The sequence below is a fragment of the Dryas octopetala genome, chromosome 7 (assembly GCF_963921425.1).
Source record: "Dryas octopetala chromosome 7, drDryOcto1.1, whole genome shotgun sequence".
NCBI lineage: Eukaryota > Viridiplantae > Streptophyta > Magnoliopsida > Rosales > Rosaceae > Dryas > Dryas octopetala.
Window position 1 is genome coordinate 6,687,586 of NC_141372.1, and position 214,868 is coordinate 6,902,453.

Sequence of the window (214,868 nt, forward strand, 5' to 3'; positions counted from 1 at the left end):
ACTGCTTTGGCGCTTGTTTTAAACCATATAATGATTTAACCAATTTACATACCTTGTGTTCTTGTCCAGTCATGACAAAACCTTCGGGTTGGTTCATGTAAATTTCTTCATCCAATTCACCATTTAGGAATGCAGTTTTAACATCCATTTGGTGAATCTCAAATTTGTATATAGATGCTAATGCAATTAGCATTCTTATAGTTGCGGTTCTTGCAACTGGAGCATAGGTATCGAAGTAGTCTATGCCTTCTTTTTGTGTAAAGCCTTTGGCAACTAACCTTGCCTTGAACTTGTCAATAGTTCCATCTACTTTCATTGTCTTTTTGAAAATCCATTTACACCCTATAGGTTTTGAACCAGGGGGTAAATCAACCAACTTCCATGTTTGGTTTCCCATGATCGAGTCCATCTCATCATTTATTGCTTCCTTCCAGAAAGCAGAGTCTTGAGATTTCATGGCTTCCTCAAATGTTAGAGGATCTGACTCTACACTTGGTGTAATCATAGTTTGTTTACTATGAGAGTCTCTTGTACCTTCGACAAGGTACACGATAAAATCTGGACCAAAGGATTTTTCAGTCCTTCTTCTTTTGCTCCTTCTAGGTTCAAAAGATTCTTTATTATCAATTGGTGGTGTTTCAGTTGATGGTGTTTCAGAAAGATTTGGTAAAATATTTCCATTCCTTTGTGGATCCTCCACCACTTCATTCGTATCCTTTAAAATAGACATGAATCTATTTTCACAAAATTCAGCATCTCTAGATTCAATCACGGTATTGACCCCTATGGAGTCATTAGGTTCTATGACAAGAAACCTATAGCCTTTGCTATGTGTTGCATATCCCAAAAATATGCATTCAATAGCTTTAGGTCCTAACTTCTTTATTTTTGGTTCGGGTAACCTTACGATTGCTCTACACCCCTAAACTCTAAGATAACTTAGATTTGGTTTTCTTTTGAACCATAGTTCATATGGTGTGACCTTTAGTTTCTTGGTAGGAACTCTATTCAAGAGATGGCATGCCGTTAGCATTGCCTCTCCCCAATAACCTTTACTAAGGTTTGAATTCAACATCATGGCGTTAACCATTTCCACAAGAGTCCTATTTTTCCTTTCTGCCACACCGTTTTGTTGTGGTGTATACGCAATAGAAGTTTCATGCACAATTCCAACGGATTCACAATAAGATGGAAAATGAAATTCTCCACCTCTATCAGATCTAAGATACTTGATTTTTGTTTCACAAAGGTTTTCTACTTCATTCTTAAAAATCTTAAATTTTTCTAACACTTCATCCTTAGTATGCATAAGATAAACATAGCAAAACCTACTAAAATCATCTATAAAAGTAACGAAATATTTCTTATTTCCTCTTGTGGGTGTACTATGCAGATCACAAACATCACTATAAAAAAGTTGCAATAAAGTAGAAGTTCTTTCTATCTTAGGAAAAGATTTTATAGTAATCTTGGTATGCAAACATGTAACACACTTATCATTCAAATCATTCACATGCTTTGGAATCAAATCAAGATTAGACATATCATTTATCTTTTTAATATTAACATGACCTAATCTATTATGCCATAAAGATAACGAATCAAGCATATAAACAGAACCAATAGAAATTTTATTGAGATTGAGTTTGAACATTCCATTATACATATAACCTTTTCCAACAAAGGTCCCACCCTTGGTCAAGATAAATTTATCTGACTCAAATACTAACTTAAACCCAAATTTGTTGAGGAGACTTCCAGAAACCAGATTCTTTCTAACATCTGGAACATGATAAACATCATTGAGAGTAAGCACCTTTCTGGATGTAAACTCTAGTTCTATGTGCCTTTTCCCTTAATAACAGCAGTAGAAGCATTTCCCATGTAGAGAACATCGGCTTCCTCATTAGGCACATAAGTCTTGAACATTTTCTTGTCCATGCACACATGCTTGGTTGCCCCAGAATCGACCCACCAAGCATCATTGTCTTCCATCATATTGATTTCAGAAATCATAGCAACAAATTTGTCTTTAGAGTTTGACTCTTGTTGTTTCTTGAGATGGCGACAGTCTCTCTTGAAATGGCCTGGTTTACCACAATGGAAACAACTCCCTTTCGTCTTCTTTGTGTTGTGGTGGTCTTTGTTGAAATTTCCCTTCCTCTTTTTGTTCCCTTGGTGGTTGTTGGATTGTTTAGATCCATTCTCTATCATATGAACCTTTGAGGATGAACCATCATCAACTTTCTCTCGGACCCTACACTCTTCCTCAATCCGAAGGTGTTGTCCCAATTGTTCTATGGTGAAATCCTCCTTCTTGTGTTTGAGGTTCTTCTTGTATTCCTTCTATGAAGATGGTAATTTCTCCATAATAGCAGAAACAAGGATAGACTCATCCATAGACATTTTGTATTGAGAAAGTTGGTTATGCATGTGTATAATCTCATGAAATTGCTCAATAACATTTCTATCATCAGTCATTTTATAATTGAAGAACTTTGAAACAAGGAATTTCTTACTTGTTGCGTCTTCAGTCATGTATTTAACCTCAAGTGCATCCCAAATTTCCTTAGAGCTCTCCATCTCATGGTAGATGTCAAACAAGGCATCGGTCATAGCATTGCAGATGTGTCCCTTGCAGATGTAGTCGTCTTGATCCCACTTGATACGTTCACGTTGGGCAGCAATGGACTCATCATCATTTTCCTCAGGCCTTGGAGTAGTCAGCACATATACCACTTTCAAACTTGTAAGAAGAAAGTGTAGCTTCTTCTGCCAACGTCTGAAATTCCCTCCTTCAAACCTCTCAAGCTTCACGAAATTAGAAGTAAAATCCTTCATGGATGACATAGCCACAGCAGATATATTGTCTGCAAATTGATGGAAAAATTGTTGGAGTTCTTGTGAGTTGTGGCTGCTGAAAGGATGATAGAAACTTGCTTCAAGGCACGTTGAACAACGCTTTCTTTCAGACAATATTTGCCCCCACTTCTTGTGTGTAGAGGGATTTGCAAATATGCCTTGTGGATACAATGAAGCCTAGTAACACTATTGTTTGTTAATGTCCTACACAACCAAAAACAAACCAAACACACAAATGGATATAACAAGAATACTCAAGTTTCACAAAGAACTAAAACTGCAGAAATTAGTTCTTTGTATTTGAGTTGGTATGAAGAATGAGATAATAGTTGTTTTTTCTATAAAAAATTATGTAGAGAACTTCTCTTTTTATAATGAATCCAATATGCCCTTTCTGAAATGGTATAGCAACCATTCATTTGAAATATTTATTCAAGAGGTATGATACCATTTGAATCATACATTTTCATGAAAGGTTATGACTCTATGAATATAAAACATCTCTACAGAAAGTTTAGTAACCTTTCCCAAAGGACACATTGATTCAATTCAAATTACAAATATTTGAAAATTATCTAACAGTATGACATTCTCAATTTTCTCATCATCTCTTTTGGAATTTAAATACCTTGATTGATAAGGCAAACATGAACCCAAAGAGCACTGAAAACCCAACAATTCTAATTGCAACAACTCCCACAAAGTTCTTTCTGTACTTAAAAATTTAAAATAACTCCTTAATTACAGAGTCTGCCACAGTTTCACCTGTATCAAATGTGTCTTTTATGTCTTCAAACTGTGAAGCAACCAGTCCATACAAATCACTTTCCCTTATCATACATACTCCAATAAATTGTTGGCTCTAAAATTCATATGGTAATAATGCTGTACGTTTTCCAGCCACCCTTTTGTAGGACATGTAATATGTATTGTTGATGCAAATTCTCGTAAGGTAGATGTAACAACTTAGAATAGCTGATCTGGCTAATCAGATGCTTTGCTGGATGATGAAGTGGATGTTGGCTGAGATCTTCCTGCAAAAGAAACAAGATCAAAGGAGATGGACCGGTGTGGTACCAGCCAAACACGCTCCGATGATGAAATCAGTGATGGTGTTTGATGGTGGATGAGGAAGAACAGAGGATGAACTTGGGAGAATAGGAAGAACAAGGCAAATGTTCTGGGTTATTCTCAGCAAGTTGGGTAAGCTCTTTGGTGAGTGGGAATTTTTGTGTGAGTGTTTGTGAGTAGATTCGTAGATCCTCATTTTGTGCATATATGGTGCCTTATATAGGCAAAGGAAGACTTAATGAATAAGTTACCTGCATGTGAATGAATGGTTGCCAGAGACCCATGCACCTGGTCAGACCTAGTTGCATGCTCAGCTGCTTACTTCCTCAGCATTCAATGCTGCATTGAATGCCCTATTAAATGCAAGGTTGGAAGGTTCAGGCAAACTGCCCCAGTAGTCATGAATGCAGACTGGATATTCTATCTGTCAGAAGATTTGTGTCAGGTGCATTTAAGTGTGGCGGTTCGTCCCAGCATGATCTTCCCGGGAATGGCGGCGGAGTGCCGAGCCGAGCCGATACGAACACATGTTTCTTATGCGTAGACATGAAGTCCATGTGTGGTCGGATCAGAAATGGGATTCCAGACCGAGCCGGTCCAGTAGACGGGGGTCTTTCCGAGCCCTAACTGGTTGACGCCAGAACTCGGATGGAGACCGTCCCCTGTGCCGAGCCGAGCCGAACTGGGATGACCGTGGAAAGATGGACACTCGATCCCTTGGAAGATCATCGGTTCGGCTCGGACCGAACATGGTGGGCCCGGCGTAGAAACTCGGTCTGAGCTGGCAGAGGAAATGCTGATCAGTGATGATGTGGAGGTCAAAGTTTGAACACAGAGAGTCAACTCCGAGGTGGGTGTTGACCAGTCACGTGTCGAGCCGTGATTGGCTGTTCGGATAGATGTGGATTTTCCCACAAACAGGAGTCCCCCAGCTTCCGATCCGAGCGAGCAGTGGTGGATTGGAAGTTGGAGTGTAAGGACAATCCCAAAGATGGCATGTCGCTTGATCCGAGCCGAACCCTACAAACCCATGTTCCCGAAGATCCGAACACATGACGACTTGTGATTGGTCAAAATATCTCAGGGACAGATGAAGGGACGCTTGATTTCTGCATGGGGGAACGTAAGGGTCACCTCAATTATGGGTGTTTTTGAATGCTTGACAGGTGTCAAGATCTGGCATTTGAAGCGCCAGAAATGAAGGGCTGAGATCGGTTTGCATGGGGGTATAAGTTGGTAGTTTCTCTCTCTTCCTCTTCACTTTCCCACTTCCAGTTTTTTTCTGAAACTCTCTCTCTCCCCGCAAATCTCTCTCTCTTCCCCGCGACTTGAGTGGTGGTCCGACCGTGATTCTGACTAGGCACGGTTGTTGGCAAGGTGGTTCCGAGTGGATAGGGGGCGGAGAGTTTGGCCGGACAAAAACCAGTAAGTGATTCTGTCCATTTTCTGAGTTTTGCATTTTTCGGGTTTTGGGTGTGTGTTCTTGGTGTTCTTGAAAAAGGGCACGTTTCGATCCAAAAAGTAAGAGAGAAAAACAGAAAAAGGTGTTTTTTAGAAATGTCTGAATCCGACTCGAGTGATCGGCTCGGCTCAGGGAATGCCTTCGAAGGGGAGAGCGAGGCCGAGGGGAGTCGGAGCCCACCAGGGGGTGAAGCAGGCTGGGATAGTCTGTCCGAGGAGCTGAATGTGGTCATCTCGACCTTAGATCGGAACCCAGGTAGAGTACGCCAACCCCGAGGCGATGAAGAGGAGGCTCAAGCCGAGCCGAGCCCAAGAATTCCGAGAAGACTTATCTCGGGTTCGGAGGAAAGGGACAGGGGTCACGAGGCGTCGACCTCGGATCGGCTCGGATCCGTGATGGGGAGTCTGATCGATCCGGATTTTTACGAAGAGTTGGCGTGGAAGGCCAATCAGATCCCAAACGAGATGACCGAGTTTCATCTCGAGGATCTGAGAGCTCGGTACTCCGTTCCCGAGGCCGTGCGGATGAGGTTGCCGACGGAAGGGGAGAAGCCGAGCCGACCCCCCAAGGGATGGGTGACTATGTACCCTGAAATGTTTGAAAATGGGGTTCGGCTTCCCCTGCATCCGTTCCTGCAGGATTGGTTGGCTATGATCGGCGCGGCGCCGCATCAGCTAAATCCCAACGTATACAGGATCATCTTGTCCATGCATATTTTGTGGCACAAGGTGCACAAATGCGAGCCGGACAAGGATATCTTGTTCTGCTCCTACGCACTGAGGTCGAAGAACACCGAGCTCGGCTTCTACAACCTGCAGGCCTATTCGGGGCCACTGTTCTCGGGCAATCCCTCTTCTCAGAAGACTTGGAAGAGGAGATACTTCTTCGTCTCTGGGGATTGGGAATTCGCCGATCCGAGTAGACCCACCCCGGCTCGGGTTCCCAGAGCCTTTAGGATCCCAGGTGGGCATTGGAAGACTGGGGCCGATCCGAGGGCAATTTGCACATGTTTTGTAATAATTGTATATATATTTTGTGGCTAACTCCTTTTGGTTTCGTCTTTGCAGTCAGCTGGGGCAAATATAAACTCCGAGGCGAGCTGAGGGATCAGATTGCCGTGATCAGAGACTCGCCGACCGAATACCTATCCACCAGGTTCTTGCTCGGGCAGACCCAGATCAGGTCGAGCGGAATCTCCTGGTTTGTGCCCAGGTGGAATCCAAGAGCGGAGAGAGGTATGAGTTCGGCCGAGATGGAAGCTCGGCTGAGGAAGAAAGCTGAGAAAAGCGCCCAAAGGAAGGCTGCAGGTCGGGTGCCCGTCGAGCCGATCCCGGTACCAGCGCCTACCGCCGCCGCAGCCCGACCCGGGCCCTCCGTGACGAGACCGGCTCGGCAGGGAGAGAAAAGGAAGGGCCCGGCGACCGAGGCTCGTCCTGAGAAGAGAACCCGGGCCGAACCCGGTGGTGGGGATGCCGAAGCCTCTGGCTCGGTGCCCCTGAAGACGGTGGAGGTCGACCCCTGCATCGAGCCGTTCGTCTCGGGCCTCAAGCGCGTGATGACGGCGAAGGCGCGGGAGGGGCTCTGGGCCGGTCAGGACGAGCCGAGCTTCAGCCACCAAGCTCTGACCACATCCCGCCAGGCCATGTTGGTAAGTCTTTTTTACTTCGGATTACGTTTACCCGCTCGGTTCGGATTAGTAATAACCCTTCTCTTTTGTTCTTGCAGCTCGCCATGAGGCAGTTTGAAGCCGCCCATGCCGCCGTCGAGGCCGAGGCGACAATGGGGAGGCTTCGGGAGCGGATCCAGGAGCTTAAGGAGAAGCTGGCTGAGGCCGAGCGGGTGGTGAAGGCCGAGCGCGATCGGTCGGCGGGTCTGCGGTCCAAGCTGGCCGAGAAAGAGGTGGAAGTCGCTCGGCTCGGTAAGGAGCTCCTTGCATCCGAGCAGAAGGTGGCCGAGCTGGGCCAGTTCGCTGACGACCTTCAGCGGGATGTCGAGGCAGCCGAGCGGAGGGCTGTCGAGATTCGGCGTCAAGCCGGAGTGCCGAGCGTCCGGGCACTTGCCGATGCCCAGTTCGAGGGGTACAAGGAGCTGCTAGAGGAGATCCGGTCGAAAAGGCCGGACTGGGATTTGTCCTTCGTCGGCGAATCCGACGGCGAGGGGGACACCCAGGAGAGCCAACAAGAAGACCTCCCTCCTGCTGATCGCCGAGCTACCGCCGAGGTGGTCACTTCAGAAACCGAGCCGACGCCGGAGGATCCTCCGCCGCCCGAGTGCGAGCCGACCCTGATTCCCCCAGTCCCCGAATCCGATCCCAATGCTGAGATGCAGATCGGTGGGGTTGAGGTGGTGCAGCTCGGCGAGGAGACGCCCGAAGAGTCCACCGAGCCGATCCAGGAAGGACCTGCCGAGCGATCTGCATGACTTGATTTTGTTTTTATGTTTATATTTTTATTTTTCTCCCCGAGCCGAGGTGTGGCTCGGGTTTGATTAATTTTGGAACAGATTGTATTTGGATTTTATGTTTGTTAAATTATCAGTATTTTCTTTTTATGATACAAGTTGCTGTCAGTTCAGCTCGGAAAATAGGCTAAAGACATAACAAGTAACATGGATAAGAAAATGTTAAAAATAACAGATAATAAAAACCAAGATATCCTGAGATCGGCTCGGCATGCCGATCGTAATGAAAATGAATGGTAATGATAATTTAGAACTTGTCTTCGGATCAGCTTGATAAGCATAACCAAGATAAGTAAAAATTTAAAAACCCTAGTGATCCCAGATGGGCTCGGCATACCCATTGAGATATTTAGGAATTTTGTTTTTTGAGAAAAATATTCAAACCTACTTTCAGATCGGCTCGGCATGCACGATGAAAGTTTTGGTTGGAGTGTATATTTTTCTTTTAGAAATATCCTGTTGAACGTTAGGACTGTAGGAAGTCACTTCGGCTCGGACAGGGATTTTTATAGACCTGATAAGTCTGTACCATGCCGAGCATTGGGCCGAAAGTGGCGCGCCAGCTCGGCACGGGAGTTTATAGACCTGATAAGTCTGTAATATGCCGAGCATCGGGCCGAAAATGGCGCGCCAGCTCGACACATGAGTTTATAGACCTGATGAGTCTGTAATATGCCGAGCATCGGGCCGGAAATGGCGCGCCAGCTCGACACATGAGTTTATAGACCTGATGAGTCTGTAATATGCCGAGCATCAGGCCGGAAATGGCGCGCCAGCTCGACACATGAGTTTATAGACCTGATGAGTCTGTAATGTACCGAGCGTCGGGCCGAAAGTGGCACTTCGGCTCGGCACATGGATTTAGTATTTTTTCAAAGGAAACACTTAGATTCTTCCCTCTTTGTTGAAAGTGTATAGGAGTAGAGTCCCCAGTGTTTGTTTTGAAAAAATAAGAAGAAGATGAGTCAAAAATGTGTTCATCCTTTCATTGATTGGAACGAATGTTAGGTCGGACAGTCCCCGATCCTAACTACATTCTTACTGATAATAAGTCTTTAAGTGCTCAGCGTTCCAGCTATGCTTGAGAGGCTTCCCAGCCAGAGTGGCCAAGTTGTAGGTGCCAGGCTTGACTATGCCCGTAATTCTGTATGGTCCGGTCCAATTCGGATCGAATGAGCTCTCCTTGACGGCGAGAGGATTCTTTTTCATGACGAGGCTGCCCAATCCGAAGCTCCTGGGTCTGACCCTTTGATTGTAGTATTTGGCTACCCTCTGTTGGTAAGCGGCTCGGCAGAGATTTGCGTCGGTTCGCCTCTCCTCGATTATGTCCAGGCCGAGCCGAAGTCCGGTGTCATTGGTCTCGGGATTGTATGTGCCGGTCCGGAATGAAGGAGTCCCCATTTCGACCGGGACGACAGCGTCAGTTCCGAACGCCAATGCATAGGGCGTTTCCTTCGTGGAGTTGCGATAGGAAGTTCGGTAGGACCAAAGCACCTCTGGCAAGAGTTCAGGCCAATTTCCCTTGGCATTATCCAGTTTAGTCTTGAGGGTCTTCTTGATGATCTTGTTGATGGCCTCGACCTGTCCGTTCGACTGCGGATGGTAAGGCGCGGTGAAGCGCAAGTTGATGTTCAGACGTGAACAAAAACTCCTGAATTTCTTGCAGTCGAACTGTTTGCCATTGTCTGCAATGATGGTGTGCGGCATGCCGAACCGGAAAATGATGTTCTTCCAGACGAAGGTCTCCATCCGTTCGGCTGTGGTTGTGGCTAGGGGCTCGGCCTCGGCCCACTTGGTGAAGTAGTCGACTGCTACCACCGCCATGGTGACTTGCCCTTTCGCCTTCGGCATAGGGCCGATCAGATCGAGTCCCCACTGCGCGAACGGTCAGGGACTGGATACGGAGGTCAGCAACTGGGGAGGTTGATGGGGAACCGCGGAAAATTGCTGGCATTTGATACAAGCGCGAGACAGATGATCTGCGTCCTTGTTCAGCGTTGGCCAGAAGTAACCCTGTCGAATCGTCTTGTAGGCAAGGGCTCTTCCTCCAGAATGGTTTCCGCATATCCCCTCGTGGATTTCTCTTAGCACATCCTGACCTTCTTGGGGAGTGACACATCGCAAGTAGGGCAGGGAGAAACTCCTCTTGTAGAGCTGACCGTCGATGATACTGAACCGAGCTGATCTGGTTTTGATGAGACGCGCTTTGTCCTTCTCTGGGGGAAGTGTCCCGGAGGCTAGATAGTTAGTGATCGGCGTCATCCAGCTCGGCTCGGCCTCGGTCTGCATAACGACGGCTTCGTTTTCTGCAGTGCTGGGTCTGTCCAGGATTTCAACTGGAACGTGCCTAGCGGATCCGGTGTCCGTGGCCGAAGCCAGACGTGCCAAGGCATCGGCTCTGCAGTTCTCTGCCCTCGGGATTTGGGATATTTTGTATTCGCAGAAGTTCCCGAGCAGCAAACGGGTCTTCTCGAGATAGGCAGTCATGCTGGGCTCCCGAGTCTCGTACTCTCCCAATATCTGATTGACGATTAGTTGGGAGTCGCTGAAGATGTTCAATTTGGTCGCGCAGAGCTCCTTTGCCAATCTGAGCCCGGCGATGAGTGCCTCATACTCTGCTTCATTGTTTGATGCTTGAAATCTGAAGCGAAGAGCATACTCTATCACAACTTGTTCTGGGGAGATCAGAACAAGCCCAGCTCCGCTTCCCATAGTGTTGGAAGATCCGTTCACGTAGAGGGTCCAGGTGAGAAGATCAGCCTGGCAGTAATCGCCATTTGTATTCGGATCAGACGCGGTTGGTGTAGCGTCGGCGCGCGGTGGGTTTTCCGCCGAGGTGGTCGACTCACAGATAAAGTCCGACATGGCTTGACCTTTGATGGCCGTCCTGGGACGGTAGATGATGTCAAACTCGCCGAGCTCGATTGACCACTTGATGAGCCGACCCGAGGTCTCGGGTTTTGCCAGGATTTGTCTGAGCGGCTGATCCGTCAAGACGACGATTGAATGAGCCTGGAAGTAGGGTCTCAATTTTCGAGCCGAGCTGACCAGAGCGAGAGCCATCTTCTCGAATTTTGGATATCTGGTCTCGGCATCGGCGAGGGCTCGGCTCGTGTAGAAGACGGGGTGTTGCACACCGCCGACCTCTCTCACTAGAACTGAGCTGAGAGCCGAGTCTGAAACAGAGAGGTAGAGAAAAAGTTCTTCGCCTTCTTCTGGTTTGGATAAGATGGGAGGTTCCCCCATGTGCCTTTTCAGATCTTGAAAGGCCTGCTCGCATTGGGGGGTCCATTCTATGCCCTTCCCTGCTCCCCTTAAGGCCTTGAAGAAAGGGAGGCACCGGTCAGTGGACTTCGAGATGAACCGGTTCAGGGCGGCGACTCTTCCAGTCAGACTCTGGATTTCCTTGCGTGTCCTTGGGGACTTCATGTTGATCAAGGCCTGGATCTTCTCTGGATTGGCCTCGATCCCCCGTTGGCTGACCAGGTAGCCAAGGAACTTTCCTGACCGAACCCCAAAGACACATTTGGCTGGGTTCAGCCGCATCTGATACTCCTTCAGGACTCCGAACATGTCTGAGAGGTCCTTGACGTGATCGTCCGCTTTGATGCTTTTGACCAGCATGTCATCCACGTAAACCTCTACGGATTTGCCGATGGAAGATCTGAACATGTGGTTGACCAGCCTTTGGTAGGTGGCTCCGGCGTTTTTGAGGCCGAAGGGCATGACCTTGTAGCAGTACATGCCGCGATCGGTTATGAAAGATGTGCCCTCCTGGTCGGATTTGTGCATGAGGATCTGGTTATACCCAGAATAGGCGTCCATGAAGCTGAGGAGCTGATGTCCAGCTGTTGCATCGACAAGCTGATCTATTCTGGGCAAGGGAAAGCTGTCCTTGGGACAAGCCCTGTTCAGGTCGGTGAAGTCCACGCACATCCTCCACTTCCCGTTGTTCTTTTTCACCATGACCACGTTGGCAAGCCAGTCGGGATAGTTGACTTCCCGGATGAACCCGTTATTTTGCAACTTGGTTACCTCTTCAGCCATGGCGGCGTATCGGACCGGATCGTACGACCTCCTCTTCTGACGGACCGGTTTGCATCCTGGGTCGGTGTTCAGCCTGTGGGTGATCACGTCAGACGATATGCCTGGCATGTCATCGTAAGACCAGGCGAACACTTCCGCATTGGCACGGAGGAAGTCAATTACGGCAGAACGTTGTTCGGGGCTGATCTGAGTCCCCACTCGGACGAGCCGATCCGGTGTCTCGGCCGAGATCGGTACTTCCTCCCAAGCCTCGGCGGGAAGGGCCCGAGAATCTGGGCTCGGCTCGGAAGTGAAGTCGAATGTCTCCGCCCTTGGCCACCTACCCGAATCGGCGATGGAGTCAAGCTCCTGCGAGTTCGGCAGCTGACCCTTCTGCTTGATCGAAGCGGCGTAGCAAGACCGAGCCGAGCACTGATCTCCCTGGATGACAATACAGTCGTCGCCCACCGGACATTTCATGAGGAGGTTGGCGTAATGGACGATGCAGTCAAGGTCGACCAGAGCCGGTCTGCCCAGAATGATGTTGTAGGCTGACGGCCGCTTGACGACAATGAAGTACGTCATGCAGGTCTTCTTGATCGGTCCCTTCCCGAGCGAAAGGGGAAGGTAAATGTGTCCGAGGGGCTGAACCACTTCTCCCCCGAATCCGACCAAGGCAGGTGTATCGGTCTCCAGCTTATCCTCGCCGATGCCCATCTGCGCGAACGCAGAGTGGTAGAGGATGTTGACTGAGCTCCCTCCATCGACGAAGGAGCGTGCAATGGTAGTTCCGGCCACCTCAGCCACTATGACGACCGGATCATAGTGGGGGAAGATGATCTCATTCGCTTCGTTAGGCTCGAAGGTGACCGGTGCCCAGTCTTTCCGTTGTCTTTTGGAAGTGCTGGGCTGACCCGCTTGGATCGACAGGGACTCGTGAGCTTGAGCCGCCTGTCTGACATACTCCTTCTGGGATTGGTTAGAGCTTCCCACGAAGGTTGGCCCCCCGCCGATCGACCCGATGGCAGCATCCTGGACCTCGATCGTGTTGGTGGGCTTCTTCAGCGCAGCCTTGGGTACCCTAGGCCCGCCGGCCAGGAATTGATTGATCTTACCCGCTCGGGCAAGAGTCTCAATCCCGTCGCGGAGGGCGTAGCAATCACCCGTGACGTGGCCGTGATTGGAATGGTACTTGCAGAAGACGCCCTCCCTGATTTTGTCTGGGGGAGGTCCCTTGATCTCTCTGGCAGCTGGGAGTTGGTCGAAGATCGCCTCCAGACCGGCGTTGAGGGGAGTGTACTCCGTGTACTGGACAAACTTGGGCCCCTTGCCCAGAAGTTGGCGTGGCTCCTCGGTCCTGGTCTTCTTGGATTGGACCTGGGGTTTGGGACTTGTAACCTCTCCTTCCTTCCTCTTGGCCGAGGTCGGCGGAAAGCTCATCGTAAGTGGAGGGAGGATTCCTCATTAGGTGGGAGCGGAGTCCCCCGGCGTGCAGACCTTGCATGAGGGCATTCTTTGCTGACCTGTCGTCGCAATCGTCGCACTTCGTATATTCGATGTTGAAGCGGATCAGATAGGCCTTGAGGCTCTCCCCTTCCTGCTGTTTAATGAGCGACATATCGTTCAAGTTGTAGAGTCGTTCGGATACAACCCGATATCTCGCCAGGAAGGCCCTCCGGAGGTCGGAGAAGGAGTCGATGGAGTTGGGCTGGAGGGTTCGGAACCAACCCCGAGCCGATCCCTTCAAGGTCGAAGGGAAGATTCTGCACTTCGTGGCTTCAGATGCCTGGCGGGCCTCCATGGCGTATCTGAAGCTGTCAAGATGGTCGTACGGATCCTTGGCCCCATCGTACTGATCCATCTTGGGGGGCTTGGTGTCGCGGGAGACCTCAGCATCCATGATTCTGCTGGTGTACGGGAGGGGGAGTTCCTCTCCGTGGTCGGCTCTACCGGTGTACCCCCTGGAGACCTCGACGTGGCCGAGCCGTTCGTGGACGCTCCGGATTTGGTCCTGGACCAAAGTCCGGACAAGATTTTCCACGTCGGGCGGGGTCGGCTCGGCCGCATTTTCCCCTGAGCATTCGGCCCGGTTACCGAGTCTCTCACTCACCGGCTGGCGAGTGATCCTGTCGCTCACCGGTCGTCGATCCGACATGATCATAGTCGATCCTAGTCGGTCGCTCACCGATCGTCTCCCTGAGTGAGCTCCTGATGGGGAAGGATCCTGGCCGGTGATGGGGCCGAGCCTATCCCCAATCGGGACCCTGGTTTCGGCCGAATCGGCTGGACTGTTGGCCCCCAACCTGGATTGGGCCGGGGGTCGCCGGTTTGTATTCGGGTCGGCACGGTCTCCGCTCGAATTCCTGGGGACACGCTTTCCGAAAGCCGCCTGTTTTTGCTGAAGGAGACGGTGGGCATTTAGGAATTCGGCCTGTTCGGCCGGGGGCATGTCCTCGAAGCCCGGGAAGGCGCAATCAGAGTCCTGCCGATCGGTCTGGTCGTTCGGCTCGGCAAAAGTGCTTTGCCGAGAAGGAGACGGTGAAAGGACCTCCTGCTCGGTTCGGGTCCGGCGCGATCGGAAACCCGATCCCCCACTGTTCTCGAGCTGAGCACGATGGCGTGCAAGTTCCCCGGCCAGCTCGGCCTGTTTTGCGAGCAGCTCATTATTCTGCTTCAGGAGTGCATTTTCAGCGGCTAGATGTCGTTGACTCTCCTTAAGGAGTTTATGAGCAGCTCGGATTTTTGAGGGACCTTTGGACTTGGATGTCCTGGGGAGTTGTGCTCCCCTCCTCTTCTCAGGTGTCTCAGGCTGATGTTGTTCATCATTCTGAGATGCCCCTGAAGAAGAACTGCTGTCCCGAAAGATGGTAGTCATGATGACTTGTGTGAAGGAAGAGCTTAGCACTTGCGGTGATGAACGCAACGGCTGAAGTCGATCTTCCCACAGACGGCGCCAATCTGTTGATGCAAATTCTCGTAAGGTAGATGCAACAACTTAGAATAGCTGATCTGGCTGATCAGATGCTTTGCTGGATGATGAAGTGGATGTTGGCTGAGATCTTCCTGCAAAAGAAACAAGATCAAAGGAGATGGACCGGTGTGGTACCAGCCAAACACGCTCCGATGATGAAATCAGTGATGGTGTTTGATGGTGGATGAGGAAGAACAGAGGATGAACTTGGGAGAATAGGAAGAACAAGGCAAATGTTCTGGGTTATTCTCAGCAAGTTGGGTAAGCTCTTTGGTGAGTGGGAATTTTTGTGTGAGTGTTTGTGAGTAGATTCGTAGATCCTCATTTTGTGCATATATGGTGCCTTATATAGGCAAAGGAAGACTTAATGAATAAGTTACCTGCATGTGAATGAATGGTTGCCAGAGACCCATGCACCTGGTCAGACCTAGTTGCATGCTCAGCTGCTTACTTCCTCAGCATTCAATGCTGCATTGAATGCCCTATTAAATGCAAGGTTGGAAGGTTCAGGCAAACTGCCCCAGTAGTCATGAATGCAGACTGGATATTCTATCTGTCAGAAGATTTGTGTCAGGTGTATTTAAGTGTGGCGGTTCGTCCCAGCATGATCTTCCCGGGAATGGCGGCGGAGTGCCGAGCCGAGCCGATACGAACACATGTTTCTTATGCGTAGACATGAAGTCCATGTGTGGTCGGATCGGAAATGGGATTCCAGACCGAGCCGGTCCAGTAGACGGGGGTCTTTCCGAGCCCTAACTGGTTAACGCCAGAACTCGGATGGAGACCGTCCCCTGTGCCGAGCCGAGCCGAACTGGGATGACCGTGGAAAGATGGACACTCGATCCCTTGGAAGATCATCGGTTCGGCTCGGACCGAACATGGTGGGCCCGGCGTAGAAACTCGGTCTGAGCTGGCAGAGGAAATGCTGATCAGTGTTGATGTGGAGGTCAAAGTTTGAACACAGAGAGTCAACTCCGAGGTGGGTGTTGACCAGTCACGTGTCGAGCCGTGATTGGCTGTTCGGATAGATGTGGATTTTCCCACAAACATGTATAATCTTGGACATTCAAAAAAACTAGAAATCATGGAATTTGCATTTATATTCATATATGCATGTATAAGGGTTTTCATCTCTTTTGGAAGTTAATTGCTTTGATTGCAAAAGCAAAGTTGAACCCAAAGAACACTGAAATCCCAACAAGCACAGTTGCAACAACACCTAAAAACTCTGTTCTATACCCAAAATAAGCCTTTATAAAATCCTCCACAGTTTCACCCGAATCAAGTGTGTCCTTCATGTCTCCAAACTGTGAAGCAATCAATCCATACAAAGTCCAAGAGATCGGGCACGCCCAAGAGTACCATCTCCACCATATTGGAATTCTCTGTCACCACCAAATAAAAATGTGAGTACCACCTCTGCTCATAGTATATAATCTTATAACTAAGTTACATCAAATAATCAAGCATGCGTGGTGATCATGATCGACATGCACTTACTGTTTTTGGAATGATAAATCCTGAAAATACGTTCCATAACGGGTAGAAGGCTGAGGATACCACAGCAGCAATGGTGGTGTTGGGAGTAATGGCCACAATCATCATGCCATAGAAGGTGTAGTATAAGAAGGTGAAGTACATGCAGAAGAGGAGCCAAAAGAACTTGGCGACGGTCCAATCATATCCAATCATAGTGTATACTATAACCCCATATAAGATAGTTTGGATCAAAGTGTATGGGAGCTCAATGACAAGCTGCAATACAAATTTACATGTGAATATAATTAACATAAAAAGTTATTGCTTCTACTGAACAAATTACGTTGTTAAGAATTCAAATCCAAATACCTCATTTTAAATCTACATGTCCAAATAGAACCTTAAATTAAGATTTCATAATACTAACAAATTTCACAAATTTATGAGTGCATCATTTAGATGAAGGAGGATTACAGACAGGTCAGCATCATTTACCCTTTAGAAAAGAAAACCTTGTGGAAACTTAATAGCATACCTGTCCAAAGGCATATGGAAAAGCTGAGTACATTCCAGCAGCCCTTTCTCTGTAAAAGACTATCCTCTCAATAGCTATAACTGGCTGTACGGATGAGGCATTGTGTATGCCAATAAAGAGAACAGAAGAATACATAGAACCCATTGCATTAAAAATATCTTGTCGCTTTTGCCTGCATTTCAGAAGTTTTAGCCAAAATTAGGGACCAGGAGATGAGTGGTGCAAAGTTTACACATTTGATTTTATATTTCATCACAAAATTTTATATTTATTGTACCTTTTGGAGCCAAGACCCCAGAATATTGTCCCAAATAGTATAGCCATCATAGTTGTGTACAAAAGTCTCACTGCACTGTATGGTGGGTTTCGCCAGTAAGACAAATGCTGTTTCCATAGGCAAGCTATACACTGGGTAATGAAAGACTGACAGTATTGTGTTGGGAAGTACAAGTCTTTTGAATTTGGTGGAGGAGTACTTAGTTCCTTGATCAAGTCCTTGTTTTTCCTAAGCATTCAACATATAGTATTAGTAGCAGAAACAGAATCCTTTGAAATTCAATTTCTAATATGATTTAATATTCCTGTTCTTCACCTTCAATAGTTAAAAGAATACTGGAACTTCAAATCTCAAGAGTTATATAAAATTTCAAGTACATTTCAAAGGCTTCACAAGGAAACTTGGGGAAAAAGAAATTAAAAAACAAATCATCCAAACTGTGTAGAGCAACTACATTGGATTGGTTTCTAGGGATACATTCGTTTGGACTAGTTTGGTTTCTAATGGTCCCAAAGCAACTGCATTGGATTGGATGACAAAACCCCAAAAACCAATCAATCCAAACTGTGTAAAACCCTATAACTATAACTATTATCACAATCTTTATGGATATCCTACCTGTATATTTCTGAGTTCTTGTATATGTCAGTGAAATTAACCCCAAGAGCTGCTTCTTGTGCTGCAGAAGTAACCTCCAACATCCAAGTTGCAGGATTGTAACCATCCTTTATTTTAGAAACTCCACTAATTCCCTTGATGAAATATAACTCATTTATGTTAGCAGTTGATCGAGCTAATACATTGGCTAATAGTATAGTTTCATGAATTTATAATCCTAACCTCAAAGTATTCGATCAAGTGGGAAGAGTGGTGGCCTAAAGGGCCAACATATATTTCTTCGCCTCCCCGTTTCAAAAAAAACAGCTGCAATTGGATAATGAATTTTTCAGTTCTCATAACATTAAGTACCATATTCAAACTGTCTAATCCTAAAGCATAAAAAGGTCTCTCACCTCATCGAAAGCATCAAATATATCAATGCTTGGCTGGTGGATGGTGCAGACTACAGTTCGCCCAGTGTCCACTGTGTTCCTCACTGTTCTCATTACAATAGCTGCTGCCCTGGCATCAAGGCCAGAGGTTGGCTCGTCCATAAATATTATGGATGGGTTGGCAACAAGCTCTACTGCAATTGTTAGCCTTTTGCGCTGCTCAGTTGAGAGACCATTCACTCCAGGCAATCCTACAAGTGCCTCCTTTATTGAGGTAAGTTCAACAAGCTCCATGACTTCCTCAACGAACATCTGCAAACAATTAACCAGATTTATGGTCAATGACTTGTCTAAACAGAATACACGAATAATGAAACTATGTGCAACCTAGCTTTTGGTTACCATAATTCTTTCTTCAGCCTAAATTCTCCTAACAAAAAGAAAAGAGTGTATACCTTTCTGGTTGGGGAATCAACCTCAGGGGGCAGCCGGAGCCTGGCAGAATAAACCAAAGACTCATAAACTGTAACATGAGGAGAGTGTATATCTGTTTGCTCACAATATCCTGATATGCGAGCAAACGTTTCTTGATTTTTAGGATAACCAGATAAGGTGATGCTTCCCTCAATATATCCACCAGTTTTTCTGCCTGCCAAGACATCCATTAAAGTTGTCTTTCCAGCACCACTAACACCCATTAGAGCTGTTAGGACTCCAGGCCTAAAAGCACCACTCACACCCTTCAGAAGTTCTAGCCGGTCCTCAGTTATGCCTTGAGCTTTCATTTCCTGCAAGGATGTTAATGCATTCAGCACTGGAACTTGGTCCATAATTATAAGAGAGTAAATCTGATAATGCAGTTACATAATAGATTTATAGTACACTGTTTCTTAGTTATATTGTGCCATATATAGAATAAAAAAGTTCTCTCTATAGTTCAAGTTGCTTTTCAGAAGCAATATATGACCAAACATTTTAATAAAGATGGCCTCAGCATTGTTGCCCCTTACAAAAAAGTTGGAGATACCTGTGGCATGTCAACTGCATATCTGATTTCATTAAATGTAACCGAGAGGGGTTCAAAAGGAAGAATCATTCCTCTCCGCCCAGTATGATTGGCGGAGACATTCTCTAGACCTCCATTCCCACCTCCTGCATTGTTACACCATAGCAATTACTTATACCTTGAACTCCAATATGTAGAACAAAAACACAAAGTTTGGAGCTTTATGACCCACCGATAGAGCTCTTTCCTGTTGACGACAGTTCAATGGTCTCTCCAGTTTTCTTGGCATGTTTCCTATCCAAGGCCTCTTTGGAAAGTACTGCCTGAGGCTTTTCAAATGCTGCAGAAAATTATTCCGATTGTCAGAACATTGTGTCCATTTGAAGACAAAAGAATGTCTAGGTTGGTACTTACGGTCAAGGTAATGAAGTGTCAAAGTGAAGAGAAAATTGAACAGAAGAGTGAATCCAATTAAAGCTACTACTCCGATCCAGTACAAACGTGCTTCTGGGAATATCCCTCGAGACTTCAACACCATAACTCCTAATGTTTCTGTTGAGTTGGAAAGAACCTATAATACAATTTTTCCACATACACATTAGCTAACATTTTTCATATTTTGCTCACCTGTTCTTTTGTTATCTTTTGTATCAATCATAAAAATGATGCTCACATGTCTCCAACTTTCTCCAAGGAATTCATTGACAGCTATAGCATTCAGTCCATATGTCAATGGTGAGAACCAATATCCCCACAACAACCATTTCTTCATATTCTCTGATTCACAAAAGCACATTTATTTACCATCAAAATCTAAACCAGTTAACCATAATGGAATAATAATATAATTACTCTGATAAAATTGTATGAATAATTCACCTCGTGATAAGATAAAGCCACCCAGAACAAAAAGGACAAGTAAAGCAGCAGACCCAAATGTGCTTGAAACAATCATGTTCCTTCCCAATGCCCCTATCAATCGGAACAGTGCACTTGCCATCTGACTAATACACAGCAGTATAAGGAACTGTTTGAAGAACCTGCCATTACAAATTTTCATCAAACTTCATAACCAATGACTCTGAGCCTAAATTTGGAAATGCAATATTTGTATTTCTTTTACTTTTCACCTTTCAATGCTCGGATCATAACCTATAGCATAGTAAGTAATGGTCACCCAAATGGAAACATCCACAAAGGTCATAGGGATCTTTATTATCCATGGTGGTAAAGAGTATGCCCAGGCAGGATAGAAGAGAAGGTCCCTTTGCTTGAAAAAGACAGGAAGTTTCATGACAGTCATAGCAAGCTCTGAGAACCCATTGAACATAATAATCATCATTGTAAAAAACAACGCTCCCATATAAATCCCACCATCTGCTACTGAATTCCGGCCCATCTCAGTCCGTAGGAATAGCGTCATTGTTGTGAAAGCCATTAGAATAAGCTAAAACCAGAACAAGTAGAAGTGATCGAATTAACTAAATGTTTGCATTTATGGAATCGCCTGTGTTTTAAAGAGAATACAGGAATTCACAGTATGATTTCAATGCTTATCTGCTGCTCACCTGGGCCAATTTGAATATGTAGACAAATGAATTTCTCTTCATAAGTAGCATTTGTCTTGACATGCAAGCTTTGAACAGTTCCTTCTTACTTACACCATACTTCAAAGTTGCTAAAGCTGCAGGGTTGCCTTTAGACTTGTCAAACGGAATAGCTAGCTCATCTCCAAGTTCTTGACCAATGTGAAATGACTGCAATGCTTCAGAAAATTGCTTGGAAGTTACAAAGCTATAAGGCGTATCTTTATGAGCCCAGTATTGCTCTTGATCTTTCCATGATGTCACCTATCATAGCAAGAAGAAAAACAAACAAAAGCAAAGTTGTAATCAAGTCCATTCTCTCTGGAGAAGGAAAATGATTAATGGAACCATTTGTCATTATATGAGTAAGTTACTTCTTGTAGGAAATCCGCAACTCCTTTCCTCTCTGGACATTTGAAGCCCATGTACTCAAAGAACTCAAGCACATTATCACGGGGACCTTGATACACTATGTGCCCATCTGAGAGGAGAATTATATCATCAAAGAGATCATAAGTTTCTGGCGCTGGCTGCAGCAGGGAAATTAAGGCAGTTCCATTGAGAATGTGGATGGATTGTCTGAGAGAATTCACTATGTGAAATGTTGTTGAACTGTCCAAGCCGGTTGATATCTCATCCATAAAAAGGGCTCTTGCAGGTCCAACCAGCATCTCTCCTGTCATTATTGACCAGTTTTTTCAGAAGAATCAGCCCAAGTACACTCGACACTTTCAGGGTTTGGAAATTGGTAGCGAAGAGTTTGTATCTGGTTCTAGAACTACAATTTCTATGTTCCACCTACCTGTGGTGAGTCTCTTTTTTTGTCCACCCGAGATACCTCGTATCATTTGATCCCCTACTATGGTGTCAGCACAAACTTCTAGTCCTAAAACCTGCAAAATGTTAGCAAAAACAGATATTAGCCCAAAATTTTCATATTCATAATAGCAGAAACAGAAATTGTATGGATCTACTTCGTATCTTTAGGATAAGGCATTAACATAGACGAATGGTGGGTACCTTAAGTATATAGTCTGTAACTACATTTGTTTCCTGTCCTTCTAGTGCTGCTGCCTGCAAAAATTTAAGAAGGAATTCTGGAAATTGAAAATGCTCTATTAACATATGCATAGTTTCTTATATATATGAATTATAAACAGAAACCAATACACAAAAGAAGTTTTTCTTAACATTTTCTTTTCCACAGCCATTCAGCTGTCCTCATACCTTCATGTAGACATCAAGGTCAGGATCTGGCTTAATATTTGCAGCCTTCTCTCTCCTTGATAATTCTACCAACATTTCTGAAAATTTCCCAAATGCAAATTAACAACTCAGATTTCCAAGATTCTTCAAAATAGATTGGATATGTTAACTTTTTATAGTGTTTTAACCAACCATAACGTGGTCCAACCCCTTGACATCTTGCTGAAAATGCCAGAGTTTCTCTCACTGTCAATTCTGGTATGTGGAGATCATGTTGACTTATATAAGCTGATGTCCTCTCCGGTATAAACTCTTCCATCCCTTGTCCGTTGTATGTAACTCTCCCCGAAAGCTAATTTATTGTGAACAAGTTTATAAGGTGAAAACACTAGTAAAATAGTCTTAATTATATGGTAGTACAATATTCTTACTTTCAGATCTTTACTGAGTTTTCCAGCCAACGCCAATAGTAGCGTAGTCTTTCCAGAGCCTGGGGGGCCTAAAAGCAGTTTCATTCTGCAGGAATCACACCAGCAATATGAGAAACATTTAGAAGATTACTCTATGACTATTTTGATGAATATTAGCATCAGTACTGCCTAATTACCTTCTTGGCTTGATAATTCCACTTATATCATGAAGGAGTGGCAATGGTTTCTTTCTACTTGGAAGAATATGAAGGTAATTCAAGAACCCCTTCAGAGAGAAAAAGTGTAATTTACAACAAGGGTGATCAGTTTAAGCTACACATAAAGAGCAAGAATCCATATTATGCATAAAACTGGTCATATAAGTTTGATTTAATTAAAAGATGAATTACCTCTAACATATTAATGGAGAAGTTGAACACTGTAGGTAATGCCCTGCTTCCTACATAAGCTTCTGCTTCAACATTCAAATGCTCAAACCGCACTTCAGTTGTTGGAAATTCTAGTCCAACTCTGAGTTACAACATTTGAAAAAACAGATAAAAGGGTTATACATGCATTTCTTCATACACATATTAAACACAACATTCTTATGAACCCCATTAAACAAGCTAAAGAGATCGATTTGAATTATTTAAGTACCTATCCATGCGGTCCTTGAGCTTCAACAAGAACTTCTCATTATCTTCATCTGCAATCTTTACCAACCTCTCCAACAAATTCTTCCGTTCTAGCAATCCAAGATTCTTGACATCAATCTCTCTGGCCTGGCCATGCTCTTCAGCGAGTATACCCCGCCTTATGCGTAAATAAGTGGGCAGTCTCTCAATAGCAGCCCATGTCAGAGACTCTTCATCGTCTTCTTCTCTACGAGAAGACCTCGAAAAAACTTCCATGGAAGTGGCGTCGTTTCTCCACATGTCAAAACTGCTTATGCGTGCACTGATGCTGCTCATTGTCCCCTACCTCCTCCTCCACTAGTCCTGCACTTTCATTAGTATCAAAATTCAAACAAAACCCACCAAACTTTCCTAACTTTCATGCAAGAAATCAAGTTGCTGAAGAATATATCAGCTCTGTACAGACTGTACGTATTTATTGAAATGGGTGTCTGTGTTCATAAACAGACAGAGAAAGAGAGAGATGACCTAACGTGTGTGTGTGTGTGTCACACCAGCTATGTCATTCCTTAATTTCCTTATATACATACCAGAAGGATATTATATTTTGATGTATTCTTATAGGAGTTTGATATATATGTACACACACAAACATAGCTTTTGAGGTACGTATTTACTATATATAGTGTAACTATTTAATCTATATACCATATAGATCAATTTAGGGGTTCACATGAATTGGTTTTGTTGTTTTCACCTTCTGGGTTCCATGAAAAAGAGTCATGCATCTACCAAATTGCCTACAACTCAAAAGAAAAAGAAACAGAGGAGTGTTTCTATACGCAACAACAGAAAAAGAAAAAAATGCTAGTTCCAAATTCCAAGACTGAGCACCTTACCTGACATGCAATTAATGAAAATATTTGAAGAAATTAAATCTTCCTAAAGTCTTTAATTAATAGCATTGTTTGTTTGTATGAATCTTTTGCATGACAAACAAGCAACTTGTTTAAAAAATTATGAGTGAGATTTCAATATTTCATTATATACTTCAAGTAAGATAGCAGATGCAATATATATATTTTTTATTTCTTACTCTTCATCACGAGGAACACGATCAGGTCAACCCCTTAATTTTTATAATAGAAGTAGCACTCGTTCATTCATTCATTATGATCAAAGTATGGTACATTCTGCAGCAGTTTACAAGTTTTTCTGCCAATCAAGCAAAAGCAATTAAGTATCCATGTCCTCTTACTCTCTTAGTTCAAGGAAACCAATGTTCAAGGAGAAATGACTATAGGCAGGTTCAAGTCTTCTTGTGGGTGGAAAGACTAAGGCAGTTTGAATTCATAGTCTTCTTGTGATAAAAAACTCAACTCGATAGTATCCACTTTTCAGTTTAGCAGCCTAGTATGTGATTGAGAGTATTTTCAACATCGCTAACAAATGTTTTTCAAATAACTAATGAAAAAACTACTTATTAGTCTAGTGATAATAATAGGCTTAATTGTGCTTTTACAACTCATAATTTTAGTTGATTCTCATTTTACCATTCATATATTTATTAATTTGTCTCACTTTACCACATATAACTATTTTCTGTCCTACTTTACCCTTTTCCGTCCATTCCATCTATTCCGTCAGCTAATTATTTAATATTGGTGACAAAAATGCCCATGTCACATCAATATTTTTGACAACTTGGATGACGGAATGGACGAAAAAAATAAAGTGGGACATGAAAATAGTTGTAGGTGGTAAAATGAGAATAAACTGAATAGGTAGTAAAAACATAATAATACAACCGGTTGTCTTTCTAGGTAAGTAAATTTATAATTTTATCCTAAAAATTAAAAAATCGCTAAAAAAATATGAGAAGTGGGAAGTGTGGTGAGCATTAAGGGTACCAAGGGGAGGAGAATCTAGTCAACTACGGAGACGCACTAGATACTAGTTAGGATCTAGTAGCAGTATCAGAAACTCAAAGCTTAAGCGTACGTATTATATAACACCAACCTGTATTCTTATCCCAAGAAAAAATGAAAAATAAGTTAAATAAACTCTAGACGTCATTGCTTATTTTCTTTAGTAGAGACATTATTGCTTAGTTCACAAGTAAAATACATTTTTCAGCATGGACAATGCTACTTTTCATTACGTGGCCAGTGGTCAGACACATAATAAGAGATATACATTTTTCTCAAAAAAAAAAAAAAAAAGATATACATAAGATGTTTCGAGAAAAATATAACGAGTATATACACCTACATTTTCACAACATTTCTTCATATTTTAATCATGGGACCATTTATTATAAGAGAAATGAGGTATACACATGTTATATGTAAGTTTTTTTCAAGAGATATATGTTAATTTTACCGAATCTTTTTTGTTATTTACATTACATTCTTACATTAGACTGTATTTTTTCTTGTCTTTCTAATGCTGCGGCGGATCTACATCATGCCCACTCATCATCAATTTTGAAGAAAAGATTTCATATTTGTAACTTTAATATATAGGCAAGATTTCATACTTTCATATTTGTAATAATGTAGTATTTTCCTTCCACCATTTTGCTTCCCTTTTCTTAAGAGAAAATTGTGTTAATTGGAGTTTTCATTTTGGAGTTCATATTTTATATTTTTTACTTGGATAATTATAAATATTTTTTTTATATTATAAAAGTTACAATTGACCAACTTTTTATATGAAAATACCATATACCACCAATGTCACCTAAAAATTATATATGATAAAATCTTCTCTTACAGTATAATTTGACACATTTATGTTGTCAAATATATTACTAATCAAAATTAATAGGTAGAGTCATGTCGAGTACGTATGTGATCCAAAGTTAGGAAACAAGAATTGGGAGAAAAAGTTAAGACAAAAAGCATCTTCCAATTCCTAATTATCCATGCTAATTTTTCTTGAATTCAACTTATCATCCATTTTTAAAAGTCCTTGGGATCAAAAAGCCCAAGTGATGAGAGTAAATGGGATAATAACTTAAAAATTAGGATTAGGTTCATAATTTGATTTCCTGCCATATAACACAAAAACTTATCATCCATTTTTTGTTCATTTTCTCAAATTATATTTAAGTTGGGCCAAACTTATCATCTGTAGGCATGCAATAGTTTTAGAATGATATTAAACCGCACGTCATGTGCTAGATCTGATTCATCCGGAATAAAACAAATCTGCACAAAAGAGTTGTCGTTTTTAGAATAATGGGAAACTTCACTGAATCTTATGTTAAAAATACTATTACAGATTTTATTCAAAAAAACTATTATAGATATCTGAAAAAACTACTGCAGAGGCTGAGATACAGGATTCTAGTGTTGTACAGAAAGATATATATAGTAAAGAAAAAGGAAATTTACATGTTAAATTAAAATACGTACAATTACAAAACTCAGACCAAACCCCATACATAAGGAGTTGGCTTGCCCCTTGCCCAAGAAAGCTGAGTAAAAAGATTTTGGTCCGTTGTATGGCAAATGGCAGAGATCCTAAGTCCTAACATGTGGTATATATATGCATGCATGCACACTTACTAATTAAAAACTTGGGATTTCGGCAAACCAAGGATCAGGAATTTGCTTTATATTCACATGATGCATGGCATTCTCAATTTCCTCATCATATATCTCTTTTGGATTTTGAATACCTTGAATTGATTGAATTAAAAGGCAAAGATGAACCCAAAGAGCACTGAAAACCCAATAAGCACAATTGTAACAACCACTAAAAAGTTTTATCTATACGCAAAATGCGCCCTTATAAAATGATTAAAATCATCCACAGTTTGTATCACCTGAATCAAGTGGGTCCTTCATGCCTCCAAACTGTGAAGCAATCAATCCATACAAGGTACAAGAGATCGGGCTCAACCAATAAGCTAGTACCATCTCCACCATATGGAATTCTCTGTCACGTACCACCAAAGCAAAATGTGAGTGTCATCTTCACCCATAAGATACAGTCTTATAATTAGATTAAGTATTAATCAAGCATGCGTGGTGATCATGAATGACATGCACTTACTGTTCATGGAATGATAAATCCTGAAAATACGTTCCATAACGGGGGTAGAAGGCAGAGGATACCACAACATACCTGTATCCAAAAGCATATGGAAAAGCTGAGTACATTCCACTATTCCAGCAGCCCTTTCTCTGTAGAAGACAATCCTCTCAATACCTATATATAACTGGCTGCACGGATGAGGCATTTTGTATCCCAGTCTTTCTGGAGCAGGAAAATAATTAATGGAGGATGTGTCATTATATGAAGCCCATGTACTCAAAGAACTCAAGCACATTCTCACGGGGACCTTACACTACTAGGAAATACCCCAATAGATATCACTAAAAATATATCGGTTTTAAAAAAATCGATATTGTCAAATTTTTTTATATCAGTTGGATTTTTAGTTTTCTAAAAATGATGTCTAAACACATTTATATATCACCAAGTTTACAAATTCGATATCTAAATTTTTGGGTAGAAATTAAAATTCTATGATAACCGATATCTAATCCATGAACTAATATTAATTAATTCAGCTAAAAATCAAATATACAAATTTTTTTGACAACTTGAATGTTTGGACTTAAGTTAGACCCGATACCCCCCCCCTCTCAAACACTCCCTCTCACCCCGAGCTCTCTCTCTCTCTCTCTCTCTCTCTCTCTCTCTCTCTCACCCGCAGCCCTCGCCGTTGCTGTGATTTTGCTTCAAATTCCCCCAGACCAGAATCCATGAGGTCTCTACCTCATCGATCCTGCTTCTCAAAAATTCCTAAAGGCTTGACAACTCTTCACTCGCAGACACATTCACTCAGACTCCATCAGACCAAACTCAGCTCCTTCTCTCTCACCCTCGCTCACTGAGACCAAACTCAGATCGACCAAACTCTCCTTCGATCTCTCTATCTCTATGTCTCTCTCTTTTCTCTTCCTCCTAAACACGATTCACTCATCCAAAATTGTAAAACCCCCAAATTCTAGGGTTTCACTTTCTCTCTCCGATGGAAGGCAACGACGAGACCTCGGGACCAATGATTGACGACGAGATCTATCACCCATCGTCCAACACCCACCGCCTAGTATCCATCGTCTAGCTTTTTGTGTAACACCCATCCAACTCCGACTCTGTTCTCCGAGAGCTCTCTCAGGTACTCTCTCTCGCTCTTGCTTTTTGTGTTTTTTATTCACCTTGTTTGCTTGCTATACTCTTCCTTCGGAAGCCTGGTTTTCTCTATTATTTTTGGGAATTTTGGTTGAATTTAGACAAATTTTCTCTACTATTAGTTTCTGAAAAATTTTATTTATTTTTTGGTTGCAGGTGGTTTCGGCTCTCTCTTTCTCAGCTATCTTTCCCTTTCTGAGCTCTCACATGCTTTCTGTATTTCTCTCTCTCTCTGTCTGTGAATTTGAGTTTTCATAATTTACCATGATGAATTTCGATTTGGCTTAAAGACTCTGTTTGGTCGGGGTTTTGATTAGTTTGATTTGGTGTGAGTTTTATTGTGAAATGTTTGAGTAATTTGTATGTTTCAATTTGGAGTTTTATATTTGCTTGCAAGGTAACATCTGTCTCTTTCTGCTAGGATTTTATTAATTTTGTTTTCTGTTTTGGTTAATTTAATTTAATTTTCTGTTTTGAGGAAGTTCACATGTGGTTTACTGGAAAATGATTCAGACTTATCCAGGGCATAGGTTGGATGGAAGTTCCTTCATGCTATAATGATAGTTTGTGGCATCTATTTTGGCATACAAGAGTACAGCTGCCTCTATATTTATATCTATTTGTATCTATTTAGGTTTTTTTTTTTTTTTTTGTATTGAATATTTTATTTCTTTCTCTCGCACTTCCCTCTAATTTTATTCTTTGGTTCCTTAGGTGAGCAGATGTCTGGTGTCTTATGTGGTCCTAGGCTAAGAGATCAATTTCAAGGATTCATTCTAAAGGATGGCTTAACAAGGTACCGGCCTATATATATATATATATATATCACTGTATGTGTGTGTGTGTGTGTGTACTTCAAGGTCGGCAATGATCCAATTTCCTTGTGCATTCACACCATGTATATTTGAATATTCTAATAAAAGTTATTTATTTCTTTGGTTGGATTAATATTGTTCTGTATTTGGGATTTTTTTTCTTAAAAAGGAATAGATTTGGCATCCAATATATCAATTATTATTCTAAATTCACATATTTTAAAATCAACTTCATAGCTTAACATTGTTTTGGGAGCATTTAGGATAATATTTATTTAACAAAAGTTCTAGACATTTAGCCAATGTTGAAAAAGGAGAAAAAAAAAAAAAAAACAGGTGGCAGGGTGGGATGTGGTGAGGATGAGGGCATAACCATATTCTTTGCAGGGCAGGGACAGGAAATGCGATTCACGATCCTGATTAACTCTTTGCTGATCCCTAAGAATTGTTTCCATTAGATCTATTTTACTTCCTTGAACCATGATTTGCTTAATGCTTTCGTGTTAGAGGTATGCTTATCTTTTTTAATGGCTTTGTGCAGGCAACAATAATGATAAGTGGCTTATTCCACTGTCTTGGAAGACTGTGTATGGACCACTCCCAGATATGTCTCTCTTTTAGGCAGGATTCCTCTGATCTGAGGTATGATCTGCAAGGATGGAGTACCTCCTATTTCAGCTTCTTACCCTGACCTTTTTGTTTTCTTCAAGCTCCTTCTAATGATCTTTTTTTTTTTTTGGCCTTAAGTTCCTTCAAAAGTTTAGTTTGGAAAGGGAATATGTATCAGCAGAATTGATTGGGATGAGAAATTGAATATGTACATTCTTCAGATACATATGAAAACAGAAAATATTCTATCCGGCTGTGGCTTTCCCATCCTTTTCAGCATTGTCAATATCCTTTACTTCTTGTGTTGAATACTTTCTCTATCTCTTTTATTGGTAGATTCTTTATAGGCAGGCTAAACAGGAGATGATGGCTTTGCTTCTCTGTAACACTGATTTGCTGATCTGCAATTAAGAAAATGCTTGAATAAGATTGGTTTTCTGTGGTGTTTAGCGTAATTTTGTCATTTTAAAACACTAGGGTAGCTGACTGTCAGCTATTAGCTTTTACAGTTTGGTTGAGAGTAGGATTTCTTACGAGGACAAAGCTATTTCTGCTATTATTTTCAATATAATCTTTTAACCCATGAATTAATACTAATTATAAGGAAAGTTACTTTCTTTAAAGTACTTAACTTATTTCTATATAATCTTTTAACCCATGAATTAATACTAATTATAAGGAAATTTACTTTCTTTAAAGTACGTTGCTCATTGTTTTCCCTGCTTGTTTGTGCTATTTTTGTGAATGGATTTTAGCTATTTTGTATATAAATAACAAATGCTCTTCAAGAACATACTATTTAATTTCAAGACTATGTCTAGGCTTCAATTTAGAGTATCCAATACTTGAAACCGAGACACCCATATAGAAGAGAAATAGTTTGTTGCTTCTTTGAGCTTTATTAGCTATTTCTTTTTTTGGATTTATTTAAGTTTTTAGACGTTTACTACTTTTCTGCAACTTTTATAAAAACTAGTAATAGACAACTGATTCACTTGGTCTTATTGGTTTAGTGGTTGAGTTTGCTAAGACGGGGTTTTGTCTAGGCTAGCTTTTGAATATGATATTGCAGTAAACTATTGCTATAACAAGTTTGATAATCGTCTCTATTTCTTTTGGGGGAAGGGGGGGAACTTTATGAGTACTAGGTTTTTGTTGGTTCTTTTTAGTATTTACGTTGGAGAACTATTCTGCTATAACATGTACCTATGGATGGGGATTGACTGAAATTAGCCATTGTGCTTAATTTGTTTTTATTGGTAAAGAGTTTCTTATACTTGAACCAAGTAGTTACTATTGTTTATTTGGATGGGATAAACAACAGTAGTTACTATAAACTAAAGTTGTTTACTGTAGTTACTGAAATTTACACTTGTTCAAATTCGTTATAATGTTAGTACTTTGTGTGATTGGAGATGTTTCTTTCCTTCATTAAGTAGTTAAATATAGCTGATTTTTCTTCATAAGGTATTTAATTCGGATGCTTGCAGTAATTGTTAGTTAAGAACTTCATTTTTTTATCATTGTATGGATGCTTGCAGTCATTGTCAGTTGATGCTTCTTTCTTTTTTCCTATTCTCCTTTCTTAATAATCTATACAAATTTACAATGGTTCAAATTTGTTATAATGTTAGTACTTTGTGTGATTGGAGATGTTTCTTTCCTTCATTAGTAGTTAAATATAGCTAATTTTCCTTCATAAGGTATTTAATTCGGATTCTTGCAGTAATTGTTAGTTAAATATACATTTTAATTTAATATTGATTTTAGGTTTTGTAAGATGTTAAAGGGAAATAGGTGGATAATTTAATATTGATTTTAGGTTGATTTTAGGTTAGTTAAATATACATTTTAATTTAATATTGATATATATCAGACCCGCTGCTGCAAGGTATTGAATGACTCCCCCCAATCCCATTCATCAGTGTCACCATTTTCAATTTAAAATAACAATCTTGATTCTTGTAGGCATTACTTGGTTATTCCTGTGGATCACATCCCAACTGTGAAGGATCTTCAAAGAACACCTCAAGACTACTCTTTGGGTAATCTAAATGTTGCTCAAGCTTAAATGATTCATGGTTCAACCAATGTGGGACTTTTTTCTTTGTTTTTTCATCATTATATGTATTAATCTTACACCCCATTGTTTTTCATTGTTGTTCAGTATGTCACATGTTAGAAGTGGAGAAAACTCTATTACAACGAGATGCACCTCAATGCCATCAGTACAGGTATTGCCCTGTTCTTGAAAGCTTTTATCTTTGTATTATTTTCTGATATGCAATTATTCACAATTAGATTGATTTTTGGGTGTGCAATTGTGCACAGTTAGATTGATTGTCAGAAGCTGTTCTCTTAGGTTGTTTCCTCTAGCGTTGCCTCTGCTGGAAATTATGTAAATTTGTATTACAACTTGATTCAGTTATTATGCTACTATTCTTGAATTCTTGTGGCACCGATTGCACCAACATTTGCTTCATAGCCCGTCCTTCTTGTTTCTTTAAGCCATTTGAATGCTTATTATGTACCATGGAAACGATGGATGTGAAATTGTGCCTTGGTGGTGAACACTGGATTGTTGACTGTCAAAGAATAAAAAACACTAGATTAGTTTCAATATTTATATTCTGTCTGTCCTACTAACATGTCACCCATATTGCTTAATGCAAAGATGGGCTGGTTAAGAATGTGAATGTTCATAATTTCTGTAATTTGGGCTATACATTGACCAATTTGTCCTTTACATCTTCTATGGAAGATGTCTTTCTGTAATGATTTGAAGAGACCTAGGAAGTAGAAGATCAATACATGAGGTATTCAGCAGATTTTGATTCCTATATATCCACTTATACTTGTGAACCTAAAATGATTACACACAAAAAATTGAATAAATGAACTTGAATTAGAGTAGGCATGCATGCAGTATTCATCTGAAAAACAATTAGGTCAAAATAATCATTACTTGGTTTTTACTTACTTTGAACTAAGGTTCTGCAGATGAATTTGGTTATGAAAGAGTTTTGAGTGTGATGTTATTATGTCCTTTTGACAGATTTGGCTTTCATCAGCCTCCATTTAATTCTGTTAACCATTTGCACCTTCATTGTTTGGCACTACCCTACATACTCAGGTAAGCTATTTTGGGGTTTACGATATGCCTAAGATTTCTCTTACCTCAACTTGTTCATTGAAGTGACATACCTAATTACACTTGAACAGATGGAAATATATAAAATATATGTCTGTGGGATCATTTGGATTTCTTGAAGCTGAAAAGTTGCTGGAGAAGATAAAGCCTTTCTCACCAATTACTTCAAAAGTGTGATTTGCGTTATAAATTAGTAGTGAAACATGATACATTGGCTTTCCCTAGTTAGTGGGTAAACTATGTAAAACAGAAAAAAGCATATGTCATGTTAATCGTTATGGTGAATCATATATCTTGGTTTGCTTACCCTTAGAATATGTATTGCTTCAAATTCTAATACAAGTATAAATATTTTTATTCTCTATTGATGCTTCTGTTTCAGTTTTGTGGTGCTTTATATTAAATTACTGTAAGTGTAAGTGATGCACATGAGAAATGCTAAGATTCCCTCTCTACAATTTCTCTGGAAATTGGATGTTGGAAATGTATGAGAATGTTGGATGAAATTTATGGAAGCATTTAAATTGCACAAATTGGATGTTGCATGTTGGAACTTTTATATCAAATATTTGGCAGGAAAAATTGATATCTAACAACTCATTTTATTTTATTTTTTTAATTAAAACACATTTACAATATCAGTTAAACACTGATATCTAATGTCTATTAAATCTGATATTTATACAGGTATATACATTGAAATAACAAATAATACCGATATCTAATGTTATTTTTATATCACATTGTAACTCAAACCTGATGTTTAAGAGACTTATAATATTTAAAACAACGAACAAACAGATATCTAATGTGTACATATATATCGATTTTAGTTACAAATTCGATGTGTTAAAAATATTATATATCGCTTTGATAAAAAAAGTGATGTAACAACCTACCAAATATAGCTTTTGATGAGTTTATAATATCGAAAAATAGAACCAAACAGATATTTAATATACCTTTTAATGTCAGTTCTTGAAAAAATAATGATATTAAAAGTATATTACATATCGGAATCCGTTCATTTAGATAGCGGAAACTTGAAAAATCGATATATATTATTTATTAACAATATCGGATATTTAACAAATAGGATGTCTAATTTGATATAGACATCGGCCCAAAACTGATATTAAAAATAGGGTACATTAGATATCACGTCTGCCCTTATCGGTCGCAAACTTAATAGACATCAGTGTTCCACTGATATCTAATAGGGTATTTCCTAGTAGTGTTAATTGGTACAAAATTATGTACCCAATCATTGAGAATGTGGATGGATTGTCTGAGAGAATTTAATTGACTATGTGAAATGTCGTTCAACTGTCCAAGCCGGATGATATCTCATCCATAAAAAAGTGCTCTTGCAGGTCCAACCAGCATCACCCCTGTAATTATTGACCAATGTTTTCAGAAGAATCAGCCTAAGTACAATGTGACACTTTCAGGGTTTGGAAATTGGTAGTAAAGAATTTTTATCTGGTTCTAGAACTACAATTTCTATGCTCTAATTAACTACCTTTGGTGAGTCCCTTTTTCTGTCCACCAGAGATACCTCGTCTCTTTGGATCTCCTACCATGGTGTCAGCACAAACTTCTAGTCCTAAAACCTGCAAATTGTTGTTAGAAAAAACAGAATTAGCCCAAAATATGCAAATTCATTTTACCAGAAACAGAAATTATGTGGACCTAGTTAGTATTTTTATATATAAGGCATTTAACTTAGACGAATTGTGGGTACCTTAAGTATATAATCTGTAACTACATTGGTTTTCTGTCCTAGTTCTGCTGCCTGCAAAAATTTAAGCAATTTTGGAAAATGAAAATTCTCTTTTAAGTAACACGTACATACATAATTGATTTTGTTGTAAAAGTATGTGAAAAATAGAGTTTGTGGAAAAGAGAGGCAGAGAGAATATGATCTATGTATTTCATTCATCTCATAAATATCTTTATATAGAGGTAGGGTTTACTAGGTTTTAAATATTTACTAGTATGCCCCTACAACTAATTATAGGAATAGTCACACATAATAATATATTTACAACACTCTCCCTTGGATATTTCATGTCATTAGTGTTGTCTCTACTATGCGCTTCTAAGTTGCCTCGTTAAAATCTTGCCAGGTAATAAAAACCATGTGGGAACAAAAAACAACCCTGGTCGAAGGAAAAAGAGTGCAACGCACGTGAGTGTGGAGTAGTCGCATCAGAACCTCGAAAGTAGGTGAAGTCATATCTTCTGGATCATAAGCAGATAGTATGTCTATGGGAGCAGGGTGCATTAGAGTTGCTACACCAAAACCTTGCCCAGTAAACCCAATGGGAAAAACCCGTGGTCGAAGGCAAAAGATGAGCAAATGTATATATATCATATCAACACATCTTCAGGATGTAGTATGAGTAGGGTGACCATGCCAAAATGTGCCTCATTAAAACCTTGCCAGGTAACAAAACTCAGTGGGACAAAATAACCCTGGACGAAGGACAAAAGAGTACACGATGGTCAAGTGAGTATGCTTCGGGATACTCCCCCTGATGTTGACTCCCCCTGAATACTACATACTAGGTAAATCAGCCAATCTACGTGAACCAATACCTCGAACATCCATCAAGAACGTGGACTTTGGTAGTGACTTGGTGAAGAGGTATGCATGGTTGTCTTGAGATCGGATCTGCTTGACTCCAATTATCTGATGCTCTTGTTGCTGTTGATTGAAGAAGAACTTCGGTACAATATGCTTGGTGTTGTCCCCTTTAATGAAATCTGTCTTCATGCTAGATGCAAGCAGTATTATCCTCATAGATACTCGTTGGTTCATCAGTGGTGGAATGCAGCCCACACGTAGTTCGAACATGCTTGGAAACTGCTCTTAGCCATATACATTCACGAACTGCTTCGTGAAGGGCTAGAATCTCAGCATGATTCGAAGAGGTAGCAACAAGAGTTTGTTTCGTAGACCTCCAAGATATTGCTGTATTACCAATGGTAAAGACATAACCAGTTTGAGAACGCGTCTTATGCTGGTTTGATAGATACCCTGCGTCAGCATATCCAAAAAAGCGGGCATCATTCCGAGGATCGAGGGGGTTCGATCCATTCCTTGATGCGTAGCTAGGGATAGAATAAACTCATATCTGTCGTACCTCTAAGGTAGCGGAAAATGTCTTTTATGTCATTCCAGTGGCAGCGTGTTGGCGCAAAGCTATATCTAGCTAACAAGTTCATAACGAATGAGATGTTCGGTCTAGTACATTGAGCCAAGTATAATAATGCGCCTATTGCACTTAGATATGGGACTTCTGGTGCCAATATCTCTTCGTTATCATCTGCGGGACGAAACAAATATTTCTTAGGATCTAGATTACGGACGATCATGGGCGTGCTAGAAGGCTTCGCTTTATCCTCATTAAAGCGCTTTAACATCTTCTGGATGTAATTCGGTTGATGGACTAGAATTCCATCTGCACGGTGCTCGAGCTCCAGGTCGAGACAGAAATTCGTTCTCCCAAGATCTTTTTTCTTGAATTCCAACTTCAGGTGTTTGGTTGTTTCCTTGATCTCTTCAGGAGTACCAATTAGATTCATGTCATCGACATAAACAACTACAATAGCAAAGCCGGAACTTGTTCTTAATAAACACGCAAGGGCATAGAACATAATTCACATATCTCATCCCGATCAAATACTCATTTAGACGGTTATACCACCTCCGTCCGGATTGTTCAATCCATAAAGTGAACGCCTCAAACTAATGGAGAGCGTGTTCCGTGGTTTGGAACTATTTGCATCGGGTGTCTTAAGTCCTTCGGGAACTTTCATATATATATATCTCTGTATCAAGATCCCCATAGAGATAAGCAGTGACCACATCCATTAGTTGCATACTCAGTTTTTCGGAAACTACCAAACTGATAAGGTAGCGGAACGTTATGACGTCCATTACGGGGGAATACACTTCCTCGTAATCAATCCCAAGGCGTTGAGAAAATCCTTGCGCCACTAGACGAGCCTTGTATTTCACAATCTCGTTTTTTTCATGACGCTTCCTTACAAATACCCATTTAAATTCTACAGGTATAACATGGGGAAGTGTAGGTTGACAGGCCCAAACACCTTTCTCTTTGTCAAGGAATCTAATTCGACTTGGATTGCTTCTTTTCATTTTTGCTAGTCGTCTCGACGTTGACATTCATCAACGGAGTGAGGTTCGATGTCATCGCAAGTTATGATTTCGGTAGCTACCACGAATACAAATATATCATTGATGATAATCTCGTTTCAATTCCAGAGCTCACTTAAGCATGCATAATTTATAGAGATCTCTATGTTCTCGGGAGTGGGTTCAAACGTTGGAGCGTTCCCCAACGTCGTCTCTTCTGAGACGGACCTATAATCCGGAACTATTTCATGAGATGGATCGATTAAGATCGCGATGTCAAGGGGACTCGTTTGTGCCAAATTTATCCTCTTCTGGGAATAAGAGTCCATCGAACCTAGTGGTCAACCTTATTTCTGGGCAGGGACATATGACTGGTTAGCCGTTATGGCTGTACCTCGTCCATCTGGGATGACACGTCCTCCTGGGACGACATGTCCTTCGGGGACGGATATTCTTATAGGCACGCTTGCAGCATATATATGAGATCTCGTCACTTTAGCTAGATCAGAGAATGCGTCTGACATATTATGAGTTATACTCTGTAAATCTAGAATTCTCCACACTTTGTTATCACATTGTGCGGTTTGGGGATCAAAATGAGACATAGTGGGGACATTCCACGTTAATTCACATCGTTCTTCAGGAACGGTGACATTCTTATCTCCCCCTAACGGCGAGAAGACTGTCTCATCAAAATGACAATCCGCAAATCTGGAGGTAAAGAGATCGACTGTCAAGGGCTCTAAAAAGCGTATAATAGATGGGGATTCATAATCAACATATATGCCCATCGTTCGTTGAGGACCCATTTTGGTACGTTGTAGCGGCGTAATTGGCACGTAAACTGTATACCCAAATACGCGTAAGTACGAAACGTCAGGTTCGTACCCAGTCACCAGCTGTAACGCGGAGTAAGGTTGGGTAGCAGTGGGCCTCAACCGGACCAACATGACTGCATGCAAGCTTGCATAGCCCCACGCAGAAATTAGAAGCTTGGTGCGCATAACCAAGGTTCGTGCGATCATTTGTAATCTTTTAATGAACGCTTCTGCGAGACCATTCTGGGTGTGAACATGGGGAACTCGATGTTCAATATTAATCCCAAGGGACATGCAATAATCATCGAAAATTTTCGATGTAAACTCTCCGGAAGTATCAAGTCTTCTGGACTTTATAGGATAATCCGTGTGGTGAGCCTTCTGGACGAGAAATTTAGCAAAAACAGTGTTTCTTGTGGACAATAGTGTAACATGTGATCACTTTGTCGATGCATCAACCAAAACCATAAAATATTTAAATGGTCCGTATGGTGGTTGGATAAGTTCACAAATATCTCATTGTATCATTTGTAGGAAAATGATGGAGTCTTTACTAGTCTTTGCATATGATGGTCTAGTATTCAACTTTCTGAGCGAGCAAGTTTGGCATAGTGTGTCACTAAACACAAAATCCTTATTAGTAAGGGGATGCCCATGTGATGAATTGAGGATACGGCGCATCATACTTTGACCTGGGTAACCTAACAGGTCATGCCATAGCAAGAAACTACTCGAATTGGTTAACTTCTGGTTAACTATGTAATTGGCCTCAATCGATCTAATGGTGGTCATGTAAAAACCGTTCGAGAGACATTTCAATTTCTCCAATGTACTCTTCTGGCCATACAAATTGGAGGTTATGCAAAGATATTTCACTCCATTTTCCTTAGTGGTTTCAACGTGATAACCGTTGGCTCGAATATCCTTAAAACTCAACAACATTCTTCTGGAACTTGGAGAATATAAGGCATTATTAATGGTAATTCAGTACCATTGGACAACATAAAAATGGGTTTTGTCATGGCCTTCTATCAGGTTGGATTGACCTGATATAGTTGTCACAGAGGTATGAGTAAGCAATAAGTTTGAAAAATACTTATCATCTTGGAGTATGGTGTGCGTAGTAGCACTATCTGCCAGACAACAAACTTCCCCACTAAACATGCTTATTCATAAATTTAATTCAATGGATCACATGTATGAATAATATTATTGAATTAAATCATACTCGCATAACCAAATTTTCAGAACAAATAATCCAAGTCATAAATCACCAAAATAATCCGAATAAGAAACATTATTCAGAAAATAAATACGGCACAAGTGCTGATCATATCCATTTCATCGAGTTTCTAATCCTCGAAGTGTCCAGATTCAGCCTGAAAATCAGTGACCTTTAAGGTGGTATCCATAGGAAATGATCCCTCAATGAGGTTGGTCTCTCGAGTTCCGTGACTGGCATAATACTCATCTACAGCTTGCGCTGATGCACGGTAGGTGCGAGACCAGTGATCAGTTCCTCCACATCGGTAACAGAAATCATTCTGATTCTGATTCTAGTGGCGACGGGCCGGACCAGTGTTCCTTTCATTTCGAGTTCTTGGGGCCTAGGGACCGTGGTTCCTACCACATGGGCCATGGCCACGTTGGCCTCGGTCATACGGGCCATTCCTCTGAGAAGCTTTCCTTCCATATCTCGGGCGGTCGGACTTTGTGCCCTTTCCATGACCTCGGTATCCATTTTCGCAGTTTGAATCGCGATGAACAACAACGTTTGCTTCAGGCAACAGAGTGGTGATCAATGCCGAGAACTTGGTAAAATTCCTCTCCCTTTATTGTTGCTGCAGGACCAAACATTAGGCAGGGAAGGTGGAGAAAGTCTTCTCCAATAGGTCAACTTCGGTGAGCTCCTCCCCACAAAATTTGAGGAGTGACCGGATCCGGTAGATCTCCGAATTATACTCATTCACGAATTTGAAATCCTAGAAACGGATGTTTTGCCAATCATGTCTTGCTTCAGGCAAGAAAATGGTCTTCTGATGGTTAAACCGCTCTTCCAGAACGACCCAAAGAGCTCGTGGATCCTCTTCAGCGAGGTACTCAACTTGAAGTGCTTCCTTCCTCCATGTGTTTTCTAATGAAGATCATGACACTTTCCTTAAGGGACTCTGCAACAACATTGTCAGCATTAATTGTCGACCTCATCTTCTTGGCAGTCAAATGAAGCTTAACATCTTGAGTCCACTTTAGATAGTTTCTTCTGGAAACTTCCAAAGTGACAAAATCAAGCTTGTTGAGATTTGACATTCTTTTGTTGAGATTTGACATTCTTTTGTTGAAATGAACAAATAATCTTAATTAGTGCTTTGGGCAATAACATCATAAGCAACAAATAAGAACTTCAAGTTCTATAACATGGTATAAACATGTAAACTATTGGTTCATGAAGGAAACTTCAGGTTCCTTATATGGCATCATTGAAGCTACAGGTTCAATATTTATGTATAAACTACTGGTTCATTAATTACCTGCAATTTTTACACATATACTCTAGTGCAAAAATTTAAACAAGTAAAATATTCATATACCCAAGTAGAACAGAAAAATATCACAAAATTGTTTGAATAAAAGTTTCTGACATTTAGAGTATATATATTAAATGGTTTGCATACTAACAATAAACCATCAGCAGCACAGTGGTTAAGGTGCAAGGTGGTGCACAAGAGGTCCTGGGTTAAAACCCTAGGCATGACAAGAATTAAAATCTCTTTTTTATAAAGTTTCAGGAGGCTCGTCATGTGTCAGCGTGAGAGTGGCGCTGACGTGGCGCATGCATGGCATCCACGTGGCAGTGGCGTGGTGGGCCTGCTGGGCTGCCAGTGTGGCGCCTGCATGGCGGGCCTACTGGGCTGGCAGCGTGGGAGTGGGCCTGCGAGGCGCTGCTGGGCCGCTGCTGGGCTGGCGCCTTGGGCCTGGGCTACACGGGCCTAATGGGCTGGCGCCTTGGGCTGGGCTGCGGGGCTTGCCCTGCCCCTGTCACGGGGATGCCATGCAGGCGCCACGTCAGCTGATAACGTGTTGTAAAAGTATGTGGAAAATAGAGTTTGTAGAAAAGAGAGGCAGAGAGAATATGATCTGTGTATTTCATTCATCTTATAAATATCCTTATATAGAGGTAGGGTTTACTAGATTTTAAATATTTACTAGTATGCTCCTACTAATTACAAGAATAGCTATACATAATAATATATTTACAACAGATTTCATATTTTAATATATATATATAGCTAGCCCACAGTACCATCAAATAAATAAGCTCAAATCTTGTGTTTTTTTTCCCACTTCTCAGCTCCTCACCTTCTCACCCCTGCCCTATATTCCCTTCTGCTCCTCCTTTTTAACAGTTAAGCCTTAATTTTATGTAGCAATTTCAATTGTTGTTTTAATTTGAAATAAGAGATTCGAACTTGGAACGTATATATTCAATATTGTGAAAAGAGATATCATAATTAGTAATAGCAACTTCATATTTTAAAATGATTATCTACTGTTTTTAACCCTTAACTATGTGTTTACTATCTTATTGAATTTTTTCGTCTTAATTATTGTTTGAAGTTGTCCCTATTAAAAGAATTTTGTGGCTGCGTCCCTAGATGTGGTGTTCATACAATGTGCCAAATAAGTTAGGGAAGAAAATAAGTAGCATTTTCCTTCCACCATTTTTCTTCCATTTTCTTAAAAGAAAATTGTGCGGGAGCTTTCACTGTCTAGCTAGTTCATATTTTACATTTCTAACTTGGACAATTATAAATATTTCTTATATTATAAAAGTTATAATTTGACCAAATTTTTATATGAAAATATCATAATACCACCAAGGTCACTTAAAATTTTATATAATAAAAACTTCTCTTGCCGCACAATTTGACATGTTTATATTGTCATATTGTAAACCAAAACCGTTGCTTAGTTAGAGTCGTATTGAGTATGTGATCCTATTTGACACAATATATCAAATATCTAATTGGAGATAATTAATAATTTTTTATGCTAAATTTTCTTGAATTCAATTTGTCATACATTTTTTGTTCATTTTCTCTTTTTATATTCTCAAATTATATCAAACATCTCTAGCATGCAATATAAACTGCACGTTATGTGCTACTAACGACCTGTTTTAAGATCTGATTCATCCGGAAAAAACAAAGGTACATAAAAAATAAAAATAAAGGAGTTGTCGTTTTTAGAATAGTGGGAAACTTCACTGATTTATATGTTGAAAATACTATTACAGATTTTATCAAAAAGGAAAATACTATTACAGATAGGCTAAGATACAGGATTCTAGTAGTAGTGGTGATATATATATATATATAGATATATATTAAACAAAAACCAAATTTACATGTGAAATTAAAATACATGCAATTACAAAACTCAGATCATACTCCATACTTATGGAGTTGGCTTGCCCCTTGCCCAAGAAAGCTGAGAAGAAAGATTTTGGTTTCCTTGTATGGAAAATGGGACAGATCGATCCTAACATGTAGTATATATGTATGCACATTAAGAACTTGGGATTTCAGCAAACCAAGGATCAAAACTTGAAGCCATGGCATTTGCTTTATATTCACATATGGCATTCTCAATTTCCTCATCATCTCTTTTGGAAGTTGAATACCTTGATTGAGAAGGCAAAGGTGAACCCAAAGAGAACTGAAATCCCAACAAGAATAATTGCAATAACACCCACAAAGTCCTTGTCATACCCAAAATAATCTTTCACAAAGTCTTCCACAGATTCACCTGAATCAAATGTTTCTTTTATGTCTCCAAACTGTGAAGCAACCAGTCCATACAGTGTGTATGAGAGAGGGCAAATCCAATAGTACCATCTCCACCAAATCGGCATTCTCTGTCATCAAAAAAATTTAGTCATTGTTAGTAATGCTTCAGTATGATACACCAGAAAATTTATGTAAAACACACACGCATGCACACAAGCATTGGAATTATAGGAACTTACTGTTCTGGGAACAATGAATCCGGAGAAAAGGTTCCATATCGCATAGAAGGCAGAGGAGATTATGGCAGCAATGTTGTGGTTGGGAGTAACAGCCACAGTCATCATGCCATAGAGTGTGAAGTATAGGAAAGTGAAGTACATGAAGATGAGATACCAAAGGAACTTGCTCACTGTCCAATGAAATCCGATCATGCCATAAACTATAACTCCATAGATGATAGTCTGGACCAAAATGTATGGGAGCTCAATCACAACCTGAATATCATTTATACAAATTTGGTGAGAAACTATGGTGATCAAATTCACCAAAAACTAATGAAATCCTTGTTTATACAGCTTCACCAGTAAACTTAACCAAATAAACTGAGATGTACTTGACTCAATTTCTCAAATTTTCATTTTAATATATATTTTTCTAGGAAGTATTTAAATCACTTTATCATGCATAGAGACTCCGATAAATTGTTGGTTCGAAAATTCTGAACAAGTCAGTAAAGGAAGATCACAAATATGATTGTATCATCTACCCTTTGAAAAGCAACCTTGTTGAACTTCATAGATTGAGTAATATACCTGTCCAAAGGCATATGGCAATGCTGAGTACATTCCAGCCGCCCTTTCTCTGTAAAAGACTGTTCTCTCAATAGCCACAACTGGCTGCACTGATGCGGCATTTTGTATCCCAATGAAGAGAACAGCAGCATACATGGAACCCATTGCATTTAAAAGATCTTGTTGGCTTGTCCTGCAATTTCAAGAAATTCTTGTCAAATTAAGGACTAAGAAATGAGGGGTTCCATTTTCACACTATGTTTTCTATTTTGTTTTAACCTTTGAGTACCATTTACCTTTTGGAGCCAAGATCCCAGAATATTGTCCCAAACATTAAAGCTATGAAAGTTGTGAACAAGAGTCTCACTGCACTGTATGGTGGGTTTCGCCAGTATGATAGATGTTGTTTCCATAGACAAGCCATACACTGGTTAAAGAAAGACTGAGAGTATTGAGTAGGGAAGTACAAGTCTTTTGAACCTGCTGGAGGAGTACTTAATTCCTTGATCAGGGCTTTGTTTCTCCTGAACCATTCAACACGTTATTAGTAATTACAAAACTAATTGTGCCTCAATTGAATTCAACATATACTGGTTTTGACATATCAAATTCTTCAACTTCCAGTTGTTCGACATATAAATTGGAACTTATTCTAAGAGTTCAAAAGATTCCAGTATCAGAGTCTCTAAAAGGTGCATTTAAAAATACTATTTGAAAATTCAAAACCATACCTATATACTTTTGAGTTCTTATATATTTGGGTGAAGTTAACACCAAGAACTACTTCTTGTGCTGCTGAAGTAATCTCTAACATCCAAGTCGCGGGATTGTAACCATCCTTAATCTTGGGAATTCCATCAATTTCCTACAAAAACATAACCATGTCAGATAGTCATATGACAACGTTTGAAGGAGAGGGAATTTGGGACCTCCTCTTTGGAGGGGAGATATGACTAAGAAGTAAAAACTAGGCTATGTCCTGACCACAGTAAACGTGTTAAACATATATTGGCAACATATAGAAACCTTACCTCAAAGTACTCGATCAAATCGGAAGAATGACGGCCTAAAGGACCCACATATATTTCTTCTCCTCCCCTTTTCAAAAGAAACAGCTGCAATGGGAGGTTGAATATTTCAGTTCTTGTAACATTAAGTAGCATATTCAAACTGTCTGATCCTAAAGCATAAAAAGAATCTCACCTCATCGAAAGCATCAAATATATCAATGCTCGGCTGGTGGATGGTGCAGACAACAGTTCGCCCAGTGTCCACTGTATTCCTCACTGTCCTCATTACAATTGCTGCTGCCCTGGCATCGAGACCAGAGGTTGGCTCGTCCATAAATATTATGGATGGGTTGGCAACAAGCTCTACAGCAATTGTTAGCCTTTTGCGCTGCTCAGTTGAGAGACCATTCACTCCGGGCAATCCAACAAGTGCTTCCCTTATCGAGGTCAGTTCCACAAGCTCCATCACTTCCTCAACGAACATCTGCAAACCATCAATCAGATTTATGTTTAGCAACTTGACTGAACACAGCACAAGTATAGAACCTTGGTTTTGGTTCCAACTGCTTTCATCTACCTCATACCACCCCCCCAGTAGAAAGAAAATAGGTTGAAAGAATACCTTTCTGGTTGAGGAATCAACCTCAGTGGGCAACCGGAGGGATGCAGAATAAACCAAAGACTCATAAACTGTAACATGAGGGGAGTGTATATCGGTTTGCTCACAATATCCTGATATCCGAGCAAATGTTTCTTGCTTTTTTGGATACCCAGATATGGTGACGTCTCCCTCAATATATCCACCAGTTTTCCTTCCTGCCAAGACATCCATTAGAGTAGTCTTTCCAGCGCCGCTAATACCCATTAGAGCTGTTAAGACTCCAGGCCTAAAAGCACCAGTCACACCCTTCAGAAGTTGTAGCCGATCCTTAGTTACACCTTGAGTTTTCATTTCCTGCAATCATGTTATACAGATGCATTCAGCACTTGGAATTAGTTCAAGCGTTATTATGAAAATAAATTGCAAGAACCAGTAAAATAAAGCCATTAGTAACTTGGGAGAGTTTCAGGAAAAATTCACAGAATTACTTGCACTAATAGCTAATGTATAATACTGGAGCCTGAACTCTTAAAACATTCTTGCCTCTTACATAAAACTTAAAAGTACCTGGGGCATGTCAACAGCATATTTGATTTCATCAAAAGTAATCCAAAGGGGTTCAAAAGGAAGAACCATCCCCCGCTTCCTGTTTTCGTTGCCTTCATTAATGTCGCCCACTCTTGCAGGCAGTGTTCTGGATGATACACTTGTTCGACTTTCATTCCTTGGGTCTGCATTGTTTACCAAGAAATCATGTTATAGATTGAAATACTCAAGCTAGGGAGACATAAATTTGGGAGCTTTTGACCCACCAGAAGAGTTCTTTCCCCGCGATGAAAGCTCAATGGATTTTTCACTTCTATCACTAATTTTCTCAGCCAAGGCCTCCTTGGATAGTACTGCCTGAGGCTTCCCAAATGCTGCAGGAATATTGTTCGGGTTATTAGAAAATTATGTCAATTTGGAGACACTTAAAAACATATATGCATAGGTACTTACGGTCAAGATACTGCAAGGCCAAAGTGTATAAGAAGTTAAATAGAAAAATATATCCAATTGTAGCTCCTACTCCAATCCAGTACCAATATGGTTCTACGAAAATCCCGCGAGACTTCAAGACCATGACTCCTAACGATTCTGTTGAATTAGGAGGAACCTATAAAACAGATATATCCATACACATATCAGCTAATGTTTTCAAAATAATTCCCCAAAATCTTCTAATTTTTATGCTTACATGACTCCAACTCTTTCCAAGAAATTCATTGACAGCTATAGCGTTCTGGCCATACATCATTGGTGAGACCCAATAACCCCATAACCACCACTTCTGCACATCCTCTGATACAAAAGAACATTTTAAACCATCAGTGTTTATGTTACATCATCAAGAAAAAATGAAACTTTAGTTACTTAGATTAAATTGTATCATTGATTCACCTCGTGACAAGATAAAGCCACCCATAACCATAACTGTAAGTAAAGCGAAGGCCCCGAATGTGTTTGCAACAATTATATTCCTCCCTACTGCCCCCATAAAGCGGAATAGTCCCGATGCCATCTGGTTAATTAATAGGAGTAAAAGATATTGTTTGAAAAACCTGCCATTAAGGGTTGTCATCAAATTCTGAAACCAAAAGTCTGAATTATAAATTTGAAATGTAATGTCTATGATGTTTTCTTTCTCACCTTCCAATGTTTGGATCAAAACCAATTACATAATAAGTCATGATCACCCAAATTGCAACTTCTACAAAGGTGATGGGGATCTTAAGGATCCATGCTGGTAAAGAGTATGCCCAAGAAGGATAGAAGAGAAGGTCCCTTTGCTTGAAAAATACAGGAAGTTTCATGATAGTCAAGGCAAGCTCCGAGAACCCATTAAACATAATCATGACGACTGAAAAGAACATAGCACCCATGTAAATCCCACCATCTGTAACTGTATCACGGTGCATCTCAGTCCGGTAAAATAGCGTCATTGATATAAAAGCCATTAGAATGAGCTGAAACCAAACACCACAAGAAATTAATATGTATACTTCACTAAGTTTCATTGAATAGATCTGCTTTTCAAGAGAGTTTTGCACCTATTTCAAATGTGGAATGCCCAGCAATATATATTATTTTCCAACAGATTATAGAAATCCACACTATGATTCCTGATTTCATCTAAAATGTTAATGAATAAATACCACTTACCTGGGTCATTTTGAAAATGTAGACAAACGAATTCCTCTTCATAAGCAAATATTCTCTAGAAATGCAAGCTTTGAGCAGTTCCTTCTTGCTAACACCATACTTCTGAGATGTTAAAGCTGCTGGGTGACCTTTGGACTTGTCAAATGGAGTAGCAAGCTCATCACCAAGTTTTCGACCAATATGAAATGACTGAAATGATTCAGCAAATTCTTTGGCAGATATAAAATTATAAGGCTCTTCTTTATGTTCCCAGTACTGCTCCTGATCTTTTCTTGATGTCACCTATGGTGCAGCAGGCAAGGAAAAGATAAATAAAAGGTTAGAATGAAGTCCAACCTCACTGAAGAACAGAAAGTGGTAAGACAAGAATAGGTGTCTAAATTAGAATTACTTCTTGTAGGAAGTCAGCAACTCCTTTCCTCTCTGGACATTTGAAACCCATGTACTCGAAGAACTCAAGCACATTTTCTCGGGGACCTTGGTATACAATTTGACCATCTGACAGAAGAATTATATCATCAAATAGGTCATAGGTTTCTGGTGCTGGCTGGAGAAGAGAGATAAGAGCAGTTCCATTGAGAATGTGGATGGATTGTCTGAGTGAATTCACTATTTGAAATGTTGTTGAACTGTCTAAACCAGTTGATATCTCATCCATAAAAAGTGCCCTTGCTGGTCCAACTAGCATCTCCCCTGAAATTATGGGCAAGAATTTTCAATGATCAGTCCAATGTAGTGACACTTTTTAGTCAGGGTTACGAAATCAGTGGGCAAAGAAAGTGTTTCCAAAATTAGTTATTACAATAAGTTGCTCAATGTTTTACCTGTTGTGACTCGCTTCTTTTGTCCACCAGAAATACCTCTTACCATTTCATCCCCCACCATGGTGTCAGCACATACCTCAAGCCCCAAAATCTGCAGAGTTTTTATTAGCATCTGATTTAAATTATCCCAAAATCTGAAATATTTCATGAGACAAAAATCAACATATATTTTTAGTATCTTTTATTTGTTGAGCTTAAACTCTGAAGGATAATGAATCCACCTTGAGTATGTAATCTGTAACTACGTTGGTCTCCTGCCCTTCTAGTGCTGCTGCCTGCACAAGTTGACAAGTGAAATATGTCATGAAAAGAAAGTCCTATACATAGTAATTTTTCTTCTCTAGCTGTACTCTTACCTTCATGTAGATATCTAGATCAGCATCTGGCATAATATTTGCTTCCTTTTCTCTCCTTGATAACTCTGCCAACATTTCTGAAAATTTTCCAACAAAAAATTAGATACAGATTCTTGAAATTCTTCAAACTAAAATGCATATGTCAAATTTCAAGGTGTTTCAACTAACCATAACGTGGTCCGACCCCTTGACATCTTGCCGAAAAAGCCAGTGTTTCCCTCACTGTCATTTCTCCCATGTGGAGATCATGCTGACTGATATAAGCCGATGTCCGTTCCGGTACAAACTCTTCCATCCCATGTCCGTTATATGCAACTCTCCCAGAAAACTGGAAATTCAAAGCAATTTCATCAAATCATGTGGACAAACAACTCTGTTAAGGGATTGTAAATAATAATGGACTTTATAACTCCCTTACTTTTAGATCTTTAGCAAGCTTTCCAGCCAAAGCCAGTAGTAATGTGGTTTTTCCAGAGCTTGGGGGACCTAAAAGCAGTGTCATTCTGCAGAAGTCAAATCAAAAAAATGAGAAGTGGACAATTTGAAGGGGTGTGCATGATGATGGTATCTGTTAGTTCTGTCCATACTACCTTTTTGGTTTGATAATTCCACTAACATCTTCAAGGATTGGTAATGGTTGCTTTCTACTTGGAAGAATGTGGAAAACATTTAAGAAACCCTTCAAAGAAAAAATGTCTTACAAAATAAGTATTAAGTTATATACAAAAGGAAGAGCTTACAATAGTTGCAATTACATAATTTAAAAGAGGAAGTACCTCCAGAATATTAACCAAAAAGTTGGATATTGTAGGTAAAGCCCTGCCTCCTACATAAGCTTCTGCTTCAACATTTAAGTGCTCAAACTGGACTTCAATTGTTGGCATTTCAAGCCCAACCCTGAGTTCAAAACAAATTGAAAGACACAGATAAAGCAACACATATAAGCATTTTCTCAAACATAAAGTAAACACAAATTCCTCAAGAAAACCATTCAAAGTGCAGAGGATTAAGATGTGAAACTCACCGATCAATGCGGTTCTTGAGCTTCAACAAGAACTTCTCATTATCTTCATCTGCAACTTTCACCAGCCTCTCCAACACATTCTTTCTTTCCAGCAGTCCAAGATTCTTGATGTCAATCTCTCTGCTTGCTTGGCCTTCTGCTTCAGTGAGTATGCCTCTCCTGATACGTAAATAAGTTGGCAGTTTCTCAATGGCTGCCCATTTCAGAGCTTCTTCATCATCATCATCATGTGAAGATTTGGAGAAAACATCCATGGCACTGTTCCTCCAAATATTAGAACTGCTCAAACGTGCACTACTCACTCTGAATATATCATCACCACTCTCCATCTTTACTACTTATATGTTGCACTTCCCAATACAATCAAACACAACCCACAAAGCTTTCTCTAACTTTCATGCAAAGAAACGTATTCATGGACCTTAGAGCTGGATAGCAGCTCAGTCTCTAAAACGGGTCTGAAAATTTATGAGGGGACAGAGTTATGTTAACAATACATGTGACAGGCTCACAGCTGTGTCTTTCTCTGCTCCTGGATTGAAAGGATTGAGGGGTATATATATAGCTTTAGGAGTACACAAGCCTAATAAATGGTCAACTTGTATACTTAATATTGTTGTGGATTGATCATGCACTGGCATATATGGAATCATTTTTGCTCACCATGGTGTATGGGTGACCCGTGTTACTTAACCATCTTTTTGTGACACGTGTCACCCATCTACCATAGTGGTAATGTTTACCACCACTTTTTTTGTGGTGAGCAAAAATGGACTTGGCATATATCACATATACATGGCTCAATTTGGAAAAGAAAAAGGAAATGGGAAAAAGAAAGTCAATAAAAATAAATATTCCAAATTTTCTAAAGCTATCGAATTCATCATGAAATAACCAATCACCATTGGTTTAGTGGTAGTACTCAGTTTCCTCTACAAAAAAAATTTATCCCAAAAAATAGGAGAAAAATTGAAATAAATTTAAAAGTTATTAAATTGAAATAGCATCTAATTTTTGTTAAATGTTAGGTTGTCTTACATATATGTTTTTAAGTTTCTTATTGAATAAAGCCAAGATGTTAAAGGCCAAATGCAAGATTTAGCTTTTGTTTTTAGCCAAATGCATAAATTTATACATTACTAGAGGCAAAAGGCAAAAACCCACATATTTAATTTTTTAAGTGTATTCATATATATTTTTATAAATTAAAATTTATAAATTAATATAATTTAATAATTATATCATTGTAATTATTTTAAGAGATAATTAGACTTAGGTCCTTTAGAAAAACAGTTTTTAGATGGAAACCGGAGATGTTTTAAAATTTATAAGAAAATTATTTTAATTCATAATAAAGTCCTTTTAATTTAGAAAAAAATCATTTTAATTCATAATAAAGTCTTTCTCTAATTTGAAGGGTATTTCCCCTCCTAAGGTGTAGAGTGAGATTTATAAAGGCTGCATGTTAGGTTTTAACTTTGAGATTCCAAAATCTTGGAGTTAAAACCTAAAATAAAGCCGTCAAAGAAGAAAAATAAAAGGACTTAATTAAAAACCCTAAATCATTACCGGTTTTAGTTTAAGAAAAATTTATAAAATGTAATGTACTCTAAGTCTCTTTTATTTTAATGAGATCTTTAATATGAATATAATATTGAATATATTTTAATACCCATTTAATTATTTTTTTCATTTATTTATTGGCTGGTGGCAATTTAAAAAAAAAACAAAAGGCAGCATTCGTGAGCAGTGACAATTGTCACAAATTTGAACATTGGTGCCATGCGTCGGAAATTGATAGGTGGGCTTTAAAAAATAAAAATAACAATTGGAAAGGCTTTTTTTGGGCCAGCATACATGAAGACAAAAGGGGCCTGCCTATCCAATCCGCACGTGACACCTAGACTCCATTTGAGGTGCTGCCACCGGCTTTTTCTCCATGCGGGCTCCACAATTCCTTCACTTCCACGAGAGCAATAACAAAATTTTGGATTAAATTTATCCTAAAATTTTGCCAAAGCATGAATTGCATTGTATTTGACCTAGTAATGTAGGAATTTTTTCACATTTTGAGCTGAATCATGCCTTTAACTTTGTATTTAGCTCAGCAATGTACATACTCTAATTGCCTTCTATTTGACCTAGTAATGTAGGAATTTTTTTACATTTTGAGCTAAATCATGCCTTTAATTTTGTATTTAGCTCAGCAATATACATGCTCTAATGAATCTACGAATGAACTAAAAACAAAATCAAGATCCAAAATGACAATATAATTTTCTAAATGTGTTTTTATTAGTACAATTTCTGAAAAGTTTTAATGGATAGACTGAGCTGTCCAAGAACCCAAAACGCAAATAATATTCTAGGACTTAGCTTGCCGACAGTATCTTTTAATAATGAATAAGTATTAAGTTATTAACAAATAATGAAAATAATGAATGAGTAAGAATATGGGTCGGCAATGGGCCGGGCCTGGCCAGCCCGACCCAAATTTTTCGGGTTCGGGTCGGGCTCGGGCTTGAATTATAGAAGCCCAATAAGGCTTTCGGGCTGGGCCGGGCCGGGCTTGGACTTTAATACACAAGCCCAAGGCCCGTCCATTGGGCTTTGGCTTGCGGGCTTAGAGGGCCGGGCCGGGCTAGGCCCAAATGGGAGGCCCAAAATGGGCCCAAAGCCTGTTTAGACACATATATATATCTTCAAAAAAAAATATAGGATTTTGGCTATGTTGTGATTTAAACATGAGACCTCACATAACAAGCTTTAATTCTCAACCAACTGAGCTGACTAGTTTATTTGTCAAGTTTGTGAATCATAACATATTTAATAGCTCTTTCATTTGTTTACTTCAATAAATTATTAATATGCTTATTAAGTTATTATATAATACTATTATGTTAGTAATAGTGTAATACCATAAATAATAAACTTTTAAAATTATATACAACATTACAACTATAATAAAACATAAATGTACATATGTTTTATTATATATTTTATTACATATTTTTATAAACAAACAATGCAATTGTGTTGTCAACGATCCGAACCGTTCAAATTTTAGTTCCTCACTCAAAGATAATTCGTGCAAAAATTTAGCTCAATCGGAGATGTAAAATTGACATAATGGTGGTCGAATTAATGAACGATCGTGGTTTTTCTAATGATGATCGAATGGGTAGATGAATTTCGATTTAGCCGATTTTTTGTACAGATGATCTTTGATTATGAACATAGAAAATGAACGGGTCAGATTGTTGAAATCACGTTGTAATCTTCATAATTATGGAAACAACAAGGTTTCAACGGGAAAGTTATTAGAATTATACTCTTTAAGTGTATTTATATGTAGAAGCTCACAAATCGATCGTGTTTTCAACAATCCGAACCGTTCAATTTTTAGTTCCTCACTCAAAGAGAATTTTTGCTAAAAATTAGCTTAATTGGAGATGTAAAAGTGACATAACGGTGGTCAAATTAATGAACGATCGTGGTTTTTCTAATGATAATCGAATGGATATATGAATTCCGATTTAACCGATTTTTTGGAAGGATGATCTTTGACTATGAAAATAGAAAATGAACGGTTCAGATCGTTGAATTAATGAATTAATGAATTGACGATCGTTTAATTATAGTTGTATTATAAAAGTTGTATATACACATATACATTTATGTTTTATTATAGTTGTAATGTTGTATATAATTTTAAAAGTTTATTACTTTATTATTTATGGTATTACATAGTTTACACTATTACTATTTACTAACATTATACTATTATATAATAACTTAATAAGCATATTAATAATTTATTAGAGTAAACAAACAAAAAACCTATTAAATATGTTATGATTCCTAAATTGGGCTTTGGGCGGGCCTAAATGGGCTGGGCTTCGGGCGGCCCATGGGCTTCAAAGGGATGGCCCAAGCCCAACCCAAGAGACTTTTGGGCCGGGCTGGGCCGGCCCAAATTTCGAGCCAAATCGGGCTTCGAGCCTAATGGGCCGGGCAGGCTTCGGGTGGGCTTCGGGCATTGGGCTTTTTGGTGAGCCCTAAGTAAGGAAGAGGAAAGATTTTGTCAAGAAAAAAATAAAAATAATAGAAATAATTATGTTCTCAATCAGTTTATCACACCAATTCCAAGTCAGCACTACTAAAATAAGTTATAATGTCAACTAAGGCCCTGGTTAGCTACTGTAATGGCACTGTACAAATCTTGCATGATATCCAATGTCAACTTTTTTTGGGGGTATCATTCAATATCAACTTTAAATCAAAATTATATATTATATTGGATTTGTTAATTCCATTGATAAGATTGAATTAGTAACATGGCACATGCAATCTAGTCAGTGTCATTCTTGGTGAAATAAGCATGTTTAGGGGGAAAAATAAAAAAAAGGAAGATGAAGAAGAATGTTGCACTTTTGATGAAAGGTCCTTTTGTTTAATTGTCCTTTAAATTAGGACCTTTTTTGACCCCAAAAAAATTAGGACTTCTTTTTTAGCAGTATTTACTATTTAAGTCTTCAGTTTCTTGGCAGACAATCAAAGTCCTTTTTCTTGGTAGTCTTTGTATTTATCTTTTGGAAAGAGGAAATTTCTTGGCAGTCTTTAATTTCTTGCGAAACAATTAAATCTCACAAGGATTCTTCCAAAATAGTAAAAGGATAAAATAGTCCAAAAAGTCAAACAAAAAAACATAACAAATGAACTAAAATATTTCCATTAATTGTCAACCGTGGTAGATCAAAATTTAGCTGGAAGTGGGATCGGAGTATGCAGATCAACCGTCGGGATCTGCCCATCAAAACAATCCAAATCTTTGAAAAGATCTTACCTTTACATGCATTGAATGTTTCCATGTGACTTTCCTCTAGAGCCAAACAAAACAAAAAATAAAAAACTTTTATGGGTTTGACTCCAAATACTCTATGGGGGTCTTTGACTCTTTGGTATCGTTTGCAAAAAGACCTCCCTAAAAAGATTTTCTTTTTTAAATTACACTAATTATTCATGAATCATGAATCATGTATAGGAATAGCAACAAGAGTATTTTAAAATTACAGACAGCCAACCACCTAAAATATAGCAAAAACATATTTTTGTCTGCAAAACATATTTTGAGGTAAATTAAATTGAACTAATTTAGTCTAAGTGAAGTCTAATTCCTTATTGAAACCAAATTCTTCATGAATTGCATTCTGGGCAGGTATGTCATTCTCGTTGTTTTTGTCTGAGCAGATTTAACATCAAGCATGTTTTCTAAAAAGTTACAGACTTCGATAAAAAATCAGTTGACAACAAGATTCTCTTTCAGTCTCAACACTCCTCACTCTCTTACGTGTGACATTACTTAAGCCAAACACATATAAAACTTTTGGATGGCATAAGAGCACACATGATACCATGATGAATTTAAGCATATAACCCAAAACTAATTGGTAATGGCCGGTCAAATGAAGATAGCCAAAACTTATGATACAACCCTTTCTACCTTAACCTGATACAATAGAGATTTGGAAGAAGGAGCAGAGCTCCAATTTTTCTTTGTATATTCTATATTAACCAATCATCCAAAATCATCCATTACAAATGAGAGCTACTGCTCTTATACCAGCAAATGAACTGGTCATAACAAACTTGATCCGGTCAAGACTCATAGCAATGAACTGTCAGCTGTCATTTTACTAACAAAACTACTAATTAAAGACTAACAAACTATTAATTAAAGACTTAACCAATTACAAATCTTAACCCCTTTATATTCTAATATGCAAAGCTTTATATTTTTTATGTGAGATTCTCTCTCTCAGTAGGGTTAATGTCTTAGTCTCTAAGTAGGGTTAATGTCTTAGTCTCTAGGTCTCAATATGGATCGATGAGGTGAAAAGTATTAGGACCTAATGACAAATTATTTTATATAACCATAACACCGTCACATGGTGTAATCAACTCACATAAATATAGTATTAATAACATTCATCCAAATGAATTGATTATATCACATAAGAGTACTACGGTTAATTATATAGAAAATTTTCTCGAGACCCTCTCTCGCTTTCTTGATATTTGTTTTTACTTGTTTTAAAATGATTATAGTTGTGATTTTGTATTGTTAATTTCTTCTATGTAGAAACATGAAAACAAATAATACCTAATTTGGCTTGGCTAGGTGTCAACCTCTTAAGGGTGCCAAAGACCTTTTGGACTATTTAACTCCTCCACGTTGTTTGCATTAAATTGACAAACGACCGTGGCTTGAATTAAAGCTTTTGTTTAGCGGTTGCTTGAGCAACAAGCGAACCAAAATTTGTAGACGTTATTGCTTACTTCATCGTTTGTAGTCTTTAATGTTCCCCATACCTTTTGAAACGTCATCTCTTACTTCATTATTGTTGTGGGTATATATATATTTGTCTTCTTTTATTAAGGCAATAAAATAGACAATTGAACCCTAATTTCAAGTGCTTATACATTATTAATATGTAGACAATTGATAATAATTATGGATGAGAATCCTCTCCTAATCACTTTCCTAATTTTTTAATTATAACCATTTATTAATATTTTATTACTAAAATTTAAGCCCCTCATCTTTTTTATTTATGTTGCACTAAAACTAGCTAAGTGGTTTTGGTGTAAACATTCACATTTCTATTTTTCTTAAAATTGGGTAAATCAGAAGATATGAAGTTTCCAATTGACTGGTAAATCGGGTTAGGCTATTGTTTGAATCAACTAGGTTGTTGACATGTTGTTGATTGATAATTAATTGCAAACACTACTACAATACCTATCAAAGCCAACTAATATCATAAACTAATGTTTAAGTTAGTTTGTGTTATTCTCCAAACAGTGCACTATTTACTGTGGCTAACATGAGCCACCTAATTCCACTAAAACATAGTTACAACAATTATAACTAAAATGAAAAATGGTTTCTATGAGGGTTAAAGTTGTAAATATGTCATTATTTTGGCTATTGATATGTGGACCCAGCTAATATCTATCCATTGGTGAATTGGTAGCCTTATGTTTTCTGACAACTCTCTCCTTCCTCACCATTGTTTTCAGACCAATCCCCCTTTTTGTTTCCCTGTTAAACAACCAAATTTCATTCCAATACATGGTTAGTGAGAAGATAAATCCATAGCAACTTATGCTATCACCAATATGAGCCGCCGCCCACCTTGTAACTGATGAAAGAATTAACTAATTGCAGGCATCTGGCAACGTGGGTTTGATTGTCAACTATTTCATGGGTAAGGTTTGTTAATAGCATCAACAGATGATTATTGGTTCCTAAACTAGTTGCTTACTGTGTGTGTAGCTCTATCATACCAGAAACTTTATCTTTTCACAACTGATGAAATTTATGGATTGTAAATTGGTTGTTTTCAGCAATTCATCATACTATCTGGGAGGGTAACTGTGTTCGGTGCAATATAACCAAGGAACACTGTTTTCTCTGACTTGTCTAGTTTTTCCCCAAACTTTATTGTCATTATGCTTTTATTTAATTATTGACTTGTGAAATTTGTTTTTGGCTGAAATTTGTTTGTGGCTGAAATTTGTTTTTATGTGAAAACAAATATTGTAGGAGGTTAGATTGAATTAAATTTTATAAAAATTCAAAAATATTGATGTTTCAGAAAACTAAGATTGAGGACCGGTCCTCACTCTTGAGGACCGGACCTACAGTAAACTCGTGTTTGTGTTTAAGGTTTGAGGACCGGACCTCACTAGTTGAGGACCGGACCTCCAGTAACTCGCTTTGAAATTTCTGGGCTTAAGAACCGGTTCTCTCCTTTGAGGACCGGACCTCTAGTAAGTTGTATTGAAATTTCTAGATAAATCACTTATAATTATTTTTGTCCTAACACTCAATTACACCTGATATGTTTTTTTTTCCTACTTAAATTTTTTCTCTCTCCTAACTCTCACATTTCTCTCTTCTCGATCTAGCTTTATCTGCGGTCTCTCTCTTCCCTCTCCCAGCACCGATCATCTTCTCCGGCGAGAACTCTCTCGTCCGGTGGCCGATGGCGACAGGACCACTCCCAAAATCTTCCTCTCTCCCTTCTCTCTCTCATCATCACAGCATATATGAGTCAAGTAAAAGACTCTCACTCTCAGCTCTCACTTAGTCACTCGCGAGTCGCGATCTCCCATTTCCAGAAACACCCAGCCAGTACCCAGTCACGATCTCACTCTCGATCTCGCCTCTATCCCAGTCTCGAGACAACCCACACCCGCACCCACGAGGCTCGATCTCATCTCTCACTCTCATCTCTCCCAAAATCAAAAGGTATGTCTCATCTCTGAAATTTCAAAATAGGGATTTAGGGTTAGGGTTTTGATTTGGGGATTCAATGACTCACGGGTTAGGGGTTTGATTTAGGGTCTTCAATTACTGATTTTAGCTTATTCATTTATCTATATTTCTAATTGGTGGCTTAGCTTACTGTCTCTGAAATTTTGGGAGTTAGGATTTTTTTTATATTTGGGAATTGGGGTTTTGTGACTTTGTCAATGATGGGTTATGGTTTGGGTAGGGGTTTTGTTCTTAATTAATATCTTTTTACAAAATTGGATTATTCTACCCCTCTAAATCTTGATCTTATAGCAAACAGAATTTCGATCAAAAGCATGTTCATGAATGTGTGTGAACACAATGAGATGTTGATATATGCCCTAATCATGAATGTAAACAAATACTTATGTGGTGTGTATGCATATGGTTTCCACCAGGGTCTTATATTTGTAGTGGATAGCACTGATGGAAACAGAGCTTTGCTCCCCGAATGCTCAGACAAGTAAGTTTTCTTGCATATTAATGCAGACCTGGCTTAGTTATTCTCTAATTAATTGCTTGCCTTAGATATTGGCAGCCACTGGCTTTAGATGTACAGGTAATTTTCTTACATTTTTTTTAGTTAATCTATTTGACAAATTTGGTTATTTGATCCACTAAATATATTATGCTTACACTTCAATGCATTTATTTGCAGTACTTTGCTGTTAGGCAAGGCTAGTTACAAAGTTGTGAAAGACAACACTAATTGGCTTTCTAAAGCATACTATGGGAATTAGATGTTTATGGTTTACTGTTGTGTGGCATGTGAGGTAATTGTAACATGGTTTGTCTATCTACCTATTGCTTATATTTTCAATAGGTGTAGTTCCTGCTCTTAACTTGATTTGATTGTTTCCTACATAGATGCTTTATATAATCTATTTCTTATTGCAAAGAACGAAACTAATAATTTGATTAAGTACGTGCTGCAGTTTTTCTCAGATGTAAAAAGGATAATTTGGTTTCTGAATTTTTCCTTCTTTTAGGTTTTCATGGATCTTGCAAATCCTATTACACCTCCTTCTGTTCTTGTTAATTGGTTTGAGTTTATTTGGATGGGCAGTCAATTAAGAAAGCGGTTAATTTGATACAGGTAATATATATTACTTTGCCTTTTGGACAAACTCAGGGCTATTCAATTTGTCTGTAAATGAAGAATTTTTCTTATGGATGTTTGCAAATAGTTGAGGTTCCCTTAAAATAAATTGATCAACATATTAACATTATCAGCATTATGATTTCTTGAAGTTCACCAATCTGCACATACATCCTCCATTTACATCACAAAGAAGTTTTCTAATTAATTAAACAAGTGAACCAAGTATTTGTTAGGGTCTTTAGATGAGAACATATGCCATAGTAGATAGTAGATTAATTTGATATGTCTAAATGTCTTGGTCGTAACTGTTCTCTTGCACTATTAACATCCTCAATATCAAATATTGTGATGGTTATCCCTAGCATTTTTGTTCTAGAAGATTGGTCCTTCACTTTTTTTGAAGGACTCAATAGACATCCAGAATCTATTTTTACGGACAGGACACTTGCTGAGCTTGGTTGTGGATTGATTTACTTGGCACAACTTAGCTGCTTTGTTTTACATTTTTTAAGTGTTTCTCATGTATATATTGTCTTCATAGGTATGTATACTAGATATATTGTCTAAGTAGGGCTGTCCACACATACATGACCAAGTATACTACAGAGTCTGTACTCCCAAGGTATGTTAAAGTTTTACAGCCTTTTTCTTCTAGCTTTTTGTATTTCTTTAATTTTGTTGGTTATATGGTTTTTTTAGTGTCAGTTGAGTAGACTGCCCTTAATTATGACATGAGTCCTTATGGTAAATTGCAGGAATATTGTATTAGCATTTCAATATTAATTTCCTAACCATTCTTACAAGTTCAACCATGTTATGCTTATCCCTCATATATGGAGCGAGTTCGAAACATGCATGAAGAGGAGATTATGCATCTGCAGAGGTAGCAGCAGTACATGGAGATGCACTTTGAGACTCGTGTAACAAGTGCTCTTGAAAATTATTTCAGGAATGCTGTTTCGCCTACTGGAAGCACGCAAGGAAGCTTGGGTGCATCACTACAAGTCCTAGCAGAGTGTTCCCAACCACAGCTTCAATGACCACTTCCAGTTTGTGATGCTCATAACCCCTCTGGTGGTTTTCTGAATGCTTCCTCCTCTCCAAATGAAGGCACAAGTCAGCACGGAAGGCTGTCAGCTGCTAGTAGGGGGAACTTTGCCTCTCGGAAGTGAAATAGTTGGTGATACTGCCAGAGAGGTGTGTGATAGCTAGACTTCAATATATCTGCTGCAACACTTTTGTTTTTGAAACTTATTTTGGATAGTAACACTTGCTAATATATATTAGCTTGTTGGCCAAATATATAATACCAAGTGTACTTCTTTTGGGCATCCTAGCGTTTGGTTGGTCGAGTCTGCTGTGTTGCTTTCATCAGGGATGAAACTTGCATTTTCAGGTTGTAATTAATGGTTGGTATATGCAGACTTTTTAAAGAGTTGTTCATATTAGAGAAATGCTTTAGAGATAGTATTTGCAGCAGCAATGTTTGTAATTCCTCTGACACTCATCAATATGAATATATGTTTATCCTTATGTTTGGAAAACAAGTTTCATTTGATTAGCTTCCCATTTGGTCTTTTTGGAATGTATGTTCTATGATGATTTTATTAGCCACAAAATCAATTCAGCAAATACAATAGTTTCAATGCAGCTTATTCAAGTAATGAATTCACTGTTTGTCATTAGTGTAACAATTTAATCAACCAATAATTTCCAGATTGCCATGTTTAACCAACTACTGTAGCAATGGTGATAATCACTGTCAAACCAATCATCTTTGGTTTAATAAGGCATGGCTAATCAGTTTTTTATTATATATTTAGTTTCACTAAACCACCAACAAAAATTCATGTTAGTTGCTTAAGCCCTTGTCTACATCAATGTCAGATTTGATCTTTGCAGCCACCAAAACCTTGAGATTGGCATGTATTGAGTATTAGCCACCTCAATCTGTACAACTAACAGCTTATTAGAGGCTAGTTGGTGGCTAATAGCTTAAACAACTAAACATTAGTTGTTTAATGGAGTGAGGATACCCTTGAAATTGGTTGGCTTTGATAGGTATTGTAGTAGTGAAACACATGAAGTTATTGATATTGAACAATAAAAGTTTTCTAAGATCCTCTTGTACCAAAAAAAAAAAAGTTTTCTAAGATGCAGAAGTCAACGTACATATGTATACCCTTACTTATATCCTTTCATGATAACTTAATTATATATAGCATTGTACCGCATGCGAATATGAGTCATTGACCGAACGAATCACAATTTCTTTTTTGTAACAAGAATCACAATTTCTTTTTCTTTTTTCTTTATTTTTTTCAAGACACAATTAGTGAATATTGATCATTTGGATGTAGATAACAATGTTTGGAATTGAGCTTGACCTTTTTGCTGGTGACTAGTGACGGACAATTAGACATCATGATTCGTGCATGACTTCATGTTTTAAGCTTACTAGGGTTGAGCTTGCCAAACCTATTTTTAAGGAATATATGTTAATCGTCCCCAAAGAAAGGAATATATGTTGATTTAGTCAAGGCCTTTATCATAAACATTTTTTTTTTCTTAGGTACACTTATTTTCTAACATCTACCATAAAAATACAAATCTCAATAAGGGGAAATTAACCATTAAAACATTGTTTTTAATAGAGATTGCACATCCCATAGTCTCTCACTACACACCCCTTTTAATTAATTTGTGAAATAAAAAATTTACTCCAATACAAAAAGACCATAGAGGATAATTTTTTTAAAAAAATTTTTTTTTAAAAGGAATAGCCACTATACCCAATCCCAACCCTCCTTGCATGCCGCTGCCACGGAGCTCATCGCCAGTGCCAGCGATTAGACCCCACCGCAAGCATCTATCATTCCTCTCTCTCTCTCTCTCTCTCTCTTCCCCCTCTGTCTTTGCACCCTCCCTGTCAAACGGAATGAGAGGCTGGTGACCATGTCGACCTCCCCTTCTATCTAGTAGGGAAGGTACGAAGAAAGAGGGAAGGAAGAGAGAAAAAGAGAGGAGGTGGTGCGCCAACGACGAGGACGGTGGCTAGCTACAGAGGGGGTTGGTTGGGTCTTAGGCTCTTTTTATTTTTTGTAGTATAGGTTTTCTTGGAAATGTTAAGGTGTGAAATGAGAAATTATAAAAATAAAAAAGATGAAAGGGTGAGAGGGTGAGAGGATATGGGTGTGCATATAGCAGCCCTCTTTTAATATGGCCCGCGATTTATTCATGCATGAAAGAAAATATGTAAAGACCAAGACATCAAAAATTAATGAAAATTTGCTCCAATTTGAATTACAAAATATTGCCTTACGAATATCTGGGGTTTGGGTATATTGCTAGGGTTTTTTTTTTTTTTTTTTCTATAATAATGTAGGTCAAGGGTACTTGATGGACCACTCAAATCATTAGTGTATCTTCTCTTCTGGCTTTTTATTTGTGCCCACATTTTTCACAATAATTGATATCATAGCAAAATCTTTTTTTTTTTTTGGCCAAAATCATAGCAAAATCTTAATGTACATATAACTCGATTAACTCCATTACTAAAAAAGAATAGTCTCTTTTAAAGTGACCCTCATTTTGATATTACACTTTGTTTTAGTTGAAATTTGTGTATAGTTTCAAAACTATCCAACGTTTTTTTGTTGGAGAAAGAGTAGTGCTACATGCAAGTAAAAAATTGATATGTATCATTTGTCACAGAAGTTAAGATCAATAAATTAAGATACAAAATAGTACCTCTAACACTACTCAATCTTTCTATAAATGCAATTCAAATCCTTAACAAAAAAAAAATTAAAAAATTAAAAAATTGCCTTTGCCGCTCTTATCAGTTATCAAGGTCCGACCAAGACCAACATCAAAATTAATTGGATCTATATTATCATACATGTCCCATGTGTACAAAATCCCCACACATCCGGAGAAGATATGTTGGTCCAAGGTCAACCACTCTTATATTTTTTATTTTTTATTATACATATCGTATAGTATATGATCCAAATATATATGTGCCTGTTTCAAATATCTAATTGGAGATAATTAATAATTTTTTATGCTAAATTTTCTTGAATTCAATTTATCATCCATTTTTTGTTCATTTTCTCTTGTTATATTCTCAAATTATATCAAACATCTCTAGCATGCAATATAAACTGCACGTTATGTGCTACTAATGACCTGTTTTAAGATCTGATTCATCCGGAATAAACAAAGCTACATAAAAAATAAAAATAAAAGAGTTGTCGTTTTTAGAATAGTGGGAAACTTCACTGATTTATATGTTAAAAATACTATTACAGATTTTATCAAAAAGGAAAATACTATTACAGATGGGCTAAGATACAGGATTCTAGTAGTAGTGGTGATATATATATATATATATATTAAACAAAAACCAAATTTACATTGAAATTAAAATACAATTACAAAACTCAGATCATACTCCATACATATGGAGTTGGCTTGCCCCTTGCCCAAGAAAGCTGAGAAGAAAGATTTTGGTTTCCTTGTATGGAAAATGGCACAGATCCTAACATGTAGTATATATGTATGCACACTAAGAACTTGGGATTTCAGCAAACCAAGGATCAAAACTTGAAGCCATGGAATTTGCTTTATATTCACATGATGTATGGCATTCTCAATTTCCTCATCATCTCTTTTGGAAGTTGAATACCTTGATTGCGAAGGCAAAGGTGAACCCAAAGAGAACTGAAATCCCAACAAGAATAATTGCAATAACACCCACAAAGTCCTTGTCATACCCAAAATAATCTTTCACAAAGTCTTCCACAGATTCACCTGAATCAAATGTGTCTTTTATGTCTCCAAACTGTGAAGCAACCAGTCCATACAGTGTGTATGAGACAGGGCAAATCCAAAAGTACCATCTCCACCAAATCGGCATTCTCTGTCATCAAAAAAATTTAGTCATTGTTAGTAATGCTTCAGTATGATACACCAGAAAATTTATGTAAAACACACACGCACGCACACAAGCATTGGAATTATAGGAGCTTACTGTTCTGGGAACAATGAATCCCGAGAAAAGGTTCCATATCGCATAGAAGGCAGTGGAGACTATGGCAGCAATGTTGTGGTTGGGAGTAACAGCCACAGTCATCATGCCATAGAATGTGAAGTATAGGAAAGTGAAGTACATGAAGAAGAGATACCAAAGGAACTTGCTCACTGTCCAATCAAATCCGATCATGGCATAAACTATAACTCCATATATGATAGTCTGGACCAAAATGTATGGGAGCTCAATCACAACCTGAATATCATTTATAGGAATTTGGTGAGAAACTATGGTGATCAAATTCACCAAAAACTAATGAAATCCTTGTTTATACAGCTTCACCAGTAAACTTAACCAAATAAACTGAGATGTACTTGACTCAATATCTCAAATTTTCATTTTAATATATATTTTGCTAGGAAGTATTTAAATCATCACTTTATCATGCATAGAGACTCCGATAAATTGTTGGTTCGAAAATTCGGAACAAGTCAGTAAAGGAAGATCACAAATATGATTGTATCATCTACCCTTTGAAAAGCAACCTTGTTGAACTTCATAGATTGAGTAATATACCTGTCCAAAGGCATATGGCAATGCTGAGTACATTCCAGCCGCCCTTTCTCTGTAAAAGACTGTTCTCTCAATAGCCACAACTGGCTGCACTGATGAGGCATTTTGTACCCCAATGAAGAGAACAGCAGCATACATGGAACCCATTGCATTTAAAAGATCTTGTTGGCTTGTCCTGCAATTTCAAGAAATTCTTGTCAAATTAAGGACTAAGAAATGAGGGGTTCCATTTTCACACTATGTTTTCTATTTTGTTTTAACCTTTGAGTACCATTTACCTTTTGGAGCCAAGATCCCAGAATATTGTCCCAAACATTAAAGCTATGAAAGTTGTGAACAAGAGTCTCACTGCACTGTATGGTGGGTTTCGCCAGTATGATAGATGTTGTTTCCATAGACAAGCCATACACTGGTTAAAGAAAGACTGAGAGTATTGAGTAGGAAAGTACAAGTCTTTTGAACCTGCTGGAGGAGTACTTAATTCCTTGATCAGGGCTTTGTTTCTCCTGAACCATTCAACACGTTATTAGTAATTACAAAACTAATTGTGCCTCAATTGAATTCAACATATACTGGTTTTGACATATCAAATTCTTCAACCTCCAGTTGTTCGACATATAAATTGGAACTTATTCTAAGAGTTCAAAAGATTCCAGTATCAGAGTCTCCAAAAGGTGCATTTAAAAATACTATTTGAAAATTCAAAACCATACCTATATACTTCTGAGTTCTTATATATTTCGGCGAAGTTAACACCAAGAACTACTTCTTGTGCTGCTGAAGTAATCTCTAACATCCAAGTCGCGGGATTGTAACCATCCTTAATCTTGGGAATTCCATCAATTTCCTACAAAAACATAACCATGTCAGATAGTCATATGACAACGTTTGAAGGAGAGGGAATTTGGGACCTCCTCTTTGGAGGGGAGATATGACTAAGAAGTAAAAACTAGGCTATGTCCTGGCCACAGTAAACTTGTTAAACATATATTGGCAACATATAGAAACCTTACCTCAAAGTACTCGATCAAATGGGAAGAGTGACGGCCTAAAGGACCCACATATATTTCTTCCCCTCCCCTTTTCAAAAGAAACAGCTGCAATGGGAGGTTGAATATTTCAGTTCTTGTAACATTAAGTAGCATATTCAAACTGTCTGATCCTAAACATAAAAAGAATCTCACCTCATCGAAAGCATCAAATATATCAATGCTCGGCTGGTGGATGGTGCAGACAACAGTTCGCCCAGTGTCCACTGTACTCCTCACTGTCCTCATTACAATTGCTGCTGCCCTGGCATCGAGACCAGAGGTTGGCTCGTCCATAAATATTATGGACGGGTTGGCAACAAGCTCTACAGCAATTGTTAGCCTTCTGCGCTGCTCAGTTGAGAGACCATTCACTCCAGGCAATCCAACAAGTGCTTCCCTTATCGAGGTCAGTTCCACAAGCTCCATCACTTCCTCAACGAACATCTGCAAACCATCAATCAGATTTATGTTTAGCAACTTGACTGAACACAGCACAAGAATAGAACCTTGGTTTTGGTTCCCACTGCTTTCATCTACCTCATACCACCCCCCCAGTAGAAAGAAAATAGGTTGAAAGTATACCTTTCTGGTTGAGGAATCAACCTCAGCGGGCAACCGGAGGGATGCAGAATAAACCAAAGACTCATAAACTGTAACATGAGGGGAGTGTATATCGGTTTGCTCACAATATCCTGATATCCGAGCAAATGTTTCTTGCTTTTTTGGATACCCAGATATGGTGACGTCTCCCTCAATATATCCACCAGTTTTTCTTCCTGCCAAGACATCCATTAGAGTAGTCTTTCCAGCGCCGCTAATACCCATTAGAGCTGTTAAGACTCCAGGCCTAAAGGCACCAGTCACACCCTTCAGAAGTTGTAGCCGATCCTCAGTTACACCTTGAGTTTTCATTTCCTGCAATCATGTTATACAGATGCATTCAGCACTTGGAATTAGTTCAAGCGTTATTATGAAAATAAATTGCAAGAACAAGTAAAATAAAGCCATTAGTAACTTGGGAGAGTTTCAGGAAAAATTCACAGAATTACTTGCACTAATAGCTAATGTATAATACTGGAGCCTGAATTCTTAAAACATTCTTGCCTCTTACATAAAACTTAAAAGTACCTGGGGCATGTCAACAGCATATTTGATTTCATCAAAAGTAATCCAAAGGGGTTCAAAAGGAAGAACCATCCCCCGCTTCCTGTTTTCGTTGCCTTCACTAATGTCGCCCACTCTTGCAGACAGTGTTCTGGATGATACACTAGTTCGACTTTCATTCCTTGGGTCTGCATTGTTTACCAAGAAATCATGTTATAGATTGAAATACTCAAGCTAGGGAGACATAAATTTGGGAGCTTTTGACCCACCAGAAGAGTTCTTTCCCCGCGATGAAAGCTCAATGGATTTTTCACTTCTATCACTAATTTTCTCAGCCAAGGCCTCCTTGGATATTACTGCCTGAGGCTTCCCAAATGCTGCAGGAATATTGTTCGGGTTATTAGAAAATTATGTCAATTTGGAGACACTTAAAAACATATATGCATAGGTACTTACGGTCAAGATACTGCAAGGCCAAAGTGTATAAGAAGTTAAATAGAAAAATATATCCAATTGTAGCTCCTACTCCAATCCAGTACCAATATGGTTCTACGAAAACCCCGCGAGACTTCAAGACCATGACTCCTAACGATTCTGTTGAATTAGGAGGAACCTATAAAACAGATATATCCATACACATATCAGCTAATGTTTTCAAAATAATTCCCCAAAGTCTTCTAATTTTTATGCTTACATGACTCCAACTCTTTCCAAGAAATTCATTGACAGCTATAGCGTTCTGGCCATACATCATTGGTGAGACCCAATAACCCCATAACCACCACTTCTGCACATCCTCTGATACAAAAGAACATTTTAAACCATCAGTGTTTATGTTACATCATCAAGAAAAAATGAAATTAGTTACTTAGACTAAATTGTATCATTGAGTCACCTCGTGACAAGATAAAGCCACCCATAACCAGAACTGTAAGTAAAGCGAAGGACCCGAATGTGTTTGCAACAATTATATTCCTCCCTAATGCCCCCATAAAGCGGAATAGTCCCGATGCCATCTGGTTAATTAATAGGAGTAAAAGATATTGTTTGAAAAACCTGCCATTAAGGGTTGTCATCAAATTCTGAAACCAAAAGTCTGAATTATAAATTTGAAATGTAATGTCTATGATGTTTTCTTTCTCACCTTCCAATGTTTGGATCAAAACCAATTACATAATAAGTCATGATCACCCAAATTGCAACTTCTACAAAGGTGATGGGGATCTTAAGGATCCATGTTGGTAAAGAGTATGCCCAAGAAGGATAGAAGAGAAGGTCCCTTTGCTTGAAAAATACAGGAAGTTTCATGATAGTCAAGGCAAGCTCCGAGAACCCATTAAACATAATGATGATGACTGAATAGAACATAGCACCCATGTAAATCCCACCATCTGCAACTGTATCACGGTGCATCTCAGTCCGGAAAAATAGCGTCATTGATATAAAAGCCATGAGAATGAGCTGAAACCAAACATCACAAGAAATTAATATGCATACTTCACTAAGTTTCATTGAATAGATCTGCTTTTCAAGAGAGTTTTGCACCTATTTCAAATGTGGAATGCCCAGCAATATATATTATTTTCCAACAGATTATAGAAATCCACACTATGATTCCTGATTTCATCTAAAATGTTAATGAATAAATACCATTTACCTGGGTCATTTTGAAAATGTAGACAAACGAATTCCTCTTCATAAGCAAATATTCTCTAGAAATGCAAGCTTTGAGCAGTTCCTTCTTGCTAACACCATACTTCTGAGTTGTTAAAGCTGCTGGGTGACCTTTGGACTTGTCAAAGGGAGTAGCAAGCTCATCACCAAGTTTTCGACCAATATGAAATGACTGAAATGATTCAGCAAATTCTTTGGCAGATATAAAATTATAAGGCTCTTCTTTATGTTCCCAGTACTGCTCCTGATCTTTTCTTGATGTCACCTATGGTGCAGCAGGCAAGGAAAAGATAAATAAAAGGTTAGAATGAAGTCCAACCTCACTGAAGAACAGAAAGTGGTAAGACAAGAATAGGTGTCTAAATTAGAATTACTTCTTGTAGGAAGTCAGCAACTCCTTTCCTCTCTGGACATTTGAAACCCATGTACTCGAAGAACTCAAGCACATTTTCTCGGGGACCTTGGTATACAATTTGACCATCTGACAGGAGAATTATATCATCAAATAGGTCATAGGTTTCTGGTGCTGGCTGGAGAAGAGAGATAAGAGCAGTTCCATTGAGAATGTGGATGGATTGTCTGAGTGAATTCACTATTTGAAATGTTGTTGAACTGTCTAAACCAGTTGATATCTCATCCATAAAAAGTGCCCTTGCTGGTCCAACTAGCATCTCCCCTGAAATTGTGGGCAAGAATTTTCAATGATCAGTCCAATGTAGTGACACTTTTTAGTCAGGGTTACGAAATCAGTGGGCAAAGAAAGTGTTTCCAAAATTAGTTATTACAATAAGTTGCTCAATGTTTTACCTGTTGTGACTCGCTTCTTTTGTCCACCAGAAATACCTCTTACCATTTCATCCCCCACCATGGTGTCAGCACATACCTCAAGCCCCAAAATCTGCAGAGTTTTTATTAGCATCTGATTTAAATTATCCCAAAATCTGAAATATTTCATGAGACAAAAATCAACATATATTTTTAGTATCTTTTATTTGTTGAGCTTAAACTCTGAAGGATAATGAATCCACCTTGAGTATGTAATCTGTAACTACGTTGGTCTCCTGCCCTTCTAGTGCTGCTGCCTGCACAAGTTGACAAGTGAAATATGTCATGAAAAAAAAGTCCTATACATAGTAATTTTTCTTCTCTAGCTGTACTCTTACCTTCATGTAGATATCTAGATCAGCATCTGGCATAATATTTGCTTCCTTTTCTCTCCTTGATAACTCTGCCAACATTTCTGAAAATTTTCCAACAAAAAATTAGATACAGATTCTTGAAATTCTTCAAACTAAAATGCATATGTGAAATTTCAAGTTGTTTCAACTAACCATAACGTGGTCCGACCCCTTGACATCTTGCCGAAAAAGCCAGTGTTTCCCTCACTGTCATTTCTCCCATATGGAGATCATGCTGACTGATATAAGCCGATGTCCGTTCCGGTACAAACTCTTCCATCCCATGTCCGTTATATGCAACTCTCCCAGAAAACTGGAAATTCAAAGCAATTTCATCAAATCATGTGAACAAACAACTCTGTTAAGGGATTGTAAATAATAATGGACTTTATAACTCCCTTACTTTTAGATCTTTAGCAAGCTTTCCAGCCAAAGCCAGTAGTAATGTGGTTTTTCCAGAGCTTGGGGGACCTAAAAGCAGTGTCATTCTGCAGAAGTCAAATCACAAAAATGAGAAGTGGACAATTTGAAGGGGTGTGCATGATGATGGTATCAGTTAGTTCTGTCCATGCTACCTTTTTGGTTTGATAATTCCACTAACATCTTCAAGGATTGGTAATGGTTGCTTTCTACTTGGAAGAATGTGGAAAACATTTAAGAAACCCTTCAAAGAAAAAATGTCTTACAAAATAAGTATTAAGTTATATACAAAAGGAAGAGCTTACAATAGTTGCAATTACATAATTTAAAAGAGGAAGTACCTCCAAAATATTAACCAAAAAGTTGGATATTGTAGGTAAAGCCCTGCCTCCTACATAAGCTTCTGCTTCAACATTTAAGTGCTCAAACTGGACTTCAATTGTTGGCATTTCAAGCCCAACCCTGAGTTCAAAACAAATTGAAAGACACAGATAAAGCAACACATATAAGCATTTTCTCAAACATAAAGTAAACACAAATTCCTCAAGAAAACCATTCAAAGTGCAGAGGATTAAGATGTGAAACTCACCGATCAATGCGGTCCTTGAGCTTCAACAAGAACTTCTCATTATCTTCATCTGCAACTTTCACCAGCCTCTCCAACACATTCTTTCTTTCCAGCAGTCCAAGATTCTTGATGTCAATCTCTCTGCTTGCTTGGCCTTCTGCTTCAGTGAGTATGCCTCTCCTGATACGTAAATAAGTTGGCAGTTTCTCAATGGCTGCCCATTTCAGAGCTTCTTCATCATCATCATCATGTGAAGACTTGGAGAAAACATCCATGGCGCTGTTCCTCCAAATGTTAGAACTGCTCAAACGTGCACTACTCACTCTGAATATATCATCACCACTCTCCATCTTTACTACTTATATGTTGCACTTCCCAATACAATCAAACACAACCCACAAAGCTTTCTCTAACTTTCATGCAAAGAAACGTATTCATGGATCTTAGAGCTGGATAGCGCGCAGCTCAGTCTCCAAAACGGGTCTGAAAATTTATGAGGGGACAGAGTTATGTTAACAATACATGTGACAGGCTCACAGCTGTGTCTTTCTCTGCTCCTGGATTGAAAGGATTGAGGGGTATATATATAGCTTTTGGAGTACACAAGCCTAATAAATGGTCAACTTGTATACTCTAATATTGTTGTGGGTTTTTTTTTTTTTTTGGCCATGTAATATTGCTGTGGGTTGATCATGCACTGGCTTATATGAAATCATTTTTGCTCACTATGGTGATCATTACCACCATGGTGGATGGGTGACACGTGTCACTTAACCACCTTTTTGTGACACGTGTCACCTATCCAGCATGGTGGTAATGCTTACCACCACTTTTTTGTGGTGAGCAAAAATGGACTAGACATATATCACATATACATACCTCAATTTGGAAAAGAAAAAGGAAATGGAAAAAAGAAAGTCAATAAAAATAAATATTCCAAATAAGTATTCATATATATTCTTATAAATTAATATAGTTTAATAATTATATCATTGTAATTATTTTAAGGGAAACTTATAATCCAATTTATTTTATGAGTCTTTCTTAGACTAAAATCGGTAGTGATTTAGGGATTTTAATTAAGTCCTTTTATTTTTTTTCTTTGACTGCTTTATGTTAGGTTTTAACTCTGACAGCCTCTACAAAGCCCACTTTACACTCTAAGAAGGGAAATACCCTTCAAATAGGAGAATATACCGTTCAAATCAGGGAAGGACTTTAATGGATGGACTGAGCTGTCCAAGAACCCAAAACCCAAATAATTTTCTAGGACTTAGCTTGCCGACAGTATATTTTAATAATGAATGAGTATTAAGTTATTAACAAATAATGAAAATAATGAATGAGTAAGGAAGAGGAAAGATTCTGTCAAGAAAAAAATAAAAATAATAGAAAAATTTATGTTCTCAATCAGTTTATCACACCAATTCCAAGTCAGCACTACTAAAATAAGTTATAATGTCAACTAAGGCCCTGGTTAGCTACTGTAATGGCACCGTACAAATCTTGCATGATATCCGATATCAACTTCTTTTTGGGGTATCATTCAATATCAACTTTAAATCAAAATTATATATTATATTGGATTTGTTAATTCCATTGATAAGATTGAATTAGTAACATGGCACATGCAATCTAGTTAATGTCATTGTTGGTGAAATAAGCACGTTTAGGGGGAAAAAAAAAGGAAGATGAAGAAGAATGTTGCACTTTTGATGAAAGGTCCTTTTGTTTAATTGTCCTTTAAATTAGGACCTTTTTTGACCCTAAAAAAATTAGGACGTCTTTTTTAGCAGTATTTACTATTTAAGTCTTCAGTTTCTTGGCAGACAATCAAAGTCCTTTTTCTTGGCAGTCTTTGTATTTGTCTTTTGGAAAGAGGAAATTTCTTGGCAGTCTTTAATTTCTTGCGAAACAATTAAATCTCACAAAGATTCTCCCAAAATAAAAGGATAAAACAATGCAAAAAGTCAAACGAAAAAACATAACAAATGAACTAAAATATTTCCATTAATTGTCAACCGTGTTAGATTAAAATTTAGCTGGAAGTGGGATCGGAGTACGCAGATTAACGGTCAGGATCTGCCCATCAAAACAATCCAAATCTTTGAAAAGATCTTGCCTTTACATGCATTGCATGTTTCCATCCATGTTACTTTCCTTTAGAGCCAAACAAAACAAAAAATAAAAAACTTTTATGGGTTTGACTCCAAATAGTCTATGGGGGTCTTTGACTCTTTGGTATCTTTTGCAAAAAGACCTTTAGAATGGAGAACCTCCCTAAAAAGATTTTCTTTTTTAAATTACACTAATTATTCATGAATCATGTATAGGAATAGCAACAAGAGTATTTTAAAATTACAGACAACCAACCACCTAAAATATAGCAAAAACATGTTTTTGTCTGCAAAACATATTTTGAAGTAAATTAAATTGAACTAATTTAGTCTAAGTGAAGTCTAATTCCTTATTGAAACCGAGTTCTTCATGAATTGCATTCTGGGCAGGTATGTCATTCTCGTTGTTTTTGTCTAAGCAGATTTAACAGCAAACATGTTTTCTAAGAAGTTACAAACTTCGATAAAAAATTAGTTGACAATAAGATTCTTTTTCAGTCTCAACACCCTTCACTCTCTTACGTGTGACATTACTTAAGCCAAACTCATATACAACTTTTGGATGGCATAAGAGTACACATGATACCATGATGAATTTAAGCATATAACCCAAAACTAATTGGTAAGGGCCGATCATATAAAGATAGCCAAAACTTTATATTCTCATATGCAAAGCTTTATATTTTTTATGTGAGATTCTCTCTCTCAATAGGGTTAATGTCTTAGTCTCTAGGTCTCAATACGGACCAATGAAGTGAAAAGTATTAGGACCTAATGACAAATTATTTTATATAACTATAACACCATCATATGGTGTAATCATCTCACATAAGTATAATATTAATAATATTCATCTAAATAAATTGGTTATATCACATAAGAATATTACGGTTAATTATATAGAAAATTTTCTGCAGACCCTCTCTTGCTTTCTTGATATTTGTTTTTACTTGTTTTAAAATGATTATAGTTGTGATTTTGTATTGTTAAGTTCTTTTACGCAGAAACATCCAAAACAAATAATACCTAATTTGGCTTGGCTAGGTGTCAACCTTTTAAGAGTGCCAAAGACCTTTTGGACTATTTAGCTCCTCCACGTTGTTTGCATTAAATTGACAAACGACCGTGGCTTGAATTAAAGCTTTTGTTTAGCGGTTGCTTGAGCAACAAGCGAACCAAAATTTGTAGACGTTATTGCTTACTTCATCGTTTGTGAGTGAAACATAGTCTTTAATGTTCCCCATACCTTTTGAAACGTCATCTCATACCTCACTATTGTTGTGGGTATATATATATATACTTCTCTTCTTTTATTAAGGCATTAAAATAGACAATTGAACCCTAATTTCAAGTGCTTATACATTATTAATATGTAGACAATTGATAATAATTATGGATGAGAATCCTCTCCTAATCACTTTCCTAATTTTTTAATTATAACCATTCAAACTAAGTGGTTTTGGTGTAAACATTCACACTTCTATTTTTCTTAAAATTGGGTAAATCAGAAGATATGAAGTTGGTAATTGACTGGTAAATCGGGTTAGGCTATTGTTTGAATCAACTAGGTTGTTGACATGTTGTTTATTGATAATTAATTGCAAACGCATGAAGTTATCAATATTGAACAATAAAAGCTTTCTAAGATGGAGAAGTCAACGTACATATGTATACCCTTGCGTATTTCCTTTCATGATAACTTAATTATATATAGCATTGTACCGCATGCGAATATGAGTCATTGACCGAACGAATCATAATTTCTTTTTGTTGTAACAAGAATCACAATTTCTTTTTCTTTTTTCTTTATTTTTTTCAAGACACAATTAGTGAATATTGAACATGTGGATGTAGATAACAATGTTTGGAATTGAGCTTGACTTTTTTGCTAGTGACTAGTGACGGACAATTAGACATCATGATTCATTGATTCATCCATGACTTCATGTTTTAAGCTTACTAGGGTTGAGCTTGCCAAACCTATTTTTAAGGAATGTATGTTAATCGTCCCCAAAAAAAGGAATATATGTTGATTTAGTGAAGGCCTATATCATAAACATTTTGTTTTCTTAGGTACACTTATTTTCTCACATCTACCATAAAAATTCAAATCTCAATAAGGGGAAATTAACCACTAAAACATTGTTTTTAATAGAGATCTACTATATGCACACTTCATATTCTCTCACTACACACCCCTTTTAATCAATTTGTGAAATAAACAATTTACTCCAATACAAAAAGACCATTAAGGACAATTTTTTTTTTTTTAAGGAACAGCCACCATACACAATCCCAACCCTCCCTCCATGCCGCTGCCACGGAGCTCGTCGCCAGCGCCGGCAGTTAGACCCCACCGCAAGCATCTCGCATCCCTCTCTCTCTCTCTCTCTCTCTCTCTCTCTTCCCCTTCTGTCTTTGCACCCTCTTTGTTGAACGGAAGGGGAGGCCGATGACCATGTCAACCTCCCCTTCTATCCAGCAGGGAAGGTACGAAGAGATAGAGAAGGAAGAGAGAGAAAGAGAGGAGGTGGCACACCGGCGATGAGGACCGCAACTGGCTGCAGAGGGGGTTGGTTGGGTCTTACGCTTTTTTTTTTTTTTTTTGTACTATAGGTTTTCTTGGAAATGTTAAGGTGTGAAATGAGAAATTATAAAAATAAAAAAGATGAAAGGGTGAGAGGATATGGGTGTGCATATAGCAGCCCTCTTTTAATATGGCCTGAGATTTGTTCATGCATGAAAGAAAATATGTAAAGACCAAGACATCCAAAAATTACTGAAAATTTGCTCCAATTTGAATTACAAAATATTGCCTTACGAATATCTAGGGTTTGGGTATATTGCTAGGGTTTTTTTTTTTTTAGTATATAACAGTTAATGTAGGTCAATTTTTTTTTTCTGTAATAATGTAGGTCAAAGGTACTTGATGAACCACTCAAATCATTAGTTTATCTTCTCTTCTGGCTTTTTATTTGTGCCCACATTTTTCACAATAATTGATATCATAGCAAAATCTTAATGTACATATAACTCGATTAACTCCATTACTTAAAAAGAATAGTCTCTTTTAAAGTGACCCTCATTTTGATATTACACTTTGTTTTAGTTGAAATGTGTGTATAGCTTCAAAACTATCCAACGTTTTTTTGTTGGAGAAAGAGTAGTGCTACATGCAAGTAAAAAATTGATATGTATCATTTGTCATATAAGTTAAGATCAATAAATTAAGATACAAAATAGTACCTCTAACACTACTCAATCTTTCTATAAATGCAATTCAAATCCTTAACAAAAAAAAAAATTAAAAAATTGCCTTTGCCGCTCTTATCAGTTATCAAGGTCCGACCAAGCCCAACATCAAAATTAATTGGATCTATATTATCATATATGTCCCATGTGTACAAAATCCCCACACATCCGGAGAAGATATGTCGGTCCAAGGTCAACCACTCTTATATTTATTATTTATTATTACACATATCGTATAGTATATGATCCAAATATATATGTGCCTATTTCTTGGGTACATGCATGGTGCATCTAAGTGGAAGTTGCGTGATGATTCCCCTCATTTTCTGATGACATATATTTTTGTTTTATTAATCGAACTCCAAAATCTCATACCACCTTTTTTCTCAGAAAAAATCTCAACCCACCTCATCATTTACCATGTGCCACCTTAATCCTCTTCATCTAATCAGCATGATATGATATAAACACTATTTCTTCGAATCTTCACATTATTTTAAACTAGTTTACAAGTCAAGCGCTGCATAGTAGTACTAGTAACTAGTAAGTAGTTCTCTATTATAAATTTGATCACTTGTACGTGTTTTTTACTTCATATTTGATGTACGGATTTTGAAAAACTAAAAATATAGCATAATTCAATTCATTTTAGAATTTAGAGTTTTATATCCTCTATTCACTTACTTCTATAAATTAATTCAATGATTTATGTAGACTTCCTTTATTTGTTTCTTAGGTGGTTTAATAAAGATGTTAAATGGGCCATGTCATGGTGGCACAATCATTTGAATTTGGTTCAATTGTGTCGTGTAATATCGGGTAAAACACCAATACGTTGTATCTCACATTTTATTAACTTTAGTGGCCGGTCGGGGATAATAACTGGCAATGTTAGAAATAATTAGGTTGTTTTGCCAAGGAATTCAAGAGAGGAAAAACTCACAATAATAATTCTAATTTCCCTTATTTCGTAGTTAAGAAAACAATGCTAAGTGAGTTATGGTTGATTAGAGCATGAGCACATCGAATATATTATATATTATGTTTCTTGTTTGATATAATCATTTCATACTCGTTAGTGTCTTACACATTATACATTTTATGCTCGTACCTTATAGACACTTAATTATTTCCTACTTGTACGTGTTTATCATAATATGTTTTATATGCCCATAACATTTTTACATATATATTATATTAATGATCACTCGCTCACCATAGAGCGGAAAATTCCTCCCTCACCTAACCATCTGCTCACCACAGAGCAAAGAATTCAATGATCGGGACCGTCCATTTTTTAGGTTCATCGTTAAGGGTCGTCCCTATAAAAAATCAGCCAAATCGATAATTGTTTGGTCCTTCAAACTTTGCAGACAAATACAGTTCGTCAAATAAGGTTGAAATGATGTTGACAGTAATACATTGGCTAAACAGTTTTCGATTTGGCTGATTTTTTGCAAGGGTGATCTTTGAATTATGCTCTAAAATATGGATGGTTCCGATAATTGAAATTCGTTACTGGATGGTTAAATAAGCGAATGATCATTTCTGTATATATACATGATTGATGTATCAAACCCATATTGTGCTCATATAGATCTAACCTATTTAACGTCTCTTATTTCATATATAGTTTGAAGATATATATATATATATATACAAAAATGCTCTAGAGCTAATAAGTTAGTAAGATAATACAGTGCTAACCACTTTTTTGGGCCCACTACACAATGTAATTTCATAATCGAAACCGTTCATATTTTAGGTCTTCATTCAAAGATCAACCTTGCAAAAAATCAATCAAATCATAAATCATTTAGCCATTTGATTATCATTACAATCATTTTATGTTTTATTGAAAAACTTGTGTTCATCCATTTACATGAGCACAATTAACTTGCTAATAGTTGACTAAACAATTTCTGATTTTGTCGATTTTTTGCAAAGATAATATTTGAATGAGAATCTAAAAAATACATGGTTTGGATCATGAGAATATATTGTGTAATAAGCTAAAAATGATGGTTAGTGTCGTATTATCTTACTAACTAGTTAGTTCTAGAGCACTCCTCATATATATCATATATATATTGCTCTAAAATCTTTACTTAATTAATTTCTTTTCAGATGCATGTAAAACATATATTAATTAACCCTATCTTAATTAATAGTGTTTATACTAAACCTTAAAAAAAAAAAAAAAAAAAAAAGTAAACTCAACAGTACGTGTATGTACGTACTTGTTGTGCTAAATGACGAATGAAGTATATATGTGCCTCATATTTATTAAATCAATGTTTGCAATTTGTAGAACCTTAAAGTTTGTTTGCTCGATCAATGACTAGCAAGTTAGCAATTAACAAACGATGATATATATATATAGGAAATTACAGATTTGATCTAATTATTTTATATCTAGTTCAATTTTAGTTTATGATCTTTTTTAAGTTCTGTTTTGGTCCACTAATTGTTTCATTTGTTCAATAAAAGTTCAGATTTGTGACTTTAATCCTTTGGGTTGTGTTTTCATTAATTATAATTGAAGTATAAATTATATTTCATCATTTCTTAGTCATAAAAACAAATTTGGAGTATTAGAATCTAAGAAAATTGAGATTGAGTGAAGTTTGAAAAATTGGCAGTTTCGAATACCCTACTTTGGGGTCAATTATCTTAAGTTTTAGAACTCCAATTTGAATGATCTTTATATGGTTGTAAAGAAGAAATGCATAGTTTTAAAATAAGTATATATTTGCTGAATTTGGGTGAGATTTGATAGGATAAAAAGCAGACCAAATTTGAGAAAACAAATTTGGACTTTTATTGAACAAATAAAATAATTAGTGGACCAAAATAGAATTTTAAAAAAATTGTAGACCAAAATTAAACTAGATATAAAATAACTAAACTAAATCTGTAATTTCCTATATATACTCACATGTTTTCTATTCCTTTAGTTTTAAAAATGATCATTAACTACAACTCGATCGTGTGCAGTACTACTTTTGAAATTAGCATATATATACGACAAGCTTTGGAATCTTCCCTCAAGCAAAAGCTAGTTGCTTAATTCACAAGTCTGCATTATGCTGGTTTATGATCAACTCCCAATTAATATATTTGTACATGTGAATATATATATATGGACCATCAATTGGTCACTCATATGATAATTTAATTATGACTATTGTTGCAGGCATGTTACGAATTAACTAATTAAGTAAGTTTGTTTTATTTGTTTAGTTAGTGCATGCCCCCGTTACCGGATGGAAAGTAATTAAACTAGTTATTTGATTAATTGTGAATGTTAAGTAATTAATTAGTTAATTTGCTGTTAATTTGTTTATAAACAGAATTTCTGTGATTCCATGTCCACGATGCTAAGCTGCTAACTGCCATTTCAATGATGATGTAATCAGTATAATTTTAGTAGTTTAATCTCTTCTTGGCCGTAGAAATAGACTGTTCAACTTCAAAGTGACGTCGGTTCATGACAAAATATGCCCACCATTTAAGCATTGACAATTTTGGTTCACTGAAAGCGATTAACCGATTATTAGGATAATCATCCGACATTTCAGCTTAATTAATTCATCATGTACCATTTTAATATTATTGTTAAAAACCAGAGTTTTACCCATGGGCTCACACAACTGCATCATTAGTCCAACGGTTAGGATAATTGCCTTCCAAGCAATAGACCGGGTTCGACTCCCGGATGATGCAATTTAACTTTTATTGCTTTTCGCTTTTTTTTTTTTTTAGCCCAAAACTATGAACCATGGAGCTTGATCAACCCAGAATATATGAAGTAATAAATTAGTGCTTAGAGAGCTGTTAATTTCTTATTATGCAGAAACTAATAATGATAGACTTTGAACTTGGTGGCTACTTACTAAGTCTTTCTGGCCCACATAGTTAAACAAAGATCATGCATTAGTTTATGTAAAGATGTTTAGATTAATAAAAGAGCTAGCATAATTTTGGCACATTAAAGTAGTTGGTACCACTGCTTTTATGATACTCCTATTCAATTTTTAAAGTTAATGGCAGTCCGGTGTTTCATGTTTTATTATTATTATTATTATTATTATTATTATTATTATTTTATTTAATGTGTTTCATGTTTATTCATTTGTCTCTTGGAAGATGCAGTAAATGAAGCTCAAAAAAGAAAAAAAAAAAAAAAAGAGAGGGCCATATCCAAATCCAAGAAGTAGATGCTCCATCAACTGCAACACCAACAATATCAACATCATTGATTAAGTAAACGCAGTACTGTTTGGAGAAAGGGCACATCATTGTTGCAGTTGCAGACTTGCAGGTGATGTCTTTCTTACTTAACAAATATATAAGTGATTTTGAGAAAACATCAATTTCTAAATGCCTGCAATAAAAATCAATTTCTAGATGTGGTAAATTGGTAATTATTTTGTAATTCAAAGTTGAAATTATGGAAGAGAAGGAGAAGAGTTGAAATCAATGAATGAACCCTTTTTTTTGGGTTTGATTCAATGGTAGAGCTGAGCTAAGAATTTGTATTTATGGGGTGTGAAGATTTTTGTTTATGAAATACCACTTTTTTCCTGTTCCATTAAAAGTAAATTCAAAAAAGACAGAGGGCAAAATCGCATCTTGACTCAAATTCAATGGGGCCAGTTGCCCCAAATGTATAAATAAGTGGCTTACCACTCAAATTATAAGCTCTACCTAAATGTCTCATAGGCTCATAGCCTTTTTTTTTTTTTTTTTTTTTCTGTGTTTGAATTAGTTGCAACTTGCATTACCTCATTATATTTTTCTGTTTAGACCTTTGCTTTCCGTATAATTAAAAGGTATAAAAATTAAGAGAAAGGGAGACAAAACTTTTAAAATGAGCGTTTTTAATTAAAATAGTGAAATAGTGGACGTCCAATGTTTATTATCTGAATTTCAAACTAATGTTTTCTATATATATCCACATGAATAGTAAGCCTAATGCCTCAATAGTTTGACCTCCAATTTTAAGTTTTGGTAACACATTCAGGATGACGAGTGAGGTATATAGTTTAACTTTAAATATTATATACAAATGGAAACCAACTATAGGATATAAATCCTACCTTCACAAATACATTGTATGTGGCTTCCTAGGCATGGTTAAAATATACACATCATGTTGTGGCGGCTTCTGTTAAAGATTGGATGAGGAGACACAATCAGCTTTGGAAATATGGATGACATCAATGAGTTGAAAGATGCCATTCTAATGCTAAAATACTCAAATGAAAAAAGAAAATTAAAGAAGTTGGTGGATCAATTTTATAAAATAATATAATGTTTTCTCTACTACAATTCATCTTGAATAATTTTGAATAGTGATGTCTAATGGTCCGGAGAGAGGCTTATCACAACCATTAATACTCAACAAATAGATAGTACTAAATTGATAAATTTGTTCATAAACAATTGTATTTCTACAATGGCATGAAGTACTACTTCATAACTAGCAATTGGCTTTGAAAGTCAATTTTTATTGGGAAATACTAGACATCAATATTTGTACTAAACCCAACTAGCTAGTTTTATTTACGTCCATTAAAATGGTCGGGGAGAAGTGTAAAATAAGATTGTCTTCACATAGCTTGATTGCCTCATCACGTGGAAGTGTAACCATTACCACCCTACTCAGTTGACCCTCTCCTGCCTTCATTGGAAAGATTAAAACTCGCCCTAATCCTAAAACCGGTTCAATATAATATGATACATGCATTGGTAGAATCTCATATTCGAAAATGGCTGAAAATGGATCGACGGTCTCTAAGTTAGTGCAAATGAGATCACAACTGTTCATCAACGAAGGAGATTGATCATCCTTACACTCAAGCCACTCAATCAAATCCATGATTCCCTCATTGTCCATTTTTGACACCACATCACTTATAGAACTTGCAGCTTGTGATACATCATTTTCTTGGAAACTCTTCGGGTGAACCTTGTTATAAACCATGCCATTCCCAAAGAAGCCTTTATCCAAACCCAAAATCTCTCTCATATCCATGCATATAGACATGTTGACAAGCCCATTTCTCATCCCTTTCACCTTGCTAATGCAGACCCAAAAGAGCCCAGCTAGGGCCTCAAACGTTGATGGGCTGGACTTGTCAGTTGCACCAATGGGCTGGGCCATGGCCATGCAGGCTCGAACCGTGTCATCCGAAAATGCAAGAGTAACAGTTGTGTACTTTGTGCCTACAAGATGAATGGGCTTCTGGATACAGGCTTTGTAGTGGTTGATCAAGGAAGTATAGGGCTTGTGATTGGGCTCTCTGTTGATGGGCCTTCGGGTTGGCAGTGGGTGGAAAAATGGAGGATGCAACATTTTTCCTGGAAAGGTTGTGTCGGCCCAGGCCTTGATGAACATGGTTGCAGAAGTGGGATCCGCAAGGAGATGAGTGCAACTTAGCCCAATTGCTAATCCCCCATCCTCGAATTCAGTAAGCTGCACACAGGAGAAGGGGACAAAAAAAAACAATTTAATACATTCTTTGGGTCTCAAATACATTAGGGATGGTTTTTAATCAAATATTTAACATGATATATGGTGATGTTGTGATTTAAAACCCTATATTCAAACATGATTTCGCTTGTTCAGCCGGTTCCACAAGATACCATTTAAATATTGGCTAAAAGGGTTATAGTTTAGGAATCAACTATAATCTTAATTGATTACAAAAAATCATCCTAACTTGTGTTATAGTATTTTGTTTTACATGTATAGATTTAATCTAAATCTCATTTATTCTTTGCAAATAAGAAATAACTATAGAGTTTGCATCACATGATAATAATTAGTACTTGTTATAATAGCAGCCAATAACTTGTTTGACAAGTAATCTTTACCTGAATATAAAATGTAGACCAAAAAGAGGGTTTATGGTACATTTGCTCCCAATAAACAAGCATGAGCTCCTTGTCCCTATCCAGATTCCTGAGCCAGTCCTCCAAGGTTCCTTTGGCCCTGGCCTCCACTATTCTCACTCCAGCATCGTTGCAGTTTATCATCCACTGCCCTTTCTCATTCCTCTGCAATCGACCACTCATTATCGGAAAATGCGTGATCGTTGCCGAGAACGACTCTCTGAGCCTGGTGGTCATTGCACCAGGCTCGGACGACGTCGCATCCACCATTGATGGGTAGTACAGCACCATCCTCATGTGGTTCTCCTCCATGTGGCGGTCCAGAACTGATAGGGGTAAGCATTTTCCGGCTTGGATCGGCTTTGTGCTCACCACGGTTCGCTTGCAAACGAGTGTGATCAGCTCGGACATTGTTTGAGTTGGTTTAGTGTGGTCGTCACTTGTGACTATTTATTGTAAGAGGGAAAGGTTGAAGAGTGACAAGAGTCCATGTTTACAGCAACAGAAAAAACAAACTCTTTGTATATTCGGGAACATGAGCTTCTCATGGCCCATTAGATTATTCAGTTTATTCTTTTTTTCCTACAATTAAATTCTTTGGATGAAGTCGATTAATTAATGTGAATTAAAGAATATTTAAAGGGTAATCTCAACAATTGAGTTGATAAAATGAAAATAAAAAAACAAGAGAGAATGTAGGTGCAAAAAGGCCCAAAATCACAGCTCAGCTTACGAGCTTCAGGCCCATTACGGGTGATGATAAGTGTCTGAAAGAGACACGCGCGCACAGAGCACGTGCATCACACATCTTCATCCCTCTCCTTCGCAGCTTCTCATAATATCACAATCACATCATACGAATCAGATCAGAAACCCTCTCCCAATCGCACCCAGAAGATTCAGACGAAGAAGAAGAGAAGGGTTTTGAAAATGTCAGGGACAGCAGTAGCGGTGGGCTACTCGAGCTCGTGGGCACGCGCCCTCCTCCAGATCTCCCCCTACACATTCTCCGCCGTCGGAATCGCCATCTCCATCGGCGTCTCTGTCCTCGGCGCCGCCTGGTTCTTCTCCTATCCTTGCATCCTTTAAATTTCTTGATAAAAGTTTTGATTTTTGAACGAATTATTAAATCGTAAAATTATTATTATTATGTGGATTTTAGGGGAATTTATATAACTGGGAGCAGTTTGATCGGTGCAGCAATCAAGGCTCCTCGTATCACTTCCAAGAATCTCATTAGGTGATGATTTCAGTACAATTTTCCATTACATTTTTATTTAGCTTCTGCTTTTAGATTTGGAGTCATATCACAAACTTATAATATTGCATTTAAATCCCAGAAATTGGGATTATCTTGATGATCTGGAGTAACCTAGTACTAATTGAATTTAATAGTGCATGACAAGTTTTAATTGGCAAATGGGTCTTATTATTGTTTGCAATCACACATATCACTAGCTTGGTTAATTGATTGATGGATGGAGAAGAGGGATATCTATTTAAACAACCTTCAAATTGTTTCTTCAAACCAATGTGTGAAGTTTTGTTGCTTATAAATTTGCTTTTCCGTGAAGGATGATGTACCTTTGAAATTTTCAACTTCAACATAGTAGTTTTGATATAAATTCTGAAGTATAACCTTTAGATGCTGTATTTCGACACTAACTTGGACTGGATATGTTTGCTGTCTCAGTGTAATCTTTTGTGAAGCTGTTGCTATATATGGTGTTATTGTTGCAATTATTCTACAAACGAAGTTGGAGAATGTTCCAGCTTCAAAGATATATGCACCTGAGTCTCTTAGAGCAGGATATGCAATCTTCGCCTCTGGGATTATCGTGGGCTTTGCAAACCTTTTCTGCGGGTTGATATCTTTAGCCCTCTTTGTCACATTTTTCTACTTCGAACGATGTGAATGATTTCTTTTTTAATGATTTTTGTTCTGGCAACAGTTTATGCGTGGGAATTATTGGAAGCAGCTGTGCATTGTCTGATGCCCAAAACTCCTCACTTTTTGTGAAGATCCTTGTGATTGAGATCTTTGGAAGCGCACTTGGATTGTTTGGAGTGATTGTGGGAATAATCATGTCAGCTCAAGCAACATGGCCTACAACATGAATTTAGTTTGTTTCTCACTAAAATTTGGCAACACCTCACGACAGTGTTATGTGGGCAAATGAATTCTGTATTTTCTTCTTTTCATCATTAGTGATAGGAATGTTAAAACTGCTGTGGAAATATTATTTTGCCCTATTGTATCAATCTTAGGTTGTATTTAATCCGATGGAAATGAGTTGTTGGAGAGCTGGTTCATTTATGTTGTCTGAGGATGAGTTAATCATTCCCTCATTCATGGTTGTAGACAATATTATTGTAGCTCTTGGATGAATAACATGATGAGTTTTGTGAAGAACCACCCTCCCCTAAATTGAAGCAGATTTGTTTATGTATAAAAAAATTTCCCCCCTTATACGCATCAATCTATGTTGATATATACAGTTTCAATTTGAATGTTCAATTTGTTTTCTCATATAACATAGTTTGCTCAATAATACATGCATATACAAAGATTTAAGTCATACTGAAAAAGATAAAAGAGGTGTACAATACAAAGGATAACATACTTCTATTGAAGCTCTCGCCTCCATAATTTGGAAGGACAATCTATCTTGATGATTTCATGGAGCATAACATTTAAATCAAACTAGTATGGAAGGAACATCCGTGAAAAAGGGCATGAGTCTCTGTTGAAGCTCTTGGCATTCCTCTGGATTAGCTGTCTTGGGGTTAAAATGCTGTCGATCAGGAAGAACTAGACCTTGCTTAATCCGACCCATTCGCCTTGCATGCAGGACTTGTTTAGATACGACTGGTAACCGAATGGACTGATAATCATCAAGAGCTGATTGTAAATTTTCTGCTCCCCACTTCTTCAGGCACTGGCCGAGCACTGCCGCATCTAATACTGACATGTTCGTGCTTCTTACGGCATGAGGAGTTGTGGGGTGAGCCGCATCTCCAACTAATACCACATTGTCCCAATAGATCTGTTCTAAGGGTTCACTGTCATATATGGCATTAATGAAAGGGTCTCTTGTTTCTTTGATGACTCTCACAAATTCAGGAATCCACATCTTCTCGGCTTCTTCGTGCATCCTCTGGATCATGTGTCTGCTTGCCTTCATGGTCATGGAGTTACGCTGAAATTATTTGTTCAAAACAAAAAAGATATCAGCTTCATATACTTGACCAACACCAAGAAGTCCAAAAGTAATAGAACTTCTTCTGTATTCTGATTCAATAGGTCAATTTTATATCTTTACTGCATTTTTAGCAGCTTCTTATTCTAAAGACTGAATGCTCTTTAGGCCTATCTACCTGTCTTTCAAAATAGTTAACCATGAATCTACCCTTTTCTCCTTTCATTTATTCTTTACCCCCTTAAACTACAAAATCGTTGCAGCACTGAATCCCAAAGTAGATTGAAGTTCGAAATGTAATGGAATGAATCCGTAGAATGAAATCAGGAGAGTAAGTGATCACCTTCAAATCAGGCTCTGGTTGATTAACATACCAAATCCAGTTGAGCCTTTGGTTCAGAAGCTCATATAGCACAGTGTGAGTTCCAGAACCCAAGCTGAAATACAAGCATTTCCCAAGTTCACGATATGCCTTCCGGATGCCCATTATGGTTTCTGAATTCTCATTTCCTGAAAAATCAAGAACCCCTCTCCATGCACAGTAACCTGAATACCTACAAAAGCATATATATTGATAAATAACACATCACAAACTGAAAATATAAGAATTGTCATAAAATGGGTGACACTGTCACTTACACACCTCAGTTTATGGTCAGGGACAAAACTTTGGCGGATAGAAGAGAGACACCCATCTGCTGCAACAAGCAAATCTCCCTCTATTTCAATGATCTCATTAGTTTGATGGGCTATAGCCTTCACTTTGACTGAAGTTTTATCACTAGAAATGCAAAAAGATTGAAAATGGTGACCCCAAAGAAACAAGTTTGGTGGTAGTGCTTTGTATAGAAGGGCATGTAGCTCAGCCCAATGTGCTGCTCTGCAGTTGAAGTGTTCATCTCTAGTTAGTGTCCTGATGACCTTACTCTCACCATCTACTGCATCATTCTACATAAACAACACCATTAATGGAGTTTCTACAAGTTATGAAATTGCAATCCAACAAAGATTGAATTGGGAATTGTGGGTTTTACCTGATCAATTGTGAGGGGCAGGGTGGTCTTGTGGAGAAGCTCAGGGTCTTTAATCCACGACTGAATGAGTCGCTGAGCCAGAGGGTCAAGCCCGAGTCCTGCCCCAGTTGGGCTTCCAGTTGGGGATGCATATGACTTCTCAACCACCAAAACATCCCACCCTGCTAATATGAGCGCGTGTGCACATGATACCCCTGCTATGCTCCCTCCCACTATTACTGCCTTGGGCTTTTTTTCATGACTCATCTCTCCCTCAAGCTCTCTCTCTATCTCTCTCCCTCACTTTCTCTTAGTAGAGATTAGAGAGCTCTCTCTATCTTCTTGTTTTTTGGTGGATTTTTTTTTTTTGTCAAGGTTTTTGGTGGATTGAAGGAAGTTTTGGTAGCAACTAAAAGACAAATAGGATGACCTATGGGTACAACTGTACAAGAGAACCATATGGCACCACATTATGATTGTTAGTTTGTTACCATCATTTAACCCAGATATTTGTGGAGTTGTGTTTTGCGAGTTCATTTATAGTACAGTTATGTGTATTATACAAATTTACAAACACATATGATGTTAGAAAATCTATAGGACTAAAAATGTGATTTATACATAGTTTGTATTATAAAAAATTTCTGTGTTTTGCTTACAAGATTTGAACCTAGATTCAATCTTGAATTGAGTAAAGCTCTTGAGTTTTGTGGAGTTATGTTGTCGAGCTACATATAGGTATGAAGCGGCGCTGCGGTGGTGATCCTCTTAGTCTTTGTGTAATTTATGACTGTAACAACGTATAGCAATGTGACTAATATATATATTTTTAATATGTGTACAATTATTAATATCTAACACCATAAACAATATTATTGGCCAAAAAAAAAAACACCATAAACAATATTATTAAAATTATTTATCTATTATAATATGAGTGAATTAATCACACCATTTACACAAAGTTTTTTCGTGCGTTAGAGTCGAGAGGAGGCTAACAGTCAGCTTGGTTGCATTTGGAGTTTATGTTAATGGGCCTGAATCTAATTGCTTTACTAGACCGGACCAGACCAGACCATAAAAAAGAAAGCTAGCATGTCCCGGCCCGCTCCGATCCCTACTTAAACCCAAAGATACGCTATCCGTACAATTCTACCTCCTCTCCATTTTATCTCTGCAAAACCCTCTTCTCTTCTGTGCTTTGTGTCTGTAAAAGTTGTTTCTCTGGAATGGGGGCTGGGCGTGAGGTCCAAATCTCACTGGACGGAGTGAGGGACAAGAACATGATGCAGCTGAAGAAGCTCAACGTTGCTCTCTTCCCTGTTCGCTACAACGACAAGTACTACGCCGATGCCCTTGCTTCTGGCGAATTCACTAAACTAGGTTGAGCTCCGCTTCTGGGTCTTGCTGATTTTTGCATAATATTTTTTGGGTTTTGCTTTTTTTTTCATATTTTTTTTTGGGTTTTGCTTTATATATATATATATTTTTTTTTTTCTGTTACAACGATTATTTTTTTGCAAATGTCTTGAATGGTTCTTGCTTATTTATAAAGCTTTGATGAGCTGTTGTCGATTGAGTTTGTAACGATTTATATAGTTTCTTTTGCTTCTTTTTTGTTAGAGAGAAGTAATTATTTGTATTGTTGTTATAGTGGCTTATGCTTTTTTATTCATTTGGGGATTTTCTAATTACTGTTGTATTTTTATGTTTTAGGTTTTTGTTCATAGTAATATTCGTTGTTGCTTGTCTGCTTCTAGTTTTGGAAAAAATGGAACTTGTTTGTGGCTTGTGCTAAAGATGTAGGATTTTAGTTCAGTGCATTGGAAAATGTTGGTTTTACTATTTCTTTCATTTAGATACAGTGTAGAAGAATATTGACAACACAAATTTACTATTTTATTCGCCATTTTACGGATAACACGCTCAGTGCATGGGGCCCTTATATGTTTTACTAGTTGTTAACCATGAAGTAGATGGTGTATGGGAAGTTATAGCATAGATTTTGGGTAGGTAGTGTCGTAAGGCTTGGTTTGATACATTTGTGTGTCTGAATCAACTTGTTTATCTTCTCATAAAAAAATAAATAAATAAAAAGTGAGGAACCACATAGCTCTAAGATAAATTTGTTTTTCTAATTTGTAACCATCAAGTAGATGGGGGATGGTAAGTTATAGCATGGATTTTGAGGAAGTTTAGTTATGTGTAGTAAGGCTTGGTTTGATACATTTGTGAGTCTGAATCAACTTGTTGATTTTTGTTAATCTTCTCAAAAAACTTTGAAGAACCACATATATCGAAGCTGAAATGAGATTCTGGTGCACCATCAAATGAGGTAGCCGAGTTGTCTACTCCCCCCCACCCAAAAAAAAAATAATAATAATAATAATCAGAAAGGTTCCTCTAAAAAAATAAGCTAAAATGCTGTCATGATGTGATATGTATATTTGCATAATGTATTTCCCTAATTAATTTTGGTAGTTCTTGTTTTTGATATGTCGGCTTTATTTTACGAAGAACTGCTGTTGTATGTCCTCATATTATTAGACTTGCGAAGAGGGTCATTATCTTATCTACACTTGTCAGAACTCATGAATGAAGAAGTGGGTGGGACAGTGGCTTGAGCAAATTTCAAAGGTATCCTGTTACAAACTATATGTGCAGAATGTGTCTGTGATGTGTTTGTGTAAGGACCAAATGTAGGACTATTATTTAAAATGCCTATTAACTGAGCTGTCAAAGCCAATTTCCTCTAGTTCCTCAATGAAGGCGCATATATGGTCTAGAAAACTAGATTGATATATATTTGGTACATGTAAACAAAAATACAAACCTCGTATGTATAGGTATGTCCTGAATTTATCATTGTGGGTGCTTTACATGTTCAGCTCTTTTGCGTTTATTTTGAAGTTGACAACATGCTGCGTTGACAACATGCTGCGTTGACAAATATTATGGTTATTTAAAGCTTCATTCTTGCTATTGTTTTTATGCAGCATATTACAGTGATATATGTGTTGGTGCAATTGCATGCCGGCTGGAGAAGAAGGAAGGTGGGGCTTTCCGTGTGTACATCATGACATTGGGAGTTTTAGCACCATATCGTGGGCTAGGCATTGGTAAGCAAGAAACATGTCCTCCTATTATAACTTTGGTATGGAAGTAGGGTCTGTTCAAGAAACCACAAAATCATGCTTATGTTACAACTTTGGTCGAAATGCATGAGCCATTGTTGGTTAAATTTTCCTTCTGAATACAACTTGTAATGCGGTGGAGTGGCCTTTTAGGTACCCCTAATAGATTTAAGATTATGTTGTCAAGGAAGTGCCCTTATACTTTTTGGTGGTACAAAAAATTTGCTTAATCTGGACACTTATGAGTCCTGGACTGAAGTCTGGTACGTCCAGGATTTCTGATCTTATCTCTGGGATTTGTGCAGGTAAAAAGCTGTTGAACCATGTTCTTGATCTCTCCTCCAAGCAAAACATTTCTGAAGTTTACTTGCATGTTCAGACAAACAATGAGGACGCCATAAGCTTCTATAAGAAATTTGGGTTTGAAATCACAGAAACCATCCAGAACTATTACACAAACATCACCCCTCCAGACTGCTATGTTGTTACCAAGTATATTACTCAAACTCAGACAAAAAAATAACACGTCAAAGCTATCAAATGGAGAGTTGTTGCATTAAATTTTGATAGTCAGTAGCGCGCGGATTCGTCTTCCTATTTCACTGGGATCGGTCCTAAGGCGCGTGCTTATGCTGGATTTTATCCAAATGTTTAGAGTTCTAAACTTGCTAAAATTCGTTGAGAGGCTGAGTCATGTTACAGTTCATCTGCTATATTTATGGAGACATAATGTATTTTATTGATTGGATTAGCATATGAGCTTTTGAAAATTTGAATGTTTTGCAATTTATCGGGACCAGGTAAAGGGTTTCCAGCGTTTTAATTAGGTTAGCATGTGGTGTCAATGTGCCATTATCTGTGTAAATGGCCTTAACAGGCTGCCTACTAGCTATGACATTTTGAACACAAGTTACCTTCTAGTTGCTTGACCTAAGCTGCCTTGAGTGGGAGTGAGAAGTGCACAGAGTCTTAAGGGTTAGTGTTGCTTCAGGTTTTATAATCAAACTTATTTGTAAGTGCAAGACCCTCTAGCCCCCTTCTGGTTCTTGATGAAGAAGTGGCTCGGAAACGCAATTCTGCAAGCACCATGGAATTGAAAGTCCCAAGAAAGCTTTCTTCATACAAAAAAAAAAAAAAAAAAAAACTTAAAGCCCTAATGACTTGTTCAACTATCCCTAATGACCATCTCTTATGATTATTTTTTTCTGCTTGACACTGCTTAGCGATGTTCAATTGTTGTGCACTTCGTCCTATAGGTGGAGGAAAAATAATTGAAAAGTACGACCTTAAAATCTCTGTGCTTCAAAATTGATAGACCAAGAAAAGTGGGGGTTGATTTTGAAACAATTGGTTGTGGTTTTCTTGTTACACAAGTACTTAACAGAAAAAAAAAAAAAAAAAGTACAGAAAATTAAGGAAATTAAAAATGTTATACATGGGGACAAGAACTGAAGCAAGTGAAAGGTGAGGGTCTAATTGGCATTATGGGTTTCATCATGCTGGATAAAATTCAATGCTGCTTCTCTGGAGACAACATTGACGCAGCTGACCCCATTTTTATGGGACAACCCGTATATCTTGTCAGCAACGGTCACAAGCTCCGGCCGGAAAGTGGTGGTAATGAACTGAGTAGTTCCCATGTCTGTCAAACGACGCATCATCTCTACCACACAAACAGGTTAAGGAGCACCAGCAAGCATCCATGAAAGCAAGTAAATGTATGGATGCACACTCTTTGTGCATTTGAAAATAGACATCAAATGAAGAAAGGAGGATAGAAATTAAGAGAATGCATAGAACATGAATAAGGAAAAGGATACTTGCAACAGCAGCTCTGTACTGAGGATCCAATGCTGCATCTATCTCATCAAACAGGTAAAATGGAGCAGGATCACATCGTTGTATGGCAAAGATTAGAGCCAAGGCCACAACCGTTCTTTGTCCCCAAGATAACTGTTTCATCGATTGTGTCTCCCCTTGACGATTAAAAGAGACCTGCCAGTCATTAGAGGTCAATTCATAAATGAAAAATACATAAATAGAACCTGATATGTATACACACACACACACATATAGGATCTTGCAACATTAGTCTCTTAATTAAGGAAGTGAAAAAAATCATGATGCGAATACATGCCTTCACTTTTATGCCAATGTAATCCTCAACCCTTTCCCCATGGTTCATTTCATGAGGTTCATCCTCATCATGGCCATAGTCATAATGATCACGATCCTGTAGAAATGACAAATACATTAGCTCACAGACATTCATCATTCTTCATTTCAACACATTAAGTAACATCAAGTTCATAGCCATCAAAACAAGCATAATACAATCTTTAATTAAGGATCAGTTGAAACTGTAACAGACCTTTGTCTTCACCATTACCAGAAACCCGTGACCACCTTCTACAAGTTCAGGAAAAATTTCTCTGAAATGCCTGGCTATGCCTTTGAAAGTAGGCGTTATGTATTCATCTTTCCGTCGATCCAAAGTCCCAATAAGTTCTTCAATTTTCTGTAACATTAGAGCTGAAAAATTACTCTTATGATGTTGTATCTCCATAGTGCTTATATATGAATATGACAGTTGAATATATCGTTGATTCATCTTTCATTTAAAGAATGGAAAAGAAAGCTGTAGTCTTACCTCATCACCTACTTTCAATTCAGCTAAACTTTTTTGGAGCACTTCTTGTTCCTCCTTCAAATTTACATATTGGTCAAGTGCTTTCTTGTTTACACGGCATAACTTCTCTGATTGCTCATTGCAGTCTTGAAGCATTTTGTATAATTCTGTGAGGCTCCATCTGCTTATACCTTTTAGGAAAAAGCAAAAAGGTTAATCAACTTAAACACAGATCTGACAAGTGCATATTTGATTCATTAATACATAATGGCAAACAATATCTGAAGTCCAGAGAAAGTCAATACACTTCTTGAGCATCTAGTGACAAAGAGCCCATTTCCGAATTTTTTTTTTGAGTACTCTTCGCTTTTAGCACGAAAAGAATTTATTCTGATCAATAGACATTCCCCTTGTTTTGTTTCATCCTGAATCATCCTCTCATACTCTTCTTCCAAAGACTGTATGCACAAGCGATCAATTTAGCACCAGAAACATAGATTGACCACCTAAAAGTTGATCTGTACGTAGTTCTGTACAAGAACAAAAAAAACCTTAAGCTTATTTTTTTCATCATTGGTCTTCCTTAGTTCCTCTGTCTTCAAATACACATCGTCTGAAACTTCTGCATCAAAATTAGAGCAACACAGAGAATCATATCTAGCATCCTCCCATCCTTGTATTCCGAAAAAAGAAATATAAGTTAAGCTCTTACTCTTGAGTTCGTGTGTCAGTTTCTCAACTAATGATTTTAGCTCCTTCCTATTTAGTTCAGCTTCAACAAACAAGCTTTGAGCCTCTGAAGACAATTTTGTGGCCTCTAACTCTTCTTGAAGTCTCACAAGGTTAGTTGATTCATCATCAAGTTCCTTCTTCATTACTTTTGTCTATATGAATTATAATAAGAAATGATATGAGACTACATGTATTCAGCTCAATAGTTGACCTCCAAAAGTAAAATTCATTCATTCAGCCAACCTGATTCTTGCTAGCACTAAGCTTCTTTTCTAGTTCAGTTATTTCAGGGTTTAATCTCAACAACATATCTTTCTCTTCTGGTGTCAATAGATCTGTGAGATCTGTGCCCATTTCAGCCCGCCTCAGAACTATATCATCTTTGAACTCACCAATCTCAGCAGATACATTTTTGAGCAACTTTTCCTACAAATAAGCAACAAATATCTCAGCAGGAAAATCATTCAAAATGCATCCACCCAAATGCTAATTCTGATATTGAGTTTGCGTGTGGCAATGCTCAAAAGTAATATACAGCTCTTAAGTGTTAAGCTACCTTCTTTTGAAAGACCAAAGAAATGGATTGCTTCTGCTTGTGAGCAGTAGTAATGTCCTTCTCAAGCTTTTCCAGCATTAATATTCTCTCGTGAGCTTGATTTGCTTCGATAATTTGTTCACTGATGAGCTTTGTAATTTCCTGGTCTATTTGTGGGATATATTAAGCAAAAGCAATGGTGACTACTGATGTTGAACAATTTCTTCAAGAAAAAGCTACTAAATGATAAAAAATACTTGAGATGACAGCAGAAACAGAAAAAAGATATCTTGAATATCACGCTGAACTATTTCCAGTTCAGTTTCCTTTGTGCTAATAGATTCTTTATTCTGTCGACTGAAATTCAAAAATCTCAGCTTTGAATGCCTAAAGTCATGAAATCCCCCTGTCATTACACCGTCCTTGCTTACTTGATCACCTGTTAAGGAATAGAAGGGTTTCAGACGCTGACAGGAGTTGCAAGTAAGAATTAGTACATAAAAGTTCTATGCATACCCTCTAAGGTAACGCAGTGCAAACTAGTAGTTCGAGCAGTCATTGTAGCCTCATCAAGATTTCGGCAAATTACTACTGAAGCAAATACCAGCCGGAAAAAGGTGATCAATAATGAAGGTTTGAGAAAGCATATTTTAGATATTTTCAAATACTTTATAACTCAAAATGGCAAGTGAGTAAGAGAATTGAAATAGCCATGCAAGTTTAAGAGAAGCTAACCTGGGATAAAGCTGGAGAGTAAAGTGGAGAATATCTTAATTTCTTCATTAAAGGTACAACATCACGATTCTTTGGATAGGTTATGTCTCGGGCCCTCACTCTGTTAAGTGGTATAAAAGTAACTCTTCCACCTTTCAACTCAGTAAGGCGTCTTATGATCTTGGTTGATGTTTTGTCTGTGAATTAGAGGTCATTCGAATTCATGCAGACTGGAAACCAAAAAACTAGATCAGATTGTACCAACCTGTTTCCAGCAGCAACTTCAATTGCAGTGAAAAACTTTTCATCACAACTGAACAACTCAAAAATTGGACCATAGACTCCTTGAATTTTGTAGTCTTTGCAGATATCTCTAACAGAGTTTAGTCTACTTCTAATGTCCTTAGAAAGCATAATGCAGACAAATATAAATAAAAAAATTGATGAATGAAAAACTTCAGTGATCTATACAAGAGCGAGGTTCCTGCAGAAAGTGAACTTGCCAAAAGATTAAAAATTCATGACACAAGTAAGATATTTTATGGCATCACACAAGTAAGATATATGCCCATAGTGAAGAAGATAATAGAAATCAAGAGAATGGTTTCTTACACCAGGAATTGCATGGTTTTCGGCTTTGGCTCCCTCCAATTTCAGTTCCTTAATTTCTTCAGAAAGTACACATTCTTTTTCCCATAAGAACCTAAACAGTTACCGCTATTCAGAAATTAAACCATATTAATGCTGATTTATATTTGTCTAAAATAAGAGAGCAAGCTTTTTCACTTTCGGCAGTCCTGCATCTCATTTCTCTGTGCCATTAAACGATTAAGATCTCCAGAAAACTTGGAGATAAGGGTTTGTGACAATGCTACTTCTGTCTTGCGACCCTCAATGTAAGCATCCAGTTCTTGTAGCTTGGCTTTGATAAGATCAATTTCATCCTTAAAGTTTTTCTCCTGAAACATACACGACAAAAAGAGTAGCATAAGATGTAAAATTATAATTATGTGGTAACCAAATACAGCACATACATGTGTGTGTGTGTGTGTGTGTACTATATAGCATAACTGAAAACTGCAACACTTAAATGGATACTTATTCAGCATCTGCTGACAAAAAGCTAGTGCTACAAATAATATAATATAAACGAATACCTGCACGAGCCGTGTAGAACAAAATCCTTCAAGATCATTGATTTGCTCTAGCAGCCACTTGTCACGAGCAGCTTTACTAGGGAACAGTGTGGTGCCCCCTTGTTTTTGATGAAGAACACTACACTTCTTTTTTCGATTCCTTATTCTGTCCATCCCAAAATAGCATTAACAATCAAGTAGAAGATATCAGTATCTGGAAGAAGGCCTTTTTCAAGGGTCAAATCAAATACCATAGTCTTGTCAAAGGAAACATCCAATACTCAAGTGGATAGTTGAATAATACAGAGATTAACCAAAGGAACACAAGAATGCAAAAACAGCACGTAATGGATGGAATTATGGAGGTTCAATATAGGAACCTAATAAGATTCCTGAACATTTTAAACTAATGCATGTTAGTATACAATGGGAAAAGAAAAACAATTTTGGATAGGTTGCATGTACAACTAATTTGGATTATCTGGTAAATTGCAGAATTAGAAATGAACCAACTGAAACTTATCAACACATTCAATCAAAGACTCTTTGAAACTAACTATCTCAAGTATAAGAAGCATCATCCAACATACTCTTTGTCTACCTCCTCCTCTTCCTTTACTCTACTTTCGTATGAAGACCTTATCTTTTCAAGCTTTTCTGAGGAGTGGTCAATTTCTTTCTGCAGGATCTCAAGTTTCTCTGCTGCTTCCTCCTAAAAGTAACAGATGTATGATCAATGCAATTAACATCTTTCAATTATATTAATATTTAAAAAGTTATAATCATTCACCACCCATTAAAAGGAATAAAAAAGCACTCACCCTTTGAATCTCCTCTTGTAGATCTTTCTCATTAGACTCAAGCATTTCCAGATTTTTCATGCTTCTGTACGTCTCTTCTCTATTGCTTCTCTATCTTTGCTAGTAGTGTGGATATGCCGTTTTAAATTATTAAAGGTTTTTTTTAAGTCTTTGGACTTTTCACGCACTTCTTGCACCTTGTTTTGCTGATCATTTAATGTCTTCGAAACCTCATCTCGTTCCTTTTCTATCTGAAATAAGGTCAAAAGCATATATTTCTTCCGTGCTAGAAAGGTCAAAATTAAATAGAACTAAACTAATATTATTACAATCAGGCATAAAAAAATGCCAGGAAATAATAAGAGAGAATCAAACTCTATCCGGACCCAAGTTCAGTGTAATGAGTGAAGATCTTGCCACAAAATTTTGTATAAAGTGTTAATATGCATTTAAACTTTCTAATATATGCTGCAGCTGCACTACTGGTCTACAACTTGGATGACTCAATAATTATTCTTTATTTATAGCATAGTTATTCTCATCCTATTTCATAGAATATGCTTCAACTTCACATTGTACAAAGGAGAAAATAGTAAGGAATTTTGATCGAGAACAACTCCAACAAACTTGTTGATATATATCATGTAGTGAAAATCCATACTATAATCATTAATTTATCACCAAGCACGTATCTTTTCTCAAAGCAAGATAGTTAATATTCTATAATCAGTCCAGAAATTTAGTAGAAAGTGCAAAAGTTTTGGTTTTTGTCTTGAAGAATTCAAGCATTAGACATAACCAACCTGATCCAATTTCTTACACACGTCATTGAGTTCCTTGGCATAAATGCTGTATTCAAGAGATTTCCTTTTCCTGTTTAGCTTCTGATATATAGTTAGTTCTTCTTTCTCTTCATCCAGCTCCTTTAACCTTGCATCTAAGTACTCAACAACTTGTTCTTACCCATGTCTTTTGCGATCTAATTAAGACAAAGGAAATATGTAAGGGGCAATACTAGATGAATGAGGAGCAGCCAACATAGAGTTAGTTAATTACCAGCTTCTTGCCTAATCTTCTCACTTTCTTGACGGCTAGCCTCAAAAACTTGTGCACCACCAATCTCCTTCAAAAATTCCAGTCGCGTAGAGTCATCCGTGCAAGTTCTGTTATCTATATTACACAATCCGCATGATGCACAGACATGAAAACTTGTAATTTGATCACATATGATGGTAAATCAAAATGCCAATTTATTAGTCTTTCCTACCTTCCCTTGCAGAACATAGTAAGGATTAGAGCAAGAAAACCCGGCCAGCACTTTCCAATAAACTTTTAACTTCTGCTTTCCTGCAAAACATTTTGTCATCATATTTATAATCACTGGGGAAAAGCCATGTAGTTAAAAGAAGAAACCAGACCAGACAGAGAAGGTTGGGAACAATATATGAGAAATACTTACATAACACGCTTTCCATCTAAGAAATACTCATCTTTTTTCAAACCAATTGCCCTCCGAAGGCGCACTTCTTTGTTATCAACCTGTTAAGAGCACACAAGCAAGCCAAAATTGTGACTAAAATATATGGTAACTTGGTAAGTGTATATTTCATAGGGAAAAAATGAAGGGATTTAAAGGAATCGTTGTCATGTATTTACTGGGAGGCGATTGTCTTGATTATCAAACACAATCTCCACAAAAGCAGATAAAATTTGGCCTGCGCCTTCCTGTTCAATTTAACACACTAAAATGATATATACAACATATTATTGTCTTAAAAAGAAAGTATACCCAAAAAAAGCAAAATAAATCATAACTATGGCCCAAGGAAACAGAGGTCCTATGGAACATACATGGATAAGGGCACGCCTAGCTTCAGTGTTCAAGTTATGGTGGAGGTCACTGAATACAAAACGTAGTGCTACAAAAAAGGAGATTAAACAGATAACCCAAATTAGTCTCATGCTAAATAATCTATGCAACATAATTGTAGACATCTGGATCATAACTATTGAGGTCCAATTACCATGGAAGAAGTTCGATATTCCGGATCCATTAGCACCAACTGCAGTTGACAGCATTAAATCAGAACATGCTTATGAACATTAAAATCAAACATGCATTCATTCATTATGTATGATAAATATGTACCAAATCTGGCTAGAAACCAACTTATTTCTCATGTCACACACGATTGAAACATGTAGATGACACCTTATAATAGGAATATGAAAGAACATAAATTACCTACACCATTAATCTTGGGACTGAAGGGTTCGGTAGCAAATTTCTCTTTGTAACTCCTAAAACCTTCGATAATAATCTAAACTGCAAATCAAGAAACGAAAAGGTAATCAATTCAAAAACTAAAGATACTATAAGAAAACTGAAGGGCTTCATTGAGTCGATTGATTAAAGTCGTTTTGGACAAACTGAATGTATAGCCAGCACAAAAATGAATTGTATTCTAGGATTCTCAACATCAAGCTTATTTTTGTTAAGCAGATATGTGTCTGATCTATGCTACAAAGTGACCATTACCTGCTTGATGTACATGTTGAAAACGCAAGTTCTGTGGCCACTGCAAAAGATCGATTTACCAAAAAAGAAAAATCATTAAGCACCGTATGAATAATTATAAATCATAGGTTCTTTGAAATCTAATGTGTAACTGGAAAACTGTAGCATAAACCCTACCTTGTTGATGAAGTTAATAAAGGGAGAGAGAGGTGGGATGGAGCGAGGGAACGGAAAATGGCGGGAAGAAAGGAGTCCAAGATGGTAACGACTCTTTGTACGTGGGCCATAAAAAATAATATCTTTTATTTTCTGGTTCTGCGCGAATATTTTCTGGTTGCAAAACTTTTTTATTTTTTTTAACGTGCATTTAATTTCGAAATTGAAAAGATAATGTTGATCAATATCCCTACATTAATATATCGAGTTAATTACACTTACACCCCATGAGGTTTATCGTCTTTTTACATACACCCCCTGAGGCTTCAATAATTACACATACACCCCCTGAGGTTTTAAAATTATTACATATAACCCCCTATAGTGAGACGAAAATGATGAAAAATTATGCAAAAAAGCATGCTAAGGGATTAAATAGCCTAATAAGTTATTCAAGGTGTAAGGTCTAACCTGAATACAAATATTTTCTTTTTTATTTTTTTTTTCTTGTAGGGGATTATATGCAACAATTTTAAAATCTCAGGGAGTGTATGTGTAATTATTGAAATCCCAGGGAGTGTATGTAAAAAGACGATAAACCTCAGGAGGTGTAAGTGTAATTAACTCTTAATATATCACAAAACTATCCCTAATTAGAGAAGATCAAATTGAACAAGATAACATACCAAAATAACGTGGAAGGACACATTTAGTATTGCCTAATTCAAGTTTTTGGACAAAAAAATCTGAATTTCTTATATACCTTTATTATTCTGATGTGGCGTTTAGTCCGAATTTCTGATATGCTTATTATTCTGATGTGTCATTTAGTCGTAGGTTCTAGTCTAAAAATAACCAAAGTCTAATTATCTCTAGACAAATAAAATTCTATTAGAATTCATGGAATATTTTATTTGAAAGGAAGGATATAAAAAAGGATTTGAATTTTAATAATAAGCTTGTATTGGTTGGAAGAACCATATAAATACTAAATATAATGTATTTCTATACCAAAAAAAAAAACACAAGTTTGCCTTGTGCACTAGAGTTGGAACAGTTCATCTCCAGAATATACAAGATTTAATGTACAAAGTTCAACTAAAATACTAGATCATCATTCATGGTAGATATTACAACAGCTTCACTTATTCTTCCACATGTACAAATTCAAAGGTTGGCAGCAGCCAGTATGTGAGCAAATGTCATGCATAAACAGCAGACCTGCGGAAACTTCAGAGTTCCGTCATATGATAACTGCTTGAACGTTCAATAAGCCAAGCCGCCAGCAAAAGCATTTCCATCATGAAGTACGCTCTCTGTCAGCCAATAACCATCCCATGAACCACCAACCCTCTGCCAACAACAAGCTACCAATCAATACTGGAATGAATAGTTATAGTTTCCATAGTCTACATTGAAGCAAACATGATAAACTAAATCCTTAATCATATAAAACCCACAAGATCCTAAGTCCATATATGGCTACCCTAGTTTACAAAATCAAAATTACAGAGTAGGATTTTGAATTCAATAGAACTCTTCTAAATGGTCCACAATGGTTGATGATTAGCATTCTATTGACTACACGGTTCGATAACAGCCTCACTGACCATGCCTACTATGAAACATTCCCATAAAGCCAACCTTTTTTTGGGTCAAGTGCATACAGCAGACCAGTTGATTCCAGTACTTCCTAGTTTTTGATACACAACTTGGTATGTATTTTTGGTTGCCTCCTGATAAATATGACTTGGTGTGTTTTGGTTCACTTGCAAGCACTTAACCTGGGTTCATAACAAAGACTCATACTATCAAGTCTGCGCACAGTTGCAATCTCCTGCATAGGATACTAAGGTCCTGATGAGAGTGACAATCAGCCCTTTCTCAGACAGGCATAGTCATGTTCACTATTCCAGTATTCCCCTTAAGACATGATTATCACAAACAATACATATTCACCAACCTGAACCATTGTAAACTGAAATATTTCCTCTTCCTCTGGCCGACTTCCTCGTATCCAAATCCGCTGCTTGAATCGACTCTAGTTCACAATCCGTTAAACAATCACAGCTGATTAGAAACAAACAAAGTTACTGCTAACATATTTGGTTGTTAGTGGCATCACTCAAAGCTCAATTTTTTTTAATAAGACAGACCTCAATTCATTATGCACACTGAACAATAACTCATACCTCTTCTACAAATAAACTGCTCAAGATCTTCCTCTCCTTGTGACCTAGTAACACTCTGTATGTTGAATGGTGAAAAATCCGCCTGAACCGTTCAAACTGCACTCGCAGTGAAGCAGCCAACCAAGAGAAATTATTAGCTACATATATCAGTAATTGTACAACACTGAAAAATCCAAAACGTACCAACCTGCCCCAAATCAAAGAATGGCCCAAAATAAGTGGACCTCTCAAAAGGATCAAACCCAGCAAACTGTCAAAGCAGGAAACAAAATATTAATCAAAAGACCACCAAATTGCTCAGTGTGACCCAGAAGGAGAAATTAAGAAACTTACCCTGTACATGACCTCAATGCCATAATCTTGGCGGGGTTGGTCATTGTACTTCAAGGCATCAAGCTGATGCTGAACAGCTTCTTCTGCGCTAAACTAGACAACAAGTCACTTAGAGTGACAATATGCTATAAACAAAGAAAGAGAAACATCAATGAAAAGGTGGGTGCTTTGTTTTTGCATGATCAGATGATTACATTTAATCTTGGGCCAAAGGGTCTCTTCTTGCGAGTTTCGAGCCTGCAATACAAACATCATCAACTCTACTAAGTAACCATCATCAACACCCAATTGGGTCTATGCTTCTATCAAACCTTAAATAAATAGACAGAGAGAGAGAGAGAGAGAGTACCAATCGGCTGAGAGAAAATCAGGAACGTCAGCTGAAGCTCTGAAACGAGAGCTGAGGGAGAGGGTCGGAGGTTTGTTATCAGCTGCGAAGGATTTGTTTTTGGAAAAGAGAAACAGAGAGTTGGAATATGATAGAGACGAGCAAAACGACATAGTTTTGAGCCTCAAGACTCTCCCTTTTCCTCACCTCTCTCTAATCTCTACGATGGTGGAAAAGCAGAGAGGTGAATGATGGGCTTGAGGAGGATGAGGTCGGATGGTGACACGGTGTAAAAGCCTCTGATTCGATATCCACCGTTGGATGGAAATGAAAAACTCAAATTACAATGGTCTAATTACATATCATCCCCAAACTATGCTATGTTCAACACTTTGCCGCCTAGATTAAAATTATAAACATTTCACCCCCAAGCTTAATTTCGTTAGAGTAAATATTAAAGGCACATATATACTCTTATTCCAACTTTATAAATGCTAACTTATGTGATAAGTGACATGTCAATTTCTTACTTGTACAAATAAATGAGGTCCAATGCGAGCCCAAAATCGAATAAATGAAAAACTAACATATTGTTTCTCCCTGTTATGCACACATGGTCTTTTACCTTAGGCTATTTTCAGCTTCAATTGGGGGTGTAAACAAATTGAGCCAAACCAAGCTAAATATCATTGTGCTCAAACTTGGCTTGTATAAAATATCCCGAGTTTAAGATTGACTTGGCTTATTTCTTATAAAAAACAAGCTCGAACAAACGAAAAAAAATTAAACCAGATACGAACTCGAGTTATATCAAGCCAATTTACATTTTTATCTTATAGTTTGCCAATGTTATAAGTCTACAATGCGAATTTGCAAGTAGTTTTTTTTTTTTCCATGAATTTGTTGGTGATTCATCCATATATAACAATAATAAAAAAAAAAGAATGAAAAGAAAGGATGGTTCATTTACTTGGCATAGTAATTATCTTTAATATTCTTTTTCCTAGTACATAAATTATATATGGCATATGACCACCATAATCTAAATATTATAACAACTTAGATGAACCTAGGAGATGCTAACGAGTGGTTTGTGTAATCCGAATTGACTTTGGATTGTAAAGTGTTAAATTTTTAAGTCTAAATGACAAAATATCAGAAGAGAATATAATTTGCACGTAATTAACTTTGTTTTTTTTTTTTTTTTTCTTTTCCAATAATTAACCCAATTGCAATTTACAATTTACTCCATTCGGTGGGGTCCACGTGGGTCCCACCGGTACTAGGGACTAGGGGTACCATCCGGAAAACTCGTTAGATACCGAAATGAGGCGCCCTCCTCCTCCTCGTCCCCTCCGATACCTCGCGGCTGCAGCCACCGACATGTCTTCCCGCCCTCCCGTACTCTCTCTCATCTCTCTCTCTCTCTCTCTCTCTCTCTCTCTCTCTCTCTCTCTCTTCTCCTTAGCTAATTGATACTCTCTCTCTTCTCCTTAGCTAATTGATACTTTTTTCTTACAGTACCGAGGTGGTCGAAACCAATGGCAGAGAGGCTTCTCCAACCGTCCGTACTCAGCAGGCGGGAGAGGTCAGCAGTACGTGACCGGAGACTCGCACTTCCGGTCAGTCCAGGACGCCAATCTAGGGTTCCGGCAAGGCGACACCGGAAGCTTCCCCAACCAAACCGGCTATCATCCTCCTCCGCCGCGTTTCGGTCAGAACCATCAGTTCCGTCGCCCTTCACCACCGTTCGATCAAAACCAAGCCTACCGGCCAACTCAGCAATTTCGGCCACATCAGCAATTCCAGCAACCTCAGCAATTCCAGCCACCTCAGCAATTCCAGCGACCTCAGGAATTCCGGCCACCTCAGCAATTCCGGCCTCGGCCTCCGAAGCCATTGGACTATCGGAATTGGGAGTTTGCCAAAACGACGCCACCTCCTACTTGTGGTAGTTGACCGTTACTCTGCTCAACCATTACTTAGAAATAAGTGAATTACAGTTATTTTGGTTTAGCCTTGCTTTGATTTGTTGTTGGGCTTTGACAGAGAGGTTTGTGGTGCTTTCGTATAACATACTGGCTGATTACTTGGCTAATGACCACCGGGGTAAGCTTTACTATCACATACCTCATCATATGATGGAGTGGCAATGGAGGAAGGGAAATTTGATTTTCGAGCTGGGGTTGTGGTCACCCGACATAATGTGTTTTCAGGTGCTTAACATTCCATTGATTAGTATCTGATACCAGTCAAGATAGTGAATGTTGGGAAAACTATGTTTGAATTTTTTTTTTTTTTTATTTCTTTAAGCAGTTTAAGGCCTGACTGAATTTTATGATCTGGGTTCAATTGCAGGAGGTTGATAGATTTCAGGAAATTGAGGAGGAGTTGAAGATTCGGGGATATAGGGGCATTTGGAAGGTGTGCATAGAAATGCTTATGTTGATGTTCTGTTAACACGAGGACATTCATATGTTAATCTATCCGTATCTGCGTGTTTTGGCTTAAACGAAGGCATGGATTTGTATTGGACACCATTTTGAGCATCAAAACACATTAATCAAAATATTGTTAAAATTCAGAAACAATCCATATAACTGAAAGAGGATACATGTCGTTAAGAGAAGGATGCCATTGTTTGTGTTCTCATTGCATGTAGATACCTTATCTATAGTAGAAAAGACCAGGAAAAGTGATCATTATGTTTGCTAACTTTCAGAAACTCAAAAGTGCTCTGTAGCCTCTGTCTAATAAAGTCAGTTAATCCACTAGTTATTCATGGATGATGGAAGTTTAAAAATGTTTTGGTTTTTACAGATGCGGACTGGCAATCCAGTTGATGGATGTGCAATTTTTTGGCGGTCATCAAGGTAGAGTGTCTCCAATTTTAGATATTCTTGATTTATGAGCAGCCATGAATCCAATTCATCACGCTACTTCTCCAACTGTGAATATCATCAGGATATGTCAATATATTCCTGTACTATCTAAACATAGAAGTAGTTTGTCTTCCAGTTCAGTGACAGAGAACTAAGTTTTCATATTCTTTTATCTTGTTAATCATTGTGTCCTAAATACGTTGGTATGTGAGCCGACTTTCATGATGACTGAATAGATGCTCACGTTTCTACATTGATCTGGCATGATCTTCTAATTGGCAGCTGGATTTTACGACAATTTTGTTGAGTTATAGAGGCCTTTAATGGAAATATAAAGTGTAGAAAGATGAATCACAAAGCTTCAGTTATGAATCACAAACATAACTGAAGGTCCTTTAATACAAATAACTATCAATAATGGCATATGTTAACAATCTATTTGATGAATTGAAATTCCCTTTTTTGATGCCTGATACCTACCTGTACTCTTTCTTTGGTTTAACTTAGTGTTGAGCAAATGTGATTTAATACGGTAGTCTGTGACTTACTCATATATAGATTCAAGTTGCTCTATGAGGAATGCATTGAGTTCAATAAGCTTGGACTTCGGGATAATGTTGCTCAGATATGTGTGCTAGAGGTATTTTAAATACTTGGTACTTTGAAATTTACATCTAAGCACCAGTGTTAATTCCGACTATTGCAGAATTGGTTTGGCTTCATTTCCTTTTTTAATTGCTTTGATATGGTTTCATGCAATTATTATTAGTTTCTTTGTTAAACAGTCAATATCTCAAAATTGCACGAAAAATACTGCAGCTCTACCAACAAGGTAATTTAAGAATTTTTAGATATCTTACGTTCATTCATGTAATATATACACACATGCACACACATGATTTGGTTTTAGAATTTTCTCAAACTTTGGCACATTTAAGTCATCTAGATTTGAAGTGGCTTTGATTAAAATATTTAGTAAAACATTAACTTGAAAATGGGAACTCTCTCAGATGCTGGGATAGCAATGAGTTTTATATCTGCTGTTTTTTTTTTTTTTTACTGATATTGTATAATTGAGTTGCTTCTACATCTGCAGCTCCTCAGGTTCTAATAAAGTTGTCATTTGTAACATTCATGTGCTTTACAATCCTAAACGGGGAGAAATTAAGCTTGGCCAGGTAATTACTCTCTTTTGAGTAGGCCATACAAGTTTGTTTTCACGGTTGGTTGCTGCATCTCTCTCTCTCTCTCATCTCTGGTGCACCTCCCTTTATTGCATCATTAATGCACTACTACTGCAAAGATAGTGATCACCTTCCATCTTCTCAGCATCCATACAGAAATCACTGATCTATGGTTTGCAACACCTTTCTCAAAAGTATGGGAGTTAAAACTACTCTTAAGTTCTAGTCTTCATATGCATCTATTCATTCTTAAAAGTGGTGTATGGTTGGGTTCTGGAGTGTCTTTGTGACTAAATGCATGGAAGAAGGGAAAGCACACAGACACTTGCACACGTATTTGCCATGTCAGAACCTTCATTCTCAATCAACATTGTGTTGAAAAGCTAAACTAAATAACTGCTATATGATCATTGGTTTGGATATAAGATGTGTTATGGTAGGTGTAGTAAGTCCGTTCTGGTTTTGACTCTATGTATAAGATATAAATGTGGGTGTGGAATCCATTACAAACTTTTTTACCTGCTGCAATGCTAAAGTTTCATTCAGTTCTAATTTTGAAATCTAATTTGCCTGTATTTTTCCTTCAAACAGGTCAGGGTGCTCCTGGATAGAGCTCATGCTGTTTCCAAAATCTGGAATGATGCTCCAATTGTTCTTTGTGGGGATTTCAATTGTACTCCAAAGGTTTGTTTTTTCCACTGTTAAATATTATATCTGGAATGTGACATGTTCTGGATATTTATTGCATCACTGGAGTTAGTTCTGTTTTTTTTTTTTTTCTTTATTGTGAAAATAACACTTTTTTATTTATTATCTTGTTAGAGTCCGTTATACAACTTTATTTCAGAACAGAAGGTAAGCTCCATGCTTCTGTATATTTAACCTTAATGCAGTCTGTAAGTTACTAATATAGTTTACATCGTACTTTTGAAGTTAGATATTTCTGGAGTTGATAGAGATAAGGTGTCAGGACAAGCTTTGGCTCAAATTTATCCCCCAAGGTCGTTTAATCCTAATTATAGGTAGGGTTTGCAGAAGTCAAATACTGAATGTTGATATAGTGACTGCAATTATAATTGTGAAGGCCTCCTACATTTGACGTGAAAGCTTGACAAAATATTTCAGGGCGCAGCCTGCTAATAACTTAGTTCAAGATCCACCAATGGTAGATGGGAGGGAAGCTGGAATGAAGCTGAATGATTCGCCCTTGGATATGCTGAACCCAAAAAATCCAGAAAGCACAGTGGAGAATGTTCCATTAGGGAACAACTTGTCTCAGCCTCAATGTACTAACACTCTAGATGTGTTCGATAAGTCTTGCACCAATGTGAATGTTGAAGTGAACAAAGAAACTGAGAAGAATTCCGTAAATGTTTCTAAGGTTGACTCTGGATCAGCTTTCCATGTTCCCAGTGACGGCTTAAAGGAAGATGCAAGTACTTCTTACTGTGAAGGTGGCTTTCCTGTAGATAATTTGAGTGATGAGACTCATAGATGTTCTTCTTCAGTATCTTCTCGTCCTGAACAGGTTAACTCTGATGTGACTGGTATGGGATACAAAGAAAAAGTGGATTTCACCTCTAATTCAGATCATGGATCGGAACAAGTAGATGTCTCTAAGATTGAAACTGGATCAGCTTTACATACTCCAGGTCATGGCTTAAAGGAAGATGCAAGTACTTCTTACAGTGACGGTGGCTTTCCTGTAGATAATTTGAGTGATGAGACTCATAGATGTTCTTCTACAGTATCTTCCCATCCTGAAAAGGTTTACTCTGATGTCACTGAGATGGGAGACAAAGAAAAAGTGGATTTCACCTCTAACTTAGATCATGGATTATCAAGTGGACATTGCCACTCAAATGTTTTTGTAGAACAAGAAAGCATGAACTGTAATATCCCTAAACCTCCCTCTACAACCGACAGTGATTCTACTAGGGAGGGGATGGATCCAGGTTATGTGGATCCTTTCAACTCAGAAATTCCTTTGTCTAACGTATCCGGCCAGACTTCCATTGCTGATGCTAGTGACCTTGAAGGGCAGGAAAATCTGGAAAATTTAGCTCTTATTGAGCTAGATCAAGCCATGCCGGAAGATGATATTACATTTTTATCTGCATTACACAACACTGAAGATGCTTTCTTTCCTCCCAACTCAATGTTGCCTGCATCAACCAATTCTGATTTATCTCCAGGATTGGATTCAGAGACTGTTGGTGTGTGGAAAACTACTTATGATCCATCACTATGGACTCCAATGGAAATAGAAGCTGCTACAGGCAATGTGGAATGCACTCTTTTGGAACATCCTCTAAAGCTTAGGAGCACATATACTGAAGTTGAGGTAGTCATACTGAAGTTTGATGTGCATAACAATCACAAATGGTTTAGAAAATTTGTCTCTTGGATATTGTACTCGGTAAGAATTTTACATTGTTTTTTTTATCCTTTCAGGATTGTACTGGGACCAGAGACTCAAATGGAGAACCCCTGGTGACCAGTTATAACAGGTTGTTTTTGGGCACGGTAGATTATATCTGGTAAATTCTCTATGATTCCACTGTTCCTAGTGTAATTTCTGTCAATTCTATTTATACTTGTCAGATTTGATAGACTCAGAGAAATCATTTAGTAATTACATGTCTTTTAATAACTCTCAGTATCACTGCATTTGTCAAAAAAAAAAATTTCTTCTTATTCTGAGCCTGTGGAATAGGTTGAGGCCCATTATTGCTTATTGTTATGATTATTATTTTTAAAATATCAGGCATTCCGAAGGTCTCCAGACTGTCAGGGTGCTTGCTCCAATTCCAAAGCATGCTATGCAATGGACTTCAGGGTTCCCAACCAAGGTATGGGTTTTCCACTGAGCTAGTAATGGAAAAATTATAAAGGAATATTTTTTTTTTAAATGAGAGCAAATGAATGATTATAAATATAATTACAATAATAGACTTGTTTATTTTTTTTTTTTTTTGAATTCCCAAGATAAACAAACCTGTTCTTTTGTTTTGTATTTTCTTAACGGTGAATAACTTGTAATTATTTCCTTTAGAACAATATATAATAAATGTCATTTATTAATCCTGGTCAAATGATGAAATTGAGCGTAGACATCTTGCTAATGGTATATTTTTGTGGACTGTTTTTCAGAAATGGGGTAGTGATCATATTGCCTTGGCTTCTGAGTTGGCGTTCACGAACAGTTTTGACCAATCACAAGTATAACACAGAAGTCTGCGAGCAGTATAGCCATTGACATTTGAGGATTGCAATCAGAGAAATTGGAGGCAACTCTCTCAGCAACTAGTTTCATCTCTTCCAGGTTGTGGGAGAAACTCATTAACAGGTTCTCTTCCAACAATTTGCGGTTAGTTGAGTGTTTTGCAATATTTCCTCTATATAATTTTGATCTTCATGTATCCTCGGAATTTTGACTTTTAGGTATTCACTAACTTGGACCTGAACAAACAAAGTGTTGCTTTACACCATTTTTTTTTTGGTGAACAAATTACATTTACACCATTTAAATTGATAAGAAATTTATTGTCTATTTCATCAAGTACATGGTGATGGTACTCAATTCTACTTTGCTATATAGAAAATTAGGGTTCAATACTCTTGTAGGGTAAGTTGTTGCCTGTGAGAGGCTGGACAAATTGAAGAAAAAAGCGCCTTTGTTTCCTTGCGTGTATGTGACTAAGAAGTAATAACATATTCAGCAGCTAAAGGAATTCTGATTCTAATTTCTATTAGGAACAGTGATTAACAAATAAAAGTGATTTTTTTTTTTTCAAAAATGTTCCAATTGTTCAGAATGACAGATGCTGTTTTCGACATTGTCACATAGTTTCCATTAAGGTATTAACTAATTAAAATGCCCAAAATATTTGATATTATTCCACCCCCCCCCCCCCCCCCCCCAAACAATAATGCTAAGACCACCCCCACCCCGCGAAGACAATAATATTCTAACATTGAGCCAGAATCGTTCGGAAAATTGAATAGATAAAATCTAGATTGAGCTGAGATTATTGTAGACAAATTTATTGAGTAGAAGTATCATTTTATGAATACTGAAATTAACTTCCAAAAACATCTGCCTCAAAGGGGAAGGAAAAAGAAAACTTCAAAAGGCGTCTTCATTGCGCAGGCCCTTTGATTGATTGAGTAGCATATCATCATTTTATGAAAATTGAACTCTACTTCCAAAAGCTTCTACCTCAGAGGGGAAAGAAAAAAAAAAAAAAAAAAAAAAAAAACCTTCAAAAGGCATCTCCAATGCGCAGGCCCTTTGGATGGGAGGAAAAAACTTTAGAACAATGTATCCAAGTTGATATCATCTACATTCATTTCCACCAATGGTATTTGGGATGGGAGGAGAACTTGAGAACATTGATATCCAAGTTGACATCATCTACATTCTCCCCATTGGTATGGTGTTAAGAATTCGAGTTAAATTTGGACAAATTAAATCAATTTGAGTTTAATCCAAATTTGATTGGGTTTTTGTAATTCTTTAACTTGATTAGATTTTGAATTGACTTCGGATGAGTCAGATCAGTACCCTCACATTCTAAGATCTACATGATCCACAAGAAAATGATTTTTGTCTTCTGCTAAGCGCATGAAAAGTTGGTGCAAGTTGTACTTTATCCGAAGTGTTTGGAGTTCTAACACTTTCTCTTGCCGTCCGATTCAGATTATTCTTTCCCTTTCAATGTCTACGTTTTCTGAAATTTGAGTTGAAGACGTCTTGTTATTAAAGAAGAAAGTGAGAAAAAACTAAAACTATGAAGAGCACCCTAGTAGTTGATACAGACATTTCACATAGTTTGGGAATGGGTGGAATAAGATGTGGGTATTTCTTTATTTTATTTTTTTGGGCATGTGGGTTACACTCCTTATGAAATGGAAAACCGGGTTTTGCTCTTTTTTTTTGCCTAAACATTCGGGTTTTCACCGAATTTGGTTAAATTTTACAGAATGGATAAGAACACCAAAAATTTCAAGAAAAACAAAGAATTTGATTATGATTTGGTTACCTTCATAACAAGCACATTACTGAATTTCGACATGAAAATTAAAGTGACTTAACCAAAAATATAGGAGAATTCAATGGTTCAATGATTTCAATCCCTTCCCCTAGAAAAAGTTAGATTACATACTACACGCGCTTTACATAAGTCGAACACCTAAAAGAACTTACATTTTGTGTGAACTCTATTTTCAAACCACAAAATATGAAATTCATTTTTCTCTCATCTACAATATATGACCTAAAAAGAAAATGTTATATACCTTAAATTTTTCTCTCAAATTTTTCTTTCATACCTTTGATAGAATTCATATATAAAACTCTAAGAAAATATAAACCTGTTGCATAAATTAAGTTGAAAAATGAAAATCAGGAAAAAAATAATTGATACCTTGAGCAATTTCCTACTGAAGAACAACAGGAGCTTAGGATTCTCACCCAAAAGAGCTTTGGGATTATCCTGTGACCATTTTTGTGGGTAGTCCTAATGCTGACATGTAAGCTTACCCAGTAAACATTTATTTACTAAAGTCCCAAAAAAGAACATTTACTCTTATTTCTTTTACATTTTAAAATTCAATATTCGAGAATCTCCCATGGTGTGATAGTATATTAGTATATATAGTGTGCAACTGACAAGTCAGCCCAACACAAAACACTTGTTACTACTAGAAAAAAAAAACATTCGAAAATCATTTCTCCGGTCTCTGCTCTCTCACACACACTCTCTCTTTCTCTCTCATAAAGTCACAGGACTCGCAACAGGACCATTCTCAGGCAAAGAACACAGCATTTTCTGGTCAGATTTGGCATTTAAGGTCAGTTCTCTTTTTTTTTTTGGTAAAAAGTTCAGTTCTCTGATCTGGGTTTTTCTCAGAATACAATTTTCTCATCTGGGTCTCCTGCAATGCTTACATGTGATTCCTTTCACATGCATTACTTTAAACTCTTCATTTATCCCATTTCATAAAAGATAAAACTTTAGCTCAAAGGTCAAAAATGCCAACTTGTAGTATTGTCTTGTTTTTCTGGTTAATGATAATGGGTCATTCATTTTGCAGGAGTGATTGGGTACCTTGAGTTGCATGTGTTGTTTTTTATTGCTAAAGTAATTTTCTTTGATCTCTCTCACTCCATTGTGATTCATAGAACCCTCTTTTAGACTCTTTATCGTCTCAGGTTTGATAATCCAAAGCAAATCCAATCCCCAAAACCACAAAATCGTTTTTTTTTCTTTCTTATATATTCAGAATGTCCATAGAAATCCAACCCAACTCAACTACCTGAAGCAATTTTACTATTTCATTAGTCACCCAGATTATAGATTCCTGTTAATAGAGGAAATCGCTTCCTGTAATCTTAAATGTTGTTGAAACTCTGTTTCAAGGGACAAGGATTCATGCTTCTTTAATGTTACTGTTCCATTGAGATCACTCAAGTCTCTTAATTTTGCCAACTTGGATCCAACCCATCTCTTCAAATTTTCTGGAAAATGTCACCTTCCAATCTAAACACACCTTTAATCCCTCCATCATCATCAGTATCCTCATCCTCACTGAAGCTTCCTGATTTTAAACAATCAGTGAAACTGAAGTATGTAAAGCTTGGCTACCATTACCTCATCACCCATGGGATGTACCTGTTCCTGTCCCCTCTTTTTGTTCTCACTGTGGCACAACTCTCTACATTCTCACTCCAAGATCTCCATGACCTTTGGGATCACCTCAGGTTCAACCTCATATCTGTTATCCTTTGCTCAACTCTTTTGGTCTTCTTATTGACCCTTTATTTCCTTACTCGCCCACGTCGTGTTTACCTTGTTGATTTCTCATGCTATAAGCCAGAAGATGCCCGGAAATGCCCGAGGCAGTTATTCATGGATCGGTCCCGTTTGATAGGATCATTCACTGAGGAGAACCTCGAGTTTCAACGAAAAATTATTGAGAGATCAGGTCTTGGGGATTCAACCTACCTCCCTGAAGCCGTTATACGAGTTCCTCCTAATCCTTGTATGGCAGAGGCAAGAAAAGAAGCTGAGATGGTTATGTTCGGTGCCCTTGATCAGCTTTTTGAGAAAACGTCTATAAAACCAAAAGACATTGGTATTTTGATTGTAAATTGTAGCTTGTTTAATCCAACACCGTCTTTGTCAGCTATGGTTATCAATCACTATAAGCTACGAGGGAATATTATTAGTTTTAATCTTGGTGGGATGGGATGTAGTGCTGGTTTGATTGCAATTGATCTTGCTAAAGATCTTCTTCGAGTCCACGCCAATACCTATGCTTTGGTCATTAGCATGGAAAGCATCACTTTAAATTGGTATTTTGGGAATGATAGATCAATGCTTGTTTCAAACTGCTTGTTTAGAATGGGAGGAGCTGCAATTTTGCTTTCAAACAATAGGTCTGACAGGCGTCGATCCAAGTACCAATTGGTTCATACTGTTCGAACCCACAAAGGTGCCGATGACAAGTGCTTCTCTTGTGTTACCCAAAAAGAGGATTTCGCAGGGAAAATTGGAATTTCTTTGTCGAAGGATCTTATGGCAGTTGCTGGGGATGCTTTGAAGACCAACATCACTACCTTGGGTCCTCTTGTGTTACCTATGTCTGAACAGTTGCTCTTCTTTGCCACACTCATTGGGAGAAAACTTTTCAAGATGAATGTGAAGCCTTACATCCCAGATTTCAAATTGGCTTTTGATCATTTCTGCATTCATGCTGGAGGAAGAGCCGTGCTAGATGAATTGGAGAAAAACTTGCAGCTTTTGGACCGGCATATGGAGCCTTCAAGGATGACGCTTTGCAGATTTGGCAACACTTCAAGCAGCTCTCTTTGGTATGAATTGGCTTATACAGAAGCCAGGGGGAGGATGAAGAAGGGAGACAGAACTTGGCAGATAGCATTCGGGTCCGGCTTCAAGTGTAACAGCGCAGTTTGGAAGGCTTTGAGAACTGTGAATCCAATGAAGGAGAAGAACCCGTGGACGGATGAGACCCACCAGTTCCCAGCGGATGTTCCAACCTTCTCAGCCCTCTAACTCTGGAGGCAGTTTCCCATTTCTTCTAGCAATATGTTAGGGATGGTTGGTTTTCTCTTTTAGTGGTGAGAATGTTCTTGTTTGTTGTTCAATAGTTTCTGTTTTTGCTATGAAGAATAACAGGATTGATTTCTATCTATCTCCCCATCTTTTCTCAAGTATGGTGTTAGTGTGTTTGATCTACAGTGGAGTCTAGCAATGGACCATGGTTAGTTCTTTCTGAGAATGTGGGATTTTGACTTGTGATTCTGTGGCTAATTTGTCTTGATATAGGATCTAAGTTCTGTCTAGGAGGTTTCAGTGTTTTATGCTGTTATTTCCTTGGTGATCCATTAAATTGGGATTAATTTCCATTGAACGATATTATGCCTAATCATCGTATACGATGTTTTTGGGATCATGGTCTTAAATTTCTAGTTCATATGAGTTCATAGAGAAATTTGCACATTTACCACCCAAACTATAGGGGTGTGTGCATTTACCACCCAAAACATAAACATTTTACTAATTTTCATACAAACTTTGTTCCGTGTAACAATGTCACACCTACAGTTAATTCCGTCTATTTTTCTATTAAATTAAAGGGTGATTTCGTCTATTTGCACACCCTATTTCCTCTCATTACACACCCTATTTTACTTTCCCTAACAGCACCCCAAACCCAACCCATCTCCTCCACACAGCCATTGGGTTTGTTAGAGGTGGTCGGATTCGTTGCCGGAGGTGACCGGATTCGTCATCGGCTCATTCTTCCTCCCCTCTCTCTCTCTCTCTCTCTCTCTCTCTCTCTCTCTCTCTCTCTCTCTCTCTCTCTTAGGTTTCCTCACAGGACGGAGCTCGTCGGCCTCCATATCGGAGGTCAGAAACTTCCCCTTACCTTTGACGAAGGGTCTAACAGAGGTACTTTCTGCCAAAAAATTGAAGTAAAGGTATGCGAAAGTCAAAATTTAAACTCGAAGTACCAACTTGCAATACGAGGTCTACTTAAGGTACTAAAATGCAGTTTTCCCTATATAAAAATCATAAGGTGCAACGCATCGTTTCAGCCCAAAAGAGGGGTAAAAGGGGAAAATAAATAAATAAACGGACTTTAACATGAAAAAGCATCTTATCATATATAGTTTCCCAAAAACTTTTTTCTTATTTTCTGTAACCTCTGGACAACATAACACACCCAGCGAATCGTCTCTAGACTCTAACCACTACAACAAGAGAACAACAAATATTCTTTGATTGTTGCGAATAAAGAAGAGTTATGCCAACACAAAGGACAATCATCAATCAGAAAATGTACACAAGATTTCCATTTTCCCAAGAGGGGTTGACAAAACATGAGCCCACAACAATACTAATCCTTGGTGGACTTGTTGATGAGAGACTTGTGAATGTGAGGGATCACGCCACCACCGGCTATTGTACCTTTGATCAGGGTGTCGAGTTCTTCATCACCACGAATTGCAAGCTGCAGATGCCGGGGTGTTATACGCTTCACCTTTAGATCCTTACTTGCATTACCTGCTAGCTCCAACACTTCTGCAGTCAAGTACTCCAATATAGCAGCAGAGTATACAGCAGCTGTGGCACCAACTCTTCCATTAGCTTGAACCCTTGACTTCAAAAGACGGTGAATTCGACCAACAGGGAACTGCAGGAATAAATATTCAAGTATGAGCCACGGGAACACAATGAGTATATATCATAAACTTAGAAAGTTCATTGTTAAGGGGAATAATTAAAGAACTACAGAAACATCTAATTGGACCAATTTATCAACTTGTTGACAAGACCATAATACTCATGCCACCAAATTCAAACAACAATTTTATGCACCTATACTTGAAACCCAAAGTATCATCAGGGTTGATAGTTTACAGTGCCTCACCCAATTAATGACACATCTGATTAGATTGACTATTATTATATTAAATAGAAGGAATGCAGACCCTCATTTCACTTTGGAGATGAGGGAGAAAGAACAGCCATCTAACTGACTATAATTCATGTACCAGAACATTGAACAATGAAAATAGGATAAAGAAACCTACACCAATTAGATTGTTTGTCCACTACGACCTGAAACTATCTTTTACCACACCGATAACCTCAGCAATTAAAGTTCCCCTACAAAACATCATCATTCAGCCTACAGAAGATGTCCCATCCCCTAGAAAATAAGATAGCAGATATTCACTGGGCAGCGAATCAACATGACCTCATTAGCAAGAAGAGTTCATGTATTCCTCCTATTTATTCAGGCAGAATTTAAAGGCATGTTCCTAGCAGGTAGTCACAATTTATTATGCCCTGCATTCAAATGGGTCTTGTGGCAATAGCTTAGCCGCATAGTATTGCTTCAGTATGGGTTACAAGTGAGTAACAATAAACAGGAACGACAGGATAGGATAATAAACCTAGAGATAAACAGATATCAGATCCTTCTTTTATATATTTTGGTCATAATGCGAATGGATTAAGAAAACCACTAGAACAAGAATGCGTCAAGAGAGTGAACCATCTATTTTTGTACGAAAATCCTTCATCACTCTAGGCTACTTTCTTGAAGGGGGCACAGCCTCCACTTGAATGCAAAGAAGTCTCATAATTTAAAGTTTAGTACACCAGAATTTAAGTGCAATAGAATAATATCAATGTCTAACCTTTCTGGCCAATTTTAACCTTAACAAGTTGGATGGACCTACCCAAATCTGATTGTAAGAAATTAAAACTAGGAATTTCTGAAACAGCTGCATTGCATTCTAGGCTCTGTTTCTTAAAAGAAAAACTAAATGATGAACCTTCACAACAGAGAATGTAAATTCTTTCTGCTACATCTCAGTGCAGAAAACTATGGAACCAATAATGAGCTGAGACAATCTATATTCTAAAGAAGACAGCATATATGTTTTAATCATCTTAAGAAGAGACCAATCTTTCTTTCGTTAGTTAACCCACCTTTTTCTAAAAGTGATTGTAGTAAATTCTGGTTTTATATTATTTGGAAGAAAAAGGGCAAGAAGTTGGATATCTGATTCCACTTAACAACTTGTTTGGAGTATCAAGAATGAAGATTATTTTATGCTTTTTTTTGGTCTGCCTACACCCACCAAAATATAGTCTAGATTCTAAAAATACAAAAAATAAAAAGTCCAGGATACATGAACCTTCTAATGCGGTATAGATTATTCAGCAAAAAGGAACAACAATGTAAGCAAAAGAAAGGGCCAATGAATAGGAAAGAAAGTTGAAACATGAGTACAGTCAAGTAGGTGCACAGAGAAAACTGAAACTTGTACATCTTAAAGTTGGGAACAATCACTTAAATACTAATCAAATAACCAATTGTGATTACCAAATAAAGCACTAGATATAACATAAAACAGAGCAAAAAAAGGCGTGAGTCCTCTCCTTTCCCATGTAAATAAAATCCTATGAATTTGAAATTCAGTTACTTTCACAGCAAAGAAACAAATCCTAAAGCATAAAGCTTAGAAGGCCTTCCAAATAAACCCATCACTAAACACGAATTGTTCACAATATCATCCAAGCACAATTGTGCCACATTAAGCACAGTTTAGCAGAGGCCTCTGAGCTCCGAAATTACGAAATCCCAAAGCCCAAAAACATAAAATCTCTCATATTTTTCCACAATTAAGAATTTCCCAATAAAAATTCCAATCACACAAGATAAAATAACACAAAACCAGCCTTTATAAGCAATGCCCATTAACAAAGACGCATAAAGATTGATACTTGACAACAAATCAGAGCAGAAATCAGAAAGAAAATAAAAAGGAATAAAAAAAGAGGATAGAGAGAGAGAGAGAGAGGGACCTGAAGGCCAGCTCGAGAAGAACGAGAGATGGGTTTCTTCTTGTCTTTGTCTTTGTTGGTGGCTGGGCTTTTCCCCATTAACAGACCCTTCGCTCCTTTCCCTGACATTTGTTCAGAATCAAAAGAATCTTCCAATCACTCTCAATCAATCTGCTTCTTGCGACTCTGCAACGCCAACGAAAACGAAACGCAGAGAAAAACGAACAAGGAAGGAGAGGAGAGGGCAGAGGGGTGGTCGAGGAAGATCGAATCTTTTTGTTGATGTGCGGGACTGCAGAAAGTTGGACTATTTATAAGGGCGAGCGGTTGCCGCTAAATCCCCCACCAACTTTTGTTTAATTACGAATAAACCACTGGCTTTGCACTCCTTAATCCTTATCGTATTTGGATATGTGACTTGAGTTCGAGTTTCCGTTTCCATCAGGCATTAATGTTATCTATCTATGTTATTATTAAGACAACTCTCTTTATAAATTAAAATATGAAAAAAATTTCAGCTATGTAACAATTTAATAGTAGATTTTAAAAATCACATAAGAATAATGTTAAAGATTTTGAATTTGTGTCTTGAATTTGGATCTCAAATTATGTGGTATGTAAATGTCATTATTTATTTGTTGTAAATAAATGAGTCTCAAATGCATTCAAATATGAATTTAAAACCAATGTTACATAATTTGAAATGCAAATTTAAGATATCAATTTAAAATTCTTAACAGTGCTCTTCACATAATATAATAATTAAATTCTACTAGCCCCACCAAAAATTGGTGAAAATCTGTAAATTTGTTGTAGTGAGTATGTAATGAATTAAAAGAAAGAATCTAACTACCATAATGTTTAGACCAAAACTTATGCACATTAGAAGGAAAGTATACTATCATAAATCAACTTTAAAAATCTCACACATCACCATGGCTAGAGGTGTCAAATGGACTAACTAACATAAGTATGACACAGACATAACACGGTTAAAATGAGCACGACATGACATGAGCACGATACAGTTCTAAATTAGCATGAGCACAACACAAAATATATAGATTGGGTCGAAATTTTTAGCCCATCACAGATAATACGAGCATGACACAAATAAGTCCAACTAAAATCGGCCATACCAGCACGGCTCATTTGACATCTCTAGGCTCTAACCATGTCACTGTCCCGACTCCCGACATGCTCCATGGTGTTTGGGGTAGTTGGCTTTTCTCTACATATCTACGGTTCTGCCTCTTTTTTGTTCTCTTGTTAATGTAGTGTTTTGGTCATTCCTTTTGCTCTCTTGTTAAGAATTTCCTATTACCAGTGGAAACACTGTTTGTGCCTATCCATTTCATCACTTTGCATTGAAAGTCTTGCTCCTGCTGTGACAACAAAACTGGTGTTAGGATTAGAGTTTGGGCCTTTGGGTGTCTTTTTGGTTTGGGCTTTTATTGTATTTTCTGGGCCCATGTTTCTTATTTTGGTGTTTTGGTTGGGCTTAGCCCTTTCTGTTGCTTCGCAATGGCAATATGACATAATACATCATCTGGAAAAGACCATCAATCAAATTCCATAGAATTTGGAATTCCTTGATTACTATATTCTGTATGGTTCGGCTCTGTATATCATTAGAAAATTAAATAAATCCTAACACTGTATTAAAAAATAAAATTCAAATTAATCCTTAGTCATATAAATTTTGAACCATGACTACGTATTTGAGCTGAAGATCAAACTGAAACATGTGCGAGCTAGAATGGTGCATTGACTTTAAAGAAAAGTGGATTATAATAATTCTCAAAAAAAAAAAAATAGATGGTAATTACCGCTGCTCAAAGATACTATTTTAAAATTCTACACAAAGAGAATTTAGAGTCAAATAGTCAGTAACAAAGATACAAAGATGTTTATATTGTCAAAATGTTTGAATTATTGATAATTGATTATTACGTGAATATGTGATGCAAATTCACAGTCTATTAAATAATTAATATCCAAATAAATATCAATAATGTTTTATTGTCTGATAAGAGAACATAAGTAATTCAGTAACTCATATACACCAAAAAATATATAAGAACTCATAACTCATAATTTATATAAGTAACTCTTTGGATAAGTTACTCATGTTCTGACAAATAACATTAGTAATTAGCATTATCTGACAAATAAATTATAACATATATGAATTAAGTAACTCGATCATAACTCATAAGTAATTAAGTGCAGATCTTAGAATTGTTTGTGGAATTGTCCAACTTAATGAATAATGAGAGTATATAGCATGGATTAATCTTGTTTTTATTAGGATAGTTGTTTTAGTGTTCATAAACATGAAGTTAGTGATAAACAAAAAAACCGATTCATTTACTTGCAATTTAGCAAATTAAATTTTGCTTAGTGATTGATCGGCAACAAAATTTGCAGCGAACACTTAAGCTGACTGTAGGTTTAATTCTCTATTTTGATCTTGAGTTGTAACATTTGATCATCTAAACTCTCACTTCTTTCATACAATTAATTAATTCTCATAAGTTAGGATTAAGTACTGCTCTTGTTATAAATTCTCTATCATAATCTATAAAATAAAACAGAATAGTTTTTGAATTATCTCCGAGTCCGAATGGCTGAGATCGTTTTGGTTTAAATTCAATAGTTGGTTATCTATTTTTCAAATTTACTTTTCCGCTCATAAAAATTAGTTTACTGCCTCTCTCTCTTTAATTAATTTTTCTAAATTTATTTTTTGTTATCTATTAAACTAATTACACTTATTAAAATATTAGTATTTACACAATAGAAAGAGCCGTTTCGCGCGTTGCGCGAATATATATATATATATATATATATAGTCAGGAAATGGCCAGGGCCCAAAAGTAATTATTTAAAATATATATAAATAATAGAGGGAGGACTGATCAATATGTCTTTAATTTCTTCAATCGGTATAACAAAACTTTCCAACACTCTAGAAAGACAATAGAAGTAAATTCAACTACATAATAACCAACCATATGCAGAAAAGTTGGCCTTCAATCAATATCAGAAGCTACTCAACCAAACAAGTTGACCTTTCATCCTTAATTTGAAGAAGTACGTTCTAGAAAATTAAGAGGTCCCCCTCACTTGATGAAACGATTAATTTTCTGTCTTTCAATATTCAAATCCTGCGCAAACGAAAAATTACACGTACAATTGATTATTAATTGTCACACAAAAAATACAAAAACAAAATGTCTCATCACTTTCTCTTTCTCTATAGTTATACACCAAGTACAAGTACATACATTCATATAGTAGACTATGAATAATCATTCAAACAGTTGTATTAAGCGTTTTTATATTCACGTACTGTCACACTTAACATTTTCGATATATATATATATATATACACACATAGCTTTTGCTTATTATTTTTATAAGGAATATATCAAGTTATATATGCTATAGCAAGCTAGGGATCTTAGTTAACCATATATAAAAAGAAACATAAAGATACTAAAATCCAAATTATAAGTGGACATTGCTTATAGTGGTATACGTATGGCTGCATATATGTGCATATATCTCCAGATATAGGTCAAACTTCCACTGCCCAACTACTAATGTGCATGGACAGTTGAGTGACCATGATCGGCATGGCGAAGTAGCAATTACATATTATCAATTAAAATTGAGTCTATATTAACAGTACACCTATATGCTAACAGAGGTTGAAGAAAGCACGAGAAAACTAAGTGAAACCAAGAAAATGAGGCTCTGTATTGATTGAATGATCAATGTTACAAAAGAGTAAGAGAGCTCGAAGCTCATATATAACAGAAGACCAATCTTGCAAAACTAACTAAAACATAACCACACAATTCTAACAAAGCTATCCACATGTCACGCAGCTATTGAACATCTTCTAACAAAATCATTAATAAGAGAACTAATGAAATGCTGACAGCTGGCTGTACACTTAACACTATATATATATATATATATACACATATAAAGCATATCTAAGGACTTAGTCGACATATATATCCATGTACGTATATTATATAATGTTTTCTTATTAGATAAATTGATCTGTTATGTTTGTATGTAATTATTAACCGATCAAGACCACAAATTCAAACATAATTATACATAATCAGTGAATGATCTAATTAAATGTCTATATAACATAAGTGGTTGACAAAAAACATGCATTTACCCTCCATATACACATGCGCTTAATAGAACCGTCGAGTAATACTTGAAGGATTTCGAACATAGCTTAAGAAGATTTAAACACTATTAAAAAGCTATATAATTAAGACACTAAGAAAATGGGCAAAATATATTTGAAGGGCCCAAATTTAAATTAATTTTTTTTAAATATCGTAATTAATGCCTCATTTTCGGTCAATCATCACAATGAGTTTTAATTTCCCCTATAGATCGATGCAAGTCTAATTAATTAGCGTAATATACGTGTTCAAAAAATCCCCCCAAACAACAAGGGAATTAATGAAAGGCATATATAAAAATGTCAATGGCCAAAACAAATACAGAGAAAATGAAACAAAAAAATTTAAAAACCAAACCAGAAATACAAATAATCATATATCAAAAGATTCATTATATTAAGAAAAATTAGGAATTAATTAAGAGTAATTAATACTTACTGTTGAAATTCTATGTTAACGAACGTAGCGGAAGATTTGGCGATTGCAGCAAATGCAGTAGTGGAGAGGACCATAGTAGCGTCATTCCTCGAAGGCCGAGACACGGAAGTAGCCGCACGATCGACAATCTTGATCTGAATCGTCTGGTCAGGAATGCAAGTCCCAGGGACCTCTGCGCTTATGCACCGTACCAGATACTGCCTCCCACAGGCTGCGCCATTGTCCCAAATGCCCTCACCGGCTGACCCAAAAAGGTTGCTCGAGGGAAACTGGGTCGGGTCACTTCCAAAGCAGGCTGTGGCTGCATGTACCACAACATAAAAAAAAAAAAAAAAGCCAAAAACGCAAAAAACGCAAAAAAAAAAAAAAAAACCAAGCATAATGATTAAAGAGGTAACAGCTGGTGGTAGGAATAATGAGTTAAGATTATAATAAGTTAAAAGTACGATAATTTCTAATGCAATAAAAAAAAAAGTTTGCTTACGTAAATATGGAGGTTTGTAGTGGGCAGCGGTGCCAACATCAGCTTGAGAGGAATGGAAGAGGGCTGCTGAGAGGAAGAGGAAGAGGCATGGAAGTAAAGACATAATCTTGCCTTCAAAAATGAGAAAGTAATATGAGGGGGATGTATAATGGTACATACATATTATATGTTGTCTTGAGAATGATTCTAATTAAGAAAAAACAAAAAAGAATGATTTTAATTAATTAATTAAGAATGCAAGTCAAAGTCAACGGTTTGAAATTAGGTTAATTTAACTAAAGGTGCATGAAATGTACCTGTTAATTAGCTCAAGAGTTGGACACCAAGAAACGTGCGTTCAAGTTCTGTTGAAAATGTATAATCTGCTAAGCAAGCAAAAACAGCTAGCAGAAAGAGATCGGATTAACAGAAGCAAAGGTAAAAACAAATGAAAGACAGAAATTAAGCGCTAGAAAGAAGTGATTCTAGTATTAATTATTGGAAATGGTTTCAACTAATTTGCTATATATGCTTGATGGGGCCGGCAGAACAGAGAGGGGTGGTTTGGGTGGACATATATGGAGTCATCAAATGAGTGTAGGTTGATCTAAACCACTAATCTCTTTAAAATATTTCATCGAGTATCTTATTTCTCTATATCATCAATCTAAGTCATTAATTAAGAATTCTTAATTAAAAATGAATATGAAAAAAATTGAAGCATTTAACCTAAAATTAATTGGCAATAAGCCAATAAATTAATGGAGAGGTTTAAGACCTTATATACATCACTATATAAGGTGGATCTTTATAATTTTCCGATATGAAATTCTTTCTCTCAACAGAACTAGTCTCAATATTTTGAGTAAAGATCGATTTTATTATTTGTTTTCTTTCTTGTGACAAGAGTTTTCAGAAGCAGAGAATATATCTTCCATGTGGTACAAGGACCAAGCTAGCTTGGCCGTCCCTCTCCGGCTTCATTATATGCAGGCCAAGTGCAATTACAAAAGAGCAAAATTGCAGACCCAGAATCAGATTAGCGTACAATCAATTAATTTTGGTGCAGATAAAACAAGTAATCAATCTTGCTCTCACAACATGTACGTGAGACTAAGAAAAATATATATAAAAAAATTAAGATTAATTTTCTTGCTCTGAACGAAAATGGTTTCCATACACAGTTTGAATAACATGCATGATGCATGTAAGAATATTATAATTAATGAAACATATTCTTATTTGATTTATTATTAAAGCAGAGAGAGAAACATATATATATATATATATATATATATATATATATACCTGGTAGGTGCAGAGTTTGCAGGAATCAGCAAGAAGAATAGAGGCTGAAGGCTTGCAGTACTTAAAGACAAACCGACTGAAAAATGGCTTGGAGGATGAATTTAATTAAAACTGATAAAATCACATGTATGTTGTGAATCAGAGTGTCATGAAATATGTGCGTTTTTTTCGTTCCTGTAAAATATATATTGTGACGGGCAATATATATATATGGACTCCATCATTTGAGGTCCACACACCAACGTTTGCTTCTAAGGAAGATACTTCTCAAATGTATACGTTTAGATATCCTCTTTTATAACGTACGTTATAATTACTTGTTTGATTGTAAAACAAAACGTAATTACTTACTCATTAATTTCTCTTTATATATGATTTTAATATCATGCATGTTAATATGTCGATGTTACCCTAGCTTATACACAAAAAAATTCCTTTAATTAGTCCGTAATTGTGAACTTTCATGTAATATATATATAAAACAAAGATTTATATCCGACATATATAAAAATGTCCTAGAGCTAACTAGTAATTAGTAAGATAATACAGTGCTAACCACCTTTTTGGGCTCACTACACAAAATAATTTTATGATCTAAACCGTTCATATTTTAGGTCTCTATTCAAAGACTAATTTTACAAAAAATCAATCAAATCATAAATCATTTAGCCATTTAATTACCATTACAATAATTTCATATTTTATTAAAAAATTAACTTGTGTTCGCCCATTTACATAAACACAATTAGCTTACTAATAGTTGACTAAACGATTTCCGATTTTGTTGATTTTTTGCAAAACTTCAAATCATGAGCTTATATTGTGTAATGAACTCAAAAGAATAATTAGCGTCATATTATTTTACTAATTGCTTAACTCTAAAGCGCTTCTCCTGACATATATACTCGTTCACTGTAATAATTAATCACCAATGATTTGATTGTGTCGGAATTTTACTACCTAATCTAACCAAAACACCATGCTATATATGATATTCCTAACTCCTAGCTACTTGACAGAAGCACCCAAATACTTTGTTAGATGTCACAAATGAACATAGAATAATGCTATACTTACCACATTTTTTATACCACATTTTTATACCATCTCACGTGTCATTACTTTATTGGACAGAGTTTTTCTTTTTCTTTTTGGGTTTTTATTTTTATTTTTTAGTATCCAATGTATGAATGCCATGTAAGTTGCCACATAAGGTGGTATGAAATTATGGTATAAAAATGTGGTATATCTAGCACTACTGATGAACATAAGCCGTCATGAAACGTTCGGAGTTTCCAACATACGAAAATTACAGTTCAGTAGACAATAATAAAGGAAGTACAGAGATGTTACTTATTGTCCTATACGGCTATACATTAACTTCTTCTTTGTCTTCCAAAATGGAATTTCATAATCTCATACACATTTTAAATATAGTGCTTGATAGTGTTGGGAATGGAAATTCTATTTGAAAAAATAATTTTAAAATTAAACGATCACGAGATTACATTGTGAAATGAGAAATATAAGAGAGAGAATATAACTAATATTTTTCTTATCATTTATTATAGGGTTAAAACAAGACACATAAATTATCAAGGGAAATTTTATTAAATAACCTCTTTTAATACAAAACTCACTTTTTTAACCCTCCGCTCCCAACTTAATCTTTTGACTCTTTTACCTATTTTCGGATAAAAATACCCCTAATATACACTTTCCTTTTTCACTTCAGAATTTCCCTCACCTCCCTTCACCTCCCTTCTCTCTTCCCAACCCATCTTCTTTCTAGAATATCATGAACTATCATATCTGGTAGGAAATACCAGATTGGGAAACACAACTCCACCGCCATCCTCCTCCCTTCCCTGCCCCATCTCTCTCCTTCTCTCTCCACTGCTGATGGACCCACCTAAATGAATATCAGGGGTATTTTTGTCCGAAAATAGGCAAAAGAGTAAAAAGAAAATTATGTTGGGAATGAGGGTTAAAAAAGTGAGTTTTGTATTAAAAGAGATTATTTAATAAAATTTTCCAATTATCAAAACCAAATCTTTCCTTGAGAATGCAAAACTCTAGTCTTGTGGATTAGAGATGCTCATAAAAATTGGAAACCCACCATTTCAATGGAAATGATCGAAACAAAGGTATCCAAAAATTGAAAAGGTGTATTGTGAAATAAATGTTACCAAAATGAATGCTCTCGGGGCTAGTCTATTAGGGTTAGTCCAATAGATGAGAGAAGGTAGAAAAATAAGTAAGAATCAAGATATGGTAAGGGTTCAATCTCTTCAAATATACAAAAGGAAAATATTAATTCCTTGGGTTAGGAGTTTTTTATGTGACGATCATATTTGAGTTCTCTCTTGTAACAAAAAAATTATTATATGTGACAATAATATCGTTTTATGGTATCACTTAATCTATTTGTTATAATATAAATGGATGACTGTGAACCAACGAGTTTATAAATTTATAATTTAAGAACAAAAATTTTTCGAGTCTTGGAGGGCCGGCCCATGTAAGCATTTTGGAGCTGCCAAAGTATCTGGTGGATTGCGCATTAAAGATGTTCCCAAATTTAGACCCAGACCCTTGCATGGTTGGCCCTCCAATTTATTTGTCCTCATCCGAAAAGATACTCTCCAACTTATGCTTCTTCCGTCTCCTCCAAATGCTCTGTTCATTTCCTGTTGATTTTTACTTCCAACAACTTCTGTCCCTACTCTGTTTTCTGCAACTTCTCCTGTGTCTCATCTGCTGCATTTGAAAATCATTGCCCTTCACAATTCTAAATTTTCACCACATTAACGCTTAAATGTTTTGGTTGTCTTGCTGTAATTCTTCATTCCTTTTCTGCAACTGAGCTCCAGCTCTCAAATTGTATATTTTTCTTGAGATTCATTGAGTTTGGAGAGTTGGGTTTCTGTGTTTTCCTTATGGGTACTGCTTCTGCTGGGTACCCATTTGGACTTACCTCCCATTACCATGGAAAATTTGGGGGTTTTTCTCAGAAAGTCCAGTTATTTAGCTCTAATCTTCTACTTCATGTGGAATTTTCAAGAAATAACTTGTACCCAAGTTCTGCTTCCACCACTACATCCAAGGTAATCACATTCTCCTCCTTTTTCTCTTGTTACATCCTGTAGTCCTCTTTTTGATTGCCCAGAAACTGAGAAAAGGAAAGCAAAACGGTATTTGCAACCTTGATGTTTGAATTTTAGTGTGGTTGCAGAATAATCAAAATCTCAATTTATTTTGAATTGTTTAATTATGTTTATATTTGTGAGGCGGTTGTATTCTAGTGGTTGTTTTGTAAAGAGTACAGGGCAATTTATTCAATTTGGTATCTTACAGATCTTTCTTCATTTAGGTGAGTGCTGTTTGTTTGCCACTATTTTCAGTATCTTTATTACCTATTTGTTTCTAAAATGGAAAGCTTTATTGGTGAATGAGAACATGGCTTCCAGGATACTGAGAAACATAAAGGAAGAGGGGACAATGTAGAGAAGCAGTGAAAATAACATAACCCTTTGGAACTAGGAATGGAAAAGTAGTGATTAAAAATACAAAATTTCAAATGAGTTTGGAGTTGGAATGGCTGTTCTAAAATTCGACGTGTCTTCTCTGCATGCAAATGCAAAATTAATGGATGGCATATTCTAAATATGAACTAATTAATTTGGTTTATTTTGGTTAACGGGGAATGCCGTCAAACAAGCTCAAATATGTAAAAATAAACTAATTATTATGCAAATGTAAATTACTAAGACTATTCACTGTAAGACCTAGTTTTTCTTGATGCAGGAAATAGTAAGTCAAATATGTTCTCTACCTGATAGTGGTGAATTATTCTCGGAAGAAGTCTCAACACCCATTCTTGATTCGGTTGAAAATCCTATCCACCTGAAGAACTTGTCTCTTAAAGTTAGTCTCTGAAGCATTTACATACTTAAATTTGTATGCTTAACACAAGCTCACAGATTCTTTACTCACCACAGAATAATCAATGCAGGAACTAAAACAATTATCTGATGAAATCCGGTCAGAGTTGTCTGTAATGTTGAAAACACAAAAGTCCTTCAAGGCCAGTTTGGCAGTAGTGGAGTTGACAGTTGCAATACACCATGTTTTCCATGCTCCTGTGGACAAGATATTATGGGATGTTGCAGAACAAGTAAGATAATAATATATGTACCTTTCTCCTTGTACGACTGCTTGATTCTTAAAGAGAAAGTACAGATTATGGATCACTGGTCGTACTGTTTCCAATACGCTGTTCATACTTCATATGACCAAAATTCATATAAACCAGGAAGCAAAGAAATCACTCATGATATTCACACTTCATATTCAGTAATTGTATGATATAAATTTTGAAATTCTCTCTTATGCTGGCAGACATATGCACATAAAATTCTTACTGGAAGGCGGGACCTCATACATACAGTGCAACAAAGGAATGGTCTTTCTGGTTCTACATCTAGACCCGAGAGTGAATATGATCCGTTTGGGGCAGGGCATGGGTGCAATAGTGTTTCTGCTGGACTTGGTAGTTTCTACTTCCAATGTGCTTCTTCTTCATTTTTTTTTTCTTTGATGAAATTACTCTCCGAAAAAATTTCATGCTTGTATTCAACTTGCATTACATACTTCTCTTGATGTTTTGGTAAATCATGCATGCTCTTTTTATGTTGCTTTACATGTTGATATTCACACTTGCATCCACCACAATTTGCATTTTACACTTTCCTGACTTTATGTAGCTAGTGATAATATGTTCTTTCCTTTCAGTGTTGTTTTATATGTGGACATTATTATGCTTGTTTGGCAGTTAGCATATAAGAGCAATTTTTTCAAGCTTTTCCAGCTAATTTTGTTATAAATCTTCATTATTTTTAACTGCACTGCCATTTATAACCTTTCTTGTGATTGGTTTATTTTCATAGTCATTCTTGGAAATTGATGAATTAAACTTCAACCAGATCTGAAATTATTGTATTACAGGCATGGCAATTGCACGGGATATTAAAGGAAAGCGGGAGTGTATTGTTACAGTCATAAGCAATGGGACAACTATGGCTGGTCAGGTGTACGAGGCGATGAGTAATGCAGGTTATCTGGACTCAAATATGGTAGTTATTTTAAATGACAGTCGGCACTCTTTACAGCCAAAGATTGAAGAGGGTCCCACGACAGCTATTAATGCTCTATCTAGTACCCTAAGCAAGCTCCAGTCAAGTAAATCCTTCCGGAAGTTTAGAGAAGTTGCTAAGGTATTTCTAAGTTTCTATGGCTTTGATTCTAATAAAGTCTACTTTATCATACCTCTAAAAATAGATGATTTTTAAACATTGAAACGTACATAATTTGCGGACTTTCATGTAGATATTTAGATATATAGAAATTATTGAAATCAAGAGATTTCAAAGAAATATATACTTAAAACTTTGGACAATCTGAGCATGCAGAGGTTATTTGATTTTATGTGGCCTGCATCTGAGAGGAGAACATAGTGTGCTTTGGGGAACTTTTAGAATGCCAAGAATTTTCTGTTACTATGGTTACCATTTACGCCTTATGTTGGGTTTATCTATAAATATAATATTTTAATTTCTTTCCATTCTATGAAATGAATTATATTTCTCCGTTTTTATAGGGTGTTACAAAAAGAATTGGTAGGGGTATGCATGAATTGGCAGCTAAAGTTGATGAGTATGCACGTGGTATGGTGGGTCCACTAGGATCAACTCTTTTTGAAGAGCTTGGATTGTATTATATTGGCCCCGTTGATGGACACAACATTGATGACCTGATTTGTGTTTTACAACAAGTGGCATCTCTGAATTCGATGGGTCCTGTTTTGGTTCATGTGGTAACGGAAGAAAATCGGGGAGTGGAAAACAGACAAAAGAGCAAGGTAGCATACATGCAGCAGGAAGGTATTCTTTTACCTCTTTCATTTTCCTCTCCGATGTTTGTTTCATATTCTGTACAAAATTCTGTAGTACACTCTTGGGATTCATGACTCATGACTTGATTTAGGTGTGAATTGTGAAATAGCTAGACTCAGCCCAGCTTTGTTTGGTTTTGTGTTTCTCATCTGAGGCTTCTTGGGCTTGGTTCAGGCCTTTAGCTAGCATAAACAACTTGTTGACTTCAAAGATTAGTTTTCATTTTCTCTCGGCTTTCCTGGCCTGACTGTTTCTTTATCATGTACACGATAGAAAACCATGTTCAATTTGATCTGACATATATCGTTTTACACTTCTGGAACCTTGCAGGTTTGAGCAATTCTGATGATTTACCAGCCAAAATTCACCGTAGAACTTATAGTGACTGCTTTGTGGAGGCTCTAGTTATGGAAGCAGAGAAGGACAAGGATATCGTGACTGTTCATGCAGGAATGCATATGGAGTCATCTTTCGAATTATTTCGTGAAAGATTTCCCGACAAGTTTTTTGATGTGGGAATGGCTGAGCAACATGCAGTTACTTTTTCTGCTGGTTTGTCATGTGGAGGATTAAAGCCATTTTGCATAATCCCTTCTGCATTTCTCCAGAGAGCTTATGATCAGGTTTTTCATTTATCCCTTCTGCTGGTTTGATGATAGTTACATTTCTAATAATTGTGGCATTATAATAACAATAATAATATGAACATCTTAGAAGTTTATTTTTCTCATGGCCTGTTTAGGTAGTTCATGATGTAGATCGGCAAAGAATTCCAGTGCGTTTTGTCATTACGAGTGCAGGATTGGTAGGATCTGATGGTCCCATGCAGTGTGGGGCATTTGATATAACATTTATGTCATGCTTACCAAACATGATCGTCATGGCACCATCCGATGAGAATGAGCTTGCCAACATGGTGGCCACTGCAGCCTATATTGATGATCGTCCAGTTTGCTTCCGGTATCCTAGGGGCACCATTTTTGGGATGGACCATTTTATATGCAGTGCGATCCCCATTGAGGTAATTGTTGCGTTTTAGCTTTATTGCCTGGAAACATGTGTGCTGCTCATTACCAATTGGGATGGTTAAAAGATAAAACTTGGTATATTTTCATGTTTCTCTTGTTTCTTCTTTACTTAGTAATAGTAAGACGATACTTTTGCCTCTATTTTGACTTCTTTGTACTGTGCCTGAGCAGATTGGAAAAGGGAAGATTCTTGCAGAGGGTAAAGATGTTGCATTGCTTGGATATGGATCAATGGTTCAGAATTGCCTTAAGGCTCGGTCTCTTCTTTCAAAGCTTGGCATTGAGGTAACAGTTGCTGATGCAAGGTTCTGCAAGCCCTTAGATATCAAGCTTCTTAGGCAGCTTTGTGAAAACCATGCATTTCTAATCACGGTTGAGGAAGGCTCTATCGGAGGATTTGGATCCCATGTTGCACAGTTCATTGTGCTTGATGGACAGCTTGATGGAAAGGTTAAGGTAATATTTTCAGCGACATTGTGCTGGCCGGCCATCTCACTCTACCTCTTCTGGACTCCGTTGGATTAAACTAAAATAATAAAAATGCAAGTAAAATAATTTAAACCACTTCCTCTATTATTAGTTTTTTCGTTTTCGACAAAGGCACTTATTGAATATAATACACTGTCACTTTTTTTTTTTTCCCCAGTGGCGACCAATTGTTTTACCAGACAACTACATTGAGCATGCATCCCCAAATGAACAGCTAGCGATTGCTGGGCTGACCGGACACCACATAGCTGCAACAGCGTTGAGTCTGCTTGGCCGAAACAGAGAAGCCCTCCACTTAATGTGCTAGGGATCTGCATGTACTATGCTCTGAGACTATGCTGCTTAGCAGAAGAAAGGGAAAGACAGATTGAAGCTCAAGTATCGTTAATTTTCCCCATGTTTGGGTAATTTATACCTGTACCAATTTGTATATATATGTGATTATCACAAATAATAATTTTATGATTCACAAATGGCTGCAGCAGCATACAAGTTTATAGTTGTACAGCAGCATTCAAGTTCATTGTATAATGCCATTACATTTGGCAGATCAATTCTAGTCTTTATCTATTTCTGGGACTTCACTCTTGTGCATGTTTATTTCTGACCATTGGATTCAGATTTTAGAATGTATACGACACCCTTTTCTCCAAATTCTCTTCCTCTTCCACCCAAAGAACCCGACCCAAAAGACCAAGAAGACTCGAATGTCTTCAACGCTCCAAGAGCAACTCAGGAAATATTTTAGTTACAAAACCAAAGATGGTCATGTCATCAACTTTCAATCACAGGGCTCCTACATCATCGATCAAACAATAAACATGGATTTCATCAGAATTGATTTCGCTTTTTGCTGTTGGGTAAGATAAACTGATGTTACCATACCATACGAAGTGATCAACTCTGACCTTTCACGTGTCAAAGAATGGACTAAGAAAATTGTACCAAAAATTGATCACAGTAAAGCATACTGAAATTGCACCAAAAGTAGGTGTTTACGCGTTTGTAATTACAAGGAATAATCAAAGGAGCGATCAGTTTTACTTTTTGATGCATATATCCGTGTGTGAGAGATCACGACTCCATGAATTTGGTAGTCTCCCAAAGGAGGTAGAACTAAAATACCTAATATTATGTCAAGCCCTTTTGTTCATTTCCTCCTTCCTATCTTATTCCCCTCTAAAATACCAACAAAAAGGTTTGTTTGTCAAATATTAATTGACATGTTTTATTCTTAGATTGTTAATTTAATATCACATGATTCACATGTTAGAATAGCAATATCACATTATAGTCTAACAACATAAGACAATATCACATTATTGTCTAACAATATAAGACGTATTGTTTCAACAAAAAAAAAACATAAGACTTGTTATCTGGTAAGAGAATATTTCGGGCAATATATTTCTACTTTGACACTTGCACCATAGTCTATACTCCATTGGTTGGAGTTGCATGTATATATCCTTGATCCAAACTTATCCCTCCCACCTAATTAAATTACCTAAAGTTCTATAGGAGGCCTAACTCTCCAAGTATTTTCTCCAAAAAATTAGGTTAAGGAATGGCACTGACTATACTAGTTGACTGTATAAGGAAAATATATACCTAAAATTCAGGAGGGCCAAAACCCAATAGTTACACTGCAGCTAGCAGTTACGAGTCATAAGAATTGTGGATCAAAATGTACAATTTTCTTATATATATACGGAAAAGTGGTTAAGTTGAAGACAATATCAAAAGCGAAAGGCCCATGTGGCCATGTGATGTGTCTCTATCACTCATGGCCATGATTCATGCACGACTAGCTCGATCAACCGATATGCAAGCTCTGTGTGTTGACTGTTGTTGCCCAAAAGAATTGAGGATGTGAGGCTTGCTGTGTTTCTCTTTTTGGCATAAAAGAGAATGTCAGGCCGCGGATGGCGGGTGGGCATAAACAAATAAGATGACAAAATTAACCCCAGCTAGCTGCTCGATCTTCATCGCCAGCAGACTCAGTCGACTAACAGTCATGTTCTTTTTTGTGAATGGACTTTGCATGTCGTCTTCTTAAGGTTCAAGAATATACATGCATGTGCCATGTAAATAGTGTAAAGTCTTTAAAAAAATACACATTTTTTAATCTTTACTTTTTAACCGGTTCACTTTTTCCATTATGAGGATATAAGATTTTTATTGTCAAATGTGATTATATATCATACACTCATTATACCGTGTAGAACTCCTTTTTTATGTTCAAATTCAAACTAAATTTCTTATCATTGCTGTCTTTTTTGTTGGGGGTAATACTATATGTATTACACATGCGCAATGCATGAGTGAGTCGGAATATAGATCCTCTCACCCTAGCTACTTTCCTCTACTTTTCTATTTTTTTTCTCTTTCTTAAATCTTAACCATCCAAAATATTAAGTTAATTTAACAAAGTCTTGTAAACAATAAATTGGATGTCTTAAAACGACCTCAAAATAAGGTAGATGACCCATGAAGTTGGATGAGTTATTCATTTTTGTTACTAAATGCTAGAGTGGTAACTTGTAAACAAAATTTTGGTGAGTAAATTTAGTGACCATAATAGTACTTTTTTTTTTGGGTAGAGATAATAGTACTCATTTTACTATAAGTAGAAGAAGTAGGACTCGATCTTTGGGATTATCTCAAATAATATATTAATAAGGGTGAGTGAGATAAAGGATTGAGATGAAGATACGCCCAACGCTCCATTTCCTTAATGTAACTAAAAAAAGAGTATGACTGCCACCAAATTACGTGACAATATATCATATAATAAATTATGAATTTGTTCTAAATCTCATTTATTTTTAACAAGTAACATAGTATAATGATACATACATGCACTTAATCAAAGAATTTGGTAAACTAATTTGATGAATCTAGCACGATTGTAATTGCTATATATAATAATCTTAATTTTCAAATGATTTAATGCAAAAATGGTACATTTGTTAGACAATCAAAAAGAGGGCCACTCTTTTTTTTCTTTTTGCACACCATTCCTTTAAAAAAAAACTCAACGGAAAAGACCTTATACCTCATCCCTTTTTCTTTTTGCACACCCTTCCTAAATAGAAAAAAAAAACACACACACACACACATGTACACATCCATCCCCGACCACCTTCCTCCCCACCTCTCCTCTCTCCGGTACACACCTCATCCCCGACCACGTCGAGCAGCCTACCACCACCGACAACCACCCCACCTCATCCCTGCCCCTCTCTCCTCTCTCCCTTCCTCTCTCTTTCCCCACCCCCACTCTCTCTTCTTTTTCTTCCCCCTACCCCAACCATCTCCCTCCCCCACCCCCACCCCCACCCTCACTTGACCCACCTCCTCTCTCCTGCCCACTCCACAATTGCTCTTCCAGCTAGCTCACCATAGCCGAAGAGATGAAAACTTAAAAAAAAAATTGCAGGTGGTTCGGCAAACCAGTGCCGAAACCACCAGTTTTGTTCGGCAGGTACCCACCGAACAATCCTATTCTATTTGGCGGGTACTTGTCGAACGAAACCACCGGGTTCAGCACTAGTCCGCCGAACCCGCTGCAATTTTTTTAAATATTTTGGACCTTTGGCTATCTGCTTAGGTGAGAGGAGAGAAGGAAGGAGAGATAGAGAGAAAAAGAGAGAGAGAGAGAGAGAGAGAGAGAGAGAGAGGAAGAAGGTGGTGGTGGCTATTTTGGATGTCTGCAAGTGGTGGCTGGTGCATGCGGGGGAGGAGGGGAGGAGGGGAAGAGGGATTGGGAGGTAGCAAGGAGAGAGGAGCCAGAGAGGAGAAGAGAAGAGAGGAGGGGAGGGCTCGGGGGTAGGTGGTTGGGGTGAGGGGGAAGAAGAAGAATAGAAAGGATGGGGGTGGGCTTCAACGGTGAAGAAGAAAAAAAAAATGGAGATGAGGATGGGGTGTGTGGGTGAGGGGAGGGTCAAAGTGGTCTTTTTCCTTAAGTTTTTTTTTTTTTTTTTCAGAAAATATGTGCAAATAAGAGCTCTCACAAAAAATATTGCTTCTCTTATAATATTAGGGAAATAGGCAATGGACCGCAGAATCCCGACTTTTCCCCAGCCAATTTTGTGTGACCCCACGAATCCAGATTTTTCCAACGACGGCTGCTCTCGGCCCCACAAATGTTCACTATAAACCGGGTCAATTTTCGCAAGTCAGTCAGCGTTATCTCGTCTAGCATAGCGTCCCCTGCATTTTGCTTCTCCCTCCGCACCTCTCTCTCACTCTCTCTCTGCCAAGCCAAAGAGTGTTTGAGGAATAGGAGGGAGAGCCAATAGAAACAACAAACAACATTTAATAGCAGAGAGAAAGAGAGGGGTAGAGTTTGTTTCTGACCCCAACCCCCCCTACCCTGGACATAGAGTCAGGCCTCCGGCGAGCTCCCCTGGCCGGGAACTCACTCTTTCTGCTCCGGTGACTTCTCACATTCTATTGCTATATCCACCCTCTTCGTCTTTTTTGACCTAGGTGCGCTCCCCATTGCGTATTGTTCAAGAAGTTGTTTGTATGTTTGAGAATATGCATTAGAGGGGCTGTTTTATTTTGTTGTGTTTATGAGTTAACGTGCATGGGGCTTGTTAACGGTGGTGGGTTTGTGTTTTCCGGTTGGTGATCCGATGACCCTGTTTGGTTAATGGGAAAAGTAAGAAACTTGGAGGCCAAACAGAATTGGGTTCTGGCTTATAATGAGCTCTTGCTCAAGTTGGGTATAAATTCTATCATTTGTTAAAGAAAAAGAAGAAAACAGAATTACCCATGTGGATGATAATGTTGGTATCACTACCAGTGCTAATGGGCAAGACCAATTTGTTAAATGAATTCATGATGATTATTCATCAGACTTTCGTGCTTCTACTCTTGGTTATGGATTCAATCTGATCAATTGAATGTCTGATAAGTGATAATGGTTTATATTATATGTTGGTTGATTGGTTGGTTGGTTGGTTGTTTGTTGTTGTTGTTGTTGTTAATGCTTGTGTAATTGTGTTCTATTATATAAAAATATTTAACTACTTGAATTGCCAATCACGTGCAGCCCATTATTTGTTGTGTTCTTCTTTATAGAAAAGTAATGAAACTTGGAATTCTATTCTTTGTTTCTTTCACAGTTGTGTCATGAGGCTCTCACACCATAACAATGTTCATTATGTTATTATTATTTTCACCAAGTTTTCACCTAATGGTATTCACGTGAAATTGCCAAAATTTATTGATACTAATCAAAGAAACTTGTGTAGCTCACAAGTATTTCGAATCTAATCCGTGTAGTTAATTTCTTGCACCAGCGATGGATTACATAAGAAGTCCATTCGAGGGAATAACCCAAGATATCAAAGGCAGAGCAGCATGCTATAAGGAAGACTGGACTGCCGGATTTCGTTCTGGCTTTAGGTGAATTCTCATCTGTATTAGAAGAAATCACATATTCTCCTTGTGGGATTCCATAACCTTGATTAATTCATAGTTTTTTCAATCTATTTCAGGATATTAGCTCCAACTTTTTATATTTTCTTTGCTTCTGCACTTCCGGTTATTGCCTTTGGGGAGCAATTGAGTAGGGATACAGGTATAACATTTGTTTTTTATGGAGCTTATCCTAAAAAGTTGAATTATTTGAAGCAAAAGTTGAAGAGGTAAATGTTGCTCAGTATCCAAGTGCTTTAAGCCAAATAACTATTGCTGATAAAAATTCAATTTCTAATTTTTTCTTTTCTAGTTGTGGTCTTTAATGGAGGAAGCCTGACATTTATGTTTGTTTGATGGTAGATGGAACCTTGAGCACAGTGGAAACATTAGCTTCTACTGCTCTATGTGGCATCATCCAATCATTCTTTGGAGGACAGCCTTTGCTGATATTAGGAGTTGCTGAGCCGACTGTCATAATGTACAATTATATGTACACTTTCAGCAAAAAAAGGCCAGAGCTAGGAACCAAGCTTTTTCTAGCCTGGGCTGGTTGGTACGGGAATCATTGTCCTCTTTTTCCAGGTTGCCAGTGTGCCTTTGCACTATGAGTCAGAAAATAGATTTAATGACTAGTGTATTTATCTGTGTTACAGGGTTTGCGTCTGGACAGCACTTTTGCTGGTGCTTCTTGCAATTTTCAATGCAGCTAACATCATATCCAGATTTACTAGGATTGCAGGGGAACTTTTCGGCATGTTGATTTCAGTTCTTTTTATTCAAGAGGCCATCAAGGTTTTAATTCAGTTTCTAACAATACAAAACAAATTTCGGATCTAGTGGATTGGCTTTGACCCTCATAAATGCTTATTGGCAGGGAGTAGTTTCTGAATTTAGTACTCCCAAAGCTGAAGTAGATCCATATGCGGAGGAGTTTCAATTCCAATGGCTCTACACCAATGGGTTGCTTGCAGTCATTTTCTCCTTTGGTGTTGTTCTCACTTCCCTCAAGAGCAGAAAATCAAGATTAAGTTGGTATGGCACAGGTAATGAATTGATAATTTGTGATATGATCATTTTACGAAAGATCATTGTACCAGACCTGGTTTTGACTATTCTTATTTTTCTCTTTCTGTGTGATGGATACAGGGTGGCTCCGAAGTTTTATTGCAGATTATGGGGTTCCCCTTATGGTCTTGTTGTGGACAGCCATGTCTTATGCTGTACCCAGTAAAGTTCCACATGGAGTTCCTAGAAGGCTCGTTTGTCCATTTCCCTGGGATGCTGCATCACTGTACCATTGGTCTGTCATCAAGGTATTAGTTTTCTATGGGTTAATTGCATATTTATTTCCTTTTTGAAGACTGCATGCCACTCTGTAGATTTGTATTTCATTGGCTCTTAGAAATTGAATGCTGTTAATTTTCATGTTGTCTGTGTGGGTGGGAAGATTTGGGAACAATCCCTTGTATTTTGTGGCCTTTTTTCTCTGCAGGATAAGATTTTGAGAACGATCCTTGTATTTTGGGGCCATCTTTCTCTGCCTTAGCTGGAATCAAATGCTTAATATCAGAATAATCTCTAAGGCCATCCATTTCCAACATTTAAATTGCAGGATATGGGGAATGTCCCAGGCTTGTACATCTTTGCTGCCTTTATACCAGCAGTGATGATAGCAGGTCTATACTTTTTTGACCACAGTGTAGCTTCACAGATGGCACAACAGAAGGAGTTTAATCTTCAAAAACCATCTGCATACCATTATGATCTGCTACTACTGGGAATAATGGTATGTTAACGACTTTAATCTTTTTCCCTTTTTCTTTTGTAATATATGTTTCTAATTATGCTGCTATATTTTTTTATTGCTACAGACATTGATTTGTGGGCTGCTTGGGCTTCCTCCTTCAAATGGGGTCCTTCCACAGGCCCCCATGCACACTAAGAGTCTTGCTGTTCTAAGGAGGCAGGTAAGCTAGGGTACCATATATTAAGTTTCTCTTGATTATTCGCCTGGGTGCCATTTTTTAGATATTTACACAATAGAGTTCAATCCAAAGGTGATCCGAAGGAAGATGGTAAAGAGTGCCAAGGAATGCATTAAACAAAATGCAAGCAACTCTGAGGTGTTTGGAAGGATGGAGGCTGTGTTCATAGAAATGGATGGCTCTAGTTCAAATGTAGGCGCTCAAGGCTTCTCCTCTCTCTCTCTCTCTCTCTCTCTCTCTCTCTCTCTCTCTCTCTCATATGTGCTAGTGTATTTTTTCTAACCAGATTTTGTATTCATCTTGCAGCCTAAGGAGTTGGACAACTTAAAAGAGGCTGTAATGAAAGCTGATGATGGGGGAGATTTAAAGGGCAAATTTGATCCTGACAAACATGTTGATGCTCATTTGCCTGTTCGGGTTAATGAACAAAGATTGAGTAACCTATCGCAGTCACTCCTTGTGGCTGGCTCAATATTTGCAATCTCTGTTATCAAAATGATACCTACCTCGGTTCTTTGGGGATACTTTGCGTACATGGCAATTGATAGTCTCCCAGGTAATCAGTTTTGGGAGAGGATTTGTCTGCTCTTCATCAGCCCTGGCCGACATTACAAGTAAGTCGTTTTTTTTTTTTTAATATTGGTTCAGAAGTTTCATTAAACAATAGGTAGTGGTTTAGCTAATTTTGGTATGAAGGCACAAAAGCACCTCTTAATTAGGAACCAATTTTGTATTTTTCTATCCACAAGAATGCCAGTCTCTCATGGAAAGAGAACTTCGATTCAGATTCACTAAAAGTGATGATATAAGAGCAGATAAATTTGATTCTAGTACATTATGGGATAGTGCTATTCTTTTACATGGTCCTAATGCCACTGTCTACCAAATGATTTCTTGCTAACATCACAGTATGTATATATAATACATGCAGTAGCTTTGTGTCATAATCTTGCTTCATCTTCTCACTGTGTCATTTTCTTGGACAGAGTCTTGGAAGGTTCTCATGCTTCATATGTGGAGTTGGTACCGTTCAAGAACATTGCTGCATTTACGCTCTTCCAACTTGTTTACTTTCTGTTTTGTTTTGGGGTGACATGGATACCAATAGCTGGAATATTGTTCCCAGTGCCATTCTTCCTTCTAATAAGCATAAGGGCACATGTGTTACCCAAGTTCTTTCATCCTGCCCATCTTCAAGAACTGGATTCTTGTGACTGGGAAGAATTTCCTGGTGCTCCACAAGTACGTCTTTTTTCCTTTTGTTGCTTATTAATCTGCATATAAATGTTTTGTTTTGGTTATGAGGGTAAAAAACAGTGCACGATATTGACCAGGCTATTTATAGTTGATCAATAACAATGTGGTTGCTGACGAGTGTTAAAATGTGTTCCTCTTAGACCATTTTTACATTCTTTAGCTTCTAAAACATAACTAATATGGTTTGGCGTGTTAGCTTTTTTTCCCCTGCTTGTATGAATGTGCTAAAAGGATTTCATGGGCTTGCATATCCTTTAATAGCTCCCCACTCAATTATAGCACATGGACAGATAAAAATTGATCTCATTTCTTCCAGTTCCAGTCTAGAAAAAGAAATCTCTTATGTTGTTCTGTGTGAGCAGGAAAGAATGCCACCTGACAATGGTAACGAGGATGGTTCAGACGATTTTTATGATACCGAGATATTGGAAGAGATGACAACAAGCAGAGGCGAGTTGAGGCTCAGAACCAGCTTTGGTAGTGAAGACAGGTTTTCTCAGGTAAGGCAAAATTTCAATTCATTTCATCCTTGTTTGTTTTAATATTACTTTTACAAGTTATCAATCAGTTCCATGCCATATTTGCCATGCAAATTTGTGCAGGTACACCCAGATGATGTTGCCAGAATGTGATTACAACAAGTTTACAACATACATTGATAGAGCTTTTGTGCCTTGGCAATTGTCATGATGACAGGATGATGATTATGCTCCTGGTCACCGGAGAGGCTTGTTGACCCGGATGCCTTTTGGTATGCTGCCCACTCGATTACAGCAAAAGATGTTAAAGAAGTACAAAAAAGAGAAGGCTAGTGAGGATGTCTTGCTTGAAAAGAAAAGGTTAAAGGAAAAAGAACCGACGAGTGATTCTTTTTTCTGGCAAACTGATGGACAAGGATGATAAAGTAGGGAAGAGGACACGAGAGCTTAAACGGAGGAGTAAGGGGATTCAGGAACACTTGTACTAATGCAAATTTGACCAAGGGGTTTTTTTGGTGGAAACCAATGGGTACCTTAGAATTCCACTTTTGTTGGTTTTCATTTTTTACAGAAGGTTGTAGTTAAACGTACTGCAATCAGATTAGTTGCTAGCATTTAATATTATCTTCTTTTTATCTCTGTTGGCAGGGAGGGGCAGAGGGAGAAAGAAAATTTCTTCAAAGGGGGCACTTCAATAAGAACAGAATTCTAAGTACCCTTTGGGGCAGACAAGTCGCAGAACCTACTGCTATGCATACTAACTATTCATACGTATTGAGTAGTCATGAATATATATATAGACTATTTACAGTATAGGAAACTGAATCAACCCAGAAAACCTCATATATATCCAAATCCAGCATCTACCAAGTAGAAAATTTGCTCATTGGGGCATGACATACTGAAAAATGGTCAAGGGACCACCTTGGGTCAGCAGGGGCACGTGTCCCCCCTGGGCCTAAGGTGGCTCCACCCCTGTCGACTGTTGGCCTTGCCTTAGTGTTCTCAATGCTTCCGAGTTGAACTGAACCTAGTTTGAAGCTTTTGCCACATTTTTATAAATTCAGCTAATATACGGTTTGTAAGAATGGAAGAGAGTTGAGAGTTTGGATGTATTGAGATGAAATAGACTATTCCCTTTCTGATATATATCGTGTCGTTTTGTAGTTTTAGATATAAGCACAATACCAATATAAAAAAACATTAGCAAATAATTCGAACTCTTACTGGAATTAAAAGATGACAGCAATAGCTTGGCCTCTGCCACCAGATCACCTACCATACTAAGAGATTCTGCAGGCCAATTGACCTGACGACCTCAAGAGCATCACATTCAATCACAATGTGCAGGATAGTAAGAAATGAAACCCAAAGGTCATGAAAATAATGAGTAGCATGGATGGTAAGGTGAAGATTGTTAGAATGTGTGGATCAAATATAAAATCTTCGAATCAGTTAACATGGGGATCTTTTAAGTTAGAAGATTTTACACTAGAATTTTTTTTTTTTTTTAATATTGATTTGTATAACACTAAATTATACATTAACTTCTAGTTACTAAAATTGTACTAGAAACATGCTTACCTGAAAAGGCACATGGAGAAAAATAATTATGAATATCACTTTAGGAGATGACTAATAAAATGTCATCTGGGGTAAAATCCCCATTCTCATTTCTGGCCTTTTGCATCACCAACTAGAACAAGTTGGTCCCCATCTCTAACAAGCTGTATATCTTCAATTTCAGCTCCTTCTTTGGTTAAAACTTTGGTGGGACAAAACTGAAATTTCTTGGCACCAATGTCAAGTAGTTCTTGAAGGGACTCTGGCAGAAGCACAAGCTTTGCAGCACTACTTTCACCTTTTTCCGGGCAGCTTAGAATCACTCTGGCCCGGTAGTTGCTCTTACTATGGCCACTGCAGCCAAAACTGCCTTCAGATGTGATAAAGTCTCTGCCTCTCTCACCTGCATGATTTGAAATTAACCTTGTCAAAATTTGGCAGCAACCAAATTAATGAAAGTTCTTAATTGCATATGTGGTGAGACTCATAATATTGTGGAATCTACGCGAGACATTATGTGAGAGAGTTTGGAAAAGAAACAAGGGAAACTAAATCATCTTCCTAAGAAATTTACAAAAATGTGAGACGTATGCACACCAGTATTAGCAGCTGACATGATCCCAAAAAGCGAATTGCGAAAGTTGCTAGGCCTTCTCCGCCGAGTACTACCCAACCATGGCATTTCGGAGTTGGATGGTGTGCCATCCAGGGCATAAGGAGGTATGGCAGGCTCACTCTGGAACTTCCCAAGGCGTGATAGCTTCAGATACTTTGGCATAGGAGAATTAGTCCTTTTCTTAATCTCTGATTTGTTCTGAAACAATTCTATTATTTCTTCATGTCCCTGATGATCTGCCAAACCCATAGGAGTCCAGCCAAAGCTATCCGGCTTGTCAGCATCAGCTCCATGTTCTAAAAGGAACTTAACTATCTCAGCATTTCCTTCACACACTGCTGTGTGAAGTGCTGTAGTCCCATTGCTCTTGGGCAGTGTTACATCACCACCATATTGGACAATGTCTTTAAGCAGCTCCAAGTTGTTTTGCTCAACAGCAGCACAAACCAAATTACCCATGTTGCCAGAAGTTAACTTTGCTCCATTGTCTAAGAGAAGTTTAACCAAAGATTCATGTCTCCCTGATATTGCTTCCCATAGAGGATCATTTCCTTCAGAATCTGCATTCAATATTAGCTGATATCAGAAAACAACATCAAATTGAATTTTGGGAGATTTGTTTCTGCTTATCAGCTTATGCAACTGACATTAGTACCTTTGATGTTAGGATCTGCTCCATACTCTAGAAGTAAATTTGCACAATGCTCACTTCCATTAGATGCTGCAATATGCTGTTGAAAAGAAAAAGAAGAAAAAGAAAGACAACACATTCACAAAGTATGCTCCAAGTATCAAATTCAAAGGCCATATAAAAACATGACATAGCACCATAGCTGTCCGTCCATTATCATCCATCTCATTTGGATCCGAACCCCGCTGGAGCAACTGATGCAGCAACAAATCATCACCCCTTATTGCAGCTAAGCGTAAACTGAGAGGCAAATCCATTCTACCCCGAGCCAGCATATGCTCTATATCCGTCACAATTCCTTCCATCAAGGGTTGATCCTTAATTTCTTTCAGATTCTGCCTCAACCACATACATATGCATAATATAAGAAGGTACATATATATTTGAAGACTAAAGAAAATTGATTAATGTGACAAAATTTGACGCACCTTAAGAAAATTGTTCATAATAATTGTCCCATCTCCAACATTTGCCTGAACAATGTTTAGAAAAGTTGTACGGTTCAAACGCAGAAGTTGACAGAGTCCTTTTGTCCGAACTGTGAACATTTGTGGCCTGTAACAGAGAACACCTATCTCACCAACAGCATCTCCTGTCTTTGCTTCACGAACAACCTGCAATCATTGCAACAACAAGTTCATCACTAAATAAGCACTTAATATTATGTTTTCCAATACACCTGAGCAAAGATATATTTATATCATTAAACTTGCCAGTTCTGCTCCATTCCTTTGCAAAATAAGTTCCTGTCAGGAAGTTTAAAGAATCAGAAGCTATATGTCCAAATAAAAGGACAGTATGAAAAAAGGAAAAAGGTAGTCTAGGATTCAAGTGCAAGATTTGCATGCATAATGTGTTTGATTCTTACCACAGCACCAGTAACCACCATATACAAGTCAGTGGGTGCTTCATTCTGCAAAATTACATCTTCTTTTGGAGGAAAATACTCGGCCTTCATTTCCGAGACCTTATAATTTAACAATTGAAGACATGGAAGTAAAACAAAGTGTATTACTCGCATATAAGAGTGCAGGAAACACTAGAAAAGGCATTGTGCTGTGCCCAAGCAGCACCAGCTAATATGAATAGTGTAATTAAGCATAATTACCAGTTGGAAAAGCAAATCTCTGGATACCCCCTGGAACAAGTAGACACTATCAACAAGTGAATTGTTTGTGGATAAATCCACATGGATTCAATGGCCAATCACAGACCAACACGTGGCACACCAAGTCCCATTTTTGCTCAGACTCTTTGATGGTCAACTTGGTCAGACCCAGCCATCTGTGTCATCATCTTAGCTCAGCAAATGCCAACAACATGTACATCTGAGATCGGCTCTTACCTCCGGGTTACCCATGTCCGATCCGAACCGACATTGAGATCCACCAGGAATTCGAGAGATTATCTTTTTCGAACACCATCAGTTCGGCTCAGATCTGGAGATCATCTTTCTCCAGTCACATCTCAACCATTGGTTCGGCTCGGCCCGGACCAATGACCGATCACGATCAGACGTGCTTCGACAATCTTGTCAGCACCTGATCATCTCAACCATTGGTTCGGCTGGGCTCGGCCCGGACCAATGACCGATCACGATCAGACGTGCTTCGACAATCTTGTCAGCACCTGATCATCTCAACCATTGGTTCGGCTCGGCTCGGCCCGGACCAATGACCGATCACGATCAGACGTGCTTCGACAATCTTGTCAGCACCTGATCATCTCAACCATTGGTTCGGCTCGGCCCGGACCAATGACCGATCACGATCAGACGTGCTTCGACAATCTTGTCACCACCTGATCATCTCAACCATTGGTTCGGCTCGGCTCGGCCCGGACCAATGACCGATCACGATCAGACGTGCTTCGACAATCTTGTCAGCACCTGATCATCTCAACCATTGGTTCGGCTCGGCTCGGCCCGGACCAATGACCGATCACGATCAGACGTGCTTCGACAATCTTGTCAGCACCTGATCATCTCAACCATTGGTTCGGCTCGGCCCGGACCAATGACCGATCACGATCAGACGTGCTTCGACAATCTTGTCACCACCTGATCATCTCAACCATTGGTTCGGCTCGGCCCGGACCAATGACCGATCACGATCAGACGTGCTTCGACAATCTTGTCAGCACCTGATCATCTCAACCATTGGTTCGGCTGGGCTCGGCCCGGACCAATGACCGATCACGATCAGACGTGCTTCGACAATCTTGTCAGCACCTGATCATCTCAACCATTGGTTCGGCTCGGCTCGGCCCGGACCAATGACCGATCACGATCAGACGTGCTTCGACAATCTTGTCAGCACCTGATCATCTCAACCATTGGTTCGGCTCGGCCCGGACCAATGACCGATCACGATCAGACGTGCTTCGACAATCTTGTCACCACCTGATCATCTCAACCATTGGTTCGGCTCGGCTCGGCCCGGACCAATGACCGATCACGATCAGACGTGCTTCGACAATCTTGTCAGCACCTGATCATCTCAACCATTGGTTCGGCTCGGCCCGGACCAATGACCGATCACGATCAGACGTGCTTCGACAATCTTGTCACCACCTGATCATCTCAACCATTGGTTCGGCTCGGCCCGGACCAATGATCGATCACGATCAGACGTGGATCTCCACATCACCACATCAACTCAGTCCATTCCATTCCCAGTTCGGATCGGCTCGGCTTTGGTGATCGTCATCTCAAAACCTAGTTGCGGCCGGATTTCACTTGAGGGGATCACTGCACTACCCACCTGATCGGCTTGGCCGACTTGTCTAAATCCGATCCGATCACACATGGGTTTCACGTCTACACGTGAGGACATATGTTCGGATCGGCTCGGCCTCCCACCGCCATCCTAAAGAAGATCACGTTGGGACGAACCGCCATACTCAAGTGCACCTGACGTGACTCTCTGACAGATAAGACATTCCAGCTCACAGCCATGACTATTGGGGCATTCCACCTGATCTTCCATCCTTGCATTCAATGCAGCATTGAATGCAAAGGAGGTGAGTAGCTTTGCATGCTATTAGTTATGACCGAACGCGTGGATCTCTCTCAGCCACTCAATCACATGCAGGTAACTTACTCTCCACACCTTCCCTTGTCTATATAAACCAACTTATATGCACAAAGCCAGAATCCCATCCACCCAGCCATCACAAAGCAAACATTTGCACAAACTTTGGCTTACCAAAAACACACTTGGACTTGCTGAGAATAAACCCAGAACATTTGCCTTGTTCTTCCCATTCTCCCAAGTTCATCACATGTTCTTCCTCACTTCCATTCAAACACCATCAAACACACATCACTGACTTCATCATCGGAGCGTGTTTGGCTGGTACCACACCGGTCCATCTCCTTTGATCTTGTGTTTGTCTACAGGAAGATCTCAATCAACATCTCACGTCATCATCCAGCAGGACTTCGGATCAGCCAGGTCACTACCCCTAAGTTGTTGTAACTTTCTTACGGAAATTTGCATCAACAGATTGGCGCCGTCTGTGGGAAGATCGACTTCAGCCGTTGTGTTCATCACCATAGGTGCTAAGCTCTTCCTTCACACAAGTCATCATGACTACCATCTTTCGCGACAGTAGCTCTTCCTCAGGAGGATCCCAGAATGATGAACAACATCAGCCTGAGACACCTGAAAAGACGAGAAGAGCCAATCCCTCTGGAAGAGCTGGGATCAGCAATGACCCAGCCGATCTCAGAGCTACCAATAGGCTCTTGAGAAGGGTAAATCAAGAACAACTTTCTGCTGAGAACGAACTTCTTAGGCAGAACAATGAGCTTTTGACCAAACAGGCAGAACAGACCGCCGAACTGCAACGCCTCCGAGCTCAGCAAGGGATGAGTGTTCGGATCGGCAATAACACGAGAATGACCCGAGCTGATCCCGAGGTTCTTTCTCCAGCTCGTCCCCCACAAGTCACTCAGGCTGACATCGACAATCACCCTTGCCGACGGAACATCGATTGCTCATTCCCTGGCTTCGAGAGTATGCCCTTGATTGATCAGCTCGAGTTCTTAGATGCTCGGCAGATCATCCAACAAAAACGCCAGGCCTATGTCAGAGGCTCTACTTCACCTCCCGGAAGCTACCGTGATGACCCGAGCGAGGAACCGAGATCGCCGATCCGAACCAGACTGGGGACTCTACTCGGAAACCCAATACGGACCGGATCGGCCGAATAAAGAACTCCAACCAGGAGTAGACTTGGTCCGCAGCCGAACGTAATCCCGGAAGAAGAGCCCGAACTTTCCTCTTCCAGCACCCAGACCGGCAGACAACCTACACGGGATCGGCTCGGCCCAACCATGGTCACATCACGAACAACTGCTACTCTCTTCGCGACGCAATAGAGACTCTCGCCTGCGCTGGCAAGATTAATCAGTTCTTGACCGGAACCCCAAGGGTGAAGATCACTGACCCAAGGAGGACCACCAACACCGTTGAAACCAGAGATGCTCATATTGGTTGAAGGCTGAGATCTTCGACTTCGCCTCTGGTCCTTCAGATCGGGCCGGATCATCCCGGTGGATCCCCTACATCCAATCCGACCCGATCTGAGAATCTTCTAAGAATTGAGTGTTCATCTTTTCTTAGTTATCCCAGCTCGGCTCGGCTCGGCTTTGGTGATCATCATTTCAAATCCTAGTCACGGCCGGATTTCACTTGAAAGGACTACTGCATGATCCGCCTGATCGGTTCGGCCTCTTCCTGTTAGGGATTGGGAAGAAGTCCCGGTTTTTTCGAGGAGAAATCGGACCAACCTGTTCGGATCGGCTCAAGACTCAGATCAGCTCGGCTCAGTGCTCAAACGCACTTGCATACCTACGCACAAATACTGAAGTGTTCGCCTGGTTCTACAATGGTGTTCTGAACATTTCCTCTGACTTGATCAAGATCGGGGACTATCCGATCCGATCTTCTTTCGACAAATATAGATGAACACATCTAGATCCACATTGATTCTCAGATTTTGAAGCTATAAACACCTGGTCCAAGCCGGAGCGACTGGCCACAGTCCCGGCGCCCAACAGGAAAAGACTCAAAGGTCTCTAAAAACACCTGGTCCAAGCCGGAGCGACTGGCCACAGTCCCGGCGCCCAACAGGAAAAGACTCAAAGGTCTCTAAAAACACCTGGTCCAAGCCGGTGCGACTGGCCACAGTCCCGGCGCCCAACAGGAAAAGACTCAAAGGTCTCTAAAAACACCTGGTCCAAGCCGGTGCGACTGGCCACAGTCCCGGCGCCCAACAGGAAAAGACTCAAAGGTCTCTAAAAACACCTGGTCCAAGCCGGTGCGACTGGCCACAGTCCCGGCGCCCAACAGGAAAAGACTCAAAGGTCTCTAAAAACACCTGGTCCAAGCCGGTGCGACTGGCCACAGTCCCGGCGCCCAACAGGAAAAGACTCAAAGGTCTCTAAAAACACCTGGTCCAAGCCGGAGCGACTGGCTACAGTCCCGGCGCCCAACAGGAAAAGACTCAAAGGTCTCTAAAAACACCTGGTCCAAGCCGGAGCGACTGGCCACAGTCCCGGCGCCCAACAGGAAAAGACTCAAAGGTCTCTAAAAACACCTGGTCCAAGCCGGTGCGACTGGCCACAGTCCCGGCGCCCAACAGGAAAAGACTCAAAGGTCTCTAAAAACACCTGGTCCAAGCCGGTGCGACTGGCCACAGTCCCGGCGCCCAACAGGAAAAGACTCAAAGGTCTCTAAAAACACCTGGTCCAAGCCGGAGCGACTGGCTACAGTCCCGGCGCCCAACAGGAAAAGACTCAAAGGTCTATAAAAATCCCTGGCCGAGCCGAAGTGACTTTCTACAGTCCTAACGTTCGACAGGATATTTCCAAAAAGAAAAATATTTTCAAGCTCAAAACTTTTATCGTGCATACCGAGCCGATCTGAAAGTAAGTTTGAATATTTTTCTCAAAAACAAAATTCCTAATATCTCAATGGACACATCAAACCCATCTGAGATCATCAGGGATTTATAGTTTCTTCTTATTTTCGTCATGCTCATCAGACTGATCCGAAAATAAATTGAGAGTTATCATTGCATTTTATCATAATGGCCAAGTCAGGCCGAATGTCACTTCTTACAGGTCATCACTTTTTTCAACTTCCAATCCATCACAAGTCTGCTCGGACCGGAAGTTGGGGGACTCCTGTTTGTGGATAAATCCACATGGATTCAATGGCCAATCACAGACCAACACGTGGCACACCAAGTCCCATTTTTGCTCAGACTCTTTGATGGTCAACTTGGTCAGACCCAGCCATCTGTGTCATCATCTTAGCTCAGCAAATGCCAACAACATGTACATCTGAGATCGGCTCTTACCTCCGGGTTACCCATGTCCGATCCGAACCGACATTGAGATCCACCAGGAATTCGAGAGATTATCTTTTTCGAACACCATCAGTTCGGCTCAGATCTGGAGATCATCTTTCTCCAGTCACATCTCAACCATTGGTTCGGCTCGGCCCGGACCAATGACCGATCACGATCAGACGTGCTTCGACAATCTTGTCAGCACCTGATCATCTCAACCATTGGTTCGGCTGGGCTCGGCCCGGACCAATGACCGATCACGATCAGACGTGCTTCGACAATCTTGTCAGCACCTGATCATCTCAACCATTGGTTCGGCTCGGCTCGGCCCGGACCAATGACCGATCACGATCAGACGTGCTTCGACAATCTTGTCAGCACCTGATCATCTCAACCATTGGTTCGGCTCGGCCCGGACCAATGACCGATCACGATCAGACGTGCTTCGACAATCTTGTCACCACCTGATCATCTCAACCATTGGTTCGGCTCGGCTCGGCCCGGACCAATGACCGATCACGATCAGACGTGCTTCGACAATCTTGTCAGCACCTGATCATCTCAACCATTGGTTCGGCTCGGCTCGGCCCGGACCAATGACCGATCACGATCAGACGTGCTTCGACAATCTTGTCAGCACCTGATCATCTCAACCATTGGTTCGGCTCGGCCCGGACCAATGACCGATCACGATCAGACGTGCTTCGACAATCTTGTCACCACCTGATCATCTCAACCATTGGTTCGGCTCGGCCCGGACCAATGACCGATCACGATCAGACGTGCTTCGACAATCTTGTCAGCACCTGATCATCTCAACCATTGGTTCGGCTGGGCTCGGCCCGGACCAATGACCGATCACGATCAGACGTGCTTCGACAATCTTGTCAGCACCTGATCATCTCAACCATTGGTTCGGCTCGGCTCGGCCCGGACCAATGACCGATCACGATCAGACGTGCTTCGACAATCTTGTCAGCACCTGATCATCTCAACCATTGGTTCGGCTCGGCCCGGACCAATGACCGATCACGATCAGACGTGCTTCGACAATCTTGTCACCACCTGATCATCTCAACCATTGGTTCGGCTCGGCTCGGCCCGGACCAATGACCGATCACGATCAGACGTGCTTCGACAATCTTGTCAGCACCTGATCATCTCAACCATTGGTTCGGCTCGGCCCGGACCAATGACCGATCACGATCAGACGTGCTTCGACAATCTTGTCACCACCTGATCATCTCAACCATTGGTTCGGCTCGGCCCGGACCAATGATCGATCACGATCAGACGTGGATCTCCACATCACCACATCAACTCAGTCCATTCCATTCCCAGTTCGGATCGGCTCGGCTTTGGTGATCGTCATCTCAAAACCTAGTTGCGGCCGGATTTCACTTGAGGGGATCACTGCACTACCCACCTGATCGGCTTGGCCGACTTGTCTAAATCCGATCCGATCACACATGGGTTTCACGTCTACACGTGAGGACATATGTTCGGATCGGCTCGGCCTCCCACCGCCATCCTAAAGAAGATCACGTTGGGACGAACCGCCATACTCAAGTGCACCTGACGTGACTCTCTGACAGATAAGACATTCCAGCTCACAGCCATGACTATTGGGGCATTCCACCTGATCTTCCATCCTTGCATTCAATGCAGCATTGAATGCAAAGGAGGTGAGTAGCTTTGCATGCTATTAGTTATGACCGAACGCGTGGATCTCTCTCAGCCACTCAATCACATGCAGGTAACTTACTCTCCACACCTTCCCTTGTCTATATAAACCAACTTATATGCACAAAGCCAGAATCCCATCCACCCAGCCATCACAAAGCAAACATTTGCACAAACTTTGGCTTACCAAAAACACACTTGGACTTGCTGAGAATAAACCCAGAACATTTGCCTTGTTCTTCCCATTCTCCCAAGTTCATCACATGTTCTTCCTCACTTCCATTCAAACACCATCAAACACACATCACTGACTTCATCATCGGAGCGTGTTTGGCTGGTACCACACCGGTCCATCTCCTTTGATCTTGTGTTTGTCTACAGGAAGATCTCAATCAACATCTCACGTCATCATCCAGCAGGACTTCGGATCAGCCAGGTCACTACCCCTAAGTTGTTGTAACTTTCTTACGGAAATTTGCATCAACATGAATAGAAGAGATAGCGTGAGATGCTAGATCGAATGGCTTTAGGGAGTGCATCAAGAGTCTCTAGCTGCTGCAGCCCTTCTGAGTTAGTTCTGTACTTCAAACACAAATGAGCAAGCATCTGCTGGTGCAAGCGATCCGGAATTTGGTTCCTTTGTGCAAAACTTGAGGCAGCTTGAATAGTATCCCTCTGTGATTCCAGACAAACAAGTCCAAGACATTGAGGAAAAAAAAAAGATTTAGAAAAAGATGTATGCTATTTCCAAAACATGAAAACAGCTAGAGTTACAAATTTGCCAGAAGCAATTTGAACTGTAATGGGTATTTGTTATGACACATAAATAGCTAACTTCCACATGTAAGAAAGAATTTACTCACAAATTGTCTGGTTCGAGCAGTCCCATGGACAATCAAGTTGGTCATATTTCCAATCAGATAAGCTTGCAGCCCAAGATTGAAGAGCATATAGAAGATGTCAAATATCTTCTCCTGTGTATTTACAGGATGCAAATCACCATAGCCAGTGGTTGTAAGCGTGATTATGGACCAGTACACTGAGGTCACGTAGAGGTCCCATAAACTCATTTCAGGAAAGCCCTCCGTGATAAGCCCAAGCCATGTCCTGCTTCGATCACGGTAATGAGCACCAAGAAAATAGAAGAAGCAGCCAGCACAGTGAACTGTAAGGACAGTAACCTACAACCACATCAAAAGCCTGATGATCATGAGATACATCACTACTATTAGACAATCTAGATATCAGTCAAGGGTACTCACAAATATAAGCTTCGAGTATCGAACCCAGAAATAGCTGTAATTCCTGTCTTTTTCCAATCTGAAAGAACAAAATTATTAAAGAAAAAGTGACATAATGTGAGAGTTTAATCATCAATTCCAGTAAATGAAGATGAAGAAGATAATTTCCACTGCCTTTGGATTAAGCTGACATCTAAATTGCATAAAGTAGAGCTGAATTGGGTACACATGTAGCCACCAACCAACAATTCATACATAGAGAGAAATTTTTTTTGCCAGGCAATCTGACACGTTATGTAACTTCAGTTGTCTGACTCCGTACCATTAATTAATGAATAAATGTACGCTTCTTATTCATATTATGACAATATAACATGTCAGATATTTATTAACAAAACGTCCCTCAAACATAAATACATATGCAATAATAAGATTGCTGAGACTCTGATAAGGGAATTCCCGGCCAATGTAATTTGTACCTGGCAAACATTGCACTGACTCTCCGGAGACGCCATAGGCGAAGAATGTTGAAGTATCCATATGTCTCAAGAGGAGGGGGCAAAATTCTCTGAGCAAGTTCTGAAGGGATTGCGGAGATGATGTCAAAGGCCAACCAGGTTTTGGCATATCTCAGAGCAATTAGCTTGGGGTTGTCAATGAGGAGATAAGAGGTCTTATCCAGGTACGCCACAAAGAATGTCAAAACAACGTCAATGGCGAAGAGTCCATTGACAACATTATCGGTGATAGCAAGGGGTCCTTTTGCTCTGTCCAGGAACCCAAATTCAAAAGGACACACCCATGCCGTGTAGAAAACTAGGCATATCAGAAATGACTGCCAAAGTCTGCAAAATTAAGACCCCAAAAGGAAAGTTCATAAAACATTAGAAAATGTTACACTCAAATGACTCATAATGAAAACCCATGTTTTCTTTGAATGATTCAGTTAGAGAGTTCCAAAAAACACAGCATAAAAACCCCACTAATGATAGGCCATATATAAATTGTAGTACTTCTTCACGATCTCATGCATTGTAGAGAAACATAATCAAACACATTCTTGATTTCCAAGTTATCCCCACTTAACAGTTCATATCAAATCAACCCATTTCAAAACACACAATGACATACAAACCCAACAAGCAGAATTTGAAAATGAGAGAGAGAGAGAGAGAGAGAGAGAGAGAGAGAGAGACTTGTAATTGGAATCAAAGGGGGAGACAATGAAAGGGCGTAGCTTATGTCTGCGATGGTTGCGAGCAGTGGCACCAAGAGAAGGCAAAATGCCATCGGTGAGGCTATATTGGCTACTCTCGTCTCTTGAGGTTTGCTCCATCTCTTTTCCACACATTAACATCCCCACTTTCATTCTCTGTCTTCGACTCCGTGACACTACTTCTCTCAATCTCAGTCTCACTCATCATTTTGATGATGCCTCTAACTGCCTGTCTTTGTAGTTTTGCTCTGTTTCCCTCTGTCCAACATTGCTGGATGCACAAGACGCCAAAGACCCACAACCCAAAAAGGGAGAAGCAAACGAAGCTCTCTCTCCGTCCCTCTCACTTGGATTCTTGGCTCTCTCGCTCTCTTTTCTTCGTACGTAGAGACAGACACTTTTGTGTTTGTAGTTAGTACGTATACACATTCCCTCACCATGAAGAAACGTACCAATTGTAACTACACTCTGTCACTCATGGTGAATGAAACAGTCACAGTGTGTGTGAGAAACACATATGAAGCTTCTTCCAATCCATGGTAGGCTATACATGTTATCGTTGGATCATTGATTAGTGGCCGTTAATCAGGGTTTGCAAACTAAGCCTGTGCCTAGTCAAAGTGAACTACCCAACAAACAAATCAGATTTTTGTGTGAACCCAAAGTAATGGACACATTGGCCCACTTGATTTGCATTTGGGGAAAGAAGTTTTTCTCCTATATTATACCTACCAATTATTATCTTAATAGACTCAATTTTTTTTTTTTTTTTTAAGTTGGGAGGGGGATTGAAATTGAGTGCATTGTAAGTAATTATATGGTCCTTCCATCTGGGTTACCCAACAACTGCCTTAACAAACTCAATTTAAACTTCACTTTTTTATAACAATAATAACCTGCTATACCATAATTCATATAATTTAACAGAAAATTTGATATATCTTGTACAAGAAAAAAACATGCATGTAAAGTCTAAGGTGTTAGATGAGTTGGTTCGAAAGTATAGCTGTAAACCGAGGCATCCAAGTTCGAGTCTCTAGTTCGACCCTTGAAGCCAGGCAGCAAGGAAGGTAAAATCTCTTGTGAATCCCCTAGGCTTGGTGTAAATTGTCTGCCTTTAATCGGTCATCAGTTATAAAAAAAAAAATAAATAAATACATATAACGGATGTATACACCTATTTTCTCACATCTCCTCATATGCTAATTACGTGACTATATATTATGAAAGAAATGATGTATATACTTGTTACATACAATTTTTTCTCCTCGTAGAAAGATGAAAATCTAACTACCCCTAATTTTTTTAAAAAAGTTATAATTAAATGGGAAAAAGGGATAAGCATTATGCATCTTTGGAAAAGCAAAATGGGGGTGAGGAATGGGGCATTATATGATTTGAGATCTCTCTTTATCTATATATCTTTCAGGCTGTGACGGATGGATGCGCATCACGATGCATGTGAAAGAAATTTCACCTTGAATTGTGTGTCAACAGATGACAACAGAGGATAAAGTCGTACGTAGTATATATGGCTGAGTTACAGAGGTCTTAAATATACATGCAGTACCCCTACACAGTCAGAAATTAAGGTCGATCATCTCCATAATTTTGATTTGCCCATTTTAAGAACGTTACATGTGTTAAGAACAATGAGAATCTGAACCTAATTTAAACCAAGCAAGATTGGGATATCAGTGTGTCTAGCTGTGTGTTCACTTGTAATTCTTTTTGTTTAAAGCATCACCCCTGTTTGAGTCTACGAAGTTTGCTTTGGACATTGTTCTCTACAGGGGTAACTTTGATGACGTTTTCAGGGTTCTTTTTGTCTTTCGTCTGTTTGTTTCTTGTTGGGCTTCTAAGGGTTTCCAGTTGTGTTGGTATCATTAATTGTTTTCATGCGAAGATCAAGATTCTCATACTTCTCGCAGAAATACTTGATGAATCTTTTGTTTGTATTTTCTCTTTGTTGGGCTTGGACCTTTCTCCTTGTTGCCCTATTCTTGTTTGTTTTCTCCCCTTTTTGGGTTTCTTGAATGAAGTATCATTGACAAAAGAAAAAATGATCAACTAGTTGGAAATTGGAATAAACCCATTTCGATGCCAAATATAAACTAGAGATTTGACTTTTAATATTCAAATGCAAATTAGATTACTTAAAAAAAAGATTGATTCTTTTTTTGTTATATTGGAAGAAATTGAACCTTTGATCTATTATAACTTTGACTCATTCTTCAATTCATTTTCTCTTTAGTATTTGAAATCAATCATTTCAAACACATTTCAAATACTGAGAAAACATATGGAGATGAGAATGTAAATAGCTAGATGTTGGGTTCGAGAATGTGAACATGCCTTGGGTTTGAAGGTTGAGGATGTAACCATGTGTTTTAGACTCAGTGATTCAAGTTCATAATGAGTTCGCCTTTGTATAATTGAAATTTTCTATATCATTTATCGAATACATGAATTCCGAAAAGTGTTAGCTGCTTACTATCAAGTATTGCTCAATTTTTCAATGATTATTTAGTCTAGTGGATGACATATAAATTATAATCTTTGAACACTCATGAACAACAGTTATTGATAAAAAAAAATATATAAATAAAAAATAAAAACAAATAAGTGTTGTTCAAGTTTTGTTTTTGTTTTCTTTTCTGGTAAAAACGATAACTAGCTGACTCATGTATAGGGCTCCTAAATCTTAAGATCCAATATTCCAAGCTCCACAAATGGGCTTATTCGGAGTCCCATAAACATATCAATATCATGGACCTGGAGTTGAATGCATTGCTTCCTCAGGCCCAATTCAGGAGCCTTTTGCCTTTTTCCTATTTCCCTCGGTTCCACATCAAAACGACGACGTGTCTACCTTGGGAGTCGTCGTAGCCATAGCCACCACAAAATCGCTGCCCTCAAAACTCAACGATTCTTCCAGAAAATCAGCACAAGGCTCAGGAAGAACCAGAGAGAGAGAGAGAGAGAGAGAGAAAGCCGAGAAATGGCTTCGCTTCTGCAAGCGTTCATAGATCCAAAGAAGAACTGGCTCGCCCGCGTACACATGAAAACCATCTCCAATCGCCTCCGCAATTACGGTTCTCTTCCAAACCCTAATCTCTCTCTCCTTCTATATGTATAAGTGTGTGTGTGTATGGGTAGTTGATTTGATCTATGCTAAATTGGTAATGAAAATTAGGGCTTCGATACGACGATCTGTACGATCCTTACTACGATTTGGATATCAAGGAGGCTCTGAACCGGCTCCCGAGAGAGATTGTGGACGCGCGTAACCAGCGTCTCAAGCGCGCCATGGACCTCTCCATGAAGCACGAGTACCTCAAAAAAGATCTTCAGGTTCATTTCGCTCTTTACCCCCCATTTCATTTTCTTGTTAAATTCCTTTTTACGAATCTAATCCCTAATATGTTTCATATTGATTTGACTGTCTGAGAAATTTGGTTTCAATATTTCTTTTATGTTTCCCAATGAATTAGTACGATTGAAACAAATTCATTATGAAATTATATCAATTTGAAACAAAGGGTGTGCATTTCTAATGTTTTTTTATCACAGTTTCATAAGATTTGCTATAGAATCCTAGTAGTGGGTGTAGGGCATTGTATTGAATATGTGTTTTCGGATGTATATTTTAAACACCATGTTCGGCATATTTTCTTTTATTGTGAAAATAGTCTGTAAACACTGTCTCTTTTTTTTTTTTTTTGCTCTTTTTCAGGCAATGCAAACACCATTCAGGAGCTACCTTCAAGATATGCTGGCTCTGGTAAGTACCTTTCTTTTGCTCCTTTGCTACTATTCTCTCTTGGGTCTTTCATGTACACAATTTGACTTCATATTGTTAACTATAAAACTCGTGTTCTTTGGTTACAACTATAAAGCACTTTTTTTTTTTTTTTTACAACTATAAAGCTCATTTTTATCAACCATGTTTGAGTGTCTGGCTAAAAACATAGAAGAATGGCGGGGACTGTTTTCTTTTTGAATAAACGTGATGGGAAGAATATTTTGTATCCCATTTTATTTGTTCACCATGTAAGCTATTTCAATATATTTAGTGCTTCATTTATTTGTCGGCTAAAGTCAGTTCCGCTTTTTGTTATAGGTTTTATTCTCGTACCATGAATGAAACAGAAGATATAGACTAATGAATGTTGAGATTAATTTGAATTCAATCAATGTCTTTGGACCTATTGTCCTGCTAATAAGTAATAAACTTTTAGGTTCTATTTGATGGATTTAAAATGAGAGATTTGAATTGGACTTTTTAGTTTAATTGTTTGCCTCAACTGTTAAAAGAAGAGGTAACAAGAGAGTTGATATTTTTTATTATGAACTGAAAAGCAGACTCTATACTTAAGGGATTTAGGAAGTGGATTTGAAATAAAACGTTTTTTGGTTTTTTAGTTTTTTCAGTATTTGATATTCAGTAGTCAAATTTTCATGTGGATTTGATTAACATAAAACCTTAATATATATAAAATTTCATGAAACAATTTATAAGAGAAAAATTCAAATCCAAATCAGTATTTTTAAATGCACTATCTTAATGCAGCCTTAATATTTTGCAAATGTATGCCATGTTGCAATCATAAGTTGTTAAATGTTTAATTATGCTTTTGTTTGCAGGTGAAGAGGGAGAAGGCAGAGCGTGAGGCTTTGGGAGCTTTGCCGCTCTATCAGCGTACCATTCCATAAGCATGTTACTGCCCCCCGCTTGTAGCTATTTTTGATTAGAATGAATCTTTGGTTAAAATTATAGCAGCCCTTCTGGTATATGTTTCCATACCTTAAGGGAGATTGTGTTCCTGTTCTAGAAGCTTTTCCCAGTCATTGGAATTTGAGGACCTGGATAGGAACTTCCTGGATGGCTGTGATATTCTGGAAGTTCCTTGTTTTTTAATAAAAATGTATGATCCAACTTTTAACTTGTTTAATATGCTTGATTGCAATAAGCTGATTTGTCTATGAGAAGATTTCTTGCTATACTGCTACGTTGTTGCCAAATGTTTATGTTCTCAGTAAATGTCTATGATTGGATTGGAGATGAGTTTTGTGCTATTAATATTCAGTAATTGTGTTTTCCATCCTTCTGAGCATCAAATAATATTATGGTACTGCGAGTCAATGGGGACGAGTTTCATGTATGCTTACTATAGGGTAATGGATGTGTACATCTTTTGTGTTTCTCTTTCATCAAGTACTAAGTCACATGATGAGATAGAAATGTAAAGTGTACACAGTTTTGATAGGTACATTTTTATCACTTTCTATTAGCTGTGATAATGTTTTCCTCAATTTTTTTGGCTATGAAATGGAGTGGAAGAACAGCCAATGCAAACCAAACGTATTCAGTTCTGATTGGGCCAGGTTTGTTTTCCGGTCTAAATTAAGGCCCTGAACCTGAGTTCTTGTCTGGCCCAAAAAAAGTTAATGAAATCCCTGAACTCTTGGATATGAGTGAAGAGGTCAGCTTGATCTTCTCTGCTTGTTTAAATTTTCTGAATGTTGCATATTAGTATATAAAATTGGTGTAGATATATTGAAAAAATCCCAAGGATGATATCTTTCCGTGTTTTTGTTTTTTCATCTTGTGTGTTAGGAATTGTAAAATGTGAAATAGTAGAAGATCTTACTGTAAATTAGAAAAAATCATAAACACAAACTGATAAAAGAAAAAAAAAAAAAAAAAAAGTAATGATTGGTCTGGGACTCTGGTGAAGAATTCAATTGATGTTAAGAAAATTATAAACAGGACAAGTGAAGTTCAAGATCCAAAACACTTGAATCGCCAGTGACCATTTGATCTATCTTTTATGAGAAGAGGTTATGAGTTTGAAACTCATAAACATCTGTTACAGAACGAAGAAGGAGAAGACTTTTCACCTATCATGATGTAGCCGATATCAAAAAGTAGATATATAGATGGGCAAACTAATTAGCAAAAAATATCTTTTTCATGGAGCTGTCAGCAGAGTTGACACTGTCTGCTGCCCACTTAAAGATATGTGGTGGGTCGCTCTTCACTTTGATACTCGTCAATCAAAACTCCCACTCCTTTCAACAAAAGAAGATCGATCTACGTACGTCCACTGTCCACATCCCCCTCAATTATACAATGTTGTGTCTCCATAAATGTGTGATGTGTCCATGTGCCGACGCCCCTTCTTGTTTCTTCTAATATGTACCAACTTTACTTGGTAGCCTTTACATTATATTATTATTCACCATGAAAACAAGTTTAGTGGATTGATGATATGCATTGTAGTGTGATAGGGCCCACCCAAGTTGTACCGATAACTATTTCAGGCTCAATATGGTGTAATGTAATTTAAAGAGATATTCCACTTAATATATCTAATGTTAGAACTTAGACGATCACTTATCCAATATAATATAATTGTATTAGATTTACAATTCCCAACACGACATTCATGATTTGATGATAGTTGTGGCAAAGAGCACGAAATTGGGTATCAATGAAGGCAAGGGCTAGGTCTAAGCCATAGGTATATTGTAGACACCTCCATTTCACAATTATATACTGGGCATTGCACTGTAGTAACACTTGAAAATAGAAAAAAACAAAAAAATAATCACTGAAGTGTTACTGCACACATGAAACAGATATCATGAGCTATTGCTATTCTATCCCCTCTTGGGTTTGAGAGCATTCATATGTAGCCATCGGAGGCAGGGACATCTAGATATCCTGAATTTAATTCGACGTACAAAAGCAACTTTACATATGAAGTGAATCTCTAACGGATAGCATATCTAAGATGGTTGTTTTCAATCAATAACCATGGTGAGGTGACACAATCCCACTTTTGTTCAATGATATATTTTTATGAGAATAACTTGACTGCCTGTAATAGGGCAGGCTTGTGTAACGGTAGTGAGTGAGAAAAAGAGTAGAAGGAGAGAGAGAGAGAGAGAGAGAGAGAGAGAGAGAGAGAGAGAGAGAGAGAGAGAGAGAGAGAGTCCTTCTCTATTCTTATATAATTAATGGACCTCCCAATTGTTCTCCAAAATTCACTTTTGCTAGCCTATGGTTTCTCACTTTTTAATCCATATTTGGTTTTGACCATTAATACTATGCATGCTAATTTGAGCCTCTATTTAGCAGGGAAAAAAAAAAAAGAAAAAAAAAAAGAGGTTTTAATTTCCAGTGTCTTATTCGATCTAAGACCTCAGAAGATAACCTCAAAAGGTAGCTCATGGTGAGGTTGACAAAAGAGAGGGAGAGATAGGGAAGACCCTGATGAAGATAACCCAAAAGGGACAATGAGGAGGATGGTATATTATTGCAAGAAGGTACGTAGAGTCTTCAATTTAAGCATGGAGATCATGCTATCACATGGAATGTTCAATGGTAGATAGAATTTCAGGAAAGCCCTATTCACTTCTCCATACATGTAGGACGTCTAGCTAGAGGATCGAGAAAGTAATTAGGGTATATCATACGTTGTTTTTTCACAATCACCTAATCATAATATGAAAATAAAAAAGTTTTTTAACATTTAATTTTGAGTTATCACACAAAACGTAAGAGCTCAAAAGTATGTAAGAATTTATTAAATTTAAACATTAAAAGATGATTCTATACCCTAAAACAACTTTATCGGAAATTAGATTAAAAAAAATTGATAACAATTGATTTGTTCATCAAAGTTGGGTACTTTACTGGTACAGAAAATTATATGCTTTATCCACATGCTGTTAGTCTCTATGTTAGAGGATTAATTTCTCCTTACACCAATTTTAAATAAATTTTCTTAATTGTAACTTTTTTAGGTCATTTCTTAATTTTAAGTTCATGTGTTGTCACTCAATATTTATTCCTCACATATCTCATATATATCTCATCTCCCTAACTTCTTCATTTTTTCCATATACTTTTACACTATTTCTTTAATAAAAAAAAACTAAAATTCATTGACATAAACGTTATCAAATGAGCCAAGTATTATCACGATCCAAGTACTCTTCTACCCTTTAATATTATTATGATTTATTTTGGGTATCTGCTAAAGAAGTAGCGGTGTATATACATCATGGTTTTATCTTGAGACAAGATCATTAAATGCTGCCACGTGGAGAGTTCAGCCACTGTCCTATCTCTCCAATAAAAGTGCATAGGTTAGCATGTCCTTTTCCATGCATGCAAACTATAAAGAAAATGCATGCATCCATTAAATTAAATTGATATGTCGGAACAAGCACACAGATCAACCATATTTTCATGCCGCAGCTTAATTAATTATCTCAAGTTTTACTCTTCTACTACAATATCAGTACATAGTCTACATAGCAAAAATTAGGGGTGTCATTTGGATTGGAAAATCCGAATCCGATTGATTTCGATCCGAAAATTTTTAATTTTGGACACTTAAAACAAATCTGAAATAAAAAAATGTCAAAATTCAAAAAAAATTGGATTGAAATTGGAAAATTTCTGTAAATTCCGATCCAAAATTTTCCTAAGGCATTCTGATTAGATATTTCAAAAATAATGTCAATTTATTCCGTATTTATATTCATTTATTTAGTTTTCTATTATATATTTCAATAATTTGTTATTTTTTTTTTAAACATACATATACATATATATTAAAAACATTAGAAAATTATGATTAAATACCAAATATCAATAGTTTTTTAGTAAAGCAATAAGACACTAATTTTTTTTAGTTTAGGTATTAACCTAGAGTAAAACATTTTGGATTAGGTCACAAATCAGTTTGTTATACAATTGTGACTGTCGAACAGTTACAGTTGTAATTGTCGAACAGTCACAGTTGTGACTATTTAAAATTTATAAAAAATCAAAATTTTTAAGGGTTTCATAATTTTGATTTAGGTTTGGGGGATGAAGTCCTATAACTCAAAGACTAAATATTAAAGTTTAAGCCTTACAAATATTGAAAAAACAACAAATCAATAAAAAAGTTATGATTGTTAGACAGTCACAGTTCGATATAACTATGTTTTTTAAAGTTGGTACCTCAACTAAAATTTAGTACCTAAAGTGAAATGACATAAATGTTTTAGTAGTTGAAATGAAAAAACATTATAATTTGGTACCTAAAGTCAATGGACCTTAAAAATATTTGACTAATTATAAACATATGTATATTATAAATATATGTATATCATAATGACATAAATTCTAACAAAAACACCTATATTTTTGTATTTGTAATTACTATTTTTTTTATTTCCATTAAGGGGGAGGGGAGATTGAAGATGTTGCAATTAATTTCATCATTATTCACACAAAAAAAAATCCGAATATGCTCTAAAAAATATTAAGAAAATATAAAAATTCTGATTTTTTATTTGAAAATTTCATATTTTATCCGAAAGTTCCGAAATTGATATTTCAAAAAAATCTAAAAATTCCGAGAAAATTGAAAATTCGGAATTTGAATGAGATGTTAAAATTCCGATTTTTTTGAGTAGAAATTCCATTTCAAAATTTTTTGAATTGAAATTGAAACACCCTATTTTCGATCTAATCTGTCTGAAACACACCCCTATGCAAATATTTTGGGGTTCGATAACTTTTCTTCTATTTTCTAAAATGCTTTTAATTGGTTTTCCAAAGGATGATGCTTGCATGCATTAATCCTTTCTAGTCAATAATTGTAATGAATGCAGGTGTCAATTAATTAGTTAATTTCTTCAATCAGTTTTTGCCACAAGTTATATGTATTAAGTGTGTATATTGAAGACTGAAAAGACCGTATATATGCAAGTTGCGAGGAGATGATGAAAGCTACATGCAGTGTCATTATCATAATATCATGGATCAAATATATATGTCCCTCTTCATGTGCAAGCATGACCCCAAAAAGTCCATCTTCGTTTTCTTGTGCTAGCTAGCCACTTCCTGCTTCACATGATATCACATTTCATTGTTTGTGTCACTAATTGTTATGGATATGGATTCTAGGATGCCTTTGTTTTTATTCTCTTTAATTTTAGTTATGTTCACAAATTTAATGGTTATCATGAAAAATATAACCTTAGACACATTCTCGTAATTAAATTTATGGTACACAATTAGAATTAAAATATAAAGAAAAATAAGTAGACAATCGGGAGTGAATACTACTAATATCAATGCAAGCAAGACTTATACTAAGTGAGAGTACTAATAAGACACAAAGTAGTAATTGAGCAATAATTTTTACATGTGACCTTTATGTGTGATTTCTCTATTGTGACATAAATGTGTGTTCAATTATAAAAGTGAATCTCACTTACATATCGTGAGAGGTAGTCATATATGACCGTCGCCTACAAAAATTGATCGTAACTGAGAGCGTGACAAGGACATTGAATCATGCTTTTGGCTTACATATTTGGAATAGTTGTTTTGGGAAAAGGGGTGGAGTTTTTTTATGGTCATGAGAAAAGGTTCAAAGGGTGGTGTACCCGTTTTATATATATCAAATCTCTGTGTAGGCTAATTTGGCTTTTTATTCAATGGTGGAAGTTCCTATTCATACTTGTCGCATATCTGAGAAAACAGCCAAATTTCAATATCAGAATTTTGAACCCATTAACTCCTTCTAGCTCAAGTTCACATTGCTTGATTTACCAAAATATTTGAGAAGAAAAAAGGTTCACATATATATTGGCATATTGCTAATGAGTGCCTGCATATAATGTAACTTACTAATTAGCATTAAAGTATGAGAATAGTTAGTATGAGAAATTGTGAGGGACTGTCTTATAAAAGTCTTTGGTTTCATTTAATAGCACATAATTAAATTTACTCATACTCATTTTATTGCTCAAAAACCCGTTTTAAATTACTAGCCTTGAAAAGAAAAAAATATTTAACCCAATCTAATTTTATCATTTATCTCGTTTTTTAGGGTTTAAAATATGGCTAGTGAAAGGTGCATGTTGAATTTTAATTCTGAAATTTTGAAATACCGTTTGATAATCTAAGGACTTATAAAATTATTCCTTATAATTAGTTTGATATTAGCCGGACTCTTAAAAATATATATAGAGTAAAAAATAAGTTAATTGTACAAGAATTTCTACGATAAGTCATATTTATTTATTAAATGGTTGGTGGTCAATCATAACTTTGGGCCAGTGAGAGTTGAGAAAAGTCCAAAAAGGGAAGGGACAGGGGTCCCTAGATATCCGGCCTGCGCTCGGTCGTCCACATGCGGACGATCAAAATGGATGAGGCTGAGGATCAAACCCGGCCCACTTTGTGAGTTATGGTTATTTTAAAGGCCGAAGGCCCACATGTTTCTTACATGTCAAGCCCAGAAACCGGCCAGTATCATGGGGTGCTATTATCATCCTATATATATTACATTTATTTAGATTAGGATCAGTTAGGGTTTTCAGGATCACCCTTTTCTTCACAACTCCCCTTAATCAGTGTCCCCACATTCCTCGTGATGTGTTTGCTGGAGGTTTTCACAGGTATTTTGGTCTTTTTCAAGATAGATTAGATATTTATACCTGAGATTTTTTTTAACGCCAAATGAGAAATACAGAGAGTATGAGAGAACGTTAGAACGCTCATGGTGAGCGTCGTGGTGCAACATTCGAACACTCTTTCTCATTCTGCATTGATTTCACAACTGCATTCCGCATTAGAAAAACTCTCAATTTATAACATCCTTAATTAAATTTATGAGATTAAATTTTAACAAGTAATAACTTTTATGAGACTTTGAATTTGAATTTGAATTTAGAGCATACATTCATTCAATAGTTTGTCAAACTATTATATATTAGATTGCAAACGTTTAAACTTTTAGGGAATTCCAACAATATATATATATTAAGTTAGATTATCCTCATATGTAGTTTCATCTCGCACGCGGCGTGGAGAGAATATGAATTCATTATAGGTGTAATCTTTCTCCAAAAGGGAAATAAGTGAAAATAAGTGGGGAATGAGAATTGGAAGTTTCAAACTCATGAACTCATAAAAACTTAGCTCCTATTCTAATCTAATCAATAATGCAAGTTTACAATTTGGAAATAACTATCTTATGATGTATAAACAAAAAGTTTATCTCTTTACACACATACATTGTTGATAAATCAAGTGGAAATCGATATGTTACTACTATTTAAGTCGTTGATTTTTTAAGTACTCTTTAAAATTTATTCTTACAAAAAAATTTAATTAGAAAGAAAATCGTTTATCATGAACACTTACAAATAAAATAATTGAACACATTATTTTTCATAAAACACACAAATTACATAATGAATTTTCTTTTATCTGATATTGATTAAACTTACAATTCTATCTTTAAACTATAATCGAAATCTTGATTAAAAAGGGAAAATAAGACCAACTGCGATATGCATCGTCAGTTGGAAGGATCTCAGGTAATCCTATATAATACACAGTGTGATCTCAAATCTTTATATAGTCGCTGTGCCAGCTTTAAACAATCTCACCTTTAATACAACAATTAAGAATGTCATAAAACACATGGAGAGCTCAATATGTTAGTAAAAAGAATGACACATCATGGAATCCTAACAAATTATAACTTATTTTTTAATTAGTACTGAAATCTATTAAATATTCAGCTAATAATAAACTCCTAGCTAGCTGATTCAGACAAAGTACTCTCAATAATTTATGAGATATTCACAACAATAATAGGAATTTTAGAGCAGATTTGCCATAATTCTCTCTATCAGTGCACATGGTGTGCCTAGTCTTTTAACTGATTTTTTTTGACACACTACTATTTTAACTGATTAATTTAAATAATCTAATTGATAGCCCTTATTTCTTTATTTTGTATATTTGTAGAAAATGTTTATTATTTACTGTTTGATATATTATGTTGTCAAATTTTAATTTATTTGAATATACATTATTGCTTAGATTGACAATGTAATGTGTCCAATTGATTATCTAACAATAGATCAATATTATCCATATTTTTACTGACTCCATTTCTCTCTAAAGAGTAACTATATATGTTGAGCATTAGTCCCATACTCCCATTCAAGATAAACAGTGTCAAATAAGACAATAAAAAATAATCAAATCTCACAATCTAGTAATTTAAATTTTTAAAATAGATATTCAATACCATATCAAAGTAATCAATTATAGGATAGTCTAACATAAATCCCACATACAAACTTCCAAGTCACTCAAAAAGACACTACTTGCATTGTACACATGTATGACCCCAAGTCCCATGTAAGAAAGAGTGTTGAATGCTATTACCATTATATTGGAGGGATTAATATCATTTTGTCCTTAGGATTAAATTGTCAAGGCCAATTGTGCCATTAATTAAACTTCAAAAACATTCCAAAAGTGATGCTAGGGGTGTCGTGGGCTTGCATGCCTAGGGGGAGTGAAAACCATGTGATATTGAACAGCTTTTGTCTTCAACTTTCGCCAGAAGACATTCAGATTTGGCTCATAGACATACTGACATACACACTGCTGCTGCATAACTAAAGAAATTGGGAGTAAATGCGTCATTTCAAAGCCCACGTGAAGATAGAGCCAGAACAATGGCAGATTTGGTAATTATGCTCCAAGCCGAGGGCTTTCTGGGACGTTGGCATGCATATAAACCCACCCTCACCCTCTTTAATTTCCACTACGCATTGCACACCATCTTGACATCTTCCACATCAAAATTAAAGTTGCAGACAGAGTTTTGCTGATAATCACCATGCGAGGGGTAGCATTGCTGTCCGTGCTATTGTGCGCCGCCACATGCCACTTAGCCCTGTCCATCACCGATGGTAAGCAAATTGCATCATACAGAGAGACACAAATGCATTGATTTATTCTGGTTTTCAGAAACACCCAGGTGCTAATATTGCATTTTTGCTGGTTCTTCGAAGAACCCATATCAAATATTGCATTTTTACTGGTTTTTTTTTTTTTTTTAAATAAACCCATATCAAATTTTGCATTTTTACTGGTTTTTTCCAAAAACCCAGAACCAAAGATTGCATTTTTAGTAGTTTTAGGGAGAACCCAGATCAAAGATTGCATTTTTACTGGTTTTTAGATAAACCCAAATCAAATACTGCACTTTTTTGGTTCCTTAATTTATTTAGTTCTTGGGCCTCATTGTATAAGGTTCATAACTTCATATTTCCATTTGTCTTGCACCGTTGCTACTTGCTAGTATCAGTTCAGATATGTCAGCATATCACTCTTTGTAAAGCTCCTTTTTTAATTATAGCTTTCAGTCCAAGGAAAAGAGATACTTTCTCATATATGATATATTGTCTAATGGGTTTATGTCAAAATGACCAAAATGACCTCGTCCTTATGGATATGTTTCTCTCTTTGGAGACTTGGATGGAGGGAATTTTTCAGTATAGAAAGGGTGACTGAGACTGAAGTTTCAGGTCCGCTGCTGAAGCTCCTGCAAATTTGCAGATGGCGGTCACCGACCCGTCACCCGTCCATGTCTTCATGTGGCAGAAAATTTTGAATTACATGAGGGGCAAATATGTCATTCCAATCTTCATCTCAATCTCAATCTTTAATCATTTGTCAGATTCGACAGCTTTTGCTTGTTTTGACTAGCTTTTTTCGTGGAGGGTTTTGGCTCCTAGCTAGCCCAATATCTGATATCTAGGAAGGAGTGAGAATTGTAATTTGGACGGGTGTGTTAATTATTCTGTCGATACCAATATTTAACTGGCTTTGCAGAGTGCCCAGAAAACTCACATGGGGTGCCAAATGTTGCTATCACAGTAACTCACCCAGTCCCACTAGATAGGTACCAAATGATGGCATCAGTTGAATTATTGCTATCGATAAAATTTGTCCAATAGTATTACAAGTATTTATTTCTCTCAGAAAATTTTCAGATAAACAAATTGAACCAATGATGTATGGCACACAAGGAATCACATAGATCGAGTCCATTTGGAGCCCAAATGGCCTGCTTGTTTCTTTTGACTAATACCATAGTCATAGTTTTCTTCTAGCTAGGCTCCCATTGATTGGTACCTTCTCACATTTCCTTGTACACAAATTACTCTTACATTGGTACGAAAATATTACGTTATCAAACTGTAAATTAAAACCATTAGTTGCATTGTAAATATGACAATAAAACATTGATGCCTAGTGCAGGTTATTTAGACAATGGCAACTTCGAGCTAGCCCCGAAGCCCTCGGACATCAAAGGCACAGTAGTAATCGGCCGCTACGCCATCCCAAAATGGGAAATCTCGGGCTTCGTCGAGTACATCAAGTCAGGCCAGAAGCAAGGGGACATGTTGCTTGTAGTCCCGGAGGGTGCCTATGCAGTGAGGCTTGGAAACGAAGCCTCAATCAAGCAAAGAATCAAAGTGATCAAGGGGTTGTACTATTCCATCACATTTAGTGCAGCCAGGACTTGTGCCCAAGAGGAGCGTTTGAACATATCTGTTGCACCTGACTCTGGAGTGCTACCAATCCAAACTCTGTATAGTAGTAATGGGTGGGATTCTTATGCTTGGGCTTTCCAAGCTGACTATGACCAGATTGAGCTTGTGTTGCATAACCCAGGTGTGGAGGAGGATCCAGCTTGTGGACCTTTGATTGATTCCATTGCCATTAGGACTTTGTACCCTCCAAAAGCAACCAACAGTAAGTTAATTCCTTCAATACTATGGTTTTTCATCAATTATTTTTATACAAATAAGTTGACCTTAATTGCAATTGTTATTAATTATAGAAACCTGATTACAATAGTTTTAATGGAACATGGAGCAGTGGGGACCAAAATTTTAATTTTGCCAACCCAGATTGTAGAATCATGGGTTTTTAATTTGATTCTGTAATTAATTACTTATATATAGGTGGCCTAGTTACATAGCTGTGTGACCATGAAGTGAGATATTCTACGTCTCTCTTAAAGTCTTAAGATCATATGGGGTCCCCTTATTGGACCACTCTCTTGGTATAGCTGTATGGGGCCGTTGCACCCCATTTAAAGGCCTAACAATTATGGGCCGTGGGTGCAATTATTTTGGATGAAAATGTTTTCATAGTCATAGTCATAGGTATGAACCACCGGTCTGCTTAAGTTTCTGACATGCCTGACATTAATAGGATAATTTTAATACTATTGTTTGCTTAGCCTCTTCCTGTTGAGAAACCATAGTCATTTTTGAGGAAGAAGAAATAGAGCAACTCATAGATAAAATTTTGTAAATTTGATTAATAAATTTGGTGAGTCTAGTATATTGTTTAAGAATCGCAGATAATTGTATAGAAATGTCACCTATTTATGTGTATGAGTTTCGCGCATACATTGACTATTTTGAAAACAAAGCTCATCAATGATTTAATTTTTTTTTTTTTTTGTGGGTCGAAAATCAATGATTTAATGAAGCCTCGTGCAGTACCTAATATTTAGGTCACATTGTCTTGAGAAAAGCAACAGGCCATGACCCTCTTTCCCATTTTGCATTAAAATTGTGGACTATCCTGTCTAGCTCTCCTCTTCATGAACAAAGAAGACAATTGTTCACACCTAACAAAGCATCACAGCTGTGTTACAGATTGTGATTTTGGATCACATATGTTAAACGTGGTATTATAATGTAATTAATCTGGTTAATTATGTGCAGAAAACTTGATCAAAAACGCTGGTTTCGAAGAAGGTCCATATGTGTTCCCCAACACATCTTGGGGAGTCCTCATCCCACCCAACATAGAAGACGACCACTCCCCACTACCAGGTTGGATGGTGGAGTCCCTCAAAGCCGTCAAGTACATAGACTCGGACCACTTCTCGGTGCCTGAAGGCAAACGGGCAGTGGAACTCGTGGCGGGCAAAGAGAGCGCGATTGCCCAAGTGGTCAGGACCATCCCGGGCAAGACCTACGTGCTGTCCTTCTCCGTTGGCGATGCCAGCAACTCGTGTGAAGGCACGATGATTATTGAAGCATTTGCAGGTAGGGACACGCTAAAAGTGCCCTATGAGTCCAAAGGCAAAGGAGGGTTCAAACGCGCCGTGCTCAAATTTGTTGCAGTTACCCCGCGGACGCGAGTAATGTTTCTCAGCACGTATTACACCATGAGGAGTGATGACTTCTCTTCTCTGTGTGGCCCTGTGCTTGATGATGTGAAGTTGTTGAGCCTTCGCAGCCCGAGACCATGAGGCCATGGACGATGCGAATTTGGGAAAGGTTTTTAATATTATGTGGGTGAATTATGAGGTGGGTTGGATTGTATGAACCTTCTTGGTTCATGTTATGAATGCTTTTGTTTGGAAGAGAATGGGGGGAGGGAGTAGTGTGGTCGAGTTTAGCATGATATGAAAAATAAGGATATGAATATAAATATGTATACTAATGGGAGGAGGATATAGTGTATAATGATAGTTGATTTTATTGAAATGGTTATGTACTTTATGAGCAAAATAAATGAGATTATGATGTATTAATGATTCCCAACACACACAAAAGTTCAAAATTGCTTAGGGCTATATTTTTTTAGTTTTTGTTTTCTTAAGAAAACATCACTAAGTACATATTATGCATAAAACTCATCAAACCATGTACATCAAATTGGAGAATTGAATTAGAGGACCATCTTTCATCCAAATAGCACCTCAATTCTCCCTCTTTCATCCAAATAGCACTCCCTAAATTAACGGCAGCTAGACACAAGCCCAAGGACACCAAGGGCAGCAGCTAGACTCAAGCCCAAGGACAACCCATTTTGCAACACCTTATATTCTGAATTGAGCAAGACGCCTATTCAAAACTATCAGGTAATGAAAAGGGATTTCAAATCCCATAGACAATCTACAACCTCATGATCCAAAAGAGTGTCTCTTAGATGGTTACTGGAGCTAGTTTATTGTCAAATTTGTACTTTAAAAGCATGGACCATGACAATAACTTTGAGAGAAAAAAAAAAAAAAGTAAATATTTGGTGTCAAACAATGGTAGAGTAGATGAATAGGTTTTAGAGGTGTTACCCTCAAAAACCATGGCAAGATCCGCTGAGATCCTTGATAATAACACTGTAGTTCTAGTTTATTGCTGGTGTGCCATAATTCTCGGACGAGAGGCCGTAATAGAAAAAATGTGTATTTTGTGATTTGTGCTGGATTTTACCTAACTTCTAATCAAACAATTGTAAGCGAGTAAGGAACAAAATCTCGCCTAAAGTCCTACCTGCCTTGATCCTCAAAGACTTTAATCGTCGTTGGTTTATGTGACTATGTACTCGAATTCGTAAGCGCAAACAATGGTTGCTTGAGTGATTGGATGAATCGCAAAATAATGAACTTTGACGTAAAATGTGTGAATGATTTGATTATTAAGAAAACAAGTAACAATTGTTGTTCGAACTACAAATCTCATTGCTTGACAAACATGAAATTAAGGAAATAAAAACCCTAAACAAAATCGATACTAAGGAAATCAAACCCTAGCAAAGCTAAAACAAAGAACAAAAAGGTCTTGAGAGCTTGAAGAACGCAAGAATTCTTGAAATATGAGAAATTGGTTGAAAAAAGATTGTAGTTTGTCGTGTTGATTAATTGTTGAAAGTTGTTGGAGAGATTTCTAAATGTTGATCCCTTCTTTATATAATGATTAAACTCCTGAGTTCTAGGAAACCTTATCCTTGTTCAACTCAGGTTCCTTTTACTTCACGCCCTAAGGCGGCAAGGCTATTCACTTCTAGTCTGATTTATAGAACTCCTAATCCACCAACGAAAACTCGGCGAGATTGATTAAGATTCTTCTAGGGCTTTCTTCTTGACCACCACTCTTCGTCAACATGGGTCTTGACTGGATGGGCTTTCAAACTGTATTAAACTGGATGGCCATGCCTATGGCCTAGTGGCCCTAGTACCAAATTAAGGTGTAAACAAGAGGATAACATTTTCATTCACCACTTAGACCAATAACAATTGATAACCCATTTTTATCAAATAATATTAAGTTTATTGCAATAACTTTTATAAATAAAATTCTTTTACTTATTATATTCTTAGACACAATAACATTTTAAACTAAATTTTGTTGAGTTATATTTAGTTTACTCCAATATCTCACATAAATGAAAATATTCAAGTTGAAAAACATTTTATAATAGAAATTCTTTCATTTTACCCAAAATAAATGTTATATTTTTTTCTTGTGCGCATAAATATAAAGTTGTATATTTTCTTAACATATGAACTCCAACAAGCACTAAAAGTTTTATTTTATTGTAACATATCATGCGTAGTTGCTGGCTAAGGTCAATCAGGTATAAGAGGATGATATGGGTGATCACACTATTTGTTTCATCTTTTGTTCATAATTTGTGTGTTTATGTAACTATTTTGCTTTACTTTCATTTTCTTAAAAGAACCTGTTTCCACTTTCTCATAAATTATTGTTATTATTAACCATATTTAGTAATATGATATGGTAAAAATAGTATATGTATTATTTAAAATATTTACTTTGAAGGTTTTTTTTTTCTAAATTAAAGATTTTAATTTTTGAAAAGTACATGAATGATGAATATACAAAATGATACATGAATTAATAATTAGAAAATACGGGTATAATAAATTTGAGTTGAAAAAATACGCATGTGTTTTCATTTGTTTGAAAATAGAGGTTATTTGATGAAGGGTTAGTTACAAATATTAACCCTAAATTATGCTATGTTTGAGCCTTTGCCTCCCATATTAAATTTTTTGACACTTTATCCCCAAAACTATATTCCGTTAAAGACTTTACCATAATTCCGTTAAAAATCAATTTCTTTGTTAATTTTGCACACTAGCAGCACGTTGACACACATGGCCTTTTGTCTAATGTCATTTTAGTCTTAAGAAGTTTGGTTTCAATTGGTGATTAATACGAAAATGTCCTTAGGTAGACGACATTTTAAAATATTTAGGGGTAAAGTGTTTAATAGAGTTTAGGGGTAAAGTGTTAAAAAAAATTTAGTTTGGAGTAAAGTGTTAAACATACTATTGTTGAGAGTGGTATATGTTATTAACCTTTTGATTAAAGGGGAATGCTATCTACATTCTCTACCGATCTTCTCTTTTATTATTTTCATTTAACAATGTATTGTCATGATCGAAACTATTCATTTTTTAGATAATTATTTGAAGATCATTTATGTAAAAAATCTACTAAAGTGGAAATCGTTTTTTCATATAATCGTTATTAAATAAATAAACGGTAAATCAAATTGTTACAAAAACCGTCTGTTTATTTAATCATAGTTACATAACAAAACAATTTCTGATTTGGTTGATTTTTTACAGAGATGATCTTCATAGTTAAATCTAAAAAATGAACGATTTTGATCATTAATTTATACTGCGGAATGAGAATTATAAAAGAAAAAGTTGATGAAAATAGTGGATAGCATTCATCTTGATGAATATTAACCTTTAATTAATTCTGACTCTAACGAATTGGAGGTTGACTTAACAGTGTGTTTGGATGATTATGCTATAGAAATAAACTCTCTTATATTTTCCTAATCATCTCACACGACCAAGGGTTTAAATTTCGAAGTTTTCGGCGAAATTTCGCAGAAAATTTCGTTTTTTCGGGGGTCCGAAATTTTAACACCAATTCGACCGAATTTCGGTAAATTTCGGCGAAATATTCGAAATTTCGAGCGAAATTTCGGATACCCTAAATGCAAATTTTTTTGAATTTGAGGAAAATTTCCACAAAATTTCGCTTAAATTTCGTCGAAATTTAGGTAAACTTCGACGAAATTTCCCTCAAATACCCAGTAACCCAGCAAACCCCAGCCCCCAGCGCACCAAATTTCCCTCACTCCCTCACTCCCTCAAATACCCAGCCTCACAATCTCACCTGCATAGTCGTCGGCGCACACCTCCATCGAAAGCTAAGGCCCGATCTGCAGTGCACACCTCCGTCGGCGCACACCTCCTTCGTCTTCTCGGCTCTGTCTCTTCTCTCTCTCTCTCGCCTCTCTCCTCCATCGTCTCGGCTTGCAGCGCCGTTCTTGGGCGTCGCTATCTTCTCGGCGCCGTTCTCGGCTTGCAGCGCCGTGCCGGCCACCTTGAAGCCCCCTGAAAATCTGAACCCAGTTTGTGCGAAGCCGAAGTGCTGCTACTCTGCCTCTGCCATCAACCCGTGACTTGAGTCTCTAACTTTATTTTCGATAGCCTTATGTAGACAGAACTGTATGACATATGAAGGGCATGCAATTAATTTGTTTCTGTTTTTGTTATATTTCATAAATTCAAGTTTACATTTGCTCAGATTCATCCCATTAACTTATCCTCAAAGGCACACCATAACTTGTTTGCAGAAAGTCCTGAAACGTCAGACATAATTATTAATTGCAAACAGTAACACACTTTGATATTTTCATATTGTTGGTTTTATTAATCCTTTATTGGGTTTGGATAATTTCAGAAAATAAAAATAATATCTTATTAATTTTAATTTTTACTGAACTTGAAGATTATAAATAATTTATAATTAATGCTTTATCTTTCTTTATTTCTAGCATTAACTAATAAATTCCATCTAACTTTCTAACAATCGGTATGAAAAATTGAAAATAGTGTTGACTGTGTTGTATAAGTATAAGTGTATAACTTGTATACTTGTATTCATTGTTTTTTTAATTAGAGTTTTATAGTTTTTGTTTTTGTTTTTTTTTTATTTGGTTGAAAACAGGTTCCTGTGGACTTATTCTTAGACTTTACTTTGATTTTAGAAGTTTGATTGTTCAATATTCTTATAAGAATTCGTTTTGAATTTTTGATACATTATTATTTATTTTAAAATCTTTTATGCGGTTGCCCTGAAAATTGAACCATTTAATAGTCAAATATAAAATATCCTATTAAAAAAGTAGTCATATATAAAATAAAATAAACACTAACATAATAGCTAGCCAACTTCGATCTCCACATTGCAATTAATTACTTTAATCTCATATTTTGAACATTCTGAATAAGAATTAGTCCTGATTCTGTGGGCTGTGGCTGTACCGCTGTAGTTAGATTTCATTTTCAATCAAGTTTCTAATTTCTATAGTTAGGTTCTATTTTGAATTAGGTCCATCAGTCCATGTCTTAAGGCCGTGACTGTGAGTAATAGTCTAATAAACTAATCTAAAGTTCTAAACTCTAAACTGTCTAATAGACTTAACTAACAGTGTAAATGTCTAAATTAATGTATCATGTATTGATGTATATGAGTATATCTGTATGTATGAGGTTGAGTATATCATTTACCCACTTTTAAATATTATCTAACATCAATTGATCAATATCATATTTTGGGTCATGAGAGTTTGGCACAAGAAGAAGAAGATTCATTATCCACCACTTTTGGCTCTATGGGGGTAGGAAGTGACAATTACAATTATGGGCAAAACCCTCCAATATTCTACCCACCACATCTGCCTTACTTGGTTGAGTCTGATAATAACTCATTGGCACAACAAGAGACAAACTCTTCAAATGAGTATGCTTATGGGCAAATTCAACCACAACAGGTTCCTGATCCATATGGTTGGCATGTTGGCAATTACATGCAAAATTATGCTGGAGAAGTATCTTGGGATGATTATTCTTCACATTACACCTACTCTGGACATGATGATACTGAAGACAGCGGAAATTTTGAACCTCCTAGAAACTCTATGTGGTATTGATTACTTTTGTAATTCATGTGGCAATATTATAGTAAAAATAAAATTGAGGTGTTAATGTGTTATTGAAGTAATTATTAATTAGTGAAGCATTTTTTTAACAGTATTTGCCTCCAGCGCGCATTATATTCATCACATATCACATGAAACCTACCATATAATTTGGTTTTTTTCAATGTTTTTTATCAATGTAGTAGATAATATGTTAAATAAACATATGGTGAAGTTTCATTCAAAATTTTCGTATTTTGATAATAATTTCCGTCGTTTCCGTCGAATTTTTGTCGAAATTTAAAAATCTTCGAAATTTCCGTCGAAATTTCCATCGAAATTTCCTCGAAATCCAAAATTTTATTCCTTGCACACGACTTATGAAAAAAGAAAAAATACACAAGACTTACGAAAAAAACAAAAAGTTAAAGAAAAGAGTTGGAAGAAAAAAATTGGAGCTTAAAGCATTTTTCATGAAGTCTCATGGGCTAAGCCAGCCCATGAGGACTCCTTATGGACACAAACAACCTGAAAAGTGAAGAGTAGCCCAAGGTAAGCCCAACAGCCCACAAACTTCCAAAAACGGGTCCTACAAAACCCGGTACACTACAAACCGCCAATGGAGCGTGCTACGTACGCGTGGACTTATCGCGACGAAATAATCGGACGGTCCAGAGAGCTGCGTCAGTTAGAAGCTAACCAAGAAAGCACCGTGGCACTAGGGTCTCTCCAAACGCACCTACTATATAAACCCTCAGCAAATCTCCAAATCCTTCCCTCTCGCTCACTCGTTTGCTCTCTGCGCCACTCACACCGTTGGACCAGACTCAAATGGTAACTCTTTTCATCTTTTTTTTTTTGTTTTCTCGGAAAATTCATCTCTACTTCTTTGATCCGCATATCGTGTGTTTGGTTGCTGGGAAAACCGATTGTTTAGTTGTATTTTAAAAAAAATATTTTTGGGGAACTTTTCTGGCAGGCTTTGCCGAATCAGCAGACCGTGGATTACCCGAGCTTCAAGCTCGTAATCGTTGGTGATGGTGGAACAGGTTTCTTTTTCTTCTCCATCTGGATTCAATTTCATTCATGATCTGCTTGGTTTCTGTAAAATTGTCATTTTTCTTTGTTTAAACGATCCTTTGGTTTCTGAACTAAAATGAGCTAAATGTAAACTCTTCGCATGGACATAATGAAGCATGGGTTTTAATTTTTGTTTCAGGATTTTCTGCGGTTTAATATTTTCAGTAAATAAATAAAAATTATAACTTTATGCAAGCTTCACTAAAATGATAAATTTTAACTTTGGATTTGATTAGTCGGCTAAGCGTCTTTGAATTTTACACACTTCAATATAATCTTAATGAATTTTTTGGACTTTTGTTGGGTGATTACTCATAGCATATGCACTCCCGAGCTCCCACTCTCTCAGAGCAATCGAAATGAACTCTAATACAAGTAAACCTTTCTATGAATCTAAGTGAACTTCTATACGTCTTAAGCTTCAGTAAGCCTTCTCATACTGGGGTTCAAGAGTTCAATTTCTAGAACGTTGTTACAATTTTTCAATCCAAATGTGGCTTAAAACAACTGTCTGATGATTTGTTCTGTCTAAAAACAAATGGGGCGCCCTCTTTCTATTCTTTCAAGGCAGTTTGCAAAAGTGATACCATCCTTTGTAGTTAGGTTCTTGGAAGTGGTGATTGTATACATAATGCCTTGGATTTTTCAGTGTTTCTGTTTAAAATCTTCGTTATAGCTTGTAACTTATATCATATGTATCAGATTTTTGGCTTATGATACCATGGTTCGTCCTTAACTGAGAGTGTTCTGTCAATGCAGGAAAAACAACCTTTGTGAAGAGACATCTTACTGGTGAATTTGAAAAGAAATATGAACGTAAGTTTCATGAAAAGCATTCTCTATTTTCTGGAAGAATATATTTAGTTTATTTGTCTTTGACACAAGAAGAATAAATATGAAAAACAATGGTTTTCATGTTCTTTAGATTGTAATGTATGGAACTTATTCTTGCTCATTCTTAATGTACAGCGACTATTGGTGTGGAGGTCCATCCATTGGACTTTTTCACCAACTGTGGAAAAATTCGATTTTACTGCTGGGACACAGCCGGCCAAGAGAAATTTGGTGGTCTTAGAGATGGATATTAGTGAGTAGTTTCTTTAAACCTCGTGGCTCAAAGTTTGTCTACTATCAAACTTAATTATTACATATTTGTGTGCATTTTGTTATAAGCTGTCTGTAAAATTATTTTGGTAGCTTGTGAGCATCAATTGTTAAAACCCAATATTTGGTTTGTTTTTATAAAACTCCGATTATCAATCTGGCGCTAATTTCATGTATAATTCTATTCAAATAGTGTTTGTTGAGTTGAATGATTGTATGCTTCATTGAGTTCCTATAATATGCAAGTCTGGATGACTAAATCTGGATCCTTAGCTCACGTCCGTCTTTCATAGTTACTTCTTGGAGTTTAACTATCCTTTTTTAGTGCATGTATTTCATGAAAAAACCTTTGTTCTGTTGATTAAAATAACAGGGTTGATTATAGCTGACCTAGTTGAATGGAATTTTATCTTTGGTTTTTAAAAATTTCTGTAATCATGACATTTTTACTATACCTTCTGTTTCTATCGGTGCATGACGGCTTTAAGTCTTTGGCCAGCATGCAATTTCACTCCCTAAAATATGATATTTTCTTGCCCTTTTTGGGTAATTGCGTTCTAAATTTACATAATTGTGCAGCATCCATGGGCAATGTGCAATTATCATGTTTGATGTTACTGCCCGTTTGACATACAAGAATGTTCCAACATGGCATCGGGATCTTTGCAGGTCTGCCCGGAAAGCCTTTATTATTCTTTGCATAGATTTTATTTGATGAGTTTTTGTGGGTTGCATTAAATCTTATGGGTACTTGTGCTGTGAATCTCAGGGTCTGTGAAAACATACCAATTGTTCTTTGTGGAAACAAGGTTGATGTGAAGAACAGGCAGGTCAAGGCAAAGCAGGTTACTTTCCACCGGAAGAAGAATCTGCAGTACTATGAAATATCAGCAAAGAGCAATTATAACTTTGAGAAGCCTTTTCTATACCTTGCCAGAAAGCTTGCAGGGTAAAATCTATTAGCTTTGGATAGTTAATAATTTTTTTTTGGACTTTGCAGAATGCAGTTTAAGTTATTAAAAGTGCTGCTTTTTGTAGGGACCCAAATTTGCATTTTGTCGAATCCCCTGCATTGGCTCCTCCAGAAGTGCACATAGATCTGGCTGCACAGCAGCAGTAAGCCTTCTTTCATAACTAAAATTGTTCTCTCTCTCTCTCTCTCTCTCTCTCTCTCTCTCTCTCTCTCCCCCACTCACACACACACACACCCAGTGTCTTTGAGAAAGCAAGGTCGTGGCCATTGTTGAAGGCGTCTAATTAAATTTCCTTACCTCTTTTCCTCCTCCCACCCACACAAACAGCATTTGGATATTCCAAGTTGCCTATATAAGAGAGGCGATGATTAAAATTTTGGGTCTTTTAGACTTGCCTTAGAGAAAGAAATGTCATGCCTATGCTTTTCATGCTTTATCCAAAATCCTCCAACATCCTAAGGCAAGTCGAGGCATAGACTTCCCTCATTATGCTGTCCTGCTAATTTATTTCAACAGAGTCCTCACTGTGAGAGTTTTTTCTTAATTTTATTTTTATTTAGCTTCAAGTGCAATGCCAGATCTTTTCTCAAACAACATATTTTTCCAGCCTCGTTTCCTCTCTTGAATGTTTTTTATGCTCTTCTGTGTCATTCTTACTGGATCTTATATTTCATTACTTTGGGTGAAAAGGTTAAGGACCTTACATGTTTTGTGTCCTTGATAATACAGGCACGAAGCTGAGCTTATTGCAGCTGCTAGTCAACCCCTCCCTGATGATGATGACGACGCATTTGAGTAGATGTGGAAGATTGTTGTTGGGTTGAGAGTTTCCTAATTATATTTGTGGGTCCTTGGACCATTTTTTTCAAAAAGAAACTTCTGGTATTGCTTCCTGACCGAAAAACATACTGCTGGTATTGCTGTTTGTAAGTGGTAATTTTCCTGGTCAATATTGAGGATGTGAATTTGAGGATGCCAATGTTCTGTTGTTACATGTATGATTGTGCTTCATGCCTATTACAGTTTTACCTAATATTAGTTTTTTCTTCCAACTTTAAGGCATTAGCATTTTGTGCTATTTTATCACCGTCTCCATGGATTGCTTTGAAGCTGGTCAGAAATGTCCATGATATTAGTCTTCGGTGTAGATTTATTTCTGCAATCTTTTGCCGATAGATGGGACTGTGATTGTCAAGGTGTTTGTCATGGTTCATTGGAGCTCTTGGTCTAAGTAAATTCAAGCATTAACGTAAAATAAGTTTGTTCTGATCATTCTGCATGCCAATTGCCACTATTTTAAATGGGTTAAATAAGTAATTTGCGATCCACTGTAGTAAAATGGGTTTCTTGTTGGAACTTTGTAGTGTCCTAAGCTTATTGAGTCTTGGTCTGGCGCTAGATTTATCAAAGTGATCATGTGCTGTCGTTGATCTAATTAAAATAATAACTTGGTCTCTCCTCCCGACCAAGAAAGACCATGTAAAAGAATGACTGAATATAATTTGAACAGGGTTCATCGTTTTTCTTTAATGAACTTTGTTTTATTTTTATTGTTGGAGGTGTGAGATGAAAGGGATTAACGCAAAGTCCAAATTTGGATGCCTTGCAAATCATTAAAAAGAAAAAAAAAATTGACATGAACGCAGAATCAAACAAAATTTGTTAGGGTATCTAGTGCTTAAATGTAAATAGTTGGTAAGTTTATAAGTTGACAACTATTTTGGGATTATTAGTATAATGTAATATTTACTACATTTTTATACCATAATTTCATACTATCTTACATGGCATTCATATATTGGACACTAAAAATTAAAAAATAAAACCTAAAAAAGAAAAAGAAAAAGAAAATACCATTCCAGTAAAGTAATGACACATCAAGTAAGATATAAATGTGAGAAAAAAAATGTGGGACAACTAGTATTATTGATAATGTAATCTCATAATCAACTGTCCATTTTTTAAGTCTGATTTCAACTCATGTCTTGCCCAATCCATATTTTTATTTTTATTTTTAATTACCTCATGTGAATTACATGCAAAAGAAGTCAGTCAATTTGTTAAGCCATATGTATCAAAGTATGAACTGTAGCTATATAACCAAATGGTCAGCATGTTAATATTCTGTATCACAATTTATGGTTGTATTCCACTATTTCACTTCATTTGGGACATTTTATGCACTATTTCACTTGCTTCATTTGGGATATTGGGGTAAATTAATTTTCTTAATTTTAACTAATCGGTATAGAAAGATAACCCTCATTACACGTGAGAGTATGACATGACCCATCGAAAGACCAACCCTTTGGACTTCAAAGAAGGATAGAGTGACTATAATTTATATAGTAAATTATTGATGACCCTCCAAATTAATGACCCATTATAAAATTATACAGGTTGTGCACCTACATAGAGCCAAGCAAAAAAAGACGTCTCTCATAAGAATTTTAAGCTCTTCATGACTTGTACCATTTGAAGTTTGCTGGTTCTTTCAAATGAAAATGGGAATATTGATTTTTTATTTTCTAAAACAATAGGAGTTGAAGTCTATAAAGAAAAGCCGTTTTGGGCCTAAAATAGCTCAAAATTAAAATGAAGGGAAGTATAAATACCTCAAAGCCTAAAACCAATAAACCTGAAGCACAACTTCACTATTAAGCTTTCCTCTGTAAAAGACTTTTTCCGAATGATATAATTGCTCAATTTTTTTCTTTTTCCCCCCAGAAAAAAAAAACAGTTGTTCTTTCATTCATGTACAAGTACTGAAGAACTATTTTATCAAAGCAACAACACAATCTTTAATTTTAAAACAATTAGCCCAACATTTAGTCTATTAATTATTTTTATATTTTAATTAAATTAAAACACTTCAACAGTCTCTTTTCTCCTTTGCGGGATCTCCCTTTTCGAAAAATTATTGTAAGTGATTGTAACACCACGTGATATAATTATTATTTATCTTATAAATTCATAGAGTTTTTAATAGTCAATAATGCATTTGTATATTTATTTTATGTAATAGTCTTTCTCAATAAAGAAAAACCTTGTTGAGATTTAAAAATTATGAAATCATATGATATTATGAATTCAAAAGGGTGGTTAACATTTGAGCACTACTGTTATCTCCTTAGAAGTTAGAACTATGAGATGATATCTTCTTGCGAGTTGTGAGTTGAAAAATGTGGTTAACATTTGAGCGCTACTGCCTCTTGGTACTCTACAAGAATTAAACGCGTTGTTTGTTTATGTTATAAATACATAGAAACTAGGGGTGGACATTTTAACCGCACACCGCCAAAACCGGCCGAACCACACTGCCAAAAAATCGCAAAAAATCGCGTTGACAAAAAAAAGTCAATATTGCCAAAAAAACCGAACCGCACCGGTTCTCTCCGGTTCCGGTTCTACACCTTATTTAACCGCACCGAACCGAACCACACTGCATACTTGCAAAAAATATATATTTTTATATTTTTATACATATATACACAATTTTATATATATTTTTATATATATTTATACCATTATTATATACTTTTTATACACTTTTTGTACACATTTTTATACACTTTAGACCATAAACCCTAAATCCTAATAAAATATTAGAATTAATATTAACGTAGCTATATTTTAGGGTTTAGACCCTAAAATATATTTTATATAACCCTATGACCTATTTTCTAGATATATAATATAATAATAATTAATAATGTTTTAGTATATAATTTTAGTTATACCCATTACCCTATATAATAAAAGAATAATGCTATCCTTACCACATTCTTATACCACATTTTTATATTATTTCACGTGTTATTACTTTATTGGACAAAGTTTTTCTTTTCTTTTTTGAGTTTTTATTTTTATTTTTTAGTATCCAATGTATGAATGCCATGTAAGTTGCCACATAAGGTGGTATAAAATTATGGTATAAAAATGTGGTATATCTAGCACTACTGATAATAAAATTAGTATATTTTTTATATTATATATAAAAAAAATTAGTACATTATTTATAGTTTATACTCTATATACTAAAATTTTTAATTGTTGATAGTTCTAGGGTATAATATATAGTTATATACTATATAAGTGTATAGGGTATATGCCATATAAGGTGTTAGTCTTTTTGGTTAAATTCATTGAATTAACTTGTAAATTTGTTTTTTTGTTGCCAAAACTTGTTAATTAGGATGAGTTTGCATCATTAAATAATTGGGCTTAAGCTTAAAAAAATAAATGTGAGGCCCAAAAATGCTAATCTGAATAATAGCCCATTAGGTCCAGAACCGCACCGCACCGCACCTCGAATGGTCTGGTTTGGTTTGGTTTTTTTATTTCTTTCACGGTTTTAAGCACCGAACCGCACCGTGTATTAATGTCCGGCGTGGCGCACGGTTCCGGGGGAAAAGTGAGTCGAACCGCACCACACTCACCCCTAATAGAAACTAATAATGAGAGAAAGTGAGGAACTCACAATGACATGTCGTTACACACTATGCGGTGAATGTTTTTCATTTTTTTAATGTACTTTTATTAAACAAAAGATGATAAATTGGTGTTTAAGGAATCTCTTCTTATATTAAATTGGTGTTTAAGTTTTAAAAACTAGAATCATGTTGGTCGGTTTTTATTATTATTATTATTTTTTTTATGAAGGGCTCATGAGTCATGCCTAAGGGGTTAAATGACCTCATGTTGGCCTTAAATAATGAGAAATTATGCAAAATTGCATGCTAAGAGATTAAATGGCCTAATAAGATTACTTAAGGTGTAAAGTCCAATCTTAATACAAATATTTTCTTTTTTATTTATTTATTTTTTTCTCTTGTAGGTGATTATATGCAATAGTTTTGAAACCTCAGGGGTGTATGTGTAATTTTTGAAACTCCAGAGAGTATATGTGAAAAGACAATAAATTTGAGGGGGTATAAATATAATTAACTCTTTTAAATTTGTAACCAGCTTTTTGGGTTTTGGGGGTGTAAAAAAAAAAAAAACCCAGCTTTTTTGGGCTTTAAAAGGAAAAAAGAGACGTCAAGGTTAGAGGCCCATAGTTACTGATCCACCGAAACCCATATAAGTCAATGGCAATAAGAGTCGGTGCCATGTGTAAGGCCGAAATTCAAGCTGAAAATTGAAGCGGGACTATGATCCAACCTTGGCCTTAAATAATGAGAAATTATGCAAAATTGCATGCTAAGAGATTAAATGGCCTAATAAGATTACTTAAGGTGTAAAGTCCAATCTTAATACAAATATTTTCTTTTTTATTTATTTATTTTTTTCTCTTGTAGGTGATTATATGCAATAGTTTTGAAACCTCAGGGGTGTATGTGTAATTTTTGAAACTCCAGAGAGTATATGTGAAAAGACAATAAATTTGAGGGGGTATAAATATAATTAACTCTTTTAAATTTGTAACCAGCTTTTTGGGTTTTGGGGGTGTAAAAAAAAAAAAAACCCAGCTTTTTTGGGCTTTAAAAGGAAAAAAGAGACGTCAAGGTTAGAGGCCCATAGTTACTGATCCACCGAAACCCATATAAGTCAATGGCAATAAGAGTCGGTGCCATGTGTAAGGCCGAAATTCAAGCTGAAAATTGAAGCGGGACTATGATCCAACGGTGAGGAAAATCGCGTTGAAGAAAAGTCGAACCCGGTGATTCGGGGGTCGGTGGCCCCTATATAAAAGCCCAAAGTCCCTCACCTCCTTCATCACTTTACTGTGCTTCGTACAATTCAAACCCCTCACCCTATCTCCTTGATTTCGAATCCCTAAATCTATTCGCGTTTCAAAAGCTCTATAGCCTCTGCTATGGTACTCTCTCTCTCTCTCTCTCTCTCTCTCTCTCTCTCTCTCTATGTATATGTGCTAGTGAGGCAGGCTGGGGTTGTGTGCTGGTATTTCACGCTCATTGTTTTATATTTTTTGTATACAGGCTCTTCCGAACCAGCAAACTGTGGATTACCCTAGCTTCAAGCTTGTCATCGTCGGCGATGGTGGAACTGGTAAGTGTTTTCGCTTCTTCTCTATGTCTTAATCGCCCAAATAGAGACTTCAAAGCCTTCCTCTTCGTCGTCTTGTTCAATCGGATCTAATATTTTATCGAAACCCTAAAATAGTTGGTTGCAGTTTTTTATTTGTTATTATTTGTTTTTTTTTCTTCCAGTAGTAATGGAGTGTTTTGATTGGGTGCAGGGAAGACCACGTTTGTTAAACGCCATCTCACTGGAGAGTTTGAGAAGAAATACGAGCGTAAGAAATCAAACCCTAACATTGGGGATTAGATTTAGTGTTTGTTTGATTTAATTCTATTCGTATCTCTGTGTGTTTATGTGACTGTGAAATTTGGATGTTAATTTGTGAATTACAGCAACAATCGGTGTTGAGGTCCATCCATTGGACTTCTTCACAAACTGTGGGAAGATCAGGTTCTACTGCTGGGACACAGCTGGTCAGGAGAAGTTTGGTGGACTCAGAGATGGTTACTAGTATGTCCTTTTTATCTCCAACCATCAATTTTTTGTTGCATGACATTCTGTTGGTTTACTTTAATCTATTTGATTATACTCATGTGACATTGTGGCCATCTAATTTGTAATATTTTGTGTTATGTTGGTGTTTTGGATGGCTGATTGTTGAATTGATCATTTTTTTTTTCTTCGTATTTGAAAAGGAATTAGTTCTATGGAAAGTTCTTTGAATTGATTTGAAGATGATGGATTTGATATGTTTTGAAATTCTCTTATTTTCTCTTGTTTTTTTTCAAAACTTCGGTATTATTGTTCTTTCCTGTAACTTGTTTTGATAGAAACTATCATGTTCTTGGGTTAGCCAGTAACCAGGAATCTTTTAGTACAAAGCCAAATCTGATTATCTAGGCATTATTTATTTTCATGACATTGTCATGGTTTACTAATGTGACATTGTGGCATTGTAGCCATCTTGTGTGTTATGTTGTTTTGGATGTATTGCACTTGGAATGTCATAATCGGAATTGTATGCATAATCATTGAATTGACTATGTTCCTGTGTTAGCCAGTAACTAAGAACTTGAATACAAATCCAAAATCTAATTCTCTGGGCATTATTTATTTCTTCAATTTATGTGAACCAAGCTAAAATTTGTATTTTTGTGGTCTTTCCTTGTGTATGACTCTTTCTGTGGATCTGGAAGCAAGTGATGCACATCTCCTTTTTGCCTTGCTTGAACTGGCCCAAGCTTATTCTTCATGCTTGCTCTTTTGCTTCACTTATAATATGTGCTTCTTTTTTTTTTCTTGATTTTCAGTATTCATGGACAGTGTGCTATCATCATGTTTGATGTAACTGCTCGTTTGACTTACAAAAATGTCCCGACATGGCATCGTGACCTCTGCAGGTGCGTACATGAAAGTTATTTACCTTTCTCTTCTCTAAATATTATGTTAGTGTTGTCGGTCTTAAACCCTATAGTCTAGCTCCTTCCACCATTCCGCTTTGTTTAACTTTATGGTCTTCTAAGTGACTTTTATATTGCTGTCCAGGGTGTGCGAGAACATTCCCATTGTTTTGTGTGGCAACAAGGTAGATGTGAAGAATAGGCAGGTGAAAGCAAAGCAGGTTACTTTTCACAGGAAGAAAAATCTCCAGTACTATGAAATTTCTGCCAAGAGCAATTACAACTTTGAGAAACCTTTCTTGTACCTCGCCAGAAAGCTTGCAGGGTAATTTCTAGGGCATTTACTTCGATAAATTTATAACTATTATCATTTTTGGTTTATATCATCCTTCTCTCGACTCTGTTAATTTAATGGTCTATTGGTCTGTGCAGAAATACTGATTTGCATTTTGTTGAATCTCCTGCTCTTGCTCCTCCAGAAGTTCAAATTGACATGGCTGTACAAGCAAAGTAAGTGATAGACCTGCCTCAATCATTTTATTATCATTAACTTGCATGTTCAACCTAGATCAAAGAGTGTCATAATGAACAATTGTTAGCATGTTTGTGCTAACTTTTCAAGTTGCTGATGGAAGTCTCTTTCTAACTCAAACTCTATTCGTGTTATTCAGGCATGAAGCTGAATTGGTACAGGCAGCTGCACAACCACTTCCTGATGACGATGACGATTTAATTGAGTAGTGTGCTCCTCTGTTTCTGAATTTTGTTGAGGGGGTTTGTTGGGTCTGTGATGCTGGCTTTGGTTGGAGAAATTTGATACCTTGCGAATCTCTCTGGTTTCCTTGTTTAGATTGGGTTTGGTTGTAGTAGGTACATTTGGGCTTTACACTTTTACCCATTATATTGAATGCAAATTCTATTTATGTGTTGTAGCGGCATCAATTTTTTTATTTCTCTAATATGAATGCTTACATTTGGACCAAATCAAAAGACTTCACATTTTACCCACATAAAAAGAACAATTACCATTTTGTAAAACCGTGCCCCAACCCAATGATTCTAAAAGGTACTAACAGAAATCAAACACTTGGGTCATTTTAGAATTTCTTTAACTACCTACCGAACCCTCTTGCGTACTACAGAACCTTACTTTCCTTTGTTTATGGGCTTTGGATTGTGGTTCCTAGCTTAGGCTGCCTTGACCTAACTTCTTGTTTTTTTGGGTTGAACACCTTGATCTAACTTCATTGCTTGGATTTCGTATGAGTGGATAGGGACACTAGCTCGATAGAATCGTTAAACAACTACTTTGTATGTGTTTTGCTAACGTTATCTGGAGGAAAAGGAACAACCGCATCTTTAGGAATGAAGAGATGCCTTCCTCTCTGACTCTTAGCCCTTGTTTGGTGGGCCGGAGCTCAGACCTGGGCCTCAGGAGGACTTGCGTTTGCGACTCCTCGTTTTCGCCTCCATCTCCATCTCCACCTCGCCTCCATGAAACTCTGATCTAAAGCTCTCCATCTCCTCAATCCGAAGCTCTTCTCATCTCCTCAAGCTCATTTCCATCTTCTACTAAATCTTCACTAGGTATTTCTCTAATCTTACCGCGTTTATGAGATGAGTTTGAAAAATTGGGTCATTTGAAAAATTAGGCTTCTCTCTAATCTTGCTAATGTTTTCTTTAAATTGGGTCACTTGAAAAATGGTTACAAACCTAAAAATTACACGGTTCGAATGTAGTAATAGAACAAAGCAAAAAATAGACAGTTCGAATCGTTAAAATCGTATATAGAATGAGCCTCATTGAAAATGTGTATCAAAAATATGGTGTCAGGAATGCTTCTCCTATATATATTGCTTCAGTTTGATGTTTATGGATTTCAGATATTTTTCTCATGTTTCATGTGTGTGAAAAAAAAGAGTGATGTTTGTGTGCTGTGTAATTATGTTTGCTTTTTCACGTGTTTCATTTTTCTCCATGGAATAATATAATCGTTACTATTAGTAAGCCTGTCTGGAGAATTTGATTTGGTTAATGCTCTAGAAGGAATTAAAAAGAAGAGGAATCAGAGCTTGGAAGAAAACGAAGGCAAACCAGGGAATCGCCAAAGCGAATATATACTGAGAAAAGGAAAAGCAACAAAGAAAACAAGAAGGCGGTCCCTTGGGGTTGGAATTCCTGGTCCTCAAAGGAAAGAAAATTCCAAGAACATTTTGTCGATTGTATAACAAACTTTATGTCTGCACCACCGCAACATGAACCTGTAAGTGTTGCACCCGCCCAGCATGACAGAGCTCAATCAGGCAGGAGTCAAGTTAAAGGTGGAAGTATCAACCAAAAACTTTTTTGACATACGATTCACAGATGGTGATTATACGTACAGAGTATATTTTCACAAACCTTGTTGGCTTTGAACAATGCCATTGCACACAGACTTACATAAGCGATTATGTTAACATCATGGATCAATTTGTGAACAATATCCCAAAGGATGTAGAGTTGCTTGTTGAGTATGGAATTGTTGAAAATATTCTAGGTCATCGACAGCACTGTGTTTCTACCCTGATTAACAACCTTGGCATTGGGGTTTTTATTGGCAGTGGGTTTCTACCCTGAAAAATTTCTAATTAACCTTTGAGTCAACTTTTTTTTGCAGACTTAATTAATTTCCTTCTTTGCACTACATTTGTTTATCATTGTGAATGAATGGGATAATGTGACCACGTGTTTGGTTGGATTATCCAGTGCTACTGCACCATGTGTTTTTTTGTTTTAAAGAATGTGAGTTTTACTTGAAATAAGAACACATGTCATTATAGGACGTACCATATATACGACCCAACTGTCCCACTCAAGAAATTTTCCCACTGAGACTCTCAATTCCTCAATTTTTTTCTTGGGACATTATTAGTCCATATTTGGTGCAGGTTTACACTAGTGCTCAAAATCTCTTGGTGCAATCATTTTGTATTTTTATCTAGGAGTGGAGGTTTCCAACTTTTGACTTTTATTATGTTATGAAAAAAAATACCACTAACCGTGTTGATGACTATATGTAAGTTTTATTTTTATTTTTTATCAAATCTGTACTATGTACGTAGCTTAACTTATAACTTACTTACCCGACAATTTTCCAGTTCAATCAAGACCATCTCCTTGTAAGTTGTAACCATGGATACACTTTTGGTTTGTATAAAAGAAACTTCCTATATAAAACAGAGTAAAAATAATCTTTCTTTTTTTGGATTAAGAGATGGTAAAGAAATACAGTCCTTAATTTAGCTACGCTAAGCTTGATGGTAAAGAATTGAAGACTAACCCTTTCTCTTTTAGAGGTTTAAAAGAATAAAGTAAACCAGAATATTATCTCCTTTAATTGTATGCAATTAACCAAACAGGCTTAGGACTAGCATGCTTTAAAGATGGTTTAGGAATGTTATAATGAGCCTTTTCGCCAATATATAAGAGCATAACAGATAGAGACAATTAATTGCAAATTTGCAATAACTTAATTACTTGGGTGCATGCATGTAAGTGGGCTAGCTTAAGAGGGAAAGAGAAGCATTGAAATTCTGGTAAGTCTTTCTTGTGCATATATAATTAATTTTCAACTCATAATCTTTCGTCTGGGTTGTATCCTTTTCCATTGCTATGTTCTATTATTTTTCCTTATAGAATATTCACATCATTGACTGATAGGAATGTTTTTATTTTTTTATTTTGGCCAAGTGACTGATAGGAATGTTAATTTTAACAAAACTGCATTAAAAATCTTCCGAGGATCTCGCATTCACACCTGATCCAAACTGAATCATATACGGGAATCATTTATGCCAATTTTATACAAGTAAAAAATTATTCATGTATAAAATTTCGGATTTCCGCATAAATTTTCGCTCGAACAAGCTTCCTGTATAGAATTAGCAAAAATGATTAATTCCCATATAGAAAACCATATAGACATGATGCGGATAATCCAGTGTGGATGCGAGAATCACTCAATATATATCTACTATCAATCTATAAGAATTTGTTTTTATTTGAATTGAGCTGCAATAATAATGTAGAAGCATGCATGAAAAATTGTACATGCCCACGTTGATCTTCACTCTCGTCTCTCTGTCCCCAAAAACAAAAATTTGTAATAATTCACACAAGATTTTCATTTGGTTTCCCCTTCCTACTTTAAATGGAAAATATTGGGAACACATTAGAGGAGGGAAATAAAGAAAGAATTGTAGTAAAAAAAAAGGGTTAATGGGATATTAGTCCCTCATATTAATTTTTTATACAGTCTAACCTTACATCTTTTTTATTAATAGGTAAGGCCCAATTGAATTTTTTTAAGCCAAATAGGATATTTATAATTCATATTAAATTAGTTTATTTACACATGCAGTATGCCATTATTTAATTACATTAGTTCTCCCATAAAAAATTTCCGTAAACTTAAGGAATTCATTAAAACAATTAATAAATTACACTTTTTATGGTTTGATATTTCCCTGGACTATAATTCAGTAGGTAAAGTCGTATGTGGACAATGTAATCTCTATCAAATAGTGTCAACAAACAAAGTAACATGAGGAACCTACAACTGAAAAATGTCTTTAGGTTCATTGTATTTATCTTTTAGTGTAGGTTATTTATTTGTTAATGATTTAGTTCATTAGAATTGTGTGTAGGTTGATTATATTTATATAGAACTTTTTTTGTAGGTTCATTATTATTTATGAGAATTATTTGTAGGTTATTTATATATTTATAATTATTAATATAATTATAAAAATATCATATATGGGCATTCATGATTAACATTCGAAAAAATGTCTCATTAGCATTTAAAGCACAAAAAATTGTAAAGAGTCAATACAAATGTTACCAAAAATAAAATACAACTAAGCAAAAAAACGTCTTAAATAGGATTGAAGGCATATGAGAAATTTATAAAGTTTAAAATTTAAGAAATACTGATTAAAAAATCTAAAAATAAAAAGAATGATGAGTTGGCAAGTGGTCAAAAGGTTAACAATAACAAATGAAAAAATAATGACATGAGTTTTAGTGTAAAAAATATGAATTTGAAGAGGATTTGTCTAGCTAATTTACTATAAAAAAAACAAAAAGTATTGAGAAAAGGTGTGTGTATGTTATTGTAGATCTGTAATTCTGAAATTTTGGTAAGGATATACACCACCCATGGGAAGTGTTAAACCAAAACTGGTTTGAATTTTCCAAGAATGGTTGTAAGAGACAGCCTCAACCAACATAGTTTTGTATGAAAATTTGGAGCATTCTAGTTTGGGGTGGGATATGTAAGAGTTATAAGTATTTAAGGTCTTTGTGTGTCTGCTCTTATGACTATAGTTGAATATGTTTAGATTTTGTCAACCATATATGCATCTAGTTTGATTTAGCATTTGGAGATCCCTTTCAAATTTTGGGTTGGATGATTTTGGAATGTTAATAATGAAAGATTTAATTGTTGATTGTGGTGCCTGCTAGTACTCTGTAATCATAAATTATGTCGGGAGGACAGAATGAGAGAAAGCAATGAAGGTGATACTGACATAGAATACGACATCGAAGACCCCTGCATTCGATTAGTAACTTGGGTGAAAGAGAAGTTGAAGTTGGATAGCTTGCCTGATCCCATGTCTGCTTATTCTGTATGTTGTATCTACAGAGTTCCTGATCGACTACGACGTGTAAGTAAAAAGTGCTACGAACCTCAGGTTGTCTCTATAGGTCCATTTCACCATGGCAAGGAAAACCTGAAAGCCATGGAAGAGCACAAAAAGAGTATCTAAAAGATTATCTGAAACGGACCAAGGAAAGTTTGGAGAATTATGTAAAGAAGATAAAAGACAAGGAAGAAAGACTCCGCAAATGTTATGCAGAACAGACTGAGTTTGATAGTGAAAAATTTGTTACAATGATTCTAGTGGATGCTGCCTTCATCATTGAGGTCTTATTGAGGCACCATTGTCGTAAATTCATTCCAGTTGATGACCCCATATTTCGGCAACCACGGATGTTGCATGATGTATGGCCTGACATACGGTTGCTTGAAAATCAGCTGCCATTCTTCATTCTTGAGGATCTTTTTGACCCATATAGAGTCTTTCCTGACATTAATGAGAGGCTTTCATTACTTGAACTTTCTCGCAGTTTCTTCAAAACTAGATTGATGAATATTAATACAGAAGAAGCAGACTGGTCCAAGAGTTCTTCCAAAATTGAACATTTTGTTGATTTAATAAGATCTTTATATGAATTATATATGCCAAAGAAATTACCAGCTGCAGGGACACTTGAAACTATAAACATACCCAGCATGACAGAGCTACACCGAGCTGGAGTCAAGGTTAAGGTGAGACAAACCAAAAACTTATTTGACATACAATTCAATGATGGGATTTTGCAAATTCCAAAATTGAGAATAAGTGAAGAAACTGAGCTTACAATCAGAAATCTGCTTGCCTTTGAGCAATGCCATTGCATTGAGAATTACATAAGTGATTATGTTTTTCTCTTGGATCGTTTTGTGAGCACCCCCTCGGATGTGGAGTTGCTTGTTAAGTATGGAGTTGTTGAAAATATGCTAGGTGATAGCATTGAGGGGTCTACTCTATTTAACAGCCTTGTCGATGAGGCTTTTGTGGAGCCAAGAGACTTCCATTATGCTACTCTTTGTGAGAGCCTGAACAAGTATTGCAAAACACCTTGGCACAGATGGAAGGCAAATTTGAGACAAAATTATTTCAACACACCATGGGCGACTATGTCTGTCATTGCAGCTGTTGTTCTCCTCATACTCACTCTCATACAAACGGTCTGCTCTATTATCTCTGCTATTTCTCCTAAGGCTTCCTAAAGTGAGTGTAAGGATGTGGAGTTGCTTGTTAAGAATGGCTTCCTGTCTGTTATTGTAGTGGTTTGTACTAGTTTGTGCTCATTTTCATTCAAACACTGTGCTCTATAATTGCCTTGTAGGTTCCATTGCTTCAGTTTGATATATATGCTTATGTAATTTCATGTTTGTCTAAATAAAGACGAAGAAGAAGTTATAGTCTCTTCTAAGAGTAATGGTACTGATCAGGGGCTTTCAATAATTAATCTCTCTCACACATTCATCAAATCTTTAATGCAGATAGAGGGATTGGAAGGCAATTTGAAGAGAACATCTAAAGTAGATCATTTTGTTGATCTTATAAGAAGTTTATGTCTACCAGCTGATCCACAAGAAGCTGGAGAGCAACTGAAAGTTCTAATCACACCCAGCGTCACAGAGCTACACTGGGATGGAGTCAAGTTGAAGGTGGGATCAACCAACAACTTATTCAACATACGATTCACTGATGGGTTTTTGGAAATTTCAAAACTAATATTTAGTGTTGATACATGGCTTACAATTAAAAATCTGCTTGCCTTGGAACAATGCCAATGCATTCAGAAATATGTGAATGATTATGTTTTCATCATAAAATGTTTAGCGAGCACACCAAAGGATGTGAGGTTGCTTGGATTTCGTATGAGTGGAAAGGGACACACTAACTCGGTAGAATCGTTAAACAACTACTTTGTATGTGTTTTGCTATTAACTTTTATCTGGAGGAAAAGGAACAACCGCATCTTTAGGAATGAAGAGAAGCCTTCCTCTCTGACTCTTAAGACTTAGAGGGGTGAGTGGGACAAGCTTATTGCACCAGCATCCCAACACTCAGTTGCACCTTTTTCTCTCTTTGTGCAGGTACAAGAAAAATAAGATTTATTAAAATTGTTGCTGAATGTATATTTTACAGAAATTTTATCTTTCCAACCTCATGCAAATGTACAAATGCAATGATCATATTTCAAATAGAACAATTACATAAACACAAGACTGATTACAGACTGCTCGTTTATCCCCCAAAAAAGAAAAGAAAAGAAAAGAGAGACTGCTCATTTACATTATCTTCCAAGGGGTAATATATTACCATTACAAAAATGATAGAACTGAAAAGGATCAATTGAAGATCTGCAACTGCATTTCAAGTCTCAACTCTTGCAACCACTTTAGAGCAATTTCCTGAAAGCGATAGACCTGGTATAAAATATTCCTTGTACATTGATATCAGCAAAAGAAGGTTGAGTTGCTCTTCAGATCAGTCAAAGTAATAGCCTGGCACAGCCCCAACATATATGACTTTGAATTGCTTGAAGAATCAAAATTTCAATAGCTAAAGGCAAGATCTTGTCCATCTAAAACATATATACAAAATTTGTAAGTCTAATTATTACACTAAGTGGTAACCCAAACTTTGTGAAATTTCTGTCGGGCTCCTTTTGGGTTAAGGGAAACAAAAAAGTATAACTTATAACCTCAGAAGTTCAAATTCCCTCATAGCAAAATTACCAATCATATGACGCCTCAGACATGTGGCAAAAAAAGAAAGAAAAAGCTATTTGAAATAAAAAAATTATTTTAGAGACTACTGAGATGGCTTATAGAGACTACTGACATGGCAACTAAGATGGCATACCATGTCTGTACTACCCCACCCCCATGTACTTGGAGGCATGTAGAGCTGCCGCTCGATTTCATTAATTTGTAACCTCTGTGCAACTTCTTTGAACCATTACTCAATTTGTAAAACAGCACAACCACTACCATAATACAATGGGATACACAGCATGTATAAGTACAATCCTTGAATAGCACAACCACTACCAATTCGTTAACTTTACTGAGAATTGAGAATTAAACTCAAAGTTTTGTGCGCATTACCTTAAAAAGAATGATATTATGTAGTTGGGACAAATGCTTAGTTGAACTGGATTGACAATCATTGATAGGAGCTGCAAAGCCAGCAATCTCCTCCCTTCCCTTCAATCTAGCCACACCATTGTTGGTCAATTGACAGACTCTTTTTCCATGGAGAATTGTTCCTATGTGTTTCATCCCAATCTAATAACATGTGAACAACTTCTTGAAGACCACATCCAAGCATAATAACAATACATAGTTCCATTTCAATTTATCATGTTTTTCATAGAAAGGATATAATTTCAAATTGCTTTAATCATTCATACAAATCCTAAAGCAATTCTAAAGTACATATTTCACAACAATATACACTGTGTCCTAGAATCTAAAAATAGGGGTAGTTTAGGCCAAATTTGAAGCCATTTAAGTTCCGTCAAAAGTAATGCACAATGTACTCACATATAGGGTCTCAAAAAAGCAGATGGTATGGATCATATAAACTCCAAAGTTGTTTCAAGTTTCCACAATCACCCATCTATTAGATAAAAAAGAACAGTGATTTTTAGGCTTTCCAAATTTGAAAAATATATAGAAATTTTACTAAAATAACATAGGTAAGAATCTAAAGCAATATAATACCTAATATATTTTCACATTAAATTAATGCAATGTTTATAGAACATATAGAGATATTCATCAAGCAAAATATCAGGTAAACTGCATCAAGTTTGTCTTGGAACCTTTCAATGTTCACGTTCTGCTTTGGTACAAGATGTGTCCACACTTCCCAGCAGACCCAAAATGAACCACAACAAAGAACCAGAGAAAATAATGATACCACTTTCTGGCGATATATTGTCAAATATAAAGAAAATCAGATATAGATATTGTAACATAGGACGATATCCGATTTTCTTTGCATATGACAACATATTTCCAGAAATTGGTATAATTATTTCCTCTGGTTCTTTGATGTGCCATTGTACACGCAAAGATGGAAAACCCCAGCATCATCTTTAGACCTTTGGAAGCAAGGCAAGCAAGCCTCGAACCTTGGCCCTGAAAATGCAGGGATTCATCAATAAGATTCATGAAATGGTACTCTGCATGCATTCACATGGTAACAAGAAAACCAAGCTATTTTACCATAAATCCAAAAAGATATTCATTAAAGATGACAGTGAACACAGAAACTGGAGAGAAGAATATGCACAATGTCAATAAGAAAAAAAGATAATATAACATCTCAACAACCACACTTCATATTCCATGTGTTATGCAGTACAAAACCAACAAATCATCCACATACATATCGATACCATTTCACTCAACCAATCGTGCATGACAGAACAGAAAAATGGTGCTTGAGCCGTACATACATGTATGGGGTAGAGAATGGTGATGCTTGTTTCCAGATCAGATAGAGAACTTAGGCTTTTATTTCATCTAACTCAAAAAACTAGAGTGCAGACAGATAACTCCTTAGGAATTAGCCAAAAAGATATGACAACAAATGTTCATCCTGTAAACACATAATTGCCTTAACAAATATTTAATGGGGCCCAAGAGATTGATTCCTTGATAGGTGCAAATTCTATCGGGATGAAGTAAGCTTAATACTTGCTAAATACTGAAAAGAAATTGTTCTTCCTCCACAAAAAAGGAATAAATGATAAAAATGAATAATAAGAACAGCTGAAAAGACAGCACCATGGTGAACCACAATATTCACTTCTTTATAAGATAAAGTACAAAATTTCAACTGATAAAAAGAAAGTACATAACTTAAGTACAAATTTACATAGTTAGATCACTGCAGATTGGACAACTAACATAAGCACAGCAAAATGTACCAATTCATCCTCTGTTTCTTACAATGAAAAAAAAAAACAACTGGTAAAAATAAATTATAATAAACAGCTGACAAGACAGAAGAACTATGGTGAACCTGAAAATATTCACTTCTCTATAAGATAAAGTACATAATTTCCAGAGTACAAATTTTCCATGTTTAAATCAATACAGAGTGGAACAAAGATAAGCACCATAAATTGTAGCAATTCCCCCTGTTTCTTACAACATAGAAAAGGCAATAAAGCCAAGTATTGAATATCCTAAAGATTAAAAGTTAACTAAGATGAAGGTTTGTTCCAGCAGAAATTAAGTTCCTTAGTTCCATCAAATGTTCATCATTTGAAATGTGAAGTGAAATACGGAGATTTGTCAATAACGCTTCTTGTTCCCAACTTAAGGACCCAGAAGCATGCATTGCCACCAGAGTACAGTGATAAGCATGCAACTCTAACCTATGGATTCTGGCTGCTAGATCCTCTTTCAGAGGAAGGGAAAAATTTTCTTGCACATCTCCACGGCCACAAAAAGATTCTGCATCACTACAAAGGGTATCTGCATCTTGACTAGTACCTGCTAAATTATGACCGGACAACTTATTTGAACTGTCACTAATAGCACTACAACTACCAACAGAGCATGCATCACTATCACTATCACTATCATTAACTTCTGAGCTTCTTTCAAGAAAACATGAAATAGCACCGTTTAAATTTCTCCTCTCCTTTTCTAAACATCCATTTGTACGATTAATAAAGGAAGCATGCATGTATTTTTCACCCATATTTTCTGGCGGGTAAGCAACAGCATCTACCTTTTTGAGCAAGGAAGATGGGAAATCAGAAACAAATTGTTGATGCTCACAACCCCTCTCAATTGCTCTCATCTTTGGGGATTTTGCTTCAATATAATAAGAGCAATATGGAGAAGCTCTCTTTAATGATCTAGATGAGACAATATGTGAATCCTGACAACTGGTGTTGTCCATAGGAGGTAAACAATCATTTGCAACAGGCAGCTTTATTCTTGCATTCATTTGTGGGACCTGAGAACTCATCTGATTGTAGTAATCTGACCCAGGACCCTGTCAAAAGGAACCAAAAAGAATATTAGTAAAGATCAAAGACAAGGATACTACACAAAAATTATTAAAACATTCATGTGTCTTGGGGGAAATAGAAAAAGAAGAAAGAGAGAGAGATAGAGAGAGAGAGAGAGAGAGAGAGAGAGAGGGAGAGATTTTAATAACAAAAAGCTAATGCCTGCAAGTATTATTAAAAGATTTAACTAGCATAGAAAATGATAAAAATACATAAAACCAATATGATTCAGATAGAAGTTTACCTTTCCGATCACAGCCCATTTGCCATCTTTCCAAAATTGACGCACCCTGATCTTATATTTGTGGACTCTAAACTCCTCACCAGATCCGAGTAGCCTAGCCAAGTAGTAATTTTCATCCAAAAACTTCAGCACCTTAGCCATTCTCCATAAACCATCATCAAAGACCTCGGCAACATCACCAACTGCCCAACTCTTCGCACCTTGAACAGGCGGCGGGCAAGGCCTAATAGCCTTCCTTGGGACTCTCTGCCCAACTGCCTGACTTTCCATGCTAGGAGACCAATCATACCTGACACTATAAGTGTGCCCATTGCCTGAGATTATCTCAGCGCAACGCCATGCTCCTGATGGAACCTCTTTTTCGCTTAGTACCTCCACTTTACTCCCCTTCCTGAATCTCATGATGGCTATGTGATATCACCAAACCTGTAACAACCAAGAAATCAAATCTCTGAATCAGAAACAAAGCCCAATGGTTCTATAAAATGAATAATAGTTTACAAAACCAATTATAAATATATATATAGATATATATAAAATAAAAATGATAATAAATTAACAGATACACATGTGTGAACCTCAAGAAAGGACACCCTTTTCTCAATGAAAGTGAAATAGTTTACAAAGCCAAATAGTATGTGAACTAAAATCAAACAAAATAAACCACAATGAAATATACAACAATACACAACCTAAAGCCCTAGAGTATCAAACTGAACCAAACTATTTGGATTTCTTGGGCATGCAAACAACACCAAACTCTTTCAAAAACAAGTCCAAACGTATTCAAACAGCAAAATCAATAAAGGAACAAAGCATTTAGAACGTAAATTCGAAACCCTAGAAATCAAAATAGAACAGAATTGACTGACCTTCGTTGGGATTTTGAGAAATTTGATCACTATGAGAAGAATATGGTTCTCAATCTTTTGTGTCTCTGCTCCAATTAGAGATTTCGAGTCGGTACGTTTGAGAATTGTGAGAATGGAAAAATATAAAATTGTTTTGTGAATTTATATTTTCGTTATTTGTTTTTCCTTTTTTGCGTATCAGAAAAGGAGAGTGCGTATTGCGCATACCCTTGAGTTGACACCTAATTTTTAGGAGATTATTTTACTTATTTGATTTTTTTTTTTTTGAGTTAGCTGGACTTTTTTTTTTTTTTTTTTTTCTGTTGGCTTAAAAGTATTTGAATGTTTTTTTTTTTTAGTAATAAAAGTATTTGAATGTTTACTTGCTCCTCAAGTGTTATAATGTATCAAGCCAAAAAGAAAAGTGTTTATAAAAGTGTTTTTGTAAAAAGAATATCAAACCAGAACTTGGGGCACAAGTTTTGTGGAATAAAAGCACCCTTTGATTAGATAAAAAAAAATGCATTACCAATCATAGATTTGTATAAAAGATGAAATCTGAAATGAAGATTATGCATACTATTGTAAATAAAAAAAAGCTAATATACGTATATAACAAAGAACAAAATTGTTTGATTTTTGGATAACAATTAGAAAAGTCAAAAGAGTGTTGGTCCAACAAAAAAAAAAAAGAGTGCCGGTAGTTTCTCCAAAACAACTAAAAATGACAACTAATAAGACCATCCAGAAGCAGTCAAACCAGAAGAGGATGTCTAAAATGCAACATTGACAACATCATGACCCATTAACCATTTCAGCCAGCGCATTTGCTGCAGAATTAGCTCCCCAAAAACATTTCGGGTGGCTAATCAGATCAAGAATGTCTTCATTTCAACCATTTTGCAAATATACCAAGGAATATATTTTTGTTGTGAACTTCCTATGTTGGCCTTTAATAATAAAACACATGTCATTTGTCATATAAGTTGGTGATTAAAATTTGGAAAAATTTGTTGTGATTGTACCATTATTGAACCCTTTTTCTATGATCAAATTGCCAGTGATTGCTTCGATTATTAGTAAGAAACTCAAACCAAACCCAAATTGGCATGATTAAAGAATTTTTGGATTTTTTTTGTTACATTAGAGGGAGAAATTATTTTGTATAACCGATATATTGACACGTGGTATAACCAGTCTATGTGTTACACGTTAGATTGGTTATATTACGTAGCGGTATATCGGTTATATCTTATAATTTTTTTCATTCGAGGAAATTGAACCATGAACTTAGCTTAATTCTAACTCATTTTCTCACCTACCTCACTACTTGGTCTAACCTAAGAACTTAAAGATTTCTTGGATTCATTCAAAAGGAAACATATTAAACTCACTAAAGCCAAATATATTTCATTAGTTAGTACACCAAATGGTTTTACTTTTATCTTTGCTTCAGTTTCAACTAAAGAAAATAACTAAGAGCATAATACACATTGAAAGAGTCATTCTAAAATTTTCTTACAGTAATGTTATACTTACTGTAAGAATATAAAGTGAATAATAGTTAAAAAAATGTAAGAAATAAAGGAAATAAGATATAATTTGAGTAACTGAGCCAAATTTCTTTTAAGATTGTACCCCTACGATTGAACGTGTTGCTTAAATTAGAATTCTATTTGTTATCAAGGGGGGAGACAAGATTTAATGGTTGGAGAGGATGAAACGTAACACATTAATAAGAGTGTCAATATTTATTTCCAAACTTTTTAGTTTTCACCAATATCTCAAAATGTTTCCCACATAATTTTAATAGTAACTAATGAATAGTTAAAAAAAAAAAAAAACTAGCTATATTAGTATTAAAAAAAGTAGAGGGCTGCTATTTGCACACCCCTTTTTTTCTTTTTGCACACCCTTTTTCTCTTTTTTTCTCCTACACACCCCACACACTTACCTCAAATTCAAAACCTCTCAACACACACACACCCAACCCATTACCAAAATACCCTCATTTCATTACACACCCACCCCCTCTTTCCCTCTCTTTTTTCTCTCGTTCACACCCCCCTTCCCCTGTTTTTTTTTTTTTTCCTTCTTCTTCTCCAACCCTCCCCCAGCCAGTCCCTCCACCCAACCCACCCAACCCACCCAACCCCTCAACCCCTTCCCTCTCCGACCAACCTCCCTGCATGCAGCACCGGCCACCCTCCTCAATCCCTCTCTCTCCTCCCCGCATGCAGCAGCACCACCTCACTCCCTCCCCCCGTTTCACCCGACCCACCCAGCCCATCTCTCCCGCACCCTCCCTGCACCACCTTCCTCCCTCTCTCTTCCCCGGCAGCACCACCTCCCCGTCACATTCTCTCTCCTAGCTCCCTTTCTCTCTCTCGCGACTCCACCTCCCCGCAACACCACCTCTCCTGCAAGCTCCGCGAAGCCCAACTGCCGGCTCCAACTCCTTCCAGCCACATTGTGCAGCACTGAGCTCAAACACCCGCCCGCCCAACTGCCTGGTCGCATCGTCGATGGAGCAGCTGGGCACTTCTCCGGGGTGGAAGCTCGACGGTGCGACGCGGGAGTGGCGCTGGCAGCAGCTTGGCTCTGTTAGAGACAAGACAGAGAAATGGAGAGAGGAGAGAAAATGAGGAGGTGACCGGTGGTGGTCTCACCTCTCGCCCAAGCAGAAAAAAAAAAAAAAAAAAGGTGGCAGTGGTTCGGCAGACCAGTGCCGAACCATCTGCCACTTTTTTTTTTTTTTTCTATTTGCTTGGGAGAGAGAGAGAGAGAGAGAGAGAGAGAGAGAGAGAGAAGAATGTGGTAGTGGTGGTGGCTGTTTTGGTGGTGCAGGGGCTGGGGGGGTTGGTGCAGGGGCTGGAGGGCTAGGTGGGTTGGGTGGAGGGGGGAGGCCGGAGGGGGAGGGGGAGGGGGAGGGGGAGGGAGGGAGGGGTGGGTCGGGTGAGGGGTTGAGGGGCTAGGTGGGTTGGGTGGAGGGGCTGGCTGGGGGAAGGTTGGAGAAGAAGAAGAAGAAAAAAAAAACAGGGGAAAGGGGGTGTGAACAAGAGAAAAAAGAGATGGAAAGAAGGGAGGGGGTTTATTGTCTTTTTTTTTTTTAGTTTTTTTTTTTTTAATAGGGGTGTGCAAAAAGAAAAAAAAGGGTGTGCAAATAGTAGCTCTCAAAAAGTATTATGAAACTTCCGAATTGTGTACATATTTTTTTTTATTCAGCTAAATTGTGTACATTATACATATATTCTCATATAATTAGTATGAATGGTATAACACATTATTTGTGTAACATTTCATGCCCAAAACATATTCACAAGAATTTTGCGTATTGATAATAATTTTATGTATTCATCTAGATAGGAAGTTTCGATCCGTTAAGTGATTTCACTCTACATTGTATTTTGATAATCAGAACTATCTAATTTTTCAGTCTAAATTGAAGGCCATCCCTACAAAAAAAATTAGATCGATGAGAAACCATTTCATCAATTGATTAAATAGTCATCATTTTAAGTGTTTATTGAAAATATTTTGTTCGTCTATTTATTTGAACAAAATTAGATAACTTAATGGTATTCATTTTGTTTAATTTTTTTTTTTTTTGCATAAATAATATTTAAATAGAGACCTGAAATATATGTCATGGCATCATTGAAGTACAATATAGAGTGGACCTCACAAGATATTATTTCGATTATTACAAAAGGAGTCTCCTCATCTAGATATCTACTTTTAGAATTTATTTATTGTAAGTATGTTAAAAATTTATTGTTTGAATATTATATTTTACTAATCTTCTTCACCAATTGTCTTTCACTCTAATACCATGTTCTTAAACATTGATTTTCTAGTTTGATTTAATTGTACAATTATTTTTTAAAAAATAGATATTAAACTGTTGATGGGCTGCAGTTGTTAGGTAGCCTAGTTAAAAGAGCCGTAAAATTACCCACAATACATCCAACTACAATCCCTCCTCCCCAAATTACCAAAAAAAGGCGCTGATTGTATTACATCAATATTTATATTGAGAGGCCTTGGTTTTTAAAAGAAAAAAAAATTCATTATTAAGGCTATTTGGTGAAGGAAAATGCCAAGAGGCCCAACTTTTTTTCGCAACATTTGTTTTCCCTCTAGCACTACTACTTGGTGAAAATATGTTTACTTAAAATGTTATTTTTAGGTTTTAATAGATTACTTAAAACTTTTGTTTCAACTTTTAATCTCTGAAACATTTAAATAGTTAGAGTATCCAATTTATAAAATCTCTATAATGTTCTTGAGAAGAGTAGAGGAGAAGATAAAAAGTTTTTACGAGTGACACATGCTCACCACATTGGTATTCTCTATAATGTATATATTGATTTTTTTTTTTTTTTTTTCAGAAGTTTGTAGGGACCATGGCCCCTCCTCCCTTGTTTGCTACCTTTGTAAAATGAAGGCACATCATATTACATTTAGAGGCAGCTGGCAACCTGAGTGCATCACCATGTTTGTCTCGAAACAGTGTAGATAACAAGAACCGGCAAGAGAAGTTTAAGCTCCTTGGTTGATATAAATAGTGATTCATATTGCTGAATGACGAGGTCTGCATCTGTTACATTGGGGTGTCTAGGGATAATCATGATGATTCAGCAAATAAATATTGGAGTAAAGGAGCAACCACTGCTATGCTCAAACCGTTCCCCAGCAATGCATAACTGCACAGTAAAAGAAATGGACAAGAAACCTCAGTCACTTAACAATTACTGTTATGCTTAACATTAGAGCATCCCGAGCATCCCAACAAAATGGGAAGCAGAAAAGTTCATATTCGTTTCTCAATTATTGACAAACCGAAAAAATTTCATCAAATATCAGCTAATACACTCAAGCTGAACCAGTATATGAAATAAAATATTGACATACCGTTGTCTGAGGCTTATGTGCAGTGGAAACTGAAAACTTTCCGGGAAAGAATGCAAATTAGCAACCTATTTTGTTTCAAGAAGATTAACAGACATTAAAAACTTGAAACAAATGTATCGGAACATAAAGGAGATGTAAAAGAAATTAGCATACCTCCCTAGGGGTAAAGTATCTAAGGCACTGCTCATTCAATGAAGATACTTTATCATTTTTCTGTGGCTGCATATCACAATTTTGTAAATGTCAAGCAGGAACAATGTCATGGGATATTGTTAAGTATTGAGTCATGTTATGACCAGGAATTGAACTGTTAAATAGTGGCCCAATCTAATATGTCCATCTGAGTGCTTAAGTATCAACAATCCAGCATGTGTTTTTATAATAACCAGATAAGTCGCTTTTTCAGATTGATTCATAATCCCAATTCCATGCACTGATTGTGACTTCATGTCTAATTTGATGTCTTACCTGCACAGTTGCCAAAAGGGAGCCAGTACCCTTCACATATCGATAATAACTTTTTGTAAAACAACAGCATCGCTTTGAATCAGAATAGACAATATCTAAGCAGTATTAAGGATTCCTTGAGAAAGAGAAAGAATCATTCAATAAAATAAGATAAAAAATGACGTAGGAACGTGGCTTTAATTTTCTCTGTTAACTTTTATATTCTAGGAGACATTAGACTGTTCCCCTATTGTAGCCTCATTGCATAAGCAATCCATTATTCAATAAAATTTGTGAGTTTTCACTCTTCAAGAGTTCCCTCTGGTGGATTGCAGACCTAGGAGATTCCTGTTAAGAATCTATGTTCTGATCAATGATGGACAAAATAAAAGAAGGATACCCATGGCACTTCCCCACCTCTCTATCAAGCTTAATGGGACAGAGTACTGATCTAAGGTGCTACTACAATCTCCACTCCCTTCATCTTTCTCCAAAGCTCCAACAGTGTCTGTAGAAACAGTAGTGGTGTCCACAAAATTGGACTTTGATAAATCACTGCAATTCTTGAATTCAAGAAAGCTTTCTATCGGCTCACAAGATTCAAGCAACTTATCCTGGCTCTCTTGTGGGTCATCAAGTTCACATAAAAATGTCTCATCAGCATTTGTATGCCCAAATAATGGCCTTGGGGACCGAAGAAGCTGATGATTAAAAAGTTGGCTCTGAAAGGTTGAAGGTTGCCTCTTTGCCTTCAATATAAAAGAACATATGATAGAAAGATTAAAATTCTTCAAATGAAGAAGATCACAAGAGCTTCCAGATTTTTATGAATTACTAGGAGTCTAGGAACCAGAGAGAGGAGGCTACCAGGCAAAAATATCGTGGTCTGGAATACGGCACACCAAACTGTAATGGGCTCAATATGAACTCCTGTGTAACGAAATTAGTTCTTCCCAAAATCTCTATCATTTTTGTATGTGTATCAGATATCTGCAACCAGGAAAAAAGAGGAAATCAAATAAACAGAAATCAATCTTTTTATTATAATAAAGTTAAAAATTCCAAGAATAGACCTCGAATCCAACAACATTTTCCACAAATAGCATAATTGGTGGTTGCGAAGTGTGTGGTATCAACTCAAGAATCTGGAGAAATGAAAATGCCCGAGCATCACCAGATTGCTTCTGGAGACCTAATCATAAGTAGCTAGTGAAATTCTTTGCAAATTAATGTTACATAAATATATATATATATATATATACACACACACACATCTGTAAATAGGAAAAAGATGATAAACTAACCTTGTCGAGTGTAAGGTTGGCAAGGAGGAGAAAGAAGCCATACATTTGCCCCATAACTGTCGAGATCAGCAGCAGTCAGGCTCTGAATATTACCCTGTAGGAACAAGAATAATTAAATTTCAGTACAATATGAGCTCAAGTAGGTCTAACAAATACCATGTCTCAGCAGTTGATAGGCCAAACATAAATAACTGCCAAACAAAAGCAGCTTAAAAAGCCAAACACTGGATACTGACAACAGGTAGTCAGGGAATTTTTGAACAAATGGTGCAAATATACGCTGACCCAATTTAGAGCAAGTTGAAAGGAAAAACCCAAAAGGCCAAAACCTCAAACAAATGATATAAATCCAAATTTTGATCATCTGAGAGAATAATTGCAAGAAAAATCGAATTGGGTAGCCATAAAGATACAAATTTTTTATCCTCCAGTACCAGTAGTCAAACACCACAAAGTTTACTAACCTGATAGGGACGGTGGCCGAAATTGTGCTGATAAACATCATTAGCTGTGTCGTTGATGTCGAATGCTTCCACAACTTTGGCATTCACTCCCGCCTTCATTAACGAGTACCTCTAACAATTACAAAGACAAACACACTTAAGAAAACCACTAAAAATCTGAAAACAGGAAGCAAAAGTGGTTTTGGATATGTGGGTATTACCATGCCACCGATACCACTGTAGAACTCGAGGACCCTCCATGGCTCGTCTCCCTGCTGCTTGTGAAATCCCTTCTCCATTAGCGTCTCAGACTTCACTAGGTGAGACTCATAGAGCAGCCCATTATAAGCTTTCAAACACAAACGACATGCCGTTGATTTTTCAATAAGAATGAAGGCGTTCTTATATTATATCGTAACCATCATCTATTAGACAACTTGGTTTCGTGGTGTAGTTGGTTATCACGTCAGTCTAACACACTGAAGGTCTCCGGTTCGAGCCCGGGCGAAGCCATTGCTTAGTTTTTTGACCAAAATTTTGTCCTTTTTTACATTTTCCACTTTTATCCTCTTTTTTTTTTTTTTTTTTTTTTTTTTGTTGCCCCCGATTGTGGTATTTCTTTCCCAATGTATATTGGAATGTCCTAAATTCAATAAATTCGATTCCCTTTCATTTGGCTCTAAAGAAATATTACTGCACTAAATCTAATTGGTGTATATCCATTCCATCATTTTTTGAACTAGAAGAAAAAGAGGAAATGACAAATTCAATCCTTGTAATTTTAGGTCATGTTTCAAGAATTCATCCACAAATTATGGCCATTTACTATATGGTGTTTGAATTGGCCCAATAACCTTCTTTCTATCTTCTGATCTCTGACGAATAAAAACTCTTCTTCTCTGATGGGATTGGTGTCTGGCATGGTTCACTTTTCAGTTGTTATTTTGTTAATTCAGCCAAAAAAAAAAAGACTTCAAAACAAGTCATTTGATATATGCTCCTATCAGCACAGAAAAAAAAAAAAAAAAAAGGCTACCAAATGTATCCTAGAATATATTCATGTATTCTTGAACATGGAATGGCCTAGAACAATAGTATAACCAGACAATTCAGAAACGAGGGCCAGAAAGCAAAAAGAAAACAAAAAATTCAACTATTCATTCTAAAAAAAATGATCATCTTGTACAATCTTGTCATGCCTGCTTAAATAGCTGAGCCAAGAAAACGAATTAAAGTACAAATGGGAAGAACAAGCAACCCTGCAAATTCTCTGCAAAAAGTTTAAGCTGCAGGACGAATGTAGCAAAGTGAATATTGTCTGCAAAAATTGTCAGATGTGCCATATATACTGCATTTGTAAGAGCTTTTTGATCCCACAGGAGTCTTCATCAAGAGAACGAAAATATATTTGTTCCGATGCCACCATTCTCTTCGCTGGAGAGCTACAATTCTCTCAAGTTAAAGCGCAGCAAAAACAAAACATACTTAATGGTCACTACATGGGGAAAAACAGCAGAGGAAAAGTGATCAGAGACTAAACTCTAATGGTACAGCTGACAAAATGCCACAAATTGAAAAAGAACCAACCATTGTTGCCATAAAAGACAGAACCAACCATCACATATTCTAAAGGTACACCATATAAACACTAACTCCATGACATTTAATCAGAGCTTTAGGTTAAATAATCAACTGAAAAAGAACAATCCAGATTTAAAATTAGAAATTACTTCCAAAAACATTATGTTGCCATATGCAAACTTTTTTATTGCCATAGCTGCATTTTAAATACACTAATTATAAAAAAAGTTTTTCATTTTAAAAAGAAAGTTGAGAGAGATATAAATAATACCTGAGATAAACAAAAAATCAAATTTCATTTTGTTCACCAATAATCTCGGCAAGAGCACAAGCCGCCTTTGAAATGGTGAAACCTCTTAGCATCTCGTATGATGAGTTCTCTGCCTACAATTTTGGAAATGATTTTCAATGCACTATGACAATCACCACAAACACGAAGATTTTTTATTATCCTAATAGGCGAACGAGCTGAGCTGTGGAGGAGACCATAAGCAACAGCAAGTCTCTCACTATGGGCAAGCAGAGCATCCTCCTTGCCTTCCTGATCTATGTCATGTAACACAAATCTAGTCTCTGGAATGTAGCCAGCCTCCTTCATTTGTTCCCTCATACCCCTAAGTAGAGCATAAATCTCATCATTCTCAGGATGAGATCTATCTCCTGCTCGATATTCATGGACTCGGCTCCTGACTTCTAAAAGATTTTGCGATGCTAATTTTTTCTTCTCTTTCTCCTTTACGATGTCTGCATCTTTCACAGGAACAAGGCCAGCCTTTGATTGCTCATTTAAGCAGGAGGAATCTAGCTGCTCAACAAGCTCAGCACATCGATCCCCAAGCTCCAAGTGCCCATGCACTCTGCAGAGATTCATCAAGGTTTCCCAAACATCAACATTAGGTTCCAATGGCATCTTTTCAATGAACTCAAAAGCTTCGTCCAGAAAGCCTGTACTTCCTAGCATATGTACCACCCCCACATAATGATCCATAGTTGGGACAATGCCATAATCTTTGCTCATTGATTCAAAATGCATCAATCCTTCATTAGTATCTTCCAAGACACTACAAGCATGGAAAACCCCCATAAACATTTGACCATCAGGTTTCAGCCCTGATTCCTTGAACTGAGTAAATAGATCAATGGCATCTTCCCCAAGACCGTTCTTAGCAAGCCCTGTTATCATAGTGTCCCAAGACGTCAAATTACGCTTTGGCATCTTGTTGAAAACCATAAATGCATTGTCCATAGAACCACATTTCGAATACATCTCCAAAATTCTGTTGTAGGTGCTCACTTTTAATGGAGACAGAAACCTTGTAATGTTTTCATGAACAGCTTTTGCTTCTTCTAGAGCTTTAGCCTCCCCGCATGCCTGCATCAACTGTAGATACCGATGCAAATCCACATGAACATGCTGCTTCTCTAGCAGACCCAAGATCTCCACAGCCTCCTTAACTTTCCCCTCCTTGCAAAAATGATCCAATTCTTCAAATGTACCTCTAGGGCTACTTTCAGAAGCCTCGGTCGGTTGTCCTCCAGATTTAGACTCACTTGCTACTTGAGAATCCACTATCGTATTTTGAAAAGCATCCGGATTTGTCTGATAATGTCCAACATGTGGGCTTTGCTGATATTGTCCAGCATATGGGCTTTGCTGATATTGTCCAACATTCGGATTTTGCTGATATTGTCCAGCATGCGGGCTTTGCTGATATTGTCCAGTATGTGGGATTTTCTGATATTGTCCGGCATGTGAGATTTGCTGATATTGTCCAACATGAGGGCTTTGCTGATATTGTCCATTATTAGGGCTCTGCTGATGCATCACATTGTTCTCTGTGTAATAACCATTTGTATTTTGCTGATATTGTGCATAATTCTGCATATAATTATGATTCAGATTTCCCTGAGACCCTGAACTGCTTTGTGAATTAAAACCATCTGGGTTCTGTCTCACTTCTACGGATCCCTCCTGGCGAGACACATATGGATTCTGTATACTTCCATTACCTAAATGTACCCCAGCCAGTTTTGGGGTCTGCTGCAACCCTCCATTTTCATGCCCATAATACCCACTAAAATTTCCATTTTGTTGAACTGGGTTATTCGGATATTCATTTCCCATGCTCCCCGAGAAAACCCCACTGTAACTCTGATTAAACTGATTTGAGCTCTGTTGAGGAGCCCTTGAATTATCTGCATAAACCCCATTTAGGTTCTGTTGAGACTGCCCATTATTCTGACCATAATACCCGCTATAAATTCCACCCTGCCTTGGTGCATTGTTCCTTCCCTGTATAAACATATAATGAAATAAAATCAGTAAGTAGCCCATAATTAAGCAAATATCATATTTAAAGCTTACTAAAAAATTGCAAAAACAATAATAGTAATAGTTAAATTGCTAACCTCAAGCTCGGCCTCAACTTCCTCATGCTCATGACCTGTAGCAAATACAGATGCACTGGAAGAGGAAGCGAATGGGGCATGGGGGGAGGAGAGAGCAGGGGATCGACAGCTGAGTTTGAGACATGATGATCTGCATGAGGCTGAGGCTGAGGCAAGGGTTTGGAGCTGAGTTGATGACGATGATACCACTCGTCTCCACATTTTGCTCACTCTTTCTCTGCAGATGCAAAGATTGCAAATTTATACTAGTGTTACTGAGACTGAGAAGAATGTCTCATCTCATAGCCATTAAGAAAATTCAAAATCAAATTAAGAGAAATTCAAAACCTAAAAGCAACACAACCAAGAGCTCAAAGTATCTTTAATGCCATCAAAATGTTGGCAAATGTAAAAGATTTCAACCTTTTTTTCCCAATTATGTTATCAAACAAAATTGTTGCTTCACCCAAGAGGATTAGAAATGGGCAACTCATCCTGGATAAAGATTCTGTTTTCATTCTTATTCACAGATTACTTCAAGCGCTATGTCTACAAGGATTACAAATTTCTATCCCCTCAACAACAAAATTGACCAAAGATGACACATTCAGACTATCAAAACCCATAAACCCATTACTTATTTCCTTTGAAATATCAAACCCAATAAATATTGCATACATTTTATCCAAAAAGCATGAACCATTTCATTCAGAATAACCAAAACTCATGTATGTAACATTGTAAAATAAAAAATCTTGATAAATACCTAAAATACGTTGAGAATACACAAGCTTTGTACTTGTGTGAAGATTTTCAGTATAGCTCCTCTCCTCCTTCTCTGGTATTTCCAAAGCACGGTGCAGAAGTTGAGGCACTCACTTGCAGTGTATAGAGCTTCGAGAAGGCAGAGTGGAAGAGAGAGAGAGTGAGAGGAAGAGATGGGACTGGTTTAGATTTCAGAACCTTTGCGACGGCTCGGAGAAGACAGAGTGCGTGGGAGAGGGAGTGAGACGAAGAGAGGGGGCGGTAGAAGACGGACTGCGAGGGAGAGGAACACGGTAGAACTGTAGAAGTGTAGCACAGATGCTAGTGACCTTGGCAAACAAAGCAAAAAACTTAAAGGGCAATTGTGGAATTAACAAAAACTTTTTTTTTTTTTAGGGCAGCTATTTGCACACTTTTTTTTTTCTTTTTGCACACTCCTCCTAAAAAAAAAAAAAAGCCTTAGAAAAAGACTTTATACCCTTTTTTTTTTTTTTTGCACACCCCCTCCTAAACAAAAGAAAAAAAAAAAAACAAACACCCAACACATACATCCCATCCCGACCATGCCGAGCAACCCACCATCATCGAAGCCCACCACCGCCGACGACCACCCCACCCCCTCTCCGCCCTCTCTCCTCTCTCCCCTTGTCTCTCTTTCTTTCCTTCCCCCTCTGCTCTCTCCCTTTCTCTGTCTGTCCAGCCCTTGCAATTTTTTTTTTTTAAGAATTGGCTGTCTGCGGGGCGAAAAAGAGAGAAGAAAGGAGAGAAAGAGGAGGGGCTGGCTCGGGGGGAGGCGGCATGGACAGAGGAGCCGGAGAGGAGGGGAGGGCTCATGGGGAGGTGGTCGGGGTGGGGGAAGAAGAAGGGAAAGGTGCAGGTGGGGGTCGGGGTGGAGGGAAGAAGAAGAAGAGAAATGGTGTAGGGGGTGGGGAGAAGAAGAAGAATAATAAGAAATGGTGCAGGTGCAGGTGGGGAAAGAAGAAGAAGAAGAAGAAAAAAAAAAGATGGGGATGGGGTGTGTGTGTGTGTGTGTGTGTACGCGGGGGGGGGGGGGGGAAGAAAGAGAGGAAATTAAAGAGGGGGGGGGGAAGAAAGAGAGGAAATTAAAGAGGAGCAAGGGGGGGAGAAAGAGAGGAAATTAAAGAGGAGCAAGGTAGTCTTTTTTCTTGGATTTTTTTTTTTGAAAGGGTGTGCAAATAGCAGCCCTTTTTTTTTTTTTTTTATTTGCTCACAGCCCAAAAGGTTTGTTTCTAGTTTCTATTTATCAAAATTTTTGCCACTCTGGTACATTTCTTTTATTAAAAAAATGTTTTTTTTTTTTTAATTTATTTAAGTCAAAAATTAAAAATAGCATGATAAGTCGACTCTCTTTAAAAAACACAATGATAAATTGGTTCACTTTAATGAGTCGTGCACTTGGTGTCCATGCCGAGCGCTTTGCACTTCGTGTTTTGGAAAATTTTCATTGTTTTTGACTATCATTGTCACTATGCAACATTGATTATCTAAAAATGCATAAAAATTATACTTATAAATATATATTATTATTTTTATATAATTATATGTCAAAAACTAATAAAATTAACATAAAACACAAAATTCAAGCTTATAAAGTCATATCTAACGACATTAATTATAATAATAACAATGAGTATTCCTAATTACCACTGTCAAACAGTAACAATGATAGTCACTGTCAAACAATGACAACCTGCCTAGTACACATTTGTTTGCATTTATCGACATGACTCATAATACTGGTACTTTTATACATCATAACTATTTTACAATAATTACATAAAATAATTGAGTATAATGTTCCATTTGTATCATATATATGTTGAATTGTGGTGAATTGTTAAGTGTTTTCGACGAACATTTTTCATATTATGCAATCCATTATTTAGTGGGTTATTGTGCAATTTAACCTTTTTAACACAAACTCTTCAACATCAGCTTAGCGTACTCTCATCAAACTTGTTGTATTTGAAAAAATCAGTTATCAATAACTAAATCTCTAAAGTTTGGATATATAAATTATTAAAGCATTACTAAATTACAATCTAGAGTTTAGACTTCACAATTACAATAACATTTTTAGAATTTTTAGTTGTTTTTTTTTTAGACTTGTGTATGCTCTTTATCGATTGTAAGATATATTTATATTTATCAAGTAACTAATTAATAATTATCATGAACACTTATTTGAGTGTTGGAATGCATAAAAGTAAAATCCTATGAATACTTAGGAGTAGAGAGGGTTGTTCTTTTTGAAAAAAACAAGCAATATACAATATTTGCCTCAATAAATTTTCTCTAGAGTGCTGAGCGCTTGGCTGTGGTGCCAATCAATTGGTGCTAGGTTTTTATAACAAGCAAGCACTTATTGCAACGTTCGTTGCTGCTTTTTTTACTGTTTATGATATCATTTCGCTTCCATATAATATAGAATGAGTTATAGAGGCTTTATGTTTGTTCAAATTCTTATAGTCAAAATGTATATAAAGTAACATAAAAATCAACAAATCAAGTTCAATCATTCGGGAAAAAAAAAAA

At 37.3% G+C, this 214,868-nt stretch overlaps 24 protein-coding genes, 1 long non-coding RNA gene, 2 other non-coding genes and 3 pseudogenes across 83 annotated transcripts; 16 read left to right on the plus strand and 14 right to left on the minus strand.

The window, feature by feature from the left end:
* Positions 1-2,346: 2,346 nt before the first annotated feature.
* LOC147279076 (uncharacterized) lies at positions 2,347-2,850 on the minus strand. Its single transcript, XM_086250316.1, has one exon. It carries the CDS (start codon positions 2,848-2,850, stop codon positions 2,347-2,349), a length of 504 nt encoding a protein of 167 aa, XP_086106442.1.
* Positions 2,851-15,979: 13,129 nt separating this feature from the next.
* Positions 15,980-23,317, minus strand: LOC147279077 (pleiotropic drug resistance protein 1-like). 5 transcript variants are annotated; one of them, XM_086249483.1, is made up of 24 exons: positions 23,004-23,317; positions 22,754-22,874; positions 22,541-22,629; positions 22,365-22,449; positions 22,126-22,285; positions 21,955-22,031; positions 21,748-21,801; positions 21,530-21,620; positions 21,102-21,403; positions 20,710-20,991; positions 20,272-20,588; positions 20,021-20,181; positions 19,815-19,918; positions 19,556-19,712; positions 19,442-19,481; positions 19,163-19,298; positions 18,591-18,923; positions 18,157-18,447; positions 17,984-18,067; positions 17,762-17,895; positions 17,144-17,371; positions 16,867-17,038; positions 16,353-16,607; positions 15,980-16,237 (listed from the first exon to the last, which is right to left on the minus strand). In XM_086249483.1, exons 1-24 carry the CDS (start codon positions 23,315-23,317, stop codon positions 15,980-15,982), a joined length of 4,245 nt encoding a protein of 1,414 aa, XP_086105609.1. The 5 variants fall into 5 exon arrangements, with proteins under 5 accessions (XP_086105609.1, XP_086105608.1, XP_086105607.1 ...); XM_086249482.1 differs by having other exon boundaries at positions 19,163-19,266; positions 19,374-19,481; XM_086249481.1 differs by having other exon boundaries at positions 19,163-19,272; positions 19,374-19,481.
* Positions 23,318-29,405: 6,088 nt separating this feature from the next.
* LOC147279078 (bifunctional adenosine 5'-phosphosulfate phosphorylase/adenylylsulfatase HINT4-like) lies at positions 29,406-32,941 on the plus strand. The gene is made up of 6 exons (XM_086250320.1): positions 29,406-29,451; positions 29,546-29,612; positions 31,582-31,658; positions 31,781-31,847; positions 32,669-32,746; positions 32,836-32,941. The coding sequence occupies exons 1-6, from the start codon at positions 29,406-29,408 to the stop codon at positions 32,939-32,941; spliced, it is 441 nt and encodes a 146-aa protein (XP_086106446.1).
* Positions 32,942-42,404: 9,463 nt separating this feature from the next.
* Positions 42,405-49,671, minus strand: LOC147279079 (pleiotropic drug resistance protein 1-like). 14 transcript variants are annotated; one of them, XM_086252738.1, is made up of 24 exons: positions 49,343-49,671; positions 49,095-49,215; positions 48,909-48,997; positions 48,737-48,821; positions 48,487-48,646; positions 48,319-48,395; positions 48,184-48,237; positions 47,963-48,053; positions 47,530-47,831; positions 47,139-47,420; positions 46,626-46,942; positions 46,377-46,537; positions 46,174-46,277; positions 45,936-46,092; positions 45,803-45,856; positions 45,504-45,667; positions 44,958-45,290; positions 44,529-44,819; positions 44,357-44,440; positions 44,057-44,190; positions 43,622-43,849; positions 43,347-43,518; positions 42,774-43,028; positions 42,405-42,662 (listed from the first exon to the last, which is right to left on the minus strand). In XM_086252738.1, exons 1-24 carry the CDS (start codon positions 49,669-49,671, stop codon positions 42,405-42,407), a joined length of 4,302 nt encoding a protein of 1,433 aa, XP_086108864.1. The 14 variants fall into 14 exon arrangements, with proteins under 14 accessions (XP_086108864.1, XP_086108869.1, XP_086108866.1 ...); XM_086252743.1 differs by having other exon boundaries at positions 45,504-45,613; positions 45,794-45,856; XM_086252740.1 differs by having other exon boundaries at positions 45,504-45,595; positions 45,749-45,856.
* Positions 49,672-57,341: 7,670 nt separating this feature from the next.
* Positions 57,342-58,890, plus strand: LOC147279080 (uncharacterized). Its single transcript, XR_015123587.1, has 3 exons — positions 57,342-57,659; positions 58,103-58,477; positions 58,694-58,890. It is a non-coding gene; the product is annotated as an uncharacterized LOC147279080 (long non-coding RNA).
* A 4,324-nt stretch (positions 58,891-63,214) lies between these two features.
* LOC147279081 (pleiotropic drug resistance protein 1-like) lies at positions 63,215-70,739 on the minus strand. Of its 13 annotated transcripts, none has more exons than XM_086249423.1 (24): positions 70,411-70,739; positions 70,163-70,283; positions 69,977-70,065; positions 69,805-69,889; positions 69,555-69,714; positions 69,387-69,463; positions 69,252-69,305; positions 69,031-69,121; positions 68,598-68,899; positions 68,207-68,488; positions 67,694-68,010; positions 67,445-67,605; positions 67,244-67,347; positions 67,006-67,162; positions 66,873-66,926; positions 66,574-66,737; positions 66,028-66,360; positions 65,599-65,889; positions 65,428-65,511; positions 65,128-65,261; positions 64,693-64,920; positions 64,418-64,589; positions 63,842-64,096; positions 63,215-63,730 (listed from the first exon to the last, which is right to left on the minus strand). In XM_086249423.1, exons 1-24 carry the CDS (start codon positions 70,737-70,739, stop codon positions 63,473-63,475), a joined length of 4,302 nt encoding a protein of 1,433 aa, XP_086105549.1. In that variant the 3' UTR covers positions 63,215-63,472. The 13 variants fall into 13 exon arrangements, with proteins under 13 accessions (XP_086105549.1, XP_086105553.1, XP_086105550.1 ...); XM_086249427.1 differs by having other exon boundaries at positions 66,574-66,697; positions 66,857-66,926; XM_086249424.1 differs by having other exon boundaries at positions 66,574-66,683; positions 66,819-66,926.
* An 8,674-nt stretch (positions 70,740-79,413) lies between these two features.
* Positions 79,414-79,484, plus strand: TRNAG-UCC (transfer RNA glycine (anticodon UCC)). The gene has a single exon. It is a non-coding gene; the product is annotated as a tRNA-Gly (tRNA).
* A 1,828-nt stretch (positions 79,485-81,312) lies between these two features.
* LOC147279083 (HXXXD-type acyl-transferase family protein) lies at positions 81,313-83,069 on the minus strand. The gene is made up of 2 exons (XM_086250321.1): positions 82,641-83,069; positions 81,313-82,239 (listed from the first exon to the last, which is right to left on the minus strand). Exons 1-2 carry the CDS (start codon positions 83,067-83,069, stop codon positions 81,313-81,315), a joined length of 1,356 nt encoding a protein of 451 aa, XP_086106447.1.
* A 405-nt stretch (positions 83,070-83,474) lies between these two features.
* On the plus strand, positions 83,475-85,071 carry LOC147279084 (V-type proton ATPase subunit c''1). Its single transcript, XM_086251467.1, has 4 exons — positions 83,475-83,719; positions 83,821-83,898; positions 84,352-84,522; positions 84,611-85,071. Exons 1-4 carry the CDS (start codon positions 83,589-83,591, stop codon positions 84,774-84,776), a joined length of 546 nt encoding a protein of 181 aa, XP_086107593.1. The 5' UTR covers positions 83,475-83,588; the 3' UTR covers positions 84,777-85,071.
* A 149-nt stretch (positions 85,072-85,220) lies between these two features.
* On the minus strand, positions 85,221-87,241 carry LOC147279085 (FAD/NAD(P)-binding oxidoreductase family protein). The gene is made up of 4 exons (XM_086251466.1): positions 86,893-87,241; positions 86,502-86,806; positions 86,202-86,412; positions 85,221-85,858 (listed from the first exon to the last, which is right to left on the minus strand). The coding sequence occupies exons 1-4, from the start codon at positions 87,136-87,138 to the stop codon at positions 85,358-85,360; spliced, it is 1,263 nt and encodes a 420-aa protein (XP_086107592.1). The 5' UTR covers positions 87,139-87,241; the 3' UTR covers positions 85,221-85,357.
* Positions 87,242-88,018: 777 nt separating this feature from the next.
* LOC147279086 (Acyl-CoA N-acyltransferases (NAT) superfamily protein) lies at positions 88,019-90,756 on the plus strand. The gene is made up of 3 exons (XM_086251384.1): positions 88,019-88,254; positions 89,868-89,990; positions 90,311-90,756. The coding sequence occupies exons 1-3, from the start codon at positions 88,101-88,103 to the stop codon at positions 90,526-90,528; spliced, it is 495 nt and encodes a 164-aa protein (XP_086107510.1). The 5' UTR covers positions 88,019-88,100; the 3' UTR covers positions 90,529-90,756.
* A 601-nt stretch (positions 90,757-91,357) lies between these two features.
* On the minus strand, positions 91,358-99,105 carry LOC147279087 (structural maintenance of chromosomes protein 3-like; annotated as a pseudogene).
* A 1,104-nt stretch (positions 99,106-100,209) lies between these two features.
* LOC147279088 (DNA-directed RNA polymerase subunit beta) lies at positions 100,210-102,327 on the minus strand. The gene is made up of 7 exons (XM_086251525.1): positions 102,100-102,327; positions 101,945-101,987; positions 101,751-101,843; positions 101,605-101,667; positions 101,418-101,513; positions 101,189-101,266; positions 100,210-100,578 (listed from the first exon to the last, which is right to left on the minus strand). Exons 1-7 carry the CDS (start codon positions 102,249-102,251, stop codon positions 100,492-100,494), a joined length of 612 nt encoding a protein of 203 aa, XP_086107651.1. The 5' UTR covers positions 102,252-102,327; the 3' UTR covers positions 100,210-100,491.
* A 1,021-nt stretch (positions 102,328-103,348) lies between these two features.
* On the plus strand, positions 103,349-109,808 carry LOC147279089 (DNAse I-like superfamily protein). 2 transcript variants are annotated; one of them, XR_015123222.1, is made up of 16 exons: positions 103,349-103,479; positions 103,600-104,029; positions 104,128-104,294; positions 104,437-104,502; positions 104,899-104,951; positions 105,519-105,600; positions 105,746-105,792; positions 106,057-106,138; positions 106,736-106,828; positions 106,967-106,999; positions 107,078-107,166; positions 107,270-108,488; positions 108,599-108,684; positions 108,912-108,996; positions 109,298-109,493; positions 109,589-109,614. XR_015123222.1 is itself a non-coding variant. In XM_086249592.1 (15 exons), exons 1-15 carry the CDS (start codon positions 103,405-103,407, stop codon positions 109,370-109,372), a joined length of 2,682 nt encoding a protein of 893 aa, XP_086105718.1. In that variant the 5' UTR covers positions 103,349-103,404; the 3' UTR covers positions 109,373-109,808. The 2 variants fall into 2 exon arrangements, 1 of the variants encoding a protein (XP_086105718.1); XM_086249592.1 differs by having other exon boundaries at positions 109,298-109,808.
* A 2,053-nt stretch (positions 109,809-111,861) lies between these two features.
* LOC147279090 (3-ketoacyl-CoA synthase 11 pseudogene) lies at positions 111,862-114,383 on the plus strand (annotated as a pseudogene). The gene is made up of 2 exons (XR_015123223.1): positions 111,862-112,000; positions 112,244-114,383. The product of XR_015123223.1 is annotated as a 3-ketoacyl-CoA synthase 11 pseudogene (transcript).
* A 933-nt stretch (positions 114,384-115,316) lies between these two features.
* Positions 115,317-118,308, minus strand: LOC147279091 (putative histone H2A variant 3). The gene is made up of 2 exons (XM_086252598.1): positions 118,057-118,308; positions 115,317-115,870 (listed from the first exon to the last, which is right to left on the minus strand). Exons 1-2 carry the CDS (start codon positions 118,162-118,164, stop codon positions 115,574-115,576), a joined length of 405 nt encoding a protein of 134 aa, XP_086108724.1. The 5' UTR covers positions 118,165-118,308; the 3' UTR covers positions 115,317-115,573.
* Positions 118,309-120,953: 2,645 nt separating this feature from the next.
* On the minus strand, positions 120,954-124,623 carry LOC147279092 (EG45-like domain containing protein). 2 transcript variants are annotated; one of them, XM_086252277.1, is made up of 5 exons: positions 124,465-124,623; positions 123,474-123,539; positions 123,178-123,288; positions 122,694-122,994; positions 120,954-121,205 (listed from the first exon to the last, which is right to left on the minus strand). In XM_086252277.1, exons 3-5 carry the CDS (start codon positions 123,278-123,280, stop codon positions 121,199-121,201), a joined length of 411 nt encoding a protein of 136 aa, XP_086108403.1. In that variant the 5' UTR covers positions 123,281-123,288; positions 123,474-123,539; positions 124,465-124,623; the 3' UTR covers positions 120,954-121,198. The 2 variants fall into 2 exon arrangements, with proteins under 2 accessions (XP_086108403.1, XP_086108402.1); XM_086252276.1 differs by having other exon boundaries at positions 123,474-123,560.
* Positions 124,624-127,094: 2,471 nt separating this feature from the next.
* Positions 127,095-132,522, plus strand: DXPS3 (1-deoxy-D-xylulose 5-phosphate synthase 3). Of its 3 annotated transcripts, none has more exons than XM_086251092.1 (10): positions 127,095-127,571; positions 128,272-128,391; positions 128,480-128,641; positions 128,866-129,016; positions 129,472-129,740; positions 130,124-130,406; positions 130,749-131,041; positions 131,161-131,439; positions 131,618-131,992; positions 132,093-132,219. In XM_086251092.1, exons 1-9 carry the CDS (start codon positions 127,404-127,406, stop codon positions 131,969-131,971), a joined length of 2,079 nt encoding a protein of 692 aa, XP_086107218.1. In that variant the 5' UTR covers positions 127,095-127,403; the 3' UTR covers positions 131,972-131,992; positions 132,093-132,219. The 3 variants fall into 3 exon arrangements, with proteins under 3 accessions (XP_086107218.1, XP_086107217.1, XP_086107216.1); XM_086251091.1 differs by having other exon boundaries at positions 131,618-131,988; positions 132,093-132,215; XM_086251090.1 differs by having other exon boundaries at positions 127,097-127,571; positions 131,618-131,902; positions 132,093-132,522.
* Positions 132,523-136,115: 3,593 nt separating this feature from the next.
* On the plus strand, positions 136,116-142,214 carry LOC147279094 (putative boron transporter 7). 5 transcript variants are annotated; one of them, XR_015123395.1, is made up of 15 exons: positions 136,116-136,668; positions 137,248-137,353; positions 137,446-137,528; positions 137,729-137,921; positions 138,022-138,160; positions 138,243-138,411; positions 138,515-138,681; positions 138,981-139,154; positions 139,240-139,335; positions 139,426-139,545; positions 139,660-139,967; positions 140,340-140,595; positions 140,973-141,110; positions 141,307-141,618; positions 141,738-142,214. XR_015123395.1 is itself a non-coding variant. In XM_086251086.1 (14 exons), exons 1-14 carry the CDS (start codon positions 136,596-136,598, stop codon positions 141,508-141,510), a joined length of 2,226 nt encoding a protein of 741 aa, XP_086107212.1. In that variant the 5' UTR covers positions 136,116-136,595; the 3' UTR covers positions 141,511-142,214. The 5 variants fall into 5 exon arrangements, 4 of the variants coding, with proteins under 4 accessions (XP_086107212.1, XP_086107213.1, XP_086107214.1 ...); XM_086251086.1 differs by having other exon boundaries at positions 141,307-142,214; XM_086251087.1 differs by having other exon boundaries at positions 136,116-136,429; positions 141,307-142,214.
* A 545-nt stretch (positions 142,215-142,759) lies between these two features.
* LOC147279095 (potassium channel AKT1-like) lies at positions 142,760-154,612 on the minus strand. The gene is made up of 13 exons (XM_086250322.1): positions 154,440-154,612; positions 153,723-154,088; positions 153,265-153,322; positions 152,866-153,183; positions 152,494-152,677; positions 145,068-145,129; positions 144,828-144,926; positions 144,673-144,705; positions 144,388-144,573; positions 144,097-144,294; positions 143,924-143,999; positions 143,250-143,828; positions 142,760-143,055 (listed from the first exon to the last, which is right to left on the minus strand). The coding sequence occupies exons 1-13, from the start codon at positions 154,610-154,612 to the stop codon at positions 142,760-142,762; spliced, it is 2,628 nt and encodes an 875-aa protein (XP_086106448.1).
* A 2,720-nt stretch (positions 154,613-157,332) lies between these two features.
* On the plus strand, positions 157,333-159,465 carry LOC147279096 (cytochrome b-c1 complex subunit 7-2, mitochondrial). Its single transcript, XM_086250694.1, has 4 exons — positions 157,333-157,554; positions 157,656-157,813; positions 158,196-158,243; positions 159,107-159,465. Exons 1-4 carry the CDS (start codon positions 157,461-157,463, stop codon positions 159,173-159,175), a joined length of 369 nt encoding a protein of 122 aa, XP_086106820.1. The 5' UTR covers positions 157,333-157,460; the 3' UTR covers positions 159,176-159,465.
* An 8,633-nt stretch (positions 159,466-168,098) lies between these two features.
* LOC147279097 (BIIDXI-like protein At5g11420) lies at positions 168,099-171,933 on the plus strand. Its single transcript, XM_086250053.1, has 3 exons — positions 168,099-168,256; positions 169,611-170,108; positions 171,095-171,933. Exons 1-3 carry the CDS (start codon positions 168,184-168,186, stop codon positions 171,625-171,627), a joined length of 1,104 nt encoding a protein of 367 aa, XP_086106179.1. The 5' UTR covers positions 168,099-168,183; the 3' UTR covers positions 171,628-171,933.
* A 5,943-nt stretch (positions 171,934-177,876) lies between these two features.
* Positions 177,877-181,347, plus strand: LOC147279098 (GTP-binding nuclear protein Ran-3). Its single transcript, XM_086249795.1, has 8 exons — positions 177,877-177,965; positions 178,111-178,180; positions 178,971-179,027; positions 179,181-179,298; positions 179,895-179,984; positions 180,085-180,264; positions 180,354-180,431; positions 181,019-181,347. Exons 1-8 carry the CDS (start codon positions 177,963-177,965, stop codon positions 181,086-181,088), a joined length of 666 nt encoding a protein of 221 aa, XP_086105921.1. The 5' UTR covers positions 177,877-177,962; the 3' UTR covers positions 181,089-181,347.
* A 4,652-nt stretch (positions 181,348-185,999) lies between these two features.
* Positions 186,000-188,602, plus strand: LOC147279099 (GTP-binding nuclear protein Ran-3-like). Its single transcript, XM_086249878.1, has 8 exons — positions 186,000-186,110; positions 186,232-186,301; positions 186,492-186,548; positions 186,667-186,784; positions 187,585-187,674; positions 187,820-187,999; positions 188,107-188,184; positions 188,346-188,602. Exons 1-8 carry the CDS (start codon positions 186,108-186,110, stop codon positions 188,413-188,415), a joined length of 666 nt encoding a protein of 221 aa, XP_086106004.1. The 5' UTR covers positions 186,000-186,107; the 3' UTR covers positions 188,416-188,602.
* Positions 188,603-193,215: 4,613 nt separating this feature from the next.
* On the plus strand, positions 193,216-194,552 carry LOC147279100 (UPF0481 protein At3g47200-like; annotated as a pseudogene).
* Positions 194,553-194,822: 270 nt separating this feature from the next.
* Positions 194,823-195,356, plus strand: LOC147279101 (uncharacterized). Its single transcript, XM_086250323.1, has one exon. The coding sequence runs from the start codon at positions 194,823-194,825 to the stop codon at positions 195,354-195,356; it is 534 nt and encodes a 177-aa protein (XP_086106449.1).
* Positions 195,357-195,400: 44 nt separating this feature from the next.
* LOC147279102 (Plant Tudor-like RNA-binding protein) lies at positions 195,401-200,625 on the minus strand. Of its 19 annotated transcripts, none has more exons than XR_015123552.1 (6): positions 200,492-200,625; positions 199,620-200,045; positions 199,090-199,359; positions 197,165-197,483; positions 196,884-196,959; positions 195,402-196,551 (listed from the first exon to the last, which is right to left on the minus strand). XR_015123552.1 is itself a non-coding variant. In XM_086252408.1 (4 exons), exons 2-4 carry the CDS (start codon positions 200,019-200,021, stop codon positions 197,283-197,285), a joined length of 873 nt encoding a protein of 290 aa, XP_086108534.1. In that variant the 5' UTR covers positions 200,022-200,045; positions 200,492-200,625; the 3' UTR covers positions 195,401-197,282. The 19 variants fall into 19 exon arrangements, 3 of the variants coding, with proteins under 3 accessions (XP_086108534.1, XP_086108533.1, XP_086108536.1); XR_015123550.1 differs by having other exon boundaries at positions 195,402-196,606; XR_015123546.1 differs by having other exon boundaries at positions 195,403-196,625.
* Positions 200,626-204,801: 4,176 nt separating this feature from the next.
* DNMT2 (DNA methyltransferase-2) lies at positions 204,802-207,903 on the minus strand. Its single transcript, XM_086250953.1, has 10 exons — positions 207,800-207,903; positions 207,600-207,710; positions 207,136-207,229; positions 206,905-207,023; positions 206,699-206,821; positions 206,232-206,580; positions 205,853-205,947; positions 205,538-205,603; positions 205,385-205,449; positions 204,802-205,176 (listed from the first exon to the last, which is right to left on the minus strand). Exons 1-10 carry the CDS (start codon positions 207,875-207,877, stop codon positions 205,098-205,100), a joined length of 1,179 nt encoding a protein of 392 aa, XP_086107079.1. The 5' UTR covers positions 207,878-207,903; the 3' UTR covers positions 204,802-205,097.
* Positions 207,904-208,017: 114 nt separating this feature from the next.
* On the plus strand, positions 208,018-208,091 carry TRNAV-AAC (transfer RNA valine (anticodon AAC)). The gene has a single exon. It is a non-coding gene; the product is annotated as a tRNA-Val (tRNA).
* Positions 208,092-208,656: 565 nt separating this feature from the next.
* Positions 208,657-212,700, minus strand: MEF8S (Pentatricopeptide repeat (PPR) superfamily protein). The gene is made up of 4 exons (XM_086250952.1): positions 212,314-212,700; positions 211,569-211,785; positions 209,431-211,452; positions 208,657-209,073 (listed from the first exon to the last, which is right to left on the minus strand). The coding sequence occupies exons 2-3, from the start codon at positions 211,767-211,769 to the stop codon at positions 209,464-209,466; spliced, it is 2,190 nt and encodes a 729-aa protein (XP_086107078.1). The 5' UTR covers positions 211,770-211,785; positions 212,314-212,700; the 3' UTR covers positions 208,657-209,073; positions 209,431-209,463.
* Between the last annotated feature and the right edge of the window lie 2,168 nt (positions 212,701-214,868).

Excerpts from the sequence above, each read along its gene's own strand:
- LOC147279076 (XM_086250316.1), bottom strand. The coding sequence starts at position 2,850 with ATGTCATCCATGAAGGATTTTACTTCTAATTTCGTGAAGCTTGAGAGG.
- LOC147279077 (XM_086249478.1), bottom strand. The coding sequence starts at position 23,317 with ATGAGCAGCATCAGTGCACGCATAAGCAGTTTTGACATGTGGAGAAAC. Across the intron at positions 19,482-19,555 it reads GACACTTCATTACCTTGACC|CATTTGAAAAGCCTCAGGCA; the intron begins GTAAGTACCAAC and ends AATTTTCTGCAG. Across the intron at positions 19,288-19,373 it reads AACAGGAAAGAGCTCTATCG|GAGGTGGGAATGGAGGTCTA; the intron begins GTGGGTCATAAA and ends GTAACAATGCAG.
- LOC147279078 (XM_086250320.1), top strand. The coding sequence starts at position 29,406 with ATGCGATTCACGATCCTGATTAACTCTTTGCTGATCCCTAAGAATT. Across the intron at positions 29,613-31,581 it reads TATGGACCACTCCCAGATAT|GCATTACTTGGTTATTCCTG; the intron begins GTCTCTCTTTTA and ends TGATTCTTGTAG. Across the intron at positions 31,848-32,668 it reads CCTCAATGCCATCAGTACAG|ATTTGGCTTTCATCAGCCTC; the intron begins GTATTGCCCTGT and ends TCCTTTTGACAG.
- LOC147279079 (XM_086252729.1), bottom strand. The coding sequence starts at position 49,671 with ATGGAGAGTGGTGATGATATATTCAGAGTGAGTAGTGCACGTTTGAGC. Across the intron at positions 49,216-49,342 it reads CTCAAGAACCGCATTGATCG|GGTTGGGCTTGAAATGCCAA; the intron begins GTGAGTTTCACA and ends TTTTGAACTCAG. Across the intron at positions 48,396-48,486 it reads AGGGGTCGGACCACGTTATG|AAATGTTGGCAGAGTTATCA; the intron begins GTTAGTTGAAAC and ends GAAAATTTTCAG.
- LOC147279081 (XM_086249414.1), bottom strand. The coding sequence starts at position 70,739 with ATGGAGAGTGGTGATGATATATTCAGAGTGAGTAGTGCACGTTTGAGC. Across the intron at positions 67,163-67,243 it reads TTGGAAAGAGTTGGAGTCAT|GTTCCTCCTAATTCAACAGA; the intron begins GTAAGCATAAAA and ends TCTGTTTTATAG. Across the intron at positions 65,890-66,027 it reads TTGATTCCTCAACCAGAAAG|ATGTTCGTTGAGGAAGTGAT; the intron begins GTATACTTTCAA and ends GATGGTTTGCAG.
- LOC147279083 (XM_086250321.1), bottom strand. The coding sequence starts at position 83,069 with ATGTCCGAGCTGATCACACTCGTTTGCAAGCGAACCGTGGTGAGCACA. Across the intron at positions 82,240-82,640 it reads GGTCTACATTTTATATTCAG|CTTACTGAATTCGAGGATGG; the intron begins GTAAAGATTACT and ends TCCTGTGTGCAG.
- LOC147279084 (XM_086251467.1), top strand. The coding sequence starts at position 83,589 with ATGTCAGGGACAGCAGTAGCGGTGGGCTACTCGAGCTCGTGGGCACGC. Across the intron at positions 83,720-83,820 it reads TCTGTCCTCGGCGCCGCCTG|GGGAATTTATATAACTGGGA; the intron begins GTTCTTCTCCTA and ends TGTGGATTTTAG. Across the intron at positions 83,899-84,351 it reads ACTTCCAAGAATCTCATTAG|TGTAATCTTTTGTGAAGCTG; the intron begins GTGATGATTTCA and ends TTGCTGTCTCAG.
- LOC147279085 (XM_086251466.1), bottom strand. The coding sequence starts at position 87,138 with ATGAGTCATGAAAAAAAGCCCAAGGCAGTAATAGTGGGAGGGAGCATA. Across the intron at positions 86,807-86,892 it reads TGCCCCTCACAATTGATCAG|AATGATGCAGTAGATGGTGA; the intron begins GTAAAACCCACA and ends TTGTTTATGTAG. Across the intron at positions 86,413-86,501 it reads GTCCCTGACCATAAACTGAG|GTATTCAGGTTACTGTGCAT; the intron begins GTGTGTAAGTGA and ends ATGCTTTTGTAG.
- LOC147279086 (XM_086251384.1), top strand. The coding sequence starts at position 88,101 with ATGGGGGCTGGGCGTGAGGTCCAAATCTCACTGGACGGAGTGAGGGAC. Across the intron at positions 88,255-89,867 it reads TGGCGAATTCACTAAACTAG|CATATTACAGTGATATATGT; the intron begins GTTGAGCTCCGC and ends GTTTTTATGCAG. Across the intron at positions 89,991-90,310 it reads ATATCGTGGGCTAGGCATTG|GTAAAAAGCTGTTGAACCAT; the intron begins GTAAGCAAGAAA and ends GGATTTGTGCAG.
- LOC147279088 (XM_086251525.1), bottom strand. The coding sequence starts at position 102,251 with ATGTCGTTTTGCTCGTCTCTATCATATTCCAACTCTCTGTTTCTCTTT. Across the intron at positions 101,844-101,944 it reads CCTTTGGCCCAAGATTAAAT|TTTAGCGCAGAAGAAGCTGT; the intron begins GTAATCATCTGA and ends CTTGTTGTCTAG. Across the intron at positions 101,267-101,417 it reads GCAGTTTATTTGTAGAAGAG|AGTCGATTCAAGCAGCGGAT; the intron begins GTATGAGTTATT and ends ATTGTGAACTAG.
- LOC147279089 (XM_086249592.1), top strand. The coding sequence starts at position 103,405 with ATGAGGCGCCCTCCTCCTCCTCGTCCCCTCCGATACCTCGCGGCTGCA. Across the intron at positions 104,295-104,436 it reads CCGACATAATGTGTTTTCAG|GAGGTTGATAGATTTCAGGA; the intron begins GTGCTTAACATT and ends GTTCAATTGCAG. Across the intron at positions 107,000-107,077 it reads ACTTTATTTCAGAACAGAAG|TTAGATATTTCTGGAGTTGA; the intron begins GTAAGCTCCATG and ends GTACTTTTGAAG.
- LOC147279091 (XM_086252598.1), bottom strand. The coding sequence starts at position 118,164 with ATGTCAGGGAAAGGAGCGAAGGGTCTGTTAATGGGGAAAAGCCCAGCC. Across the intron at positions 115,871-118,056 it reads CTTCTCGAGCTGGCCTTCAG|TTCCCTGTTGGTCGAATTCA; the intron begins GTCCCTCTCTCT and ends TTATTCCTGCAG.
- LOC147279092 (XM_086252277.1), bottom strand. The coding sequence starts at position 123,280 with ATGTCTTTACTTCCATGCCTCTTCCTCTTCCTCTCAGCAGCCCTCTTC. Across the intron at positions 122,995-123,177 it reads CTACAAACCTCCATATTTAC|CCACAGCCTGCTTTGGAAGT; the intron begins GTAAGCAAACTT and ends TGGTACATGCAG.
- DXPS3 (XM_086251090.1), top strand. The coding sequence starts at position 127,404 with ATGGGTACTGCTTCTGCTGGGTACCCATTTGGACTTACCTCCCATTAC. Across the intron at positions 128,392-128,479 it reads TGAAGAACTTGTCTCTTAAA|GAACTAAAACAATTATCTGA; the intron begins GTTAGTCTCTGA and ends TAATCAATGCAG. Across the intron at positions 129,017-129,471 it reads TAGTGTTTCTGCTGGACTTG|GCATGGCAATTGCACGGGAT; the intron begins GTAGTTTCTACT and ends ATTGTATTACAG.
- LOC147279094 (XM_086251086.1), top strand. The coding sequence starts at position 136,596 with ATGGGAAAAGTAAGAAACTTGGAGGCCAAACAGAATTGGGTTCTGGCT. Across the intron at positions 137,922-138,021 it reads TTTCTAGCCTGGGCTGGTTG|GGTTTGCGTCTGGACAGCAC; the intron begins GTACGGGAATCA and ends TCTGTGTTACAG. Across the intron at positions 138,161-138,242 it reads TTATTCAAGAGGCCATCAAG|GGAGTAGTTTCTGAATTTAG; the intron begins GTTTTAATTCAG and ends GCTTATTGGCAG.
- LOC147279095 (XM_086250322.1), bottom strand. The coding sequence starts at position 154,612 with ATGAAAGTGGGGATGTTAATGTGTGGAAAAGAGATGGAGCAAACCTCA. Across the intron at positions 144,706-144,827 it reads TGGTGGTTACTGGTGCTGTG|GAACTTATTTTGCAAAGGAA; the intron begins GTAAGAATCAAA and ends ACTTCCTGACAG. Across the intron at positions 144,295-144,387 it reads TTATGAACAATTTTCTTAAG|AATCTGAAAGAAATTAAGGA; the intron begins GTGCGTCAAATT and ends TGGTTGAGGCAG.
- LOC147279096 (XM_086250694.1), top strand. The coding sequence starts at position 157,461 with ATGGCTTCGCTTCTGCAAGCGTTCATAGATCCAAAGAAGAACTGGCTC. Across the intron at positions 157,555-157,655 it reads CAATCGCCTCCGCAATTACG|GGCTTCGATACGACGATCTG; the intron begins GTTCTCTTCCAA and ends AATGAAAATTAG. Across the intron at positions 157,814-158,195 it reads ACCTCAAAAAAGATCTTCAG|GCAATGCAAACACCATTCAG; the intron begins GTTCATTTCGCT and ends GCTCTTTTTCAG.
- LOC147279097 (XM_086250053.1), top strand. The coding sequence starts at position 168,184 with ATGCGAGGGGTAGCATTGCTGTCCGTGCTATTGTGCGCCGCCACATGC. Across the intron at positions 168,257-169,610 it reads AGCCCTGTCCATCACCGATG|GTTATTTAGACAATGGCAAC; the intron begins GTAAGCAAATTG and ends TGCCTAGTGCAG. Across the intron at positions 170,109-171,094 it reads CCCTCCAAAAGCAACCAACA|AAAACTTGATCAAAAACGCT; the intron begins GTAAGTTAATTC and ends AATTATGTGCAG.
- LOC147279098 (XM_086249795.1), top strand. Across the intron at positions 180,265-180,353 it reads CTTGCCAGAAAGCTTGCAGG|GGACCCAAATTTGCATTTTG; the intron begins GTAAAATCTATT and ends TGCTTTTTGTAG. Across the intron at positions 180,432-181,018 it reads GATCTGGCTGCACAGCAGCA|GCACGAAGCTGAGCTTATTG; the intron begins GTAAGCCTTCTT and ends TTGATAATACAG.
- LOC147279099 (XM_086249878.1), top strand. Across the intron at positions 187,675-187,819 it reads TGGCATCGTGACCTCTGCAG|GGTGTGCGAGAACATTCCCA; the intron begins GTGCGTACATGA and ends ATTGCTGTCCAG. Across the intron at positions 188,185-188,345 it reads GACATGGCTGTACAAGCAAA|GCATGAAGCTGAATTGGTAC; the intron begins GTAAGTGATAGA and ends CGTGTTATTCAG.
- LOC147279101 (XM_086250323.1), top strand. The coding sequence starts at position 194,823 with ATGCAGATAGAGGGATTGGAAGGCAATTTGAAGAGAACATCTAAAGTA.
- LOC147279102 (XM_086252407.1), bottom strand. The coding sequence starts at position 200,021 with ATGAGATTCAGGAAGGGGAGTAAAGTGGAGGTACTAAGCGAAAAAGAG. Across the intron at positions 199,360-199,619 it reads AATGGGCTGTGATCGGAAAG|GGTCCTGGGTCAGATTACTA; the intron begins GTAAACTTCTAT and ends TCCTTTTGACAG.
- DNMT2 (XM_086250953.1), bottom strand. The coding sequence starts at position 207,877 with ATGGAGAAGGGATTTCACAAGCAGCAGGGAGACGAGCCATGGAGGGTC. Across the intron at positions 205,948-206,231 it reads GAGGTGGGGAAGTGCCATGG|ATATTGTCTATTCTGATTCA; the intron begins GTATCCTTCTTT and ends AATACTGCTTAG. Across the intron at positions 205,604-205,852 it reads CCCTTTTGGCAACTGTGCAG|CCACAGAAAAATGATAAAGT; the intron begins GTAAGACATCAA and ends TGTGATATGCAG.
- MEF8S (XM_086250952.1), bottom strand. The coding sequence starts at position 211,769 with ATGTGGAGACGAGTGGTATCATCGTCATCAACTCAGCTCCAAACCCTT. Across the intron at positions 211,453-211,568 it reads AAGTTGAGGCCGAGCTTGAG|GGAAGGAACAATGCACCAAG; the intron begins GTTAGCAATTTA and ends ATGTTTATACAG.